This window comes from Cavia porcellus, unplaced genomic scaffold (genome assembly GCF_034190915.1).
Source record: "Cavia porcellus strain 051 isolate PalLab524CR breed Dunkin Hartley unplaced genomic scaffold, mCavPor4.1 scaffold_16, whole genome shotgun sequence".
In the NCBI taxonomy this organism is placed as follows: Eukaryota; Metazoa; Chordata; class Mammalia; order Rodentia; family Caviidae; genus Cavia; species Cavia porcellus.
Genome location: NW_026947499.1, coordinates 237792 through 485998, shown reverse-complemented (window position 1 = coordinate 485998; position 248207 = coordinate 237792). Strand labels below are relative to the sequence as shown.

The window sequence follows — 248207 nt, the reverse complement described above, 5'->3', positions numbered from 1 at the left end:
CCTTAGTTTCTTTCAAGTTGTTACGCCAGATTTCAATAGAGTTTTTAGTTTCCTGGTAATCTCTTTGAACCTGCTTCATGTATTCTACGTTTTCTCTGTTTTCTGCATCAAACAATTCTTCCCTTTTTTTCTGTTCTTCCATTCCACCATCTGTTTTTTCTTGGGAGGTGCTTAGCATTTCTTTAACTATTCTACTTATATCTTGCATTACTTGGTTAAATACTTCACTTTTGAACTCATCTATGAGGTCCCAGAGATATCACTTTATGTCTCTTGGTGTGCCTGATATTGCACATTTTCTGTCCTCATTCTCCTTTGCACTTACCTTTCCTGGATCAGTATTCTCAGGATTGGGGGCTGAGGACCCTTTCTTATTGCTCCCTCTTCCCATACTTTTTGTTCCTTCCATACAAGCGTATATAGAAGGCCCAGTTTCTTTCTTTGTCGGTAACAGTTTGTTTGAATCGTGCCGGCTAGGTGTTCCCACCCACTGCAGTATACTAGGGAGACACAGATCTGGGCAGCCTATGCTGGGCCTGCCCCTCCAGGTCAGTCAACCTGCTGAAGGCTTCACTGCATTAGGGTACACTGCCAGGTGCAGGGACCTGGTTTGGGCTAGCCTACTGGGGCTTAGTGGTGTCACCCAGGTCAAGTGCTCCCCACCAATCCCGCTTGAGAGGAGAATATGTGACTGAAGACACTGCAGGGTCCTGTTTGGGCTAGTCTGCCCAGTCCCAGAATGTCCTCTTTTAGAGTCTCCTAGTCTATGGAAGAGTCCCCATTCCTCTCACTCACTGCAGGTCGATGCAGGGCTCCTCTCCAGTTCTGCTCTCAATTTGGTTCGCCGATTCCTGCTCTCAGATCTTTCGTGTCTCTATCTCTGCTGTGCTGATTCAGATGCAGCAGCGGCAGCAGGAAATTCAAGCCACGGTTTCCAGAGGCACTCTGGGTTTCAGCCTCGGCACTGAGACTTTAGCTGTTCCAGTTGTAGCACTGGGATTGCATTTCCAGTTGGTTTGTCACAGCTTAGTTCGTTCCTTGGTCGGCAGGGTATGTCTCCCCCTGCTTAGGACTCTCCACACCGCACCATTCCTGGAATCTAAGCTGGCTATCTCAGAGAGCATCGTAGCTGCTATTATCTATCTGCTATGTTCTCCCGGAAGTCACTCCAGATACAGTATTAAACAGTAACTAATAAAAAGTGCTGGAGTGTAGCTTTGTTGGTAATGTGACCCTGAGTTTGATCCCCAGTACTGCCAAAAAAAAAAAAAAAAATTAAATAAAAAGGGCTGGGGAGCTACTTCAGAGGGAGAATGCTTTCACAGCATGTTCCAGACCCTGGTTTGAACTCCCAGTACCATCAAAAAGAAAAAAAAAAGAAAAAAAAGAATTGGAGTCTTTGGGATGTAACTAAGTCACTCATGAATGGATTGATACCATGCCACTGATACTTGTTTCCAGGTAAAGACCCAGCACCCTCCAAGTACCATCTTGGGCCCCCACTAGTAGCACATTGGTTTTGGACTTATGGTTAGGGTTAGCCTCCAGAGTGAGAAATAAATCTGATTATCGATAAATTACACAATCATTGGTATTTTTCTGATGGTTAAGGTTCATCTGTGTTGCAGCGTATCAAAATTTTTTTCTTTTTGTGAGGCTGGCACTCAAATCTTCAAATGCCCTTCCTTTTTAAGGCTGAATATTGTGTTACCAATTTTATCTTCCCTCCAGGCTTTTATCCTGCAGGCAACAAATAATGTAATCCAGGGACAGCAGTGGGGAATGAACTGGGTGCATTTTATTTTATGGAAAAAAAGAACAAAGGAAGTGCCTGCTAGCCAGGAGGAACTCCAGGGGAGGATGCCCCACTGGCATCCATGTCCAGGGGTTTTTATGCAGACTTTGGGGGCACTTTTGGTCAGAGCACAAAAGTGAAATAGGTAATGTGGTTGGCACCTTCGCTAGTCCTTGCACTCATTTCCTGGGCTTATCTCAGTTTACCAAGGCCTTGCCTTCAAGTGGCTCACTATCCCTGTATTTCTTGGTCTCAGCTGCATTGCCATAGACACATTTGGTAACACCCATTCCGCCACAGTGGATCTTGTGTTCTTGGCACCCGTGGCCACTGGATGCTGCCGCTGTGAACAAGGGTCTACAAACATCTGCTTTCCTCAGCTGCTCTGCAGGTTCAGTGTACACTGGGGTGGGGTAGTTCTTAATGGAAGCTGAGGCATTTACCACAGTAAGGAATGCTAGTGTAGTTGATAGGCACCATGATGATTCTAGCCGTATCTCTTAACTTGCCCCTTCCCAGTGGGCCCACTCACCTGGCAGTGATGGAGAACTAAGGCTCTAGATTTCATAAGACTGTAGACTGAACTTCAGAGATTAGCTAGGTGCAATAGTGCACACTGGTTAGCCACCTACTGTGGCAGCTGAGACAAAAAAATGACTTGAACCCAAAAGTTTGAGCCCAGCCCAGATAATGTAGCAATGAGACTTCATCTCTAAATCACACTCAAGTTCCCAGTTTTAGAGATCAGCTGTGGTTCTAACACCTGCCTCAGGATTCTTGTGCCAGAATTCTTCAGACAGTGTCACACACTAGCATTACTCAATCTTGCAACATTTGGTAATAAAGGCAAAACCCCCTGGCTAGTTAAGAGGCAGCCTGGATTCAGATGCAGCAGGCTGGGCTTCCAAGATTCGCAGACCTGGGGGATAGACAAGATGGAGAGTTCCCAGGCAGCTTTGTTTTTAAGTAATCTGAGATCTTATTCCTCCACTTCTGGCTTAGCACAGGCCACACACCATTCACTCAGCTCCTTTCACACAATTTCTTGGGTGCCACCAGTCTTCCACTTGGACACTGAAGTGACATAGAAACGAATACCTATAAGTACTTAAGTGAGCTGCATACTGTTTTAGAAGGAAGCAGTTTTTCTTATACTCGAGTCTGGGTGTCTTGACCAATATTTTAATTATACTTTGACAATACGAATCCATAAAAAGGTCTAAAAAGCTAGGCATGGTGGTGCAGGCCTGTCACCCCAGAACGCTAGGAAGCTGAGGCAGAGTACTGCATGTTTGGATGCATACCTGCCAACAGGCAATTTAGCGAGACCTTATCTCAGAATGAAAAAAGGCTGGGGTCTCAGTTCAGCAGGAAGACCTAAGGTTTAACAGTAACGCCTGGGAGGAGGAGGCCTAAAAGCGGCGCCATGATTTATGGTGCCTTCCGGCTGCTGCCTTCCTCACGTCTTTTTTTTTTTTTTTTTTTTGTCTTTTTCCTTTTTATCGGTACTGGGGATGGTACTCACGACTGCCTGCTTGCAAGGCAGGCGCTTATGCCGCTGAGCTAAATCCCCAGCCCCCACGTCTTTTAACTTCCGCGAGGCGGTCCAGCGGATGGAGAAAGAGTTCGGGTCCCGGATAACGTGGCGCCTCCAGTATCAAAGACTGAGCTGGGCATGGCGTCGTGAGGTCCGGCAGTCCCCGAGCCGACGCCGCGCGCCTGGAGAGCTCCGGAGCCCGCCCGTCCCGTTCACGCCCCCGACGGCCGCGTGTATCCGTGCCCGCTTCCCGCGTAATTTTCCTTTCCAGCGACCAATCCGCGGCAGCGCTCCGCAAGCGTCGCTGCTCTCTGGGAGACTACGAGCACTCCCAGGGGCCCTCGCGCGGCGAGGAGCTAGGGGCGGGACTTCCGTGAACCTGGAGTAGGAGAGCGCGGAAGCGTGAGCCTCGCGGCGCTCCGTCTAGCAGGCGCACAGGCGGTATGGCGTTCCGACAGGCGCTGCAGCTCGCGGCCTGTGGGCTGGCTGGCGGCTCGGCGGCCGTGCTCCTCTCTGCGGTGGCGGTGGGCAAGCCCCGCGGCGGTGGGGATGCGGGTACGCGCGCGCCAGAGCCGCCGGCCTGGACCGAGAGCGCGCAGCCCGGGCCCAGCCTCTGGGATTCCAACTGGGATAGGTGTGCGACGCGTCCTGGGGAGGGCGGGAGGGCGCTCCGTCCCCGAGGGCTGCCCTGGAGGGCCCCTGAGAGTCCTTGTGATGGACAGCCTGGTCTGAGGGCCCTTGGGATCCGTGTGCGCAGACACCTGTTCCTCGGGTCTCAGCGTGAGGACACCCGAGCCCGTGGGAAGAGTGGACAGCGCCTCTTCGCAGCCTGGCCGTTGTCCCGCCGCTGTCCACATGTGGATATGAAGCTTGTGAAATAAGACTCCTGTTGTTACAGGAGGAAATCTTTAGTTTTACTTAATGTCAATTTCAATTGAAATACCAAAGCAGTGAAGGCTTTTAATGTTGAAATGACAGTGTTTTTAGTATATTGATAAGCCAGCGTCACTAATATTTAACCAACATTTATTTTCCTAGTTGTATCAGGAATTTCATAGTTTTTTAACCTTTAATTTTAAAGAAACGAACAGCTTGGGATAGCTGTGTAGTCATAGAAAAGCTTTAAGCTGGAGGCTTTGGTGTCCATAACTAATTTCTTCTATTATTAACTTGTTAAACCAAATGTGTGTTTGTCAGATATCAGTTTTCGCCTAGTCCTTAGTCCCAGGGTATCCTTTGAGATCAGCTGGGATGATCTCTTTTTCTTTTTTCTTTTCTTTTTTTTTTTTTTTTTGGTACCAGGGATGGAACTCACAACCTTGCACTTGGGAGGCAGGCGCTTACATCGCTGAGCTAAATCCCCAGTCCTCACTTTCTTTGATGATCAAGAGTGCTGTTTCCTGGGAAGTCCCTCAATTGGGATTTGCCTGATGTTTCTCTTAATGGTTCGACAGATGTCCTCTTCTTTTCTTTATAAATGAGTACAGTACACTGAATTTCTCAGGCCTTTTATTTATCTATTTATTTGAGAGTATCTCACTATGCAGTCCACGCTGGTTTTGAACTCACTTTGTAGCCCAAGTTGGTTTCAAACTGGCTGTGATCCTCTTGTCCCAACTTCCTAGTGCTATGATGATAGGTGTACACCACCATGCCCAGTATCTCAGCCCTTTTAAAGGAAAATACTACTCTGATGTCAAAGAACTTCCTTGAAGTAGAACCTGAAGTCAGTTCCCGGTTTATCTGATTTAAAGTGATGTTCCATATTTGCTTTCCATGGAGAGTGATTTGAATTTTGTTGGGTCAGGGTCGGACCCAGGGTAGAAACATGCTAGAGAGGGTGTACCTCCTCATATTCCACTAATCTGTGCTGGAAAATTCCATGGCTTTACTTGAGCAGGTCTCCAGCCCTTTTAGGGGCTGTGTAGAGTTCAGGGCTTCCTGGTTCTGTTTTCTCTGGTTTAACGTCTGGCTCCTGTGCCTGTTGATAGGTGCTCTGCCTGGAATGTGGCCAGCAGCCAGGATAGCCCTGCCAGTAGTCCTTGTATAACCATGATGCCCCTCCAGCCAGTCCTCATCTACCACAGTCTCCATAGGGGAATCTTGGCAGGTTCAACTTGTGCTGTTCCTGTCTCCCACCTTTAAGTGTAGCTTCAGATCCCTCACCCATCAGCCAGTGTGATGGCCACTACCTCAGGGGCTGCCAAGCATTCAAAAGATGCTTACTGTGGTAACCCCAGCTACATAGTAAGCCGAGGTAAGACGGTCTTGAGTTTGAGGCCAGCCTGGCAACTTCATGAGACCCTCTTCAAAAAATGAAAGCAGTGGGGATGTATCGCACCAAAGAGTGCTTGCCTAGTATGTGTCAGGCCCTGGATTCAATCCCCACTACCAGGAAGAAAAAAACCTCAAACAATATAACAGAGAAAATGGAAGTTCTGAAATTATTTAATTTCAGTAAAAGTGGTCTTTTGATGTTCTGGGGATTAGTCTTAGGATCCTTACAGATAGCAAAATCTGTGAATACTCTTATGTAAGATGGTATAGAGGGCTGGGAATTTAGCTCAGTAGCAGTGCCTGCCTGGCAAGTGTGAGTCCTGAGTTTGATTCTCAGTATCCACCTGCCCCAAAATATAATACATTTGGCCTAAGCACATCTTCCTGTATAATTTGCTTCATGGAGCTGGCTTCTGCCATCTGGTACTAAGTGGTGGCTTTCCCACCATGCTCTTCACTGCTGTCAGAGCTGGTCTAGTCACAGAACTCTATCTTGGAACAGAGGTCACAAGGCCTCATCATCTCATCTCCAACTTTAGGCGAGAACCACTGTCTCTGATCAACCTGCGGAAAAGGAATGTGGAATCTGGAGAAGAAGAGCTGGCATCCAGGCTGGACCACTACAAGGCCAAGGCCACACGGCACATCTTCCTCATCCGGCATTCCCAGTACCACATGGATGGTGCCCTGGAAGAGGATTGCACGCTAACTCCGCTGGGTACGTGCCAGTGTCTTGCTCCTCACCCTCCTCCACCCATTGGCCTCACAGGTGCCTGGCCACTGGGCTCCCTCTGACCTGGGGTCCTTCAGCCCAGATGGGAATATTGTCACTATTCATGATAATCAACTGAACTTGCACAAGAGCTAGGCTCCTTCACATATCCTTAAAAATTCCAGGCCCAGGGCTGAGGATATAGCTCAGTGGTGCAAGTGCCTCCTTGCACTTGCAGAAGGTCCAGAGTTTGATTCCCAGCACAAAAAAAAAAAAAAGAAAAAAGAAAAAAAATTCAGAATTTGATTCCCAGCACAAAAAAAAAAAAAAAAAAAAAAAAAAAAAAATTCCGGCTCAGAGTTGTGGATATTTAAACAGTGCACTTTTCTAACAGGTATGAGGCCCTGAGTTCTGGCCCCAGCACTGGAAAACAAAACAAAACAATCCCATGAAAAACATTGCGGTTGGTGTTCGTTGCATCAGATCAAGTTTAGTGCTTGTTTTAGTAGGGCTTTGTGCACAGAGGGCCTGGACCTGCTTGTGCCTTCTGTATTTTACGGGCTGCACACCTGGCCCTAGACTCCTCTGTTCAGCACTGATGAATCTGCCTGATGAACATCAGCATCTACAGCTTGTCACTGCTCTGGTGTGTGTGCCAGTGGAGGTGGGGCCCTTGTAAAGCCTCATTGTCTTAGAGGCTGTTTTTGTATGAGCCTTATGCCATATTCCTGCAGAAGTTCCTGGAAAAGGGATTGTAGGATGAGCTGAGAGTGTTAAATCTCATGTTTTTAGGAAGGGTCTTGCTGTGTTTCCCAGTCTGGCACTGAATGTCTGGACTTAGGCTGGTCTCTTGCCTCAGCCTCTGGGACTTCAGGTGCTGCCACCACAACTGGCTGAGTTGCTATCTTTAATAGTTGATATGTGTTTCCCCTTCAAGGTCGGGAACAGGCGGAACTCACTGGCCTCCGCCTTGCCAGCCTAGGGTTGAAGTTTAACAAAATCGTCCATTCCTCCATGACCCGTGCTGTGGAGACCACGGACATCATCAGCAAGCACCTGCCAGGTGAGTGCTGTCTGGGACCTGTTCCCTGCCTGAACACTAACCATGTGAAGTGTGCAGTGCAGCACTGTGAGCCCATGTCCCCTTAGATGTCTCCAGAGTCAGCACTGACCTGCTGCGGGAAGGTGCCCCCATCGAGCCCGACCCGCCTGTGTCACACTGGAAGCCCGAGGCTGTGGTAAAAGCCACCCCTGAGCCGCCCGACGGGAGGGTTTGCTGCCTCACCAGCTTGGCTGCAGTTGCTCTGGGCTGATGCTTCTTTGTTCTGCCCTCAGCAGTATTACGAAGATGGAGCAAGGATTGAAGCTGCCTTCCGCAACTACATCCACCGGGCTGATGCTGAGCAGCAGGAGGACAGCTACGAAATCTTCATATGCCATGCCAACGTCATCCGCTACATTGTATGCAGGTGGGCAACTGTGTGGATGGCATGAGGGTCACAGCAGGGGCAAAACCAGCATCCCACGCACAGGTACCCCACTGCCCCTGCAGGAGCCGAGTCATCCAAGGTGTCCTTGGTCTGTCTGAGGCAGGGTCCCAGTTAGTTATGTGTGGACTGTGAGTCAGATAGAGGTCTCTGACAAGTGGGGAATGGCACAGTGCTGGGGGTTGGCTGGGTGTGGGCAGCAGTGCCTGATAGGGAGCTGTGAGCCATGCCTATTTCCCTTTGTGAGTGGTAAACAATGGGACTGTGCACAAGTCCACATTCCTCAAGCTGGTACCAGCTGCTGTTAAAGTCTGGGATGGTGAGCCTGTGGGTCATGTGGGTATCACTGGATATGTGGGTCTCCACCTGGGTGATTTGTTCCCAAGGGGCGAACAAATCCCTGTGAGGAGTTCAAATACTGTAGAACCTTGCCTCTCCTAGAGCCATTAGAAAATGCTGGCTCTGACTGGACACATAGCTAAGTGGTGTGGCACCTGCCTGGCAAGCACAAGGTCCTGAGTTCAATTCCTGTACCCAAAAAGTGCTGGCTGGCCGGCTTCTGTCATCAAGGGCTCTCATGCTCATGCACGACAGGATTCCACCCAGACTGGGGTGAGTCCAGACCAGGTGCAGAGCAGTTGGTGGCATGGGTGCTGCACCCCACATGTGGCTGCTTGACTCGCTAATAGCAGGGGAAGGCACTTCCAGGGTGGCATGGACCTACCTCTGCTGTGGCTCTATGCCTGTGGACAGTGACCCCGGCAATGTGTGCTGTCCCATAACAGTCACCTGGAGGTAACACTGATACTGAAGGGGTACAGGAGTCACCAGGAATGTGGAGTTAGAGCTCCCTTTCATCTGTTAAAGTGCTGAAACAAAGCTAAAGCTTTGATGCAGACAGTGATGCATACCTGTGACCCCTGTTACTCTGGAGGCTAGGCAGCAAGGTCACAGGCCAGCCCAGGCAACTTAGACTTTGCCTCCCAGGAACCCACCCCAAAGGGCTGTGCTTCAGTTGTGCTCAGCTGCCATTCCTCTCTCCCCAGAGCATTACAGTTCCCTCCGGAAGGCTGGCTCCGCTTGTCCCTGAACAACGGCAGCATCACCCACCTGGTGATCCGCCCCAGTGGCCGGGTCGCACTCCGGACCCTGGGGGACACGGGCTTCATGCCACCCAACATGGTCACCCGATCCTGAGGCCACTGCTGCACTGTCCTCCATCTCATCCTGGCCATGCTCCAGCTGCCAGTGGGACTGCACACCGGGGCTGGTGATAAGAAATGTATTATATCCACGCTGGGGATGTGCCTGGAACTCGCCTCTGCCCAGGCTGAGGGAAGCAGTTGTTCACACCACCAGGCATTTCTGCCCTACAGGATACCTGCAGTCTGCAGGGTAACTGTGGGGTGCAGTTGTCACATGGGGTCCTGGCCATGGCACGGAGCTTTGGGAGGACAACTAGGGTTTTGTTTACAGCCTGCCGACCACTCCATATTGTTCTGTCTGAAAACCTGTTACCACCTGAGTATTTGTCAATTAAAGATTATCCTCTTCTGGGTTCTTGCCTTGAACACATTTCTGACATGGGTTAGGGGCCTGACACTGCTACGTCTGTACTCACCAAGGGCCACAATGGGAGGCTGTGCAAGAGAGCAGGGTCTGTGGAAGTGACAGCTGGTATTAGTTTTCCTGAGATATACAACACCCCAGACCGGCAGCTCCAGCTTTGTGGGCATGTGGGATAAAATATTCAGATATGATGTATCTCCCAAAGCATTATGTAACTGAGGAAAAATTTCTGTGAAGTGGTTATGAACATTTTTTGCATTTAATACAATGAACTGTGATATATGGTTCTTTTCCTTGTCATCTTGAAAATGCTACATAATAAAAATTTTTTGGTGTTTTTAAAATATTGTGACTTCCTGTTTCATAAAACAGGAAGCCTGTGCTGAGACAGCAGTGGTGTCATAGCACCTTGTGTCCCCTGGATGGAAGACCGCAGTATGCCAGGGACCCAGGGCTCACACAGGGTCACCCTGGAAACACCACCACATGCCACTGCTAGAGGTGGACAAGTGTATGGGGGCCCACTGGCCTCCCACTGCAACACTGGACCTATGTCCAGTGCCACGAGTACTGTGCATGCCATAGCCTCAGCACTGACCTCAAGGAAGCAGATGGTACCTTAGGGAGAAGCCTTGTACCAATTGCAAGGAATGGGGTCTTCTTCCTTGGGAAGTGTACTGCTTGCTCTGGATGGCAGTGAGCAACCTGCAGCTGGGGTCAGTCACACCTCTGCAGTCCCCAGAGTCCCTCTAGCAGCCCCTGGGAACATAGGTGATGTTAAACTCAAACTGGCCAGGGGTGCTGGAGGCAGCCAGTTGTTTTAAGTCACAAGAAACTACTGCTTCTGTAAGCAGAAGCTCTAAGATCATGCTACTGAAGTCAAGGGTGGAGTTGGGAAAAATGTGATGTGCTCTGTTTTCAAGGCACAAGGCAACTGTAACTTGTAATTTGTTTTTGAAATGTAAAGCTGAATCTTTGCTTATGTAGGTTCCTGGCAAATTTTCCACCATTCATTACGAAATCCTCCGGCTCTGTAGCTCTTCCTCCAGCAGCCTCTCCCCTCAGTGTCTCCAGGCAGTTCAGTGGATGCTCCTTGCTTGGTGTGTGACCGGTAAACTTGGAACACAAACTTGGGGCAGCCTGGTGCTCTGCATGCCCTAACCAGGAAGGCTGGACAGCTCCAGGCAGAGAGGCCCCTGATAAAGGAAAACTGTCCCTGCCTACAGAGCTGGGGACATTGTACTTTTGGTGATGGACAATTTAGCTATAGACCTGGGGGCGTTGGTCACAACCTTGGGAAAACTGCGTAGTGTAAGGGGACCTGGATGAAAATGGTTGGAAAGGGCAGCTGGCTCCCTATGACCACTATGTTGCTATTCCAAAATCTTTCCCTGTGAAACAGCAGGGACGGGAACGTGGTATGGCAGTAAGCCACAGCACAGATGTAACTTGGATTGGGGCAAGTGTCACTTCAACAGAAGAGGCGAACACCGCCCTGACCTGTCACCCCCACCTCTACCACAGCCATCAACAGTTCTAGGTATGATCACTGCTAGTGTGGTGGGCTCATCAAATGGCAGCACCCTGAGTGGCTTTTCCCAAAAACAAAGTGGGGATCTGGGGTGTTTGACACTACCTCTGAAACAGACATGCACCGGTTACCCCTGCAGAAAGGTCTCCCACTGACAAGTGCAGCTGCAAAATGCACTAGTTTGTTAAACCCAAAAACTTTTCCACACCTGTGTAAGGAAACAAAGCTGGGTGTGGTGCAGCACCTGCAGTCCTAGCATTGACACTGAGGTGGGAATTGCTGGGCGCAGATGTGATGCTGTCTCAAAAAACAAACAGCAAATAAACCACTGTCAGGTTAACCTACAACTAGTTCATCAAAATACTACTTTGGGTTTACTAAAAAGGACTTTCTGTCCAGACACAGGTAAGAGTGCTTTGTAAAAACACAGTGTAAAAATAATTTATTCCATGAAGTGGTTTTAAAAGGACATATCCCCCAGGTGACAGTGCTTAGGGGAATATGTATCACCCTTCTCACAACAAAGGAGAAACAGTCCTAAGGAGCTTTACAGATTGGGCATCTACAAAACCAAGGCAAAAACAGTATTTTAATATCTATTTGAGATACAACATATGAGATATATAAGAATTTTTTTTTTTTTTGTGGTTTTTATCGGTACCAGGGATTGAACTCAGGACTGCCTGCTTGCAAGGCAGGCGCTTATGCCGCTGAGCTAAACCCCCAGCCCTGAGATATATAAGAATTTAAAGAGATCATCACTAAGTATAATCTCCACGTTGTGAACAAAGATGTGTTTTAAAATGGAATTGTTCTTAGAATAGCGGAACTATTTTTTTATTTTTATTTTTTTGGTCTTTTTGAGACAGGGTCTCACTATGCAGTTCAGGCTGGCCTTGAGCTCACTTTGTAGCCCAGGCTGGTCTTGAACTTGAAATGAACCTCTTGCCACAGCCTCCCAAGTGCTGGGATTACAGGTGTGAGCCACCACGCCTGGCTAGAATTACTGAACTATTGGTTATATTCAGATCTTGCCTGCTACATAGCAAATGAAAACACTCATGAAACAAATGAGTTTTAAAAATGAAATCTCAATTCCCATGTTTAACCTGTTTATCACAAGAAATAAGCTTTTTTAAAAGCATGTTTCAATTCAGAATTTTTATGAAAGAAAAATCTTTCTTACACCTTAGATCACTGTGGAGTTTCAAACAGTAAATTCAGGAAAGCTCAAACTGCTTTACAGAAGGCACTGAGGCTGGCTGAGGTGGGGCACGGAACTTGTTCTGAACCAGACCTCAGATGTCCCCCAGGCATCTCCCCAGGGGCCAGGGCAGCAGGCACATAGTGACCCCCCCTAATACTCTGTGTCCACAGCCCCTAGGGTCAGTGCTAGGGAGAAGGATGGAAATGACTCAGAACTGGCTCCCAGGGGCATGATGCTGTTTTGTTTTGAACAGGGTAGTGTCATGCAGTCCAGACGGGCATCAAACTCATTGTGATCCTCCTGCCTCAGCCTCCCAAGCACTGGGACCACAGGCGTGCATCACCACATCTAGCATCTTCTGGTCTGTAAAGTTTCCAACCCCAAGGCCAAAACAGTCAAGTTCATCTGCTCTCTGCTGCCACCAGGTGGGAAGCCACAGGGCACTGTCATCATCCCCTAGGAAGCTGGTTTCAGAGAAGGGGGCTAAATGCAGCCCATTCATGTGTAGCTGGAGTGGAGTCCCGGGGCACTGCAGGAAGTTGTCATTGCATCATGAACAGTATACAAGATCAGTATCTCAGGTGGCTGTTAGCTGCTTCTTCCATGACACAGCTGACTTATACTCCTGTGCAGAGCATTTACATTTCTAAAATCCCTGTGCCCTGAAAGTGCAGACTGTACATAACTCAGAATACGCTCCTTTCCGAAATCTTCCCAACAGGCACGTCACCTTCTTCCTTTGAAAGAAAAGGGAATGAGCATCCTCTACAGGGCTGCAAGCTGGGTGCTGGGCACTGCTGTCCGGCGAAGTAGGCGCCTGTGCACAGGGCTGTAGGTCCCAGGGCTGCCCAGGCCGGGGGAGTGAGGGGCATGGCCAGGCCTCCCAGGGCTGCCACCAGCTGAAGCCCTTTGCCCTGGGCTGGTGCTGTGGGGGAAGCCGAGGTCTGGCAGCTGACACTTGAGCTTTCCTTTCAGTGCGGGACTTGGCCAACTGGGGAGACATAAAAAAGATCACTCAGCACAGATGGATCAGAGGAGCCAGCACAGCCAGCAGGAGAGTCTTGAGAACGGGCAGGAACTCAAGACAGAGATAGGCTGGGAGGGGCCCCCACAGTGCAGAGGAGGTGCTACTGAACCTGGGTCCTAGGGATCTGTATTTGAAACCCAACCACACTGCCCTTGAGCTCTGACTGCTGTCCCAGCACCCTGCCTGCCCTGTGTCTGTCCCACTGGAGATCTGTCTTGTGCATGGGAACCCGAGCCCTGCTGGGGACAAAACATGCACCCGCCTGTCTAAGGGTACAGCTAACGTGACAGGGCACTCACAAGTGACCTGGCCTTCCAGACCCACTCTTAACAGCTACTCCCGCTCTGCACCTCTGCCTGTCTGTGGGCAAGTAGCGCAGCACAGTGCTCCTCCAGTGATGCACGGCCGGGTATCGGTCAGGGTCAATGTCCACACCCTGCAGAGCCGCCAGGACATCCTGGTCCAGCTTGCATGGCTCCTCTCTAGAATGCACAGCAAAGGGATAAGAGAAAAGGCAGAAAACACTTTCCCTTAAAAAAACAAAGACTACTGTATTCTTACACACATACATTTTTTTTTGGTCTGTGTGTCTGCAGTTCAGGCTGGCCTTGAGGTCACTTTGTAGCCCAGGTAGGTCTCAAAGTTGCAGCGATTCTCCTGCCTCAGCATCCTGAGTGCTGGGATTATAGGAGTGCACCATTCCAGCTTATCTCACTGCATTTTATGTATTTTTGGGGTTAGGGTCTTGCTAAACAACCCAGGATGACCTCAAATGTGTGATACTCCTGTCTCAGCTTCCTAAGTGCTGAGATTCTAGGACTGTGCCATTATGGCCAGCTTATCTCACTGCATTTTTAACTCAAGCATCCAACAAATGAGCATAATGGTGTGAGAATAACCTGGCCTAAGTGGAGACACCACCAGGCCATCCCAAGGCTCAAGGACCAGCCAGGGGCTGTGGGCCCCCTGTGCTTGGTGAGAGCACAAGAGGGGCAGGGTCACCTCTAGGACAAGGTCATGTCCCCACTACAGCTTTATGTGTCCTGCTGCTTGTGGGTCCCTAAATAATCACCACAGTCTGGAGTGACAGCCAACACCAGGATCAGCCCTGCCTGGCTAGAGACAATGCCTAAGCTACACAAGTGTGACAAGAGACAGGAACCTGCCACCTGTGCCACACTGTGGGAAAACAGGAAGCTCCAGAGAACTGCACATGGGGTTCCACACTTACCCACAAAGGAAGAGCCTGCTGGTGGAGCTGGTCACAGGACCTGGCACAGCCTGGGACTCAGAATCCAAAGACATAGTCACCATCACAGCCGACACATCATTTTCGGCCACTGTTTGGTTATTTCCCAGTTTGTCTGCAGTAGGGACAGGTGCTGACAAGCTGTTTTCTGCTGTGTTCTTTCTTTTATCTTTAGTTTTCTTTTCTGTATTTGGTATCTGAGAAAGGCTACCACCTTGATTTTCCAGATTCAGTTTATTGAACTCAAGCATCAAATTGGAGACTCGTGACAGAAGGGCCAGCTCTGTTCCAGAGGTCTCTGGTCTCCCACACACGGCCTGGTTGGGGCTCAGGGAACAGCAGAGCCCATTTGGGACTGTGTGGCATGGGCCTGAGGTGCCCACGCAGTCTGCCTTAGCATCAGGCTCCAAGATCCTGAAAGCATCAGCCTTGGGTTGGCTGTGGCTTTCAGCTGTGTTCTGCCAGTTTTTCGTTTCTTCCAGGCTCACGTCACCATCCCCATCTAGAAATGCCCTCACAGATACAGAGTTGCAGCATTGCTTCTCGCGGCCTGTGGGCGACAAAGCAGACACACTATGGACCCCACGCAAGTCCTCCTGAGAGAGGGCACATGTTACCATGAACAGAAAAAAACTTCCGGGCCACTTTCCTCTCAAGGCAGGAAAGAGGAGGAGGAGGAGGGCCTGAAGCAGCCCAGGCCACCAATTCTCTGACCTGCTAGGCCCACAATTCTGAGGACATCACTGGGGAGCAGCACTGTCCCCACTTCAGGGTAAGATTATTTCCTTGTCAAGACAGCAGCCATTTGCTTGAACAGTGCCAAGTGCTATTCAGGAAATGCATCCTACTATTATTATTTTATTTTGAGACAGGGTCTCACTGTGTAGCTCAGGCTGGCCTTGAACTCACTATGTAGTCCAAGCTGGCCTCAAACTTACAGTGACCCTCCTGCCTCAGCCTCCCGAGTGCTGGGATTATAGTTATGTGCCACCATGCACAGCTTAAATTAATATACTCTTATGCAAATAATTATGCAAATGCATTTACTTTGAAAGTATAATGAATTATGCAGTTTTCTTGGTATTTTTCTTCATTAATCGTAAGCCTTTTTCACATCATTCATTATGCTTTAAAAGCAGGATTTTAAATTTTGCATAAGAACAGTTCAATTTACTAAACCAGTCTGATGCTGTTGGAGAAGGGAGCTGTGCTGCTTTGGGGTACTCAGGCACCACTAGTCCTCTCCTCCCCAGAAACTCTAGGGCAGGCCCATTGCCATCCACCCAGAGCTGTGCCGTCCTGCACAGCTCCTGGTAGGTCCAGGCAGGCGCAGCGCCCATATGGAGCCCTCTCTCACCATGCTTTACAGCTGCTGCTTGTTGTAACAAGTGAGGTACCTGCTTTTATTTCCTTTGGGGACCTTCTTCTCCTCTGCCCATTCCACTTTTGGGCACTGCTGTCATTTTCCTACTAATATGTAAGGACTCTTTATATCCCCCATACCCTGTGCTGAGGTGAACCATGGCCCTGTGATGCTAAGCACACTCTATCACTGAGTGGCACCTAGACCAGCTTTCTTTCCTAATGTTGTCACTGTGTCATGAGTTACTCCTAAGTTTTATATAGATTAACCTCTTCCAATCATTCCATCATCGTTTTGTGCTTCTAAGGATCTACTAAACACATTCTAAGGGAATGTGCCCCCCTTGTCCTTTTCCTGACAGCACTTAATGTATTAAAATACAAAGAATATCTAGAAAACATACATAGAAACATGAGATCTCAAATATTACAGGTCTTACATGTTTAGAAAAACAGCTCAGAATCTTATTCAACACTGGGGAAGGAAACAAATCCAAAAGTAGTAACACTGCTCTTCACCTTTCACAGACACCTATACACACACCCCCACACACACCCCTCCAACAGCAGCCTGAAGGAAAATCGCCCATTTTTACAATAAAAAACAAGAGGTAGAGAGAGAAGAGAATCACAGATGGATGCTTCCTGTGGGGCCAGGGCCACCTCAGACCATGCTTGCTCACCAGAGGTGAAGGCTTTCTCTCGGGGGCAGGCTTCATTTTTTCCTGGTTCCTGTTGTGCCTTTTTGCCCATTTCCTGCTGAGCAAGATACTCTTCTAGTCTTTGCAGGCCCTCCTGGGAAGACAGGTCCACGAAACAGCCCAGAAATTCCCAGTATTCAGCCCAGGGAATCCTCAGCTCATGAGCAAGCTCCCTGTAAGAGATAAACACACAAGTAACACATAAGAAAACAAGAACGACCATAGAACTGACTGCACAGAAGACAGCCACTCGCTGCTCCAAGTGCCAAAGCAATCTCCACAAGCTTAGGGATACTTTGATCTAAACTTGGAGCTAACTGAACTTTGAGTTTCCTTGCCACTCTGGTTAAGACCCAGCAGAGTCCCTGGAGGAGCTGCTCCAGAATGGAATAAATCACACCCACCAATCAAGGAGCCAGTGCTGGGAGCTCTCACCAGCCTCCCTACCAACACACATGTCTATGGCCAAGAACAGAAATCCAGAGGGCATTTGCAGGTTTAAGCTGTAAGCCTCAAGCTGGGCACTAATTTTTAGAAAATGTCCTAAAGAATCTGATTAAGTTTTGTTTGTATTACAATTTTAGCTGTGAGGTTGTAAGATTTCTTCAGGGACCTTTTGTACTAGTTTCTAGCCACACCCATCTCCTGTGTTAAATATTTTATTCTTTTCTTATTTTCCCAAAGAACCATGGTCCACAGAATACCTGCTATAAAGTAATAAGATCTCTGAGAACTGCCCTAAGGAGCGAGAAGGAGCTGTTTTACCTTACAATTGCACAAAGCAAACTGGAGTGTATACAAGATGTGAGTAATCTGTCCTTAATGCGAAGGCTCTACAATCTCCCAGAAAAGTCATTCTGGGCACCCACCATATTTTGAAGCTACTGTGATTACATTCATCATCATACTCTCAACATACAACCACAATGCACATGACACTGTACCCAACTCAGCTTCCCCGTACCTTCCTACTCTCTCAATGCCCCTTTCCGGGTCGGACTTTCTGACACTGTGGAAGAAGCCTGCTTTCTCTCGAGGTGGAGTTTTCCATAGTTTTCGAAAATCTTCTGCCTATGAAGAAAAAAAAAAAAAAATATGGAGATCTGTTGGGCCAGTGCAGCTCACTCGGGATGCTCAGCCACTAAGGCCATGGCCTCAATGCCTAACTGTGGCCATAGGGTCCGGAAGCCTGAATGTGAGGCTCACCCCAAGGACAGCACACCTTACACAGCTGCCACCCCTATGGCAGCGTATTCCAGAAGTGTCTACCAACACATTACATTCATTAGTGTATGACACAGTACAGAAGGACTGCCAGTTATCAACTGGGCATAAAAATATGCATAGTCTCTGACCCAGCACTTCCACCGTTTAGGATCCACATGAACTTCAAGGATGAGCAGAACCCAAAGGCAAGGCCTGGGGACAAAGCAGAACCTCTAGGGAAGGTAGCTGATGCCAGGACTAGCTGTGAAGAGGTGGCAACTGCAGGCGTGGAGCTGGGTCCTATAGTTTGGACAGAATGGGCACACAGGGCAAGGGCGAGCCAGGTATCAACTGCTCAGACTCCTGCACACCCAGCCCAGCCATGCATGAACAGCATAGCATAGCCCTGAAACCTTAGCACCAACCCTTGGCACCACTGACTATAGGGCCATAGGACTTGGTCTCCAAGAACAAGCATAAAACCCCAGGCAAGCTGTGTGGGAACACCTGGGGTGGCTAAGAAGGTCCCAGAGCTCACCTTGGCCGGACTCAGGGGCCCCGCGAAGGCCCTCAGAGTCAGCACAGGGTCCCGGGGATCAACTCCACAGCAGCCAGGAGGAGAGAACTCAGCCGTCTGATCTGAGGACCACAGCTCCCCAATGACAGGAGAGGAGGTATCATCCGCTCTCAAAAGCGGCACATAGTAGTGACCTGGTAGAGAGAGATGTCAGCACCAGTCTCTGGCTCCTGCTCCCTGGCTGCATCCTGGACTAGTAAGTGATCAATGTCAGAGAAACCAGGTGGTCATGTGCACTCTGGGCTGGGACTACAGCCAAGACAGGTTTGGGCCAGGACTCACTTAATTCAGCAAGCGCCTGCTTCCTCCTCCACTAAATGGAAGTGGAAAAGAGGGCTGGGGATATAGCTCAACAGCATAGTGCTTGCCTGGCAAGTGCAAAGTTGTGAGTTTGATTTCTGTTACCAAAAAAAGAAAAAAGTGGTAAGGGGTCAGGTATGGTGAAGTACACTGTAATCTCGGAACTCTGGAGGTCAATACAGGAAAACCACAAGTTCAAACCCAGTCTGAGTAATTTAGTGAGACCCTGTCTCAAAAATAAAGAGGGTCAGAAATGTGGTCCAGGGGCCGGGGATTTAGCTCAGCGGCATAAGCGCCTGCCTTGTAAGTAGGCAGTCGTGAGTTCGATCCCTGGTACCGATAAAAAGGAAAAAAACAAACAAAAAAAAGAAATGTGGCCCAGTGCAAAGGTCCTGGATTTAATCCCCAATACTTTCAATCCCTAACGGGGTGGAGGGGAAAGGAGTAGGAGATATTGCAGGCAGATGGAAGACTGAAGCAGGAAAGGGACACAGCAGAGCTTAATCAGCACAGTTAAAAGGCTGTGCGCACCCCTCCTCCCAGCTCACACAGCCTATCCCTAACTTGAGGCAGAGGCTTGGGGACACCCCAACTCACCCTGTAAGTATTCTCTGATCCTCTCTTTTAGTTCTATGGGTTTATTTTTGTTTCTTTCACAAATTACCTATAAAGAAAATACAGTACGTGAGAACTTGAAACCTTACTTTATTGCCTTTTATTTTTTTGAGACAGGGTCTTGCTCTGAAGTTCAGGCCAGTCTTGAACTCACTATGTAACCTGGGCTGACTTCAAACTTGCAGTGATCCTCCTGCCTCAGACTTTCAAGTTTTGGGATTACAGGTATGCATCACCACACCTGACAACTAAGAAGTGCCTTATACTGAAAAAATACAAACAAAATATACACACATGGTGGACGTGGTAGTGCATGCCTGCAATCCCAGCTTGGGAGATTGAAGGAGGAAAATTGAAAGATTGAGGCCAGCTTGGACAATTCAGTGACTTAGTGATACCCTGTCTCAAAACAAAAACTAAAAAGCCTGGGGATGTCACTCAGTACAAAGTCCCTCGATTCAATCCCCAGTCCTGGAAAAAGAAAACAAAGTTGAATTATATACATGCAAAATAATGGGTAATGTCTCAGCTAGAAAATACTCTAATTTTCTGTTGTTGCCGTTTTTATTTTGAGAAAGTCTTACTATGTAGTCCAGTCTGGCGAAGCATTGCCTAAGTTCCCCAGGCTAGGCTCAAACTTGAATGTTGGAAAAACAGGCACGATCCCAGTTCTCTTTCATTTCAATGGGCTTTAATGATGTAATAAGGACAACTGCAAAGGTTGCAAACTCTGGGGACTGCAGCGTCTGCGCAGGTTTCAATTCTGAGAGCTACAGGTTCAGGTCAGGTGACAAGTACAGTGTTAGGTCCTCAATCTAGTCTTTAAGTTATTCTGCACACAGTTCTCTCCTCCATACCACAGGCTGCTCAACTGCTATGGAGCATAAACACGCTTTCTTCACAAAGCTCATGGGTCATGTGAGAATCAGGATGAGGGGCTTGTCACAGTGCCTGGTATCTACTGAGTTGAACACAAGACCTGCATTGACAATCCTCACCATCATGATCATCACAGCCACCTCATCACTACCACTATCAATCACTGTCACCTTCACTGCCATCACCATCATTGCCACACCACCACCACCATCAATACCTCAGTTTTCTCTGAACCTGCTTGGCTAGAGAGAAGATGATGAAAGACACAGTTGTTCAGAGCAACCGACCACCAATTTCAGGAAAATGCAATCAGCAACCTGGGTCAGCTCCTTCCCTGGAGCTGGACAGATGCTTTACCTCCTGCCTAGTGATCAGAGTTCTAAAGTGTGCCACAGGCAGCACAACTCAGACAGACCCAATGCTAACTTCTCTGTAGCTAGGAGCACAGGCTACACGTTTGCATATTTTTGTTTCTAACAAGATTACAATCATATTTCAGTAATTACTGTACTTACCTCTTCAGGTGTTTTGTTATATTTATTCTTTGGTTTTTTCTCAATCAAAGGGTGTGAAGAAAGCACGTTGACCACATCCACATTCCCAAACTTACAAGCAAAATGCAGTGGCGTGTCATACCCCTAGAAAAGGCACAACAGAAGCACCACCGTCACTTAGCTTGTTTACACTCAGTCAGGTGCAGGGATGCACATCTCCAGTTCAGGCACTCAAGAGGCTATTTAGCTCATATAAGGCCAGCCTGAACTGCACAGGGAGACCAGTGCCCCCCTCCCAAAACCAAACAAACAAACACACACAAAATATACAAACTCACACTCGCACAGTTGCTAAGGTGGAAATGAGTATTTCTTTAAAAGCCTCAACAATCAAAAAGACTGTGTAAAAAGAACTGCTACTACAGCTGATATGTACCAGAGTGTCAGCACTGCCCACTCTGTACAGGACCTAGCACACTGGCCCCCACGCACTGAAGACCCAACATACTGTCCCCCAACACCAGGAACCTGGCCCAGCCAGAGCTTCTGACTGAAGGTAGTATTCTAGAAACCGCTGCTTTCCTGTATCAGGGCCAGCACCATGTAAGGTGACCAGCAGTGCAGAGTGTGGAGGGCACCATCCAGATTAAAACAAAGCCCAGACTTAGTTCAGCTCCTTGGAGTGTGGCAGTGGACACCACAGCACAAGGGACACTTTGCTCAGACCTCAGGCCACCATACCATGACAGTTCCTGATAAGATTTTCTCACATCCACTCATACTAGGTACTCCAGGGCTCCACAGCACCTCCTGAGATCCCACAGATGTGACTTCCTTCCTTCTCCCTTCTCAGGTCACCTGCAGACCAGTAAAAATGTGGCACAGTGCCCTGAGCTACAGATCTGCAGGCCCAGCACACTCACAACTTACCCCCACTTAACTGTTGTGAACTTGTCCCTGCCGTCCTCTCTGATGACCAGGGATGCCACACTCAAGGTCTTAATCTTTCTGACCCAGGGCACCAGACACTTGGAGTGCTGAAGCTTACACTCACACACCTCCCAGGCCTCACTGGGACCTGCTGGTGTCACGCTCCAGGCACCACACCCATGAAGTCTGATGTCTGCCACCATAGGCCCCACTATTCTGACTGCAGCTGCCTGTTTTTAGGGGTGATAGCTTCATCCATGTTGGGCTAGATTTAAGGGCACCCAGTCCTGCCACGATTCAACTGGAGCCCAGAGCAGAGTGGCCTGAGACCGGACATCAGCAAGTAACACAGTTCTGTGTCAGGGACAGCTGAGGTCTCCCAGTTCACCTTCGACCTTGGATGACTGACATGCCACGGTCTCTCACCTCACCAATACTGCATCCTCACTGAAATCCCTTTGCTGCATTGCAAGGATGCAGTAGACCCACATATACATACAGGCACTTCTACCTGCCCCACAACCAACATCCCAGTCAGTTGGCTTCCTCTTTACCCCGCATCCAGATGGGGACTGTCCCCATCTGAATGGGGGGGTATGCCCCATTCCCTGGTTCTCCACAGGAACTGTCCCTATCTGACCATATCCTTCACCTCTGCCTGCTGGCCTCCCCTTTCCCCCGCCAGGTAGTGTCATCATAGGTCCTCCCCTTGTTCTGCTATACCCCCAGCCCCATTTTACACCTACCCACATTCCCTACAGACACCAGGACTTCTACAGGACTGAGGCATTTTGTTAAACATTTTAATGATTCCTACCTTCAGCATTATGGTAAGAGAATGTGACTCCAAACTTCTAATTTCATGTGTATTTGCATTGCTGGGGACTGAACTCAGAGCCTTACACATACTAGACGATCACTGCCACTGAGCCAAATGGCCAGCACATTTAATTTCAATAACTGAATACTTTTTCTTATTAAATAACAATTTCTTACTGTAACAGTGCAAATAAATGTAATTTTCTGTGAATGATGAATGATGTTAAGAAATAAGCAAGGTATCTCTGTAGGGCTCTAAGATTTTTATCACATTTATAAATAAACGCTTGTTGACTGTCCCAATCAAGCCTCTAACCTGGCTTGCTCTCACCCTTAGAGTAACTACTGTATTTACTTCGATCTTGTTCTTTCTTTCCTGTTTTATGCTCGCTGTTGCTCTTTGTAACCATCTTTCGTACGGACACAGTTGTGCCTTCATGTCCTCAGGGGGTTGGTCCATGAGCCATCACCTTCCCCAATAAAACAAAGTCTCCAGACTTTCATGGAAAATGGCACCAGACTTCTACATAACCATATGTGTATACGTATAATCTTTACGTTATTTGGATATAATCACACACAAGCATACACCATCTCCAAACCTACACACCTCCAGGTTACTATCATACCCAATGCAATACAAACACTGCATAAACAGTTATTATACTGTGCTGTCTGGGGAATAAGAACAAGGAGTAAAAGGCTTTCAATGTTCAGTGCAGACATATTTTTTCCAGAATACCTTCGTTTTGCAGTTGGCTGAATCTGTGGTAATTTAATCTTGGATACAGTGGGCTCACTGCTTATATTTGGCCTTCCTTGATTCTGTTTCCTAACTTATAATTCCTAAAAACCTGCCTAGGGTTGCAGTCTCACATGCTAATGAGATGCCTGCTGTCCCAGTCCTGAGGCAGCAGCAAGATGGGGTGAGCCAGTTGCCAAGAAACCAATCAATCATGCCTGAGGAGCAAATCAAGCCTAAGCACAAATGCTCCATAAGAACCCACCACAGCAAGTGAAGAGCTGCTGGAGTGTGCAGCACCCCACTGGGGTAGAAAATCTCCATGTTCTTCCCCAGTCCTGGCCCTATGCATTCCTTCCTCTGTATCCTTTGTAAGAGGATTTCTGTAAGCAAATTCATCAAAGCAAGGAGGGGAACCCTGATCTGCAACCCACTGATCAGAGCACATGCTGTTGGTGGCATCTGAAGAGGCAGTCAATCTTCAGGGACTTGACTACCCAGTGCTGGAATTTGAATTAGAGGACACCTGGCTGGTGTCTGCTACAGGACTGATTGCTTGCTTGGGAGAGTGGAAACCACTAAATGTCTGATGGGCATCAGAAAGGCATGTAAGAGTAGGGGAAGAAACTACTACTTCTTGTTATCACTGTCTTCATCATTCCTATTATAATCATCATTAGGCCACGGCTTTTTCTTCTTTCTGATTTTACTGGTTAAAATTCTCTACATTTCCCTTCTGTTTCACTTTTCTGTTTCTTGAGACAGGGTCTTACTATATATTCCAGGGTGGCCTTGAATTCCCAGCAATCCTCCTGTCTCAGCCTCCCAGGCGTGGGGATTACAACAGTGTCACCATGCCTGGCCACTTTTTTTCTCTTACATTATCCTTGCTTCTTAATTCTACAAATCAGTATGCTATTTTCAATGTATTATCAAGTAACAAACTTATACACATATCGCCCGTTGCTTTTTGTTATTTTTTTGGTGATGCCAGGGATTGAACCCATGGCCTTTGCACCAAGTTGCAATCCCTAATCATCATTTTATTTTTTCATTTTGAGACAGGGTCTCACTAAATTGCCTCATTACTCAGGCTGGACTAGAAACAGCAAACCTCATGCCTCAGCCTCCTGAGTGCTCAATTGTGCATTGTGCACCAAGGGCCTCTGCTTCTATTACATGCTCCAACCCCTAACTTCCCAAATCTAGGTTTTACTGAGAATGCAAAGTTCTTGGCTCTAACTATTGCTGAATTCTCTCATATAAATAAATTCTTATGTTTCAAGAACCCTCACTTAAGCCTTATGCACACATTATGGTGACTGCCTATAATCCTAGTTACTCAGGAGGCTGAGGCAGGAGGAATTAAAGTTAAGCCCAGCCTGAACATCTTACTGAGACTTGTCTCAAAATAAACTTTACTTCTTGTTGTTTTTGAGACAAAATCTTATTGCTGTATGGCCCAGGCCAGCCTTGTCTTCTGGTGATCACTCCTGCTGCAGCCTCCCAAACGTGTTGGGATCACAGATGTATGCCACTATGTCCAACTCTCAAAATAAAACTTAAAAAAAAAAAATCTGAGGATATGGCCTTATGCTCCCTGGACACAACCCAGAGTGGGTAAAAGGTGTCTATAAAAACAAAAGATGTCCATGAGACTGAGTGCTCATTTCTGGCTCTTTACAATAGCTGATTTGTGCTTCGTCAAATCAGAAACAATAAACAAAGAGGGAGTAAACAGTTATAAAAGCCCTCACTTGTGTAAAAGGACCCAATAGCACAAAGTAAGTAAACAAAAAAAACTCACAAGAAATATCCCTGATGACATTGGTAAAATAATACATAAAGGATATAAGCAGTAGGCTAGAAATGACAACACAACTTTTTCTAGCTTACTGCTCACATCTTCCAGAATTTGCTTGCCTGTGTCTTCCTGATGAGACTGGGTACCTCATGGGGCACCTGAAGCCACCAGTGGTGCTCTGCCAGTCTGCACTCACCATGTCACGCACTTCTGTTCCTGACTGTCCACACAGCTTCCACACAGATGCAACCTGGAAACCAAGAACTCCTCCCTCCCAGGAACACCAGTCTCCCTCATAGCTGCAGGGCACACTCACTGCCTTGTCGGGAGTGTTCAGGTACAGGTCCACGAGGTAGTGGATGCGCTTCTGCAGCATGTCCATGTCATCATCCGGGTACATAAGCTGCATGAACTTGGGGTTTTCCAGAGTCTCCAGCGTCAGCTGGCAGATAGAAGCCTGGTTCTCCTTAGCAGCAACATGCATGACATTGTACCTACATCCTTCCTGAAAGAAAACCCTGTTCTGAGTTCTGTTTTCACGAGCATGCTGCACAGCGGCTTGATGCACGGGAGGCAGGCTCACCTGTACAATGGTGGGAGTATCCCCTGAGCCAATCAGGTACCGGGGGTTGCTCCAGATGAGGTCAGAGAAAGCCTTTTCCTCTCCCTGCTCCACAGCTTTCCGCAGCTTAGCAGTGAGGTCCTGTGTTCGGGGGCTTTTATAACTGTTTCCTCCCTCTTTGGTTACTGTTTCTGACTCAGAGAAGTACAAACCATCTGTTGTCAAGAGACAAAAACCAACACTCAGCTTCCCGGATGTCTTCTCACCTTAGTCACACTGAGGGAGGGGTAAGCTCACCTTGGCCTAGCAGCCCTTGGCAGTGAAGCTTAGAGGGGGAAAGTGTAGGAACTTGGCCACACAGCCTGCCCACACAGCAGGATCCATGCACTGTAAGGTGCCATCAGACCCAGATGGACTTCTGTCAGGAGAGCTTCTAAACAGGTGTCACTTAGGGTTTCAAAAAATAAGTCAGCTTGTACAGTGGCATATACCTATAATCTCAGCACTCTGGGAGGTTGAAGCAGGAGGACTACACATTTGACATCAGCCCAGGCAATTTAGTAACACCCATTCTCAATTTAAAAAGGCGACTGGTGCTGGGGATATAGCTTAGAGAAAAGACCCTGGGTTCAATCCATAGGTTCCCCTCTACTCCCAAAAAAAAAAAAAAACAAAAAGGGGAGGGAAGGAAGTTCAGTCAATTTTGGTGGGCAAGGAATCAGCTGCACTTGCAGCATCTCTGTGTCCAAGTGCTCCAGTTATACACGTGCCACACAGCTCCATGCGACAAGAGCTGGCTCTGAGCTGGGCAGTGCATGCAATGAGATTCCCGGCTCTCATGGGTGCTTAGCTCCAGCAGGTCTGAAAGGAGGTATAACTTCAGACAAAAAGGAGACTGCTCATAGCATCAAAGAGACCTTGACCCCAACAGGCAATAGGAGAGCTAAGGTGCAGGAAGCAATGACTGTCCCACCTTCCTTTGCTCTTCACATCAGAGTCTACTCAGCCACCAGCTCCACCCTCCTGTCCCCAACCCTCCTTAGACCAAGTCCTCTACCCTTCTTGGCTATCTCACCACTGTGACCTGTCACACCAGACTCCTCACCGGGAGAAAACAAGTCACTGTCATCATAACAGAGGATATGAGGTATTTCAGAGTAAGGATGAGTGTAACGTCTAGAGGGAGCTGCAGTTTACCTTTCCACCCACTGCTGTTGAAGGGTGGAGCTGCCTTCACAGGGGATAGAGGGGATGATGCTCTGCTGGGAGAAGGACAATAATCACAAATTCCTCTAGCAAATTTCTCAGCGTCTTCTCGGGTTGGAAAAGCTTTAAACCTGGACCCTTTGATCATTTTGACAGCTTGCAATGCTTCTTTTTTATCTTCATAAACATGGATTCTTTCTGGGTGGGAAATGTAACAAAGGATAATGAGAGATGAATAATTTAACTACATCCAGAATTTAACAGTCAACCAAAACAGTTGTTACTCAGAAACCTGTTGTATTCTTATATCATAATTCAGATTTTTAGTCTTGAAGGAAGAGGATCTGAGCCAAAAGAACCAAGTTAATAAGTTTGACCATGTTGAGGTATGTGTAGAAATGTGACATTGTGCACTTCTACATAATGCCAGTTCCAATACAATATACCATACAAAGAAAGAAATCAATTATGGATTGGAGACCTACTAAAAATAAATCTAAAGCTGGATGTGGTGGCATACACCTATAATCCCAGTACTCAGGAGGCTGAGGCAGGAAGATTGCTGTGAGTTTTAGGCCAGCCTGGACTACACAGTGAGGCTCTGGTCTAAAAAAAAATTAATTTAAAAAGTAAGTTCAGGGCTGGGGAGCATAAGTGCCTGCCTAGCAAGCATGAGGTCCTGAGTTCAATCCCTGGTACCAAGGGAAAAAAAAAAAAAAACCCAGTAAGTTCAAAAACTTTGAAAATAGCTGGATATGGCGGCACATGCCTGTAATCCCAGCACTCAGGAGGGAAGCTGAGGTAGGAGTATTGCTGCAAGTTCGAGACCAGCCTGGGCTACAAAGTGAGCTCAGCCTGAACTGCATAGTAAGATATTGTCTCAAAAAGATAAAAAATAAAAATAAAAATAAAACTTTGAAAACATTGCCAAATAATTTTAAGAATAATTTTGAGTGGCATATGCCTTTCCAAGCATGTCTAGACACATCCATAAAAGGATGTCCACAAATAAAGCCATAAAGGAAAAAGACATTCAGATTATATAAAAATATCAACACTTTATTGGAGAATTCCCACAATCAAGTTTGTATGGCACTATTATTAGTAGTACAATTTGGGCCTGGGATTTAGTTTAGTGGCATAAGCACCTGCCTGGCAAGCACAAGGTCAGGAGTTTGATCCCTGGTACCAAAAATTCCCTGCTTTCACAATAGTACAAATGATGGAGTGGTGACTATGCATTGCTTGATAAAAATGGCCAATGTACATGATAGGCAGTCATCAAATACCAACAGTCTGACCAGAGGAGAAAGGCAAGCAGCCTAAACCACAGACAGGTCCTGCAGACACCACAGGAAGCCCAGCAGCACACAACGTAGCTAACGCCGCCACTTTTCCCTTTCTGGATAGAAAGCAACACATTTTGGAGGGAGAACATTCAAGTTTTACAAATGCACTCCTTTTGAGCCTGTACTTTTATGTACTATTTTTACAAAAATACAGAAGTGTATCTGTATATTTGTATATACATTTAAAAAAATATAGTTTAGTAGATTAAAAAATATAGTTAGACCCAGCTATAGCTTCTCTGGGTATCTCCCCAGAAGCGTTAAAGACATCACATCACAGTGATCCATGCACACCCATGTTTATAGCAGTACAGCTTTCAATAGCTGAAGCTTGGGAGCAGCTTATATATACAGTATAGTATATATGAGAAAGCGCTACTCCACCAAAAGAAAGATGGACAAGTTATTTGTAGGAAAATAGATGCACCCTAAGACCATAATGTTAAGTAAATCAGGCACACAAGCTTAAATATTGCATGGTTTCTCTTAGATAAGAATCCCAGCACTTGGGAGGCTGAGACAAGAGGATTATTGTGAGTTTGAGACCAGAGCTCAAGGCCAGGCTGGACTGCATAGCAAGACTCTGTATAGAAAAGACCCCCCTCAAAAAAAAGGAACAAAAGAAATCCAATATAAACTGAGTGTGACATCACATGCTAGCCAGTAATTCCAGTACTTGGGAGGCTGAGGCAGGAGGATCACAGAGTTCCAGGTCAGGTTGGCCTACATAGCAAGACTACCTCAAAAAGAAAAAAAAGAGAAGAAACCTCATATGAGGTGTAAAATAAAGACAGACAATAGGAAGAAAAACAGGAAAGAAAGCTATTGTAGTTCAGCATAGTCAATGTATCTAAAAGTGTACCTTGATTTCATATCATTGTTTTAGGTGTTTTATGTTTTTTGGCCTGTTAGTCTGGCTGTTAATCTGTGTTTATGATAGTTAATCTGAAGCCGGGTGTGGTGGATCTCACCTGTAATCCCAGCACTCGGGAGGCTGAGGCAAGAGGATCATTGTAAGTTTGAGACCAGCCTGGGCTACAAAGTGAGCTCAAGGCCTGCCCAAACTGCATAGAAAGACCCTGTCTCAAAAAGACAAAAAAAAAAAAAAAAAAGTATATGATAGTTAATCTGACTTATAAAATAAATAAATGAATCTGATGCTTGTAAAAAAGGTATGTATATGGGGAGGCTGAGATATGCTATATACGGTTACCAATTCACCAAAATGAATGTAATTGTTATGTAATACAAATGTAGACTAAAAAACCCCAAAATGTTGGGTTTGGATTTAAAATACATTTTACTACTCCATGACCAGGTCTGATAGTGCATGAACTTAATCCCAGCACTTGGGAAGCTGAGGTAAGAGGACTGACACAAGCTCAAGGCTAGCCTAAACTATATAGCAAGACCCTGTCTCAAAAAAAAAAAAAATTCAGGGCTAGGGATATAGTTCAGTGGCACAGTGCCTCCCTGGCAAGTGCAAGGTCTGTGAAGTCCTGAGTTCAATTTCTGGTACCCACATACCAAAAAATCCTATTGTTGCTCCTGAAAGTCATACATTCATAGGCCACTACATTTATTAAGCCCTGGTGTTCAGTTTATACTGAACCAAAAGTGGGGCTAATCCAAGTCCCAAACAAATGGTAGCCAGCCAGTCACTATTTGTGAGTGCGGTAAACCTCACAGCTGTTTCCCAACAATTTTTTTTTCTTTTTCTTTTTTTTTTATCGGTACCGGGGATTGAACTCACGACTGCCTGCTTACAAGAGGCAGGCGCTTATGCCGCTGAGCTAAATCCTCAGCCCCTTGTTTCCCAACAATTTTAAGTTTTCTCACAGATTTACAGAAAATACAGTAAGGCAGTCAATCCCAAAAATGGTTACTGTGTGTGTGCAAGTGTGTGTGTGTGCACACGTGTTCGCGCATATATACACTGAGCTGCTCCTTCTCAGCCCTTTACGTGTTTTAACTATAAAAGCATCCTACTAAGTCACTAGGTTACCTAGGCTGAGCTCAAACTTCTTTTGGGGGAAGCCTTATAGTCTATGCTTTATAGTTAACTCTTTAGTCTCAGGAACCAAACTGAACAGTTATTAACACTGCCCATCACTTAAATCGACATTAGACCATCACTGTATTTTGGTTCTGCTTTGTTTTCTGAGGCAGTCTCACAATCATCAAAGCTTCACTTGCCTCAGCCTCAGGAGCCCCAGGATCACAGCCTGCCCCTACTGCACCTGGCGGCAGTGTTCTTTCTTATATAGATCAGAACTCATACTGAACCATTACCTTAGGCTCCAAAACACGATTTGTTTTATATACCTGTCCAAGTTAGACAAAAACAGACCTCAAAGTGCCATCGGCTCAAACTTTTGATCCTTTTACCTCAGCCTCTCAGTGCTGGGATCACAGGCCTGTGCCACCACCCCCAGTTCAGAAGCTCATGATAATCAACTGTGCTTTTCTTTTTCTCCATAGTTTTCACTGTTGACCCTATCTGCGGGAGAATACACACATGGCAACACGTTACCGTTTCTCATGGGGCCATCTTCATACACCGGGCACACGCCATAATACAGGGCTGGTTCCTTGGCAACAGTCTCTCTAGTCTTATTGGAGCCAATCCCAGCTGAGGCACTGACAGGCACTGAGCAGGCCTCAGACATCATGGCTTCCTCTTCTGGGGGGTTCAAGCCCATGTTGTAACCGAAGTCTCTGTCCTCAGAGTAACTGGTCTGCACAGCAGGGCCGCCTGCAGCAGAGGTCAGTGTGCTGGGTGTGTGAAGGCCAAGGGAGGGAGGCAGAGCCCCACCCTGCTCCAGCAAAGCCTGAGCCAACTTCTTCTCAAACACAAACCGAGTCGTTGCCGTGATAGGCCCACACTTCAGGCCAGCTTTGACAATCTCTTCTCTAAGGTTGTCTGGACTCAAGAGTTTCAGACGCGCCAACACAGCCTCCATTGTCACAGCACCTGGGGACAAGAGGCCAGAGACAGATGAGCTGGGCAGTGAACACATAGGTGGTACTGTGCTTGGCATGCACTCTTGGGTACCATGGGACCCCTCTTCTCACTACCTTTTCAGGCCTGCTGGTGTGAGGGAGGTTTTGTTCTTGCATCAAAGCCAGCTTAGGGCTATATCACTATAACCCTGAGCATTACTCAAACTCAAAGCCTTGATTTCCTCACTTATAAAATGGACATACAACAGCTATGCTCTTAGGTTATAAGGAGAATTAAATAATGCATATAAAGTCTGTGGCACTGGGTTTGACACTACCCATAAATGTCAGCTGCAACTATTAAGCTGTCAAGGACACATGTTTATTCACCTTCTCCAATGAGTATGGACCATACTAGAAATCAGAGTGAAAACAACAATAGAGGTACATGGTTACACACTGACTATAAGACACACAGAAACTCTAAGACTGCTTACCAGTGTGGGTGAGGTGAGAGGGAGCAAGGTGGAAAAGGACAGAAGGCAGCACTTCTGACTGTACTTTTATAAATGTGACTTTCAGAAATGTATTTGATTCACACACAAGAGAAAAGTTGCCAGCATGGTGGTTCATACTTACAATTCCAGCATCTGGAAGGCTAAGGCAAGAGAATCTCTAATTAAGGCCAACGTGGACTACAAAAAGTACAAGGCTAGCCTGCATTACATAGTGACACCTTGTCTCAAAAACAAATAAATGCCAAGTACACAAAAAGATGATGGAGACACTCAGATGGAACACAAAACTAATGAGCCTGACTCCTGCAAACAGAAGAATGGAGAACTGACCCACCTGATTGGAAAACAGCATGTGGCAATAAACTCAAAGACAAAAGAACTATACACAGATGTATCCTCTAGTAAGTGGAGATTTCCCATAAAAGCAAAGGAAGGCATTCTGAAGTGAAGCTACTGAGACCAGGGATAGAAAAACAGGCAGTTAGGACAGGGCCTAAGAACTCTGGGAAGGTGGAATGCTAGGCAAGCCGGACCCCCTGATGCCAGAGGCCTTGCTAAATAAAAGCAGCAACTGTACTGTTTCCTAGTTTCATTTTCAAGATCTACATATCTGGACTTAGGCCCTCTACAGCATCCTCCCTGGGAGAACCTTGTGGCCATCAAGAGCTTTTCTTTGTTCTAACAAGTTATGCCAGTACACTTGGATTGTGTTCAGTAATCACTGCAAGGAGAAAACTGGTTACACCACTGGTACCTAACAGGGGCACTGCTCTATGGAGAGTTAAAGTGTGGTAGAATGACTGGACCTCACATTTCTTCTCTATTGTTTTTATACTCTAGAAACTGGGTATCTCATCAACCTGTTAAAAGCTACTAAAGCAGTTGGTACTCTCAAAATGGGACAGATTCCCAGCAACCTCCTGGTGGGACTGTCAACCGGCAGGGAGCTGGATTCCTGAGGCTGATCTCTGGATGCAAGGAATAAATCCCCCACTTGAGTACTCATAGGTCCTCCAGTGGAAGCAGAGTCCTAGCAGCCTGATTGGATGTCCGACAGAGACCCCTCCACATGCCTACTGTGTCCAGCCTGCACTCCTCGATGGAGTGACATGTAAACTTGCATCCAGAGATGACATGTAAACTATGTTCTCCAGGTATCCCCTTTCCAAGTGATACGAGACCCCTTAATCAGAGCCCTCTTGTAACCCCCACCTAAGAGGAGGTCTTGGCTTTTCTCTCTCCCCTAGTATGGGTGACCTTCTCTTTGCCAGATGTCTTCAACAATTTAATTTGCCAGGAACATAGGATCCTAGCCCACATCTTGGGCTTTCCCAATCCTGGGTGTCCCTAGTGCCTAGGGACTCCCACATTCAGGGGGCCGACACCTGGCATACAGTGCCCTGAATTCCTAGAGGAAGGTATCATGCAACCCAGAATAAGGCTGTGAGAGAGTCCTGCAAGCCTCAGCTCTGTTACAACACACTGGAGATGAATTTGGCCCTGGTCTGGCACCTTCTCCAGGGCTCACAGGGAGTCTACCTCACACCCTGTCTTGGACCACAGGGCAGGCCTGCCTCCTCAGCTTCAGTCAGGTTACTGAAGAGATCAATAATGGCTCCATTGTGACACAAACCATATTCATGAATTCCTGAGAAAAACTCCTGCCTCATTGGACAGTGACCCTCCTTACTGGTGGTTAGACTGAAGTGTATTCTCACGAGGGCCTTTTGTGCCTCCTGGGATGCCCTCAGAATGCCTGCTACCAGACCCAATTATTCATTATGAGGATCAGGTGCACCCTTAGGAGGGTACAGCCTTCCAAAGTGCTACCTCGACACATACCACAACTAACGCTGACTGCCCCTCAGTGTGGGGTTCCCTCTCCTCCTGTTGTGAGCAGAGAGAAGTGGAGGGAAAGAGCAAGAGAGGATGCCTCTTATTCCTCCTTGCCTCTGTTACAAATGCAAACACTAACCTCAGAGCTCTCCAGTTTTCCTCCAGTTTCCGCCCTAAGACCCTTAAGAAAAAGCACCTCATCTTCTATAACTCATTAAAGGCAAATAAACTATTCACTGGATTAGGCATTAACACATTCACTATGGGCACAGCGCACACGTCCCTCTCCTGGGCAGCTCTGGTTTAAACGTGGTATGTTTCTGCTGGTGAGTCACTGGTAATGTTTCAGAAAACTGTAACTTAAACTGTCAGGTCATGCAAGTCATGCCAAAAAAACCACCCTCTGTCTCATAGAAAGGCCCTCCCCCAACTCCCACATCCAACAAAAGGGACCCACCTACCCTTGGGAAGATAATAGATTTTAATACTTGCCAGAGTCTGTACAGACACACTCACAGGTGGACACAGGCATTCTCTTTCAGAACTAAAAAGTCTCCTATGGGGGTTCAAACCTTGATAAATGAGATTATCTCTTGATATTGCCTGCCTTGAGGGCTACAGAATAACAGTGGTCCATCCTTCCGGGCAGCAGTTACTCAAGGAGTCTCAAGAGCTTTGAGTATGCAGCAGCACCTATACTGTGCCTAGAGACCCCAGTCTTTAAGCACAGTAGAAAGGGCTAATGGGATTTTAAAAACCCATCTTGACAACTAACCCACAAGACCCAGGTTCCCTGAACTGCCCTCTTTCCCCACTGCTCTACTTAAGTAAGACAAGGAACTCTCCTCAACAACTGGACCTCAGCCCTTTCAAGATACTGCATGGGAGGCCCTTTCTGATGACGTCTATTAGATCCAGAAGTAATTATCTCTCAGTCCTTCTTCCAGAAGGCCCTCCAAGAGAAGACAGAAGCACAACCCAGAAAGGACCTAGGGGACCTGGTCTTAGTAACATCTTTGCTTACCCCATCATAGGAGAGATGCCATATGACAATTCTCTCTACCCCAATTCTCTCTACCCTTTCTGGAGAGCTAAGCTCTCCAGACATGATCCCTGGATCCACCACTCTCACCTAAAACTGTGGTCAGTGAGAAAAACTTCTCACTGGACAGGCCAGCAAGAGAGGAACAGCTTTCTAGATACTCCTGTGGACCACTAAAAGACTTAAAACTTCTCTTTTAAGAAAATTTTCCTCTAGGGGCCAGAGGTTTAGCTCAGTGGCACAAATACCTGCCTGGCAAGTACAAGGTCATGAGTTCAATCCCTGGTTCCAAAAAACAAACAAAGCAAAAGAAAATTTCCCTTTAGAGACGGAGATGCCATCTTCTCTAAAAGATAAGTAATGATTAACAGACACCCCGATATTTATCCCCTGTTCTGGTTAAATCTCCTGCTAGAAATCTTGACTCTGATTTTTCTCTGATGTCTTAACCTCTCAGCTCCCCACAGAGAGTGGAGTTACTTTCACTGTCAAATTAGGTGAGCCCCCCGTCTTTGTTACTTTTTACTCGTCGCCGAGACAAAATACCTGAAGCCCAAAGTTGGGAAAGGAAAGGTTTATTTCTTACAGTTTTTGGAGGTTTCAGTTCACACTCAGTTGGCTCCAAGGCAGGCGGGCATGGCTGGGCCACAGTTCATGGTGGCTGCAAACCCCAAACAGGAACCAGCAAAGAGCAAGACACACCTTCTTCCTGCCATTACATCACATCCTGGCCCCACCCCTATGTGGGTGGAGCACTGACACCATCAATCCAAGCACTAGACAATGAACCAATCACAAGTACACAATGCAAACTCATAAGGCCTGAGGGACACAGACATAAGCCCATTGTTTCAATATTTTAGATAATTTACTGTGTATGTAGGAATCTTTTTTTTTTTTTTTTTTTTTGTCTTTTTCCTTTTTATCAGTACCGGGACCGAACTCACAACTGCCTGCTTACAAGGCAGGCGCTTATGCCGCTGAGCTAAATCCCCAGCCCCGACACAGACATAAACCATGACACCCCCTCTAGTTAAAAAATTAGTCCCACCCTGAAAATAGATCCCAAGACTGAAAGGTGGACCTCAGAATTTTATGTCTCTCTTACTCCTTCTTTGCCCAATTTACTTTTGTCCTCCCTTCTGACCTACAGGGGTACCCACGCTCTAGCCCTACCTCCTCAATAGTACAGTAATAGCTCGGTTCACAAACACTTTTTCCTGAAAAACTTAGGCTGCAAATAGAATCATTTAGTAAAATTTTGCTTTCATGTGTGAACTCCACATTAGGTGACAAACACAAACATGGCCCTCTTCCCCAGAATCATGGAATGAATTCAGTTCATAAACCAAGGTACCATTACACCTTCCTATCTCTTGTCACGAACTATGACTCCACAGCACTTCCCAAGAGTTTTCACCATCTAAACCTTGGTTTTCTGCTTCCATCTATACTTGTTAATATAAACTCACCAACCTAGTCCACCACCCATTCCCACTTAGGATAAAGTTCTTGTATCACATCTCAATTTACCCATCACCTTCTCAAACAGTCTAACCCTAAGTTTGCAAAAAGTTGTGGTCATGCCTGTCCCCTACTGTCATGGCCTACTATGTGGCCTCCATACTGGCCTCTACCTGGTCCCAGGTAAAAGCATCCATCACCACACATTCAGTTACAATCCTTTCTTAAAGGCAGAAGCTGGGGTCCAGGACATTGCTACACAGTTCATCCCTCAGCTGAAGATCCTCAAATCTTCTGTTACCTGTTACAGGACCCCTGCTTACAAACCTCAGTGTTGTGACACTCACAGATCTCTGCATAAACAGCTCCTCCCAAAGACCCACACATTTTTCTAAAGCTTAGGGACTCAGCATCTCTGGTATAAATTCACCTTCACCATTTACAGACAGACTGATCACAGAAAACATTAACCCTCCTAAGATCTGTTGGGTCACCAGATCCACATACATAAGAAAATGTAAAACCAGTTCAATATTAACTCCCACTATGGATTCACAGAAAACTACTCAGATTTCAAACCCCAGACACAGGGCAAATGGTTCCCAAACACAAAAACTTGTGCACACCTCACACACATAGAAGAGGACAAGACTTAATTATTCTTTATGTCTAGATGAGAAAAACTGGCTCTCTCCCTTATAAACACACAATCAAAGTAGCAGCAGGTTCCCTTTCAGGTCCTCAAGGATAGCCTGAGCCAATCACTCAAGTGTGGACCGCACTTAGCATGCTGGCCACCACAGGGATTATAGCTCCCTGTGCTGCCTTGAACCTCTCCGCTTTACTGACCTTCCACCACCTGCTTTCAGCTCGTCTTTCGATATGCTCAGAGAATAGACACTTCTGTATACGCTTGCTTGCCTACCTACTAACAGGACAGGCCCACGCACATTAGGGTATCCAACCACTGATAAGTCCTCCTTTAAGGCTCCCAGCCAGTCTCAGTTCCACAAAAGTAAATAAGGGCAATCCAACTTAGCCCCTTATCGTGGACTAGGGATAACAGTGGAGATCAGTACATGATTAGTAAGTCTCTCACCACATCCCTAGCTACTTCAGCAAACTCTCTCTCTCGATCTTGCTAAAAGTCTACAACAGATGGCACGGACCCTGATAAACCTTCAAAATCAAAGAGATTAGACCTCCTAAATACTAAAAAAGGGGGCTATGTCTATTCCTAGAAAAAAAAAAAACTGTTTTTATGCTGACCATTCTAAAATAATAAGAAATTCAACAGAATAACTAACTGACCATGCTTCCAAAACCCACTGAAAATTATCTAGGCCTGATCAGGGATCTGAAATTAGAATCCTGGTTACTTCTCCTAGTGAAACCACTGCTAATGCTATTTATAGCATTATTACTTATATGCTGCTCATTATTTGGATCATGTTTGCTCAGACTCAGTCAAGTTTGTTTCTTCCCAATTGTCAGACTTAAAGCTACTGATGATGCTGCAGACAAAACCACTCCCAGATGTTCCTCCTGGTTTCTAGTCACGGTCCTTAGACCTCGCAGCAGTAGATCCTGATGGCTATACTGTCAATGCCCCTTCTTAGCCAAAAGCAGCAAATACTGAGGGCTCCTCTCCCCTAATGGCAGTTACGGTTACCACTGTCCAGGGACTGAGACCAGGAGACAGGAAAACCACAGGCAGTTAGCACAAGGGTCTAAGTAAACTGACATGAGCTCCAGGAAGTCAAAATGCAAAAGATTCTATGATTCTGCTATCAGAGGCCATGCTACCAATAACAACCACACTGTTTCTAAGGACAAGGGCTTGGGTAAACTGAGGTAAGTCCTGGGCAGTTTGGATGCAGAGAAAGTCTGCCATCCTGAAGTCAGAGGCATACCTAGGAGCTTGACTGCATTTCACTTTCACATATAAACACCTAGACTTAGGCCCTGCACGACATCCTCCCTTCCAGTCCCTCCTTGCCAGCCAGCAAGAGTTTTCCTTTGTTCTTTCTAACAAACTATAGCTGGGTCATTTCCCACTGTTATGATTATGGATCTCATTTTTCATCATGTTTAAAACAGAAACCCAGGGAAAGGAAAAATTAGTAACACGGTTTTGTGTATACTCTAGGACTAAGCAAATAACTGACAGCTTCTTGCTGACAGGGGAGACAGAGGGAAAGAGAACATGGGTCAGTGGATTATTCCCAGGACAGCTAGCTGTGCTCCATGAGGCACAGAGCCTCTCCAGGAGTCAGAACCAGAACAGAGTGCACACAAGCACAAGCGCAGAGCTGTGCTCCAAGAAGACTTCACTAACAAGACAGCTGTGGGCACAGTTTACAGATCCCTGGCTGGAATAAACTCAGGGATGGGAACTGGAAGTATCTGGACAACTGGTCTTAGATGGACACAGTAATGAAAAACTAAATTTAGGTCTACAGACTGAGCAGAGTTCTGTCAACACCAACTTCCTGGTTTTCGTACTTGATGCTAACAGGGAATCTAAGTGAATGGTACAGAGAATTTCTATTATTTTTTATTTTAAGTTTTGTTTTGTTGAGACAGGGTCTCAATCTGTTGTTCAGGCTGGCTTGAACTCACTATGTAGCCTAGGATGATCTCAAACTCACAGGGATCTTCCAGGCCCAGACTGCCGAATGCTGGGATTACAGGCATGTGCCACGCCCAGCTGTTTTGAAATAATTGTAGACTTACATGAGGATGTAGAATTATACAGATATACACTCTGGACCACTCAACTTTCCACAAAGGCTGATATTTACATAACTACATAGGATGTTATCAAAACCTGGAAGCTGGGGCTGGGGATTTAGCTCAGCGGCATAAGTGCCTGCCTTGCAAGCAGGCAGTCATGAGTTCGATCCCTGGTACCTGATAAAAACGAAAAAGACAAAAAAAAAAAAAAAAAAAAAAAACCCTGGAAGCTAGCAGGTCAGTGATATTGCCTGAGGTTGAAGCAGGAGGGTCTTGAACTGAGGCTAGCTTGGGCTACAGCAAATCTCTGGTTAGCCTTGACCTTATACAATATTATGAACAGATCTGTGACCTCAATAGCCCCTGCAGGCACTTTTGTCTCAAATCCTGACATCATACAGACAGACACATGTGAACCACTCCCAAAGATCTCCTTCCTGCTGTCCCTTGCAATGAATCCAATCTCCCCACCATCCCTACCCGCCTTGGCAACTACTAATTAGTTGCCATGCCAAAACAGCTTCATTTTGAGAATATTCTTAAATGGAATCATGCAGTCACACTCAGCTGAGACTGACTTCTCTCACTCAGCACACAGCCCCTCAGATTCACCCAGGCTGAGTGAACCCTGCTAAGGAACACACCAGAGTATGAGATGCCATGTTTATTCAATCAGTCACTCCTTAAAGATTACTTAGGTTGTTTTCAGTATCAGACAACCACAACGAAGAAACTATGAATATTTACAGACAGGCTTCTGTACGAAAATGAGTTTTCATTTCACAAGGACAAAAGCTCAGGAGTGTAGGGCAGGTTTCACTTTTTAGAGAACTGCAAGAGATTCTTAACATCTCTACAGACTTTTGAAAACATAAAGTGGGTTTTTTCAAAAGCCATTCTAGGGCTGGGGATTTAACTCAGCGGCATAAGCACCTGCCTTGCAAGTGTGTGGTCGAGTTCGATCCCTGGTATCGATAAAAAAGAAAAACAGGAAAAAAAAAAAAAGCCATTCTAATAGCTGTGCAGTGAGATCTCTTATTTATTTTTTTGTCTTTCTTGAGACAAAAAAATAAGTGAGGCCTGGACCTCACTTTGTAGCCCAGGCTGGCCTCGAACTCAAAGACATCCTCCTGCCTAGCCTCCCAAGTGCTGGGATTACAGGTGTGTGTCACCATACCTGACATAGTGTTATCTCATTTTAGGGTTAACTTTTATTTCCCTACCGGCTGGCAATGTTAAACATCTTTTCATATGTTTAGATAGTTCGTACTTTTTTTTTTTTGTACCAGGAATCAAATTCAGGACCCTGCACTTGCCAGGCAGTTCTGCTGCCTATGCGGCTGAGCTAGAATTCCAGCCCTTATTTTTCCTTTTTTTTTCACTAGGGATTGAACCCACAGCCTTGGGCAGGCAAGGTAACAGCTCTACCACTAAGCCATATCCCCATATGTAAAAGATTTGCAATCTTTTATACATCTCAAGTGAAAAGCTAAAAATTAAAAAGAAATTTTTAATGAAAAAGACACTGCAGGGCCATGGATTTAGCTCAGCGGTATAAGTGTCTGCCTGGCAAGCATGAGGTCATGAGTTCAATCCCCGGTACCAAAAAAAGAGAAAGAGAAAAAAAAAAAAACCAACCAACCAACCAACAAACAAACAAAAAAAAAAACACTGCAAATTCTAATGCTTTGGCCCTAACCCTACTAGTGTACACTTAATTCTGCTTTGTGTTTGCATCTGGGCAATTTTCAGTATCAGTCCTATTACCAATCACTTAAGACTCATACACTCAGGGGTCTGGTGTGGTGATATATGCCTCTAATTTTAGCAGTTGGGAGGCTAAGGCAGGAGGACTGCCATAAAGTTGAGGTCAGTCTGGGCTACACAGTGAAACCTTGTCTCAAAAATTAAACAAAATAGGGGCTGGGGATTTAGCTCAGCGGCATAAGCTCCTGCCTTGCAAGCAGGCAGTTGTGAGTTCGATCCCCGGTACCGATAAAAAGCAAAAAGACCAAAAAAAAAAAAAAAAAATTAAACAAAATAAAATTGTAACCAACAATTTCTGTAAAACAGAGTTCCAAGTTTTACCCTGCTGAGCACACAGCAAAACCCTCCCCACTTCAGGCCAAAAGAAGTGACAGAATATGCACATACCAGTCCTAGGCCACGAGCCTAGTTTGTTTTCCATAAAAGGAAGATGGGCTGAAGATGGCTGTATGCAATACAGCAGGTGTAAAGAGCTGCACTACCTCTCTGTGTGCCCCTTCTCCTCTGTTCTTTACCATATAAAAGACCCTTGCCCACTTCTAGGCAGTGAGACAATGCTTTGAAGCAAATAACCCCTTCCATTTACTCGGAGCTAGCTTTAAGTAAGTCTTTTTCCTTTTTACCTAAACATATGGCCTCCTTTGATATGGTCAGCGGCAAGCAGATGAACCTGGCTATGTGAGTCCTGCTCTGAGTTTTTTGTTTGCAGGGTTGACAGTGTAAATGGACAAATCAGCATTCTACTTACTAAAGATGCTCCTAACACTTAAGAAGATGGAAAAAAAAAAGTAGACCCAATATAGTGGAGGGTGCTGGACCCAGTATCCACATACTTGCATCCCATCCATTCTCTGCTACAAACCTGTATGACCCCAGCAGCATCATGGCCATCCTGGGACCTTCTTCTGTTGTTAAACCAGCAAATGAGAAATACGTTACCCAAAGAACAACCTTAACCTAACATATTAAGGTAGAGTTATTGATTTTACTTTTTGCTATTTCATTTTCCTATAACAGTACATTCCAGGAAGACTTAAAGCAATAGCAAGGACGCATAGCCTGGCAAGGCGGCAGAGGGATGAGAGGGAACTAAATACAGGTTACAGTGGAAAATGGGGCCCGACCACAGGTTTCTCAAAGTAACTAAAACCCTGCCGACAGGACCCACATGAGCTTCCAGCCTTACAGCTTACACACTGTGCCTGACGGCGCCTAAATTTCATCTCCAAATCTTTTTTGGGAAACAGACTGAGATACACGACTGCCGCCTCAGCAGCTCCCAAGGTCCAGACAGTGCCCGTCCGGACAGTGACAGCACTTAGCACTATACGACCCAACTCTCGAAACCCCTCCCTAATGACTCAGGAGCAACCTGCCCGATGCTGAGGCCGCGGCGGCCGCGATGGAGCCAGGACACGCTTGCAGCAGCACGACCACTCCCGTCTGCGGGACTCAGCTCCTGCAGCTCCTCACTTGGGCAATGAACCCTAACCTGGCTCCGTCCTTGGGCATTAAGTCCGAGTCACTCTGGACTTTTCTTCCTCCGCTCACTTATCAGTAATCCGGCGTGGCTTCACACTACAAACGCCCCCAGAACCCTGCCAGCTCCCCCCACTGCTACCTTAGCTGAAGCTACCGGCCCACCTCGCTTCCACTACGGTGAGAAGCCGCTCCATGCTCCCATCCCCTTCCTGCCCCCCGCCCGGCTGGGCTCCTCGGAGGACAGGGCTTCCTACACTTGGACCCGTCTAGCCCAGACAGCCCACTCTCCTGTGGCCGCGTCAAGGCCGGGCGAGGCGCCTACCTGGGCCAGGGTCCGCGGGAGCGTGAGAAGGTGGGGCAGGAGTCCTGTTCCGGCCCAGGCCCTGCGGCCGCTTCTCCAACCGCCGCACCAGCCAGCGCACGGCGAAGAGAAGCACCGAAGCGCCCAGCAGCTCCCAGGCCAGCGCCGCCCACTCGGCCGCCGCTAGCCGCGGCCACAGCATCGCCGCGCGGACTAGAGCGGGTCTCGGCCTCCGCCAGTAGCGTCGCCCTTCCTGTCAGGACCCCGGCCGCCCGGCCCCCCGCCTTCTGCTCGCGCCACGCCGAGGAGGACGGAGCCCGGCAGGGCTGAACGCGGATGCCACGTCGCCTCTGTCCACGGCCCGGCAAGCGAGCGTGGCCAAGCCCAGACCCAGGCAGCACGGGATGCGGGACTCCTGATCCATGCACGGCGCCGTCAGGCAGCGCCACGGCCAGCCGTGGGGTCCTGACTGGGTCGCGTCGCTCGGGCGGGCGGATTTAAGCGCGCCCCGGCCGGCCGGCGGGAGGCGCCCTTCTCGCACGGCGCCACAAGAGCCTAAGAGTACGTGCTGGGGCTTCCGGTACGGGATGATGTTCCGGAGGAGAGAGGGGGAATCCAGTGGGGAGGACAAGTTATCAAAGGACGCTGGGTCAGGAGCTGGTCAGTTGGGCTTTCCGCTGGAAACCGCGCAGGCTCTGTCTGACACTCACGTCGGGTCTGAGCGAAGAAGCCAGTTGCGATTTAAACGTACGCAACAGCCCCAGAAGCCCTCCTCAGAGGTGCTGGGTGGCGCACACTTTATTACCGACAGTTTGGGAGGCTGAAGTGTAACGTAGTGATTTAGGGAGATTTTGTCTCAAAGTAAAAATTTTAAGACGTCTGGAGATGTAATTCAGTGCAAACGAAGGCCCTGGATTCAATCTCCAATGCCCAAACAGAAATCCTTGCCTTGGAGTTTTGCCCAGCGAGACAAACACAGCTGCTTCTCTAGGGCAAAGTGACTTAAAGCGTTCAGGAATATGTGGGACTTTGAGAACAACTGACCCAAGGGAGGTTGGGGTGGTGGTAGTATGGAGTTTGGAGGAGCTGTACTGCACTGGACATCAGACTAGGGCCTCAGGCATGCTAAGCAAGCTCTCACCGAGCTACATCCCCAGTTCTTTTTTTTTTTTTTTTTTCTGTTTTTCGTACCAGGGATCGAACTCAAAACCTCGCGCTTACCACGCAGGCACTGTGCCACTGAGCTATATCTCTGGCCCCTGTATTTTGTTTTTGAAATAATATTTTACTCTCACTAGAGTATCCTTTGGGGGAAAAAAATAATAATATTTTACTGTGTTTGGGACCAGGCTCTGCGACGAGTCCAGTGCCTCTGATATGGCCTGCTTTAGGAACTGAGAAGTACAGGGAAGGCCTATGCTTCCTGGCTGTGCAGAGAAAGCACTGTAACCACAGCATTTCTGAGACAGATAACATCTGCTGAGGACAATCTAAAAATTGCATGTATATTGATATGGAGAGGGACTTGTTCTCCAGTAAAATTGTTCCCCATTTACTGCAATAGCTGTTCCATGAAGGGTATACTGCCCCTTACCCTCTACTTCTTTGCTAATAAAAGTGAGAGTCAACTGCTCAGATCAATGTGCCTGTCCACTAGAGGCACGTATTGGTCCCCTTGTGTTGGGAGCCGCAGCCCCGAGCCCGGTCGCCTCACTTGGTGGACGTGAGGCCTGTAGTAAAGAGTAAAGCCTGAGGTAGATTACCCCTCCCATCGAGCACGTTAGTTTCCTGCTTACCGGGTAAGCAACCCGCTCAACAATATAGTCTGCCTGGCAACTGATGATGTTAGCCAATCAGCTTGCCTTGCTTACTTTAACATGATTGGACACTGTATCCGTATATATACTGGTGCCACCCCTGGGGGGGAAGAAGAAGCCCGGAAGTAAAAGCCCAGAAGGAGCCGCGGGGAGCGGACCAAAGGAGGCTTCGGCTGGGAGCGATCCCAGGGCAGGCTGTACGGAGAAGGAAAATAAAAGAAAAGGTTGTCCACTGCCAGACTTTGTCGTGTGTCCTTCCTGCCGGCCAGGAGCGACATCGACATTTGGTGGCCCGTACGGGGACTGATCACCCCCGAGACGTGACAGCGGACAACGCTCCAGTACAGAGCTGCGAGACAGGTGAGTTGGGGATAAGCCTGGGCTCTGGGTGGCGCGCACCTACAGGGCTTTTAGACTCCCCTCAGGCTCACGCGTAAGTGGCGGATTCCTTGGGCCTCACGCGGTGAGTAACATATTAAAAAATGGGAAACATGCTAGGTAGCAACACTAAGAGCGAGGGTGGTTGTGGAGAAAGCTCTCAAGAGCTTACAAAAGTACGCAGGGTATTTGAGCAGGCCCAGTCGGGGAGCTCCCGAGAGGGGCCCGTCAAGGGGAACAAAGATGCTAAGGAGAAGGACGGGGCTCTAGCCTCGGAGTCGTCTGACTCCGAGGACGAGGGAAAGTTGAATGGCAAGGAGGCCAAAGAGACCAGCTGTCAGGAGCCTAAGTCGCTCGATAAGGAGTCGCAGGGTTCCTTCCCAGCGTTGCGCCGTGAATTGCGCTCCGCTCAACTTGGTCTGCGGAGGAGTAGGGAGCTCCTGAGCGCTCCCCGGCGCGAGAGGGAGGCGAAGCCTTCCGCCCCACCTTGGGGGGTGTTCCCGGAGGCGATCCCTCGCCGCGAGGCGGCCGCCCGGGAGCTCCCTTCCTCTTCGCCAGAACAGGAAGTGATGCACGGGCCCCCATTTTCCGCCCAATCATGGCCGCCGTCTTATGCTCCGCCGCCGGCGGGTCGGTATTTTTACAGGCGGCTTTGGCAGGGGGGACGTTTGTCTCATGAGGTACATCCACCACCTGGGATAGATAGTGGCCCCTACGGGATATTTCCTGTACAAGTAGCTATGGGCCAGGGACGTAATGCATGGGAGCCTTTTGAGATAAAGCAGATTAGAGAACTTAAAAATGCAGTTACAACCTTTGGGCCGACTGCGCCTTACACCATTGCCATGCTGGAGAACCTGTCTTCTGGGCCCCTCACCCCCGCGGACTGGATTCAGCTGGCAAAGGCGTGTCTGCCCTCGGGTAGTTACCTGGATTGGTGAGCCTGGTACGCAGAGTTCTCTGCAGAGCAGGCTGAGAGAAACGCCAGTCGGGGAAACCGGGGGTGAAACAAGGAAATGCTTATGGGAGAAGGTCGGCACGCTGATGATCAGACTCAGTTCCCCGGCGCTGTCTATGAACAAATCAATGCCATAGGGCTCCGCGCCTGGAAGCAGGTAAGTGGTGCCGGAACAGCCTCCTTGTGTCTTTCAAAAATAATTCAGGGTACCACAGAGCCATTTGTTGACTTTGTGGCCCGAATGCAAGATGCTGCCGATAAGATATTTTCTGATCCGGGAGTGGCTCGACTGCTGGTAAGGCAGCTGATTTTTGAGCAATGTACAAAGGAGTGCAAGGCAGCGATAGCTCCTCATAAGAACAAGGACCTCAACGCCTGGATTAGGATATGTAGAGAGATAGGGGGGCCGCTCTCCAACTCGGGAGTGGCTGCTCTCCTGGCCGCGGCTGTACAGCAGAGGGGACCTCGCGGGTTAGAAGGGAAATGTAAGGCTAAAGGGTGTTTTGCCTGCGGGGAGCCAGGACACATTAAACGTCATTGCCCAAACAATACAGATGCTAGGCCTCGCCCTAGGAATGAAGAACCATATGTTTGTGGGCGATGCAAGAGGGGATCACACAAAGCTGAGGAGTGTAGGTCGGTCTTTGATGCTCAGGGCAACCGTATTTGTGGACGAGATGCTAGAGGGCCAAAAAATGGCCAGAGGGGGCCCCCTTCACAGGCGGGCCCCCGCCCCAGAGACAGGACAGCTCAGGATGGCAGCCTTCAACAAGGGCCACCCCTGGGTCAGCAGGTGTGGACCTCAGTGTCGCCTCCAGACTTATATTAGTGCCTGATATGGGTGTTCAAGTGGTTGAAACCACCTTTAAGGGACCGTTACCCGAAAATTCTGTGGGTCTGGTGATCGGGAGATCCTCCACGGCCCTTCGGGGTCTCATAGTAGTCCCGGGGGTCATAGACTCAGACTACACAGGACACATTAAAATTATGGTTCAATCTCTTGTGGGTACTATGGTAATCAATAAAGGAGACAAGATAGCGCAGCTCTTGCTGCTCCCCAGTCTCCACAAGAGATTCCCCTCAAAGCAGAAAATTAGAGAAAGTCAAGGTTTCGGTTCCTCAGGGGAAGTCTTCGAGGGACTCCATATAATACTTGATAAAAGGCCCATGCTCTCACTTAAGGTCAATGGCAAGAATATAACAGGGCTCCTAGACACAGGAGCTGACCGTTCCATTATCTCTAGAAAGGATTGGCCCTCCAACTGGCCCACCAACACTGCAGATAACACGCTGCAGGGCCTGGGGATGGTGTCAGCTCCTCAGGTTAGTGCTTCAACCCTGTTCTGGTGCGATGAGGAGGGTCATCAGGGCCATTTCCAACCATTTGTGTTGCAGTTGCCAGTGTCTCTATGGGGAAGGGACATCCTCACTCAGATGGATGTCACGCTTACGTCAAACTGCTCCCCCCAGGCTAAGGATATACTCAGGAACCAGGGATATACCCCCGGCAAAGGCTTGGGCAATGCCCTACAGGGTCGGACATCCCCAATACCAGTAGAGAACAAAAAAGGTAGGCAAGGGCTGGGTTTTTCTTAGGGGCCGCTGAAGAAGCTCTCCTACCCACTTCGATCAAAATCACCTGGAGGTCAAATGATCCGGTTTGGGTACCTCAGTGGCCCCTGCCTAAGGAGAAGCTATTAGCCTTGTCAGAAATAGTCAGTACACAACTTAGATTAGGACACATTAAGCCGTCAACCTCCCCATGGAACACCCCCATTTTTATAATTAAGAAAAAGTCTGGCAAATGGAGGCTGCTCCATGATCTAAGGGCGGTCAACGCGCAGATGCAGTCCCTGGGGGCGGTCCAGAGGGGGCTGCCAGCTCTCTCAGCCATCCCTCAGTCCTGGCCAGTTTATGTTATAGATCTTAGAGACTGTTTCTTCTCAATCCCCCTGCATCCAGAGGACACTCATAGGTTCGCCTTTACTTTACCCACCATTAACCAAAAAAGCCCTGATCTCAGATACGAGTGGATAACGCTGCCCCAAGGTATGGCCAACAGTCCCACTATGTGTCAGATTTACCTTGATTCCCTACTGGCCCCCCTACGGAAATCCTTTCCCAAGATAAGATGTGTGCATTACATGGACGACCTTTTGCTCAGCGGCAGGGACCCAGACATGCTAAATAATATGCTCGGCCAGTTGGTCGAGGCCCTGAGACAAGCTAATCTACATGTTGCCCCCGACAAGATTCAGGGAGGAGAAATGGTGACCTACTTAGGCGCAAAAATCTCCCCTATGCTAGTCTCTCCACAAAAGGTCACCATTAGGACGGATGGCGTTAGGACCCTAAATGACATACAAAAGCTATTGAGAGACATTAATTAGATTAGGCCATATTTACATATACCAAATTCAGATCTCAAACCCCTGTTCGACCTTCTAAAGGGAGACCCAGATATAGCCTCCCGCAGGAGGCTCACTCCTGAGGCAAGAGCTGCCTTACAGAGAGTGGAAAAAGCCTTAGGTGGGGCTACCTTACACAGAATTAAACCAGGGCGACCCTTTGATGTCTGTTTGCTACAGACTAGTCTACAGCCCACAGCGGTGATTTGGCAAAAAGGACCATTACTGTGGATACACCCTAAGGTCTCACCTGCAAAAGTCATAGAGCATTACCCGGAGACAGTCGCTTCATTGGCCCTTAAAACACATGATAGAGCTGTCCAACATTTTGGCTCAGGACCACAAGCCATCCAAATACCCTATACCGCCAGCCAGATCAAGACCCTGGCTGCCTGCATAGATACATGGGCCATTCTGAGATGTGTTTTCCATGGGGATATAAACAATCAATACCCTAAAGACCCTATCTTGTCATTTGTCACTCAGCACCCTATAATTTTTCCAAAGGTTACTGCCTCTGAGCCATTAGTCCCAACAACTACAATATACACAGATGGCTCCAAGACGGAGATAGGCGCCTATGTGATCCTAGGCAAGCCCCCAGTTACCATACAATTTAAACCTGATCAGCCTCAGGTGGTAAAACTACAGATCGTTAAAATAATTCTTAAACGGTTCTCAAAAGCCATTAATATTGTCTCCGATTCTAGGTATGTGGTCAATGCTATGCAAGTGCTTGAGACTGCCGGTTTAATTAGATCCACTTCCACAGTGGCTGGGCTGTTCCTGTCTATCCAGACATTGCTTCAAAACAGACACCATAAGGTCTTCACCACCCACATAAGAGCACATACATCCCTGCCGGGGCCCATGGCACAGGGAAATGCAGCTGCTGATACTGCCACTCGCCCGTTATAGATTTTTACCTTACTAACACCAATCGAGCGAGCCCGTGCCTTCCATGATAAGTTTCATGTCAATGCCAAGACACTAACAAACCATTTCCATGTTTCCAGAGCAGATGCACGAGATATCGTGCAACTATGCGACTCCTGTGCCACATACAAACCTGCCATACCGATGGGAGTAAACCCTCGAGGTTTGATCCCTGGTGATGTTTGGCAGATGGACATCACACATATACAGGAGTTTGAGACTCTTAAATATGTTCATGTTTCCACAGACACCTGTTCTCACGTCATATTCACAACAGCAAAAACAGGTAAAAAAGTGTCTAATGTGATCAATCATTGCCTGGCGGCTTGGGCCACATGGGGCAAACCAAAAATATTAAAAACTGATAATAGACCAGCCTATATAGGCAAAGCCTTCAATAAGTTCTGCAAAATGATAGAGGTTCAATTAAAACATGGTATCCCATACAATCCCCAAGGTCAAAAAATCATTAAGAGGGCTCATAAAAGCCTCAAAAAAATTTTACAAAAACAAAAAGGGGGAGTAGGCCAAGGCCTGGCCCCAAAGGCACGATTATCCATGGCACTATTCACACACAATTTTTTAAATTTAAATAATGATAATTGCTCCCCAGCCGTGGAGCACTGCAACCCTTCCCCCAACCATAAAGGGTGGGTGAAGTGGAAAGATGTCCTGACAGGACAATGGATGGGCCCGGATCCAGTGGTCAGCTGGAACCGAGGCGCGGTTTGTGTTTTCCCACAGGAATCGGGACGAGAACCACTGTGGGTACCGGAGAGACTGACACGGGCGACAAAGCCCTCGACTGAAGATCAGACCTGCCCTACCGGAGATCCATCACAGACCAACCAACAAGATGAATAAAAATAGCGGTAGCCCAAAATGGACAAAAAGATCCTCAGGCATATACATGGCTCGCTCGCCTAGCCTACGACCGAGTCTAGGGGTGGTGAGCTTCCCACACTCCTCCTCTAAAAAATTATGACATAGCTGGGTAGGAGAGTCAATGACGGGTAAGAGCGTACTCCCCCGGTGCGACTCAACCTAAGCCAGGCCCTACCCCATCCTGCACGTAAGCCGCTGGACTGTTAGATGCTGCCCAGGTCTAAATTTCTCTCCGAGGGGATTTCTTTACGGAGAGGAAATGAGTGCAAGCTTGTGTACATCCAGGTTCCGTCCAGTTTGTGCCTGGCCCTAAAAAAAAGGACGAGGGCCTCAGGGCCTTGACAGACCATGGGACAGCCGACCAGGGTCTAGGCCAAGGACCTACGGTGGGCCTACGCATAGGGCATAAGCCTCTACACCCAGTCCAGGAAGGGCTACGATGCGCACATTTATAAAAAAAATAAAAAAGGGGGAGATGTTGGGAGCCGCAGCCCCGAGCCCGGTCGCCTCACTTGGCGGACGTGAGGCCTGTAGTAAAGAGTAAAGCCTGAGGTAGATTACCCCTCCCATCGAGCACGTTAGTTTCCTGCTTACCGGGTAAGCAACCCGCTCAACAATATAGTCTGCCTGGCAACTGATGATGTTAGCCAATCAGCTTGCCTTGCTTACTTTAACATGATTGGACACTGTATCCGTATATATACTGGTGCCACCCCTGGGGGGGAAGAAGAAGCCCGGAAGTAAAAGCCCAGAAGGAGCCGCGGGGAGCGGACCAAAGGAGGCTTCGGCTGGGAGCGATCCCAGGGCAGGCTGTACGGAGAAGGAAAATAAAAGAAAAGGTTGTCCACTGCCAGACTTTGTCGTGTGTCCTTCCTGCCGGCCAGGAGCGACATCGACACCCTTGCATCTTAAATATTGTCTTGTTTATATTCCCCACTGTTACCCTCACAGGTATTGAGGGTCTGATTAGGGTCTGGCACCCAGCTTGGATTGGAACTTTTGGTCCTCCTGCATCATCCTCTAAGTGCTAGAATTGTATGTGCACACCACGACAGTCCTGCTAATTTTCAGACAGGGTCTTGCTGTATTTTCAGGCTGGCTTCAAACTATCCTCCTACTTCATCCTCCCCACTAGCTAAGCTTACGGGCATACCACCAACCAAAACGAGAACAGTTCTTCAGGCAATAAAAAAATCTGTCCAATAGCAGTATACACTTGAGAAATACTGCTTGCTGTTTCTTAGTCTGAGTTACTTTTTATTTCTCATCCCCTATCCTTGAGGGCCTGGAAAGTTTTCCTGAGGAATGGGAGTGATTTTTAACCCTTCTATACTGTGGCTTCCATCCACAGACATTCATGTGGAGCTACAGAAACAACCAGGAAGCCTAGGGTGATCAAAGATGGACAGCAGGGTGGTCATGAGTTCGATCCCCGGTACCGATAAAAAGGAAAAAGACAAAAAAAAAAATGTATGGATTAAAGATGGACAGCAAAGTACATGGCGGGGGGGGGGGGGGCTCTAGGGACCAAAGGAGGCCTTTGTATCACAAATTAGTGGTGGTTTTTCAGTTACATATTAATGTTAAAACCCTCAGATACATGCAAGTTTTGTGTTTTAACTTTTTCAATGGGAAATAAACTAAAAATTATAATTAATATCCCTCGTTTAAAAAATTAAACCAACAAAGCTGGGTGTGGTAGCTCATACATGTAATCCTAGCACTCCGTGCTGAGGCAGGAGGATCATTGTGAGTTTGAGACTAGCCTGGGCTACAAAGTGAGCTCAAGGCCAACCTGAACTGCATAGAGAGGCCCTGTCTCAACAAAAAAGCACCAGAGAAGAGTCAAAGATGGATGTGATTTTTCCACTACGTGAGGACATAGTAAGGCACCCTCGCCAGTGTGCAAGCACCTTGGCTTTGGACTTTCTAGTCTCCAGAACTGGGAGGCATTTCTGCAGTCCAAGCTAACTAAGGCAATCTCCCTAATGCTCAGCAGTGTAGCCCTTGGGTTCACCTGAGTAGTGAAAATGGAAGTCAGTAGGTTTGCTCACAAATATCCAAAGGGGAGTTATTCATAGTAACCCCTAACTGGAAGTACCAAACACATGTCACTGTGATAAGCTGTGGAATTGTCATGTGATGCTGCATCACACAGGACATGATGCAGCAACACGGATGAGTCAGAAATGTTAGGAAGTTATGTTACTGGGTTTGGGGATGCTGATGCCTCCTTCTAGAGGTAGTTTCTAGGTTCTTTCTGTCCTGAACAAAGAGTCAAGATAAGCACAAAAGGTAGTGAGGTTTTACCTTTATTAAAGGTATGAAAGAAAAGAAAGGGGCTGGGGATTTAGCTCAACAGCACAAGTGCCTGCCTTGTAAGTGTGTGGTCATGAGTTCGAACCCTGGTACTGATCAAGAAAGAAAAGAAACATTTTCTACAGAGTGACTGTGAGCCAACTAAAGGTAATCCCAGCACCCAGAAGGCTGAGGTAGGAGGGTCATTGCAAATTCAAAACCACCCTGAGCTAACAAGTGAGCTCAAGGCCAGCCTGAACTGCATAGTGAGACCCTATCTCAAAAAAAGACCAAAACCAAAAAAAAAAAAAAAAAAAAAACCAACTTTTTGATTCATTGATTCTGTGTAGTGGTTTTTTTTTTTGTTTGTTTGTTTTTTTGTTTTTTTTTGTCTTTTTCCTTTTTACCGGTACTGGGGATTGAACTCACGACTGCCTGCTTTCAAGGCAGTGTGTAGTGTTTTTTTAAAAATCTCCAATGCATTTAATTTCTGCTCTGATCTTTATAATTCCCTGCCTCTTACAAGGTTTTGGCCTACCCTGCTCTTCTTTTTCTAGAAGTTTGAGATTCGCCATTAAGTCTTTTATTTCCTCTTGCTCTGTTTTGCTGATATATTTACTGCTATAAATTTCCCTCTTAAAACTTTCATTGTGTCCCATAAGTTCTGTTATGTTGTAATGTTATCATTCAACTGTGAAAACTGTCTTAATTTCTGTAATTTCATCTGTGACCCATTGGTTGTTCAGAAGGACGCTATTTAATTTCCATGTGTTTATGAAGTTCTTGTGGTTTCCTTTGCCATGGATTTCCAATTTCATTTCACTGTGGTCTGATAGTATGCATGGGATCATTTCAATTCCTTTGCATCTACTTAAGCATGTTCTATGAGCCAGTATGTGGTCTGTTTTAGAGAATATCCCATATGTGGCTAAAAAGAATGTTTATTTTGATATTGTGGAATGGAACACTATAGATATCTACTAAGTCCATTTGTTCAAAAGTTTGGTCCACTTCTAATATTTCATTGTTACTTTTTTGTCTAGTTGATGTGTGTTTTCAGAACAGTGGGGTATTGAGATCTCCCAATACAATTGTCTTAAGGCTTATTTGATTTTTTGTGCCCATTAGTATTTGTTTCAAAGAGTGGTAGAGTCCTCCCAAGTCATAAGGGATTTTGTCACATGAATCAAAAATCCAAGTATTCTGAGAACTAATTTGAAAAATGAACAGTGTAGTAACTTGCCAGCCAGGATTCACCTCCATTCTCTGGTTGTAGCTGGACACACTGTTGCAGGAAGTCAGCCACTGTGCTGTGTCTTCAACAGATCTCCCATGCCCTTGGCACCTAACCTGGACACAACACAGCAGGTGGGACTTGGCACATCTGTCGCCAGACAGAGGCAGCTTTGTCCTCGGCCTTGTGAAGTTGCCATTACTTGTTTCTACCCTTGGGATGTTACTGGGATGAGAAGCTGCTGAGCCTTTGAGTCTCTGGTCCAGCAGCCTGATCAATACCTTTACTCCTAGATTCCTACAGGTCCAGGCCAAAAAGGCCCTCACCCCCACCACCACCATCATGCCATCTGTGACTAAATAGATGGAGTAATTGGGAGGAAAACAAATAGAACACCCCTGTTAATAGATTACTGTGGACTGAGAAGTGCTAGCGTAAATTTCCAATAATCTTTCATAGCCTCAGGATTTACTCTTTGGGGGAGGGTTACTGGGAATCAAAAGATTTATTTCACTGCAACAGAAATTCAGATACATTTCAATTTAATCTTCATTATAAACTGATACTGGCAGAACACAGTGATATTAATCTTTTAAGAACACAGGCCTGGGCTGGGGATTTAGCTCAGCAGCATAAGTGCTTGCCTGGCAAGTGCAAGGTCATGAGTTCAATCCCCAGCACTACAAAAAAAAAAAAAAATACAGGCACAACAGTAAGCCCCAGATCAGCAGGAAGCAAATAATGTTTTTAATTCATTTATTTTCAGTGTTAATTGAACTTTTTTAATTTTAATTTTTAGAGACAGGTTCTGTCTATGCAGTTTAGGCTGGTCTTGAGCTCACTTTATAGCCCAGGCTGGTCTTGAATTTGCAACAGTCCTCCTGTCTCAGACTCCAGAATGCTAGAATTACAGGCAGAACTTCTTTTTTTTCCAGTTTGTTATTCTTTTTTCCAAATCCACTTTATTTGAAGATGAAAAGAAGAGGATGAAGAAGAGGAGGAGTAAGAGGAAGAAAAACTACAGCAGAATTTCAAAGCACATCAATCAGGGGGAACTTATTTTTTTTTTTTAATTTTATTTTGAAAGTATACAACAGAACAAGTCAGAATAAAGCCAACTAAGATCATACAGTGAAACTGGTACAGAACAGTAGGTTACTGGGATAACAGTAATACGTATCACAGTATATTTTGTTATCTTTATAATAGTTGTTCTTTCAATCACGTATATCAAAATGAGATGAAATATAGAACACTATAGAACTTATCAAAACAGAATATTGAATAGAGCAGTACCATTAATCAGAAAAGAACAAAACAGTAATAAAAATATTTGCCTTCAAAGAAATGGTAGAAGGAAGTCCCCCTTATTTGCTACGGTCAACCTCCCAGGAGATGCGATTTCTGGTTCCCATTTGCTAGTGGGCGGGGGGGAGGGAGGAGGAGGAGGATAGGGGAAGTGGGATATTTGACTCTAGGCCATGTAGCAGTAGGTTCACTATTGCTTAGCAGGGAGGCAGGATGGTCATTTGTTTTCACAGCGTCCTCGGTTCCAACATGGCGTGGATCTCAGGAGCTGCTGCTGGTTCTCCCCCTGGAAGGGCTGCAGTTGGCCAGACCATCACTGCTTACCAGGGAGGGGAGGTCCTTGCTTGGCTTCCCAATGTCCTAAGTTCCAACATGGCATGGATCTCAGGAGACACTGCTGGTTCTCCCCCTGGAAGGGCTGCAGTCTGCTACACTGCCTCCGCTTACCAGGGAGGGGAGGTGCTTGCTTGGCTTCCCAGAGTCCTAAGTACGGGGGAACTTCTTAATTGAAACAATATATGCAAAAGCCCTGGGTTCCATCCTCAGTACCAGACAAGAACAAAAAAGGGAGATATGTGTTGAGATGGTTACCTCAGTAATGTTTTGAGCCTGTGGAAATTCAGTCACATAGTATTTTGTATAGAGAAAACAGAGCTTAGGCCAGGGGACTCGGGGGGGTTAGATTCTCTGGCAGAACATGCTGGCTCTTCACCTCAGCTGGGAAGAGAGAGAGAACCATGGGAGGGGCTGGGCCGCAGTCATAGGAAGCAGAATCAGAGGTGGTCAGTAGAAGGTCTGCCTGACTCAGGACTGATGCTGAAAAGGCACTGAGGTGCTGGGGGAACTCTGAAAGCACATTTGATGTTCAGAAGTGATGTTTACCACACAAGAGCAGCTTCCTGACTTCTGAGAGAACATGGCGGATAGATAACAGCAGCTACAGGGGCTCTCTGAAATAGCCAGCTTAGATTCCAGGAATGGTGCAGTGTGGGGAGTCTTAAGCAGGAGGAGACATACCCTGCCAACCCAGGAATGAACTAAGCTGAGAGAAACCAACTGGAAATGCAATCCTGGTACTACGACCGGAACAGCTAAAGCCTCAGTGCCGAAGCTGGAACCAGCGCCTCTGGAAACTGTGGCATGAACTTTCTGCCACTGCTGGTGCATCTGAATTGGCACAGCAGGGATAGAAACACAAAAGGTCTGAGAGTAGGAATCGGTGAACTGAATTGAGAGCAGAGCTGGAGGGGAGCCTTGCATCGACCTGCAGTGAGAGGAATGGGGACCCTTCCCCAGACTAGTAGGCTCTAACAGAGGACATTCTGGGACTGGGCAGACTAGCCAGAACAGAACAGAACAGTGACTTCCGTCACATATTCCCCTCTCAAGCGGGATTGGTGGGGAGCACTTGACCTGGGTAACGCCGCTGACCAAGACTCAGTAGGCTGGCCCAAACCAGGTTCCTGCACCTGGCAGTGCACCCTAATGCAGTGAAGCCTTCAGCAGGTTGACTGACCTGGAGGGGCGGGCCCAGCATAGGCTGCCCAGGTCTGTGTCTCCCTAGTACACTGCAGTGGGTGGGAACAACTAGCAGGGGTGATTCAAACAAACTGTAACTGAAAAAGAAAGAAACTGGGCCTTCTATATATGCTTGTATGGAAGGAACAGAAAGTATGGGAAGAGGGAGCAATAAGAAGGGGTCCTCAGTCTCCAATCCTAAGAACACCGATCCAGGAAAGGTAAATGCAAAGGAAAATGAGGACAAAAAACACGCAATATCAGGCACGGCACCAATAGACATAAAGCGCTATCTCCAGGACCTCATAGATGAGTTCAAAAGTGAAGTACTTAACAAACTAAGGCAAGATACAAGTAGAATAGTTACAGAAATGCTAAGCATCTCCCAAGAAAAAACAAATGGTGGAATGGAAGAACAGAAAAAAAGGGGAGAATTGTTTGATGGAGAAAATAGAGAAAACATAGAATACATGAAGCAAGTTCAAAGAAATTACCAGGAAACTAAAAACTCTATTGAAATCTGGCATAACAGCTTGAAAGAAACTAAGGATAGATTATCTGAATTGAAGGACAGATTTGTAATGTGGGAGCATGAAAGGAAAAAACTTCTTAAAAATAACAAGGAAACACGCAGTAACAATACAAAGGCTAGAAAATGATAAGAGGATCTATAACTTAACAGAATTAAGAATATAAAGGAAGAAGCACGGATACAAACAAATGAACTGCAAAGACTATTCACAGAAATAATCAAGGAGAACTTCCCTAATATGGGAAAAGGTAAAGATACTCAGGTCTATGAGGCATACAGGACCCCGGCCACCTACAACCCAAGCAGAACTACACCCAATCATATAATAATCAAAATTCCAGGAATCCAGTATAAGAACAGAATATTAAAAGCTGTCAGAGACAAGAAACAGATCACTTACAAGGGAACACCCATCAGAATTACAGCAGACTTCTCGGCACAAACCATCCAATCATGAAGAGCATGGGGGCAAAGTAATTCAAGCTTTGAAAGACAATAACCTCCAGCCAAGATTGATATATCCTGCACAACTGTCCCTAGAAATTAATGGAGAAACAAGGTGCTTCCAGGATAAAGAGGAACAAGGGGAATTTGCAACCACCAATTCAACTCTACAGAGAATACTGCAGGGCATTCTAAAAGAGAAAAATACCAAGATTCCAGAAACAGTGGCAGAGAGGCCACAATGAATGGAGCAGAAAGCACAATGAAGAAGACAAACTGACAACTAATGACAGAAAAAGAGCTCAACAGAAATGAGGCAGAGAAGATTGGATGGTATGAACAGCTATTTTGGAGAAAAGACATCATAATAGCTAGTGCTGTTTTAATATCTTGTTTTGAAGTCCCACCAAGCTTTTGTTCTTCTGTCCCCATCAGTCTTAACATATTGTATCTTATTGGATTTTATTATATGTGATAATATAAACAAAAACTTTTATAGACAAGGAGATAATACAGAAACCATTGTTCATTTTGTTAGTTGGTTCTAAATACCTTGTAATACAGTCATTCTCTTGAATGATTTTACATTGTCTTGATATGTTTCATGCTACAGTATATGAAGTTATACTCAAAGATTTCAAGGCAAGAGACACTATGGTAACTACTTTTATGTCAGGATATTTTGTGGTGAAGCACTATTTTGCTTACATGGTTATGTTTTGACCTGTGCTGTTTTGTTAACATGTCCTCTTTTATCTCAATCTCCTTTTTTATTATTTATTTTTATCTTTTTAAGGGAAAAATAAAAAATAGCAGGATATATTACAACCCTCTTTGGTTTCCTATTAACTTGATTTGAAACCCTGTATTAATCTCACCATCTTGTTTTGACTGATTTTCCTCTATTCTGTTTTGCTTGATAGTACCAAGGCAACAACTGTGAAGACAGTAAGATTCACTATGATGCGCATTCTGGTTTGACTATTATCTTCTTTTGAAATCCTGTAATGTCTCCAATATTTTAATTTTATTGGTTCTGTTCTGCACTGTTTTGTTCAATTTTATTATAACTGATGATATAGGCAATTCTTTTTAAGATAGCAAGAGGCATTATGGTAACCATTGTTGATCACTTTGTATTGTTTTTACATTATATACTATGTCCATCTTTTTGATTTGACTGACTCTGTTTTGTTGTATCACATTTGGTTTTATTCTCTTCAAAAAAAAAAGTAATAACTGTGGGAGTAATAAAACCCAAAATGTGTAATTGTCATTGTAAAAAAGAGAGGAAAAGAAAGGGCTCTAAAGGATATAATTGCATGTATATTTAAGCATATAAGATAGATAACCATATTACTGAGTTTTTGTTGAATCATTTAACAAAAGTGTTTGCAGTGTCACTGTTTGAATGTCCACTTTATGCTTTAATTTTGTAACTTGAACAACTATTTCTAAGATGACAATATGTAATCTATTAACTAGTGATTTCCTGGTTTTTTTGAAATTCTGTATAACTTGTACCCCCTTTTTTTTTCTTCTTAAATTAAAAAAAAAAAGAGCAGGTTCCTGTGAGGTTGTGAGCTGGGACTGCCCCTCAACAGATCCTCACATGACAGTTCTGTGCAAAACACCCACAAACATCCTTGCAGATTCCTGGATGCAAGAGGGCTGAACAGCTGTGTATCCCAGGGCATCTTTAAATGTGCCCATCTCAGAGCTGTTGGGATTTCTGCCTTCAGGTGTTAGCCCCCTTCCCCCTGCCCACAATCAGGTATGGGCAGTGTATAGTGGGGTTAGGCTTGAGCCCACCCATCCTAAGGGATGTAGGGATGGAAATGAAATCCCCCCAACACACACACCCACAAACAGATGGATAAAGAATATTGAAAAGAATGGCAGAGACATTTTGGCAATACAATTTAATAGTGCCCATTGCTTCCAGGAAAAAGACCTTTGTCAATAGTCACTGCTGAGTGAAACCATGCATAATGGCAGGCAGAATTCCAATAAGTGCTTCTACTTTCAGGAGCCACTGATTGTTATGCTAAGAATTCCTTCTCATTGAGGAAAGACTTGAGGACCCTCCTAGCAACTCTCATGTTTACCCAGCAAACTGGATGGCAGAGGTGTAAATAATCTCATTTTAGTTTCCCCCATCACCTGCTTCTTGGGACTGTATGAGGAGGGCTCCCTGACAGTGCTGCCACCACTCTGTGGCAGGAAGTGACTACGACAATATGCCAGTTATTCCCAAAATGGCCTCTGTGCAACCCATATGTGGATGGTGCAAGAAGCATCTACTACACAGTGTATACACAGCCTAAAACTGTATCTGCCAACTAGTCTAGTGCCTGCAGAAGCTTGACAACTTTATAGACAAAAGCAAAAAGTTCACACACATACAAGTCCCTTACTGGTTACTTCAGACAAAAAGTATTGCATCTGCTTTATTTTAGGAGTTTAAGGCCACAAAAAAAGGTGGTTAGAGGATTTTCACTTAGATTGCAGAGGACCCTTACGGCCTAACCCTCCTACCAAAGCCGATACAGTAGAAGTATAGGGAGAAAAAGATGGGGCCAAAGCCAGTTTCTATGATCTATTTTCTGCTTTTCTAGACTTCGTAAAAACGTGGGTTATTAATAGTAGCATTTAGCTGAAAACTACATCTGGCTATTTTTTTTAAAGTCAAAAACAAAGGATAGATGATGAAGACAAGAGGAGCTGGCAGGCACAGCACTGAGATGCGGTGGAGAGTATCCAGGCTCAGTGTACCCTGCCCCTTAGTACCCTTTCTTTTGGTCTCCTGGCCTACAGCAATAGTGAATACAGCTCAGTGAGGGAGAAGCATGTAACCAGCTGCTCTTGCCTGATCTGAAGCAACAAGGAGCCAGATTTCATCCCACCTCAAACTCTGGCAGAGTAGAATGCTCTGTTAGAACATATACTTGGACAAGGTGGGCAACCACATGCGCTAAAAAAGTATACTTCAAAATATGGCAGTATGACTATTAAAAGGAAGACCCCCAATGAAGTATGAAAACCTTTACCAAAAATAGTTTATTGCACAAAATTTAAGGAATTCCCAAGCACATTTATATTCATAAAAAAATCAACATGCTTTTTAAAGGTACAAACTGTTACACATGGTGACACCCTTTCCCAGAACTGCATCAGTCTTATCAACTCTATTTTGTGAGTTTTTTTTTTTTTTTTTTTTTTTTTTTTTTACCAGAAATGGGTAATCAAAACCACTGAATTTTTGAGACATGTGAAGACAGCCCTCAAGCATCCTATCCAAAGCCATAGACTGAAATAGAGTGAGACACACCACAGAGTTATTTACATCAGGGGCCTCTGAAAGGAATGCCCCATGACAGTTCCCTTTCAAATATGCAGTTCCCTTTTACTTCCAGAATCTTTACACACAACACTTAAATTTTTGTTAAAAAAAATTCATGGAAATATGAATAATGTATGTTATTTTGTAGGGTCACAGCATTTGTAGTATCCCTATACCAAGGAAAAGACGTTTAAACTGAGAAAGAGTTTATTATAAGCTTCCTGATGTGGTGTCCTATGCTGTCTTCTTAGGAGCCAACCCTGTTCCTTGGACCCAGACCTGAGTGGTTCATACACTACAAAAACACTGCCTGTTACTTCTTCCGAAAAGTGGAGCAAAGGTGTATAAATCTGTGAGATCCGTGGCATTGACCTAACATATATCATGAAAAAAACTTGATGAAAACCAAACCAAAATAAATTTTTTGAACATAAGAAAAACAAGTAACATCCTAAGTCCCCAAGCCAACACTGCCTGCAACAGGAGATGACACAGTGTGTTCCTGAATCACACACACATCCACTGCAATGGAAAGCTGTCTCACGCAGTAACTACTCCAGGCCTGCCTAGTCTCCCATGAGTGAATCTCAAAACCCCTACTTCTGCCCACAAGCACAATCTTTGGAGTTCCTGAAGAATCTAGCTCTGGGAGGATGAAGCACAGGAGAGTCCTCTGGAGATAGGAAAAACCCCTCAGCAATCAAAAGCGGACCGTTTACAAACCCAATCTCTCTTCAAGACAACTTTGCAAGGAAGCAGACAAGCAGCACCAGCTTGAGCACAGGGCCTTAGGTCCAGCACTATAAGCATGCTCAAAACCAACACAGACAAGGCTAGGGCCAGGACAGCCAGGCCCTTGGAACCAAGAGCGCCAGGCAATGGGGCTGGTACAGGCTGGTGGTGGAGCCAGGTGCAAGGGACAAAGGGCTGCAGAGCCAAGGGGCTGCTCTTCCTAAATGGAGGAGTCAGGATAGCCTACTCTTTCCCCAGAGGAAAGCACGGTGGCTCGGGAGAAGGCAGCTCTTGCCACAGAATGTGCGCAAGGGCTACTTCTGGTGTAGGACTAAAACAAAAGATAATATAACCAAAATAAATAAGGTGAATTACCATTTCTCTTTTCTAATGGTATAAGAACAGTTTAGTCAAAAAAATGTCCAACATAGACAAAAAGTAGGATATATTTATAATGAAGTTTTCAAGTGTTTCTTCAAGATTAACCCTGTACAAATAATATATACATTTAAGAAATTACAATACTTCTAGGGAATTTTTTTTTAACCACCAAACATCTTTGTGGTTAACCACTTTAACTATATCAACTAGCCTTCTAACAGTGTATTACAAAAGAACACAAACAGCTTAAAAATTCCTTGCTGTTTTCTCCACAAAATAGATACAAGCAATCTACTCTACTGACAGCACACTGGGCCTGATCAGCAGTAACTCCAAAGCCTCATTGTCAGAGGGTCCTGGACCTCCCTCCTTCTAACCTGCAACAGTAAGTACTGTATTAGATTTTCTTAGTAAACTGGGGGTGGAGGTTGGGGAATTAAAGACCTCGTCTTTCCCAGCCAGACTCTACCGCGTTAGATCCTTACGCCGGAAACTGTCATGCTTGGTGTGGATCTTAAATAAAGCATCAGACTCTGAGGTCCTACTCTGAGGAAACTGCAGGGACCTTGCCCGTGGCACCTGCGAGTTTCTCCAGACCTCACAGTTGACTCCAGGGGACGCTAGCATCTGTGTCACAGGTCCTGGTGAACACCGTCACAGGAGGCCTACAGTCCACACGAGGGTCAGGCTCTCCTCCTCCTCTGCTTTCTCCCATACTCTTGCCTGCATGACAGGTCACTGTGCGGACCTTTGTGTCCTCATTTCACCTGATCAGCATTTAACCAAAGTGGACCACAGCAGGTCAGCAGCCTGACAGGCCAACGCTATAAACTGATGAAGAGATTGGGCAGGAAGAAAAGACCTCCAGAAAAAAGTGAAAAGAAAATAACAAAGAATATATATACATATGTATGTATGTATGTATGTATATATATATATATATTTTTTTTTTTTTTTTAAAGACAGGGTATCTGTATGTAGTTTAGGCTGGCCTGGACTCACTATGTAGCCTAGGCTGGCCTCAAACTCGAGGTGACGGGGCTGGGGATTTAGCTCAGCGGCATAAGCGCCTGCCTTGCAAGCAGGCAGTCGTGAGTTCGTTCCCTGGTACCGATAAAAACAAAAAACACCAAAAAAAAAAAAACGAGGTGATTTTCCTGCCTTCGCCTCCCACGTGCTGGGCTTACAGGTGTGTGCCACCCACACCCAGCTCAAAGAATCTTTTCTGTGCAAGAATTTTGGCTTTAGAAGGTACAGTAAATAAAATATACTTCTTAAAATATAGTTTTTTGACTGACAACCTTAAATCCTATATATACATTATTTCTGAACAGCAAATTTTCAAATGGCAATCAATGAAAAGATAATCAGGTCTTTCTTAAATAATATATGCTTATGCTTGTATAAGATTATGATTTTCAATTCTTATATACACATCCTACAGTAGGATGGCTATTGAAAAAAAAAAAGAGTGCAATCAAACATTTCAGCAGGAAACTAAAGCTCTTGCTAAGTGGGATGGTTCTCCCATCAGCAGTTCAGCTGCCTGGCAGTTCTTGCCCAGACACCCTGTCCTGAAAAGCCTCCACCAGGAAACAGTTGGGGTACAAGTGTCGCCCATACTTATTGATACCTCCTCTTGCACAAAACCCACCAGACAGACATCCAGAAACTCTCTCTTCAACTCTAAATTTAAGGGGCTTCTAAGATTTGGTCATTTTATGAGAAAAGTTAGCTGTGGTTCCCAATGACTATTTCTTTAATCCTTGGCTCTCTTACTCTGTTATTTTACTCATTAAAGGTAAAAGCAAAACTTAAAATTTTCAACTCTCAGGAAAACGAAGAGCATATAATTAAATAAATATTGGAAATGGCACATTCCTTCACGCAGTTCCATGTTGCCCTTGATGGTGTTAGTGTCACTGCTCCAGGCCTTCTTTGGGTATCCTGCCATGACCCTGCTGCTGGGTATCTCCCCGGGGGTGGGCATGCTCTGCTGCGGGGGTTTCCACCTGGGTCCAGGAGGACAGGGACTCATGCACAGTGATGGTGTGCTCCTCCATCTGCCGCTGCAGGCTGTCCATCTCCTGCCTGGGAAGAAGGAAGAGGCAAGGAAAGAGATCCAGATCATACAAGGGCCAGACATAAGCCATTGTCCACAGCCTCCTCTGACAAACCTGAGGTGATGGCACCTTGATTTCTAGTATAGGTAGCACCTCAGAGGCCATAGAACCCCTAACCAGAGCCAGCAGAACCATCAAGGTTGGAGGTCAGGGCTCTTGATCTTCCCTCCACCCTGTGTTTCAGCTTCAGGCAGATACCTGGAGCCATGCAAATGACAGACCTGATGGCCCGATGCCAACCAAGTCACTGTGATAGTTGCTAACTGAGGCAAGTCTCACACATAATTTCCACTATTTGGTCCCTGTCTCTGTGGCCCCACATGACCATGACACTGGCCTTTTCCTGTCTGATAGCTGATGGATGCAGAAAGTCAGCGCTTTGCTTCATGAGGGTGCACAGAAGCAACTCACTCCCAGAAATCTTCACCTCACGAGATGGAGCAGAGGCCCTACCCATGAGAAGACCCTACTTCCTGACCACTTGCAGCATTGCTGCCTTCCTGCCACAAGCAACTCCTCCAACTCAACTCTGCCACACATCTTTACAGCTAATTCAACAGGGCACAGAACATACTTGAGCTGCTGCAGACAGCTGTTTAGGTTCTTAAGAGGCTCCTTGCTGACAGTGGGTGGAGGTCTCAGCAGCTCCTCTAGCAGTGAGGCAGGGACAGGGCAGTCAGGGATCTTGATGGGTGTTGCTGGGCTGGAAGAGCTGGCTTCATTCTTTGGTTCTTTCCTCTGTTTGAAAAAGCGTATCATTAGCTACCCCAAGTGCCCTGTCAGTCAGATGGGTGCCTGCTTGATGGGGACCTCTGCCAGGTCACTCTCCTGGTCTTTGTATCAGTACAGCCTGACCATACAGGAATTCAAAGAATATTGGGTGAAATGGGTATGGAGGCACAAGCCTGTAATCCTAGCACTCTGTGAAGCTAAAATAAGAGGAACAAAAGTTTGAGTCTAGTCTAGGCAGCTTAGCATCTTAGCAGGGCCCTGTATCAAAATAAAAAATACTTAAAAAATTGCGGGTGTGCTGGGGATGTAGCTTGGTGCAAAGGCCCTAGGTTCAATCTGCAGTATAAAAAAAAAAGGAAGAAAGGAATGTAGGTAACTTTGATCACAGGTGGCAAAGCTTTATTCATAATACACATAACAAAGCACAAATGATCTATGTCTGGACACTCAAAGAGGATGTGGCTAAGCCCTAAAATGAAGCTCAGGCAGGAGCTCCCCAGGCACAGCTCCTACTCTGAGCTTTCCTAAGGGATTAAGTAGTACTCCCAACCTACTAGACTTCCTTCTCTATGACAGATACATTTTTTTCCCCCTCTTCTTCAAGGAGATTGACCCCAGGGACCTACATCTCCAGTACTTTTTATTCTGAGACAGAATCTCAAGACAAATAAGTTGCCTAGGCTGGCCTCAAACTTCTAATCCTCCTGTCTCAGCCTCCTGAGTAGCTAGCACCACAGGCCTACATCACTGCACTCAGCTAGAACATATAGCTTTTGACAGATAGCAAATTATGCTAAATAACCTCTGAGTCAGTGAGAGCTCTTTGCCCTTCCCCACTGTAGTGCTCATGTGGACTGAGTGGAAACCTGCTGCCATGCTGGTACCTGTGTAGGGCTGGCAATGTAGCCTGGGGCTTGACCGAAGCTACACGTTCACTGTGGCAGAAGAGCAGGGCCTCTCCTCCACAACCACTCTTTCAACTGGCTTATAAAGCTTATTACAACAAAATGGTATTTGGATTCATGAAAAGCAGCCTTTTCTATTGGAAAAGGCAGCAAAATACAATGAATTACCCTGGTGTCCAAGTAGAATCTACTGTTACCTTTTTTTTTTTTTTGCTTTTTGAGACAGGATCAGACTATGCAGTTCAGGCTGGCCTTGGGTTCACTCTGTGGCCCAGGCTGATCTGGAATTTGCCAACAATTCTCCTCCCTCAGCCTCCCAAGTGCTGTGATTAGAGGTGTACCACCACGCCCTGTTCATCATTTATTTTTACACGTAACTATCTAGCAGACACAGGTTAGCTCAGACACAGGTTAGCTCAGAGGACACAGGCAGGCCTAAGCCCTACCTTGGCCATGCCTCGGCGGAGATCCTGGTGGAGTTGCTGGTTTTGCTGAAGTAGAGTCTTCATGTTGTTCTTTAGCTCAGATACTTTAGCTTGGAGCATGAATTTATCCTTCTGGGTCGTGGACAGGTCTTCCTGCACCATCTCCAGCTCAGACCTGATATTCTATGGAGAGTGAATTCAGATTTTTAAAAGCAAGATCTAAAATACTGCTGAGACCTTGGTTTGTATGTCATTTCTGGTGGAGTGATTTTTATCTGTTGAAGGTTTTTATGATAGTTCTAACTGGAAATAAGGAGAATAGCTTCTGGATTTTCAGGATGAGTCTTGAATGGGGTGCCCCTGGACTGACTTTTATAGGATGGAATGTGACATGTCTCCCTTTCAGGAGTTTCCTTTCTATCCACCATGACTGTGAAGGGTCCAGGAACAATCACATCTCAAACTCCAGAGCTAAACTCACAAACAAGCATTATCCATCTGGTTGCCTTCCACGACAGCCCCAAGAATATAATTATTCCTGGGAGTTAAATGAGCTATGACTGTGACTGTGGTTATTTCCTTCCATGTGAGGAATCTTAACAAGTCCTTCTGATCAAGGGAGAACTCTGCCCCACGTCTTTGCAGAGAAGCTGACTCAGGGGACAGTCACTTGCCACAAGTATCACCAGATCTCAGAAACAGACACCTGTAGCAGCTGCTGTGTTCCTTCCAGCTCCTTCCTGCCCTGCTGCTCTGATAGGTCCAGCTGCTGCCTCACGGACTGGAGCTCTCGATCCTTCTGATCCAGCTCCCACTTGAGATTTTCCATCTGAAGAGAGAAAAATCATACGAATGAGAGAATTATAAAATGGTGTTCTTATACTGGAACATGGCTATATGCTATTTCTGCTTATCTTTTAATATTTAGCAAAACATAAAAGATTCCATTCTGAGCACACGCGGCCCAACTGTCACCTCTTGGCTCCCCACAGGCTGTTGACTCAGTTGCTCATCCAGCTGTTGCTGCAGGAGCTGGAGCTTGGTATGGGCCTCTGCCAGGTCTGCCTGGAACTGTGCTATCTCCTGAGAGTGTTTTCCCTCGCGAATCCTGGCATTAGAAAAGGTAAGAATGAAATAACAGCACCTTCCCAGCTTGTCCTCTACTCTGAACGTGGCCTTTGTATTACAGCTATCCTGGTGAGCTCCTGACTGCTCAGCTCAGGCTGCAGCCAGTGCTGTGTGCTTACAATATTGTCCCTGGCTCTGCAAAGCCCTCTGGAAGCTCTGTCTACACCATTCAGGGTATGGTGTTGAGCGCCCAATCCCCAGACCACAGTAGGTAGAGAACCCTAAGGCTATGGAGTAGATACATTTATCCCGAGGCCTGGTGACGCCCCAACATGTCTGAGTTTATGCTGTACTAGTGTGGAGCTACAAGGACCTCTCAATGCTCAGGACATCTGAGCAGTCATGCAGATCCCTGTCCCAGGGAGGACGAGTAAGGCAGAAGTGCACTAGGACAAGGAGGCTTCCTAAGACAGAAGTTGGGTGATCTCTCCCTTGGTCCTTAAAACAATGTGGTAAAAGCTGCCAACTGCTTAGTGGGAGACTCCCACTAAGTGGGAGACTTTGGCAGCCTGGCATCTACCAGGTCACCTCGCTGGGCAGGTGGCTTCCTGACCCACTATGTGCTGCACCATGGCCCATCACTTACTGCAGCTCATCAGCCTCGGTCTGCAACGTCTGTACCAGGTGCTCCTTGGCTTGCAGCTCTTTCTTCACCTCGCTCAGTTCCATGGTGGCAGCCTTGAAGTGGCGACGGTTATGGCCAGCTTCCACCCTGGCAGCAGCCACCTATAAAGGAGGAGAAAGCTGGCATTACACACACATGAGGTGCCCTATGGGGCACCTGAGACTGGATGGGCACCAAACACCTGAGTTCCCCAAAAGGCCTGAGAGTGCCTGCTACAACACCCAGCACACAGCAGCAGGATGCAATTGCACATTAGTTCATGACTGTCAAATATCCCCATCTCTCTAGTTAAGTTTATTCATGCATTCTTTTTTTTTTTTTTTTTTTGGTGCCAGGGATTGAACTCATGACCTCACGTTTGCCAAGCAGGCACTTACACTGCTGAGCTAAACCCCCGGCCTATTCATGCATTCTTGAGCAATTTACTTTTCTATCATACTAGCTAACTAATAAACCTATCAAGTCTATTTATCATGTAACTAGTCTCCTTTCTGAAATTTAAAATTTTTCTTTTGGTCTTTTTCGTTTTTATCGGTACCAGGGATCGAACTCACGACTGCCTGCTTGCAAGGCAGGCGCTTATGCCGTTGAGCTAAATCCCCAGCCCCGAAATTTTAGTATTTTTCAGAACCAACACAAATTCTGTCAAAATTTCTAAGAGAAAAGCAAATTCTCAAAAGTATCCAAAACATTTAGATAGGCAAAGTGGCACACTCTTGTAATCCCAGCACTCAGGAGCTAAGGCAGGAGGATCACCTCAGTTTGAGGCCAGCTTGGGTGACAAACTGAGTTCAAGTCCATCCTGAACTGTATGGCAAAATCCTGTCTCAAAAAGGCAAAAATTTAAAAATTGATAAAAAAATAAAGAAATCAAAGTCAAATATACATCATTTATTTCTCCCAGCACTTTTATTTATAAATTTCCCAGTTATGTCTTTTTCTGCATGTGTGTGTTACTGACTCAGGGCAGTGCCACAGCATGCTGCAGTTAACTCCTACACAAAAAGGACTGCAAAAAGCATTTTTCTTATCTTTATATCACCCACATGGGCACTGTGCATGACACAGACACTGCAGGACACAGACACCTGCTCCTAACAGAGATTAATGTGCTTAGCCCATCTCCTTTAGGCCACATGACTGTGTGGCCATCTCATCTGGTGCCAACTTCCCCTGACCAGTGCTAGGTCTTCTGTGGTTTGTCATCACTACATAGTACGGACAACATTGTTCTCTGGAGCAGAGCCCTGGAAAAAGCAGAGTTGAAAAGATACCTCCTAGGCCCCTGTGCGCTATGGGTGGGAAGCTGGACACACACCTGCTCCTTGAGGCTGCTCACTTCCACCTTCTCTCTCTCTAATGAGGCTTGCAAAGCCTGGATGAGCTGCTTCATCTGGCGGTCCTCTTCCTCTTTACGCTGCAAAACTGCCTGCACCTGGACCCACATTGTAGAAGGATGGTAAGGAGGCACTATTGGAAGAAACTTGCAGACCCTATAATAGGCATCATGCAGGAAGCCCTGCAGACTATGCACACACACCACAGAGTATTACAGAGAGGAACACTGAAGCAAGGGGGGCCCTGCTATGACAGCAGGCATCTGAGGTCATGGGTACAGTCACATAGTCCCAGCAATGCACATATGTTGGGTTATAAAAACAAATGCCTTCATGTGTGGCAGTACAGAGTCGGAGTAGTGGGAACCCGGGTAACGGGAATGCTCTCTAGAAAGAGTAAGAAGGCACAATGTGGCCCTCCTTGCCTCTCTGAAGACTCCCAGAAATGCTAGCCATCTATTGGGCCACACAGCAGATGTAGAACCCACGAACTAAGTACAGTCTGGGTAAGACTCAGTTCTGACCCATGTGAGGACACAGGTAAATGTCCACTGATCCTGTGACTGCCTAGAACTGGGAGACAGTCTGCCTTCCCTGCCAGGCTCATCACATGAAAGAATGAATGATTTCTGGTTTCACATGCAGAGGTCCCCATTGCACCCCTGCAACTGAGAGATCCATGCTTGTGAGTTAACCAGATTCTCTGAGCTTTTCTCTCTAAGACAAGGAGCCTGCTTTTCCCTGAGTGCTCATGGAAATGTGATGTGCATGACATAGAGTGCACTTAGCCTACCAGATCTCACTGTCACAGAACCTGGGTCTGAATACCTGGAGATTCAGCTGAACCAGGTCTGCCTCTCTCTTGGCTAGGGCTGTTTCCAAGATGTTATTGTGTTCCCGCAGGGCTGCATTTGACTGTCCGAGGCCTGTGAGTCTCCCTCTCTCATGTTCCAACTCAAGAGCCAACTTCTTATTTGATTCCTCTAGGCGCTTTATCCTCTTTCTGAAGCCTCTGGACTCTTGAAGCTAAAATATCAAAGTGACCAAAATGACCTGCTGTGCTGCATGGAATCATCACATTCCCAGAAACAGGAGGGAGGTTGATAGCACACACTGACATCAATGCATGACTAAGGCTGCAGTGGCCATGGTAGCTGCTCTATAGGGACCTTCCCAGGAAGAGGGTTCAGGGACTGCACAGCCAACAAAGCCACTGCACAGATGAGCATGGAATGGGCTGGTCTCAGCAGCACATTTCAAGATAGGAAAGACAGCTAAACAAAGCAAGCAGCCTGGGAGGGATGACCAGCCCCCTGGTACCACTGGTGGCTCAGAGGCTGGGAAGGAAGTGAGGGGGGCCTAAGGCCTCCATGGCTATAAAGCCCTATGCCACATGAAGCTAGAACTGCTTCTTGTTCTAAGTTCTCTTAATGGTCCTAGTTGGCTTTCCTGTTTGAAACCAAAGCCTTCTAACTGGGAAGAAGTTTCCAGTTTGAATCCCAGAGGCCACTCCAGTAGATACCAATGGCGATCACTGTCACTACCCTTTTTAAAATTGAGATTTTTTTTTTTTTGGTACTAGAAATCAAACTCAAGACCTTGTACCTGCCAGGTAGGTGTTTATGCCACTGAGCTATATCCCCAACTGGATATAGTGCTGGGGATGGTCTACCTTGCCAATGTGCTCTGTGCTAGGCATAGCTCAGGGTTACCTCGTCCTCCAGCTCTAGCACCTTCTCCCGGGACTCCTCTAGCTCCTGGCTCGTCATGGCAATCACCTCCTGCAGCTCCTTCTCCAGCATCAGCTTGCTATGGCCGACGCTCTGCAGCTCCATTTCCAGGGCCCGGATCCTCTCCTATAGCAGATAGGGCAGTGTCTCTGTCACCAATCCAATGAAAGGTCCTCATCCCATGCCTCCCACAAACCTCCAGGTCTGAAGCTGCCTGGTCATGAGCTGATCATGCTCTCACCCCGCCTCCTACTGACCACAGCTCTTACACACTATGATACAAATAGACTATCTACACAGACAATGGATCTTCCCATTAAACAGTAAATGGTGTGGAAAACCAGAAAAAAGTCCAATTCACAGCAAGAGCTCTTTGGTGCATAAGCTGCACTCAGCCATCACGAACACAACAAATAAATGTTCACACATGCGAGCACATGTGTACATACTACGCACACCAGGCACATACTTGCTGCCACCATGCTACAGGTCCTGTCCTAAGCACTCTCCTAGTGCCATTTAACTACCTTCTGAGGAAGGTTCCAATCCTGACCTGCTCTGATTTCCTGACTGAGGAGCAAAGCCATATAGTAACACAACAGACCAAACCTATGACTATCCACAGCTGTAGGTTCTAGAGATTTTACACTCTCTGCCTTACTAGTTGATTCAAAGAATTAAAGAAGAAATATGTATCTTTTTGGTACAAGGACTCGAACTCAGGACTATATGCTTGACAGGCAGGATGAGATATTTTATTTTATTTTTTAACTTTTTTTTTGGTCTTTTTCTTTTTTATCAGTACCGGGGATCGAACTCACGACCACACACTTGCAAGGCAGGCGCTTATGCCGCTGAGCTAACCCCCAACCCCTAGGATGAGATGTTTTAAAGTAATAAGGAAGATTACCATTGAATAGATGCTCCTTAAATTTTTTGATTCCTTAGGGATTGAACCCAGGGCCATGTGCATGCTGGGCAAGTTCTCCATCATTGAGCCACATCTTTTACTTTCTTTTATTCTAAGGTGGGGTTTTCCTAAACCTAGCATGCCCTCAAAGTTGAGATTCTCCTGCCTTAGCCTCCCAAGTAACTGGGATTACAGGTGTGCCCCATCATACCAACACCTTCAATATTTCATAAAGTCACTAGGGCAGGAATATTTACTCATTTAAACAAGAAAGCACCATGTTATGAGATAGTCTCTTCCAACTCATGAACTGTTTAAGAGGACAGGAGACAGGAAAACTTGACATGGGAAATACAATGATGAGCCAGGCGTAGCAACACATGTCTATAATCTCAGCACTCAGGAGTTGAGGCAAGAGAATCACCATGAGCTAAAGGCCATCCCTGGCTATATAGTGAGTTCAAGGCCAGAAAGACCTTGTCTCAAATAAACAGAAGAACAAACTAACAAATAAAAATATAAAAACAAGCAAGAAAAGGAAAAAATACAATGACAAAGAAGTGTAACCAGTATAATGCAAAAAAAATTTACTCAGAATTTAACTCCTTCTAGTAAACAGTGAGATTTAAAGCTGGCAAGGATATGGGACTGTGAGGTGCTGCATGTAAAGACTACAGGGTTATGCATGTGCCACTTCTCACCAGCAAGGCTGGCACAGGGACACTGGATCCCTGTAAGCACCAGCTATCCCTCCATCCCAGGGTAGGACACAGTACTGGCATTCATCCTAACAGATGGAAGCAGGAGGGGCAGCTCTGGCCATAGCTCCTAGCCCAGTCCCCTTCTGAGGGTCCTTCTCCCCATTAATCCTCTTGTGCCTCACTTGGGTTCCAACTCTGTCCGCCCCTCTCCCCCACCACTGCACTGGAGCCTAAACCTGCCATTTTGCTACCCTCTTCTGCTGCCCTTAATGGCCTGCTTCTTGTCCTGCTCTTGCCACCTCTGAGACACTGCCAGAATCAATGCTGCCTCCTGTCTGCCTCTCTTACCTTATTGTCCTAACCCACTGCCTGCCAATGTCTAGGACAGAAGGATGGGAGCATTTCCAGAGGTGGCTGTCTGGGCTTCATTACTGGCAAGGAAGGCCAAGCCTGAGCTCCTCCCACCAAAAATGCCCCCTTTGTCCCTCCATGGCTTCCTCCTCCTCCTGCTAAGCACTGGCCCAGCCTTTCTACATCTCACCCTCAATCAGTCTCTCCGTTGTCCACAGCCTAAGACCCTGGACTACACAGCCAGGGCAGAGTGCAGGGCAGGTCCCACTTGTACCTTGCAGGCAGAGCAGGGTTTTGCCACACCAAGGAGACTCTTTGGTGAAAACAGGTCCCCAGTGCACACTGCCCAGGGCTGATGAGGCCATGGTACCATGCACAAGTCACTAATGATACCTGTAGTATTTCAAAGATATGCAACCCATCCTTTTCAGTTCTACAAAAGTTCCCTTTTAGATGGATTCATAGAGAGAAAATGTTTCAAAAACTTTCTTGCCCTACACTCCAGAATCACAGCAGCTCTAATGGGTGAAGCAGTGTTTACCTACATGTAGGACAGGGTCACTGCCACTGCTGGTGCTCTGGGCTCTCAGCTGGATCAGCTCTGTGTCTGCAGTCTCTTTGGCAGCCAGGGCCTCCTGCAAACGGCGGCTGAGGATGCTCACAGCATTCTCATAGGCCTTGTGCTTTGTCTTCATCTCCTTCTGGGCACTGGTCAGATCCGAGCCCAGCTGTTTCATCTTCTGTTTCTGCTCTGTGATGGCCCTGGGACAAGATGAAAGAGACACAGAGAAGGCAGCTGAGCTCCCATGCCATCACCCAGCTTCCTGGGCCCAGCACTAAGGGTCAGCAAATGACATCCCATTCACCCTCAAGGGCTGTGCAGGGGTCAGACCCAGGCTTACCCACACCCTGACATTTGCCCCAGCCTGGATTGTCAAGGGGAGCATGAAGGCAGGAAGCAGGTACCTGTCCTGGTGGCCCTTGGAGGGGAAGGGTCACCTATTGCAGGTACCTCCACAAAGCCAGAGAGGAAGCAAGAGCTTCATGAGTTTCAGCCTTGTCTGCCAGACCTGCTCTCCTCCTGCAGCATTGTGAATGACTTTTTTAATTGTCTTTCTGAGACAGCGTCTTGCTATGTAGTTCAGGCTGGCCTTGAGTTCATTTTGTAGGATGATCTTGTTGGTGTTTTTTTTCTTTTTTCTTTCTTTCTTTCTTTTTTTTTTTTTTTTTCAGTACTGGGGATTGAACTCATGACCTTGCATGTACCAGGCACACCTGAGCTAAATCCCTGACCCCTGGAATTGAACTTGTAACGATCTTCCTGCCTCAGTCTCCTGAGTGCTGGGATTACAGGTGTACACCACCATACCTGGCTTGAAATGACTTCTTGAGGCAGAGTAACAGCCTGCTCCTACCAAACAGAAGTTCACCCATATTTTTTCTGAAGGTTAGCAAGAAATCCCATGACCATGTTCACAAGGAAAGCGCCCACCAAAAGAGACTAGCAGCACAGAACACAGCATGCAGGTAATAAGCCCCAAAGGCTGTTTGCTCATATGTATGTGCCTATAAAAGCTTGTGTTCAGGGTCATGTGAGAACAAAACGGGTTGCAGGATCAATACCATTGTGTTACCCCTGGTGAGGGAGCAGGAGTGGGAAGATGTGGCCACAAGTATATGGCACGAAAAGTTGAAAAAAATAAATAGCAAGGGGAGTGTCTGGGCTGTGGGCATGGCTCTTGATAGGAAGACATTTAGTAAGCATAGCCCTGGGGTAGATCCCTAGCACCATCAAAAATAATTTAAAAAGGGAGTTCTTGTTAAAGGATGGGTGAGCAAACCAGCTTAGAAACTCCAAGCTGGGAATGGTGATGCATGCCTATAATCCCAGGACTTGGGAGATCAAGGCAGGAAGATTGCCACGAGTGTGAGGCCAGCCTGGGTTACACAGTAAGTTTAAAGCTGGCCTGAACTATATAGCAAGACCCAAAACAAACAAACAACAAATAAACAAAAGAAAACTCTAGGACTATTTTGCAGAAAAAGCAAGTACTCAATGGCAGTGGAACTTTAAACTTGGACCTGAATGCCCTCAGTGACCTTTCCAGAGGCTGAGTTAGTTCTGATCACCCACAACCACAGACACACTGTGTGCAGACTCACTTTTTGGCCTCTTGCTGCAGCACTTCTACTTGCTCCTTTAGTGCCTCGTTGGCCTCTGTAAGAGTGATCATCTGCTCTTTGTCGAACTGCAAAGACTTCAAAGGAAAAAGACACATGAGTAGTGCTAAGCCACTTGCAACAGATGTGTCCCTTTGATAAAAGTTTGCAGAGTTCCCATCAATGTGTCTAGAGCACAAGTGGTGCAGTGGAGCAGGGTAGGTGAGCAGGCAAGTCACCTCCCTTGTACACCCACCTAGGTTTCCTAGGACCCTCCAGCTCACCATTGTACACTGCTGAATGATGGACACCCTGTCCCCTTCCTTTGCTGGACTTTCTGGTCCTTTCTATGTTGTGAGTCTCATGGTGACATACAGGGTTATACATGAGCTCCACCCAGATATGAGCCACAGCCACCAACTGCTCCCTGCACACAGGAAACTCCAGACACACTTCACACAGACCTGCAGGTGCATCTCCATCTCATCCCGCTCCTTCTGTGCTGACTGGAGGTGCTCCTGGAGCTCAGCCATCTGCTGGTGGGTCAGGGACACTTCCTTTTGCAAACGTGAATGCTCTACCTCCACAGTCCTCTTCTCCCCCTGCAGCCTGATTAGCTCCTGCCTCAGCTCCTTCATCTCTGAGTCCAGCCGCTTCTTTGTGGTCTTCAGTTCACTGATGAGCTGGTCTTTGGATGTAGCATCCCGCCGATAGGCTTCCACCATCACCTGCACACAACACTCGCTAGAGTTGGCACCCAGTGGGGCCTCACCAGGAGCATGGTGGCTTAAACAACTCATTTACCACTTAGCTAGAGCATAACTTTTGAGCTAAAGACAATGTATGTCATCCAGTCTAAGACAATACCCACTGAGGCACCCCACTGTTCTGCACCAGGAAAGGCAGCATCCTAACGACCTGGACCTTGCAGGAGGCCCCTTGTCCACCTGAGGGACCCAACAGCCCTTCTCTGGTGGTTGGCTGCATGGCTCCAACAGGTCTTCCCTTCCAGTCGTCAGTGACAAATCAAAACACCACTTAAAGCACAGCTTCCTTCTGCAGGTCTGAGGAGTACTTCAGTGGGCCTTTGTGAAGCATGTGAAACACTCCTCTGCATACAGAATCTGTGTTTCGTGCCTTTTGGGGACATTAATCTGCTGTAATGTTGGATCACAGCAATCACTTTTCAAAGATATTTCACATGCAGACAACAACCTGCATAGTGACAACAATGTTCAACACACATGGCTCTCTAGAGTGACAGCAACAAGGTGTTGTGACAAGCACCAGAGTGACCAGTGCCTCACACGGCCCACAGAGTGACATTCCGACCTCACAGACTGTGATGGGAGATAGAGCAGACCTGGATCCTTTCCATCTCCATCTTTCTGACTGATTTCATTCTACCAAAGCCAGCAGACCACACAGAACCATACCTGACAAGTGTTTCACTTGAGAAAAATTGTGTCCTACCTTCTGCTGAAGGAACTGCTCCTTCACTTTCTGTGTCTGCTTTCTCAGGGAGGTCATCTCCTGCTGCAGATGCTCCACCTACGGGACAGGTTTGCACACAGGCAGCCTCAGGGGTCCAGATGGCCAATGGCCCAAGTACTCAGCAAAACACAGCCCCACACTCTATTTCCTCACCATGTAATAGCACCAAGATGGGGGGGGGGGTGTGGAGTGAATGCTCCAGACCATGTGTCCACAGCCCTCCCTGGAATGGCCAGAGAGGAAACCTCTTCCTTTCCACAGGTCATGCATCTGCAGAGCTTCTCTGGTCTGCTTCTGCAGACCATGCACACCATGTACAGGAACGGTGAGGCTAAGCGCTAAGTTCCAGGGTACCTTGGCATGCAGGGCCTCCAGGCCCTGCAGCATTCTACCTAATGCCTCACCAACCTGTACATAGCCATGTGGAGATGCTTCTGAAGAAGCCAAGTGACACCACAAGGGCCCTCATGACACACAGCAAGGAAGGCATAGGCCCAGGTCAAATAACCATTGTACTATGATGTGACAGCCTCCTGAAGTCATTGCAGTAAAATCTTGTTCACTATACAGCAGCTGGTCTGGGTCAGTTCACCTGCCCAAGTCATTGTCCTGCAGATGTGGAGTCAGCATCCTGAGTAGGTCACTGTCCTAGAGTACAGGTCACTGTGCCCATCTGGGGTCACTATCCTAGGAGTGTGGAAATCACTGTGCTCATCTTGTGAACTGTCCTGGGGATGCAGGGGTCAGCATGTGCATCTGGGTCACTGTCCTGGGGGTACGGGATCAGTGTGCCCATCTGACATGGACACATCTGTCACAGGCAGGGAAGAGTCTCTTTCTGTTTGATTCCTCCTGTAAGAACAGAACATGCTTCACATAAGCCCTTGTGATTAGTTGGGCACAGTGAGGAATGAACCATTTTCCCCTGCAACATGAAGATGGTTCTAAGGTTCTCTGCCAGGAACCATCCAGGGAGGACCAAAGTACCTGTTGGGAACTGTTGAAGCTAGAAACTGACCACACATGCAAGTCTGGGGCATGTCTGTCCCAAGAACAGAGGGTACCTGGGGCAAGCCATGTAAAGAAGCTGCTTCAACACAGAAAACATCTAGCCCCAAGACAATCCTAACAGGGGGCTGCTAGGACAACAAGGGTGTCATGTGACATTAAGTTGCTAAAATGTACAAATAAATGCCCTGGCAATGAACGGCAAGTTCCTTTCCTCCCATCAGGAGGGTAAGGGCTCCACCTGACCCCAGCTTTCGTGTCTTTATTTTCTCATCCTCCTACTATCCTGCCTCCCCATAACATCTGGAGCTGCGTGAGTCATATGAGTACCAGTTGTTCTAAACACATCATTTATCCCTTCCAAGCATCCTTGTTACATGCTCCTGAGCCTATGCAGTTCCAAAGAAAGGGCAGAAGAAATGGACCCAGGCCAAAGGGAGCCTGTGTGAGCCAGGCCAAGCTTGGGCAGTCTCAGTGATGCTCAAGAACAAGCACACATGCCAATTGAGAGCTGTGGGGGACTTATGACCAGGCAGGCTGGGGCACAGCTCTATTTCTTCATTAGGCTGTCTCTGGTTCTCAGGGCAGCAGAAGTTTCACAATTTGAAAGACAGTAATACTACCCTGTTACCTTCCAAGGGCACCTACAAGCAGCTTTGTCAGTAACTACGCAGATAAAATCCTGAAATCATTAGTACTGTCTAGTGCCAGCTGAAGTCCCTTTCCTTAGCTACAAGTCAGTAGAGAATCCTGACGACCTTTCCAAGTGAACTCTCCCATGGGAAACAGATCAGAATCCCTCTTACACTTGACCCTGCAGAGTGAGATGTAAAGAATGAGCCATTCCCTGATGCTAATTCTACTTCCTGAATATCCTTTTTCACTGTCTAGGTTTTTAAAATACACTTGCTGACACCCAACTGTGTTGCACTGTTAGTCTACTGGTTCCTACCGGGTTTGACCTGCCAGGCTCTGGTCTCAGTACTGAGACACAGGGTAGTCAAGGGGCCATGGCTGCCCCTTTCTGTACTGTCTCACAGGAGGAAACCAAGTTTCTTATAGCTCCTCTCTAGGTTCAGGTCCATATTCTCAACAGTCAGAAGCTGGTATTTCTTGGCAGATGACTTTTAAAAGCCCTAAACCACACTCAGGTTCCCAGTTCTGGTTTCTTCTCATTCAGCAGCCTAGCTGGGACTGGGGCAGAACATGAACTACTGGGATCCCTGCCCTACAGAATTCTCCCATGGGTTACCCAAGTTCACAAAGGAATGCATCCACAGGAAGATGATCACAACCCCATGGGGGGTTGGTTACCTGGCTGGACTTGACGGCCAGCTCTTGTCTCAGCTGCTCTAAAAGTCCTGATGTCTCCTGAGTACCTTCTTCCAAGTGCCTTGCTCCCCTGTCAAGCTCCTCCTTGCCACTCCTGGCTGCCTGCAGAGCCACCTCTAAGACAATCTTCTCATTCTGCAGGAAGCGGACTGTGTCCTCCCTGGTGGCAGCCTCCCCCTGTAGTTCCTCCAGCCGTGCCTGCAGCTCATCATAGCGGATGTGCAGATCGTTGAGGGATTGTTCTCGGGCCTGCAGGGCCTCCTGTGCCGAAGTAAGCTGTTTCACCAGGCCCAGGTGCTCCTGCTGCAGTGCCATGAGCTGCTGGTCTCGCTGCTGCAGAGTCAGTTTCACCTGCAAACAGGGGTAGACTTACCCTGCTGCCCTTGGCCCTGTGTTGACAATGCATGTGTTTTTCCCTGCTTAGGATCTAAGTAACTTTGATGGACTCTTGGAAAGGTCTTTTTAAAGCAAAATTCTGAGTCAGGCATGGTGCTACATCCCTGTAATCTCAATACTTAGGAGGCTGAGGCAAAAAGACTGCCATGAGTTTGAGGCCAGCCTGGGCTATACAGCACATTCAAAGTTCAGCCTGGACTACACTGTGAGACCCTGTCTCAAAAAATAAGCAAGCAAGCAAGTAAACAAACAAGCAAAATTTTCATTCAAGGCATCAACAGAGGTAAATCTGGCATCCCTGGCCTGATGGTGACATTTCATACATATTCAGCACTCAACCCAACACAACCCATACTGCTTACATGGCCTGACTAGAGGTTGCTACACAAGCTGGCTGAAAGTAGCCTTGGGTGTGCACACTGGGATGGTCTCATGGCCACAGGGCCTGTGTGCCCAGTTTCAGAGTTATGTCAGCTACTTGCCTGTTCCAATTGCTGCTCCAGGGCCACTGCTGAGTCAGCCACCTTCTGCAGTTTTTCTCGTTCACCCTCAAACTCTTCCAGCCTCCTCTGGAGATCCTCTTCCACCATTGTCTTTGCCTCTCGAATCTGCACAAAGGCTGCTTCCTGATCCAACATGTCAGCCTGGGCCCAGGAAACAGTATTTTTGAAAAAACAGGGAAAACTGGTCATCGATAGCAGCCTAGGATTAGGGAAACTTGCTACACTGCAAGTCCCCTCCTTCACATCTTCATCTTGTATACAAATGCTAAGTGAGGAACACCCCACTTGCTACAGGGTGATTGCTACCATAGGCCTGACTGAAGGGAGGGACATCCAGTGTTAAGAAGGGAGAAATGCCTGGCACAGTGGTGTAGACCTGCAGTCCCAGCAGCTTAGGAGGCTCAGGCAGATCACTTGAGCCCACAAGATTGAAACCAGCTTGGACAATAGCTGGATCCAGGCTCAGGAAAACAGAATTGGGATCAAGGGTTGGATGATGATCCTCCTAGGTGCTTCTCATGGGAGAATGGGGGCAGCCCATTCCACTTTCTGGAGTATAGTACGTGATATTTTTTTCTTTGACAAGACTGCTGTTCCATATCACTTAGTAAAACAAAGTAAGAGACAGGGACCATAGAATGTGGCATTCATTACATTCTGACTGTGAATGAGACCTGGCATCTTAGTACATTACTTAGGGAAAAAGACTAGTCAATAACTCAAAATGTTTTTTGTTCTTTACATTGAGCCCTTGGCCATGTGATTCCCACAGAAAAATAGGCAAGTGCAGAGCAGAGTGAGATGAGAAACAAGACAAGTCTGAAGAAAGTAACTTCCTATGTGACTTTCTATGAAGGGTCAGGAACAAAAGCTGCCCAGCAGCACTCTCAGCACAAGGTGAGTGTTACATGGTTTTTCTGTTTTACATTTTCTAACAAGGACATTAAACAGGTTTTACTAAAAAGTAAAAGAGGCAACTACGCTCAGAATGATTAAGAAATCAAGCAGGTTCTCTCAGGTACAAAAAAGCAATTAGGCTTTGAGTCTGGGCCAAAGCTACTGTATTTCTCATCATGTTGAGATGACCATGCAGACGGCAGCAGTAATAAAGACCGCGTGTGGTGTGGGAAGACTAACTAGCAATGCAAGTGAAGCACCTGGAATAACCAAGACATACCATATCATCCAGCACATAAGATACGAAAGACCACCCCTATATTCTGCTCAACCTAGGGCCTAAGGTGCCACCAACATGTAAATCTGACACAGGGTGGGGTCCCTAAGTCCTAAGCAGCTTTTTAAAGCATACATATAGAGCTGGGGATTTAGCTCAGTGGTGCAGCGCCTGCCTGAAAAGCATGAGGTCCTGAGTTCGATTCCAGGTATCCCCAAAAACTACATGTTTACATATATACATATACACATAAGGCATATTTATGTTTACCTGCATGCTTTATGCTTAAGAGTAAGTATACTATGTTTTCTCACACCTGCCAGTGAGCCCAAAGCCAAATAGAAACCAGCACCTACCACAGTCATAGTCCTTACCTCGATGCTCTGGAGCTGCACAGCTATGCGCTCCTTCTCCTTGATGGATCTGTGCTGTGTCTCTGTCAGCTGCTGGGATAGGGATACGTTCTCAAGCTTCAGGTGCTCCAAAAGACCAGCCTGGGTCATCTGTCCAACCTTCAAAGAAAAACATGAGGGTAGAAAGCTGCTCAACTTCAGGTATCAAGCGCAGAACAGCCGGTCTCAAGTTAACCACAGTAAAATTCTTTGCCTACCAACAGTGACCAGCTCTCCCTCCTGATGGCCTGTGAAGCTAGGGCTGCCACCACCCCAGCACTCACTTACAGGCTGCCCCATCTTCAGTCTGGGACCAGATGGGTCCTGCATTCCTAAGAGGCAAGGTAACCACCCTGTAGTCCGGGCCAGATCCACATACCAGCTCCCATCAACCGTGGACTTCTGAGCCCCAGGTGAGGAGCTTCAAACAGGTAAGTACAGCCACACCTACACAGGGCCCACAGTGCTGGCCTGTCTTATCCTCATGAAAAGAAGCCTGGAGCCCTAAGGGGTGAGGGGCAGTACGGAGAAGCAAAGGCTGACAGGCCTGTGGCTGGACTGTTCCTACCTTAACTGTTTTCCCAGTGGGTGTCTGGACTGACAGCATATAAGGTGTGATGGGGGTGGTTGAGCTGTGGACTGCAAAGACGCTGCTGGAGCAAGGAAGGGAAGGATTATAGTCTGCTCATGTGTTTCACCCTGTAAATGGCTACTGGCAACCAAGGGATAAGTTCAGGGACAAAGTGGCAAAAAAATTCTAATTACAAACAGTGAACCCAACTACCAAAAAAAGCAGAGGTTCTCAAAGTGGCACTTCCTTCAGTTCCTCCTCTACTTCTGTCTCCTAAATTATATTTTTGACTTATTTACATAAAATCTTGCTTACTTCTTTAAATACTGCATCCTGATACAAATGCACTGAAGGTTGTGGTACATTAACTTGTATAATCATTTACGTTCATTTCTCTACATGATCCTTTGGCTTAAAAAGTGTATTACAAATTTAAGAAAACTTCTTTTTTGCATATGGGTAAACTCCAGAAAAAAAGAAAAAGGAACAGTTGGTGGAGACTATATTTTATATGCTCTATTTGAAAAATAAAGTTCCAATAAATCTCAAATCTGTAATATTTTATCTGAGAAGAAATAAAGTCCACAGTTAAATTTTCCAAAGGTTGACCAAAAGTACTCTTCAGCTTTCACTCGAAGCACTCCAGGCACTGAGTTTTAGAGCAAAGTGCATTCCAGCAGGCTCCTGTTCCTCTTTTCTCCAAAGCACACTGTCTGAGGCTGCTAGCCTCACTCTGACAGCTGACATGCACACACATTAGTGTCACTCCGCCCAGTGACACACAGAATGACATATATTCCCATATAAGCAGAATCAAAAGCTGATGTGGCCTGCAATCAGTAAAAAAACAAAGAAAATGTCCTGTGTGGAAACTGGAAACAAGAATTCACGTAAGTATGATTTAGTAACTGTATATTTCTGGGTTCAAGCAGCCACAGCAAGATGAAGCTCTAGCCAGGAAGGGAGCACTTGCCACACTGAGAGCTTGACCGAGAATGTCACAGGGAGGGATGCAGGGCAAAGAGGCCGGGAGGGGGACTCCTGAGATTCAGCAGGCATGGATTTGAGGAGTTATCCTTCAGAGGAAGGCTGGAGCTGACAAGCAGAGCCAAAAGCCTGGGACAACCCAGAGCAAGCATTTCAGAATGAAAGACTCAGGTGGAAGCCAAGAGGCTGTGTCCAAAGGTTACGCAGAGGGAGGACTCTGCACAGGAGGAGTGGGGACCACACTTGTGGATAGTAAACTTTAATGGAAGCACTATTTTAGTTTAGATGGAAGCATGGTTACTGAAGGAAGTCATAGGCCATACCTGGATGTGGGCCACCTCACCCTGCAGTCTGACCCGGGCTTCCTGGGCTAGGGCCAGCTGCTGCTGGTACCACTGCCGGGCATGCTGCAGAGAGGCGATCTCAGCCTGCGAAGCCTGCAGCTTACTGGTCAGCGTTGTGCGTTCCAGCTGCACTTGCTGGAGCTGACTCTGCAGGGCCGCCATCTGCTGTCGGAGGTCGTGTACTGAAAGGGAGCAAGCACAGCCCGCTCAGGCCACCAGCACCCCTAGAGAGTGCGCAGCTCTGTGGAGGCGTATGACAAAAAGTTAGCAGGCAGACAGCAGGGACAGTTGATGTGCCTATCTCAATGGCTGGTTTCTACAAGGTCACTACTACATGTGGATACAGACCACTTCTCCTGGGGAAACACAGAGCTGTATTCTAAAGTCTTCTATCACATGTTCATAAAGCCACATTATATCCTTTATTTACATGACTCTATTTAAAGACATCTTATTTAATGTTTTCTTTACTCAACATCAAGCTTATGATCCGTAACTCTGAGTCAGCCATAGTGGCTGAGCAAAGTTCCCCTAACCTATGTCTTCTCCACAAATAGCTGACAGCCCCCTTATACTGAGTACACCAGTGTTTTGGGCCATTTAAGCAGCAAAAACACACCGATAAGGAACAAATTCACAAGTATGGCCTTGAGGAAACTATAGAAAGGATTTAGCTTATAGCCTGAGCTGTGGGAAAGACTTAAAGCAAAGAAGACCAGAGGCAAACAAGAGGGCAGTGTCGCCTTATGCCCCTGCAGCCAGGTACAGAAGGATTGGTAACACAAATTTTTGTTACTCTGTATATGTCCATGAAAGATCATGGAGTGCTATGAGAACTGGTTTGAATGTTACAGATAAATTTAAGAAAGGAGGCAAATTCAGTTATGGCATCTCATACTGAGAATCAACCGTGTGCCTACAAATGGCCATGGACACCTTGGTGCTGGTCTTTGAACTGCCTAGCCATGTCTATTAGCCACAAACAAACTCAGCAATGGAGTCCTGGGCTGGCTATCCACTAACTCTTGCTGGTCTGCACATATGGTCAACTCTTAAGGGCAGGGTGAGAGGAACACGAGGAGAGAGCCAGGAAGGTACTGAGAGCCCAAATCACAGACAAAGAAAATCAGGTATTTTTATACTTAAATTATAACCCAAATTTTAAAATGCATTTATCATTCTGAAGGTATTTTTCAAAACTTTTATTTTATTGGGTTTTTTTTTTTTGGGAGACAGAATCTTGCTATGTACCCAGGTCTTGAACTCATAGAGATCCTCTTATCGCAGCTTCTTGAGTGATAGGATTATAGTTAATACACCATCCCTAGTTCTAAAACTAACCTTCTCTCTCTCTTTTCTGAGACAAGGTCCTGTTGTGTAATTCAAGCTGGACTATGTAGTCCAGACTGGCCTTGAACAAATGATGATCCTCTGACTTAGGCTCCAGAGTACTGGGATTACAAGTTATATACCACCCTGTCTACCAAAATTTTGACATAAAAGCTGAATAGGAGAGTTTGAAAGGCCTGGGACCCCATATCTGAAGAGATTCAGAGATCAGGGTGGTGAGATCATGGAATGGCAAGAGAAGTGCCTCTGCCCCCAGTCACACATAGCAGAAGGTCAATGACCTGGCACTGGGCCATGGATCATGCCTGAGAAGCATACCCAAGCTTGGGTCAGTTCTGCTGACCAAGAAACACTGGCCCAGTGAGGTTTTGCAATCCCTCGGTCAAAACCATCTTGGTGTTGGGCAAATTTTTGGATTTTAACTTTCTTAAGGGACTGGGTCATAAAATGCTCAAACACCAAAAAATTAACAGCAATCAAGATAGTATCTTGTTGCTCAGTGAACTCTTTCTATTCTCTGCTATTAAAACTCGGAAATAGTAGCTCATCATTCTCTTCTAAGTGACCAGCACTGCAGCCCTGCCCACAGTCCCACACCAAGTCGCTGCACAGTTCTGGACCCAAATGTCCATTCCCTCAGGCTGTTCTTTAGCTTTCCTTTCCTCTTCATTCTCTCTCCCCCCTGCTCAAATGTGCTCTAAGCAAAGACCACAGTCTTCCTGGTCTCAGACACATGAGACTGTTGGATGAGTGCAAAGGCTCTCAGTGTATGACCAGCCAACACAATTCTGTTTTCTCTGGGTTATCAGAAGCCAGCCTGACCAAACCACTGAGCTTATGCTGGCAGGAGGTCACTAATCAACAGCTTAGGTGTTTTATTTGGGGAGGGGGTGCTTTTTTAAGACAGAATCTTGCTATGTAGTTCAGGCCTGCTTGAGCTCACTACGTAGCCCAGGCTGCCCTCCAACTTGTGGTGATTCTCCTGCCTCAGCTGCCCAAATGCTGTGGTTATAGGCATAAGCCACCACAGCAGGCTCTAGGTGTTACTGTTAAATATTTTAAACAGAATATGAAATAAACAAGAATAAGTGTAGAATACACAGGCAGTTCTATTCCTCCCCAAACACTGGATTTCTAAGGCAGAATGAGTGGAAATGATTGCTCCTGATGGTCAAGGGTTCAAAGCCAATTTCTGAGACCTAACTCATTTCCCAAATGTTCATGCAGAAAAGTACAGAATCCCATGAGTTCAACCAAAGTTGCATTCACTACAGCAAGTGGACAGCTCATGTCAGTGATGAGCTAATGCCACCTGCAGGTGAGTGTACACTAGTGGGCCAGGTTCCAGGTATAGCTGTAGCTGCAGCAGCAGCTCCAGCCCAGCCTCACCTGTGTTGTCCTTGCTGAGGATGCTTCTCTGCATGTCCTCAACTTTGGCCATCAACCTCTGGTACTGTTCCTCTGCCACCTGCAGGTCATTGTTCGAGGAAGCCAGGCTGGCATTCTTGGCTTCCAACATGTTCTGCAGGTCTGTCATAGCCCGCTCCAGGTCCCAACAGGACTGCTTGAGAGTGTCCACCTCGGAGCTGAGGGAGTCTTGTTTCTGCTGGCTACTTTGGCTGCGCTCCACCTGGGCCTGCAGCCTGGTGTGCAGGGCAGCCAGTTGGGCTTGCAATTCTGCCTTTTCCTGAAGTGCCTGAAAATACCAAGCCATCATACACTTTCAGCAAAACAAGTCACTTCCAACCAGTATGTTAGCAAGATTGCCAATACAAGCAGACAAATGTGAGTCACAGGAGGCATGGTCAAATGCAGTTCAGACTCTTGCAAAACTATATCCAATGAAGAACCACACGTTCTTTTCAAAAACTGGACATATCAAACACTCCAATATCATTTACCTGACTGGCCTCTAGTGATAAAGCCTCCAGCTGTCCTTCAAGTCTCATCTTTTCTTTAAGAACCTGCAACATTTCGTCCTGTGCTTCAGCAAGGGAGCTCTCCATGGACACACTAAGGACAAAGGCACAAGGTCAGGAGATGGGATCACGCCAAGCATCCTTCTTCTTACACTTACCTCTGTATCCCAAATTCCACAAGCTCTGCTGCTCTCTCTCTCATATTTTAAAAAATAAGAAGACTTTGGGAGTGAGCTGAGATCAGATAGGGTTGCCTCCCATAGCAGGCCCTTCCAGCAGTTGCCACCAGAGCAGACTCTGGAAGCACGAGCCCCATGAACATCAGTGCAGATGCAGAGACAAAGTATAAACACTGGAAGACAGGATGTGCAACATCCCAAGCAGTTGCTTGGGTCATTCTACTTTTAAAGCACAGAGCTGTAAGTGAAATGCTTGTGTGAACACTACAGATGGTGTTAAAAAAGAAACGCTGTGGCTGGCAGTATTCTGAGTGCAGAGCAGGAGGCTGAGCCACTGCCCACCTGCTGCAGATACTGTCTCTGCGGCTCCTCACTTCACCGTTGACCTCCTGTCCCTGGTCTTGGTGCTCAGCTGCCGCAGCCTGGAGGACATCTTTAATAGAAGGGAACTGGCCCAGAGCCTCCGTGGCAATCTCCTGGCCATTGACCAAGTAGGCAGCTCCCTGTGTGACCACATTTTCCAGGACACAGTAGGTCCCACGGGTAGAGAGGCTGCTATGTGAAGAGCTGTCACTCTCATTCCCATCAGCCTCTGACACACTGTCCCCAGTCAGTGAGGCATTCTTAAGACGGCCATCAGTCTCGGGAGATGGGCTGACCTCAGACACTACTGAGGTGCTGCCCCTGCTCTGCTTCAGGGAGCTCACAACAGAGTTGGCAGCAGGAGCAAGGCCACTGGAAACACTTCCATCTTCAGTTCTATAATCAGCCAGAGACCGGATTTTGCTTGATTTGGAACTCTTTTTATCCTTGGCATGTGTCAGCAGCCCTAAGCTGCCCACCTTGGGCCCCCGAGGGACGCTGGTGCGCAGGAAGGAGTACTCTTTTGTCATAGCTACGGTACTGGCCCTTGGCAAGTTTTCTGGGTGCAACATGAGCTCAGGATCAAGAGTGCTAGAGAGTCTCATTTTTGTTGAAGGCTGGCTGGACTGAGAAAGAAGCAAAAATACAAAAATCCGTTAAAATCTGTAAGCAGCATTCTAAAATTGACACTCAAAGAACCTGCACTAACTAACATCCCTTGGAGTAATGAACAGCCTTCCAAAAGCTCAGTAAGCCCGACGCCCAATAAACTCTTGAGCTCCAACAGGACCTTGTGGCCACCCTGACTAAAGTACATCTCTAAAAAGTGGCTTTAATACACTGTAATACAAGTCTCAGAGCAAGTCCCTTCCCACCACACTTTCTCTACAGAACTTCCCTGGCTCTTCTCCTATGTTTCCTCTTTCAGGTATATTTTTTCAATCAAAAAAAAATTACCTATAACTACTTTAAACCTCTAATCACTCAGGTATTAAGGATTATTTACTTACCTAGAGTCTAACTCTTTTTATTAAATCACCATTTTTTCCATATATACTATCACTTTTGTTACTACAAATGTTATCTTTTCCTACTCATGATGATGATGGCAGGGTAATTACTTATTTTTCGTATTTGATGTAATAACCTGGCAATTTCCTAAATTCAGATTAGATCTAATAATTGTTTTGGTTTTACATTAAAATGAAAAAATAATACAAAATTTCAAAACAAAATAATAGGAAATTAACAATGATCAATATATTGCATATTATCTTCAAAGCAGTTGCTCAGATTACAAGCTATAGGCATGAAAAAATGCTCAATGAGAACACAAACTTTTCTTTTTTTTCATACCAGGGATTGAACTCACAACCTCATGTTTTCCAGGCAAGTGTTTCAGCTGCTGAGCTAAATCCCCAGCCCACAAACCATTCTTTTTTTTTTTTGTCTTTTTCATTTTTATTGATACCAGGGATCGAACTCACGACCGCCTGCTTGCAAGGCAGGTGCTTATGCTGCTGAGCTAAATCCCCAGCCCCAAACCATTCTTTTTAATTCTTCAAATATAGAAAATCTATATTAGAATATTTTGTTCGTGATTTTTTTTTGTTTTTTTTTTTTGTACCAGGGATTGAACTCACGACCTTACGCTTGCCAGGCAGGTGCTTACACTGCTAAGCTAAATCCCCGGCACAAACCATTCTTGTTATTGAGCTAACAGAGATTAGTAATACAATTATGTATTATATATGTATACAATCTTTTCCCTTCTTTCTTTTCTCCTTTCCCCAGCTCTAATGATTGTTTTCAGTTGATTTTCCGGGATTTTTCATGACATTATCAGCACCTAGAAGTAACTATAACACCTCACCTGTTTGTCAATATTTCTATATCTTGGGCCGGGGATTTAGCTCAGCGGCATAAGTACCTGCCTGGCAAGCACAAGATACTAGGTTCCATCCCTGGTACAGAAAAAAAAAAAAAAAAAATTCTGTATCTTACTTCTTGTGTCAGTTACAACTTGTAAAATGGCCTCACTTAAGGTCTGCAGTGTAGGAGAGATTCCTTTCCTTTTGTTAAGCCAGCACTAGCTTTTGTTTATAGAGAAACAATCTTTTACTGTACAAAATCAATGTAATTCCTGGGCTGAGGCACACAAGGGAGGTTAAGAAACCTCACAAATGGCCTGGGACATAGCTGGATATGGAGCTGGAAAACAACAGGAAAGGTGGGAACAGTGAAGGAGAGACTGAACCATCCACACATAGACAAAGACTACTGGGCCAGGGAAAAACATTTTCAATACACACCAAGAAGGGATCGTTTCCTGGGTTATATGCACCTACACAGCCAAGAAAAAGACTTCATCCTACATGGGCCAGTGGGGCTGTTGATTGAGGCCACTCTATCCTGAGCGTTGGTGTGATGGGGACAGAGAAGATGGAAGACAATCTGAGAGAGTGACCTCTGAGACACAGGCCATCTCCTGGGCTGCTCAGTGCTGCCTCTGGCCTTTGGAGAGGGCCTCTAGGACAAGGACAGCTGGTAGTGGAAGTGTCTAGCCTCTTTCAACCTTTCTGTACTAGCCCTTTGGTGTGAGTGGCTGTGAAATATGTAATGAGCTAATCACACAGAAAATGTCATCTTATTTAAAACTATTAGATATCATTTTTAGCTTTTACTATTAGATATATGGCTTTTTAAGATTTGGGATTTTACATGCAACTACTGACACATTAGTCAACAAATATAGGTGTATCCAGGTAGATGCAGGAACTGCTATGCAGCTGAATTCTCATTACTGCCGAGTAAAAACTCCTAAACTGAGTTTCAGTTTTCTCTTCCCAAATGTCATTTCTTTCACCTGATGGCTGTAATATCCATATTGCATAAAGTCTGCAGGAAATTTAACATAATGCCTAGTACTCACTGGTTCTTTGCCCTCACTGCCTGTGACTATTGCTGGCAGGCCACGTGGAGAGGTCCCCAAGCTCATCCCTGGCCAGCATGAGGCCCAGTCCACTCAGCCTGGGACCTGCTCCTCCCTAGAGCAGCAATGCTCTCCAACAGCACTTCTTCCTGACTCGGGAGGCAGACTTACTCGCTCCTGCTGGCGCTTCACACGATACTGCCGGAGCTGCTCTTCCAGGCGCTTCCGGGCCTGGAGTCGGACCTGCTCCTCCTTCTCCAGGGGCAGTGAAGATGCTGTGGAGCCTGCAAAGGCAAATGGCATCAAGAAGCTCATCTCATAAAGGAGCAGGGTGAAGAGAACAAACTAGTACTGTACCTACTGCTTGGTTCTCTTCATTTAATTACCAGTATATGTTTACTCCTAAACCATGCACAATCATCTAGTCCCTGGGTGATTTCCAGATAGGGAAAAGACTGTGAGCCTGGGTCACAACCAGAAAGGATATACCATGAAGGAGATACAACATTAAGTGCTAGGTCTCTGTTCATTCAGCAAATACAATGCGTGTGACAGAATTTTAGCTGGTAAAATGAGAGGTAGGTAACTAGCACCTTTCAGCGACACAAAGAACTGAATTTGAAGTAGATATTGGGGCTGATTGCTTAGTGATCACAGGCATTGCAGTGCAAAAGCAGAAGGCCAAGTCCCTCCTGCCTCAGGGACCTGACTCTGCTCTGCCACAGAGGCCACATTCCTTCAGTGGAGCCCAGGATAAACATGGTCAGGCTGGTTGCACTCAGTGATACCCATGGAAAAAGTCACCTCTGGATCAACAGTAACAACACATGCAGGTACATGTGAACATACAATTTGATCCAGAGCTTATCTTTCACTTCCTGTAGTGATGAGCCATGTTATAAGGTTTTGTAAAATTGAGTTCTCAGGGGCTGGAGATTTAGCTCAGTGGCATAAGCGCCTGCCTTGCAAGCAGGCAGTCGCGAGTTCAATCCCCGCTACCGATAAAAAGGAAAAAGACAAAAAAAGAAAAAAATTGAGTTCTCAAACAAATGGCAGTATTCAGACTTTTTTTTGGTACCAGGGATCGAACTCATGACCTCGTGCTTGCTGGGCAGGTGCTTATGCCACTGAGCTAAATCCCCAACCCTAGACATTATTTAGGAAGGAATGAAACCACTGTTCATTCTGTGTTCAGAGCAGACACACATCAGGAATCTACCTGTGGAGATGGGGCTGGCGATGTTATCTTTCTCACAGGTGAGACTCCAACCCAGATGACCTGCTCAAGGATAGCACAAGGAATGACAATATTTTAGCTAAAAATAATATTTAAATATTTGAACTGGGGGTATAGCTCAATGACAGAATACTTGCCTACTCATGTGTGATGCCCTGGGGTTTGACCCCCAGCACCACAAAAAGAAGAAGAACAAAAAAAGAAAGAAAGAAAAGAAAAAAGGAGTAGGAGGAAAGAGGAGGGAAAAAGGAAGAAGGCACTTGCAAGCAAATATTTCAGACCAGACCTGATCTTAAGTATGGAAAGGGTTGAACAATGATCACAATAGAATTGCAGCTGCAGAACCAAATAGAATAAAATTGCAATAGAATTGCAGCTGCAGCCCTGCAATTTCCAGGGCTGGATTTTTGAGCTTATTCCTTGTGAATAGCAGTAGATGGCCTAGATGTTACCAAAGTGCATAAATGCAGTAACTTTGTATATGTGGCACCTTCCTGGACCTGGGTTCTAAGGAAATAAGTGGTAGTGCTTTAAGTATTCACTAAAACCTGGGAAATTACCAAGTTCACTAGGAATCTGTCACTGTTGTTACCAATCTGTACACTTCATCTCTGGAGAGATCTCAGTACCTTTCACATGACTGTGTGCGAATTTCTAGGCCATCACCATCCAAGTGACAAATTTAGGAGCCATAACCATCAAGAAGGTGCCACAAATCAGCAATGTAGGCTGGGCTTGAAGTGACTCACACTGAAGCTTAATGACCAGCTAGCTGCCTGGACAGAGCTCAGGGCCAGGTGGCAATAGGAGCCGAATGTGTAGTGTCCTCATTCCTTGGAAGGAACAGGCCCCAGAATTAGGTGTATGTTCTTAGAGAAGCTATTATGTGGCCACCTGGAGGCAGAGCTCACAGATCTTATGAGCAGGAGCCCAGACTTTCATGACATTTCTTCACGTAAGAGTTGGCAACTCATTTTCAAAAATTTAAGGTGCTGGGGGTTTAGCTCAGTGGCACAAGTGCCTGCCTGGCAAGCGCAAGGTCATGAGTTCAATCCTTGGCACCAAAAAACAACAACAAAACAAGTTTAAAAACACAAGGTAGCACTGAAAAAATAATGCCTATGAAGAAAAAGGCAATCCAAAAAGGAAAATGAGCAAAACAGGGAGACAATTCACAGAAAAAAAAAAAAAAAAAAAAAAAAAAAAAAAAAAAAATATATATATATATATATATATATATACAAGTGCCAACAAATAAAAATACGCTCAGATCCCCTATTTAACTAAAGTAAAAATGAAGCATCATAGCACAATCACCAACAAATTTCGTGGTGCACACTTATAGTCCTAATTACTTGGGAGGCTGAAGCAGAAGGTGGCTTGAACTCACAAGTTTGAGGCCAGCCTGGGTAACACAGTAATGTTTTGTCTCAAAAGCAGGCAAAAACCAAAGAAACAGAGTGTCCATCCTCAAGGATGTCGACAAAGTGTTCTCAAAGGTCCTCACTAGTGGCACATCAATATGATCATACAGACTACACAAAACACACTGAAGCCCCATAGAGAAGGAAGCCCAAGGGCTGAAGAATCCACACACCCAAATGCTGGATATGGATCAAAAACTCAGCAGGCTGCAGCCGCTGGTGAGGGTAGGCACTGCCCTACTGGCCCACAGAAACTAAACTGTAACAGGCAGCAAGAAGCTACCTCTGTACAATTCAATTAAGTGGGAAACACGCAATCACAGGAACAACACACTTCCATTTACCAAAACCCTATATATGTTTACAGAAATCTGCAAAGATCTTATACTAACATGGCTGATAGAAGCACAGGACTGAGGTTACAAAGATAGACAAGGGAGTATAATTGCAGCAGGTAAAACCATACTATTAAAAACCAGGCTCAAAGGGGCCAGGGATATAGCTCAGCAGTGCAGTACCTGTCTAGCAAGCACGAGGCCCTGAGTTTGATTCCCAGTACCAAAACAAAGCAAAACAAAACCCAAAAAACAAGGCTCAGGGCTAACATGGTAGCACACATCTATAATCCTAGCAGTCTAGGAGGCTGAGCCAGGAATGCAAGTTTGAGACCATCCTGGGGAACTAAGCAACTCAGCAAGATTCTACCTCAAAAAATATAAAAAGGCCAGGATTATCACTTGGTATGAGGGCCCTGAGTTCAAATCTCAGTACTGATTTGTCTACCCCCTACACACAGGCATGGGCAGGTAGCTCAGTGATCTCTGGGTTTAATACCCAGGAGGAAACAAACACATTAAATCAATCTACAACCCAAGGCTCAGAAAAATGTCTGAAGGTTTCCGGAGCTCACAGGCTATGACTGTGGGGCTTGTTTATCTCTACAACAACACAAAAATAATGACTGAAGTAAGTATAAAAGAATATCTTTAATTGCAAGCACACACATCTCAACAGTGACCCTGTGTACTTGTTGGCCTCTTAATCAGGGACCGTGGCACAAGACCATCCTAGACCAGTACTAGACCATAGCAGAGGCCCAACTCCCACATGTACCTTCAGTCTTCAAACAAAACTGTTTCATTGAATGTACCCGCCCCCACTCAGTGTAAGATGGGACAAGGGAAGGCCCTGAGGGTCACTCTTGGGGATGGGCAGTGGACAGGGACAGGAGGGTTGGCAAGGGTTGGTGGGAAGGATGCTTACACAGTTGCGTTTCTTGCATGGGAAGACTGAGTCTGAGAGACTGCAAAGCTTCTTTTCTAACACTGCCCTCAGCACTAGTTCCCTGGGACTTCCTTAGGTTGTCATGGAAACCAGCCACACCTGGAGAGGCATCAGCACCCACTGGGCTTGTGGTGGGATCAAGAAATAATGGAGACTCTGGGAACTGCGGTGTGGACCCATTCTGGCAGAGTTGCCCCTGCCCGGGTGTGTCCAGGCGTTCTATTTCCTCAGGAGCTCTGTTTACCTCAACACTGGCACCTGCAGAGAGAAAGTCTACTAGATCATCAATGTTTCAACACAAATCATTTTTAGACATGTAACTATGCAGGCTGTACCCATGTACGGGAGCACATCCCCACCTTTCAAATCTGTTCTGAGTGGCAGGGAGACTTGAGCAAATCCATGTCTCCTGGGTTCCCACATCCTCACCTGTAAAGTGGCTTCATCCTCCAGACGATAGCTAGAGAATGAATGTTTCCCTTCAGTTTAAATGAGAACACGAGAGTCAGTCTTCACCAGCATCTTCCCCATACAGCTACTCAAGCTGAAATCTTTCCTATCTTCTTCCTAATTAAAGTCTTTTCTTTTTTTGTTTTTGCTTTTTTGAGACAGAGTCTCACTTTGTAGTATAAAACTCACTATATAGTCTTGAACTCACTGTGTAGCCCAAACGGGTTTCAAACTCAAAGTGATCTTTCTCCCAAGTGCTGGGATTACAGGCAAGTACTACCACACCCAACTAATTAAAGTTTTTTCTATAAATTCATACTTTAGTTTTAATTCCATTATAACTAAAACAAGGAGCCATAATAGCCAGCAGTTTTTAGCACCCAACACAGGGTTGCTCTGGCCTACAAAAGGATTTTCCAGATTCTGAAATTGATGGAGTACTTGCAATATTGGGCATTGGACAGAGAGGACACTAAGATAAAGGATTCACAGGGACATTAAACTGTGTCCACAGTCTCAGCAATTATCCTCACCCTGTGGTCACCTATATTCCAGGAAAAGCAAAGTCCCATACAGCTTAAACCACCACAACATAATCCTTTCATGGGGACAAAACCAGCTGGCAGCCAGGAGCATTCCTCCCACTGGAACCAAACTGTCCCTCAAGTCACAAGGATTCAACCTGAAACTAGGAGTAAGATACTAATTGACTGGACCCTGACCCATCTCAGCTAATCCTATAAATTAATTCCCTGCCTCTGCAGATGAGCCAGGTTGATCCCTTGCATTGAATATGCCCCCTCCAACTGCTGAAATTTGAGTCTTCTCTCTTACTTTCCAATTAAAGCTTTCTCTGGAAGAAAAAACAAAAAACAAAGAAAGAAACAAGAAAGAAAAGGAAAAAAAACCAGAAAGACAGATGGTAAGAAATCTTATAAAAGTCTCTTTAAAAAATAGGAAGAGTCGGGTGTGATGGTTCACACCTGTAATCACAGCACTTGGAACACTGAGGCGCAAGAATCACTGTGAGTTCAAGGCCAGCCAGGGCTACAAAGTGAGTTCATGGCCAGCCTGAACTGCATAATGAAACCCTATCTCAAAAAACAAAAAACAAAACAAAACAAAAAATAGAAAAATAAGCTGGGTATGATGGAATATGTTATAATCCCAGCACTCAGGAGGCTGAAGCAGGAGGATCTTGACGACTACACAGAAAGATCCTGTCTTAAAAAAAAAAAAGAGAGAGAGACAGAGACAGAGAGACAGAGACAGAGACAGAGAGAGAGAGACAGAGAGAGAGAGAGAGAGAGAGAGAGAGAGAAAAGGAAAAGGAAAAGGAAAAGACAAAAAAGTGAGGGGGGTGGGCTGGGGATTTAGCTTAGCAGCATAAGCACCTTCCTTGGAAGCAGGCAGTTGTGAGTTCAATCCCCGGTACCGATAAAAAGGGAAAAGAAAGACAAAAAAGAAAAAAAAAAAAAAAAAAGTGGTGGTGCATGCCTTAATCCCAGCATTCAGGTCGGTGAGGCAGAAGAATCAAACTTTCTAGGTCACTTTGGGCTATACATTGAGACCCTATCTTAAACAAAACAAAGTAAAAAACAAGACAAAAAATAAAAAAGCTAAAAAACAAAGTTGATAATCTTTCTAATAGGCATTGGTAAAAGCAGGGCTTATCAGAGCCTCAGCTTCCATCTGTACAGGATGGTACCAAAATCAATTTGAAGCATAAGCTTACTTTCCAAAGCAAGCCTAAGTGAAGAGATGGACAACTGGATCAGTGTGACTGCAAAGCTGAATACAGTGCCCAGAATACACACACACTCTAAACAGAAAGCTCTCCAAAGCACCTACCTCTCAAATCTTTGTGCTCGGAGGAAAACACTAGTACAGAATAAACTGGCAACTTACACTGGACTTCATCCGGCTGGTCAGGCAGTGCCAGTGGGCCCTGGGGAGTCAGGAGGGCCTCGGGGCAAGCTGAGGTGTCGCTGCTGGATCTGTCTTCCAAGAGGCCATCACACTTGGCTGATACACCATCCATGGTCAGGACGGCCCAAGCTGAGCAGACAATGAAGGACTACAAGTGACCTCAGGAGGAGTGCAGTTTCTGCCATCAGCAACAGCCCAGAGCTCCCAGAAAGACCTTCACTCTATGTTCCATTTTCAGGGCAAAATTTAAAGTTTCACACATGGCTTGCAGTCCAACCAACCAGTATCATGATATCTGATAGGAAGCAAAGAGAAAAACTACTATAAAACTTCATTTGTTAGATTTCAAGCAACAATCACAAAATTAACATTTACTTCTTAATTTTCATTTAGAAACACAGATTTCTTCATTCCATAAACAATCCCCAAATACTTTCAGGGTTTATGTTCTGAAGATAAAATGCGAACTAGTCACACCTGGGCCTTTCATGAAGTTACTCAACATATGCACTGGTGCTAAGTTAAAGAAAGTTCTGCCAAGTCAGCTATGGTGGCATCCCAGCATTCTGGAAGACTGAGGCAGAAAGATTCTAAATTTGAGCCCACGCTGAGAACACTAGAGATTTAACAAGATCCTGTGTCAATATAAAAATGACCTGAGCATGGTGACGCATATCTGAAATCCTAGTGTCAGGGAGGATAGGCAAGGGGATCCTCATGAGTTCAAAACCAGCATAGGTTACATGTAATTTTAAGGTCAGCCTAAACTAATAGCAAGACCCTGTCTCAATAAACAAACACTCTTTCGACTCATCCTGCTGAGCTAGATTTAAGGAAATAAAATTTCACTCTAAATTTGGCAACTGGTTCAACTCCAAGGTGTACAAATGACGTAACTCACTTTCTTATTAACAGAAAAGATATTCTGTGAACTTCTAGTATTCTGCATAAATGTTGGCATTAATAGTTTTATAAAGTTCATACTACCCTATGTTCTGCTCTGTGTTTGGCATGTTTCATGACAAGTTGTATAACCTTCATCCCATACAGAAATTAGAGACAAGCCTAAGTGGGTGGTCCTCATCAGTGGCTGTGACACAGACTGAGTAGCACCGCTGACAAACAGCATGCTCCTCTGGCCAGCCCACACACTCTAACTCCATTTGTCCTCTAACACTGGTCACCTGAGAAAGAGGGCAACCACAACTGATGTGTACAGCCCAGCCTAGACACAGTCCATATTTGCTACAGAAATGTATCTCTGTACAGACTTATATTTGCTCATAAATTGTAATAATCCAGGTATTCTTTTCTGCTGCTCTGTACCCTACAGACCAGAGACACTGTGAGTTAATAATAGTACTGCTAAGAACATAAAGAGCTTACGTATCAGTGATGGCAGACCTTTCTGAGTTTTCAGTGATAATAAACAGCCCGCTATGGCATGTGTGCCATAGGTTTGCCACCACTGTTATACAGTACTATTAATGTGAAACTAGCAAAAGGGCTTGAAACTAGAAAATATTGGTCATAAGAATGTATGAAAACAGGGGCTGCAAGCAGGTGGTCCTGAGTTGGATCCCCAGTACTGGGGGGGGGGGAGGAAGAATATATGAAAACATTAGAAAATGCAAGTGCACTCTGGCAAATAAAACAAAATACCATAAACAACAGAATTTGGAAGTGAGTTTGACTAATAATGCCTAGCACATGTACGTATTTGTTTTTTTATTTTAAAGAAGGTAAAATTAAACAGAACAAAATAGAACAAAACAGATCATAAGGAAACAATTTTAAGAAACACAGATTTCAAAGCAAGACCACTGGAGATCTTCACTGTCTATCATATTGTCTCTTGTTTTCTTCAAATAGTTGTCCACATCTTCACACATAGTGAATACATACTGAACATTATAGTACTAAACTAATCAGAACAAGATGAAGGCAAGTTAACAATAGCTGCAAAAATGTCTCTCATTCTCTTCGAAATAGCTGCCCATATGTTTATGTGTGTTGAAATTAAACATAAGAGACTAGACTAATATCACTCTGAACAGTGAATAATAGAATTGCTAGATTTTATATCATAATGCCACAGAATTAACAGTGGGTATCTTAGTGTCTCTTCTTCTTCAGAGTATCTGTTCATTACATCGTGCATTATATAATCTGTTCCCGTTAACTGTTTAGAAATTCTACACATGTGTGAATCTCTACATGTATACCTATCCTTTCTGTATTATAGGGAAAAACAGATCAAAACAAGACAACAAAACAAATTCCTAGAAAAACATGAAAGACATATAAAAACAAAATATTAGGTGTTAGGAGTAGTTACTATGCTGTCTCTTGTTATTTTCAACAGAATTGTCTACATCATCAGGTATAATATAATTGAACATAGCATTAAATATCTATTTTAATAAAAACACAACATTGGAGACATTGTAGAACTTCAGAAGCAGTTAATAATCAAAGCGGAACTGGTATGTTATTGCATCTTGTCATCTTCAGAGTAGTTGCACCTACTCTTAGACTTGATATTATCAAGCATACCAAATTCGAATAAAATCAGTCAAGACCAAACAGTGGCCTAACAAATCAGATTCAAATAAGATCAGTCATAGTAACATAGTGTAAGTAGTACAGGGCTTCAGTTTAACAGGAAATTAAGGATAGCCATTTTTGGGATAGCTGTCTGTGCCCTCAAATCTAGTATGAGTAGACAGACTGGAACAGAATAAAATCAAACTAAATAGATAAGACTAATGTGGCTTTTAAATCTTGATACACTATTAACAATGTCCTCTGCCTTCCTTTTTTAGACAATTTCTCCCCTTTCCCTTTCTCAGGGTAGTTTGTATATTTTGGGTCCCACAAACTCCTTTAGTTTTTAGATTAGGGGGGCAACCCATTATCTATCTAAGTGACGCTGAACCTTTTTACCCCTGAGCTTGATCTTGAGCTGTATGCCTTTACTTACTAAAGCCTCAAGGTTTTCCTTCCTTATAGCTGAGTAGTTCTCCACCGCACAAAAGTGTCATGACTTTCCAACCTATCTTCCGCTGCTGGACGAGCTGTCCCTATTTCTCTGATTCCCTGTCACATAAAGCATCATTTTCTCATCTTTGACTTTATTATTTATTAACCCTCTTTCAGGTAGATTGTATTTCCTATTCAGAGCATCTTGATGGATCCTATCTCCTGATGTACTCTGCCTGTGTTTCTTTTTGTTAGTGTATCAAGGCCATCTATATTAGACATTATAGCCAACCTTCTCAGCCTCATCTCTGCTATTATTTATCCACTTTTCTTCTTCATTCCACTGTCTGCCCCATTCATTGAGGCCTCTCTGCCACTGTTGCTGGAATCCTGGTATTTTTTCTATCTCTCTCTAGTTCTTCACTAGTTTTTATAGGGTTGGATTGGTGGTCACGAACTCCCACAGCTCTTCCTTGTCATGGAAACATCTTGTCTCTCTGTTAATTTTGAGAGAGAGTTTTTCAGGGTACATCCATCTGGGTTGGAGGTTATTTTCTTTCAGGGCTTGGACTACTTCACTCCAAGCTCTTCTTGATTTGATAGTTTGTGTTAAGAAGTCTGTGGTTATTTTGATGGATTTTCCTTTGTAGGTAATCTGTTTCTTTTCTCTGACCACTTTTAATATTCTGTTCTTGTGGTGAATTTCTGGGATCTTGATTATTATATGTCTGAGTGTAGATCTGTTTTGATTGTAGTTGGCTGGAGTTCTGTATGCCTCATTTATCTGGATATCATTTCTTTTTCCTATGTTTGGGAAGTTTTCCTTAATTATTTCTGTGAATAGCCTTTGTAATTCATTTGTATTTACTCCTGCTTCTTTGCTCACATTTTTTATTCTTAAGTTATAGATCTTCTTGTTGTCTTCTAGCATTTGTATTGTTACTTCCTGGTTCCTTGTTATTTTTAAGAGGTCTTTTCCTTCACAATCACACATTGCAAATCTAACTTCAAATTTTGAAAGGCTAACTTTAGTTTCTGTCAAGGCATTTTGCCAGCTTTCAATGGAGTTTTTAATTTCCTGGTAATCTCTTTGGATCTGTTTCATGTATTCTAGATTTTGTTTATATTCTTCACCAAAAGTTTCTCTTCTTTTTCTGGGTTCCTTCATTCTTCCATCTGTGTCTTCTTGAGAGGGGCTTAGCATTGCTTTTATTAATCCTTTTATGTCTTGCCTCACTTGGATTAGAATTTCAGTTTTACATTCGTCTATGAGTTCACAAAGGTATTTCTTTATGTCCGCTAATGCTGTGGCCGATATTGCATGATTGCTGCCCTAGATCTCTTCTGTATTTACCTCTTCTGGACTTATTTTCCCAGGGTCAGCGGCTGGAGGCTTTTTATTATTTTTTTCTCTTGTCGTGTTTCTGATTTCTTTCAGACAGGTGTATGGTGGAGGTCTCAGGCCCCATCTGTATTGCTTACGGTTTTTCTGAAGTGTGCTGGCTGGGGGATTGCTGCCTTCTCTAGTTCGCTGTTATCTGAGGTGCACGCAGGGATAATGCAGGCTAGCCTCCCTCTTCTCCGAGCCAGTCAACTGGCGAGTGCCTTCAGCACATTAGTCTGTGCTATGTGGACATCACAGGTTCGGGACAGTTTCGTCCCTGGCTATTGCGTCCCAACCAGGGGTGTGACCCAGCCCAAGTAGATCCCACCAGTCTTCTCTGGGCCAGGGGCAGCTGACTGACGCCACTGCAGTTCTGGGTTCAGGCCTGTCCCGCTCAACTCCAAAATGTCCTCCAGCCTGCCACACCCGCCGCGGGATCCAACTTCCAGCACTCACCACGAATTAATGCAGCTCTCCACCTCCACTGCGTCCTCCCTTCAAGGGCCCTGGACTCACCAACTCCTGTTATCCGTGGCCACGGTTTCAGTTCAACCGTGAATCATCCGATTCCAGGGCGTGCCTAGCACAGCGTGGGACCAGTTCCAATGAGAGCATCTGGTTCCAGCCTTTCATCCATGGTTTTCCTTCCTTTCTTTCTTTTTCTTTTCCCTCAGTTTCTTTCTGGGTTGTGAGAATCCCTCTCCTTTCGTTTGGTCTTCTCCATGTTAAATTCTAGCGTCTGAGTTGGTTTTCACAGAGAGGCTCTCTATCCTGCTACCTATCAAGCCACCATCTTCAGAACTTTTCCACATGCACATATTTGAAGACTACAACAATGCCTGAGTCACAGAAATGAGGGAAGTTACTGAGACTGGACAAAAAATAATCCTGTGTGCAGTAAGTTTTCAATCTCACCTTGTCTCAATAATCATCTTTCATTCCCTGGGAAGATTTTTCCATCTGTGTGGACAGATCAACAGGTCTCTGGAGCCTGATAAGATCTGAGCTACAATTTGTTCTTACTCATGTCACAGACCCCTCTGAAAATCACCATTTCACAGGATCCCACCTCTGAAAAGCCACTGTTGCAATCACCAAGCCTGTTCTCAGTACCAGTTCTAGACACTTTTAAGAAACAGCTGGTGGTGAGCCAGCCATGCCAGAATGTGGGGCTGTGAGGACACCCACAAAGCAAGGTGAGGCACATCAGCAAAATGAGGCCAAAGATGTCCCTTTGCCACAGGTGCACCACTCCAAGGACAGCTGAATTAGAAACATGTGCAGGAATAAATCTGGAGGACCACAGAATCCACTGGTCACTGAATGTTGGTATACCACACATTATGGTCATACTGCAAAATTCCTTAGCCAGAGAAAACCTTTACAATTTGCTTTGAAATGTCTTTGCTTCTGTCTGGGGAGGACAATGATGTCTAAATCATCATGTGTTCTCACAATGACCACATCCCCAGTGTTTGTCAGATAAAAGCTATGGTGACAGAAAGCCAGCCCCATGGCTGACAATTAAAGTCCCCCACCATCTTTCCACATCCACATCAGGCCTCCGAAGTTTCTCTTCGCTCTGAAGGTAAAATCCAAGATCTACTCTTTGCTGTCACTATATTGCTATCTCAGCACACCAATGCAATGTTGTCCATTTATTCCATGACACTGTACAGTACTTGAAACCTGAAACCATCATTTCAAGTCTCCCTCCCAATCACTTCAAAACTCTCCCCACTCACAGTGGCACTCAATACACATTAATACATTAGTCTTAGTCTCTGCCAAGTTCTATCCCTTCACAATTAAGCTAATAGCGCAGTTCCAAAGCAAAATGATGAAGCACCAGAATCCTTGAGATCAATACTGCCTTTTCAGGCATAAAAATTCTTACTTACTCCTACTAAATTATCTGGAGCCTAGACATGACAGTATGCACTTGTGATTTCCCAGTACTCTGAGAGGCTGAAGCAGGAAGATTGCAAATTCAAGCCCAGGTTGGGCAATTTATAAAGATCCTGTTTCAAAAAAAAAAAAAAAAAAAAAAAAAGGCTGGAAGTATAGCTCAGTGAGAAGATCCTGGGTTCAATTCCCAGTAGGGTGGTGGTAGTGGGGAAATTCAGGGCTACAGAGCACAAGAGCCATGGCCTACAAAAGCAATGTCACCTAACAAAGAGGAGCAGGGCACTAAAGCAACCATACTTAAAAAAGACAAATATAGGGGCTGGGGATTTAGCTCAGCAGCATAAACACTTGCCTTGCAAGCAGTCGTGAGTTTGATCCCTGGTACTGATAAAAAAAAAAAAAAAAAAAAGACAAATCTGCAGAAGAGAGAAGCCAGGAGTCCCAGAGAGAATGTGCCTCACAGGCAAAGTGACGATGCCTACATTTAATGCTGCACAGGAAAGAGAACCACTGGCCAAGAAAGTTCAAGTTCTCCTGATGATAAACATGGCAGCAAGTGGGTCCAGCTGTAGGAGCCTGAGGCCATCATATACTCCAATCTCAATTTCCCTTTTTCTGATTTCTTACTGAACAAGACACCTTTTGATTCCTAAACAATCCTACCTTCTTCCAGAGATGGGGTTATGCAGCCCTCCAGAATGCAGAACTCTGAGACTATGATTTAATCTAGTAATTCATGAAGATAACACCTGGTCACATGCAGGTCCTCTGGAAGCTGACTAAACAACTCCGACCATGGCAATGGTCCTCCCAGAAGAGCAATAAACTTGCATTCTCTGCCTATCCTCAGAATCCCCTGAATTAATTTTATTTATTTATTGTCTTTTTGAGACAGGGTCTTTATGCAGTTCAGGCTGGCCTTGAGCTCACTTTGTAGCCTAGGCTGGTCTCAAACTCACAATGATCCTCCTGCCTCAGCCTCCTGAGTGCTGGGATTACCATGCTTGACTCTCCTGAATTTTAGTTAGCATGATGACTCAGTCATTCAGGATCTCATTATCTCTGACTGCTGACAAAGGCAAATCTCCGGGTAACAAGGAGGAAGACCAGACAGTTAGGGGTGTGTAGGAAGAAAGCTGTTATTAGTAACATGTTCTTTTCATTTTATGATTATATTTTTAAAAAGTTTTCATTATATGATCATTTTTGACCACTTGCATTCCTATGTCCCTTAGACAGCAGACACAAGGCAAAGCTATCACTAAGAACTTAGCAAGGTGCCTAACTCTAGGTTCACTTCTGCCTGCTGTCATGGGACTTTATATTGAGAAACCATGGTCTCAGGCACCTACAGGGCTTCAAGTTTGCACCACAGCAGAGCCCTTGCAAGAGATATACATATCCACAGCTGCTTCTTGAGACTGTTCCTATTGGTAGTTAGATACAAAGCACAGTCCAAGAAAAAACATGATTTCCTAAAGATAATTATGCGTGAGGCCATACTAGTAACATATAGTAAACAGGACCATATACATGTGAAAACCAAAGGCCAACCTCAGGTCACTGAGATATAAAGAATAGGTTTAGAAGAAGTGAACAAGTCTGCCTCAAATCCTGATTCCTTTATCACCAGTCTGTGAGATCTTGGGCAAATTTCTGATCTACTATTAGTCTGTTTCTTTATCAATAAAACAATGAAAAAGCAAATACAAATTACTGCCAGTATTGAATGTAATAAAGTATGGGGTCTTAGCTGGGCATGGTAGCACTCTGGAGCGATGAGGCTGACGCAGGCAAGTTTGAGCATAGTCTGGGCAACTCAGTGATTTAGCAAGACTTTGCCTTAAAAAATAAAAAAGGGGGATGTAGCTCAGGGCAAAAGCCCTGCGTTCAATATTCAGTGTAGAAAGGGAAATAAAGGTATAGTGTCTGTCCTATGCTTTCAATAGATAGGTTCAATTATTAGTACTACTGTTTTCCTTTCAATTGCTGCTTATCAAAATTGATAATTGATTATAGTCTCATTTAAGTATATTATTATTTTTTTAAACACTGGGACTAGACCTAGAGATTTGTATGTTATGCAACCACTCATCACTTGGCTACACCTAGTCTTTAAAACTGAAGAATCTCTTGAGACAGGATCCTGTATAGGCTAATCTACTTGACTCAACCTACTGAATAGCCAAGATTACAGGCATGAACCACTACATCTAGTGAGAAAGCACACTATTTCTTTTTGTTGCTTTTTGTGTGAGGCTCAGTCTCACTCTGTTGTTCAGGCTGGCCTCAATCTCATGTTGATTCTCCAGCCTCACCCTCAGCCTCCTGAGTGCTGGGATTGCAGGTGTGCACCACCACACCTCACTCAGTACACAACTTCTTAAAGCAACTGGCAAAAAACCCCAGGTACTTTTGAATCTGAGTAATGTCAGATGGTTTTCATTTCCTTTTGCCATTCATAGTATACCATTACTGAAAGCTATTAAAGGACTATAAAGGCAAAAGTCTTGAGGAACCCATAAATAAACAGCTATGTTTCACTAACAATAAAATACAAACTTCTCGTTATAAACTGAAGCCACATCCCAACTGCTTTCCTTTTCCATTACACGATGGCTACATTTTGTGCCTAAAACTTGTGCCTGAACTTGCTCTCCACAGGGTCTGAAACACAGGCAAGTTCCCACGGCAGTTTCTTGCCATAAAGACCTTGGCTCAAAAGTCACCTTTCCGAAAGGACTTTCCCATCACTTAAGTGGATGACCCCACCCGACATTGAATCACCTCAGTTATGGCCTTATTAGTTGTCTGTGTCCCTCTACTATACGGTGCACTGGGTGAGGGCGAGGACGACACCTCGCCTCTGTATCACAGGACCTGCAGTGGACTGAGCTGTCACCCCACGGGGACTCAGTAGACACCTGTGTAACGAAGGTTAGCCGTTCACCTGGCCCACGTCACAAAAGTGTCAGGCCCCACTCCCTCTACAGCACTGAACTCACAGTAAAGCTCCAATGGGCACCTAGTCGAGATACTAAGTCCGCCACGGACTAAGCAAACAAGAAAGCGCCCGCTACCTGCAGAAGGACTAGACCTCAAACTCACTGGCCCAGCGACCGCAGTGGCCGCCTAAGGGACAGTCTGCACCCCACGGGCGCAGAATTTCCGCCTTTATAAAGCTGGTTCTGAGAATGGTCGAGGCAGGCTGAGGCCAGAAGCTAGAGAAGACCGGGTGAGCGGCCGGCGCCGATCTTACCCCGACCCAGCCTCCCTGGCGTTCCAGGTTCTCGGCCCCAACCGCGGGCCCCTGTTCTACGTCCACGGCCCTCCCCGGGGACGGTCCCTCAGCCCTCGCCCTGCGAACACCCGCTGACAAGGTCCCGACCCTCCCCGGCCCTCGCTCCGCGTTCCTCACCGGGTGGCTGTCCGGGTAGCTCCAGAGAGACGTGGCCGAGCCAGGGGCGGGGCGCGGCGGTGCGACGGCCTCAGGTCTCCGGAAACAACCTGGGCGCGTGGCCTCCGTTCCGGAACAGAAACTGTCTTTGCCTGCTCACTAGAAACTACCCCCGCCCAGGGTCAGTATCAAGCTCACCCCAGACAATCCAACGAAGACTTCAGAAAGTGACAGTAAGATTTTGTGGCCTTTTCCTTGGTACAAACAACTACCACATTAATTGGACCAGCTCTGACAGAAATCCAGACAACTAAACTTCCGGCGGAAGTGGCGTGGCCGGGGCTTCGAGCCGCGGCCACGCCTACCCCTGCCGTCAGGTTGTGGGCGTGACCTAACCCCATCCCCCTCTTGCGGCGGGCGTGACTCGCGTGCGTCACCGCCGCCGCGCCCTAAAACCCGTGCTGCGCAGTTTGTGGTCCTCAAGTGCTCCCTGTTCGGACTCTGAGCACAGGTTAGGTGTCGGGTTATTGTCGGCCTGGATGCAGGTGCTATGCAGTCCCAGTCGTCCAAAACTGACTTAGGAGGATCGCCGCGAGTTGGAAACCAGCCCTTGCTACACAGTGAGTCCTATCTTACATAGCGAAACCCTGTCCAAAAAAGACAAAAAAAAAAAATCCCAAACTGGCAGGAGACTCAAATTCATGTCGCTTTTGAGAGCAGTTTGGCGAGATGCTATCTTAAAATAATAATGATGATAATGATAATGCAGAGTTGGGTGTGTAACTCAGTGATAGACTCTGGATTGTATTTTAGCGCCGATAGGCTTACACGGGAGGATCTGTAGATTGGAATCAGTGTAAGCAAAGTAGCAACTTGAAGGCCAGTCTGGCAGTCCCAACCCCAAATGCCAGTTTATTAGATGATGCAAGAGGTGGGTTACAGAGCATGGAGCAGATGTGCTGTGGGATTAGTGGGGCTACATCCCAAGCCCACGTGCACTGTCTGCATCTCTGAATCCTTCCTGGGACCACACCGGATCTCCGTTGACCCAGTGGGGAGTGGCCGCCCAGCCCCCAAGTATAGGTACATTTTAATTCTTTCTAGGATGTTGCACTTTCCAGGGTAAAGATTCAGTACTTGCGTGGAACAAGTACACATTTAAGCATTTCACTTTATTTGGAGAGTCTGTAAATGGCTTGTGCTTTCCGTTTTATAGTAGCCACATGTTCGATATTCAACCACAGATAGGACTGATCCCTTGGGCTGTCTTGTACCCTAGAGACCCTACTGAGCTCACTTACTCGTTTCCAGTTTGGTTTGTTCATTTTAGTTTTTTCTTTTTTTTAATTCCTTGGCGTTTTCTATGTAGAATATTAGGTAGTAAACACATAAAATTTAACTCGAAATAACTGAAGACTCAACTGTAAAATGTATGACATTATTATAATTTTAAGGAAACAGAAAATTTTGGGGACCTGGAGCGTGGAAAAAGTTCTTAGAGTTGGAGAGTAAAACCCACAAAAGAAAGAATGATAAACTAAACCATCTGCCATCAAAACTAAACACTCTTATCTGGGTATGATGATGTTCCCTCATCCTCCTAACACTTGAGAAGCAAAGGTAAGATGATTGCATGAGATCAAGGCCAGCCTGGACTCTATAGTAAGTTCAGTACCAGCCTGGACTACATAGTGTGACCATGTCTGAAAACAAACAAATAAAACTAAACACTTGTTCTAAGCAAGACCACACATTAAGGAAATGAAAAGACAAGCTATGGAAAATATTTCCAAACCACATATTTAATAAACAAACATTACCTAGAACATAAATAAATTCTAAAAATAGTGGAAAGACAGTTGGAAAATAGGCAGAATGGATGGAGAAAAGAGGTTTTGAAAAGAGGTTCAAGGTCACTAGCAATGACAGAAAATCAAACATGTCTGCTGTGTGTAATGTTTACTTTCATCTTTTAAGGAGTAACATATCTTGATTATTTTTACTTTCCTTCCCCTCCCGAGTGCCTCTTTAGAAGGTGGAGCCAGGAAATGATTACAGAGTACACACTAGGGCAGCCAGAGTAGAATTTGGTTAGGATACCTTGAGATTTGGTATTATGACTACTCCACCCTTATCCAAGACACTATAGTTAGAGCTTAAATATGTGTTATTACTTGGGATATTTTATTTGCAAATGATGGAGACAGTAACAAGCTTGAGTTCAAAGAGAAATTATTACATTCTAGTAGATGATTGGACTAGAATACTACTGGGGAAGAGGAATGTAGCTGGGTCACAGGAATAAATGACTGAAGAAACCCAAAATAAAAAATAAGGAAAATCAAGTTAAAATTACCTGGGAGACTGGGATGTAGCTCAGTGTGAGCACTTGCCTAGCACAGGAGAGGCACTGGGTTTAATCCCCAGCATAAGAGAAGTGGTGGCAGCATTATTTGTAATATGCTGCTCCTAGCAGTATTATTTGTAATAGCCTCAAAGTGGAAATAATCCAGATATACTGCTCTGTTCCAGCTGTAGGGGTGTGGGTTGAAGGACCTTCCCAGAGTGATGATGGCTGGTAAAGGGCAGGGTTTTCATATGCTCCCACTCATCTGTTACAAACTTGCTGCAGCTTACTGCTTGCTATATGCTGCACAATTCCTGCTCTCCAAAATAAAAGTCAAATAAGAGGAAACAGGAATATCTTTGCAAGTGGAAAGAGGACAAAGAGATGGGAAGCGCCATAAAAAGAATTAACATGTGTTAAGTACCTGTACCAACTCCTCCATAATGAATGTAATGTAAACATATACTAAAATTTTTTTAAAAGTCCTCACTCTCAAGGAACTTACTTCCTGGTGGCAAACCAGTCAACAAATACATAACCAGAAGTGATGAGCTGAGATAAAGGTGGCAGAGAGATGCGTGAGGAGGTGAGCTGTGATTTTTTTTTTTTTTCTTTTTTCCTTTTTATCGGTACCGGGGATCAAACTCACAACTGCCTGCTTGCAAGGCAGGCGCTTATGCCGCTGAGCTAAATCCCCAGCCCCTGAGCTGTGATTTTTAAAGATGGGATTTTGAGATTAGTTGAGAGGCCAGCAGAGCCAACTGCTAAGCAAAACTTGAAAACACTCAGTTCCTCTATGGAAGTAGATTGGACCTAAGCCTGTATGGGGGATGGGGACAGGGGAGGGTAACAGGAGTGAAGATTTGGAGCAGAAACGAGAAAGACAAAAAAAAAAAAAAAGAGTGAAGCCAGCAGGTGGAGACAGGAACATCCTGGGGAGGCTGGGCTGCGCACAGGCTCAGCCAGCAAGGGAAGCAACTTCAGACACCATACACAGCCTGCGGGACTCGGGTGGGGTGCCTGTATTCAGTGAGGGGGGGCTGTATTCAGTAAGTAGGGGTTGCTGACATGGGCAAGAGGTGGCTGTGCAGCCATGGTGAAGGCAGAGGGAAGGTGGTCTCAGGGACAGTGTGGGTTACACTTGGTATCTGACCTACTCTGGGCTTTCTAAATTAAGTTCCTGTTTTCTTTCTTGCCCCAGATAATTTAAGTTCCCACTGGCAGGCTCCTGGTAAACTTGTGGCCCGGTGGCAATTTATGGGCCTCTCTACTAAGTCTGGCTACAGGCTACATTAGGATCAGCCTGCTTATCATTTTCCTGGGTAGCCAGACCAGAGTGACCACTAACTAGCAAGGTTCCCTTAACTGGCAGAAGCCCATCAATGATGTCCAGCAGCCAACCCACAGCCAAGAGCAGTCTGCTTCTCTCAGAACAAGGTCTAGTCATTCCAACCTGCTAGCACTTAGGCATCCAAGGTGACTTAAACCATTTCCATCAGCCCTTCCTATGGCCTTAGTAGAGGGCTGACCTGATTCCCTTATTCTTTTAAGCCAATTTTCCTGGGCCTAATGATCTCTCCCTGGGGTTGACCTGACTGCCCTCGATCCTGACCTCCCCAGTGCAGGATGACTGGCATGGACAGGACACCTGGAGGATGAGGTGCTTAGCCACATCAGAGAATACAGGGGGAGTCTGTAGGCAGCCACAGGCCGAGCTGACTCTCCCAGGACTGGACTCCAGGGCTACATGAAACACATGGGGCAGGACTGCTGCCCAGTTTTCCAGAGGACAGTGGGGGCCACAAGACAGCTACCAATGGCAGATTTTGTGGGTGGGGTGAAAGGGTCTTAAAAGTCCATAAAAACCCTTCCAGAATCCCACCCACCTGCACCTTGGGTCACTCCTGGGAACAATAGCCTGAGTCTGAGTGTATCTTGGGTTGGAGCCAGTGAGGCCTAAAGCAAGGTGCAGTTCCTCTCCCAATACAGGCAGAAGAAAGGTACTGTATCCTCTATGGATCTGGCTCTGAAGAGGGCAAGGAGAGGTAGTGAGTGCTGGGGTCATCTCTCAAAGGCACAGACATGTAGCAGCCTTGCCTTTCTGGCTCAAGACATCCACCCACCCTGGACAAACTGGCTGTGGCTTCTCAGAGTGGTGAAGTGAAAGTCCCTGGACCCACTGTAACAGATGATGCAGAGCTGGCACCCCAACATGGTCAGATGGCAAGATGCTTATAGAGGTGGCATGAAGAGGGAACAGTGGTGCATCTTCTGAGGAGAAGCTTATGTCAGCCCCACACAGGAACCCAATACAGAGAGGAGAGAAACAAACACGGCTTGTTTATTAGAACTGAGAGAGGAATTGCTCTCCCACAGATAGAAGAGTGCTGCCTCTCAGTGTGTATCAAGAGCAAGACAACAATTGAAAAGTGTATTCCTGAGAAGAAGCAAAAAAGTTACCAGCTTGCAAACAAACATAACAGGTGAGTTCAACAAAAAATAAAACTTTTTTTAAAAACAAAAAACAAAATTTCAAGTATAATTCCAGATAATGTGGCAAACCTAATGTAGGAGGGGAGGGCTCCAGCGGGGAAGGCCCTTCATCCACCTGCTCTGTAGAGGCCTGGCAGAGGCTGGAGCTAGCCTCATCTTACTCCACCACAGCCCATGGCCAGCCCAGTGCTGGGGAGGGCAGTGACACAACTCACCAGCATCAGCAAGGAGCTGCTTACTTGTCATCTGTGTCCATAGTTGGCAGTCTAGGACATTTGATCTTTTTTTTTAATATTCAGAAACCTTCTTTCAAATATACTATACCCAATTTAGTCAATTTGTAAATTATAAATTATATTATTTGCACTACCGTTTGTGATATTTAAATCTTATTAGAAGATAAGCACCATAACTATTAAAAAATATATAAGAGGCTGTGTTTGTCCCAACAGCAGAATATTCTGTACATCCTGTATGCTGTAAACCTACACGTTCCCTTTCCCTAACAGAGTGCTTCTGACACTTTCCCCTTTCTTTCATGAAATTTTTCCTGAAAAGAGATTTCCATTTTAACTGCAGTTCTGGAAAAGGAACAAAAAGAGAAAACCTGCACAGTGACCACTTGCGGAGGGTGGGTCCAACTGTGGATCTGGCAGGAGGCCTGAGTGTGGGCTCAACTGCCGGTTTTCAGCAGAAGGCTGTTGCTGCCACCTTGCCCTCCAGGCTGACTGGGCATCTCGCTCACGTTAAAGCTCCACAGTGGCTAATCACAGAGTCCAGCCTGCACTACTGGGAATGGTAAAAATACCCTCAGAGGTCTGTATTCAGAATTTTCAAAACACAGTGTCCCTGTCTCCATGGCTCTGTGCTGTTTCCCTGATGTTCAGTTCTTGAACCTTGTCTGCTCACAGATGTGATTAAATTTCCTGCAGGGAGAAAATGGACAAATTACACAAGACAGCACCACAGAAATATTCAATTAAGTGAGACTTAAAACTGCTTCCCAGAAGAGTCACATAAAAATTGTATGAGTGCATGGACTCACAGCAGTTGAGTTAGTACATTTTAAATAACATCAAAGAAATTATATCCCCAAGATAACTTTGGTTTTCCTGTTTTAAATTTTAAAACAGAAGGGAAAACACCTAGGCAATTTTCTCAGAGAAAAAAGTACGAGTTGTACTTCTTTAGAGTTTGTCCCAGGCTCTACATGTCACCTGCATGACACAAGAGGTGACAGTGGCTTCCCCTCACACATTGTGGCCATTGACAGAGGAAGATGGGTTGTGCCTTTGAACCCACTCCTACTTTTATTTAAAAAGGTTAGCTACTAGTGAAATCTCTGCTCTAAAAATAAAATGGTCTCTTTCACATGCCAGTTATGCTCAAAGACAGTACAAAAGCTTTTGTTTTTTGAGACAGGAACTCACTGTGTAGTTCAGGCTTGCCTTGAACTCTTGGCAATACTCCTGCCTCAGCTCCCAAGTGCTAGGGTTACAGGTGTGCACTACTACACACAGTTTTAGGCAAGGTTTTTATCCCACAAAAACACTCCTTGGGAGGTGTCACCTTCACCTGAGTCCTTATGTCTCATACTGAGCGCACTGGCACAATTTCATCAATTTGAACAAAAAATGCCTGTTTGGAGATTATATTTAGGAGTGTTTAAAAATGAGTGTGAAAGATTACTCCTGAGTTCTGGTCTGCCAAGGCAATGCAGGTGTTGCTGTGAACATACTTTAAAGACCACAAGAGGCCACAGGTGGGATGACCGAGTTACAGTGACTGCAAATGCCCATTCACAATAATAGAAGAAGAAAAAAAGAAAAATCCACCCATCTGAGCATTATGCCAGTGCACCTGTGGCTTGAGATGGATTAAAGTGCTAAGTTCAACAGTTGGCTGAGCTCCAGGAACTGTCCGACCAAGGGTAAACTGATTTTAGCCATGAAGTAAGCATGTGGGTACAAATATTTTAGTAAGTAACAAAAGAGGAAGAGTTATTTTACATGCTCTCTGACTTTACAGATGTGTAATGACTAAACATATGTAGCATACATAAGCATGACTATGTATGTAATATATTGTGTGTTTATGTGTGTGTGCATGTGTATGGAACCCAGGGCCTGGTACATGCCAAGCACACACTCTGCCACTGAACTCCATTCCCAGCCACAAATCTGTTTTCAGCAGACTGGTAACCCCTGTGCCGCCTTCCTGAGCACCAGCCTCACTCACATCGCATGGTGGGCCTTCACCTGAGTGCGGCAATTACGGCCCCAGTAGCAATCAGGACGGGATGTCACAGATACTAGAAGAGAAGAGAGTACAGATCTACATTAGAGGTGTCACAAAACCTACCTAGCTAGCTGAATTAGCAAAGAACCATGAATGTAGAATTCCTTGTTCCTCTTTGGGATTAGTTTCCTCGGACTGCCAGGATTTCAGTAAAGGCAAAAGATGTTAACTAAAAACCAAATTTAGGAGATGAAATTATTCCAGTCTATTGATGCTTTTTTCTTGTTTTTGTCTTTTTGAGACAGGGTCTCACTATGCAATTTAGGCTGGCCTTGGGCTCACTTTGTAGCCCAGGCTGGTCTCAAACTTGCAAATGATACTCCGACTGGGATTACAAGAATGCATCACCATGTCCAGCTTGATGCCTCATGTTATCTCTGCTTTAGAATTCCACCTGCCATGACTGGTAACATCAGAGCCAGTCCCTGAGGCCAATGTGGCCCTCCTGAAGCCTTTGTGCCTGTCTTCTCCCTGGCTGGGGCAGACTTCTACTAAGGTGCTGGAGAAAGCACCAATGCCAACATGGGGCACCTGCTGATGGATAGATAGAGGACTGGGGATGTAGCTCAGAGCAGTGTGCTTGCCTAGCAAAGCCATGGATTTTATCCCTGGCGTGGGGGAAAAAATACCCAAAACCAAAAAGGAGGTAGAGAAGCCAAAGCAGATGGAACTGGAGCTTGTGGGGCTCCTCACCTGGCAATTCAGAAGCAGGAATGTTCTGTCGGTACTGATAGGTCAGCTCTCGGAAGCTGCGTAGGCCGCAGCAGTAGCACAGCACTGTGTTGCTGGTGACCCTGTAATCTGCAGAGAACACGCATCATGTAGGCACAGCTAGTGACAATGCAGTGTCACATTTTAGACAGCTGAATAGACACCGCACTCAAACCACTAGGAATTAACATGTGAATCTGCATGAGATAGAAACAATGGGCTTGACATTTGGAAAATAACCAAACTGTCCATCTATCAGTTTACTCCCATACAGCAAAATAATTCCACACATACAGGAAAATTTAATTAAAAAATCCAAAGAGCCAGGCACGGTGGCACACACCTGTAATCCCAGCAACTCAGAAGGCTGAGGCAGGAGGACTGCCTTGAGTTTGAGGCCAGCCTAGGCTACATGGTGAGTTTGAGGCCAATGGATTACACAATGGAGCCTGTTTCAAAGAACAATTCTAAAAGATACTACAGAGAAAACTGAAATGAACGTTATTTTCTCTTCAACTACTGATAAGTACAGGTTGAAAATTCCTGATCTAAAAATCTTGGGATCAGAGGTATCTGAGATTATTTTCTGATTTTGGGAAATCTACATGAGATATCACAGGGATAGAACTCAACTCTAAGCAGGAAATTCACTTAGGTTTCATATACACCTTATAGCTTCCAGTTAGGCAGGTAGGCAGGTGGGTAAAAGGTAGATTAGCTGACCATGTATGCATGTATGTGTATCTATATATATGTATTTAGGTGGACACTGGGGATTGACCAGTGCCTCTGCACTAAGCTGTATCCTCAACCCTATTTTTTATTTTGAAATGGGGTCTGGCTAAATTGTCCAGATTGTCCTCCTGCTCAGCCTCCCAAGTAGCTGGGCTGACAGGGAGGTACCACTGCTCTTGGCCTGAAAGTAGTTTTAGGCAGTATTTTTAGTGCATCTGTGTTTTTAACAGTGACCATTACAGAAGGGTAAGGATGGAATTTTTCTTTGGTGACCTTGTGTCAGCAGCAATCAAAAAGTTTTTAATTTTAGCCAGGTATGGTGGTACACACCTGTGATTCTAACTACCTGTGAGACTGAGCAGAAGAATCCCAAATTTCAGACTAGTGTACATAAACTAGCAAGGTACTATCTTAAAAAAAAAAAAAAGTGTGGGGATACACCTCAGTGGTAGAATGCCACATGTGCAATACCTAGTACCACATACATGCACATGCACACACACACATATGCAAGTTCTGGATTTGATAGCTTTTCAGATTAGGAGTGTTCAACTCATATAAAATGAAAACAGGTAATAAAGGATTCATAAATTTAAACATCAAAATGGAAATATGACAAATGTGAAATACTAATGATACAGTGGAAACATTTGCGATAAAAATGATGTTATTATAAAGTAAATGAAGATACCATGTAAATTCATACCAAGACAAACAGACAAGAAAAGTCCCAGGCCAGGGATATAGCTTAGTGGCACAGCACCCGTCTGACAAATGGAAGGTCCTCAGTTTGATTCCTGGCACCAAAAAAAACCCCAAAGAGCATAATACAGGCTAAGATCACAGTCAAGGAAATGTCACATGAATGAAAAAAAAATTTCAATGTGGTTAATAATCAAACATGGGCAATTAAACAATGATAGATATGGTCAGTCTCTCACATCTTCATAAGCTGTCACAGCAGACAGGCTGGAGATGCTACCCTGCACACCCTGCAGGACCACGAGTCTGTACAACTTGGAGGACAATGTGACCGTCTATGCTGGTGTGTACACTTTCCCACAAACTCCACTTATTTGTTGTAAGGTACCTTTTTTTCCCTCTAGTACTATATATTGAACACAGGCCCTTTACATTGAGCTCCACACCCAGCCTTTTTATTTTGACATGCAGTCTCAGAAAGTTGCCTAAGATAGAATTTTTAATTCTCCTACCTTAGCCTCCCAGAGTACTAGAATTACAAGTGTGTCACCATAGTGGCTTAAGGTGACAGTTTCTCAAGTCTATTGTATCGTATGCTCAAAAATTGTGATGTCATTTAAAATACTAGAAGTAATTCATATATCCTTTTTTTTTTTTTTTGGTACTGGGGATTGAACTCATGATCTTGCGCTTGCCAAGCAGGCACTTACGCCACCAAGCTAAATCCCCAGCCCAATTTATATATTCTTTATTATCAAATTAGGAACAAGCTATGGTATCACAATACTATGTAATAATAAAGAATCGGGGCTGGAGATGTAGCTCAGTGATAACCTGTTTGTTTCCCATGCACAAGGCCCTGGGTTTTAAACCTGGTGTTCAAAATGACAAAGAAAAACCCAAAACCAGACTTCAAGGTGTGTAGACCTTTCTTGGCAGAAATGGGTACATGACACATTGATGAGTGAAAAATAGGTACAAAGAACACACACACAGTAAAGTGGAATATGTGAAGCTATCCACAAACAGGCACATGTATGTGGAAGGACTGGAAAGGTGGTTAACAAAGACACCATTCTGGAGTGTCTCTTTTTGTTTGCTTTTCAGCGCTGGGAATCCAACCCAAGTTCTCAAACATGCCAGGCTAGTGCTCTACCACTAGCTTGCCCCAGCCTACCTGCATGTGTTTTGAGTGGTAGGATTTCCTATGAGTTTCACTTTAACCTTTGTACTACCTACACCATTGGAATTCTTCATGAGTCACTGTGATTATTACAAAAGTAAGAAACCATTAAAAAGTGAAAGTTTAAAGCACCCAGTAGAGATGGTAGCCACAGAGGAGACACTCACTGAAATGAGAGCATAAGATAAAAATAGCTCATGGGGTTTTAAGCAGAAAGTTTTCTTTTTTGTGGGGGGAGGGTTTGAGGCAGGGTCTATGTAGTTCAGGTTGATCTTAAGCTCATTACAGAGCCCAGGATGATCTCTAAATTGTGATCATCCTGCTTCAGCCTCCTAAGTGCTGGAACTACAGACATGATCCACCATGCCCAGTCTAAGCATAGCTCTTTAAGTTTTTTTAAAATCATATTTCTTGTCTTAGAAAAGAACTGCTTGCTAAAATTTCTGCAGCATGGCTGCATGGCAAAGACCATATCCAAGGCACATGTACCACCCTGGGAAAGGGAACAACATTCACTGTGTGATAACTAACCCAGAAACAGATGAAGGAGGGTCTAGGACTAACCAGCCCAGGACCTCAGTGTGGGGGAGAATGGAGTCTCCAAAGCTGCACCTCCATTCTCCCATAGAGGGAAAAGGTGCAAGAATATATCACACAGGTTAAACCCAAGTTTTTTAAAAGACTCCAAAGTATAAGACCTTTCTTTCTCTCTGCTGGGGTGGATAGAGGTTAAAATCATAAATGTAGGAAAACAGATAGATAATACTGCCCAGGTATGGCCTGCCAGGGTTGCAAGAAACAAAGGCTAACCTTAGAAACTTATGTTCACTCCAGAGAAATCGAGGCAAGGGGCTGGGGATTTAGCTCAGAGGCATAAGTGCTTGCCTGGCAGGTGCAAGGTCTTGAGTTCCATCCTTGGTACCAAAAAAAAAAAAAAAAAAAAAAAAAGAAGGCAAGGCAAGGCACTTACCAGATAGTAAAAACACTCCCCGCTGCAGAGCCATGAGACTTTCTGCCAATATGTTTTTCCACGTTAGGCCCCTGGTTGCCAGGTAATTCTGTGATGGGAAAAAAACAGCATTACGAGAGTATAGCAGACAAGAGGGAAAAACACTAAATGATAAGACAGGAAAAACTTCAGAAATATCCTGGAGCGTGGCCAAAGGCAAAGCACAGTGGCCATAGGCAGCATCTACACAGAGCCACAGCCAAGCTTCTGGGTCAGTGCATCCCACCTGGCTACCAAACTTCTCACTTGTCCCAATGAGGTGAGAAGACCTTTGACCCTGTGCCATCTTCTCTCAAAAATCCTGCAAAAGCATTCGTAGCACAGGAGAATGGAAAAGCCACATCTTGTATGGAGCCTCACAGTTCCAAAGAAAGAAAGACTGAAAACCTAGGATCGGCTCTCCTGCCCTTCAGAAACAAGGGGCTATGAGATGGGCTCCTTCTGTGCAGACCTATACAACTGTGCCTAGTAGAATAAAACTGGTGTGATGCCACTGAACAGGGCAGGCCTGTTGCTTTGTCTGAGGCACTCAAAGGCTCCACTGCTGTGCACTACCAGCAGCACTGGACATGAACAGGAGGGAAGCACGGTTCTCAGCTGGAGGCTGAGGTACATGTTGAGCATATTAAGATTCTAAGGGCTGAGCTAGCTTCCTCAAATACAGGAAAGAAAATGGTCAGAAAATGAAAAAGTCAGAGAGATGGTTCAGCTCTTCTAAGAAATCCTTTCAGTGAGCTGCAGGAACTAATTTCTATAGATTTGTGACATGATGGAAATATCTACTTTGGAATAAGGGGGAAAATAAAGATACACTAGTGCACTGGTAGTGAACCTATGTACACATGCCATAGCAGGCTGTTGGTATCACTGAGAGCTCAGGAAAGTTCGCTGTCACTGGACTAGTAGAATGCAGAGGACCAACTACACTATGCATAAAGGGAAGGACAGAGTCCTGTCACAGTGGCATAAGTCCCTCGAGGCCTTCTGGTTTCCAGCTCGCCCAGGTGAATCTGGTGCAGCACCTTCAGGATGTCTGACTCATAGTTGTTGTTGTTCAGCACTCCATCCAGACACTTGTCCCCCAGGTTAAGTTCTGCCAGAGGAAGGAAGCAATGTTATCTGTTTTACAAAGATGGACACTGTATCGTATCAAAAATATTGTTTACCAGAGAGAATAACCAAACTTTTTTCCATTATGGATTGTGGAGAGAATAAAAAGTTCCATGATAAAACACAATTTAAAACAGAGAATAAAGCCAGGCATGGTGGCACACACTTAATTCCAGCACTGGAGAGACTGAAGCAGGAAGATCACTGCAGGTTTGAGGCCAGCCTGGGTTAGTGAGCTCATGGCCAGTCTGAACTATTTAATAAGACCCTATCTCAAAAAAAAAAAAAAAAAAAAAAAAGGGCTGGGGATTTAGCTCAGTGGCATAAGCACCTGCCTTGCAAGCACACGGCTGTGTGTTCAATCCCTGGTACCAAAAATAAACAAACAAACAAAACCAAAAAACACAACACGATGGGGAAAAAACCCCAAAAAGTAAAATAGAGAAAAAGTAAAAATGATTTCTATATCTTACTCTCCTGAAAATAAGACTGCCAGGTGTCATCAGTACTTGGTCTGGTATCAAAAATCTGAATGCCAGAGCAAGACTGTTCCTGTAGCAGTGTTTCTGAGTGTAGAAATAAATCTTCCTATACTATAATCTAGCATTTTCCCTAATTGTTTTGTCTTTGCTTGACTGTGCACTAACATGAACTCTAAGTCCAATAGTGAACCTCTGAAATTCAGTATGAAAAGCCATGTAATTATGGGGTGACTTAAGAATGGCCTCATTTCCCATAGCAGGTCACCATGACACCGTTGTTACCTGCCCTGCCCTTAAGTTAACAAGAGATCATGCAAAGGTCAGAGCAACTCGGAAATGAAAAGTCAGAATTACCACAGAACGGGGCGAGGCAGCCAGAGCAGCCGGTTCGGGTGCAGCCCCAGTACAGGTGGCAGAAGGGCTGCAGACAAGCTGCACCTGTGGACAGAGCTTTGTTTCAATGCTAAGAACTCTAGACTAAAGACATTCTCTTTCCACCACTAGTTCTCATAAGGGACATGCCTTTCACAGTGAGGACTGACGTTGGGATGTGTATGGATTCATATTTGTCCCTCCTGGAGGGTGACCTGCCCACATCCATGGACAATGGTTCCATATGGGGCAGCATTATCATTGATAGAAAAGACCAACAGCTCAACTTGTGTGGGACCAACTGACTATGCAGACCGAAGAAAGCAGTGCATCTTTGCTGCACAGCCCACACAAAGGTGAAAGCCACCTGACACTGACCCCTGCAGGACACTGCATCATCAGACAGCTCACTCACACTGCTGGGGTGGAACACGGGGGTCCTGCTCGCGCTCTGCTCTCCGGTCAGGCATGGGTTGGAAGCAGCAGGTACATATGGCATGACTTCCTTGCACAGGGCACACGTAGTCTTGGGCTGCTGAAGACATGCATGTTTGGGATAGAGCATGTGCAATGCCAGGCAGACAGATACCAGATAGAGATTTACCTCTCGGGAAGCAGCACGTACAGATGAGGAGAGCCAAGCCCCAAGAGAAACCTAAAGAGGATTCAGACTGGTTCCTAAACAGGCAAATTATATTCTGCTATTTAAACTGAGAGTTCACAAGATGGAAAGTAACCAAATACTGGAGGCTGGAGATGTAGCTCAGTGGTACAGTGCTTGCCTAGGATGTGAGGGCTTAGTCTCTAGGACTGCAAAAAACAAAAACCAAAAATTATCCTTCAGTTCAGTGTTTGTAACAAGATTTCAAAGAATAGTCAAATATTTTCTATTCTTTCGTATGAAAGCAGGACAGGCTCATAAAGCACATATTATAAAACAATACAAGTTGTATATTTAATTTCTGCTGAGGAAAAAGAACAACTATATCCTTCCAATAAACAAAACACAGATATGGCGGGGAAGATTGGTCTGACACAGGGAACATCCACATGGCATGTTCCCTGGCCAGACCATCCGGAAGTAACCATGTCGACTCTCACAACACACTGAGCACCAATGGGGACTGGGCTCTCTCTGTACATGATACATATTCCCAGTTTTAGTAATCTGATGGCTCCTCATTATGCAGAGGAAGGAGCTTCTAAGTGGCAAAGTCAAACTCAGGCTGTGGCTGAGCTCCAATGCCTACTACCAGGCACTGCCTTGCTTGTCCTATCTATAGATTCCAGAGACCACCTGGAAAACTGCAGCAGTGTCCTTGACCAATCACAGCCAAAAGGCCAGAGTCTACTGAGCCATCTTTCCATTCTGTAGGGACCAAAGAATGGTCAAAATGACAGGGCCAAGTACTATGATGACGCATGGCCCTTACCAGCTCTCTCTCTCTCTCTCTCTCTCTCTTTTTGGTGCTGGAAATAAACTCAAAGGCTTTACACATGCTCAGCATATGCTCTACAGCTGAGCCATACCCTTGCTTTACACCCAGGCCCTCTCTTGCTTTACTTGGTAGCATCTGGAGACCCACCTGACAGAAAACAGACAACTACATAGAGACTGACAGGTTCTGGGATCTTAGCAGCCACTTCTGGACATGACTGGACTTCTTATACAAGGGACTGACATGTGATCGGCAGTTTGGTTTTGGCAAACTCCACTGGGGTACATGAGCTGCTCCATGACAGTGAACTGGGGTAAGTCTAAATGTTCAAAGCAGGATGGTTAGTTCTCAGGCACAGCCAGCAGAGAAGACCAACAAATAGTTAATTTATTCAATTGCTTACTGTGTTTACACTAATTACAAAATGCAAGAGACTATAAGAGGCAGTGGAGCCGTGGAGGCAGGGAAAGTGTCAGATGGGTTGGGAGGGCAACACACAAAGGAAACCAGAACAATCTCAGCCCCAACAAAGATGCAACACAAAGGACAAGCCTGTGGTGAGCCGCTGCCTCTCACCTGAGGTGAAGCTGGCGGAAGTAGATGGTGTATCCTCCTCAAGGGCCTGGGGGGTCCCCAGTGCGCTGTCTGGTGCTGGGCAGGAAAAGGGTTGTACTGCTTGTCTTCTGTACTCAGGACACTGTCTGCACATGATGTATGGCTGGCTGCAGGAAGAGCACAAGGGGGAGTACAGCCACAGAGAAGCAGGCCAAGTACCAATCTTGGATAGGGGAGTAGCATCAGAGGGCTGTTCTGCAGCTGTTTCCCCTCACTGGGGCTGTTACATCCTACTCAGCCACACCGCCACCTGGAATGTGAAACAGGAAGCAGCTGCTCCTCCAGAACCAGGCTCTGCTGTTGGTGAAGGTACTTCTCAGAACCACGTGCAACAGGAGCCTGAGGTTGAGGACCACAGCCACCACACACTACTTGCTCCATTTTTTCACTCCACAGCAACTTCTGTGGTTTTGCAGTCCCTGCTGACCATGAACAGAGTCCAAGCTCTGAGGCTGAGATGAGACCCACATCAAGGCACTGCTGGTTTACCTAGAACATGCTCTCCTTATCAAACACACAATTCCCAAGGCCAGAAAGGGCCCAGAGCGCTCATCTGCATTATTCCTCACTGACCTAAGTCACTTATCACCACTACACTTCACATCTACTTCAGAAACTACTAGGAAAAACATCTGTAAAAAAAGAAAATCTACAGAAAAAGCACATGTGGTTCTTATCTATCAGAACCTGCCTCTCTAAGCTCAAACCAGTAGCTGGGAACTATGAGAGACAGCGCAAGAGCTGATCAAATAAAATGAGAGCACAGTGAAAGGGATGAACAATTCCATTTGTAACAAAAAAGGTAAATGAAGAACTTAACTCCTTTTTCTCCTACTAAACTGACAAAGGGAACTGCTTGTGTATTCCTATTAGACTGGCATCAGTGTAATTTTTCTGATGGGCAACTGGATAACTCACATACCCAAAGTTCAGCAAGGTGTAATTCCCAGTCACATATATTTTTTGGTTCCAGGGATTGAACTCAAACCTCACACTTGCCAGACAGGTGCTTATTTCACTGAGGTAAATCCCCAGCCCCAGTCACACTCTTTTAACTCAACTATTTTATGTCTATATATTTCTCTTAATCAAAAGCTGGTCATGTGCATAAATTTAAGCATAAGGACATACCCTAGAGCACTGTTTCCAAATGCAAAACACTGGGGAATCTCAGCATCCTGAGTACAACACAATCCATCACTTTAAGAATACTTATTAGTACACTGCATTTTGTTTTGCTAAAAAAAACATGCAAATGAGCCAGGCATGGTAGCAAATGCCTGTAATCCCAGGACTTAGGAAGATGAGGCTGGAGGACCACTGCAAGTTTGAAGCCAGCCTGAGCTACACAGTGAAATCTTATCTCAAAAACAACAAACAAATAAAACAAAATGCATGTACAGATACATACAATGAGTGAGCAATTGATGAATATAATAAAATGTGAACACTAGGGCTGGAGGTTTAGCTCAGTGGCATAAGTGCCTGCCTTGCAAGCAGGCAGTCGTGAGTTCGATCCCCGGTACAGATAAAAAGGAAAAAGACAAAAAAAAAAAAAAAAAGTGAACTCTGAGGCTAGGGGTGTGGCTCAGTGGCAGAGGCTTGCCTAGCATGTGAAAGGCTCCAGGTTTCAGTATCAGCACTGAAATTTTTTAAAAAAATTTAAAAAGGCAAAAGGAAAAGAAAAAAATTGACACAAAAGTGATTTTTTGCTTTCTCCTTTTTCTTGATCATCACCACTAAATTTTACAAAAAGTAATAAAAATAATAAAAGTTGGTTTTTAAAAAATGTCTATTTAGGGATTTAGCTCAGTGGCATAAAGTGCCTGCCTGGAAAGCACGAGATCGTGAGTTCAATCCCCAGTACCAAAAAAAAAAAAAAAAAAAAGTCTATTTAATCATCATGCCCTTGCCCAAAATGCAAATCTTGGACTTCAGAGTTAAAAAACATCAGTATGTCAGCAGATAAAACAAGGTCTTGCAATGCTGTGTCCTCTTAGCCAAGAGACTATGCTTTTTCTTTTCTTTTTTTTTTTTCACTCTTCACATTCCTTGAGAAGAGACTATGCTTTCTCTATGATGCTGCTCTGTAAATGTTATCACTGCCACTTATGGTGGAGTACTCTGTGGTCATTAAATAAACCACAGGGAGTAAGTGTACTTGCATGGGGAAAAATAACACAATCATGATCCTCTGACACAGCAGTTAATCAAGTCACACAATAATAGAGTGTGAATAATTGGTGTTCTGGACCCACTGTTGGACCCCTAAATAAACCACAGGGAGTAAGTGTACTTGCATGGGGAAAAATAACACAATCATGATCCTCTGACACAGCAGTTAATCAAGTCACACAATAATAGAGTGTGAATAATTGGTGTTCTGGACCCACTGTTGGACCCCTGTTGTTTGTTGGACCCCTGTTGTTCTCTGGAGTAGCTAAGAGCATGGTGTGGCCATCTGGGGGCTCACACCATGCTCTTAGCTACTCCAGAGAACAACAAGTCTTTGGCCACGCTCCACTGCCAGAAAATAAGGCCATGCTAAGCCCACAGCTAATTTCTAATCACAGTACAAACTATACTTCTGGCTCCCATATCCCACACTGAGCCAGCACAGAAGTTACCTTATGTCTGAGGATTCGCTGTCAACATCTGACAGCACTAGCAGGTCGTCTGAACTACCTTCTTCGTCAGAAAAAGACCTCCTAACTTTGGGCTGCAGCATATCTTGAGTGATTTTATTCCTAGCATCCAAACTGCGCACATCTTCTTCACTGCGACTTTTGTCTAGATTCAAAAGACACACAGCATTCATTAAGGCCAGCCTGGGCTACACAGTGAAAGCCTGTCTCCAAAAAAAAAGAAAAGAAAAAGACTGGAGTCGAAATGATCAGAGAGATACGACTAAGCTGCTCCAAAATTCACTCATATGCTATCCCTCCAAGAGGGAAAAGGATCAGGTGGCCAACCCACTTGCCTGGGTGCTGGATGAGGTATGCTTCCACGAGGTTGTTGAGGATGTGGTTCTTACAGATCCTCTCCACCGGACAACGGCATGTGGGGCACAGGGATGAGCGTTCCATCCAGCCAGAATAGCAGGCTGCACAGAATGTGTGCATACAAGGCTGCAAACTGGAGGGATGAGAAAGATACTTCTCCAGACACAACCTAGAACTTGCCCAAGATCCTGGCACCAGATCTGCATCAGACCCTCCACTAGAAGGGCAAGCTGGACTCCAGTCATGGCCAACCATGGGTTTCTGTACTACCCAACCTGAAACACTTCGGCTCAGTCTTGGCTAACAAACGGCTAGAGCTCACAAGGCCACAGGCCTTAAAAGTGACTCAGGAGAGCAAAGACTTCCGGAACACAAGCAACAGAGAAAATAAGTGTTTCAGGCTAAAACCTAGGTAGGTTCCATCTCATACAAAAGCAAGGAGAAAGGTTTTCTGAAGCTACATTTGGGACATTTATGCTATGACAAATACTATGTTTCTATAACCAGTGAATATTTAAGATGTAGTACAGTTTGATCTATCTGTAAGGCAGAGGTTAGGTTTGCTGAGTTACCCATGACTTATGTCAGTCAAAATCATGCTGACTACAGCCCTGAGTTTAGACCCCTGGTCTCAAGATTCTACCACAGGAGTGAAATTAAAATGGCAACCTCCACAGTCCCAGGCCAATGAGGACCATAACTGCCTTCACCCACCCCTCCTCCCCACAGCTTAAGGGTCACATAGAGTCAGGCCTCTCCAGGAGGCAGAGTGAGGTGGAGGGTGGTATACCTCACACAGTCGTGCAGCAGGTCCTGGCAGATGATGCATGTGAGTGTCTCCGCCATTTTGTCTGTCTTCACAGTGGCAGCTCTGCTGTCGTCATGGGTGGCCTGGGCATTTCTATATTGGTCTGTGACCACCAATGGCAGGCTCAAATTTAGCTCCTCATCTGCAGGAGAAAGGGATGAATTCTAATTGCCACAGCCAGAAAGGACATCAGCGTGCACCCTTTCTGCTTAATGAACATCTTGGCCTAAGGACTGTCTGTAGTAGAAGTGGCAGACACACAGCCCTTGGCATGGGTCTGCATTTATATGGGCTATTTTTAAGGAAGCCCCAAGTAGGTTTTATGTTATATCTAAGTTCTGTTTTAGAACAGTGACTTACCAAACTGGGCACAGTGGCACACACCTATACTCCCAACTACTTGCATGATTAAGCAGAAGGATTTTTGTTTGTTTGAAGTTGGTGTGTACCCTGTGGTGGTCTCAAACTTTAGATCTCCTGCCTCAGCCTCCCAAGTGCTGAGGTGATAACAGTGCATCAACATGCCTGGGCAGAAGGATCACAAAGTCCACTTGTTAGTGTTTGTGTAAATGTCATTTTAATTTAAACAAACACAAACATCCATGGCCCATGAGCATAAAGAAATTTGATGGAGACCAGAGACTCTAATATAGTACCAGAAGCTTTTTCTCTTGGTTTTTTTAAACAATATTTTACTATGTACCCTAGGCAGGCCTCAAACTTGAGTAATCCTCCTGCCTCAGCCTCCCAAGTACTGGGATTACAGGCATGTGCCACCAGAAACTTGAAATATTCTTTACCTTGTTTTTATGCAATATTGGGGATTGAACCTAGGCCTTTATATAAGCTACAACCCCAGCCCTTTTGAGACAAGGTCTTCCTAAATTGTTAAATTATCTATGCTTGGCTCAACCATGTTCCTCCTGGGCCTCAGTCTCCCAGAGTGCCGAGATTACAGGTGTGTGCCAACATGCCTGGCTTCATGGTGTGTTTTTATTTTCTACATACACAAGTGTATGTCATGAAAGATCAAGTTTATTTATATATATATATTTTTTTGTGGGCAGTCCTGGGAAGTAAACCCAGGGCCTATTTTGCTGCTAAGCTCCAAACCAATCCAATTTTTAATTAAATACTGAGTTGGGTACAGTAGTGCACACATGTAATACCAGCACTCTGAGAACTAAAGCATATCACAAATTTGAGGCCACCCTGGGCAATTAGTGACTACAGAGACCCTGATGCTATAAAGAAAATTTAAAAAGGCTAGGAATATAGCTCAGTGCAACGGTCCGTGGTTCAAAGCTCAGTATTGAAGAGAAAAATACTTGTACACAATTTAAAAAGTCATATATAAAGTATGCTTGAAATATATAGCGCATGTTTACAGAATTTATTACTAAAAGACACACTGCCATTATTTCCCCTGGAAGTACTCCCCTTTCCTTTGAACTCTTTTGTCATTTGCGCCACTTTCTGAAACAGTTCTGCAAGTCCTCTTTCCTGAGTATCTTTATCAGGTATGACAAAAGTATGGTGAATGCTACTGTTGAATGCCATCCTACAGAAAAGCAGCCTCATAAAAACTTAGTAATATGTCCTCATTCTCCTTAGTGTCTGTCCCTTTCCCAAATCAAAATGACCACAAAAGAGTAAATATTCTGAATTGATTCAGGACATCGAGACAGCCACAATATGCAACTAAAGATACTCAGGAAATAGGTCTTGCAGAACTGCTTCAAAAGTGGCAAGAACAATGGTTAAGTGTGTTTGAAGCAAAGGGGAGTATTTTGAGGGTGATAACTGGCAACAAGCCTATTGTAGCAATTTATGAAATGTAAACATTTACTATATCTTTAGATCACACCTCATAGCAAACAGATACAGCCATTCTCTACCCAGTCTTTCCTCACCGAGATTTTCTTCTTCTGAGGAATTTACTTTGGTATGTTTTCACTACTGCTTCTGATATTTGTCTCCATATGTTTGAGTTATACTATTATACTTGATTTAGCAGCTGATTTTATCTTTCTACAATGCTGAGGATCAAATCCAAGGCCTTGCACAAGAAAAGAAAGAGATCTACCGGCTGGGGATTTAGCTCAGAGGCATAAGTACCTTCCTTGCAAGTGTGCAGTCGTCAGTTCAATCCCTGGTACCGATAAAAACGAAAAAAGACAAAAAAAAAAAAGAAAAGAAAGAGATCTACCTCTGAGCTATGACCTCAATGCTGGTTATAATTTTAGACATCACATCTTATCCTCTATTAAGGTAGTAAAGGATTTTGACCTGAGGCCCCCTTCACAATACTGCTTTTTTTTGGGCGGGGGTCTTTTTCATTTTTATTGGTACCAGGGATCGAACTCACGACTGCCTGCTTGCAAGGCAGGAGCTTATGCCGCTGCCCCAGCCCCCACAATACTGTTTAACACAACACTTGGCTGATTATAATGCATGACATCATTAAGCTCACATTACATATTCACTGGTAAGCCAAGCGGTACACTAAAGTTAAGTTTTATGCCTTTTACAAATTTTCATTTTTGCTATAGGTAAAGTTGCTTCATTTTACAGCTGCTTATTTTTTCCTGTATAACCGTTGCAGATTCTCTCCACAACCTCCGCCAGCAGATCCGCTATTTCCCACCAGTGTTCAAAGACTCCAGCTTCTTCAACCCTTCCTCTTGTACTGCTCATGGTCAGTGGTGTCTGGGCCTGCTGCATAATGATCACTGCACCACCACATTCCCAAGTAATTTTAATAAACTTTTAAACTCTGGCTTTTATAGACTTTGTTTTCTCTAAATCACCTTTAATGTGAAGGCTCAAATTATCATTTATTTTTGAAACAGGTTCTTTGTAGTCCAGACTGGCCTCGAACTCAAGGTAATCTCCCTCTTGCAGCCTATTGAGTGCTGGGATTATAGGTGTAAATCACCATATCAGGCTTAAGCACGTTTTTAGAGATTATTGTCATATTGGACCTGGGGATTTAGCTCAGTGGCACAAGCGCTTGCCTGGCAAGCGCAAGGTTGTGAGTTCCATCCCTGGTACCAAAAAAAAAAAAAAGAAGAGATTACTGTCATATCATGACACAGGACTCGGATATCAAGTCTGCAATTCATAGTATAGCCTGGTAGTGAACACAATTTCATCTAGATTATGCAAACCAGAAAGAAAATGCCCAAATTTTCATTCAGAAAACATCAAATGTTTTGATGTCAGTCTGAGACAGAGCACTGAGGTGGAGTCCATGAATTTCTGCAAAGTGTGGCCCATCCAGGGCAACAGCCACCATGGCACAGAGCACTAGCATTCAGTGACCTGAGGGGCTCCTGAGGAGCTCACAAGAGGACAAAGGATGCACAGATCTGGAAGCTCTGACCTTCTTTCATCTTCTTCTTAATGGGCTCCAAATCCTCCTGGTCTTGGGACCCTAACAAAGGAAAAGGTGCTCCTTCTCTGTCTGGGAGAGCTGAAATGAGGCTGGAGAGTTCATCATTTGCCACAAATGGATCACATCCTTCTGGGGAGGTGCCTGCACCTCCAGACCCTATGAAAGATCAAATAAGACAGGTTCTAGTTCATCTGCATCAGGTCAAAACGTGTTGAGAAAGTGTCACTGATTCAACCCAATGTATAGTGTACAATCCAAAATGTCAGTTTTTATTGTTTCATTTTGTTGTAGTACTGGGGATTGAAACCAAGGCCTTCACCCTGAGCTGCAACCCAGCTTTTTTTATTTCGAGATAGGGTTTCACTAAGTCACCTTTGCTGGACTCAAACTTGCTATATGCTTCAGGCTCCAAGAGTACTGGGATTATGGGTACTGGCAACCATACCTGGAAAGATGTCATAACTTAAAAACCATACATGGCTTACCAGAAATACTGTACACACAAGTTTTATGTCTTAAACGTACCAGGGCCTATCGCTGTGCAAGTGGAACCAGGGCAAGTGGCATATTGTAAGAAAAGACACATAGAAGTCTTTGATATGATCAGTCCTGAACACCAGGGCTACCATACACAAACCTGTATGCCAGCAAGCACAATGCACATTACCTGGCAAGCAGCCCCAAAGGAAGTGCAAAGCAGGGCCTCTTCAGATAGGAGTGGGGGGTGGGGGAGTGTAACAAAGGGAATGAGTGGAGCCCACAAAGGTAAGCAGTTGTGACCCACTTCAGCAAGACATCAGAGTCCCAAATGATGGGAATGAGTTTGGCAGAGATGTTGGCAAACTTCCCAGTAACCTTTATTCAAAGACCTAGTTCATCAATTATTTCTAAGATGACAATATGTAATCCATTAACTAGTGATTTCCTACTGTTCATTTTTTTTCTGTAAATCTGTATAACTTGTACCCTTTCCCTGCTTTTTTTTTTCTTTTCTCCTTAAATAAAATTAAAAAAAAAAAAAAAAACAAAGACCTAGTTCATGATGTTATAGTACAATGCACATCTAGTTAGTAATATTCAAATGGTAAATGGTATTATTATCATTGTTACTATAACTTTGAGACAGAGTCTCATTATGTAGTTCAGGCTGGACTTGAACTATATAGTCCAGACTGGCCTCAAACTTAAGAGGATATTCCTACCTCAGTCTCCCCAGTGCTGGGATTACAGGCATATAGCACCACAGCCAGTACAAATGATATTATTTGAAGAAAAAAAAAACTGGCCTATGCTCTCTGGGGAAAATAAATAAAACAGTATCACTATGGGAACAAACTAGCTCACATACTGAAGGAAGAAAAGGAGCGTCAGCTTCCTAGGCTAGTGTTTGGTTCCAGTACTCACTTCACTACGACCTTTCCAAGCCTTGTAATGAGCCAAGTGTGAGGACACATGCCTGCAATCTCAGCACTGTGGTAGGCTGAGGCAGGATGTAAGTTCACCCCAGTCTTAGAAGCCTAGTAACTTAGTAACCCTATCTCAAAATAAAAAATAAAAAGGGGCTAGTATGTAGCTTGGTGTAAAGGAATTCAACCCCTCCACACCAAAAAAAAAACAAAAACAAAAACAAAAAAAGCACCTTCTAAATTTACCTGGGCTTATCTCCAGAACAAAAATTATAGTGATGGCACCTGACAGTCACCATGTGAAGGATTAATCTCTAACTTATAAAAAAACCAATAAAAACCAATTATTCCTAGGTAGAAGTAGCTATCTATAGTTTTGCCAACTCTTGCTGTCTTTGCCAAAGGAGACATCTATGCCAATGATATTTCTGTAACAGCATATTATACTGTTTGCAGATCTCTAAGGAGGGGTGGGACAGACAGGGGCACTTTCCATAGCTAAAGAACTGATACTTGTACAACTGTGGGCCTCATCTATCTTATGTAAAGCTATTATGTTTCTGAATCTTAATGCGTCTATATTTGTGTCCTCCACCACTTCCTTCTCAGTTGACACAGATAAGCCTGCCAGATTGTCATAAAGGATCACACTTCAATAAAAGAATCTAAAGACAAAAAAAAAAGCAATTATCACACTGTCTTACATCTGGTAAGTACTTAATATTAGCTACTATATAGTTATTTTGTTAGCATGCAATTACACATATAAATAGGAAAATTTAGTTTTTTAAAATACAATTTATAAATGTATTATTTTTTATTAAACTACAATGTTATTAAAAAGGTAATAAAAGGGAAGTGAACTGAAATGTACTTCTGCATCTCTGGGGATGTCATCATGTGGGTGAGCACAGATGCTAGATCCAGCTGAGAGCCAGATGTTTCCCTACTGGGCCCCATCTGGGTTTTAAGGAACCTGAATAGTACTGAAGAGCACACCTGCCTAGAGAACTTAAAAGAATGTAACCATCCTGCCTGGCAAGTATAAGGTCAGGACTTCACTCCTCAGCACAAAAAAAACAAAAGAAAAAAAAAACCAAAAGGAAAGAATGCAACCATCCAGCTAGTCACTCCTATCTGGCATGTTTTCACCTTAAAATGACTGCATTTTCTTTTGCTTGTGAATCTGAGGTATTGATGTTGACTTTGAGAGGCTATAGCTAGAGTATACACTGTTGGTGTGGTCTAAAGTTGAGGCACCCACTGTCTCAGCTGTTTGTGCGGCTAAGCATTCTCACTGTCAGTCTAAGAAGCCCTCCCACGTGTGTTCTGAAAGTCACAGCCTCCCCATGTCAGTTATGTCCACCATGTCTAGAATCCACCTAAAGCCCCATGTGATCATTTGGACAGTGACAGGATTGTGGAGGACAGCTGACATGGTGTTAGGAGGTAGGGTCTGGTTGAGAAAGGCTAGTCATTAGAAGGATTCATCGCTCTCCCTAGTTTTCCATTCTCTGATTCCTTGCTACCATGCCTGAGCAGCTCTCCTCAGCTCTCATCCACCATACATGTCTGCCACGCTGTCTTAGCTTGCAGCCAGCTGACTATGCACTGAAACATCAGCCAAAAATAAAACTTTCCTTCTCTAAATTGTGGATGTTAGGTACTGTGTCTCAGTGATGAGGAAAGTGGCTTCAGAAAATGTCACTCTTCAGATGGCTGGGATGCTGCCATACAGGAAAGAGTGAAACGTGCGGCTGAGTGAAACATCTTGCTGCTGTAGAGTCTGCCTTATCCAAGGACCTATGAGTGAGAAGGGAGCTGCTGGAGACCTCAGGGAGGACAACAGGTAGTGTGAGGCTGTCTGTGTGAGGGCTGACAGTATTAGGAAGCAAAACAGTTAAATTAACAAAAATGGAAATTAGGGGCTGGGGATTTAGCTCAGCGGCATAAGCACCTGCCTTGCAAGCAAGCAGTCGTGAGTTCAATCCCCAGGACCAATAAAAAAAAAAAGGAAGTAAGTTCAGATAGCCCAGGAAAAGATTTCCAATTTTAGGATGCCATATTGACTTTCTGCATTTCCTGATTCTGCTTCTACAAATCCCAAGAGAAAGCTTTAGGAATGAAAAAAGGCAGGGAGCTGGGGTATGGCTCAGCAATAGCACAGCAGCTCGTGTGGCCCTGCGTCAATCCCAAGCACCACCAGAAGGAGCACCTGATAGGAGAGCAGCTAGCCACCTGGTGAGACTGAAAGAGCTGTCCTCCAGAAGAGGGTTCTCCTGCTGTTGCTGCCAATCAGGGGAGAGAATCATTAGGAACAGCGATCCTTTTTGCTCAGGCTCCCTGCTTCCTTCATTCCATAATGAATATGATGTGATGCCATCTAAATCTCAAGATACCTTGACACCCATAAGACAAAGGGAGCTTGAGTGGACGGATGTGCAGGCCCTGGAGGCACCATGATCTGTTGGACTGGCTTTGGGCTGTGTTTCTTGACTTTCTGTTATGGGACAGGTTTTCTGTCATACCTAACTGACACATCCTAACTGACATGTAAGGGGAAACCTATAGACTGCTATGCATGTGAGATGAGAAAACCAAGCATTCGAGGAACCAATAAGAATATGCCCAAAATGAGGTACCGAAATTATAAAACTTCACTGAAGATGATCGAGATTAACTAGGAGAACAAAACTAAACAAAAAACAAGGAAAAACACCATTTTCCCCAAATCAACATCTCAAAAGACAAACAAGCAAAAAACCCCTGAAAACATTACGTTGAGTGAAAGAAGCCAGTCAGAAAAACCACACAGCTTAGAATTTTGTGTGAATGGAATGTCCAGAACTGGCAAATCCATAAACACGTATTTCCACTTGGGTGACAGAAATGTTCTGCAATCAGTGGTGATGGTCATACAACCCTGTGAATATACTGAGAACCTCTGATGTATATACACTTTAAATTCATATTTATGGTACATGAATTACATTTCAAAAACTAAAACATACCATGGAACCACACTTAAGCCTCAACAGTTCTGCTTGTGGAACAAACCAATACTTGCCACCAGAACTCTTACTAATGAGAACTTTCTGCAGTGGTTTTTCTGCCTCTGTGACAATACAGCTAAGGATCAGTGAACCAGAAACTGAGACTGTGACCTCCCTCTCACCTGAGCTGGAGGAATGATCTTGCCCTGCACAGGATGGCTCTGTGGAAGAGGCAGAGGCCATGGGAAAGAGGTCTGACGTCGATGTAGATGGCTGTGGTTCCTCCAAGCATGCCTGGGTGGCAGGCAATGGTGGTGGGACCTGGGGGTTGTCATCCCACCCTGGACCTGAGGGACCTTTGGTCACATGGAACATATTTTCTTTATTGGCTTCTGGAAGCACAAAAGAGCAGAAAAAGCACATACTCAGGGCTCAGAACACAGCAGGGGCTGAAGGGTGTTCACGAGGTCAACAGCCTTCAAACACACCTGTGGCTTGGCCAGAGCTCACTTACCAAAGGATTCCTGGGTCATGCCTTGCTTTGCATTTAAAGATTCGTAGAGGTACGCCACATCTAAAAGGAAATAAATTAGAGTGGTGATCATGTGGGAAGTGAGATCATCTCTCTTCTCTTGCCTCTGGTTACATCACAGACTACCCGTCTGTCAAATATCCTTACTTAGCAGTAACATCATCAGTTTGTGAGGTCCCAACACAGGTGAGACACTCTTTGCCAGCTTGCACAGGCAAGCCTCAGAGGAAAACGCCTCAGGAGGGAGGCTAGGGTGAAGAGTCTTGTGCTTGCTTACAACTGCAAGCAACTGAAAGGGACAGATATAAGATCTTGCTGTGTAGCAAAGGGCTGATTTTGTCGAAGAGTATCTATCTCCTTCTTCCTTTTTCCTTACGAAGGAAGAAGACCTTACAGTGACCTCTAAATATTTCAGGGAGACCTCTGAAAGAGCCTCCTAACTGTCCTGTCCTACATCATTCTTGCACAACATAAACACAGACTTCTGAAGCTATTTCCAGGCTTGTCTCTGCTGTCTGTTGTTGTCTCCATAAGCAGAACCTCTAGGCCCCACTACTTAACTACTTACAACTTCAGTTCTTCTACTGTACCTCGAAGTCCATTCCTGTTCCTCCGTTGCTGGCATTTTAAGGGGCACCACTCATAATCACAGTGGTGTTCTTGGAGGAAGGTTCAGATCACAAAGTAACATTCCCACTCTTCAACTGCTTACACCAAGAATCAACATAGACAGTAAAGGGAATGCAAGCCAATATAACTGTTCCAACAGACATTCTGAGAATGTTTCCTGGTCTCAGTTGGGCTCCCCTCACCACCATACCCAGTCATGTGCCTGACCCCAGGTGGATTTCCCCTTACTGTGTTCCGGCTCATTCTTCCTGTACACCAGGTAGATGACATCCCCAGTCTGTAAAGGGCAAGTCTGCTTTTTAACAACCTTCAACTTGTTGATTACTGTTCCATTGGTGCTGAAAAGAAAACATAGGTATAATTTTCCCTACTCAAAATAACTTGGGGTTACATTTTTTTCTGTCACCATCAGGAAATTGGCATATCACCATTTTGAAAATACTCACAAGAATAGTAATGCACACATGCAGGTAAAATTTACAATTCACTTTCTCATAAACTAGGAACTGCATGTTAATGAGTATTTTAACATTTCTGCTGCTCTTATGCCAGGTTCCCTTCCAGGTACCTCCTGGTGGATCCTGAGGCCTTGTCAGCTGCACCATGCTTCATTACTAGGCCCTCCTGAGCTTTGTTTAGCCTGCCCACAGGTCTGTCTCCTTCTGATGACAGCCAGAACCTTGGTTAGCTCATTGCTCAGGATAAGCACTAATTCCTCCTAAGAGACAGAGTTTACACTACCAACTGATGATGATAATAGTCCCTGTGCTCAGAACATGTGGTTTGCCTAGATGGAACATGCTAAGGCACATGTCCCAGAAGCAGGCTGTGAGGGGGGACACTAAGCCAGACACACAGGAAGTGTTTCTCTGGGAGAGATTTCTGAGAGACTTGATGGAAAATCAGGAGTTGGCTACAAGATAGGCTAACTGAACACATGAAACTCAGCACTGGAACCACCATGCATCTTAGCTTCTCTTGGAAGGTCCACTGGTAGAGGGACTCTAGAAGAGCAGACTTCTACCACAGCTCACTAAGGTCAGGGAATGACAGGACTTTCTGTAAAGGACCAGAAAGTAAATGGTAAGTCTCTGTCCAACTACCCCACTCTGCCTATGAAGGAGCTAGGGAGGGAATGTAAACAAAGAGGAATGGCCACATTCTCCCAATCTTCTATCCCTGAAATCATTCTTATTGTGGGGCCTGATCTCTAAAATAATACGAAGACTTACTCATTGGCAAAGACATTCCTCACTGTGCTGCTGAAGGCCCCTGACACTTTCATGGGATTTAAAACATGCACATTCAGTGGTGCAGAATGGAACACACCTGTAATCCCAGCCACTTAGTAGGATGAGGCAGGAGGATGGCAAGCTCAAGGCCAATCTGGACAACTTATCAAAAATAAAATAAAAAGGGCTAGGATGCAGTTCAGTGGTACAGCACTTGCCCATCATGTGCAAGGCTCTGTGTTCAGTCTTCAAATGAAATAAAACAAAAAACTGATACATTTCAATGACACATTCCCTTCAAGAGCATAATCAGACATACCTACAGAGTCTGTAAGACAACCCCTACAATGTAGTTTGTATTAAGAGTCAAAATAATAAATGTCCACCAATGAAGGAAATGACAGACCAAACTATCATGAATAATAATGCAGGAGATGACTGGAATCTAGTTGCACAGACAGCTAAGCCACCAGTAGAAATGCAGAGTAAGGGACACATAACTTCACTCAGGCAATAATAGCCTCAAATATGCATTTTTAATGTGAGCCGAGTTTTGGAAAGCTTTCCATGTTTTAAGATAGAAATAAGGTTATATAAGGAAAAAAATGAGAATAAACCTTTTGTAAATGGAGAGGGAGTAGAGGCTGAAGGGAGGATAGGGGAATGGTGAAAAAAAAGCCAAGTTATATCATGTATAGGCACAAATTCTCTGTGATGAATGTGATCATTATGTATATCTAAAATGTACCAATAGGAGCTGGGGGTTTAGTTCAGCAGCATAAGTGCCTGCTTGGCAAAGGCAAGGTCGTGAGTTCAATCCCTGGCACCAAAAAAATAAATAAAATAAAATGTATCAATAAAATCTGACTGGAGGGGAAAAAAAAGAATTTATTAGCCACGCTGGGCATGGTGGTATGTGCCCATAATCCCAGTCCTTGGGAGACTAAAGCAGGAGGGTTCCTGAGAACATAAGGCCTGCCAGTGTTACACAATAAATTCAAAGACAGTCTGAACTACCTAGCAAGACCCTGTCCCCCGCAAAAAAACAAAACAAAACAAAAAGAATTAGCCAGGCACAATGGCCTGTACCTATCATTTTGGCAATGAGGAAGCCTAAGGAAGGAAGATTTAAAGTTCAAATCTCACCTCAGCTGCTTAGTGAGAGCCTATTTCAAAATTAAAAATTAAAAAGGGGGTGGGGATGTAGCTCAGTGCAAAGGCCCTCAGTTCAAATCCCAGTACCACAAAGACAAGACTAATTTCAAAAAAAAAAAAAAAACAAGGGGCTGGGGATTTAGCTCAGCGGCATAAGTGCCTGCCTTGCAAGCAGGCAGTCGTGAGTTCGATCCCTGGTACCGGTAAAAACGAAAAAGACAAAAAACAAAACAAAACCAAGATATTTTAGTTTGGGAGAAAAGTCAAACTTTAATAGGTTTGTAAAACTAAAAAATTTATGTTTTTGTTTTGTTTTGTGCTATACGAGAATCATCCAGGTCCTCCCACATGCTAGGTAAGCACTATGGCATTGAGCTAAATCCCCACCCCTTTTCAAATCAATTTTTTGAGACATGGTTTTACTAAGTTGCCCAGGCTGGACTTGAACTTGCAATTCTCCTGCCTCAACGTTTTGAGTAGCTGATGTTATACGTATACACCACCATACTTAGCTATCAGTGTCTAAAAATGTCTTATTTCTAGACCAAGTGTGGTGGCACATACCTGTAACTTCAGCACTTGGGAGGCTGAGCCAGGAGGATCATGGTGAATTTGGGCTATATAGTGAGTCCAAGACCAGGGAGAACTACATAGTCAGATCCTGTCTTTAAAATTAAAAAGTTTTATTTCTGAGCCATACCTTGAGTTTTTTTATTTTTGTAGTACTGGAGATTGCATTTTTTAAAAAAAATTTCTGTGATACTGGGCCTCAGACATATTAGGTATGCAATCTACTCCTGAACTAAGATCTCATTTTCAATTTCATTTCATTTTGAGATAGGCACAGTCTCATTAAATTGCCCAAGGTTGGCCTTGAATCTAAAATCTATCTGTTTCAGCCTCCTGAGTACCTGGGATTATAGATGTGTCCTACCAGCTCAGCTTCTGAACCATACGTGATTTAATCTGAATTATTCCATTTTAGAAACCAGAAAATATAATAGGATATGTTGAGAAACTATCAACATATTCAGAGAAAGCAAGCTACTGTTATTTCTCCGAAACACAAAGCTATCATCTTCCTAAACCACCAGAGGAAACAGGAAGAAGTTTGGAAAGTACTCACCTGGTATCTTCCAGTGTCACCTGACCGGACTTTTCATCCACTACAATTTTACAGTGATCTCCAGAGACCAGTTTATTGCTGGGGAACGAAAGGTCACAACCTAAAACAAAGGACAGAAAGACGCTGAAAATTGAGGTTCTGGGAATTCTACTGCCTTTGCTTTACCAAAGCATGTGCCAAAGTGCTCACACAGGAAACATTTAAGTAACTAAGCATTTAATCCAAAGTACAAGACGAGGGCACTGTGTCTTGAGCCTTCTTGAACTCCATTACCCAGTAGATGACCCACCAAGACCACAACAGCTTCTTTAGGACAATTTGGTTGCTTTTTAAGACGAAGTCTCACCATGTAATCCAGGCTGGCCTGAAATGTGAAATCTTCCTGCCTTATTCTCCCAAGTGCTGGGTCTACAGAACAGTTTTTATTTTTCCCCTTTGGGTAGTACTGGGAATTGAGCCCACCATCTTCACATTGAGCTAGGCTATTTTTTAAATTTTTAACTTTGAGACAAAGTCTCGCCAAGTCACTAAATTGCCCAACCTAGGCTCAAACTTCTAATCCTCCAGCTTCAGTCTCCCAGAATGCTGGGGTTACAGGCATGCATCTCTGTGCTTGACTCTCCAGTGCAATTTTACGACATGCATACATGCACAGCTAGTCTGATAAATACTGGAATTTAAAATAAAACTAAGGGGCTTAACTACTTAATCCTTAACATTTTCCTCTGTGTAACCTAAGGTTTCAAAAATCATTATAAAATCGAAGCAATGACACAGTCACAGAAAATCTGAGCAAAATTATCATGTGCACATGTACAAGAAAATACAGAACAGAAAAGCATCTAGAGCAACACATAGCCGAATCTTCACTAAATACAAGGGGAGAATTCTCAAATATATAATTGCTTCTTCTTTAAAGCAAAAGTACAAACACTTTTAGAAAACTATATGTAATTACCAATTACTATTGCTTGTAATACTAATCTACAGTTCTACATAATACTATAAGAATTAAATGCAATTTAAAACTGAAGAATTTGGGGGCTGGGGATTTAGCTCAGCAGCATAAGCGCCTACCTTGCAGGCAGGCAGTCGTGAGTTCGATCCCTGGTACCAATAAAAACAAAAAAGACCCCCCCCCAAAAAAAAAAAAAAAACTGAAGTATTTAGCACTCAGGAGGCTGAGAAACATCACCAAGAATTCAAAGTCAGTCTGGGATATATAGTGAGTTCAAGGCCAGCCTGAATTACATAGCAAGACTCTGTCTCAAAAAAAAAAGGAGGGGGTTATAGCTCAGCAGTTGAGCACCCCTGGGTTCCATCTACACTATGGTCTGCCAGCCAACCAAGTAAAACTGAAGAATTTGTCAAGGAGAAAGTGATCGGTCAAATTTATATTCTACATTGTTCTGTTCTGACCTGTGTTGTTATGCTGCTATGTCCTCTTTTATCTTAATCTCCTTTTTTTAATCTTAAAACGTTCTATGTGGAACCTGGTTTGGCCTGATTTTTTTTTTTTTTTTTTTTTTTGGTGGTGGCAGTACTGTGGATTAAACTCAGAGGCACCACTGAGCTATACCCACAGTACTGGCTTAAGCCTTGCTCCATCACTAAGTGTCTGTGTACAGAAGAATCAGTATTGTTTTGGGTCTCTTCTTGTTGGCTACAGTTTTAGTGGCAGGTCAGGGGAAGAGCCAGGGGCAATGTTCCTCTCTACCCCTGGACCCAGGGGAACCTATTTATTTTTGAGACAGGGTCTCGCTATGCAGTTCAAGCTGGTCTTGAACTCAGTGATCCTCCTACCTCTTCCTCATGAGTCCTGGAATTACAGGGGTATGCCATCATGGTGGCAGAATTCCTTTAAGGGAGTAGAGGAGTCCAGTAGCCTACTGAATCAGAGGACCCTGCAGTGGGTAAGGTGTAGTGAGTATCCTAGCTCACAAGCAGGTTCTGGTAGGTAGCAATTTTATTACTCCAGCCACTACTTGATGTCTGTGAACTGCTAGCCTGATGTCTATAGCAACTGGTTCTGCTGCTTGATGTCAGCACACTCGTCACCAGACTGAGTTTTCCTGCTGCTGATAAGTATCTGGTCATGTACCACATAGGCTCCAAGGTGGTGCTCCATTTCTGCCAACATGCCTTCTGGGACAGTTTTAGCACTGAGCTGTAACTGTGGCATCATTTCAAGACCCTGGAAGGTACAACACAGCTTAGTGATCCCAGACTTACTACTTATCTGGAGCTGTTCAATGTGGCCGGAAATCACTTGGTTCAGCTCCTCAATCTAGCTAGGAAATCAGCTTGGCATCCCTCCCATTCTAGTTATGACCTCATATTGGCTTCATGCAATCTTGGTGAGATTGAAGCCAGGAACAGATTCTACTTCCACACTGACATGGCCACCCAACTAGCGTTCAGGATTTCTATTTGTGGCTCTTCTTCTCTGGCAAAAAGAAAATTCCTCCTTCAGGCCTTTGATTTCCATCTTTGGGTTGATTCTAGCTGGAGTAGCTGGTCAAGCATTTTGGGCAGGCCACTGATGTCACCTTCCATGCTCGGAGACAGGGCTTGCTTCTTTCATCTTGAAGCTGATTCAGAAGTTATCTACAGCTAGATTGGTTTTGTTGTCAATGTACAGGATAATCCTGGAGTTCTCCCATAGTAGCACCAAAAATCTTGTTCCCCAGGTCTTGGACTTTTGCCTGTAGTCTACTACTAGTCTACTTCCGGGCACACACTAAAGCCAGGTGGTTGCTGAGCTTCTGCATGGTGTTATTCTGACAGCCCATCAGTAACTCAGTGGACTCGGCCAAAGCACCTGCATAGCACTCATCCACAGGAAGAAGAGGACACAAAATGTGTGGAGGACATGGACATATCACCACTTCTCATAACTTCCCAAAGATGCTGGATTCACAGAAGGGGCTGCCTGGCCCAGCACACATGAAGCCACCACGTAAGCACCCAAGTATGAAGCAGACAGCATTTGGCAATAGTCAAAAAAAGTCATGGCAAAATTCATTCAAGCAATACTAGTCTCAGGAGAAGCTGCTGATAGCAGAAGTCAGAAGAATTAATCCTGTTAAGTCAGTAATTTTTGTCTTAGACTGCTTCAAGGAGTAAACGCAGTTCCAATCAAAGCCTCAGCAGGCTTAAAGACACCAACAAGCTAACCCTAAACTTCACAAGGAAAATTCTGGAATATTTAAAGAAATTTTGAAAAAGATCAAAGTTAAAGGCTAATTACTCTGTTAACTTATAGTCAAATGACAATGATCAACAATGTTGTATTGATGCAAGAAGGACCAGTCATATAGAGAAAAGCAAAAATTAAAATTATGAAACTTTCAGTGACAAACTAGAGAAAATCTTAATGATGCAGGGTCTGGCAAGGACTTCTTGGATAGAATACAAAAATAACAGAAAAAAAAATCTAACATTCAACAAAACTAAGTATAGAGCTTTTGCCTTGCATGCACAAGGCCCTAACTGCATTGTAAGGTACATTGTAAGGTGTAAAACTAACAATTACAAAAACCTGTTTCTAGCTGGGCATGGTGGCACACACCAACAATACCAGCACTTATGGGTTGAGGCAGGAGGCCTGAGAGTTTGAAACCAGTGTGAGCTACGCAAGTCTGAGGCCTTTCTAGCCTGCCCACGAGATGGTATCTCAAAAAAAAAAAAGTGTTTAATTTCTACCCAACTGTAAATATTCCAATATTCGTTGTTACTGATCCTTAATTTCACTCCACTGCAGTCAGAGAAAAATTTCTGTATTGTAACAAAAATTCCGTTCTGGAGGATGTATGACAACTGGACGTTGTGGAGCACAACTCCATAAAGTTGTAGGGATCTACACCGAGTGCTCAAGAGTCAGCGGCACGTGTCACATGACAGCCCACTTCCTGGAAAAAACTGGAAAGCGCTGTGCACCTCGCACCCCGCCCGGTGGGCTCCGCCCGCTCCCCATAGGTCCCGCCAGCACTTCGGGTGCCCTCCACTCCTCCTCAGTGTCTATTCCCATCCCGCTGGATCTTCGACCCTGCCCTCGGTCTCCTTCTGCGACTCCCGCTCCCATCCTTAGTGTCCAACCCCTGCCCGCTGCCCCGCACCTCTCCGCCGCCCGAGGGTCCATTCGCGCTTCCGCAAAAGGACGTGCGGCTCGCTCTGCTCAGCGCCTAAGCGGAGAAGCCGGCCCCAGGGCTGCGGAAGCAGCGGCTGCTCGTCTTCGCCGGGCGGTTCCATCGAATTCACATCTACGAGACCCGGAAACGCAGCTTAGGAGGAGGCGCCGCCCCGCCCCAAGCAAGGAAAAGCTTAGGCGGCCGCCGCCGCGCTTCGCCCCTACGCCACTTGTCCCTTGTCCCACAGCTTCGGCCCGCCGTCTGCCACCAGCCCAGCCGCTCACCCCACGCTCCGCGTCAACCCCGGAACCGGCAGCACGACCGCTGCTGCTGTCAACAGACCTCGCCGTCCCTCAGCTGATCTGCGGGCGGAGCCATGCAGCGCGCTCTACTATTGGCTGGCAGCGGCGCCCACCGAGAGCTGCGCCTAGAGCGGCAGCGGGCTGTGGGTAAATTCGCCATGTTTGAAGCTGGCCGGGACGACTTCATAGCCACTCGATTACGGAAGTAGTTGCTTTCGACGCCATGTTGCGTAACGGCAAAAGAGACTGGGTAACTTCTAGGATGGACGTCCGAACAAGTTCTTAATACTTTCCACTATAAAGTAAGGTGTCATTTAGATAGAGAAGCAACTGTACACTTTACAAGAAAAATATGAATAGGAGGTACGTACATATTTTACACGTACATTTTTACATGTGGATTTACAAAGATGGGGCAATGTGAGCGCACTGGGCGAGCTCTCCAAGATGAGAGCATCTTCGGTGTCCTCGCCATGTAAACCTGGATCGCTCTTGGAGGCCAGGTTCCCCGCATCTTTCCATTGTACGTGCATGTTACCTTTCAGCCGTCCCCCACCCTACTCCCGGGCAAAAAATTAGCAGGACGAGAAACTAGACAGTAAGGTTCGTCCGTGCCGAGAAATTTTAGGCAGCTCGGAGAACAAGGCAATGTCAACACTGTTGGAGCTCTCAAAAACTGAAGGGCGGCAAATGTGGAGCAAGCATCCAAGTTGATTAAAAAGGATGTATGTATATATAAACACACTTGGAATACTGGTGTCATACGAGCCACTCAGCTGCACGTGCAGTGTGTTTGCGGACCAAACCAAAGGAGACTATTTTGGAGAAAAGGAAAAAGGCCTCATTCAAAGCCAGATCCACGAAGATGGAGAAGGCTCATTTGCCTCAAATCACTATCACATGATGTACAGGTGTGGCGCGGTGTTTTATGGCAAGAAACAGCAGAGGGGGAATAAGATGAAGCAACAGGCCCCGGGTCTACCTCATCCTCCGCTCCCCTCTCTTTTCCTCTCCTTACCCTGTGGAAAGGGAACATCAACCACCTCCTGGGGTCTGCCTCCGCATACTTTCCACTTATCTGGACAGAGGAAAGGGTAATAGTTATGTCCCCAGTATGAGTGAATTAGAAGTAGCTTGTCTCCAGAGGAAAATCTGAAACCTTTTTCCTATCTTCTCAAAGCTTCTTCCTGTAAATCTGTGCTGTGCTTCAGCTTTTAATTCACATTATCACTGCAGCAAGTTCCCACAAGTGCCCTGTATCAAAGGGAGTGACAAGACTATCTTTCACAGCTGGGCATCCATTAAAGACAGGGAGGTGCCTTACCAGCTAATTCACTGTGTGATTATTATAGAGTATAGCTCGATGAACCTGGGCATTAGGGCTTAACTATGGTACATACCTAAGCCATATGCTGTAAACCCATGGTGGTGAACTGATGGCACACATGCCCCGGCGGGCTGTTTGTTACAATTATTGAAAGCTCTAAAAGGTTCACCATCACTGCTATAGAATTATTGCTTCTTGGGTAAAACCTATACAGCATTTGCTGTACTGAATATTGTGGCCAAGTGTAATACAGTGGTTTTCTTTTGTGGGGAGCAGGGCCTTCACACTGAGCTACATCTTCAGACTATTTTTGAGACAAGGTCTTACTAAGCATTAGTTAAATTGCCCACACTGAGCTTGAACTCAACAATCCTCCTGCCTCACTGAGATTATAGGAGTGCATCATCTTGCTCAGCTTATTCTTTGAACTAAATGTTTTGTGTTTGTCCCTCCAGTATTTGTTTTGGTTTCATCTTTCCTCGTTTCTTTTCAATCATTTTATCCTTCGGGCTCATTACTACATCTCTGTGTAACATTTTACATTAAAAATTGAGTAAAGGGGAAAATTGGAGCATAATCCTCTAGTTTCTAGTACAAATTGTATTTCAGAATTACCAAATGATACCAGCTGAGGAAGAGTCTTTATAGAAGAATGCCAAATACTAATTGTAGAAGAAATTATAGAACAAGAAAAATAGCCAGTTTTCTTTTCCATGAAACCATTTATACTGACACATAAATATGTTACGTGAAAGGATTGAGGGGAATTAGATATTTAATAAATGCTACATTATCACTCTACAGGTTACTTCCTGACTTTAAGGACAAAACTCCCCAAGTTTATTATGGTGAGACCTGAATTTTTTTTCTTTTCTTTTTTTTTTTTTTTTTTTTTTTGGTACTAGGGATTGAACTCATGACCTCACGCTTGCCAGGAAGGCACTTAGGCTGCTGAGCTAAATCCCCGGTCCAGAGACCTGAATTTTTAACATGACACCTCTGATCTGTCTTAACCCACCCAAACTTTGTTCTAATAGAAATTATGTGTTCATCCATTCAGTCTGATATGAAGTCCATATCATCCTGTAGGGAGTAAAAGAAAAAAGTTTGTATGCCCTGATATCACTGTGAAGAAACATCAGACAAGCTTGAATGAGGGTCACTGCCAAAAGGCAGGGAGTAATGAAGAGTCTTTAGGAACCTCATCAAAAGGCACACATCTGCGAATGTGTAAGTCTGTGGGACTCAACAGACACCACATCATATAGCTGGGCATAGTGGCATATGCCTGTAATCCTAGCACTCAGGAGGCTGAGGCATCAGGATTGCTGCAAGTTTAAGGCCAGCCTGAATTGCATAGTGAAACCCTGTCTCAAAAAGACAAACTGGTTATTATGAGGTCCTGAGTTTGATTCCCAGTACCCTCCCCCCAAAACACACAAAAGGACACAGCAGTACTCAGGATACAGCTCAGCAGCATAAGCACCTGCTTGGCAAGCGCAAGGTCGTGAGTTCAAATTCTGGAACCAAAAAAAAAAAGGACACAACATCTAAGTGCAGTACTCTACCCTAGATTGAGCACAGCACTGGCGGGGACTTAAGGGAAAGCATTACGAACATTAGGGGACTTGGTAGAATTCTGTCACAATTAAGTTCACTGCTAACTACTGGGTTACACACACGTAATTCTCAAGAACCATCATCCATTATACACACACATTCATGGAGACCACAAACACAGCAAATGAGGGTGAATTTTTACCAATGGATAAATCAGGTAAAGAATATTGAGATGTTTTATGTGCTCATTTTCTTTCTTTTTTTCCCCTGATAGGATTGATCCTGGCCATATTCTTATTTTTTTGTTTTGTTTTGTTTTAAGATAGAGTCTTGCTAAGTCACTAAATTGATAAATACCTCAGCTGGTTCTGTATCTTGATTATTGTGAACTGTATTGTTGCTGTGTGTTGCATTGTTTTGTTTTGTCTTTTTGAGCCAGGGTTTCACTCTGCAGCACAGGCTGGCCTTGAACTCACAGTGATCTTCCTGCCTCAGTCTTCCAAGTGCTGGGATTATAGGCTTGCACCACCATGCCTGGCTGCACTGTTCTTTTTTTTTTTTTTGTACCAGGGATTGAACTCATGACCTTGTGTTTGCCAAGCAGGCACTTACACCACTAAGCTAAGTGCCTGCTTGGCACAGTGCTGGCTCCAGCACTGTTCTTAATATATTTCTCAGTTTTTGTTTCTCAAGAGACAGGGTCTCACTTTGTAATTCAAGATGGCCTTGAACTTGCAGTGAGCTTGCTTTCTCAGCCTCCCAGGTGCTTGGATTACAAGTGTTTGCCACTATCCTTGGCTATATTCCTGGACTGAGTTCACTAAAATTTTGGACTTTTTTTCAGTATATAAAGTGACTTTGGTCTCTGTTTTTTCTGAACAATGAATCTATATGATCTACATTTTCAAATAATGCTTAATTCCACAGCATATATACTAAAATTAGAATCATACAGAGATTAGCATTGTCCCTACATGAGGATGACATGCAAATTTGTAAAGCATTCCTATATTTCTCTTTTTTCTTTCTTTTTTTTTTGAGACAAGGGCTTACTATATAGTTCAAGCCAGTCTTAAACTTGCTGTGATCCTCCTGCTTCAGCCTCCTGAGTGCTGGGACTATAGGCATGTGCCACCATGCCCAGCTTATATTTTTATTTTTGAATAAAACAAGAAATGAAAGAAAAAACTCAGGTGAGGTGGTGCACACCTGGCTTGTCATCCAAGCCTGGGAGGCTGAGGCAGGAGGATTGCCACTGGTTCAAGGCCAGCCTGGAGTGTACTCCTGGAGTGTACACACAGCAAGAACCTATCTCAAAAGAAAGAAAGAAAGAAAGAAAGAAAGAAAGAAAGAAAGAAAGAAAGAAAGAAAATAAAAAACAGTGTTATATAAATGCAAAATACATTTTCAAATGTATCAGCCTATAGGTTTCGTTTGCTCTGTGTGTGTGTGTGTGTGTGTGTGTGTGTGTGTGTGTGTGTGTGTGTTATAGTAGAGATTGAACCAAAGGCCTTCACACTGAACTACATCTTTTTTGTTTGTTTGTTTTCATGGTACTGAGGATTGAACTCATGACCTCGTGCTTGCCAGGCAGGCGCTTATGCCTCTGAACTAAATTCCCTCCCATTTTTGGATTTTTTGATGCAGTGTCTTGCTAAATTGCTAGGCTCAGTCTTACAGCATCCAGAGTGCTGATTATAGGCATTAGTCATCACACCTAGGTTCTATTTTGAGCCAGGGTCTTTTCTAAGTAAGTTGCCCAAGTTGGACTTGAACTTGTGACCCTATTTCCTCAGCCCCTCAGAATGCCAGGACTACAGGCATACACTACCACACCTGGATAATAATGGATAGCTTGCATTATTATCTATTAATTTTTCAAAACTTGCTTGATTAGTTTATTGGTGGTTTTTCTCAATCAATTTTTTTTTTTGGTTCTCAATCAGTTTCTGAGAGGTTCTTCATATAGTATGTTCTTCTGCAACAGCAAGCAGAAACAACAAAATGACACCTAGGATTTGGAGGCAGATTTATGTTGACAGGCACTGATCGGGATCATTGCCAGACTATCAGGTCCTGATCTCTGATGGTCTAGGGCTTATGTGGGATAAGCAGGCAGGAAGTACAGAGTCAGAATGGCTTTTCAATTGGGGATTGGTTCTTACAATATGCACCACAGTGTGCAGCTATGCATCACAGTGATCAGCTGTTTCGTTTTGTTTGTTTATTTATTTGTGACAGGGTTTTGTTATGCAGTTCAGGCTGGCCTTCATCCCACTGTGTAGCCCAGGCTGGTTTTGAAATTGCAATGATCCTCCTGCCTCAGCCTCCCAAGTACTGAGATTGAGTGCCACCACATCTGGCTGAGCAGCCATTCCTAAGAAACATAAGTAACAGCAACTATAAGTGGAACTATTGCCAGGGATTTAGGTTAGCAGATAAATGCCTGCCTGGCAAATGCGAGGTCATGAATTCAATCCCTGGCCAAAAAAAAAAAAAAAAAAAAAAAACAGTTAAAATAAAGAAAAAAGTGGAACTATCACCTAAGCAACTAACAAATTGAAGTATACTGTCTAGAGGAACATCTTCTGCTACACTCTAAATAGTGTTAATAACTTTGATCATCTTTAGTATCCATTTGCTTCCTGTACTAATTTCTTCTCCATTCTGTTCATTTAGCTAATTTAAGAACTGTTCTGAAATGTTCCAAAGCTGGATGGGAAGAACACTATGTTCAATCCCAGTGGTTTCAGCCTCTCCTTTGCCACCACCACCCATGATCATTTCCCAGGAACTGGACCCAGCACTGTATAACTGCACCTATTGGGAAGGTGGGGCCCACCTGTTACCGACAGCCCTCCAGCTTTGGTTCAACTCACACTTTGGCCCTTGCTGCTCCTTTTATACTACGTGTATTACAGATTGGGAAACTGGAGCCTAAAGGGCTTAAATAATTCCTAAAAATATACACAGTAGTAAAATGACTAACAATGTTAATTAAGCATAGTTTCCTCTGATCTTTGCAGGTCCTCGATCTTTCTGGTATAATCTATCAATAATGTAAAGATTTTGAGTTACCTGAAAAAACCACTGTTTTGAGCAGGGGAAGTACAGTGTACTAACTGTAAGGCAAAGAGTGGTTTGTTCTTAGGGAGGTGTATTCAGGCTCAAGCCAACTTCTGCCACCTGGAATTGGGACCTTCATGGGTTCTGAGTTCTGAGAGATGAGCAAAGCATCATCTTGGTGAAATGTTTGCATGAATGCTGAGCTAACCTACCATAACCATCCTTGCACCCAAAGAAAGGTACCACTGCACTGACAAACGTCAGAGATGCTGGCTTGATCCTTCTGCTGCAAAACTCTTCCAAGGCAGCAGCATGCAATTTAACCCTGCGCTCCAGCATCAGCCAAAGCAGGAACATGACTGCATCTGTTCATGTGGTAAAGGCATTGTAATAGGAAAGGAACCCCAGGCAGAGTGCTGGTATCGAGATATGGAGTCCAGTTCTGGCATCATCCCTCACTTCCTTGTGGTCTTCAGCAAGAAGCAGCCTGTTAACATATGGATTTGCATCAGTTGGTATCTGGAATTTCCATCCCTGTGACCTTCCCAAGACCTGCTCCACAGACAGGATAGGTGTGGTGACCCTTCTCTGCACTGCCTCATCTCTTTTGTGGAAGTGATGCTTTTGGTGCCTCTAGCTTACTGTTAACACTATACATTTACGCCTCAAAGGTCTGAGGAGTCCTTAAGGTTAGCCATGCTCATTCTGCAGTCTCCAGCCTAGTGAGCTCTATTCAGGGCACAACACTGATCTTTACCTACAGCTGAAGCACAAAGTGCTCCTTATTTGACTTACATGTACATGGATTACAGCACACTGGATATGGATCAGATTTAGTTTGGGATATCTAGTTGGGATGAATGCCAGAATCTGCAAATTCTTTTCAGTGACCACACTCACATATATCCATTCATGAAACAGTTTATTCAGTGAACACGTCAGGACAGAGACTCTCGACTGCACATCTCCGCAGAATGCTCATGTCCAAACAGCCACCTGCCCACCCTTTTATGTGGAGTAGAGCTGGTCCTAGGTCTCAGGTTTCATACTCTGACATGTCTTCCCTTGTGCAAGCACTATTCAGAACCAGACACTATGTACACTTCATTCACACCCTTGGAGAGCTTCCTCATGCCATCATGGCTTGGACATGAGCCTGCAGTATTGTTTGGGTAGCTGCAGTGGGAACACCAGTTGTTTGTTTAGTTTTGTTTTTGAGCCAAGGTTTTGCAGTGCTACCAAGCTAGTCTTACATTCCTGAGCTTAAGCAATCCTGCCTCAGCCTCCTGATTGTGGAACTATTAAGTGTGTTCCCCGTGCCTGAGTAAGATCATTGTTTAATGCTCCTCTCACCAAATGACTCAAAATTAACACTCAAAAGTTAATGTGGTTAATTTGCTACCCTGAGACCCTTTATTGTAGTCTGACCTTGATTTGTGTTTTAAAAGTATTTTTGGTGCTAGTAATTGAATCCAAGGCCTCACACATGCTAAGTATACACTCTGACTGAGATACACATCCAGCTCTAAGAATATAAAAGTGACAGGAGTGTTTTGAGTGATAACCTCAAGTTATAAATCACCTTCTACTTCCATTTCTGTTTCCATTCATCTCACAGTGAACACAACATCTCTTTGCTGGGGATCTTAAATGATTCAGGTATTGTTAAATAAATTTGGTGTTCCCTAGTTTACTTTTAGCTTTCTGAAATTAACAGTCTCAATGACAGGATATTAAGAATATCTACATAAAATAATGATATGCAAAGATCCCACCAAAAAAATCTACTTATGAAGGCATATAAGATCTGGCAACGGAGTATGGAATCAGGTGTAAACCTGTGGAGGAAAGCATACTTTAGATCAAACTTAGTTGAATTTCTTTCTGTTCAATTTGCCATGAGAAGTTACACTGCCTGCTGTGCTGCAGAGCTATCATGCGAGATAAAATTTACAAGGATAGCATGAAGCAGAAGGGCCTGTATTTTGATTGAAGGGGGGATGGAAGAATTCAGACAGAGGAAACCATCATGTGGTGGCATACACTTGTAATCCCAGCACACAAGAGGCTGAGGGAGGAAAATCACTGAGTTTGAGGCCAGCGTGGGCTACATAGTGAATTCAAAGCTGGCCTGAACTACATAGTGAAACTCTCTCAAAAAACCAAAACCAAAACACCCAGCATATATATAGATCATCTCAGTAATATTACAAAGAAACTATTAAAGGCACCTTAGTAATGCTATATTCCACCAAATCTGAAACTATTTCTCTTTCTCTGCTACCTCCCCACCACCCTTCCTCTTGCCTTTCCTGTTCCCCTTCATCTTCTTCTTTTTCTTTGTCTTCCAACACCTCATATTGAACTCAGTGATTTCACACTGAGCAATATCCCCATTCCTTTTTTTAAAAGTGTTTTATTTTGAGTCAGGGCCTCACTAAGTAGCCTAAGCTAGACTTGAATTCACAATCCTTTTAACCCCCCAGTGTCTAAGATTACAAATGTGTTGCACTACATGTGGCTTAAAATATTTATTTTATTCAATAGTGAATTCCTTAAGTATAGGACCAGTGTGACACACAAATTTATTAACAGAGATTTCACTGAACAGCATCTCCTTCCAGAATTGTCCAAGAAGAAAACCTCACAAACCTAATGGGAAGAAAGCACCTGTGCAGCTGAGTAACAGCAATTTCTCTGTAAATGAAGTTTTTATGCCAACAAGAAGAAACATAAGGCAACAGAAAGGTGAACTCATTTGTGTGTATGGTACTGGAGACACCACCCATGGCCTTTGCACTGAGCTACCTCTTTACCCTTTTGTGTTTTGAGACAGGATTTGTTAAGTTGGTAAAGTACTCAGGCTGGGTTTGAGTTTGTGATTCTCCTGCACCACCTCTCCCAGACTGCTGGAGTAAGGTGAGAGCCACCCAGCAGAAGGAGATACTTATCAGATGATAAGGTATGGTGCCAACCACACTGGGCTCCTTGGGAAGCTTGCTTAACTTCTTTTGCTTCGTGGGATGATGCGTGAAGCAAGACTGATTTAATTTCAGGAAAATCATCTTTGCTTTATCACAGAATTTGTGATAGGATAGGTGGTACAAAGGCCCTACAGTAATTTTTTTTGTCTGTTTATTTTCTGATACTTATAACTGATCCCAGGAATCACTAAGCTCTATCTCTAGCCATTTAAAATAATTTTTTTGAGACAGTGTCTTGTTAAGTCCCCATTCTTGCCTCAAACCTGCTATCCTGCTACCTCAACTTCCTGAGTGGCTGAAACCACAGGGACAGGTGTGTGTCACCACACTGGCATAGAGTAGGTTTTCATTTAGGGCTAATTAGCTCCACTTCTAAAAGAAGATCATTTGTTGTTTCCACTCTGGTTGTTGGGAATCTGAAATATTCCGACCTTCCTGATCCTCAGGTTTCAGCCTCTGGTTTTTCAGTGCTCTCTTTCCTAGTCTCAGAAGTTTCCTTTTACAAATATCTGAATATTGACTAAGCCTAAGTATTAACAGGGTTTCCCTGCAGATTTTTGGACCCCGTCTCCCCAAAGCCTCCTTCTCTACAGCACCTTTCCCTGCGAATTTGAGTTGTTGTGACATCTCTAAATGCCACTGCTGTTTCTTCTGTGCTTATCATGTGTCTAAAAACTATCATGAGTGAAGTTATGGAATCAACCTAAGTGTCCACTGATCCATGAATAGATAAAGGAGATTGTACATGCTGGGATATTATTCAGCCATATAAAGAATAAAATGGTGGGGGGCTGGGGATTTAGCTCAGCGGCATAAGCGCCTGCCTTGTAAGCAAGCAGTCGTGAGTTCGATCCCTGGTACCGATAAAAATGAAAAAGACAAAAAAAAAAGAGAATAAAATGGTGGTAAAATTCTATAATGCTAGTACTCTGGGAAACTGAGGCAGGAAGATTACAAGTTCAAGCTTAGGCTAAGCAATTTAGGAAGTTGGCAAGACTTTGTGTCAAAGATAAAAATTAAAAAAGGACCTTTACCTTTATGGGAAAACCTTCACTTGAATCCTCAGTATCATCAAAAGGAAAAAAAAAGGGTATTTGTAGAAATGCATATGGAACTGGAAAACTTTATAAGAAGTGAGATCAGGCACAAAATGACAAGTACTGCATGTGGAATTTCAATCTGCTCTCAAAACAGTAGAGAACAGTGGTCTCTAGATCCATGGAACTGTGTTCAATAAGATGCAGAGAGGTTGGTTAGCAGGACAGGGATGTGCATGCAAAGGTGGGAAGGGTAAGTTCCAATGTTTCAAAGTACAGCAGGGCTGTTGTGTTTAACATCGATTAGCTGCACATTACAGAGTAAATAACCAAGTAGTTTTTGATTGTTCCTAATGTAAGGAAACAGTTAATGTCTAAAGTGAGTAGAGCACCACTTACCATGAACTATCATCAGCCTTTGTACACACATATCAAAATGCCACACTTTCCCCACAAATATTTATAAGTATAATGGGTTAATTAAAAACATGAATAAAAAATAATTATTTCACATATATTGTACTGTTTCTGGATGTTTAAGGCAAGAGAGTTAATCTGATCTATGTAATTTCACAACAAAAAGCAAAATTCTTCACTTTTAAGTCAACATACATGTGATTTAAAATTAACTACATTTTCTAATAATTCATATACAGTAAATACAATTTCCTCATGGTATTATTTTAACAGGATCATGCTTATCCTTCTCTTCAAATTATCAGGATACTTCTCAGTATGAATTACTTGATATGTAACATTCAGTGTTCCTTTCTGTACACACTGTCTACAGTTCAGTGAGTTGCCATGTCCTGATACCTTTGACTCACTTGGTACAACCATTTTTCTCATGTTTAGGTCTTCTAAATGATGAATACTTGGACTTTAGACTTGAAGTCTCTGAACTACTGTATTGCCAGCAGTGTAATACTGGTAACATTTAGGGGCTGGGGATTTAGCTCAGTGGCATAAGCACCTGCCTTGCAAGCAGGCGGTCGTGAGTTCGATCCTTGGTACTGATAAAAATGAAAAAGACAAAAAAAATACTGGTAACATTTTACCATGGGGTATCATCCAACTGGTGATGCGGTGCATCTCCTGGGAGAAAGGTTTTCCACATTGTCTACTTTTACAACCTCTTTTCTGAATTAGTGACTCTTGATTCTGTATAAATGCTTCTCCAGTAGTTACTTTCTTATCAGGGATGTCTGATATACATCCTCAAAAGTGTCTGTGTGACGTTAGAGAGCAGCTTTCCACAGTCACTGTGCTTATATGGCTTCTGTATCACATGATTCCTCTGATGTAGCATGAATTGTGACTTCCTGTGGTCCCATAATCACTACATCCATAATATTTATTTCCTGTATGAATTCTTTGATGCCTCATAAGGTGTGACGTTCTAGTGAAAGATTTCCCACATTCACTGTACTTGTAAGGCCTCTCTCCTATATGAATTCTCTAATGGATGATAAGCTGTGCCTTCTCAAAGAAAGCTTTAGCACAATCACTACATCTGTAGGTTTTCTCTCCAGTGTAATTTCTTTGATGTTTAATGAACTGCACCTTCTGAACAAAAGCTTTCCCACACTCACTACACTTGAAGGGCTTCTCCCCTGTGTGAATTCTCTGATGCCTCAGGAGCTGTTGCTTCCAGGTAAAAGCTTTCCTGAAGTCACTACATTCAAAGGGCTTTTCCCCAGTATGGGTCCTCTTGGTGAAGAATGAGACTGGATTTCTCACTGAAAGTTTTCCTACACTCATTGCATTCATAGGACTTCTCACCTGTGTGTGTTCTCTGGTGTGAGATCAGGCTTGATTTCTTGGTAAAGGCTTTCCCGCATTCACTGCTTTCATAAGACCTCTCCCCAGTATGAGTTCTCTGATTTTTGAGAAGCTGTGATTTCCCAAAGAAGGTTTTTCCACAGTCCACAAACCCATAAGGTTTTCCTCCTAAGTGAAGTTTTTGATGTATCATTAGTTGTGACCTCTTGAATAAGGCTTCTTCACAATCATTGCATTGGTGATTCCTCTCCCCAGTGGGGGTTACCTGATGTTTGACAAGCTGTGGCTTTCTAATGAAAGCTTCACCACATTCATTGCACTTACAAGGTTTCTCTCCTGTGTGAATCGTCTGATGCCGAATGAGGAGTGAATTCCTGCTGAAGGCTTTTTTACACTCATTACATGTATAAGGTTTCTTTCCTGTATGAGACCTATGATGAGTAATCAACTGTGACTTCCAAAAGAAAGCCTTTTCACAGTCATCACATTTATAGGGTTTCTCTCCTGTATGAATTCTTTGATGTGTGATGAGTTTCAATTTCTGGCAGAAAGCTTTCCCACAGTCTCTGCAGTCATAGGGCTTCTCTACTGTGTGAATGACCTGATGTCTTTACCTGATGTCTGAGATTTTCTGCCGAAGGCTTTCTCACATTCACTGTATGCATAGGGCCTCTCTCCAGTATGAGTTCTCTTATGCAGAATGAGCAGTGACTTCTGGCTGAAAACCTTGGGACATTCCCCACACCCATAGTGTTTTTCTCCTGAGTGAGTCCTGTGGTGAAAAGTGAGCAAGGACTTTGAGAGAGCTCTCCCACATTCACTGCACTGGTAGTGCTTCTCTCCTGTGTGAGTTCTCTGGTGCACAGTAAATGGTGACTTATTAAAAACTTTGCCACATTCCATATATAAATAGACTCCTATATGTGTTACATGTTTTGAAATAAGCCATGAATCTTTGCTGCTGGTTTTTCTAAATTTATTAAAGTAATGGTATTTTATTTCACCAAACATATTGTCAGGTGTTTTATAAAAACAAATTTTTTTACTGAGCTCATCAAATTTTTTCTGCTACAGTTATATTTTAGAATAAGAAAATCAAAAGGGTGTTTCAAACTTTTTTATCCTGAGGCACATTCATGAAGTCTCATTCCTAAATGAACAAAATTCATGCTTGAATTAAATATTTTCCCCAAAACATCATATCCGTGGCCTGTCTGCATACTTTTGTCTTGATTGTCTTGATGCCGTATTTTGGAATTACTGTCTAGTCAGACTTCTAAAATGGAAAAAATGTAATATACTCAATAATTATGAATATGAATTAAGTTTTTTAAATGAAGCTTAAGATCCTGGGATGGGGAGAACTTTCAAATAATATCTACATATGGGACATTGAAAATGTTAACAGAAATAAATTATAAACACATACATTCATCTGTGATTTTCTTTTATATGTCCAGAACTTTATTAGCTTCAGAACATTAATTACACATAAGTACCAATTATCAGACCCTCACAGCTAAGAACCCAAGCATCACAGAGCCTCACAAGTTGAGTACACAATCATCAGAGTCTAACAATCAGTGAAACATGAGAGTAATAAATATACAGAAAAGTAATAGTAGTACCCCTTTTTGAGAGTGACAAAATAACTAGATATAATGCAGAGTAAATGTAAGTTATTACCTTTACACCTCAAAGATAAGAATCAGAAGTATCTTGACCAGTGTTACATTTAAGAAACATTCTCATTCAAGATTGTAACTGATCTGGGCTTGGTGGTACGCGCCTGTAGGCCCATCACTCAGGAGGCCGAGGCAGAAGAATCATTATGGGTTCAAGACCAGCTTGGGCTACAAAGTGAGCTAAAGGCCAGCCTAAATTGTATAGTGAGACCCTGTCTCAAAAAAAAATTGTAACTGAATCACTGACATCATTACTGACATCATTAACTTCTGCATCACTATAGCTGCTTTGTGGAATTATTTAAGAGTTACCCAGGCCTCAGTATTAATACTTTTTTCTAGGGACATTATCCCGTTTTAGTTAGATCTATACTTGATCTTAGCCAAAAGGCTGAGAAGCGATTTTAGTTGGATCTATAGTTTAATCTATATATCTTAAATCTAAATGTAAGGCTTTCAATAGAAATTATTCCACAGAATTCTTTGTATAATATCAAATAGATCTTATATACCATGTGAGTAGAATTATTTACTTCCAGAAGAGGACCACTTACTAGGTAATTTCATAGTAATCTTGAAAGAAGTTTGTTTTTATTTTTTACTTTTTGACAACATTATTTACTAGCCACTGTGAGGCAATATTCCCAGGAGGTTCTCCACAAGGTGAAAGATTTGGCAAGGTCTTAAATACAAAGCAACTGAGAGAGATAACTTGCAGGGTGGGTGTCTACTAGGGATTGAGCTCAGGGCCTTTGCAGTTATTTTTATTTTGAGAAAGGGTCTGGCTAAATCATTAAAAGTTGCCCTAGCTAGGTTTGAATTTGTAGTCCTCCTGTGTCAGCCTTCTAGAGTACCTGGATTCTGCATATGTACCAGTATACCTGGCTTCTAAGAGATAATTTTTTTTTGAGTGAAGGGAATCTAATCCTTAAATATAAGAATTTTGAATGAAGAAAGAACTTGATTTGCTGATACGATGCATGAGTAAAGATGATACAATTCATTGAGATGAAAGATAATGGAGAGAAGTTTGGAACTCAAAACCAAGAATCATAGATAGACATAATAACTGTGAAATCCACTTTAAAAATTTATAGCAAGTTGTTTACAAGTGTGAGTAGAAAAACAACAGTTTCAAGTTAAAATGAAGATCTAAAATTTAAAAATATACTCAGGTGTGGTGGCACACATCCGTAATCCCAGCAGTGTGCAAGGCTGAGGGAGGAGGATCACAAGTTCAAATCCAGCATGGGTAATTTAGGAAAACTGTCTCAAAATAAAAAAATTAAAGGTAGCTCAGGGAGAAGACCTTGGGTTCAATTCTCAGTACTGCCCTCCCTCAAAAAATCCCTAAAACAAACCTAACATACGTATGTGTTGTTTTCAAATTACTGAATTAACTGATACCAAACAATAAAGCAGTTCAGCTATAGATTTAAAGGTTTAGTCAATTGTGTCAGAAAATCTTAGAGGAGGTGAAAAAAAACCTTGGTGTTTTGGTATGGAGGTTGAGCCCAGGTCTCACTGTGTAGTTTAGGCTGACCCTTATACTCACTATGTAGCCCAGCCTGTCCTTAACTAATACCTGTTCTGTTTTCCCCTCCTGAGTGCTGAGATTATACCATGTACTTCCTTCCTGGTCAAAATAACTGTTATTTTGGAAAACAGGTGGACCATTATCAGTGTTATCTATGGGAAAACACATAAATTTCACAATGTTTGTGCCACATGCTGGCCACCAACCCTTATTTCATCCTATTTTCCAAAATTATATTCTTATATCTAGTCTAGCTCCCAACCGTAGTCTCTATACAGTATCCACGAATCTTTACAAAGTAGAATCATGACTTTTTTTTTTGGTATCAGGGATCAAACTCATGACATTGTGCTTGCCAGGCAGGCGCTTATGCTGCTGAGCTAAATCCCCAGCCCAATCAGGACTTTTTATGCCTCTCTTTGAAAACTCTGATAAATTTAAAATTTCATCATGCCATCAAAGCCCTAATACAGCCTGGTTTCTTAAAGCTCTTCAACTTTATCTCCTAAGACAATCTCATAATATTCTAAGTTGAGCACAAAGACATTTTCTGCTTTAGGACATCTGCCCTCACTGTTCTATTCGGCATGTTTTTGGCATGCTTGGCCCTTAAAATCTAAATATTATTTTTTTTAAGACAGGGTCTGGCTCTAGTTCAAACTGGGCTTGACCTCATTGTGTAGCCTAGGTCGGCCTATAACTTGGGGCAGTCCTTCTGACTCAGCCTCAAGAGGTAGGATTACATGCATGTACCACCTTGCCAGGCTAAATCCAAATATCCTGACATACCACACTAACAGATACCCAACTTAATCCCTTCAGTGCTTATCCAATACATATTCATCTCCTGCTGTCTCTCCCAGGATAGTATAAACCTCATGAAGGCAGAGGACAGGCTTGTGTTTTTTTCTTTCTTTTTTTGGTCTTTTGAGACAGGATCTCACTGTTTGGTTCAGGCTGGCTTAGGGCTCACTTTGTAGCCCAGGCTGGTCTTGAATCTGCAACCTCCTGCCTCAGCCTCCCAAGTGCTGGGATTACAGGAGTGTGCCACCACACCCAGCTCAATTTTGTGGTTTCACTGATGCACTCCTCAGTGCATAAATGCTGTTCATATACTAAACTTTTAAGCAGTTCCTTCTGTATCATTAATCTTCATTATTAACTTGCATGTTAAACTATGTGCTTCATGCTCAAATAGTGAGTTATTGAATATTTTATTGAGAAAAAAGTAGAGGCAGAGCCTCCTCACTATGATTAAGGTATTAGATTTGTATTCTAAATTCATGGGGCCTTGTTCTAGTCTCTCTGTGGATTTAAAGTAAATCTGTCAAATAAGAGGAAAAAAAGTAACTTAAGTGCTTTTATTTTTTTTTTTAATTTTGACGACCAGGAGTAAAACTCAGGATATCGGGCTGGGGATTTAGCTTAGCAGGATAACCACCTGACTTGCAAGTGTACAGTCATGAGTTAGATCCCTTGTACAGATTTTTAAAAAATAATACTCAGGACCTCATACTTCCAGGCAGGCACTTCTTAAGTGGTTTTAGATTGAAATAAAACTCATTTGTAATAAGTATCATTTAAAATGAGAAAAAAATCCAAGCATGGTGGTGCACGCCTGTAATCCCAGCTCTCAGGAGGTTGAGGCAGGAGGACTGCTGTGAGTTTGAGGCCAGTCTGGGCTACATAATGTGGTTAAGGCCAGTCTGAACTGTATAGTGAAACCCTGACTTAAAAAGACAAAACTAAATAAATAAATGAGAAAAAATTGTTTTTTTCTCTCACAGGAAGATAGCAGCCTGTTTCTACAGGTTAGACTTGAGGGTGGGAAGAAGGCAGAGAAGGTAGCTAATTAAAAAGAACTACTTTATTTTAAGAGGCAGGGCTCTAGATGACTGGCTGTAGATCTGTGTACTACATAGGTACATACCCGAGAGGGTATAGTGTCTCATGTCTCAGCACTCAGGGAGGCTGAAGGAGAAGAACTATAAGCTGAATCTCAATCCAAGCAACTCAGCAATTTAGTGAGACCCTATTTCAGAATTTAAAAAAGAAAGGGGGGGGGCTAGGAATGCAGCTCAGTATGAAGGCCCTGAATCCAATCCCCAGTACTGCAAAACAGAAAGACAGTTGTGGAAACTAGGTCATAGAGAAGATTAAATAAAAACCACAGTAAATCAAGATAACAGTCTTGAACCTAACTATTTAGGAACTTTAAGTAAAATATATAACCAACATTGTGAAAGTACTTATCACCAAAAACCTGAGATAACTTCCATTGTTTCTAACATAATCGAATATTTGTCACCTGGAAAGTTCTGACTTAGAATTTCATCATCTATTATCCAGGACTCTCCCTGGTCTAGCTTGAAAACTGCATCAGACTTGATGATCTGATAACCTGGTAATTGGAAAACAAATGACTTGGACCCAGTTGCTTGAGCTAAGAGACTAAAGTGTGAGAAATTTTTATTTCAAAGGCTGTAAAATGAAGCAAATGACTAAATCTTCCAAATCGGTTTAGATATCCAGCCTCTTTGATACCTAAAACTTATATCCAAATCAGTAAGCCCCCTGCAAGTAATGGATACACACTGAGTATCTCACCCAGGAAGACAAGGCTGCTGTAGTTCTCCAGAAGTACATCTCTGTACAAGTTCTTTTGAGGAGGGTTCAGAAGCTGCCACTCCTCCCATGTGAAGTCCACAGCAATGTCCTCAAACGATATCTGAAAAGCACAATTCCTGCTGAATCAGAAGCGAGTCTTGTGAGGTCTTATGGAACAGAAGGGCTCTCATTCATTGGTGGCCAGTGCCCTTTGCTTCTTTTGTCGTCCCTCCCAAGCAGGCTGGCCTGACTTAACTCCAGTGAACAGAACAGAACAAAGTGATGGGACAGCACCTCCCACATTAGGTTATAAGAAAATATGATTTCCTTCTTGGGAACTGTTTCTCTGAACAGCCCCACCAGGACAGCTATGTGGAAAGGCCCGCATGGCAAAGAATTGAGACTTAATTTTCCCATTGGACCTCCAGACAGGTGCAGCCTTTCTTGACAACCTGCTTACTGTGTCACAGATGCAGATCCACAGCCAGTGAGGCAGGTGTCTGGCACTCCCCAAACCGTAGAAACTATGAGATAATATTGTTTTTAGCTACTGAGGTTCAGGGTACTTTGTTAGATAGTTATGGATAACTAACCTGATATACTAATTGCACATTATGCTTTGACAGATAAACAAAAGTATTATGAAAATATCTATCATTGGGGCTGGGGATTTAGCTCAGCGGCATAAGCACCTGCCTTGCAAGCAGGTGGTCGTGAGTTGGATCCCCGGTACCGATAAAAATGAAAAAGACAAAAAGAAAAGAAAAGAAAAGAAAAGAAAATATCTATCATTGAGTTATTTATCCAGTCCATAGAATATGAAAGAGGAGGCTGTCTTTAGTTAAGCACAGTGGTTCTCAAAGAGTGCCACTGGTATTTGAGAGCAGTTCTTAGCTAAGCAGGAATGGTCCCATAGTACAAGACCTCTGGGATGCTTGGACTTTATTTGCAAATGACAGTCACACTTCCTGGTCCTTCAAAGAAAAGGCACTTTCCTTCCTCTAGGGGTAGTTCTGCTCTCAAATCAGAACAAATACTTCCCTAGCTCTCTCTCTTTTTTTAAAATTTTATTTAAGGAGAAAAAGAAAAAAAAAACAGAAAAAGGGTAAAAGTTATACAGAATCTCAAAAAAAAATAAACAGTAGGAAATCACTAGTTAATAGATTACATACTGTCATCTTAGAAATAGTTGTTCAAATTACAAAATTAAAGCATATAAAGTGGACTTTCAAACAGTGAGACTGCAAACAGTTCTGTTCAATGATCCAACAAAACTCAGTAATATGGTTATCTATCTTATACATTTAAATATACATGCAGTTATATCCTTTAGAGCACTTTTCTATTCCTCTCTTTTGTACAATGACAATTACACATTTTGGGTTTTATTATTCCCACAGTTCTTATTACTTTTTTTTGAACAGAGTAAAACCAAATGTGACATAACAAAACAGAGTCAGTCAAATCAAAAGGATGGACATAATACATAATGTAAAAACAAAATACAAGGTGATCAACAATGGTTATTATACTGCCTCTTGCTATTTTAAAAAGAATTGCCTATATCATCAGTTATAATAAAATTGAACAAAATAGTAAAGAACAAAACCAATAAAACCAAAACATTGGAGACATTACAGGACTTCATAAGAAGATAATAGTCAACCAGAATGGGCGTCATAATGAATCTTACTGTCTTCACAGTTGTTGCCTATACTTTCGAACTTGGTACTATCAAGCAAAACAGAATAGAGGAAAAACAGTCAAAACAAGATGGTGAGAGCAATACAGGGTTTCAAAATTAAGTTAATAGGAAATCAAAGTAGGTTACTATAATATATCCTGCTATTTTTTATTTATTCACTTAATTAAAAAGATAAAAATAAAAAGTAAATAATAAAAAAAGGAGATTGAGATAAAAGGGCATAAAAACAAAACAGTGTAGGTCAAAACATAACCATTTAAGCAAAATAGTGTTTTACCACAAGATATCCCGACATAAAAGTAGTTACCATAGTGTCTCTTTCCTTGAAATCTTTGAATGTACTTTATGTACTCTGGCATCAAACATATCAAGACAATGTAAAACCATTCAAGATAATTACAATATTACAGTATTACAGAATCAACTAATAGAAAATGAATAATGGCTTCTATATAATCGCCTTGTCTATAAAAGTTTTTGTTTATATTATCACATATAATAAAATCCAATAAGATACAACATGTTAAGACCAATGGAGACAGAAGAACAAAAGCTTGATGGGACTTTAAATCAGTACTAGCTATTATGATGTCTTGTTTTCTGCAAAATAGCTGTTCCTACCATCCAACCTTCTCTGCCTCATTTCTGTTGAGCTCTTTTTCTGTCATTAGCTGTTAGTTTGTCCTCTTCATTTCGCTTTCTGCTCCACTCTTGTGGCCTGTTTCTGGAATCTTGGTATTTTTCTTTTTTAAGAATATCCTGCAGTATTCTCTGTAGAGTTGAATTGGTGGTTGCAAATTCCCCTAGTTCCTCTTTATCCTGGAAGCACCTTGTTTTTCCATCAATTTCTAGGGACAGTTGTGCAGAATATATCAGTCTTCACTGGAGGTTATTATATTTCAAAGCTTGAATTATTTCCCCCCATGCTCTTCGTGATTTGATGGTTTGTGCTGAGAAATCTGCTGTAATTCTGATGGGTGTTCCCTTGTAAGTGATCTGTTTCTTGTCTCTGACAGCTTTTAATATTCTGTTCTTTTATTGGATTTCTGGAATTTTGATTATTATATGCCTGGGTGTAGCTCTGTTTGGGTTGTAGGTGGCTGGGGTCCTGTATGCCTCATACATCTGAGTATCTTTACCTTTTGCTAAATTAGGGAAATTCTCCTGGATTATTTCTGTGAATAGCTTTTGTAGTTCATTTTTTTGTGTCCCTACTTCTTCTTTTACATTCTTAAGTTATAGATCCTCTTATTATCTTCTAGTCTTTGTATTATTGCTGTTTGTTTTCTTGTTATTTTTAAGAAGTTTTTCATTTCATGCTCCCACAATACAAACCTGCCCTCTAGTTCAGATAATCTATCCTTAATTTCTTTCAAGCTGTTATGCCAGCTTTCAATAGAGTTTTTAGTTTCCTGGTAATGTCTTTGAACCTGCTTCACATATTCTATGTTTTCTCTATTTTCTCCATCAAGCAATTCTCCCCTTTTTTTCTGTTCTTCCATTCCACCATCTGTTTTTTCTTGGGTGGTGCTTAGCATTTCTTTAACTATTCTATTTATATCTTGCTTTATTTCGTTAAATACTTCACTTTTGAACTTGTTTATGAGGCTCCGGAGACATCGTTTTATGTCTCTCGGTGCCGTGTCTGATATTGCATGTTTTTGGTCCTCATTCTCCTTTGCATTTACCTTTCCTGGATCAGTGTTCTCAGCATTGGGGACTGATGACCCTTTCTTGTTGATCCCTCTTCCCATACTTTTTGTTCCTTCATACAAGCGTATATAGGAAGCCCAGTTTTTTTTCTTTGTGGGTTACAGTTTGTTTGAATCTGCTGGCTAGGTGTTCCCGCCCACTGCAGTGTACTAGGGAGACACAGACCTGGGCAGCCTATGCTGGGCCTGCCCCTCCAGGTCAACGTAGTGAAGGCTTCACTACTAGGGTGCACCAGCAGGCGCTGGGACCTGGTTTGGGTTAGCCTACTGGGTCTTAGTCAGCGGCGTCATCCAGGCCAAACACTCCGCACCAATCCTGTTTGAGAGCAGAACATGTGACTGAAGTCACTGCAGCGTGCTGTTCCTACTAGCGTGCCCTGTCCCGGAATGTCCTCTTTTGGAGCCTCCTAGGCTATGGAAGTGTCTCCGTTCCTCTCCCTCTACCTAGCTCTCTTAGCTCTCTTCTAAAACAGATATTGATCAATTAAGGTTCTAGAAACTCTAAGAGGGTCTAGAAATATAAAAATGAGTACAAAAAAATCACACTTAAAAGTATTTTTAGACTTTCAGGGCAGGGGTAACACATGGTACAGAGATGTAGGGAGCAGCTGAAGCTGGAGACTGACCACATGTGCAGGCCAGTCAGAGAGCAATGAATGCCTTGGCAAACAAGCTGTTCCAAGCCCCAAGGCAATCCAAGCAATGGGATGCTAGCAAAGGGGTGTCACATGACTTTACTCTTGCTAAATGTATAAATGAACATCCCCTACAGTGGTTGAACAGTTCTTTTTCTCCCATCAGAAGAGAGGGCTCCACCTGACCCCATCTTTCATCTTTTTAAAAAAAATTTTCCTATCCCCTCCTGCTCCCCCAACATCTAAAGCTGCAGCTGGATGCTAGAATTGGTGCATGAACACAGACTGGAGTAAGAACAGTGGGCAAGGGACACTTCTCATTTGGAGTGCAAAAGGGAAAAGTGCACTGGTAGTGGTCAGTTACTCATCACTGTGATGAACTGATATTAATACCAGGTATTGGACCTGGGATAAGACAGAAATGGGCTTAAGAGAAGCCAGAGAGAGAAACAGGCTTAAGAGAAGCCAGAGAGACACAAACAGGCTTACAAGAAACAAAAGGGAAAGAAATGTATTGATTTTATTAGTTGTTAAAGATGGGGCAACAGTCTCAAGAACCAGAGATTTATACAGATGTACATAGATATATAGATATGTTTGTTGCACGCTTGATTCCTGAATTTTACTTTTGTGGATTTGCATCAAAAAGTACTTCAGTCTTTAAAAGGACAACAAAGGCTTTGTCTTGAAGCATGACTTTAAAATCAAGCCCAAGCAAGAAGACCACCAACAGAGCTTAAGCTCTCTGGCTTTGCTTTTAATTAGATAAGAAAGAAGCAGTGAGGGACAAGGAGACCCTGCCCCACTAGAGAAGCATTCAGCCTTAACTGAGCCACAAATGGCAATTTCTGCCTTCTCAGTTCAGAGAAATTTTGCTACATTACAGGCTAAGATTTCTGTCTTTGATAAAAAGTCATTCTTTTTTTTTTTTTGGTCTTTTTTTTATTGGTACCGGGAATCTAACTCACGACTGCCTGCTTGTAAGGCATGCGCTTATGCCGCTGAGCTAAATTCCCAGCCCAAAAAGTTATTCTTTAAGTTAATTGTTCAATAACTGATCTTTAAGAATGCAAATAAATGATGCAGTGCATGGAGAGTTCCCTGGGGTGGCCTGGTCCAGTTTGGCTTAGTGCAGTGGACAGCTCTTAGGGACCTGCACAGCAGAGTTGGTGTTTACATGCTACTGCAGGTGGCTGTAGGTGGCAAGAACTCCACCAAGGCCTGGCAAGCTTTTAAACAGCCAGCCGGCCAGCCTGCCAGCACCAGCACCACAGTACTTTGCCGGGGTCAGGAAAGAGGGATGTGGCTCTGAGGTGCCTCACCTACCCTAGCTGCTGTGCTCATGCTCCATGCACTGGAAGTTACATGGCGAAGGTGATGGCAGTGCCTGTGCTCAGACCCCCAACAGCAGTGGGGCCTCCAGTGGCCAGAGTGGGAGTGTTAACCGTTGGGCCTAGCACCTAGGGTCAGAAGGTGGCCTGGGATTCTTGAACACCTCCTCCTCTCAGCTCCACCCTCCAGGAGCCGAGCTCCGTGGCCTGCCTGCCAGCTATCCATGCCTACCGCCTCGAGGGAGTGGCAAGGTAGGTTGGAGCAGCAAGGCAGTGGGGAGCCACAGCTCGAGGTGGGAGCAGCAAAAGGCAAGCGAAAGGCCTGGATGCCTATATAGGGGCCATTGAAGCTGGAAATTCACCACACATGGGGGAGCCAGCCAGCCCTCCAAGGACAAAGACCACCTGAGGCAAGCTGCAGAAACAGTGACTCCAGGCCCCTCAATCAGGCCCTTGCCATATATGCAGATTGATAGGTTCTATACATCCTCCCAACTTGGTACCAGACCCAGAGAAACAACATATCTCCCCAAGAGTAACTCCTATGTTTTCCTCATTCTAGAGATAAACCTCCTGTTCCCTTTTTGGGCTTGTGCTGAGCCCTTTCCAATCCAGACTCCACAACCACCCAAGCCTCCACCTCCAGCCTCCAGTAAACCTTTCTGTCCCTGCTTTACACAGGCAGATGCTCCTTCAAATCAGTAGTTAATGTGTTATTTTGCCCACCTCCCAAACTCTTCCCCCAGCTAAAACCGGTAAAAGTAGTCCCACTTCTTTGTTCTTGTTTGAGAGCCTCAGTATCCCCTGCCCCATGAAGCTCTTTCATGCCCACTAAAGGCCTCCTCCCTTGTCTCCTTATCTCTCTCATTTTCTCTGCTCTGCTTCAGACTGACTACCAAAAATACTGATCAGATTATTAGGCAACACGGTGTCATATGACATTAAATTTCTAAATGTCTGAATAAACGCCCCTACAGTAAGGAGGCAGTTCCTTTCCTCCCATTAGAAGACAGAAGTCTCCATCTGACCCTGGCTTTTGTCTCTCTTTTTCATTCTCTTGCAGTCCTTCACCTGGGAACCTCAAAAACTGTACAGGTCATGGCATGCTTTTTAAAAAAATATATATATTTTTTTGTTACCAGGGATCGAACTCAAGATGTTGTACTTGCCAGGCAGGCACTTACGCCACTGAGCTAAATCCCCAGCCTCAGTCATGGCATGCTTGAATGCAAAATTCAGGGTTTTTTTTCCTCTGCAATTAAGGCTCTTACCATAGGAATGTCATATAATCCTCAAGGTCTAAAAGTTGTTAAGCATGGTCATTGTACGCTCAAAATTCTATTACAAAAACAGTAGGGGAAATCATACTCTACAAAGTTTGTACCTTGTAATAGACTTCACTTGGCAACATATACTATTAACTTTTTAAATTATAATAAAGATGGAACTAATGCAGCAGGAAAAGCAATCAGGTGAAAGGAAAAAGAAGAGTCCTCTGGAGAGATTTTCATACTGGACAATGAAAGCACTGTCCATTGTTACTTTGGGTTTGAGGGTATGCTTGTGTTTTTCCAGAAAATGCTGAACAGCTTATCTGGGTACCAGAACAAGCTATCTAGACCCAGAAAAAAAGTTAATTTCAGGAGCTGGGGATTTAGCTCAGCAGCATAAGTGCCTGCCTTGCAAGCAGGCAGTTGTGAGTTTGATCCCTGGTAGTGATAAAAAGGAAAAAGACAAAAAAAAAAAGTTAATTTCACCTCAAAGAAGCTGATGCTCAGTCCTATGACATGACTGATGCCTCAGAGACCACACCACAACTGATAAACCAGGATAAAGCCAGGGCCAACCTGGGGCCAATTAAAGAAATTGACCCAGGATGTCCAAGAAATTGTAACCAGAAAGAAAAATCAAAGGTCTAAATAGGTGGTAAGAGTATACAGAAATAACCAAACTGAAAGATACATAAAAGAATGGGACACAAAAGTTCCTAGTAGTCTCAAGATAAAATAAAAAATACATGCTAATTGTATATACTAAAACATTTTATTCTTTTTTTTTTCATTTTCTTTTTTGTCTTTTTTTCGTTTTTATCGGTACCAGGGATCGAACTCATGACTGCCTGCTTGCAAGGCAGGTGCTTATGCCGCTGAGCTAAATCCCCAGCCCCAAAACATTTTATTCTTTCCAAATCTTCTTGCAGAAGATCTCTGCTGAGTTACCTACAATAAAATCTGACTAGTGTATTTATAGTTGTAAAAAATATAAGTTGTAAAAACTTATTATAATTCAATTTGGTCAAACATATTTGAGTATGCTCTGATTTTGTAAAGATGTTTCTGTCTAGTTTGTTAAGCTGTGTACTTGTTTCTTTGTCTGTCTGTCATATCTGTGAACTGTTTTTTATTTGAACTCAACAATTTTTTCTTTTGTCTTTTGGATTTTTGGATCATTTGATCAAAGTTTACTTTGGGTTATAAATTTAAAAAACATGCTTCCACCTGAGTTGCCAGCTATTCAAAATGATGCTAAAGTTGGTTATGTAAATGTAATGTATATTTTTGTTCATTATGACATGAGAGTTTCATTGTTCAAAATAATGTGTTAAATGTTGTGATTGAATTTTCACGAGTTATCAGGAATTACTAAGAAATTAAACAAAAATCCCTTAGGAATGGGGGAGAATATTGGACAGGACTTCAACTGATGAACAAGAAAGCGGCTGTCTAGTAACAACCAGTTTTTTTCATTGATGGGAGGCCCCAGTGATCTCTAGAGCCTTATGGAAGACATACCCAGTAAAGTTATTAAAATAAATAATTGTGATGTGTTCTTACTGGTCATTCTCAAAAGATTACACATTATAGACAATATGATTTTTAATTTAAAGATGCTCTGATACAAAGGTTTTCATATGGTTGTGACAATTAATTGTTATCAAATGTACTCACACCTCCAGATGTACAGGCCTTCCAAAATATACAACAAGGATTGTTTATGGTGATAGACTTTTTTTTTTTCATATTTAGACCTCTGCCTTTAACAAAAACTTATGAGATATATATCTCACTAAAGGTCAACAAGTTGGGTAAAAGCTTCTTATGTATTAGACAGGGATGACTGACTAAGAGGAGTATTTTTTTGCAAGATGGAAATTCAGGTGTGTTATAAAAATGTCATCATAGGAATTGGGGATATGGCTCAGTGCCATAAGTGCCTGCCTGGCAAGTTCAAGGTTGTGAGTTTGATACCTGGTACCAAAAAAAAAAAAAAAAAAAAAAAAAAAGTGTCATCATGATTGTCATGATAGCTTTAATTTCTAATTTTCTGTGCAGAATATGTAACTATTAATATTTTATAAGAATTCAAATGTTAAAACATCCATGGTTAATGGTTCCATTTTACATTCAAAAGTGCCTGATATTCAGATATAATAGTAATATTAAGCTTATTGCTTCCATTACAACTTAATGTCATTAAACTTTTCTTCAGGATGTTCAACAACTGAGGTTTAGAGACAAAAATTAGAGAGATGGATGGGCTAAGAGGATAGCCAATATTTTGGCCCTGGCCCTCCAAAGTCAGTTAGGACCCAGCACATAGAGAACCTCTGCTGCAACATCCTGTAACTCAGCGAATGGGTCCTTGGTCTTCTGATCAAAGAGATTATGAAGAGATTCTGATCAAAGAGACAAAACCGATCATCAGTGTGTCTAATGAGAGTCACCAAAAGAGATAAATCTCACAAACTTTCACAAAAAGCAACTTTGTCAAGCAATGGCCAGGACTCATCCAAATGGCTGACACTGCTAAAAGTACTAAGAGGTGCTATGCATGGTTCCCAGGTAATTCCTGTAAGTGACCTTCATAGGTAACAAGAGACTGACTGTAATTAATACAGGTCTCACTTTAACTTGGTCTTGAACATTCTGCAGAAAAGTACACACCACAAGAGGTATAAAACAATGTCATAGTAAATGTTAGCTATAAAAAAACCTAAATCACTAGCACTTTATGAAAAATTGCCAGCTATACTGGTAATTGACCACCATTATGGATTAATGCACTGTACAAGGTTAAATTGCTAACTGCAGGGATTTAAAATCCTTGAACTGGAAATCTTTAGCTTAAACGAGTAAATTCACTCAAAATGAAAAGGCTTCCAAATAAAAAGATCTATAGAATTCTCCAAACACAGCACCTCTAACTTCAACTGACCACCCATCACGTGTAGCCACAAAACAGAAAATGTGGAGATGTAGGCAGCAGATGAAGCTAGATTGATCGGTTGTGCAGAGCCAGTCAGAGAACATTGAGCTCAATGGCAAACAAGCTGCTCTAGTCCAGGGAACACCAACCCTCAAGGCAATCCAAGCACTGGGTTGCTAGGCAAAGGGGTATCATGCGACTTTATCTTGCTAAATGTATAAACACCCCTACAGTGGTTAGGCAGTTCCTTTGCTCCCATCCAGAGAGAGGGGACCACCTGACCCCAGCTTTTTTATCTTTTATTTTCCCTTCCTCTCATTGTCCATCCCCCAAGATCTAGAGCAGCAACCAGATGCAACACAGAGACTATGAAATAAGTATATACAGGAATAGGACAAAGCAGTGTAGAAGTCTAAGTCTAGATGGTCCATTACAAGCTTATGAAGACTCCTACGGAGGAAAATGGAAGAGGGAATGTTTCAGAATAGCAGTATAAGCAAAAGCATGAAAAAGTGTTTATCAGCTCAGGGTCAGGGCTGGGAGTACAACTCAATGGCAGAGCACTTGCCAAGAGTCGCATGAGGCCCTGGGTTCAATCCATAGCATCAGACACACACAATCAGAAAACAACAAAACATAAGAAAGTATGATGGTGGGACTGATCCTGCTCTCTTTAACATGAAATCTGAAACCTGGATAGATAGGCAGGGACCAGCTTTCACTTAACTCAGTGCTTTTGAGCACGCTAGTCCAACAGCTACAAGAACCCAGACATGAGAAAAGCTTAGAGCAAGTTCCGCAATCAGAGATCTAACCGGAATTATCTTTCCTCATTAAGCTGAAGCACCAAAAGGGTAACTCAGTGTTTGGATCACTGAAAAAAATAGGATTAAATAAGATTAACTTCTTAGACTGGGGATCTAGAAGATGGAAGACCAGTAAGCAGCAGAGGAAATGGTGACTCTCTTGAGAGTCACTGTCTAGATGCTGGAATACAGCATCATGAGGCAGCCAAGAAGGAAGGAAGTGGGTCCCCTGGACCCAGGAAGAATCTGAAGTGTGAGCTAAAGCCCACAGAAAGAATAAAAAGAAAAACTTCAACAAAGAAGGAAGCAGTAGCGCGTGGCGCCTTTGCCTGGAGCTGGTCTCACTATGTGAGAAGAGTTGTTGAAACCTGGGAACACATTGTCACTCTGACAGTGGTGGCTGGTGACTCCAGAAGCCTCTACAGAAAGACACAGTAGTGGAGGAGAGCAGTGGACATGGAGGACTGCATGGGCTGGTGGTGAGTGCAGAGGACTCAGTCCTCTCGTAGTAGAGAGCCATTGGCCAGCAGCCATTTCGGAGTCAGGCCAGTTAAGTTTGGAACTAGAACTGCTACTGGCTTCCTCTAGCAGCGTCCAGCTGGGCTCAGACCTGTGGAAACTGTGTGGACTGCAACAAGAGCAATGGCTCTGGTCTCAGAACAGGCCTGCTAAGGTTGTCTACTACTCCACCATAAAGCAATGGCTCGCTTGCTGGGATACAGTGGCTCAATTCAAGACCCTGTCTCCACAGGCTATCTACTAGTGAACCCAGACAGAATCCTGAAGTGGGCTGTTTTCTGTTTTGTTTTGTTGAGTTTTTTCTTTTCTCATTTGTTTTATTTTATTCAGTTTTTTAAAAATTTCTTTCTTTTTTTTCTTTGTGTATGAGTGTGAGAGTGGTTCCTAACTTTTTTGTGGGTGTAGCTCTGTTCTGTTCTACCTTTTAACTCTTCCATCTATCTTTTCCCTCAGTCTTCTGCATCAGTTTTCTCAAGTTGGCAGGATCCATCTTTGTCCTCCAACTTTACTTGTAATCTCTTTCTTTGTTTCCCCTTCTCTATTTTCTCCTTAATCCACTTTAAATTTTTAACACCTGGGGGCAAAATTGACACATTACAAACTTACATACTGTATTCAATTATCTGGTTTGTTTTACATTTTGTTATATAATCACAAAGCTATTTCATTTGATTAAAAGTTGCAAATTAAGGGTTAGCTCAGTTTGTTCTTTTATAGTTTGTGTTTGATGCTATTGGTACCACTACAGTAAAATTGACATAATTGTTCTAAACAGCTGTTGGCCCTGATAATCTGTGATGGAGACTAAGGGTCACAGAAAATTTGGTGGCACAGTGCCAAAGAACCAGGGACTAGGTCAAACAGCAACACCTTCGCCTCTCCAACAAACTGAAAAGGTAAGATTTTCCAACAGGCTTAAACCCTCAAAACCAGCTATACCTGGAAGATACCTCAGAGAAGTAATCATCACCTATGCATTCTAAATACCACCAATAAAGCAACTCACATAACTACAAACATCACCCCAGCAATTAAACTAAAAAAAAAAAAAAAAAAAGAAATGAGAAGACACTTAAATAAGATGCAACTCCAGACATACAGTTCACCAAAGGCAAATGCAGGAGGCAATGAGGTAGAAAAATACAAATGCCTCCCACCAGGTCTCTCTGAAGTGATAACAACAAAGCAATCAAATGAGACTCTAGAAAAAAATGAAATCAGAAATAATCTCTCTACTACAGAGATTACCAAAATACACACCATACTTAGTGATGTGAGAACAGACAGACAAAAAAATAGAATTTAAGCAAATTATGGAAATGTAGCATAGGAAACAAATGGAATCCATAAAGCAGATTCAAGTAGATATCCAGAATAAAAACTCCATTGAAGGGGCTGGGGATTTAGCTCAGTGGCATAAAGCACCTGCTTTGCAGGTGGTCATGAGTTCAATCCCCGGTACCGATAAAAATGAAAAAGACAAAAAAAAAAAAAAAAAAAAAAAAAAACAACACACCAAAACTCCATTGAAAGTATTCAAAGTAGATTAGGTCAATGTGAGGACAGGATTGGAAATACTGAAGACATGCTTGCAGTTAGTGACCAAGAAAAGAAAGATTTCTCAAAAGCAAGGAACCATGAGAAATCAACCCAACAGCTGCTAGGGGAGACAAAGAAGAATAACTTAAGATTGATTGCAGTCAATAAAAAAGCAGGAGATACCCTAAATGACATTAAAAAATGTTCACAGACATCATGAGAAAACTTTCCTAGTAGAGAAAAACAATTTGACATACAAATAAATGGGGCATGTAGAACTCCAATTAGCAATGATCAAAAAAAATCTGCAGCCCGCCATATCATAGTCAAGATCCCAGAAATTCAACACAAGAATAGAATCTTAAAAGCTGTTAGGGAAAAGAAACAAATCACCTATAAAGGAAAGCCCATCAGAATCACAGCTGACTTCTCAGCACAAACTCACAAGTCAAGGAGAGCTTGGAGTGAAATACTCCAAGTTATAAAGGAAAACAACATTCAACCCAGATTGCTGTATCCCACAAAACTATCTTTCAAAATTGATGGAGAAATAAGATACGTCCATGACAAAGAACACCTGAGGAAATTTATGACCCCCCCCCCAGACCAGCACTTCATAATGTTCTGAAAGATATTCTAGAAAGAGGTAAGAAGAACTACAGCTCTATGAGCCCCAACAGAAGGAATCCACCAAGGAAGGCAAACAATTAGAGGGAAGAAATAAAAGGTGTGAGGTAGAAGAGCCAACAACAGGAAAATAACATGACAAGGATAAGTCAGTACATACCAGTTTTAACCATCAATGTTAATGGTCTTAATTCACCAGTCCAAAGACATAGACTGGCAGAATTGATCAAGAAGCAAGATCCAACAATATGCTGCCTACAAGAAACACATTTAATTCAAAAATAAATTCATATACTGAAAGTCAAAGGATAGAAAACAATACCAATGTGACAGGAGGCTCCCCAAAAAGCAGGGATAGATATTCTATTTGCAGACAAAGTGAATTTCAACCCAAGGCTGATTAACAAAGATAAAGAAAGTCACTACATCCCGGGGATCCTCATAAAAGGAACAATCCAAGAGGAAGAGGTAACAATTATAAATATATATGCAACACAGTGAACCCAACTATATAAAACAATTACTAAAAGGCATGAAAAATCAAATAAGCCTTAATACACTTGTATTGGGAGACCTCAATACCCCACTGCTACAAAAAACCAGATCAACTAGACAAAAAATCAATAATGAAATAGTAGAACTAAATCAAACTTTTGAACAAATGGACTCAGTAGATGTCTATAGAGTGTTCCATTCCACAACATCAGAATACACATTCTTCTCAGCTACACATAATACACAAAATAGACCACATACTGGCTTAAAGAACATGCTTAAGTAAATGTAAAGGAATTTAAATTATTCCATGCATACTATCAGACCACAGTGCAATGAAGGGGCTGGGGATTTAGCTCAGCGGCATAAGCACCTGCCTTGCAAGCAGGCGGTCATGAGTTCGATCCCTGGTACCGATAAAAATGAAAAAGACAAAAAAAAAACCACACACACACACAAAAAAAAAAAACACAGTGCAATGAAATTGGAAATCCATGACAAAGGAAACCACAAGAACTTCATAAACATATGGAAATTAACTAGCACCCTACTGAACAAACAATGGATCACAGATAAAATTAAAGAAGAAATTAGAGTGTTTTTACAGTTGAATGATAATGAGAATACAACATACCAGAACTTGTGGGACATAGGAAAACAGTCTTAAAAGGGAAATTTATAGCAGTAAATACTCATATCAGGAAAACAGAGCAAGTACATATATACAACATAATGTTGAATCTCAAACTTCTAGAAAAAGAAGAGCAGACTAAACCAAAACGTTTGTATGAGGGAGGAAATTATAAAGATCAAGGTAGAAATTAACACATTAGAGACTTGAAAAAAAAAACAAAGAAACTTATATACAGTCATTCTCCACTACAGCCACAGACAAGGTCCTGATCCAACTGCCTACACTCCTAGCCCAGGGATCTTTCCTCCTAGTCTCTCTGTGAAGCATTCCTCAGTGCTAAGGTTGGTTATCTACTTATAGAGTGAGGGAGATGCTGATGACACTTTTCCTCACTCTAATTTAATACCCAGGATTCTTCTCGGTCCCTTCCTCATTATCCCAGGGCCTCTCAAACTGCTGCTGCCTTCCACTCAGAACTCCCTCAGCAACAACAGTAGGATAACCTCCAAGGCTATGCTGATGGACCTGATCCTTAACCGATATGCCATTTGCAGGGACTCTGGCCCATAGCTTATACAAAGTAACTGTGTAAGAAATAGTCCCAGGAAATACAGTATGTTCATTCATTACGGGCTGTCTTTTAGTACTTGTATCTCTGCATGACCTAAATCAAACCATTTCTTTTACATGTATTTATCAGGGTATGTTCACTTACCCTGAATGGTTGGTCTGCTTTTTTCCTTTTGACAAAGTAAACTATGTCACTATTTCTATTTCTCATTCTGCTGCAACTTCTGGAAATACCTGAGAAAAGCTTGCAATTCAACTGTGTGACAATATAGCACCTTCCTCATATTTGCCTGCGCTTTGTATTGAATAAAGTACTTTGTGTTCCCTTTAACATCTTCCCAGAAGTTATATTTTCTCTTATTATGATTTAAATGTATTTAGACCTTTCTTGTTTGTTGTAGAGATTCTAGTAAGCCTCATTATACCACAAAAGTAATATAAAATAAAATTTAAAAATCTTCCAAGAGAATAAACAACCCACCTGTGACTCAATCATTTCTACTGATCTTGGGAAAGCTGCTGGTTTGGAATTTCTGTCTGTCCTGACTGGAGAGAGTCCTCTGGTGAAAGGTTTGGAAAGTAAGAATCCATTCTCATTCTTGAAGCCTTTTTTCACTTGCTGCATATGAACTGTCTTGTTCCTGAGAGCAAGGGCCTGCAGATACAGCAGACATGTTATTTTAGATGATGTCATTCATTGAGGAACCTAAATCTTGTTTTTCTCTTTCTAGTAATTCAGATCATTTAAACACTAGATATGTGATAGATGCAAATAAGTCCTATTAGGTAAAAAACAGGAAGGAAGATGACATGTCTCTTTGAGGCTGGCCACTGCTGGGCCACGTCCTGGCTTCTACTCATGAACACCGCATTGAAGCTACTCACCTCACTGGTTCAAGCAAACACTCCTAGCAAGCACACCACTGCACCAAACTGCTCTACAGAGACATCAAGAAAGTCTGGAAATAATAACAATTCATCCTTTCTATAGCAATGGTCCCTGATGGGGGGATTATTAATTTACATGAAATAATTGGCATAGATGCTGTAAGTAAAAATGTAACTCATTCCTAGGCAGTATGGTAAATATAAAATGGCTATTAAATGGAAATGTTTCATTAGCGTAGTAGGTTGGCTCCCTACCTCCAAATAAGCCCTGGAACAAAAGAAAAACATGAATCAGAAAAACAAATGGAATGAAACAGATAATCTTTCGGGAGACTGCAAGGTTAGTTTATGTTGGGTCTGAGACTGAGTAGAGCCATAGCTTCAGCCTGTAACAGGTGGTGGCAGAGGGTACTGCAAGACCCCCTATTTGTTGTTTGGTTTTTTGTTTTTTGTTACTGGGGATCAAACTCATAACCTCACACTTTCAGGCAGGCGCTTAAATTGCTGAGCTAAATCCCCAGCCCAAGACAAAGGTTTAAGGAAATCTTTATATTGCTTCTTTCTCACCTCACACTAGGACACATGCTACCTGTACTTTTCCCAAGAAATTAACAGTAGTAGCCAGGCATGGCAGGTTACCCCAGCTACTCAGGACACTGAAGCAGGAAGACTACAAGTTCAAGGAAAGCCTGGATGAGTTGGTGAGACCCGTGTTGAAACAAAAATAAAAGGGCTGGGGATGTGAATCAGTGGCAGAATGCTTGCCCTGCATGTTTGAGCCCCTGGGTTCCATCTTCAATACTGAAAAAAGAGAAAATAAAATCAACACTAGAGCCCAGGACCCTGTTTCCAAGGGAAACTTCAGGTAGATCAATCAAAACCCTTTCTAAGTTAAGGAGCCAAGAAACAGCAAAGACTATGTAGCTGCCTTTGCATCTGACCTCATCCCTGCCTCTAGCGTCCCAGGGCTGGCCACTGGCCATCCTATGACATCTTTCCATCACTGGCTTTTCTCCAAGGACCTCCCACTCTGATCAGACAAGCCACTTAGAAGGGTGGTGAACATGGATGGTTTCTATGTTCCCTATGATCTACATTGTGAGCCCTGGGTCCAACTCCTCAGAAGTCCAAAAGATGAAGGACTGGCCTTTACCCTTTGCCCCCTCCCCCAGTATACAATACCAGAACACATGACAGGGCAGCAAACACCCCACAGGCTGTATGAGTTCAGAGGTCTGCAAGTGCAAAACCAAACTAAAAATAAGGAAACCCTAATGTTCCCTCTTCCAAAAAAGAGAGACACTTACCTGACTGCTTTTCAAAAGTCATCTACTTTACAAGCCTATAACTGTAAATTATCTCTCTGCCCCTTTGAGATGTAATTGTTTTTTTTCTGAAGCTAAATAAGTAAGCCTTTTGGTAGTTTAATAACCAGGAGCAATATTCTTCTCAAGAAGAAACCATCTGTAGCTGGGACCATCTCTAGCTCCGTCTCTCAGATTTTGTGGGAAGACAAAGCCCAACTCCAGAGGCACCTTCCTCTGACTTGTAAAATACCTGGTCATAGAGATGAGAAGTTTGTTTTTTCTCTGGTTAAGGACAATTAGCAAACAGTCACTCCAATTAGTGACAATTGGTGAATTTAAGATGAACTGTGTGTGAAGAGTATCGTTCAGTTCTCTTCCATGAAGACTTCTGTTTTTCTTGATAATGTATGTGCAGTGGTGTCTCTGCCTGGCTACAGAGAAAGGCCAGTCTACATTATGCGTATGCTTATTTAACAGAAGTCACCCTGTGAGAGACTTTCCTGAGCCACACCTGACCAAGCCCATCCAGACCTGCCTCTACACCCACAAAACTTGGCCCTCCAGTTCCACATCCCAGGACCTTTCCAGGTCACTAAACTCAACTGGCCTCTTCACAAACCTCCTGATCACATGACCACTGAGCCCCATACACTACTTCACCCACCATATGTGCCCCCATTATCCTCACAGAACCACAGATAATGACTATACAGGCCCCTAGACTCTCCTCAACAGGCCACCCCTCCAGAGCCTTCGGGGACACACACTGTAGGTTCCCCAATGACTATATGGCAGAGACTCAGGTTCTGACTTGCAGTGACTACAATGACCAGCCTCCAGAAACACTCAACCACGGACTCCACAGAGCTGCACAATATTGGCCCCCACACCACTCAGCACAGACGCCCAGAGACCACTGACTTCTAACTCCACAATCACCCAGTGCTCGTGGCAAACAAGTCACTGAACTCTTTAGACTTCCTGCTCACCTGTTCACAAACACCCACAGAACCCTCAATTTCTCACCATACTCACCGTAAACCATCATATGCATGTACAGAAATACCAGTCATTCACCCCATGGAGTCCTCAAACATCAAAGCCCTCCAACCATTTCTCCTCACAGACCCTGGTTACTCACCCAATTACCCTCCAGTGCTCTTGTCACTAATATAAACAAGGTCTTTATTACTCATCAACAACCCCAAAGAACTCAACCACAAGATATGAGTAAATGCAATCCAAAGTTTCTCCAAACCCTCTACCCTAGTCAATGATGTTCCAGGACTCCTCATTCCTGGCATGGCATGGGATGCCTAGCCACACAGTGCCCAGGGCCCATAGGCACTCACTCCTAGTATCAGCCATTCCTATATCACAGCAGCTGTCAGTCACTCAGTCTTCTGGGAGCTACAAGGTCCTCCCTACAGTACTAATTCCTAGAAAACCCCATCCCCAGCTTCCCCTAGGTCCCATTTAATAAATGCCACAAGTGTTGGGCATTTGTGGGGCACACCTGTAACCCCAGCACTCAAGAGTCTGAGCCAGGAGGGGATCTCTGAGTCATCCTGGGCAACATAATGAGTTCAATACCAGAGTGAACTACCTAGCAAAAAAAAAAAAAAAAAAAAATCCCCCAAAACAATTTCCACAGACTATTCTCTGATTAGAGCTGAGTCACTGCAAATCCCAAACAATGAGTCCCAAAAGGTTCTCAAAGAATTCAAATCCCTCTCTCCTACAGGTAACCACACACCTTAACAGCCACCCCCAACAGCTCTCTCACATAGCTCCCCATCGATGACATCTTAAGTCTTGCTATCTCTAATTACCATAGCCCATTTAAATTAGCTTATAAACCCCAAAGGATCCCCAACATCCTATCTCACAGTCAAGAATTCACCTGCATAGAGAGTCCTATTCTCTAATCCACTCCACGATCACTTACCATTCACTGACAGCCCCATAGGCTTTTTTCATACCCTGAAAGCGCTTCCAGCCCTGTGCAAACACTAGTACCTCAAACCTTTCCAGCAGCTCCAATTACTAGCCCCTCTGACCCTTCACATTCCATCAGACCAAACAATCATTAACTTATATTCAGACACAGCACTCCAATCTGTGATGCTTCAATTGCAAGACCCCAAAAACGGGCCTACAGAAGAACCCCAACACCATCAGCACAGGCTACCCAGCCTCTCACCTCCACGGAAACAGCAGCCATTTAACTGCCCAAGTAAATCCAGACTGAGGAAAGATTTAATTCCAAAGGATTATTGGGGGTTAGGAGGGCGAGAGAGGAACTGTTGCAACAGGGAGGAGGACACCAATTAGGGACCACACCAAGGCCCTCAGAAATAGGTGCAAGGGTGCCAGGTGTGGTAGCTCATGCCTGTAATCCCAGCACTCGGGAGGCTGAGGTGGGAGGATCGTTGCGAGTTCGAGACCAGCCTGGGCTACAAAGTGAGCTCAAGGCCAGCCTGAACTGCATAGACTCCGTCTCAAAAAAGACAAAAAGAAAGAAAGAAAGAAAGAAATAGGTGCAAGCACTTCTGCAAGCCAGAAAAGGTTTTTATGTGATGTGTAGAAACAAAGTCAAAAAGAACCAGGCCGTGGGAAGTGGGGTAAGGGGTAGGGTGATCAGAAAATGAATCAAAGGATATCTCTGCCCTTTCTCATGAGAAGCTGTACATGGATCAAGGCTTAAGGAACTACAGGAAGTAAAGTATCTAACCAAGGTTTAGTTAACAAGTTTTTGTTGGGAATGATGAGTGAGCACAGCTGCTCGGCTCATCACCAATGAGGTAAAGACTGAAACTATACAGGACCTGTTTTGGGGTCTGTTACTGAGGCAGGGGTGTATCCTTGAGGCTCACCTATGTTATCTGGAAGAGGTTGTATTGCAGTGAGCATTTTCGTGGAACACGAGGTTGTAGATACAACCCCATCAATGACCACCAAATCCTGATTATCCTATAAATAAATCCCCACCGACACACACCCCTACTCGCTGAAAGGATTTTGCCCCAGATGGGACACTGTAGCGGGGAGCTGCGAGGTGGAACCAAGGGGCTCCATCTTGAGGTCACCTTTCCCGCCCTTAGGCAATTTACTTGTGGCGCCAAATAAATACCAATGGGCTACCTATGCATCAGTAATGCCCCTTAGGCACCACCCCAAACCTAAGCTACACATAATGCCAGACCCCAGAGGGTCATGGATTTTCTCTCCACATTCTTAAAATAAAGGCCTCTTTAATTTCATACTTCTTATCTTTTTAGCCGCGCCAAAAATTCTATCAGATGGTTCCCTTCCGTGCCGAAAATTCTATCACTCGCCCCGCTGCCAGACGAGTACCCTACAAATCTACTCCTTCAGAAGGATCAGGTCTCCAATTCCCTAGCTTGATCTCGGAATCTCTCCCCTCTCCTAAGTCCTGGACTGCTAGTTATCACAAGCTCCACGATCTGACTCTCCAAAGTTCCTACATCGACCCACTCGCAGTCCTCCTTGGCCACGGCCACCCCAAACTCCTCCCCGGCCCACATTCCAGGACTCGGACCCGCCCTCGCCTCGCCCTCACCGCGCCCCGGGCGCGCATGCGCCGCGGTCCCCTGCCTCCCCCACCCCACCCCGTATTCACCCGGATCGCAGGTCTCCGCCACACCCGGGAGAACACCAAGGCCACCCTCTGCTTCCCCTCCAGCTTATTCTCCACGGTAGATTTCTCCGAGCATAGGCGGAGACGGCCCAACAGCGGAAGTGACCACGGGAAACTACATTTCCCAGAGTGCTGCTGGTGCTGGAAACCACGCTTCCCAGAAGGCCCTGCGGCTATGCAGGAGATGTTCACTACTGGAAAGCTTCAAAGTCACTTGGCTGTGGGCTCGCTTTCGTTTATAACGAGCGATGTAATAGTTTAGCTAAATTTTAGTGCAGCCCGCAGTGGTGAACGAAAAGAATGGAAATAAGTGAAATGAGGATTTCGGAGAAAGCAAAACATGGCTATGGAAAGTGAAAAAAAATTACTTGATAGAAAAGCAGAAATTAAATCAAAGGAAAAATCTGAACATGATAAGTCCTATAGTAAAAAACCAAAAGCATACAAAATTTTTTTATCAAAAACTGAGACAGCAAAAGTACACACAGTTGATAAGTAGGATAAAAATAGCCATAAATACAAACTATTTGTGAGGTAATGATTTGCACAATTCCTTGCTAACAAATTTGAAACCAAATAGATAATTTAAAGAAACAGTTCACTAACTTAAGAAAATATCTTATTAAACCTAAAGTTGTTGAAAAATTTAAGAACAGTTTTGTTTTCAGGAACATGTTTTAATTGGTGGATCTGCTACACTTTCAAAATATACAGTGTAAGTCTTTTTAAAAAATCCAAACAGGGAAAAAAAAAATCCAAATCGGGGAACAGAGGATATAGTGCAGTAGCATTTCACCTTTCTGGCAAGCAGGAGGTTGTGAGTTCAATTCCTGGTACCAAAATAAAATAAAGATAATTCCAGTATGGGTATGGAACCCGCACTTGTAATCCTAACATCCTAGCAGGGTGAGACTGTGGAAGGAAACCTGGTACCAAGCCAAAAGGAAGACGCCTTGTGTTAAGGAGTTGGAAGGCAAACTTTATTTTGTCAAAAGGAGCAGTTCAAGATTACCAGCCCCAAATCAGCTTTAGGTTTAGTTTATATAAGATTTGCAAGGAGAAAGTAAAAAAAACTGATAGCAGTTTATTATATAATTGGTTATATGAATCAAGTCATACATTGTCAGGCACATTTGTTTCAGGCAGGTTTACTAAAAGGAATTGTTTATCATAAGGCAGGAAAATTCTGGGAGGGAGTATTCAGCGGAGTAGGGAGAGTTATGTGTGCCCTTGACTGGACTAGATGGAAAGTCTTTGAAACATGTTGGAGAAATAGGATACATTTTAAGATGGGAAAACAAACATTACAGCTGGACCTAGTCCGGTTGACCTGACAGGCTGTGAGAAGCAGCTGGACACAGTTAAGGCTAACCAAGTTTAGCAGTCTATGTGACAGGCAGGATGAGACTCTCCCATTTCAATATAGCAACAGGCTACTAGTTGAATTTTAAATTTCTGTTACAAAATAAGAGGATTGCAAGTTTGAGTCCAGCTTGGGCAATCTAGCCCAAGTTCAGGAAACCACACCAAATGAAAAAGATTGGAAATATAGCACAGTGTTAAAGTCCTGGTTTCAAACTTCACTAATGAAAACAAAACAAAGAACTCCAGAAAAATACAAACAGCATTGCCATGACCCTCATGGCCCTCTGAGTTTCCTTGGGAAGAACTGCCAGTGGATGGCAAAATAAAGAAGAGACAAATCTGGGGTCAGGTGGAGCCCTTACTCTCCAGATGGGAGGAGAAGAACTGCTCCCTCACTGCCGGAGCATTTATTTATAACTTTTTATTATGACACCCACTGTCCTAGCAGCCCATGGTTTGAATTGTCTTGGTGTTCTCTGGGCTGAAGCAGCTTCTTCACATGGCTTGTCCCTTTGTCCTTGGCGTAGCCATGCCCCATCGTTACACATATGGTCAATTTCCTGTGTCAGTAGCTCCCCACAGGACACATTAAAACTGGAAGTGTAGCTTAGTGATAGACCACATGTTTAGCATGCTTTAGTCACTGGATTGAACCCCTTTGCTATGTACTCATAGAGGGATAGAAAGAGGTAGGATTCCCTCTCAACATAAAGCTAGCAAATTATGCCCAAACTAAGATAGTATTACAAAATCAAATCACTTGTGTGAAAATGTTGGGAAATTGAAAACGGGTTCAAAATGCCTTTAAAAATATGCAGCCAAATAGAGGACATAATTCACCACATCAATAAATTGATGGGAGAATGTGAAACTTCAGTGCTGATTCAAACCTCTAATCCTAGGTTTGCACTCTGAGGCAGAAGGATCTCAAGTTTGAGGCCATCCTGGAGTACATAGTGAGAACTCATTTCAAAAAGAAACAGAGACAGAGACACAGAGAGAGACACTCACAGAGGGACAGAGAAAGACACACACACAGAGAAGTATCTTCATCTCAATTGAAATGGATAAAAAAAAACCCTGACTTCTTTTTTCTGGGATACCCATCACACACCTCCTTTTTGCTTTCCCTTACTATCCTCATCAGCTCCCTGAGAATGGACTGGGATTACTTGCCTCAATGTCCTCCTAGTACCCCTGAAGTTATTTTGTGGCTGATCTCCAACTGCAGATAAGAGGTTGGCTGGGATGACGGGGTTAGGGTTAGGGTTAGAAAGTCCCATACAGAGATTTTTCTCTAAGTTGCTTTTAGGAAGAGGCATAATTTAAGCCTGTGTGGTCTCTCACATTATGCTGGCAAGGTAGTGAGGGAGTTAATCTGATCCAGGAGAGTGTCCAGTGTGTCTTGGATGCTCATCAGATCTAGGTCAAGTGTTTGATTGCTCTGTTTTCTTTGGGCAACCCTTCATAGTTTAAGGCAAAAAATACAGTTACCAGAGGCGTGGGGGAGCAAGGACTAGGGTAAGCAGCCTGGAAAGACACAAAAATCAAGAGGAATATGTATGGAACATTTCTGTGAAGGACGTCTTCAGGCTTCAGTCATGCATGGACTACCAGCGTCCAGAGAGACCAGAACAGGGCTTTGAGTGTGTTGTCTCTTCAGGGTGAGCCTTGGAGGAGCTGTCCAGGTAAATTTCCTAGCAGATATAAGCTACATTTCTGAAACTTGTAGAGATAGTTAGTGTCCCGGCCTGTGGGTAAGTCCATGGAGACTCTAGAGGGGGAACAAGAGACGCAAAGAATGGAGACAAGTCAGAAGTCCAATGGAATCAAGTTTCTTTTATTCAAGGAAAAAGTAACATATAGGGTATTGGGGGAGGAGGGAGTTGGGTTCTGAGATGTCAGCAGGTAACTTAGTAACAGTGGCAAGACTGAGGGTTATAGGTTAAATCAAATTTTCAAATTTCCCGCATGCGGGCTCATAAGCATAATCCCTGAATAGGCCAAACAAGCTAGGCAAGATGCTGCTTAACTACCAAACTTAACTCCGACAGGAAGTTAAGGTGCTGCGGCCTGCATATATAAGGTGGCAGCCAATTACAGGGCTTCCCACAAGTTAGTATATGCCTGGGTTATATGTGTGTGCAGAAAAGTCTATAGGTATAATGGTTCTTTAGAAAAGGAAACAAAAAATACATGGAGATAAAAAAAGGGTAGAAATAATACAAAATTACAGAAAAACAAACGGTAAGAAATTGCTGGTTGATAAGTTATATATGGTCATCTTAGAAATAGCTGCTCAGGTTACAGAATTAAAGTATTGAGAATGACATTCAAAAAGTGACACTACAAACAGTTCTGCTCAATGATCGAACAAAAGCTCAGTAATATGGTTATCAGTCCTACACATTTGTTTTACATCTCAAAGAGGGTAAGATTAAACATATCAAAACAGAACAAAACAGTTAAAAAAACAATTTAAAGAAATAAAGATTTCAAAGCAAGTCCACTGGAGATCTTCACTGTCTACCTAACTGTCTCCAGTTTCTTACAAATAGTTGTCCCCATCTTCACCCACTTTAAATACTTATTGCATATTATAGAACTAATCAAATCATTACAGGATGATGAAGGCTTTTTAGGTCTTCAAGATCTAACATTAGGGAAGACAATAATAACCACCATCGCATCTCTCATTCTCTTTGTGATAGCTGTCCCCATCTCTACATATGCTGAAATTGAACTCAAGAAACCAGTCCAATGTCATTCTAATCAGCAAACAATAGTATTGCTAGAATTTATATCATAATGCTACAAAATTAGCCTCGGGTTTCTTAGCATCTCTTCCTCAGAGTATCTGTTCATTACATCTTGCATTATATAATCTGTTCCAGTAAATAATTTTTAAAAAAACTCATGTGTGAATTTCTACATGTATATCTATCCTCTCTGTATTATAGGGAAAACCAAGTCGTAGCAAGACAGCAAAACAATTTCCTAGAAAAACATGCAATGGATAAGACATATAAGACCACAATATAGATGATCTTCCATAGTTACTATGTTTTCTCTTGTTATTTTCAATAGATTTGTCCACAACACCGGCTTATTATAGTTAAACATAGTATTACCTATTTTTATAAAAACTTAACTTTGAAAGCATTGTAGGATTTGAGAGCTGTTAATAGTTAATACCAGTATGGATATCCTTTACATCCTGTCATCTTCAGAGTGGTTGCCTCTACTTTTAGGGTTGATACTAACAAGCATACCAAATTCAAATAAATCAGCCAAGGCCAACCCATAGTCTTATGATTCAGATTCAATTAAAATCAGTCATAGTAAGACAATGTAAGTAATACAGGATTTCAGTTTAAGTTAATAGGAAACTAAAGATAGTTACCATGGTATAACCTGCTATTTTTGGGTCAAGATGTCTGTGCCCTCAAATCTGACATGAGTGGACAGACCAGAACAAATTAAATTCAAACTAAATATGGCGATAAGACTCCTGTGTCTTTTAAATCCTTATACACCATTAACAATGACCTCTGCCTTTTTTTTATAGTGTTTCAGAGCTGTCTATACTAAAGACTATAGCTTACCGTCTCTGCCTCATGTCTGCTACTCCACTTTTCTGTTATAATTTGTCCACCTTATTCCCTCATTCCACTGTCTGCCCCGTTCATTGAGGCCTCTCTGCCACTGTTGCTGGAATCCTGGTTATCCCTTCCTCTCTTTCTCTGTAATGTCCTTCAGCACTCTCTGTAGGGTTGGATTGGTGGCCACGAACTCTCACAGTTTCTCCTTGTCTTGGAAGCATCTTATTTCTCCACTAATTTTGAGAGAGAGTTTTGACCGGTGTATGAGCTTTGGTTGCATATTATTTTCTTTCAGTACTTGGAATATTTCTCCCCACTCCCTTCTTGACTTAAGAGTTTGTGTTGATAAGTCTGCTCTTATTTTGATAATTTTCCCATTGTAGGTAATCTGCATCTTTTCTCTGGCTGCTTTTAATATTCTGTTCTTTTGGTGGATTTCTGGAATCTTGATTATTATATGTCTAGGCATAGATCTGTTTTGGTTGTAGGTAGCTGGTGTTCTGTATGCCTCTTTTATCTGGATATCATTTCTTTTTGCTATACATGGGAAATTTTGCTTTAATATATCTGTGAATATTCTTTGTATTTCATTTTTGGTTGCTCCTGCTTCCTCACTGACATTCTTTATTCTTAAGTTATGTATCTTTTTGTCATCTTCTAGTTTTTGAATTGTTTCTTTCTGGTTCCTTGTTATTTTTAAGAGGCTTTTTCTTTCACGATCATATGCCATAAATCTCTCTTCAAGTTTCAGAAGGCTGTCTTTAGTTTCTGTCAAGGCATTTTGCCAGTGTTCAATGGAGTTTTTAGTTTCCAGGTAATCTCTTTGGATCTGTTTCATGTATTCTAAGTTATGTTTAAATTCTTCTTCAGAAGTTTCTCTTTCTTTTCTGATTTTCTCAGTTCCTCCATCTGTGTTCTCTTGGGCGGGGCTTGTCATTTCTTTAATTAATCTCTTTATATCTTGCCTCACTTGGATCAGGAGTACAGCTTTAAATTCATCTATGAGGTCATGAAGGTATTTTTTAATTTTGGCTGATGCTGTGTCAAGTATTGGATGGTTACTGTGCTTTTTTTCTTCAGTGTTTACTTCTCCTGGGCTTATTTTCTCATGTTGGGCAGCTGGAGATTTTTTAAAATTTTTATCTCTTGTCATGTTTCTGGTTTCTTTCAGACTGGAGTGTCCTGGGGGTCCCTGGCCCTCTCTGTATTGCTTAGGGCCTTTCAGAAGCGTGCTGACTTGAGTTTTTGCCATCCTCCCCAATTTGCTGTTATCTGGGGTAGGCTGGGATGCAGGGGCGGTACAGGCTAGCCTCCAGCCTCTGTGCCAGTCAATCTGTAAATTAGGCTGTACTTTCTGGATGTCACTGAGCTGTGACTATTTTGTATCTGCTTATTGGGCTCCAAGCAGAGGCTTGGTTTAGCCCCAGTAGCTCCTGCCAGTTATCTCTGTACCAGAAGCAGCTGACTAATGTCACTATGGCACAGGTTTCTGCTCAAATCCCAGCTGTTCTCTTCCAGACCTCTCTGTGATAGGAGCACCAGGACAGCGGGTCTGCCCAAATCCAAGATGTCTTCCACTAGTTCTCTGTATGATGCTGAAGCCAGCACAGCATCAGGCTCTGCCCAATTTCAAGATGTCTTCCACCAGACCTCCCTACAGGGGGACTCGGTGATGTCACCAAGCTGTAGGTTCTGCACAACTCTAAGATGTCTGCCGCCAGACTCTCTGTGTTATTGATGTCCCCGTGGTGGTGGGCACTGCCCAGTTCCAAGATGTTCTCTGGCCAACCCCAGCAGCCGTGGGGTCCCCAGTACTCACCAGGGTTCGGTGCAGGTCCTCCTCTTGGGTCTATTGCACAGCACGCCACTCGCCCTCCCTGTGCTCTCAGCACAGCATGGAAAACTGCACAGCGTTCAGCTTTGGAGCTCCAGAGCCTTTCACAATCTCCTCTGGTGTAGCGGGGCAGTCCTGGCTGCTTCTCGGGGTCCCAGGTCTCAGTTTCCAGCAGTCACCAAAAGCCAACACAGCTTTTCCTGTTGGGTCCACGGGTCAGTTTGCTGATTTAAAGGCGTGGGATTTGCAGCCTCTCGTTATCAGCCTTCACAGTCTCAGCACAACTTTAAATCCTCCAGCTGTGCTGTCTTGGTTAATAAGAATCGTTATCCATTTGTCTGGCCCTCTCCATGTTGTCATATTCTAGCTTCTAATATGATTTCTCCGGAGAGACTCTCCGCCCGATCCCCTACCAAGCCGCCATTTTTTCCTCCTCGGTATAATGGTTCTTGTAACTGGTTACAAGCTGTTTCTTTAGGGTTATGTTTTATTTCTGTGCAACACACACACACACACATATATATATCTTAAAATGGAGAGAGTCCAATATATTGCATGAGACCAGGGTCAGCAACACAACATTGAATCCTTAGATGACTGTAGGGTTAATAGGTGCCAGCTCAAATGGTGAGGGAAGATCTGCTCTGATCTTTCAGAGGCACTGGATTATCTGGCTGAAATTGACATTTCAGTCAATCAGTCCCTGGAGAGGGCTTAGGAGTTGGCTTCATTAGTGGCAGGTTTCCAAACAGCAGCAGGAAGCAATAGCAGTAGAATTTTGGCCAAAATACCTTTGTTCAAAATAACCACAGCAAATGTAACCTGTTAGGCTTTATTACTTAAAAATCTAGTTCCATCTGTAAACAGGGTGTACTCAGTATCTCTCAGGGGGTCCATTTTTAGGTCCAGTAAAGGACAGTTAAGTTTCAACCCAAGGTGAGCTTGTCAGTTTTTTGATCAGAAAGACAGCTGTTTTTAGAGTAGGGCAGCAAAAGATGGTGCAACCCTTAGCAACTGGGTCCAAGTATTTGCAGATAGGCCCACTGGGTGCTCCCAGGGGCTGACAGTCTGAGTAAGAATCATTGTTTTTGCAAATTCAAGGATCCAGAGTCTATAGAAGCCACCAGTTCCAAGAAATTTGTGGAGAATTTTTTCCTGTAACCAGTTTCTGTCAGACATTGTAACAGAGTTTTGTATGCCTTTCCAGCAGGCAGCTTTGATGTCATTAACCAGAAATGCTTTGATCAGATGTGAGGGCTTTTCCAAGGAGGATAAATAAGTTTTTGAATTTCTGGGAGACTGAGTCCAGGTAAGTTAACCTTTGAGTCCAGAACTGGGGTCTTTGTGAAAAGGGGCTGGCTGAAAGAAGCCAACTGAAGGTAGAAGAAAGCATTCTTTAGGTCCAGGCAGATGTTACCAGCAGGCTGTGGGTGGCAGACGACTGAGCAATGTATACAGAAGACTATTACAGCATTGGCAGCTCAGAGATCTTGAACTGTCTTACAGGAAGGAGGACTGCATTTCAGCACTTTGACAGTCTATAAACATTTTGCAGTTTTAAAGCCTCATTTTTTATTTTTCAGAGAATCATGGCAGAGCTGGAAGGTCAGAAAACCTAGAGCCAACTCTGTTGTGATGTCTTCCCTGAAAATAGTGGGAGAGTTCCCAAATCCTTGTGGCAAGTAAGAATCCAAAAAAGCCCTATGGGCTGGGAAACACAGAATGAAAGGTGATCACTGTGTTGTAGGTAGCAGGGAGACCTTGCCCAAGGTGTTTTATAGTCTATCAGGCTGACATATGATTGGGTACCTCTTTATGCTTCCTGTGACATCTGACAGCAATGGGATCATAGTGAGGCAGCATGGTTGATGGTGAGGCCCAGAGACAAGTTTTAGTTCATACCTGTGGGAGGAGAGTTTTCACAACTTCAGGGTTTTCGTTATCTATCTCAGGCTGATGCAAATGTCATCTTCCTCTCGGAAAACAGCCAAAGTTAAAAGCACAAAGTTAAAAGAGAGGGGGGCTGACTAACTTGGTGCAAAAGAGACAGTCACTTTTTGTTGGGAGCCGCAGCCCCGAGCCCGGTCGCCTTACTTGGCGGACGTGCGGCCTGTAGTAAAGAGCAAAGCCTGAGGTAGATTACCCCTCCCATCGAGTACGCCAGTTTCCTGCTTACCGCGTAAGCAACCCGCTCAACAATATAGTCTGCCTGGCAACTGATGATGTTAGCCAATCAGCTTGCCTTGCTTACTTTAACATGATTGGACACTGTACCCGTATATATACTGGTGCCACCCCTGGGAGGAAGTAGAAGCCAGGTAGAAGCCCGGAAGTAGAAGCCCAGAAGGAGCCGCGGAGAGCGGACCGATAGAGGCTTCGGGGCAGACTGAAGCACAAGAGGAGCCGCGGAGAGCGGACCAAAGGAGGCTTCAGCTGGGAGAACCCAGGGCAGGCTGTACGGAGAAGAAGAATAAAAAGAAAAGGTTGTCCACTCCCAGACTTTGTCGTGTGTCCTTCCGCCGGCCAGAAGCGACCGCGACATTTGGTGGCCCGCCCGGGGACTGATCACCCCCGAGACGTAGTGGATAACGCTCCAGTACAGAGCTGCGAGACAGGTGAGTTGGGGATAAGCCTGGGCTCTGGGTGGCGCGCACCTACAGGGCTTTTAGACTCCCCTCAGGCTCACGCGTAAGTGGCAGATTCCTTGGGCCTCACGCGGTGAGTAACATATTAAAAAATGGGAAACATGCTAGGTAGCGGCACTAAGAGCGAGGGTGGTTGTGGAGAAAGCTCTCAAGAGCTTACAAAAGTACGCAGGGTATCTGAGCAGGCCCAGTCAGGGAGCTCCCGAGAGGTGTCCGTCAAGGGGAACAAGGATGCTAAGGAGAAGGACGGGGCTCTAGCCTCGGAGTTGTCTGACTCCGAGGACGAGGGAAAGTTGAATGGCAGGGAGGCCAAAGAGACTAGCTGTCAGGAGCCTAAGTCGCTCCATAAGGAGTCGGGTCTGCGGAAGAGTAGAGAGCTCCTGAGTGCGCTCCGGCGCGAGAGGGAGGCAAAGCCTTCCGCCCCACCTCGGGGGCCGTTCCCGGAGGCGATTCCTCGCCACGAGGCGGCCGCCTGGGAGCCCCCCCCCCCTTTCGCCAGAACAGGAAGTGATGCACGGGCCCCCATTCTCCGCCCAATCACGGCCGCCGTTTTATGCTCCGCCGCCGGCGGATCGGTATTTTCACAGGCGGCTTTGGCAGGGGGGACGCTTGTCTCATGAGGTACATCCACCTGGGATAGATAGTGACCCCTACGAGATATTTCCTGTACAAGTAGCTATGGGTCAGGGACGCAATGTATGGGAGCCTTTTGAGATAAAGCAGATTAGAGAACTTAAAAATGCAGTTACAACTTTTGGGCCGACTGCGCCTTACACCATTGCCATGCTGGAGAATCTGTCTTCTGGGCCCCTCACCCCCGCGGACTGGATTCAGCTAGCAAAGGCGTGTCTGCCCTCGGGTAGTTACCTGGATTGGCGAGCCTGGTATGCAGAGTTCTCTGCAGAGCAGGCTGAGAAAAACGCCAATCGAGGAAACCGGGGGTGGAACAAAGAAATGCTTATGGGAGAAGGTCGGCACGCTGACGATCAGACGCAGTTCCCCGGCGCTGTCTATGAACAAATCAATGCCATAGGGCTCCGCGCCTGGAAGCAAGTAAGTGGTGCCGGAACAGCCTCCTTGTGTCTTTCAAAAATAATTCAGGGTACCACAGAGCCATTTGTTGACTTTGTGGCCCGAATGCAAGATGCTGCCGATAAAATATTTTCTGATCCGGGAGTGGCTCGACCGCTGGTAAGGCAGCTGATTTTCGAACAGTGTACAAAGGAGTGCAAGGCAGCGATAGCTCCTCATAAGAACAAGGACCTCAATGCCTGGATTAGGATATGCAGAGAGATAGGGGGGCCGCTCTCTAACTCGGGAGTGGCTGCTCTCCTGGCCGCGGCTGTACAGCAGAGGGGACCTCGCGGGTCAGGAGGGGAATGTAAGGCTAAAGGGTGTTTTGCCTGCGGGGAGCCAGGACACATTAAACGTCACTGCCCAAACAATGCAGATGCTAGGCCTCGTCCTAGGAATGAAGAGCCATATGTTTGTGGGCGATGCAAGAAGGGATCACACAGAGCTGAGGAGTGTAGGTCAGTTTTTGATGCTCAGGGCAACCGTATTTGTGGACAAGATGCTAGAGAGCCAAAAAACGGCCAGAGGGGGCCCCCTTCACAGGCGGGCCCCCGCCCCAGAGACAGGACAGCTCAGGGTGGCAGCCTTCAACAAGGGCCACCCCTGGGTCAGCAGGTGTGGACCTCAGTGTCGCCTCAGGACTTATATTAGTGCCTGATATGGGTGTTCAAGTGGTTGAAACCACTTTTAAGGGACCGTTACCCGAAAATTTCGTGGGTCTGGTGATCGGGAGATCCTCCACGGCCCTTCGGGGTCTCACAGTAGTCCCGGGGGTCATAGACTCAGACTACACAGGACATATTAAAATTATGGTTCAATCTCTTGTGGGTACTATGGTAATCAATAAAGGAGACAAGATAGCGCAGCTCTTGCTGCTCCCCAGTCTCCACAAGAGATTTCCCTCAAAGCAGAAAATTAGAGAAAGTCAAGGTTTCGGTTCCTCAGGGGAAGTCTTTGAGGGACTCCATATGACACTTGGTAAAAGGCCTATGCTCTCACTTAAGGTCAATGGCAAAAATATAACAGGGCTCCTAGACACAGGAGCTGACCGTTCCATTATCTCCAGAAAGGATTGGCCTTCCAACTGGCCCACCAACACTGCAGATAACACGCTGCAGGGCCTGGGGATGGTGTCAGCTCCTCAGGTTAGTGCTTCAACCCTGCTCTGGTGCGATGAGGAGGGTCATCAGGGCCATTTCCAACCGTTTGTGTTGCAGTTGCCAGTGTCTCTATGGGGAAGGGACATCCTCACTCAGATGGATGTCACGCTTACGTCAAACTGCTCCCCCCAGGCTAAGGATATACTCAGGAATCAGGGATATACCCCCGGCAAAGGCTTGGGCAATGCCCTGCAGGGTCGGACATCCCCAATACCAGTAGAGAACAAAAAAGGTAGGCAAGGATTGGGTTTTTCTTAGGGGCCGCTGAAGAAGCTCTCCTACCCACTTCTATCAAAATCACCTGGAGATCAAATGATCCGGTTTGGGTACCTCAGTGGCCCCTGCCTAAGGAGAAGCTATTAGCCTTGTCAGAAATAGTCAGTACACAACTTAGATTAGGACATATTAAGCCGTCAACCTCCCCATGGAACACCCCCATTTTTATAATTAAGAAAAAGTCTGGCAAGTGGAGGCTGCTCCATGATCTAAGGGCGGTCAACGCGCAGATGCAGCCCCTGGGGGCGGTCCAGAGGGGGCTGCCAGCTCTCTCAGCCATCCCTCAGTCCTGGCCAGTTTATGTTATAGACCTTAGAGACTGTTTCTTCTCAATTCCCCTGCACCCAGAGGACACTCATAGGTTCGCCTTTACTTTACCCACCATTAACCAAGAAAGCCCTGATCTCAGATACGAGTGGGTAACGTTGCCCCAAGGCATGGCCAACAGTCCCACTATGTGTCAGATTTACCTTGATTCCCTACTGGCCCCCCTACGAAAATCCTTTCCCAAGATAAGATGTATGCATTACATGGACGACCTTTTGCTCAGCGGCAGGGACCCAGACATGCTAAATAATATGCTCGGCCAGTTGGTCAAGGCCCTGAGACAAGCTAATCTGCATGTTGCCCCCGACAAGATTCAGGGAGGAAAAATGGTGACCTACTTAGGCGCGAGAATCTCCCCTATGCTAGTCTCTCCGCAGAAGGTCACCATTAGGACGGATGGCGTTAGGACCCTAAATGACATGCAAAAGCTATTGGGAGACATTAATTGGATTAGGCCATATTTACATATACCAAATTCAGATCTCAAACCCCTGTTCGACCTTCTGAAGGGAGACCCAGATATAGCCTCCCACAGGAGGCTCACTCCTGAGGCAAGAGCTGCCTTACAGAGAGTGGAGGAAGCCTTAAGTGGGGCTACCTTACACAGAATTGAACCAGGGCGACCCTTTGATGTCTGTTTGCTACAGACTAGTCTACAGCCTACAGCGGTGATTTGGCAGAAAGGACCACTACTGTGGGTACACCCTAAGGTCTCACCTGCAAAAGTTATAGAGCATTACCCGGAGGCAGTCGCTTCATTGGCCCTTGAAGCGCATGATAGAGCTGTCCAACATTTTGGCTCAGGACCACAAGCCATCCGAGTACCCTATACCGCTAGCCAGATCAAGACCCTGGCTGCCTGCATAGATACTTGGGCCATTCTGAGATGTGTTTTCCATGGGGATATAAACAATCAATACCCTAAAGACCCTATCTTGTCATTTGTCACTCAGCACCCTATAATTTTTCCAAAGGTTACTGCCTCTGAGCCATTAGTCCCAGCAACTACAATATATACAGATGGCTCCAAAACGGGGATAGGCGCCTATGTGATCCTAGGCAAGCCCCCGGTTACCATACAATTTGAACCAGATCAGCCTCAGGTGGTGGAACTGCAGATCATTAAAATGATTCTTGAACGGTTCTCAGAGGCCATTAACATTGTCTCCGATTCTAGGTATGTGGTCAATGCTATGCAAATGCTTGAGACTGCCGGTTTAATTAGATCCACTTCCACAGTGGCTGGGCTGTTCCTGTCTATCCAGACATTGCTTCAGAACAGGCACCATAAGGTCTTCACCACCCACATAAGAGCACATACATCCCTGCCAGGGCCTATGGCACAGGGGAATGCGGCTGCTGACACTGCCACTCGCCCGTTATGGATTTTTACCTTACTAACACCAATCGAGCGAGCCCGTGCCTTCCATGATAAGTTTCATGTCAATGCCAGGACACTAGCAAACCATTTCCATGTTTCCAGAGCAGATGCACGAGATATCGTGCGACTATGTGACTCCTGTGCCACATATAAACCTGCCATACCGATGGGAGTAAACCCTCGAGGTTTGATCCCTGGTGATGTTTGGCAGATGGACATCACACATATACAGGAGTTTGGGACTCTTAAATATGTTCATGTTTCCACAGACACCTGTTCTCACGTCATATTTGCAACAGCAGAAACAGGTGAAAAAGTGTCTAATGTGATCAATCATTGCCTGGCAGCTTGGGCCGCATGGGGCAAACCAAAAATATTAAAAACTGATAATGGACCAGCCTATATAGGCAAAGCTTTCAATGAGTTCTGCAAAATGATGGAGGTTCAATTAAAACATGGTATCCCATACAATCCCCAAGGTCAAGGAATCATTGAGAGGGCTCATAGAAGCCTCAAAGAAATTTTACAAAAACAAAAAGGGGGAGTAGGCCAAGGCCTGGCCCCAAAGGCACGATTATCCATGGCACTATTCACACACAATTTTTTAAATTTAAATAATGATAATCGCTCCCCAGCTGTGGAGCACTGCAACCCTTCCCCCAACCATAAAGGGTGGGTGAAGTGGAAAGATGTCCTGACAGGACAGTGGATGGGCCCGGATCCAGTGGTCAGCTGGAACCGAGGCGCGATTTGTGTTTTCCCACAGGAACCGGGACGAGAACCACTGTGGATACCGGAGAGACTGACACGGGCAACAAAGCCCTCGACTGAAGATCAGACCTGCCCTACCGGAGATCCATCACAGACCAACCAACAAGATGAATAGAAATAGCGGTAGCCCGAAATGGACAAAAAGATCCTCAGGCATATGCATGGCTTGCTCGATTGGCCCACGACCGAGTCTAGATATGGCGGGCATCCCTCATTCTCCTCCATAAGGTGACAATACACAGCAGGGTAGATGAGTCAATGACGGGTAAGAGCGTGCCTCCCCAGCACGACTCGACCTAAGCCAGGCCCTACCCCATATCGCACGTAAGCCGCTGGACTGTTAGATGCTGCCCAGGTCTAAATTTCTCTCCAAGGGGATTTCTTTACGGAGAGGAAATGAGTGCAAGCTTGTGTGCATCCAGGTTCCGTCCAGTTTGTGCCTGGCCCTAGAAAAAGGACGAGGGCCTCAGGGCCTTGGCAGACCATGGGACGGCCGACCAGGGTCTAAGCCAAGGACCTACGGTGGGCCTACGCATAGGGCATAAGCCTCTGCACCCAGTCCAGGAAGGGCTACGATGCGCACATTCATAAAAAATAAAATAGGGGGAGATGTTGGGAGCCGCAGCCCCGAGCCCGGTCGCCTTACTTGGCGGACGTGCGGCCTGTAGTAAAGAGCAAAGCCTGAGGTAGATTACCCCTCCCATCGAGTACGCCAGTTTCCTGCTTACCGCGTAAGCAACCCGCTCAACAATATAGTCTGCCTGGCAACTGATGATGTTAGCCAATCAGCTTGCCTTGCTTACTTTAACATGATTGGACACTGTACCCGTATATATACTGGTGCCACCCCTGGGAGGAAGTAGAAGCCAGGTAGAAGCCCGGAAGTAGAAGCCCAGAAGGAGCCGCGGAGAGCGGACCGATAGAGGCTTCGGGGCAGACTGAAGCACAAGAGGAGCCGCGGAGAGCGGACCAAAGGAGGCTTCAGCTGGGAGAACCCAGGGCAGGCTGTACGGAGAAGAAGAATAAAAAGAAAAGGTTGTCCACTCCCAGACTTTGTCGTGTGTCCTTCCGCCGGCCAGAAGCGACCGCGACAACTTTTAACTTGAAGAAGCCATGTAGAGACGGCTTATATAGGAATTCATGTTTTGTGAGATGTCCTGTCAGGCTGCAAGTTTGTACCTAGCAGAAGGGGCAAGAGGCAAGAGTCTCAGCTGCCTCAGTGGTAGTACTAGAGGCTCCTGGCCCAGCTGAAGAAGGGAGCCCCATCTGGCCTAATCTGAGTTTACAGACCAACGAAAGGGTTATCATTTGATCCTGGTTGAAGCTTTGGAATTTTCTTATGTTTTTACTTATTTATTTTTAGTGCCCATAGTCCTTATAACCAGAGGACATAGTCATATATCAGACTCAATTTTCTTATGAAAATCAGGTACTTTTCTTTTATCAGGTTTCTGGGTAGTAGTTTGTAGTGACTGGTTGCAGCTCTAGATGTTCCTGGCAGGGAGGATGAGAGGTGTGAGGATGAGAAAGTAAAGAAAAGAGATGAAATCTGAGGTCAAGTGGAGACCTGTCTCTTGATGGAAGAGAAGAGACTACTTAACCACTGTAGTGCATTTATTCATATATTCAGAAAGGTGATGTCAATTTCAACCCCACTTACTAGAAACTTGTTTGCCTGGCTGGTCCAGGCTCCTTGCCTTCCTAGATCTGGAACAGCTTGTTTACGTGGCTTGTTTTGGGCTCTCTCTGTTTATAGAGCTGTCCTTGCTTTAACCCAACACATGCATCAGTCTCCAACCAATCCTTACAGTGGTTAATAGGCTTTTGCCCTACTTTATGATGTTTTTGAGAAATGCTCAACTGATTTTAGATTTCTATGCAGGGTACTCTTTGCAAAAGCCCATAGAAACTCATTTGTTAGGGCTGAGAGTCCAATTTTCCTTCAGTCAAAATGTGGAACTCAGAAGGAATTGTAACAATCATCTTGGGGGGGATTTGATGATGCCATTTGACTAGGATAGGTGTATCTGTGAAACAGAATGTTGAGGGGAGGCTCTATGGATGAATGCAGGCAACAGCTAGTTGGAACCAGTTCAATGGGATGGAAGTAGATGAGTTGGAAGCAGGAAGGTGAAACTGTTGGCAGTAACTGCAGCAACTGTTGAGGGTGTCAAGGTGGAATTCTCAGGAACAGTAGGTCTCTTTTTTCTTTTTTCTTTCTTTGAGACATAGGGAGTGGTTTGGTTTCATTTTTGACTCTGTAATCTTAGAAAAGTCCCTTTACCTGTAGCCATATACTGTGAGTTTTGACTAATTACTTCCTATACCTGACTTTCCAGTTTGTATTGTGTACCCTTGAATGATGGTGCAAGAGACAAAGGGTGGGTACCTCTCAGAGAGAGACCATTCATAGATACCTGGCTGGCTACACCCCTTGTGGGGATTTAGGTGCAATTTTAGCTAAGGAGGATGCAAGGCTTCTGTGGAACTGATTGCCAGGGAACTGCAGGTAAGAGCCCAGTCAGCCACTGTGACCAGTACTTCTCAGTTTTGGTGCACAAGCAGATCTGCATATTGCTTACACTGGCCATTTTACTCACCCACACATTCATTCAGCACTCAAAGGTTAAACATTCCAACCCCCTTCCCTTGAGGGTAGTACTAACAAGAGGTGATCAGTTTCTTTTTTTGTTTGAGCTGAGCAGGGCTGACAGACTAACTGGGATGCCCCATGTATCCTTACTAGAAGTAGGCAGGCAGACAGACAGATAAGCAGATTGCATCCTCTTCCCTTTGGGGTGAACTTGCAATGTGAACTTCTTGAGCAGGGAGACAGGAATCCTCCTCCAGACCTCCAAGGAACTGGAGAAATCTCAAGGATGTACCTTTCCCTCAGGACACGGAAAAGTCCTTCCTCTATCTGCAAGGGTCATGACCAGTGACTAAAGAGGTCAGCATGGTCAGTCTTCTCAACAGATGCACCAGATGCAAGGGCAAGCAGAAACACTGAAACAGTACTCGGGATTTGGAGGTAGATTTATTTACACTGACACTGAAGTGACACTGAAATGACATCTGAATCATTTCCCAAATATCAGCCCCCAATCTCTGGTGGGCTAGGGCTTAAATGGGATAAGCAAGTGGAAGTAGAGAGGCAGAATGGCTTGTCAGTTGAGGATTGGTTTATACAACGTGCATCATAGTGACCAGCTATTTTTTTAAGATACAGAACCAACTGGAACTGGAATAGGGACTATTACCTGGGAAAATAAGAAACTGAGGTACACTGGTTGGGGGGCTTTTTTCTGTTATACTTGTGTTATATAAGCAGCATTCGTCCAATACTTCTCTGGTTTAGGAGGTCTCCTTCTTGTTTGCTAATACCATTCCTCCATGTTGTAGCATAGGCTCAAAGAAACAAAGACTTATTTGGTGACTTTGTAAGTTTATTCCTGAGTTCTTGGGTTTTGTGGGCTTGGAAGATTCTGAAAATCTCTCTCAAGTAATGTGGACAGAGTAGCTCACTGCCTAGATTTCAGTACCCAACACCTAGCAGAAATCAAAGACTATAGACACTCAGAGATGCTAGTACCAAGGAATTTCAGAGCCCAGAAGCAAATATCCACTGAGATTGGCAATAGCAACCAGAGACATAATCTATAGGAGAAATACAGCTTTTGACCCATTAGATATCAAATAGGGTTAGGGTTAGGGTTAGTTGAAGTTGTGAACCAAAGGAAGAAGTTAGGAGAGTTTATGAAGAGAAAAATAGCTCCTGGATTTCCAGAAGTCCTGAGTGGGGTGGCCTCTAAGATCCTTTGTTAGTGGTAATTTATTCTGCAAAGTCACACTGTGAGTACAATATGGGTCAAAACAATCAACCTATAAGATTACAAGTATAGCTACTTAGATAATATTGACTCAATGGAGAAATGAGTCATGTAGCATGGATACATGGACATAACAAAGACATTTTTAGGAAGGGATGGGTCCAGATGCTGTTGTCACCCAACTGGGTGACTGGTACCTAGCTTGACTTATTAGGCCAGGCTTAGGTGCTAATTACAGTATAATTACAGTTATTGTTTATCTTTTAGGAAGGCATGTAGGCCTTTGCATATTTATCTTGAGGCCTGGCCTTGTTCAGATGTACCTCCAGCCACAATTCTGATATCTTTGTCACTGATTTCCGTAAGAGCCCAGTTCCTTTCTGACTGTATATTAATTTCTGTCTTAGCTCCCTATAACAGTGAGGGGTGAGGTCTGTAGGTTCTCAGAGTCCCAGGGTGGTGAGGGCAATTAGCATACAAAGCCTAGAGCCACTATTAGAGTTATATTTTGCTGATTTGTGATCTCTGTACAAATCAAACCAAAAAACCCTTGACTCGCATCACAGTAAAGGCTGAAAATAATTTAATCAGACTTGGAATAAACAGAATACATAAAAAAAGAGGATTTCTGGGCTTGATATAACATATTTGTAATACTAGTTACTCAGGAGACTGAATCAGGAGTATCACAAGTTTCAGACTGTTCCAGAAGTCTGAAGACTGTATTTTAAAATAAAAAAGGATGGCGTTATACCTAGTGTTCCATGAGATAAATGTCCAATACTACTGAAAAGAAGTGGGGCTGGTTAATTCAGTTTTGGAGTTTCAAAGGCATGTTCCCCACTTTGACTCAATTGTGGTGAGGGCTTCATGGTGGATGGAGTATGGAAATAGCAGGAGTACATGTTGGGGTATCACATCTCAGAGATAAGTTGGGCAAACATCAGGCTTTTATAACAATACTTTGCCAAGAACTCAAGACGTTTATTGAGAAGTATTTCAGGAGAGCACACCATGCACTTAGGGGTCTTCCACTAGGTCTTGCCTTTCTTTTTTTTTTCCATACTGTTGACTGAACTCAAGGCTTTTCCACTGATCTACTTCCTAACACTTATTAATTTTTTTATTTTTTATTTTTTGGCCTTTTTCCTGAACTCAAGGCTTTTCCACTGATCTACTTCCTAACACTTATTAATTTTTTTATTTTTTATTTTTTGGCCTTTTTCCTGAACTCAAGGCTTTTCCACTGATCTACTTCCTAACACTTATTAATTTTTTTATTTTTTATTTTTTGGCCTTTTTCCTTTTTATCGGTACCGGGGATCAAACTCACGACTGCCTGCTTCCAAGGCAGGTGCTTATGCTGCTGAGCTAAATCTCCAGCCCCAATTTTTTTCTTTTTTATTGTGAGACAGGGTCTTGTTAAATTGCCAGGGCTGTGTCTCCAGTTTTAGTGTCCCCAGTGGTGGGATTACAAATTTGTTCAATCTCGATTGGTTCTCCCAGCCATGTATTTTATGTATTGTCTAGTGTTGTATTTCCCCATTTCGTTACTTGTATAATAGCAAGCTGTAAAGTTCTTTCTTTAGGATAAGCTTTTTGTGTTTTGCTATTTATAGTTTTACTGTATGGTTATCAGACAGGATTGTTACCCATTCTGGACCAAGATTCATATGTCTCCTGCTATTTGCCTCTATTTATTGCTCTTCACACATACTAGTTTCTTCCTTCTGAAGTACTGATTTCTTGCATTGATATGCAAAATTGTTGCTTAATGCTGCAGTTTACTAGAGAAGGAGGTAGAGATGATGTAGGACCACACTTGGGTGGGTAATAGTTGTATATTTACCACAAGCTTGTGGTATGCTATGGTATGTGTTGAGGAAGCTAGCCCTTCTGAAATTATAATATGCACTTGCTATAAACTCCTAGGCCCCTAATTTTTTCCTTAATCCAGAAACAAAGGCCAAGACCCTGATTGGCCTAGATTATATCAATCAGAGAAAGTTAATTTAGAAACCAGATTAGTCCTATTGATATAGGGGAGTGAAACTCCAGACCTACTATGTTTGCGAGTTTGTATTCTCTAAAATCAAAGAATGAATTTTAGGAACAATGGAGGTTAAGAGTAGAAATATTTATTGAGAGAAAGAAAGCTTTTGTCTGAAGAGAGACAGAAGAGGTCCTGGGTGGGTTGTCCAAGACTCTATCTTTTCTAGGACTTTTATAGAGTAAAACCATGGATTTAACGTGGGGGCGGGGGGAGGCGACTGGGAACTCACAAGGCAGATGGGAATAAGGTGGGATATAACTGCAGTTAGCCAATAAGATTAATAGTTCAGATAAAATTAATTACATTAGGGACAAATGGGAAAGCAAGTTAAGTAGGAAGTGGGCATTCTTAGAGTTTGTGACCTTTCCCTTAGGGAGATGGTAGTGATTCCAGGGTTAGGGAACTAATTAGAATATTAGTCTTTAGGATATGGATGCATTTGCTTGAGCCTTTGTCTTGAGGCCTGGCCCACAGCAGGAGATGTCTGTCTGCCCCACAGTTGTACGGTATCTGCACTAGCTCCTTTGAGGATCTAGTCCTGTCTTACTGCCTATAATATTTTAACTAACTCGGCTGCCAGCAACACTATGCTTACAGCGGTCTCGATCTCAGGAAACCTCCTCCCGCCTTGCAGCACACTGTTGCAAGGCAGCTAATTCTTCTACTTTCGCACAAGTAAATAAAACTTTTGCTTTGCACTACTTTCACTTTTGACTTCCTCTTTCTCTGCTGGAGGGGCCTTGGGCTCTAAGCCAGTCTCACCCCCTTCTTTGTTCATTTCGGGAGTGACGATGAGCGACCTAGAGAGAAGGGGCGGGGCTAGGGGTAGTGTGGAGACCGGAGGTCGTCGAAGACCCCCTCAACACCACCTGCCTGACAATGTTACAAAGCGTTCTTTTTGGCAATGTGTTTTGGTCTGAGTACTGTCTTGTTCACAGTGACGCTTGAGCAGCCTGCGCCCTCTGCCTAGGCAGCGGTCCTTCAGGGTCTGCGTTGATTCTTGTGGTAGCTGGGTGTTCTGGCTCCGCAGATCGAGCCACCTGGAGAAAGAAGCTTGCAAACACGAGCTCGGAATAGGACTCTGGAAGAAGAGCGTCGCTCTGTGGTTTCCGGTGGCTCTGTGTATGACGCATCGAGATGACGCACTTCCTGCTGCGCGGCTTTCTGGCTCTCTGCTGTCCCCAAAGCTGTTCTGTTTCCAACTCCGAGACCGCCCCTGGTGGGAGGCTCTGTGGCTAGGCAGGTATCCCAGCCTGGAAAGCCTAGAGCTTGTAAGGCCCAGCTAATGGTTGCTTTGGTTACGACGAACCTGGCTGCGTCTCGGTGCCGCGCCGCGAGGTTGGAAGACTGGAGGCGGCGTCCCTGTGAGCGACTCAGGCCGCACCCTCTCGGTGCTGGTGGCCTGCAGCGATGGCTGTCAGCTTCCACACCGCTGCGTGCTGGGTAAGTAGGGTTTTCTCTCGCTTTTCGAAAGTTTACTGGAAACCGTGGGTGGCCATGTTTATCCCTTCACGGTCACATCCTGGACCTGATGCCTCTAGTCTCTGTCCAGATCTGACCCCCAGAGGCCAGCAATGTTCGTTTTGATATTTTGTGTCCTATAGCTTTATACTTAGTTAACCGCCGTGTGTCTAGAATTCTGAGGTTCCTTAATGCCTTTCTGTGTGTGCGGGTCTTTAGGCTGATGCTAACAATGGAAAGACAAATGATGTGTTCTTTGTTTTAGAAAAGCTTTGGTCTGAGAGGAAGCGTAATTGAGTAAAACTGCGCACAAGAACAGGTGAATGGACAGGGAAAGGAGAGAAGAGAGGAGCTGAAGGGTGCAAATGATAAAGGAGCGACCTGGGTGAGGGTAATGAATCACTGGCGCTTTTTGAATGATTGATGACTGGAGAGAGGGAAGATTTCACAGTGATGCGATTGCTGAACCCATTGCACTCCAGAGGATGGTGGTGATGTGTCCTCAGGCCAGGAATACTGTTATATTTGAGTCCGTAGTTGCAGTGAGTAGTGTAAATTGGATACAGTACAGTATATACATGTTGAAGGAACTTATATATTCACAGAAGCCCAGAAGGAGTGTGGCCAGCTAAAACCCGGAAGAGGAACAAGTTGAAGACTCAGGATAATGACAAGACTTGTGGTGAAGGGCTGGTGTGAAAAGAAGTGAAAGGGAAAGTGGGATTTCTTCCACATTTAAGAACTTCATAAGAGCTATGATATGAAGCACTACAAAAAGGTGTCCTTTGAGGCAAAGCGGTGTCAGATGAATTTGTTAATGTTTAAATTTAGAAAAATTTTCCCCATCAGAGAGATTTTCAGGTGGTGCAGTTTTTTTTTTGAAGATAAAGAATGGTTGCAAAGTGAGTTATGCTAGGCTGTAAGTAACAAAATGAGGACACTGACTGGGAACAGTACAATAGCAATGTTTTATTTTATTTATTTTTTCTGAAATCTCAGTGTTGAATTAGCAATGTTTTAAAAAAGTGATCCCAGCTACTTGGAAGTCTGAGGCAGGTAACTTATCAGGGCCTTGACTCAAAAAATTGAAGGGTTGGGGAATGTAACTGTGTGTGAGGTCCTGGGTTCAATCCCCAAATCCCCCTTACCCCCAAAGTGAACAGAGAATACTTAAGTAAAAACAACTTTGAAATTAATGAATATTAGTTGCTACCATTGTTGACCTGGTGCTCTTTTAAGCAGTTCATGTGTGAAATCATTCAAACCTCATGAGTCTGTTCTACAGGTAAGGAAACTGGAAATGTACCTGTGGTCTCAAATGTGTTAAGAAATACCAGGAAATAGGGGCTGGGGATTTAGCTCAGTGACATAAGCGCCTGCCTTGCAAGTGCATGGTTGTGAGTTCGATCCCCGGTACTGGGAAAAAAAAAAAAAGAAAGAAAGAAATACCAGGAAATTAAGTTGAGAAAGCTAGGATTCAATCCCAGGCAGGTTGTCTGCTGATTTTGTGCTCTTATCACCTGTCAGCACCTAAAAGATATATTTTACCAAATGTAAACAATTTTTCCTTGTTTTGGAGTACATGTATTACTAGAATCCTATGCCAAAGTTCCAATTCTGGGGCTTCCAACAAATCAGGTCTGGCCATTCACTCCAAAATCAAAAGAAAATAATAATAATAAAAAGCAGGAAAGGAACTTTAATCAGTGTAAGTATACTGGGAAGACAAGGGAACCAGCATTTTCAGCCTTGTCTTTTAAGATCTCTAAAGTTATATGGGTAAAGGGAGCAAGAAGTAAGTATAATTAAGCAGTCTTGGTCAAAGTGTGATCTGGTGGATCTTTCTGTCATGGTGGACTGCCAGAGAGATGACCAGAGAAATGACAAGCCCAAATGAAGGCAGAGATACCAGGCTTTTTATCCTGTGTCTAGTCATGCATCGTAGTCCCAAATGGAGATGTGGTACTTTAAATACAAACAACGAAGTTATACATATAAACATTATACATGTTATACATATAAACATTTTTTAATAATTGCAATACCTTGTGTCATAAATGTGTCCTAGGGGCCCACATGTTAAGGGCTTGATTCCCAGAGTGGTACTATTGAGAGGGGATTTGGGAAGGTTTTTTTTTTTTGTCACCGGGAGGATGGCCTAGAAGGGGATAGTGGCAGTTCTGCCCCTTCTTCTAATCTTTTGCTTCCCAGCCCAGAGGTGAGCAATATTGTTCCCCAACATGCTCCTGCCACGATATATTGCTAGATGTCCAAAGCAATAGGGCCAGACAATTAGGATCTAAAATCTCTAAAACTTTAACCAAAATAACAATCCCCCCCCCCCAAATTTGTTTGTTATGGTCATGAAAAGCTTACTAACACAACTGTTAAGCCAGGATATTTTCTAGAGCATGCAAGGGTGATGAAGACTGACAGAGTCTGTGACCACAGAGGATAACAGGCAACTCTCAGAGGAGGATCAACATAAAAAGTTGTGAGTATTATGTGCATAAAAGGGAGGCTAGGTGATAGAATCAGGAAACCCCCTGGAAGATCATTCAGATAGTCTGAAGGACAGGCAATGATCATGTGAAGATGGACTGGGGAAGGAAACTGCATTCCAAGCCTTGGAGGAAGCTAAGCCTTCAGTCTTTAGGCAGGAAACAGAATGTTCATTTGCCAGCTAAAAGGAAAGCCTGAGTGCTGGAGTGTGTAACCCTAACTTTAAACAAGGCCAGATTATATCAGTACCTCATACGAGGTAAGGAGTCGTGCTGGAAAGCCTTGGTTATTTTATTATTATTATTATTATTTTTTGGTACCGGGAATCGAACTCATGATCTCATTCCCACCATGCAGGCACTTACACCGATGAGCTAAATCCCCCCTTTATTTTGTTTTGAAGTAATTTCAGTATCACAGAGAGGTTGCAAACATAGTATTAAAACACTCAGTTATTGAGTAAAAACGTTTCTGTATGTCCCTTGTCCACTTTTGCCATTTTAGCATATATGTAAACATACACACACACTTACCTTTTCTTCCTCTCCACCCTTCATCGTTTTAGTCTTACATTCCTCCACTTTGCAAACTGGTTTTACCTTCACACCTCGCACCTTCTGCTTTCTTCCTTATTTTGTTTTTTCTGTCCTTCCCTTCCCTTTGTTTCTCTCTTTCCTGTTATTTTTATTGTCACAAATACTGCAGGAATATATTCATAGTATAAAAGATTCCTTTACTGCTCCCACTTTACTTCCCAGAAAAAACTGCCATTTGCATTTTTTGTGGATATTCTTGTGTTATTTTTCAATGTTTTGTCTATAGGATCATGTACATGGGTTTCTACTTTATATTTTCATATGAGAGTAGCTTGCTTTTCTGTCTCTCTTTTGTAGTACTAGGGATTGAACCAAGGACTTTCATGCTGAGCTACAGTACTAGGTCTTTTTAAAATTTTTTATTTTGATACAGAGTTTTGATAGATTGCTGAGTTGCTCCGGCTGGACTTGAATTTGCGCTCTTTCTGCCTCAACCTCCCAAGAGTGCTGTGATTACAGGTGTGTGTGTACTGCCCTGCCTGGTTGCCTTTCTTTTCTTTTTTTTTTTTTTTTAATATAATTTTAATTGTATTCTCCTGTTTTTGTTTTTTTTTTTTGTTATGTTGTGTTGTGTTTTCCAGTACAGTGGTACCTCATTTTATGAACTTGATTATTCCATGATTGTGATCACATACTGAGTTGGACAAGGACCAAATCAAATTCAGTGGTTAGATTCAGCGCTAACCTTGTGGGGAAATTTGATTTGGTTCTCATCCAGTTTGGTTTGTGGAGAGAATTGAGTTTGTGATCCACAGTAATACCATACTAGGAATTGAATGCAATATGTGTTGCTATACCTTTTAATTGCATTCACTTTTTAGAAGTGCTGTGACACAGCCTGAGCACTGTTGGCTCAGCAGCTTGGATAGTTTCTGTCTTGACCATTTCCACAGGAAACATAAGGTGTTAGGTTTACTATTTTCCTGTAAATTTAGTTTGGTGCAATATTTATGTTTGGGCACATTGTTTTAACACTCAGTTTTTTATTCTACAATATAAATGGGCCACATTTTATTGAGCTGTTTCTTCAATGGGTGTTTAAGTCCTGTGAGCCAACTTCCCTGTGTCCTGGCTGTGAGACCCCTCCATTCCACCTGGTAACCCCTGCCACCAAGGACCTGTATCTTTCTTGCTTTTAGATGTGATTCTCAGTTTTGACCTGCTCTAAGCTCCTATTCTTTTGGCATATAAATAGCTTAAATTCTCTAAAAATAATTGAATAAATTATTTTTGAGTATAATATGCAGTCAGGTAAAATGTCAAGTTTGCTTAATTCAACATTTAAAAAATTTTAGAGTTCTGAAGAGTGACTCAGTGGTCAAGTGCTAGCTGAGCATGAGTGAAGCTCTGGGTGCAGTCTCTGTCACCACATATGTGTGCTTGCACGTGCACACACACACACACAATTTAGGTCAATTGCTGTGGCCATGCCTGTAGTCCTAGTTACTTGAGAGGCTGAGGCAGAAAGAACACTTGAGGCTGCCCTGAACATGGCTCTAACTTAAAACTGCAAGGCAAGAATAAATGAAATAATTTTTAAAAAGATTTCTTTTTGTATAGATATCATATATATTGTATAGAATTGTTCTTTAGTTTGTAAGTATCTCTGTAGCATGAATGTATCATATTTGTATGTTATTTTTCTAGTGGAAATTTGTGTTCATTGTGTTGTTACTACAGACATTGAAACAATGAACAGTTCTACACCTATATGAGTATCTCCTATTTCATTAGTTTTTTGAAAGATTCTTTTTAAAAGAGCAGTTTTGTATTCACAGAAAAATTGGATACCATGTACATCTCCTGTCCCCATATATGCATGGCCTCCCCCATTATGAATGTGTCCCACTGGAGGAGTACATTTATTATATTTGATCACCCCAAGTCCATAGTTTACATTTAGATCTACTCTCAGTGTTGTATGTACAATGGATCTAGACAAATGTATAAATGTATAATGATGTGTATCTATCATTGTAGTATCATAGAAAAGAGTGTGTGTGTGTGTGTGTGTGTGTGTGTGTGTGTGTAAATTGAATCTAGGCCCTTACTTATGCTGGACAAGCTACGTCTCTGCCCCCACCCTCTTTTTGAGGCAGTGTCACTAAATTGCTCAGGTTGGCTTTAAATCCGCACTCTTCTTGCCTCAACTGTCTGATTAGCTGGAATTACAGGTGTATAGCACCATGCTCAGCTTTATACAGTGTAGTTTTATTGTCCTAAAAATACTTTGTACCTCTTCATTTCTTTTTACGCCTAGCAACTCCTAGCATTTTTACTGTATCCAAAGTTTTGACTTTCCCAAAATATCATACTTCTATATTTGCAAAATGACTTACTTAGCCAGGTGTGGTGGTGCATGTCTGTCATTCCAGCATTAGAGGAGGCTGAGGCAGGAAAATTGCCATGAGTTTCAGGCCAGCTTGGGTACATAGTCCAAGGCCAGATTGAACTACGTATCTCTTTGTGGCTTGATAGCTCATTTAGTACTGAATAATGCTCTATTGTCTATATATGTGCCAATGTATTGTATATATCCATTTGCTATTGAGGATGTCTTGGCCACCTCGAAGTTTTGGCAATTATGAATAAAGTTGCTTCAAACATCCATGTGCAGATTTGTTTTTTTGTAGACTTAAGTTTTCTTTCCTTCTGGGTAAATTCTAGGGATTTTAACTATAGGATCTTATGGTAAGAGTGTGTTTAGTGTTATTAAAAAAAAAACCTGCCAAACTCTCTTATAGCATGGCTGTACAATTTTATATTTCCTAGAAATGAAAGAAAATTGCTATTGCTATTACATGTGACCATCCTTTGCCCTGCAGGTTTAACATACCTGTGTTATAACAAAGATATTTTAAAATGAAGGAAATTGTATGAATTATGTACATAAATTATATATTTTAAATGTGGTGCATGAAAATTCCTCTTCATTCAGTTTAACTTAGGAAACCCTGGTGTGTTCATCCATGGGCCTTGGGTTCTGTCCTCACTAACGTTTGGCAGTGCCCCTATTTTAAATTTCGGTCATTTTTAATTTTAATGAAGTCCAGCTTATTAGTTATTATGTGTTGTGGATTATACATACAGTGCCATACTAAAAAGTTACTATCAAGCCCAGCATCATCTAGATTTTGTGCTGTTTTTGTTTAGAAAATTTATACGTTTGTGTTATACATTTATATGTGATGTAGTTTGATTTTTTATGATTTTGATTTATGGGAATAAGATCTGTGTCTAGGTTTATTTCTTTTTGCTTGTGGATGTCCACCTGAAAAGACTTTGCTCCATTTTTTTTGGTCATTACACAAAGGTCATTACACAAGGTCTTAGCTGGTCTTAAAGTCACTGTGTAGCTGATGCTTGCCTCAAACTCATAGTGATCCTCCTGCCTCAGCTACTCAGTTGCTGGGATTGCAGCCACCATTCCAGCTTCTCCATTGTTTTGTAGTTTTAAATTGTTTTCAAGCTCTGGAGATTGAACTCAGGGACTCATGCATCCTAGGCAAGTGCTCTACTTCTGAGCTACATCCTCAGCTCTTTTTTTTTTTTTTTATTTTTAAATTTTGAGACAGGGTCTCACTGAGTTGCCCATACTGGGTTTAAACATCTTTATCCTTCAGCCTCTTAAATCATTTGGATGACAAGCATATGCCATCATGCCCAGCAGTTTTGAGACAGGGGTTTGCTAAGTTGCCTGGGCTGGGCTCAAACTTGTGATTCTCTTGCCCTAGGCTCCCAGAGTCATGGGAATATATGGTGTACAACCGTGAACACTTTTGTGCTTGTATTTAGGTAGACATGGCAGCTTATTTCTGTTAGCATGTGCCAGGATTCTCAGCCTTACCACTTTCAATATTTGGGGCAAGTGCTTCTTCTGTGTAGAGGGCTGTCCTATATACTGTCAGGCCTCTATCCTTGGAGACACCAGTAGCACTGTACCAGTGCAACAATTCCTTAAGTGGCTCCAAACATTATCATTGAACATATGTGTACTTAGGAAAGAGATTTGCCATTTAGTTTGGTTAGTATAAGATTTTAGAATCAATAATGTTTTTGAGCACTTTACTTTTAGGAAATGTTCTGTTCTTAACATTTAGTTTATCTGTGGAAGTTTTTTTTTTTTTTTTTTTTGTCTTTTTCGTTTTTATTGGTACCAGGGGTCGAACTCACGACTGTCTCCTTGCAAGGCAGGCGCTTATGCCACTGAGCTAAATCCCCAGCCCTGGAAGTTTTTTATAATTACTTAATTCTGGGCCTTTTTTGGAGGGGTTTACTGATCTTGCTTTTAAATGGTAGAGTTTTCACATAGGAGCTCCCATATGTCTTCCTGGAGTTTCAGCCTGCTTTTCTTCAAACATTGCTTGATTACCTTTCTTATTTACATCATGTACCCTGGTTATTTCCTCTGGGAAGACAGATGTGTTCTGCAGTCTGACTGTCACCTATTACTCACAGGGAGCCCTTTGTTGGGTCTGTGGTGTTACTGGGGCTTAACTAGCCTTGCCTATGTTCTACGTGATGCATCTCCCGTGTACTTGTTCTTACCAGTGGACACAAAAGAAACCAGCTAATTCTCTTGCTGTTCATTTCCAACCCATTCTGTGGCTGTTTAGATTTGAATGTAGTACCAGGCTTATCTTAGACTTGGGTTACCCTGCAAGTGGAGCCCTGCTAGCCCAGGTTCTTTTGGACTCTAGCAAGTAGGAGGATGAACTCCTCTGTTTATACACTGTTGTTTGCTCCCGTTACTCACAGGTGAACTCCATGATAACAACACCCTGATTTTCCCTTTCCACCTCATCATCTTGGAGAATCATTATCAACCTCCAACTGCCCCAGTATTTCAGTAGAGCCAAGTCTAGACCTTCCTAAGAATTTTTCTTCCAATTCTGTGGAATGTAACCCAGGTCTGTTTTATATACACTTCAATGTATATGTGCTTGTTTCTTTTTACAAAATTGTGTGTTAATAACAAAATTGGATTTTACACATCTTGAAATCTTTAGGACCCAGGATACAAAGAGTATCTGCCATATAGAGGCTCAATGATTGATTGATTGATTGACTGGTTGATTGTATTCTCCTACAAAGTAAATGCTGAGCCCAGGAGATGCTATGGAGGGATGTTTCTCTTTCCCATGTCACTTCATGTAATTGCATCCAGCTGAATGGGGTATATGTTTTTGCAGGGATTATTGTCATTCAAGGACGTGTCCCTGGAGTTCTCCTGGGAAGAGTGGCAGCTACTGGATTCAGCACAGAGGCACTTGTACAGGGAGGTGACCCTGGAAAACTACAACAATTTGTTATCAGTGGGTAAGTGCAGCTTCCTTGCCTGTCTCAGGTCAAGTCATGAGTTGCTATCTGCCTTTCTTTCCTTGATCTATCGTGGGTCCTCAAAAGTATTTTATGACTGTGAACAGGAACTTTAGATGTCATATGTTCTTGGTCCTCATTCGGCCCTTACCCCCTAGTTATAATCTTTCTCTAAGTACTAATGATCCGTTTTATTTTGTAGCTTGTGAGTCTGTAGTCTGATCCTTACCTTGACCTGCATCCATTGTGATTTTTCCATTAACAGGGTATCATGGTAATAAACCTGATTTAATCTTCAAGATGGAGCAAGGAGAAGAGCCATGGATAATAAATGCCAAAATGTCCACTCAGAGGTGTGCAGGTGGGTGAGTGAGAACCAGGAGGCTGTGGAATAAACTGGCTGCTCCTTGGGCCTCGGCACCATATCATCTGAGCACAAAAGCTCTGGAAAGCCCTTGAATGGATGTGGCTGATGGGTTAATCCAGTAGCTGCCACCTGAATTCCTCAGATGTTGGGCTCCCCTTCCTATCCTGGCTCCTAGAGATGGGCATGGTCCTCTTCCCTAAATGTTGCTCAGAACCCACCTTCTGGATTAGTTTCCTTCCTTCCCAAGATGAACAAGATCTTCCAAGGGTTTCTCCTTCCTCTCACTTGGTGAGACTCATCCCCCTCTGTTTCCTTTACTTTGATTTGCCCTTTTGCTTCCACTGTTAAACTGCTTAGATTTAACCCATGATCCTACAACTGGTATATGTATGTCACTGAGAATTTTTGTGACCTTCACTTACCTTTTGTTGGACCAAAGGAGTTTGCTTTCTACACTCAGCCTGTGGAAACATCTTCTGTGTTATAACTATTGAGTGCCTCCTTCATTCTGAAGATTGAAATCTCCCCACTGTTTTAACAGCAAATATGATCTTTTCTTCTGTTTCTGCTGTACTTGGTCTTTGCATCTGCAAGAGAGCTCCCCTGTAATTTCCAAAACTTCACTCTGGCATCAGAAATGGGAAGGAACTTTCTTGCAAAGACAGCATTTTTCCCTACCTTCCTCATGGTGTGTGTATATGTGTGTGTGTGTGTTAGTTGTTGTTGGGGACTGGAACCCAGGGCTTTCCCCCATCTTAATGTTGCTGCTGTTGCATGTGGGCCTGTATCCTCTGTGGCTCAGTTTGGGACCCTGTCATTCCTTAATCTTTCTACTGCTTCTGTTTCTGTTAGTACTTTGTCTTTTGAAACCTGACATCATATGTCTACTCATTTGTTACCTACACCACTTGATTAGTGTTTTGTCTTACCTGGAGAGTATGGATTCTTTTTTTTTTTTTTTTTTTAAGATAAGGTCTTGCTGTGTAGCTCAGGCTAGCTTTAAACTCAGTACATAGCCTAAGCAGGCCTTGAACTCACAGTAGTCCTGCCTTAGCCTTTAAATGCTGAGATTATAGGAGGGTACTACCACATCAACTGTAGATTCTTAAACATATTTGAGAACTCTCATCTTTTCCTTAGCTGTTCTTGTGGGATTTGCTTACAGAAAGCACAGATCCTCACATTTCTGACCTAACTATAGCAAAATGATAAGGAACTCACAGCCTCAAATGATAGTTATATGCCTTGAGCAGTTCTGCAGTACCTTCTTTCCAGTTGTCCAGCTTCAGAGATACCTGTGTTGCTATGAGGTATGATCACCCTTTCTCAGAAAGGAACAGTACATGTTGTCATTCTGGGCCAGAATCCAATTTCAAGGCCTGAGGTATATGTGGTACTGTCTAACAGAGGTAGATGAAGCCCTCATGATCCGAGTCAAATAGTTAAAAGGCACCTGTTTCAAGCAAGGGAAATCTTTCCAGAAGGGATGAGAACATTTATTGTTGGTGCATTTCATACAGTTCCTTCAGGAAAAGATCAGGGAAGAGCCTCATCCTGGATCCTCATCATCAAATTGGCTGGCCAAATTGACAACATCTGGCACTTGACTTGAAAAGAGTTCTTTTCTGTCATCCTCTGTGGATCTTAAACTGAGACGAACTTTGAGAGAGCACCTATGCCATGGGGTTCTTCGATTTAAACAGCAGGTTATTCCTGTGGGAGTAGGGTTTTTGGTTCTTTTTGGGTGGGGGGAATTGTCTTCATTTGTTTTTTAGACAGGGTCTTGCTGTGCAGTTTAGGCTGGGTTAAACAGGGGCAAAAGAACTCTCTATGCAGCCCAGACTGACCTTGAATTTGTGGTAATCCTTTTGTCTCAACTTCCTGATTCCTAAGATTATAGGCATTCATCACTGTGCCTGGCTTGTATTTTAGAGTATTTAGGGTTGAAGATAGGACAGTGGATATAGCTCTATGATAGAGCACCTGCTCAACATGCTTGAGCCGCTGGATTTGATTTCCATTACCACCATCACAAAAAAAAGTCAAAAAGTTACAGATTCATACCAGACTTGCAATTTCCTTCCAAGCTGAATAGGCTTATAGTCTTTGTTTTGTTTTCTGGTTTTATTTATTTATTTATTTGTGAGGGGGTAGTTTTTTTTTTTTTTTTTTTTTTTTTGTCTTTTTCGGTACCAGGGATCGAACTCACGACTGCCTGCTTGCAAGGCAGGCGCTTATGCCGCTGAGCTAAATCTCCAGCCCCAGAGGGGGTAGTCTTTTGAAATAGGGTTTCATTATGTAGTTCAGGCTGGCTTTGAACTCAATCTGTGGCCCAGGCTGGTCTCAAACTTCCAGCCGTGCTCCTGCCTCAGGCCCCTGAGAACTGGGATTATAAGTGTGTGCCACCATACCCAGCCTGTTTGTTTTGAGGCAGGGTCTCAGTCTGTAATTTAGTCTGTCCTTGAATTTGAGAAAATCTCCTACCTCAACCTCCTAAGTGTGGGAATCACAGGCTAGCGTCACCACCCTAGTGCAGTCTTTATATAGTGAGATTTGTTTTGTTTTTGTTTCTGATCAATTCTGTTAGGCCAATAGTGCAACCAAGAGTTATCTAGATATGATTTTAAGCCCAAGCATCCTTTCTTCTGACTGCTAATCATTAATCATAATAGTCTCATCTCTCACGCATGAGTTTAATGGCTTCACTTTCAGGGGGCATAACCTGTACCTTATCACCACTGTTGGGATGAGGCTGTTTAGGATGCATAAAGGAAGTAGGGAACCTGCTAGAGGCTGACCACATGCCTATTTTTTTATTTAGTACTGGGGATAAAACCAAGGGCCTTTGCACTGAGCTACATCCCTTAACCTTCTTATTTTGGGGGTCAGCATCTAAGTCCAACTGGGCTCCAACTCATGATCCTCTTACCTCACTGATTCCATGCTTTTTGTTTTAATACCCCATGTTCTGCTGTAGATGTAGCTCAGTGGCTCAAGCACTTGCCTGGTAAGCACAAGGTAATGAATTCAATTCCTAATACTAAAAAAAACAAAAAAACAAAAAAACACCTCTTGTTCTTAACTGTACAGACCAGGGTGCTCAGCAGGCTTCCATTTGTTGATGTCTTCCCTTTTGCCCCTGTTTACCATAAGTCAGCAGGGAGTGCTGTTTGGTCCCAAGATGGTATCACCTAACGCGCAGTGCTTTTCCCTGGACAGTCTCATGCCTCTTGTCCTTTGATTTTTACAGTTTACCCTGCCTTTCATTGAGAGCTGATTTCAGGTCTGACATGCCACTGGCATTTGAGTGTTCATCACCACACCCAAGAGCATCCTTGGTGTTTCTCTGGCATGCTCCCCTGCTGTTTTGCAGATCAACCCACTTTGTTGTTGCCACTGTTAACCCCTCCCTCCTCTCAGCTCCAAGAGTGTAGCCTAAGCCGTTAATGTTCCATACTGGGCTGCTATAAGGAGACTTTCTAGTGTTTCTGTCTTCCTTTTTTGCTGTTTATTTTTTACATAACAATGAAACAGTTCTCTTTTTATGTCTTTTTGAGACAAGGTCTCGCTATGCAGTTCAGGCTGGCCATGAGCTCACTTTGTAACCCAGGCTGGTCTCGAATTTGCAACGATCCTCCTGCCTGAGCCTCCCAAGTCCTAGGATTACAGGTGTGCTGGAATTACAGACATGAGCCACCATGCCCAGCCTAAAACAGGTCTTTTAAAGAGAAGTATTGATTGTGATCTCCTTTAAGATAAAGTGATAATGTTTAGATACAGTGACAATGTTTTCCTGTGCCCTTGCACAATTTGCTGCTTGTTTTCCTCTGTTCACTGTGGGTTGTGGCCATCCTAGACCTTTTCTGTTTCTTAAACCATTCCAAGCAGCCTCCCTCCTCAGTAACTTTGCGCTTGGTGTTTTTTTCTGTTTGAAGTATTAACTTTTTAGCTCATCTACACCCTGATGTCTCATTGTCTCCAGACCTAAAGGCCTTGCCCTACTTATTATATGTCTTGTAGTTCAGATATAAAATGGGAATTGGCCTTTAAATGCAGGGAGAAATTTTTAAACACCTCTTTTTATGAAGCTGAATGTTGACCCAGGGCCTTTGTACTGAGCCCCTTTTGTATTTTTTTAAATTTAGAGAAAGGGTCTCTCTAAGTTGTTAAATTGCCCAGGTTGGGATAGAATTCACAATCCTATTGCTTTAGCCTCCCAGAGTCCTGGGATATAGGTATGAGAACTCTAATCCTAACCCTTTTTTGAAAAACCTGTCAAAAATATTTTTCTACTACCATTAATTCACTACCATCTCACAAACAAGAAGAGATCTAGTCTGGTTAGATTCAGTACCCTTGCCCCTTTTGTTGACCAGTACTTCATCTGAACCCATGTCCTAGGCCTGTTACCTAAAAAAGGAAGAAAACTCACTACTGCTTTTTTTTTTGTCTGTGTATTGAAGTAAAAAGCCTTATGCATACTATACAACTTTAGGTATTTTGAAACGTATTTCAATTCTATATCAGAATTTTAAAACTCTGAATGGTTTTGTATTGTTTTTTTCTTGAAAGGTTGGGAAGAATGGTACCAGAAAAATCAAGATGAACTTGAAAGTGTTAAGAGAAGCTATGCATGCAATGTGCTTGGAAAACTTCATCTAAGCAAAACCCCTGTTTCTTCTGGACAGAGGCTCTATAGGTATCATGCACATGTGAGAAGCTTGATGAAAAACTCAGGTTTTAGCAGAAGTTATATAAGAAAGAATCCTGATAAATTTCATGGTTATGAGGAATCATATTTCCTTAAACATCAAAGAGCTCACCACATAGAAAAAAACTGTGTGTGTAATGAATGTGGGAAAGCTTTTCGTTGTAAGTCACAGCTCATCGTCCATCTCCGTATCCATACAGGGGAGAGGCCTTACGCATGTACTAAATGTGACAGAGCTTTCAGTGCTAAGTCAAACCTTAATGCCCACCAGAGAGTTCACACAGGGGAGAAGCCCTATACATGCAGTGAATGCGGGAAAGTCTTCTCTTTCAGGTCACAGCTCATTGTCCACCAGGAAGTCCACAATGGAGGGAAACCCTACGGATGCAGTGAGTGCGGCAAGGCCTACAGTTGGAAGTCTCAGCTTGTTTTACACCAGAGAAGTCACACAGGCATGAAGCCTTATGAATGTGGTGAATGTGGGAAAGCCTTTAGCTTGAAGTCCCCATTTGTTGTACACCAGAGAACTCACACTGGAGTGAAACCACATAAGTGCAATGAGTGTGGGAAGTCCTTTAGAAGCAAGTCCTACCTCCTGGTTCATGTCCGAATGCACACAGGAGAGAAGCCCTACCAGTGCGGGGACTGTGGGAAAGCCTTCAACATGAAGACACAGCTTGTGGTGCATCAGGGTGTCCATACGGGAAACAATCCTTATCAGTGCAGTGAGTGTGGGAAAGCTTTTGGGAGGAAGGAGCAGCTCTCTGCTCACCTTCGAGCCCATGCAGGAGAGAAGCCCTATGGGTGCAGTGAGTGTGGGAAGGCCTTCAGCAGCAAGTCCTACCTCGTTATTCACAGGCGGACGCACACGGGGGAGAGGCCCTATGAGTGCAGCTTGTGTGAACGAGCCTTCTGTGGGAAGTCACAGCTGATCATCCACCAGAGAACCCACTCAACAGAGAAGCCCTATGAGTGCAGTGAATGTGAGAAGGCCTATCCAAGGAAGGCATCCCTTCAGATTCATCAGAAAACCCATTCAGGAGAGAAACCTTTCAAGTGCAGTGAGTGTGGGAAAGCTTTTACTCAGAAATCCTCCCTCAGTGAACACCAGAGAGTGCATACAGGAGAGAAGCCATGGAAGTGCTTTGAGTGTGGAAAGTCTTTCTGCTGGAACTCAGGGCTTCGCATCCACAGAAAAACTCACAATGGTGAGATGCGAGTGATGAAGTGAGCGTTGGAAGCCTTCTCACAGGAGTGGGCATCCCAGAGGCCTCAGAGGCTGCACAGGCACAGGCAGGATGTGCTAAAAATAGACAAAAAACCAAGGGGAGAGAGCAGTCCTTTGGGATGAGTGTGTGAACAGTGCCAGAGGCCAGGCACGCAAACTTTCGCAGAGAGGAGAATGACAAATGAGAAGTGAATGCACCGAGCGGAGGTGTCCTTGTGAAGACTGGGTGCTCATGCTGAGGTTTCCCAAATCCGGAAGCATTTCCTGTGGAAAGAATGTTTCGTGGAAAGCCACATTCCAGATTTGAAACTTTTTATTTATAAAATGGTGTAAAAATCTCAGATATGATGAACAATTGACTTTTCTATGATGTATGAGTTTTTTGTTTAAATATGTAAATAAAACCACAAGGAACTCATTCTGAAAATTAAGAAATTATTGTACGACTTTCCCTAATTGATACTGAATAATATTTTTAAAATTTTGGGATTGTTATTTTATATTGGTACAATTTAGATATAATAATGATGACATTCATCTTAGGGAATCTGTGCTCTTCACGTTTTCCTCCCCCTTCCTTCAGCCTCTCTTCCCCTCCTGGTTTACAAAGCTTTGTTTCCATTTATCCTCCTTTTCTCACTATTCTTTTCCCTTCTTTTTCTAGTTCCCTTTTCTCTTGGAGTAATTTTTTCCTATTTCATCTCACAATTTCTTTTTTTTTTTTTTTTTTTTTTTTGGTCTTTTTTGAGACGGGGTTTTGCTACGCAGTTCAGGCTGGCCTTTAGCTCACTTTGTAGCCCAGGCTGGTCCCAAACTCAGGCCGGTCAACGATCCTCCCACCTCAGCCTCCCGAGTGCTGGGATTATAGGCGTGAGCCACCACGCCCAGCATCATCTCACAATTTCTTTTTTCTTTTTATTGGTATCGGGGATCGAACTCACGACTGCCTGCTTGCAATGCAGGTGCCTATGCTGCTGAGCTAAATCCCCAGCCCCCATCTCACAATTTCTATCATACATTTTTTTAAAATTTTATTTAAGGTGAAAAAAAAAGCAGAGAAAGGGTACAAGTTATACAGATTTACAGAAAAAAAAAACAGTAGGAAATCACTAGTTAATGGATTACATATTGTCATCTTAGAAATAATTGTTCAAGTCACAAAATTAAAGCTTATAAAGTGGACATTCCAACAATGATACTGCAAACAGTTCTGTTCAATGATCTAATAAAACTCAGTGATATTTTCTATCTTATACACTTAAATATACATGCAGTTATATAGTTTAGAGCACTTTCTTTTCCTCTTTTGTACAATGACTATTACACATTTTGGGTTTCATTGCTCCCACGGTTCTTATTACTTTTTTGGAAGAGAGTAAAACCAAATGTGACATAACAGAACAGAGTCAGTCAAATCAAAAGGGTGGACATAATAGATAATGTAAAAACATAATACAAGGTGATCAACAATGGTTACCATAATGTCTCCCGCTATCTCTAATAGAATTGCCTATATCGTTAGTTATAATACAATTGAACAAAACAGTAAAGAACAAAACCGACAAAACCAAAACATTGGAGACATTGTAGGTCTTCAAAAGTAGATAAAAGTCAACGAGAATGGGCGTCTTAATGAATCTCATTATCTTCACAGCTGTTGCCTAAACTTTCCAACCTGATACTATCCAGCAAAACAGAATAGGGGAACATCAGTCAAAAACAAGATGGTGAGAGTAATACAGGGCTTTAAATCGAGATAATGGAAAGTCAAAGTGGGTTACTATAATATATCCTGCTATTTTTATTTATTTTTCCCTTAATTAAAAGGATAAAAATAAAAAAGTAAATAATGGAGTGGAGATTGAGATAAAAGAGGGCATAACAGCAAAACAGCGCAGATCAAAACATAACCATTTAAGCAGAATAGTGTTTCACCACCAGATAATCCTGACATAATAGTAGTTACCATATTGTCTCTTTCCTTCAATTCCTTGAGTACAACTTCATATACTGTAGCATTAAATATATCAAAACAATGTAAAACCATTTAAGAGAATGACAGCATTACAGGGTATTTAGAATCGACTAACAAAATGAACAATGGTTTCTGTATAATCTCCTTGTCTTTAAAAGGTTTTTGCTTATACTATCGTACATAATAAAATCCAATAAGATACAACCTATTTAGACCAATGAAGACAGAAGAACAAAAGCTTGATGAGACTTCAAAACAAGATGATACTAGATCAGTATTACCTATTAAGGTGTCATTTTCTCCAAAATAGCTGTTCCTATCATCCAATCTTCTCTGCCTCATTTCTGTTGAGCTCTTTTTCTGTCAGTAGCAGTCAGTTTGTCTTCATTTTGTTCTCTGCTCCATTCATTGTGGCTTCCCCGCCACTATTTCTGGATTCTTTGTATTTTTCTTTTTTTAGAATATCCTGCAATACTCTGTAGAGTTGAATTGGTGGTTGCAAATTCCCCCAGTTCCTCTTTATCCTGGAAGCACCTTGTTTTTCCATCAATTTCCAGGGACAGTTGTGCAGGATATCTCAATCTTGGCTGGAGATTATTATCTTTCAAAGCTTGAATTATTCCCCCCCACGCTCTTCATGATTTGATGGTTTGTGCAGAGAAATCTGCTGTAATTGTGATGGGTGTTCCCTTGTAAGTGGTCTGTTTCTTGTCTCTGACAGCTTTTAATATTCTGTTCTTGTATTGAATTTCTGGAATTTTTATTATTATATGCCTGGGTGTTGCTCTGTTTGGGTTGTAGGTAGCTGGGGTCCTGTATGCCTCATACATCTGAGTATCTTTACCTTTTGCTAAATTAGGAAAATTCTCCTGGATTATTTCTGTGAGTAGCTTTTGTAGTTCATTTGTTTGTGTCCCTACTTCTTCTTTTATGTTCTTAATCCTTAAGTTATGGATCCTCTTATCATCTTCTTGTCTTTGTATTATTGCTGTTTATTTCTTTGTTATTTTTAAGAAGTTTTTCATTTCATTCTCCCATATTACAAATCTGCCCTCCAGTTCAGATAGTCTGTCCTTAGTTTCTTTCAAGCTTTTGTGCCAGTTTTCGATAGAGTTCTTAGTTTCTTGATAGTCCCTTTGAACCTGCTTCACGTATTCTATGCTTTCTCTGTTTTCTCCATCGAACAATTCTCCCCTCTTTTTCTGTTCTTCCATTCCACCATCTGTTTTTTCTTGTGGGGTGCTTAGCATTTCTCTAACTATTCTGCATACTTCTAGCTTCAGGTCATTGATAACTTCATTCCTGAACTGATCTATGAGGCTCTCTATATGGCGCTTTATGTCTATTGGTGCGGTGTCCGCTATTACCTGTTTCTCAGAATTGGGGGCCGAGGAGCCTTTCTTGTTGCTGCCTCTTCCCATATTCTCTGTTTCTTATATATGCAAGCTTACATAGGACGCTCAGCTTCCCTCCCTGTGAGCCACAGCCTGATCGAATTGTGCCGGTTAGGTGTTCCCACCCACTGCAGCACACCAGAAAGTTCCAGACCAGGCAGCCTATGCGGGCCCACCCCTCCCGGCCACTGTCAGGCTCTGGGATCTGGGTTGGGTAGCCTACTGGGTCCGCCAGCAGCGTCACGCAGGCTAGGCACCCCTCACTAATCCCGCCTGAGAGGGGGATGTGTGGCTGAAGTCGCCACTGTGCCCTGCTCGCGCAGGATTGCCCCGGCCCAGAATGACCTCCGCTGGAGTCAAACTGTGTTAGAGTGTCAGTTTCTCTCACTCACCTCACCAGTGCACGCCTCCCTGCCGTCCTGTTTTCGACTCCGTTCGCAGACCCCCCCATTCTCAGAGCTTCCACATGTCTCCTTGCCGAGCTGACGTAGAGGCAGCCGCCATGTGGCGGGAAACCCAAATCGTGGCTTCCAATGGCGCAGGCTCCACCCTCCACACTGAGGCTTTTCTGTTCCTGTTTTAGCACCAGGACTGCATTCCAAGTTGGTTTCTCTCAGCCCGGTTCCTTCCTGAGTCAGCAGAGCATATCTCCACTGGCTTATGTCTCCTTACTCCGCACCCTTCCTGACTTCTGAGCCGAGTCTTTCAGAGAACCTCCGTAGCTGCTGTTATCTGTCCGCCATGTTCTCCCGGAAGCTCTCTATCATACATTTTTGTTCTTTTTTACATTCAGTTTCTCACTCCAGAGAGACAGTGCAATTCTTAGCCATATGTCTGACTTATTTCACTTAAGAATATTTTCTCAAGGTGCATCCATTTTCCTAGACATGTCCGAGTATATACTCCTTTATGGTTGAGTAGTGTTCCATAGTATTAAAAAAGTATCTTTTTTATTCATTCATCAGTCGATAGGCGTTTGAGTTATTTCCATGATTTAGCTATTAGAAACTGTGCCACTATAAACATAGGTGTGCATATATCGCTGTGGTATGATGTTTTTAATTCTTCTGGGAAGATATCCCCAGAAAGGGAATGATTGGATCACACCAGACTGCTAATTTTAGTTTTTTGAGGACTCTCCACACTGATTTCCACAGAGTTTGTGCCAGTCTATACTCCTCCTGAAAAATGTTTCTTTTTCCCTACAGCCCACCAGCATTAATTGATTTGTTGATAGTAGCCATTCTTTCTGAAGTGAGATAGAACCTCAGCATTGTTTTAGTTTGTATCCTTTGAAAGACCAGTACTGTTGAACATTTTGTAATATTTTTGTTTGCTGTTTATACTTCATTTAACAAGTGTGTATTCATCTCAGATCCTTGTTTTTAGATTGGATCTTCAGGTTTGGGGAGCTCTGATTTTTTTTCAGTTCTTTGTATTTTCTAGCTATTTTTCCTTTGTCCAAGGAACAATTGACTAAAACTTTTTCCCATTCTGTGGGTTGTCTGCATTCTTTTGATGATTTCTTTTGCTGTGAAAAAACTTTAATAGGAGGTCCCAGTTGATTGTTCTTTGCAATATTTCATGCAATTTAAGTTTTATTCATAAAGTCTTTGCCTATAGTTATGCCTTGAAGAGTTCTACCTTTTCTCTCTTTTGCACAGACCTAGTGCTTCTGTTTCCTGAGGCAGGGTCAGGCTGCTTTTGAACTTTGTCTGTGTAGCCCAGTCTGGCTCTGACCTCATGGCCATCTTCCTGCCTCAGCCTCCTGAGTGCTGGGATTACAGGCTTGCCTCACCATGCTCAACTAGTGTTTCTGTTCATTATTTAGCTCTCAGGTCCATTTCAATTTTAGTTTAGTGTGTGGTGACAGACGTGGGTCTAGTTTTAGTCTTTGGCATGTGGAAAACCTGTTTTTCCAGCATTATTTATTTGCTTTTTATTTTTAATCAGTACCAGGGATCGAACTCACAACTGCACGCCTGCAAGGTAGGCGCTTATGCCACTGAGCTAAATCCTCAGCCTCCAGTATTATTTATTAAAGAAGCTTTCTTCCAGTGTACATGTTTGGACCCTTTGTAAAAGATGTGACTGGGCTCAGTGGCATGTGCCTGCCTGGCAAGTACAAGGTCCTGAGTCAAGTACCAAAAAATACAAAAACAAAACACCAAAAACCCCAACAAAGATGATGTGACTGTGTTTGAAGTTGTTTGTGTATCTTCTCATCTGTTACATTGCTCCTGAGGTCTTTTTGGTGGTTGTTTTGCAGTACTATCCTGTTTTTATTACATCAAGCCAGGGATTGTGATGCCTCTTGCCTTGCCTTTGTTGCCCAGGATTGCTTTTGCTATTCTAGGTCTCTACTGGTTCCACATGAATTTTAGAATTGCTTTCTCTGTTTCTGTGAGCTATGGTGTTGAAATTTTGATCAAGATTGCATTAAGTCTGTGTACCAGTTTTGGAAGTATGACCATTTTCACTATTTTGGTTCTCCTACCCAAGCGTTAGGGTTATCTTTCTATTTTCTGATATCCTCTTTAATCTTGTTTTTCAGAGTACTGTGGTTTTCAATGTAGAGAGGTCTTTTATTTTCTTCATTAGATTGATTCCTAGGTATTTCACTTTTTGCATGCTATTATGAAAGGTGTTGTTTGCCTGATTTCTCTCCCAGTGAGTTTATCATTCATCTATAGAAAGGCTATTGCTTTTTGAATGTTGACTTTGCATCCAGCTATGCTATTGAATTTGCTTATTACGTCTAGAAGTCTTTCAGTGGAGTTTTTGGGGTTTTCTTTGCAGAGTATCATATCATCTGTGAATAATAATTTAACTTCTTCCTTTCCTATCCGTATTCCTTTTATTTGTCTTGTCTAATTGCGCTCGCTAAGGTTTCTGGAATTCTACCAAATAAGAGTGAAGACAGTGGGGAAATCCTTTTCTGGTTTCTGGTTCTAGAGTGAAAGCTTTCAGGTTTTGTCCATTTTCTATGATGTGGTCATTTCAGGTTTCTGTAGGCTTTTATCATGAATGACTGTTAGAATCTGTCCAGCAGTTTTTTGAGACTATTGAGGTGATCATATGGTTCTTGTCCTTAGTTCTGTTAATATAGTGTATTACATTTATTGATTTGTGTATGTTGAACCATTTCTGCACCCCTGGGATGAATCCTACTTGGTCATGTTGTACGATCTTGATTATTTGCTACATTTTGTTTGCTAGTATCTTATTGAGAATTTTTGCATCTATGTTTATTTGGACATTGGCTTATAATTCTCTTTTTTGGTTGGATCCTTTTCTGGTTTTGATATCAAGGTAATGCTTGCTTCCAGGAATGAGTTAGAGAGTATTGCTTCACTTTCAGTTCCATTAAAGAGTTTGAGAAGTAATGGCATTAGGTCTTCTCTAAATTTCTTGTACAATTCAGCAGTGAGTCCTTTAGGATCTGGACCTTTCTTTGTTGTTAGGCTTTTAATTGCAATTTCAATTTCATTAATATTAGTTTATTTAGAATTTTTATATTTTCTTGACTCAGCTTTAGTAATTCATATGTATTTAGGAATATGTCCATTCTGTCTTTTCTATATTAGTATACAGGTTCTCAATGTAGGTATAGATGATCTTTTGGATTTGTGCAGTATCTGTTGTGATTTTTACCCTTTTCATTTCTAATTGCATGGATCTGAATCTGTTTTAAATTGACTGTTTTTTTTGGATAAGGTTGGCTAAGGGTTTGTTGATTTTATTTAATCTTTCAAAGAACCAACTGATTGATTCTTTGTATTTTCTTAGGCTCATTGCATTAATTTCTGCTCTCATCTTTATTTCTTCCCTTGTATGAGCTTTGGGCTTGCTCTCTTTTCTAGAAGCTTGAGGTTCAATATTAAGTTACTTGAGCTTGTTCTGTTTTCCTGATATGGATATTGACTGCTATATTTATGCTATAAATTTCCCTCATAGGACTGCTTTCTTTTTGTCTCATAAGTTCCAGTTTTTTATTTTTATTTATTTATTTTTTTTGGTACTGAGGATTGAACACACAACCTCATGCTTGCCAGGCAGGCACTTACGCTGCTGATCTAAACCCTGCCCAGTTCCAGGATATTGTATTGGCATTATTGTTTAATTATAGAAACTGTTTAATTTCTTCTTTAATTTCGTGCATGAACCATTGGTTGTTCAGGAGGGTATTATTAATTTCCATGTATTTATGAAGTTTTTGTGATTTCTTTTGCTATTGATTTCCATTTTCATTGCACTATGGTCTGATAATATGCATGGGATAATTTCAGTTTCTTTGCATTTACTTAAGCATGTTCTATGAGCCAGTATGTGGTCTGTTTTGCAGAAAATCCAATATGTAGCCAAGAAGTATGTGTATTCTGATGTTGGGTAGAACATTCTGTAGACATCTAAGTTCATTTGTTCAAAAGTTTGGTTCAGCGCTAATATTTTATTGTTTATTTTTTGTCTAGTTGATCTACTTGTGACAATGAGATATTGAAGTTCCCCATTACAATTGTATTAGTGCTTGTTTGATTTTCATGTCCATTAATATTTGTTTTGTATAGTAGAGTGTACTGGAATATATATATATATATATATATATATATATATATATATATATAAAATCTCTTCCTCTTGGATTTACAGGGATATAGTCTTCTTTGTCTCTCTTAATCAGTCTTGGCTTGAAATCTGCTTTGTCTGAAAATAGAATAGCCCCTGCTTTTGGGGTGCTCCTGTTGCATGGAATATTGTTTTCTACTCTGGTGACTGATGAATTTCTTTTTGAATTAAATGTCTTTTGTGCAGCATATTGTTTTTTCTTTCTTTCTTTTCTTTCTTTCTGTCTGTCTGTCTGTCTTTCTTTCTTCTTTATTTTTTGCTTTGTTTTCTGTACTGGGGATCGAACTGTCAACCCTGCACTTGCCTAGCAGATGCTGTGCCATTGAGCTATATCCCTGAGCCTGTGGCATGTTGTTTGATCTGGATTTTTAATCCATTCTGCCAGTCTCTTTTGATTGGTGAATTGAGACCACTACCATTAATGGTTATAACTGATGTGTATTGATTTATCCTGTCATGTTATTTTCCTGTTTTTGCCCCCCCCCCATTTGTTTGTGTTGCCTGGTAGATTCCTTTTGTTGTAGTTCATGGAGGTGTAGTCTTTGTTATCTCTTTCTAAAATGTCTTTTAAAACATTTTGGAGTGCTGGTTTGTTTGTCATAAATTTCCTCAGATTTTTTTGTCATAGAAGTATCTTATTTCTCCATCAGTTTTGAAAGATAGTTTTGGGTGGGAACATCAATCTGTGTTGAAGGTTGTTTTCCTTTACAGCTTGAAATACTTCACTCCAAGCTGTCCTTCACTTGAGGATCCTTTTGGACAAATCACAACAACTACATCTACCTAAATATTACCTATAACATGGCCCAGGATTTACAGCTCTCTTTATTCTACACTTCAAAATTCGGATCACAATCATACCCATTACTCCCAAAAAGCCACACATGGGGATTCCAAACTTATGGCAGCTATGACATAAAGATATTTATAACTCTTAATTAAAAGAGACTACTCCCCAACATGCCCACTCTGTCTTTTGATCTCTTACCCCTGTCTTCACTTTCCTGTGATACTCCCATTCCCCTGTCTATATCCCAGCTCCTCAATGACGGCTATCAATTTCTAAAGACCACGCTTCAAATACACAACATTACAGATCTGACTACTGGCTCTGCCTACCCCTACAACAAGATCTCTCTGTGGCCTATCCAGTCACTCTAATCATCTCTACACTCTTGACATATGGCCCAAAACATTTCCTACATCTGTTACCCTGCTGCTTCTGATGCTCTCTCCTAGGTAAGAACTCTAGATTCTTTTTTTTTTTTATTGGAAGAGGAAAAAGAGAAAAACACAAAACAAAACAAAGCGGTGTAAGGGTACACGTAATACAGAACTACAAAAAAAAAAAAACATAACAGTAAGAAATCACCTGTTAGTAGATTACATATTATCATCTTGAAAATAGTTGCTCAAATCACAGTTATCAAAGAATACAAGGTGGACATTCAAACAGGGAGACTGCAAACAGCTGTGTTCAATGATCCAAAAACATTGATATAGTCAGCTATTCAACACCCCTAAACACACTTGCTGTTATATCTGTTAGAGCTCTTTTTCTTTTTTTTCCCTCTCTTTTTTACAACAAAATTTACACATTTTGGATTTTATTACTCCTTAGTGCTTATTACTTTTTTGGGGGGGGGGAGAGAATACAGTCAAATATGGCAAAACAAAGCTGTCAGTCAAAACCAAGGATAGACATAGCACATGGTGTAGAACAGAGCACAAGGTTATCAACAATGGTTATCAACGTTGTCTCTTGTTTCCTTAAAAAGAATTGTCTATCTCATTAGATATTATAAAGTTGGACAAAACAGTAGAGAACAAGACCAGTAAAACTTAGGCATTGTAAACATTACAGGACTTCCAAAGAAGACAATAGTCAAACCAGAATGGGTATCTTAGTGAATCTTATTGCCTTCAAAGTAGTTGCCTATGTCTTCAAACTTGATACTATCATATAGAATGGAACAGAGTCTAATCAGTCAAAACAAGATCGTGGGAGTATTACAGGACTTCAAAACAAGTTAATAGGAAATCAAAAAGAGTTACTATTTATATATCCTAATTTTTTAAATTTTTTCTTTAATTAAGACAAACATAAGAAATGACTAAATTTTTTTTAAAAGAATAAGGGGGAGATTGAGATAAAACAGGACATAACAATATAACAATAGAGGTCAAAGCATGACTGTTTCAGCAACCTAGTACTTCACCACCATATAACCCGACTTAATAGTAGTTACCATAGTGTCTGTCTTTTTCCTTGAAATATTTGGATAAAACTTCATATACTATAGCTTCAAATATTTCCATATCAAGAAGCCCAGAATAAAGCCTTTCTAATTAATGAGTGAAAACTTTATAAGGCTTCAAGGCCACCTAATGGGGAATCATGATTACCACATATTTTTATATATTTGAATCATTACTTACATTAGGGAAACTATTCGGTATTCACACATGCGAGATTGATTTATTTCACTTATGAGTATGGTCTCAAGCTGCACCCATTTATTGATAAATATCTCAATGTGATCCTTCTTTATAGCTGAATAATACTCCATTGTATAGAAATACCACAACTTTTTTTATCCATTCCTCAGTTGATGGACACTTGGATTGTTTCCAAGATCTGGCAATTACAAATTGTGCTGCTATAAACATAGGTGCACATATATCGCTGTGGTATGATGCTTTCAGTTCTTCTGGGAATATGCCTAGAAGTGGAATAGCTGGAATAAATGGGATTTCCAATCCCAACTTTTTGAGAAATCTCCAGACAGATCTCCACAAAGGCTGTACCAGTCTACACTCCCACCAGCAGTGCAGAAGAGTTCCTTTTTCCCCACAGCCTCTCCAGCATTTGTTGTTGGTTTTCTTGATCCTGGCCATTCTTTCAGGAGTGAGATGGTATCTCAGTGTGGTTTTAATTTGCATTTCTCTAATGACCAATGATGACGAGCATTTTCTCATGTATTTATTTGCCATTTGCATTTCTTCATCTGAGAATTGCGTATTCATCTCAGATGCCCATTTTTGGATTGGATCTTTGAATTTTGGAGGTCTGAGTTTCTTTAATTCTTTATATGTTTTAGACAAGAGGCCCTTGTCTGAGAGAGAGTTCACTAAAATCTTTTCCCAGTTTGTGGGTTTTCTTTTCACTATGCTAGAGATTTCTTTTGACATGCAGAAACTTTTTAATAAGAAGTGGTCCCAGTTATTGATTCTGGGAAGTATTTCCCGTGCGGTTTGAGTCCTGTTCATGAATTCTTAACCTACTCCTATGTCTCCAAGGTTTCTACCTAATTTGTCTTCCAATAGATTTAGCGTTTCTGTTTTAATATTCAGATCTTTGACCCATTTAGATTTTAATTTAGTACATGGTGATAGACATGGGTCTAGCTTTAGTTTTCGGCAAATGGAGAACCAGTTTATCCAGCACCATTTATTAAAGAGACTGTCGTTCTTCCAGTGAACCTGCCTGGCTCCTTTATCAAAGATAAGGTGGTTGAGTGTGTTTGTAGTTGTGGTTGTATCTTCTAATCTATTCCACTGATCTTTGGCTCTGTTTTGATTCCAATACCATGTTGATTTTACTACTGTTGCTTTGTAGTATAACTTCAAGTCAGGTATTGTGATGCCTCCTGCTTTGTCTTTGCTGCTTAGAATTGCCTTTGCTATTCTAGGTCTCTTCTGGTTCCAGATGAAATTTAGGACTGATTTCTCTAGATCTTTAAGGTATGTTGATGGTATTTCTATTGGGATTGCATTGAATCTGTACAACAGTTTTGGGACAATGGCCATCTTCACAATGTTTGTTCTTCCTATCCATGAGCAAGGGATGTCTTTCCATTTTCTGAGATCATCCTCAATTTCCTTTTTCACTATAGTATAATTTTCACTGTATAAGTCTTTCACTTCTTTCATAAGAGTAATTCCTAAATATTTCATTTTTTTGTTTGCTAATGTGAAGAGTGCAGTTTCTCTTATTTCCCTCTCTGTGATTTTGTTGTTCGTGTATAGGAATGCTATTGATTTCTGAGTATTGATTTTGTATCCAGCCACATTACTGAATTTATTTATTGTATCTAAGAGTCTTTCAATGGAGTTTAGGGGGTCTTCTATGTAGAGTATCATGTCATCTGCAAACAATGATAATTTAACTTCTTCTTTTCCTATCTTTACCCCTTTTATTTCTCTTTCTTGCCTAATTGCTCTGGCTAGTACTTCCAGTACTATATTAAATAGGAGTGGTGATAAAGGACATCCTTGTCTTGTGCCTGATTTGAAAGTAAAGGCTTTCAATTTTTGGCCATTTAGTATGATGCTGGCTGTTGGTTTGTCATAAATGGCCTTTATTATATTGAGGTAAAGACCATTTATTCCAATTTTCTGTAAATTTCTTATCATGAATAAGTGTTGGAACTTATCAAAGGCTTTTTCTGCATCTATAGAAATGATCATGTGATTCTTATTTTTGGCTTTATTGATATGGTGGATTACATTTATTGATTTGCATATGTTGAACCACCCTTGCATTCCTGGGATGAATCCCACTTGGTCATGGTGTATAATCTTCTTGATGATTTGCTGGATCCTATTTGTCAATATTTTATTGAGGATTTTTGCATCTGTGTTCATTAGGGAGATCGGTCTATAGTTCTCTTTTATAGTTGGTCTTACTCAGGTTTTGGTACTAGAGTAATATTTGCTTCCAGGAATGACTTAGGAAGGATTGCTTCCCTTTCAATTTCATTGAATAGTTTGAGGAGTGTCGGCATTAGGTCTTCTTTGTATTTCTTGTAGAATTCTGCAGTGAATCCATCTGGGCCTAGGCTCTTCTTGGTGGGTAAGGACTTAATTACATTTTCAATTTCATTAGCAGAGATTGGGTTATTCAACAGTTTTACATCCTCTTGATCTAGCTTTGGTACTTCATATGCTTCTAAGAATCTGTGTATTTCTTCTGTGTTATCAAACTTTTGAGAGTAGAGGTTTTCGAAATAGGTGTTGATGATCCTCTGTATTTCTATTGGGTCTGTAGTGATTTCTCCTTTTTCATTTCTTATTGCATGAATTTGAGCTTTTTCTTCCCTTTTTTTAATAAGGTTGGCTAGGGGCTTATCGATTTTATTTATTCTTTCAAAGAACCAACTCTTTGATTCATTGATTCCTTGGGTTGTTTTCTTAGTCTCTATTGCATTGATTTCTGCTCTGATTTTTATAATTTCCTCTCTTCTTTTGGCTTTGGGCTTAACTTGCTCTTCTTTTTCTAGCTGTTTGAGGTGTAGCATCAAGTTATTTATTTGTATTCGTTCTGTTTTCCTGATGTGGGAACTCAGTGCAATAAACTTTCCTCTCAGGACGGCTTTCATTGCATTCCACAGATTCCGGTAAGTTGTATCTGCATTTTCATTTTCTTTTAGGTATTGTTTAATTTCTTCTTTAATTTCTTCCGTGACCCACTGATTACTCAAGAGTGTGTTATTCAGTTTCCATGTGTTTGCGGAATTTTTGCAGTATCTTTTATCATTAATTTCTAATTTCAGAGCGCTATGATCCGATAATATGCAATGGATGATTTCAACTCTTTTGCATTTGCTTAAATATGTTCTGTGAGCTAATATATGGTCTATTTTAGAAAATGATCCATGTACTGCTGAGAAGAATGTGTATTCTGATGTTGTTGGGTGGAACATTCTGTATATGTCTATCAAACCCATTTGTTCACAGGTGTGATTCAGTTCTGTTATTTCTTTGCTCATTTTCTGTCTGGTTGATCTGTCCCTTGGTGTCAGTGGTGTATTAAGGTCTCCTGTTACAATTGTGTTCCTGATAATTTGAATTTTCATTTCTGTTAATAATTGTTTTATATAACTCTGTGCTCTGGAGTTTGGTGCGTATATATTTAAGATAGTTATGTCTTCCTCTTGGAGTTTTCCCCTTACGAGTATGTAGTGACCTTCTTTGTCCTTTATGGTCATTGTTGGTTTAAAGTTCACGTTGTCTGCAAACAGAATGGCTACTCCTGCCTTTTTTTGGATTCCTGCTGCATGAAGAATTGTTTTCCATCCTTTGACTTTCAGCCTATGAGTATCCTTCTGGGTTAGATGGGTTTCCTGTAAACAGCATATGGTTGGATTTTGTTTCTTGATCCATTCAGCTAGTCTGTTTCTTTTGATTGGTGCATTGAGACCATTTACATTAATGGTTATTACTGTTAAATGCTGGTTAATTGTAGGTATGTTATCTCTCTGCTGTTGCATCTTTATCTTTCTGTTCTGTTTAATTATTTGCTTTGCTTAGTTGTTTTTTCCTTTGTGTATCTAAACTGTCTTTCAATATTTTTTGCAGGGTTGGTTTGGTGTTCATGAAGTTCTTCAGCTGTTCATTGTCATGGAAGTATCGTATTGCACCATCTATTTTGAATGATAGTTTTGCAGGATATATCAGTCTAGGTTGGAAATCATTTTGCTTTAGGATCTGGAATACTTCACTGCATGCTCTTCTTGACTTTATCGTTTGTGCTGAGAAGTCTGCTGTGATTCTGATAGGTTTTCCTTTATAAGTGATCTGTCTTTTCTCTCTGACAGCTTTTAATAATCTATTTTTGTGTTGGATTTCTGGGATGGTGATTATTATATGTCTGGGTGTAGTTTTATTTTGGTTATGACTGTTTGGAGTTCTATATGCTTCACTGATCCTGATGTCAGTTTCTGATCTCATTTTTGGGAAATTTTCAGCTATTACTTCTCTAAATATCCTCCTGACATCCTTCATGTTGTCTCCCTGTCTTTCATTAATCCCTGTCATTCTTATGTTATTCTTCTTTGCATCGTCTTGCAGTTGTTGAATTGTTGTTTCCTGATTCCTTGTTATTTTCAAAAGATCTTTCCTTTCCTGTTCACTAGCTACAATCCTGTCTTCAAGGTCTGAAATTCTATCTTCACTTTCATTAAAGTGGTTTTTACAACTTTCAGTGGAGTTTTTTATTTCCTGTATATCTCTGTGCATCTGCATTATGTATTCTGTTTGTTTCTTATATTGCTCGTCTAGGGATTCTATCTTTTTGTTTAGTTCCTCCAATTTTTTATCTGTGTTTTCTTTAGATATATTCAGAATCTCTTTCATTTCTTTTATCATTTCTTCTTTTATCTGGGAGATTATTTCGAGTTTGAATTTCTTTAAAGCTTCCTGGAGTTGCTTGTCAATTTCAGTAGCTATTGTGTCCGATATATGAGGTGGATGGGATATATTTTCTTCTATATACATCACTCCTAGGGTTTCTTGAGATGGGCTGGAGTTTTGAGGTTGTAATTTGGTCTTTCGTTTTGTCATTTTCCTATATTTCTGTGTTTCAAGTGTTATTTGAAAGCTTCCTCAGGATCTGTTGAAAATCCCCTTCTATGTTTGGAGCTACTGAGACTCTGGCACCACGCTACCCCAAGCCATTGGGCCTACAGAACCAGTGGCCCTCCTCTGCCTGCTCAGAACTCTGCAGTTCTAGACAAGCTGGGCCTCAGGGACACTGTGCGCCCACCTGCCCCTTGGAAGCTCCACAGTTCTTCAATCACAGCCGGGTTAGGGTACTCACCACAGGCCGCGGTGCCTCAGGAGCCTGCGGACCCTCCCTGCTTGCAGAGATATCCACAGTCCTCCAGACACACGGAGAGGCCGATGCAGGCACCCCAGATCCTCCCAGCTCCTCCTCTGTACACTGATGGCTAGGCGTGGCCGCAAAACAGGCTGGGCTAGGCTGATAGTGTGGGCCGGCCCACCCATCGGGAGCTCAGCAGTTCTCCAAGTGTAACCGGAATGGGGAGGCTGATGTGGAAGCCTCAAACCCACCTCTCCCCTTCACTGCACCTGGAAGCCTGGGGGGACTCCAGCAGTCTGGGCGGAGATATCCAGAGTCCTCCAGACACGCAGAGAGGCCGGTGAGGGCACCCCAGATCTGCCCAGCTCCTCCTCTGCACACTGATGGCCAGGCACGGCAGCTAAACAGGCTGGGCTAGGCTGATAGTGTGGGCCCGCCCACCCGTCGGGAGCTCAGCAGTTCTCCAAGTGTAACCGGAATCAGAACTCTAGATTCTTGCACTTACTATCCATGACAGACACACACACCGACTCCGATATGCCCACCCTGTGGATAATTTTGTGTCTGTGGATGTGGAGCATATACCTGCCTTTCACCTATATGTCAGGGCTTCTGTACATCAGCAGTAGTGGCACCGTAAGTTACATTCCATACTAGAACCCAAATCGTAAGAGGGCTACCACTCTCACCCTCACCTACACACTATCACATATTCTGTAGGGCCACACCAGGTGTTCTGATTCTAACAGGGATAGGCCTCTTCTCAGCTGCTGGCATGGGGGCCAGAGGCATTGGAATGGGTGGTCACTTTTACACCCAGTTATTTTCTGAGCTATAAACACCCATCTGTGATGTTTCAAAAATGGTAGACTGCCTTAGGACCAGATCAATTCACTAGTTGTAGTTCTCCCGAATCACTGAACTCTTGACATCCTGACAGCTGAAATGCATGGCATCTGTGTCATGCTGGGAGAAGAATGTTGCTACTTCATAAGCAGTCAGGCACTGTCAAAAGTCTAGTTAAAAAGCTCTGAGAGCTCGCAGCCAACATAGAAAAAAGGTTCACAGGTCCCAATCCCAGTCCATGGTCTTCTAGGTAGCCTATTGCAGATTGTTGGGCACCCATCATCCTTCCCATTTTAGAGCCCTTCATGACAATTCTTTTTTTTTCTTGTAGCACCTTGCATCTTTAAACTTCTCTTGAGATTTATCCAATACAGGATACAAGCCTTCACCACTAAAGAAATCCTTGTTTTAGCTGGAATTCTTGTCACCAGTTTCTACATGGGCACCACCCATCTCCCAATACCCGTCTCAACCCTTATAGTGTGACACCCTCGTTCAGCTGGAAGCACCCCTTAACCACCAAAAGATGGGAATGATGGGTTTCTGCACCATATCTTTCTTCCCTCAGCCTCCTGTAAATATTCTTATTGACTGTTTGCGCATGCAGATGCTCCTTCAATCAGCTGTTAATGTCATTTGTCCTGCTTCTGAAACTCCTCCCCCAGCTAGACCTAATGAAAACACTTCCACTTCTTTCTTCTCCCCAGAGGGAATCTTGTATTCTTCTGCAACCCGTCTGTGCCCACAATAAAGACCTCTTTATCTCTATGTGTGTTTCTCTCTCAACTGTGCCAAAAAACCTAAACAGTTTCAATGGAATTTTTAATCTGTTTGAACCTGTTTCATGGATTGCAGTTTTCCCTGTTGATCATTCATGGTTTTCATCATTTTCCTACTCTTTTTTTTTAATCTGTATATGCTGTAGGATCACTAAGCATGTCTTTCATTATGCTTGTATCTCTGGTTTTCTGATTTTTAACTAGAGCTTCATTCATTTACTTTGTTAAACTTCAGAGTCCCGGGTGGCCTTCAGATTGTTCCACCTAATTGCCCCCTAGTTTTGCCTTTAGTGACCTCAGCTTAATGTCTCAAGTTTTATCTTATATGTCTTCTCATTTTCTAGCCTTTTAAAAGTTTAATTCCTTGTTGATACTTTAAATTGCCTATGGTGAGTAGTTTTATTGCTAATATTTAGAGCCCTTAGTAAATGACTATGTCTCAGAGGTGATTTCTAGGTATAGCTGGCTTTTGATTTTTAAGTGTATTGCAAGATCCTACCTCTTTAACTTATTCAGGATAAGAAGTTGCTGCCTACTTGGCTTAGCCCCTGGTTCTTTGGCACTGACCTATACTATTTTTTATGACCCTTAGTATCAGTCTTGGTATACCTTTGTCTTCTTGGCTAATGTAGTATAATCAGCAATAACCGCATCAAACAAATATAGAAAGTGATGTATTGAGGTAACTTAATTTACCACCTTTAGCTATATTAACTAAATTTGTGGTTATATAACTAAATCTAAAATGAATCAGAAATGTGTATGCAGTAAATAAACCCTCAATATGAGAATTTTACCTTCAGGGGACAAAATCTAAAAGGGGCTGGGGAAAACAGGTAAGTAGAAGAAGACGTAGAAGAGTAGACGCAAAGCTAAAAGACAAAGATCACACTAACCTTGGGTTACTGATGAAGAAAGAAAGAAAAAGAACAGAACAGAACAAAAACAGCAATAAACTAGAAACTGTTTAAACTCATCAAAATAAAAAAAACCCAAAAACAAAATGAGAGAGAGAAAGAAAATAAGAGCAAAAAATGTCTGCACTGATAGACAACATGGGCAGACAGAATCCAGCTCCAAGGTGGTTAATCCTAGCAAGCCAGCCGTAGCTTTACAGTGGAGTAGTGGATAATCCCAGCGAGCTGCACCTTTAATTCCACTGAAGTTCAAGCTGGTTTATGGATGTGAGGCTGGCACCAGATTTGCTCAGGCTGCAGCAGTACATTTGCCTCCTCTTAGTTTAAACTCAGCTTAAACTAATGCCTGCAGTCTCGAACTCAGTTCCCTGACCCTATTACTGGGAACCACTGGATGGAGCTGGACCACAGCTGTTGGTGAGTTTTGAGCTCAGTTGTCCTCTCTTCAAGATTACTACTGGCCATTTCCCTTCTCTTGCAGGATGTGTGAACCTGAATAACTCAACAGCTCCTATAGTCCACTGTGTGCCCTTCTGTGTTCCACTGGTGCATTTCTTGGCATAGGCCTTTGAGGTTACCAATAATCTCCCTGTGTCTGCAGGTCGGAGCAGCCCTTCACATAGTGAGTCGAGGCTTGTGAAGAAATCCTCAGAAATTGCCTCTTGCTTCCTCCTTTGTTGAAGTCTCTTTTCGCTATCCCATGGGCTTCAATTCTTGCTTCAGATTCTTTCTGGGTTCAGAGGACCCACTTCCCTCCTGAGTCAAATCAAATGAGTTCCCACATTTTTCTCTGCCTCTCTTCTTCACCTTGGTTTATTCCAGTGTCCATCCACCAAACCTTGGAAAGGTCTTTCTTTGCTTCTCACCACTCTGCAATCTTGGAGGTCTTGGTATTTTACATATATATTTGTGCATAACATCTCTGAGTATTCTTTATATTAAATACTAAATGTCAGCATTATCTCTTTTATTTTCCAGCAGTGTAACTGAAACAATGTAGCTGTGTGGAAGGATACATATATACACTTATTCTATCGTTTGGGTAAACAGGTCTTGCAGGTAAGACAGGGTTGCTTCTTAACAGAATGCATTGCAATGAATGCTGGTCAAGTAGGAGTCTGTTCTTTGATAACCAGGAGCTCCCTTGTGTTCTTTTGAGAAATCACTCCTCTGGTTTATATTTGCTTAGGGTAGTGTTTTTCAGATTTCCTTTCTGCCAGCTACAGGGAAGCATTATACTCATAGCTGGGTAATCATACCCTCTTTTCCAGGATTTTGAATCTGTAATTCAGCCTCACATAAAGCAGAGCAAAATGTGGAAACTCATTTGATTTTGTCCTGGAATGCTTTTGAGACTATCAATTAATTCTGTTACACTGATTCCATCTTGGAACTTGGTTCTTGGGCGTTCTTTATGCTTCCTTGTATCTACATTTTCAGTAACAATGTAGGGATTTCTTTCATAAGAGGAATGGGTTTTCATTTTTTTTTATAACTTAAGGGCTTTAACTGATAAATCTTGCCCTGGGATAGTAGCACATTTCTAGAGAAAATTAACATACAAATTTTGTTTTTCTGACAAAAGAAGAAAATTAGATTCCTGATTATAACAGAAATTAGCACCTTTTTAGCCCATCATGAGAAAGTGTTACTGTTCATTCCCTCCTAGAACCATATGGCTACTGGTGGCCAGATTCTGAAACACAAAAGCAGAATTTTAAACATACCAGGCAATGGCTGGGCATAGTGGCACACTCCTGTATCTTGGCCCTTGGGAGGCTGAGGCAAGAGGATTGTTGCAAGTTCAAGACCAGCCTGGGCCACAAAGTGAGCTCAATACCAGCCTAAACTGTATAGTAAGACCCTGTCTCAAAGACACACACACACACACAAATGTACCAGGCAATGTGGGACAGGAGATGAGATGGTTGCTTTTCATCATTCTAGATCTTAGACTGCGAGAATAACAGGCATGAAGTCCTTACAGCCGCCCTCAATTCAGCAATTCCTGTGGCTCTGCTGAAATACTTTCATCTATAGGGTAGGCATCAAATAGTATGTCTGGCTTGCCGAATTGAAAAGTTAATCCAGAAAATAAATTCAGTCCATCTCAATGCTCACTCAAACCTAAGTTTTCCCTTGATAATTTGAAGAGGAATCTGGAAGAAACTTAAGGACTCAGATATACTTTGAGCTGTTTGTTCTTCACTTGGTATACACTAGATGCTGGCATTTGAAACTCAGTTTGTGTCTGTAAATCAGACTTGTTAGGACACAGCCAAATATGTGTTGAATTCGAGGAATTTAAAGGAAGAAATTCATGTGAAAGGTCCCCAGAGAAAACACATAGAAGCAAATATCAGCAACACAGTAGGCAGCAAATAGAGTAAGCAGAGCAAGAGCTACCCGTGTCCTTACTGGTTAACTCTCACACAGGTTGTTATCACGTACTTACATTCTTTATAGTGCCATACTCAGCCCCTTAGATTTTGATCCGTGCTAAGTGATGGTTATATAACTGCATCCTGCCGTTTACTAGACAGCAGAGCCATGTTCTCCCAGCAGTATGGAAGCATCCTTACATGCCCCAAGCTTTGGGCACTTTGGAGCAGTACTGCAAAGTATGTCTGCATTATCTGCCTTGCATTTCAGTAGCAGAGTCTAGTAGTTTTGACAGTTACCATGCTGCCTGGAAAACCTGCCAACTCCTGATGAACAATCCCTAGCTTTTCTGAGAAAAGATGACTTCATCTCCTTCCTTGTAGGAAATCTGCATCTACCTGGACCATATACCTCACTCATGTATCATTTATATCACAGCCCACACTAAAAATGCCCAGGGATGGGGTTGTTGATTTATACTAAAATACAGAAATCACAGCACATTGCAGGAATTAAAAAAATACACCAAAACTGGTAAGTCCATATAAAAAGAATTTTTTTGAGTATTCATTCAAGGGCATGAATACTTACGAGTCACTGTCTATGTAGTACCCAGGAAAAGTTATGAGTTTAAAGTCTAGCAGCAAGCCGGGCGTGGTGGCTCATGCCTGTAATCCCGGCACTCGGGAGGCTGAGGCAGGAGGATCGTTTCGAGTTCAAGACCAGCCTGGGCTACAAAGTGAGCTCAAGGCCAGTCTGAACTGCATAGCGAGACCCTGTCTCAAAAAGACAAAAAAAAAAAAAAAGTCTAGCAGCAGTGCCTACTCCAGACCAGATGCACTCTGACCTATGACATGGGAAGAAAAAAAATACAAAACTACAATGTAGGGTTGGCTTTGGTATCACATTAGATTGGCTCCATTACACATTCCCAAGCCTTGAAAATCTTTCCTTTACCAGAAACTAGAGCAGTGTGTTACTGTGTAAGTAGCTGCCCTTTGTAGGGTGTGGATGTGGCTGTGTCTGTAATCCAAATCTGTCATCTATGGGAGGAGATTGGGGTGTTAGAAAACTGGCAGTGGCTCTTAAAAATGAGTCCAATACTGGGCATGGTGGTGCACATCTGTAATCCTAGCCTCGGGGAGGCTGAGGAGGAGGATTGTTGTGAGCTCAAGACCAGCCTGGGCTACAGAGTGAGCTTGAGACCAGCCTGAACTGCATAAGAAGACTTGAATCAAACAAACTAACTAACAAACAAAAACAAATACAAAAAACTAGGGTCCAGCACCAGCAGTGTGGTTTGTGTAGTATAGGCAAAATTGGTCAGATGAATGGGTTTTCAATTATAGTAGTTAATTATGTAATCTTTAAGAATAGAATTCATCTTTCTGCCATCTTTTCATGCTGTTATAATAGTCCACAAGAATGTCCTAGCTGATGCTCTTTTTTTCTAAAATTTTATTTAAAGAAAGACCAAACAAAACAGAAAACGGGTAGAAATAATACATACTGTCAAAGAAAAAAATAAACAGTAAGAAATCACTAGTTGATGATTATAGATTGTCCTATTACAAATAGTTATTCAAGATACTAAAGTGGAGCATATGAAATGGGAATTCAAACAGTGAGTTTGCAACCAGTTCTGTTCAACTATCCAACAAAAACTTAGAAATATGGTTATCAATCTTATACACTTAAACATACATGCAGTAATCCATATCTTCAATTATTTTGAGATTGAACAAACCGAAGCAGGCTAATATCACTCTGAACAAAGAATAATACTATGGCTGGGTTTCACATTATGACACTCCAAGATCAGCACTGGGTACTTTAGTGTCTCTTTTTCTTCAAAGTATCTGTTCATTTCATCATGTGTCAAGATCAGTTCTCATAAACTGTTTATAGATTCTACACATGCATGAGTCCTAATGTATTTCTATCATTTCTATATTAGAGGGAGAAACAAAACAAAGCAAGACAAAACAAAACATATTCCTATAAACACATGAAATGAAAAAGACATATAAGACCATTGTACAAGGAGTTCTACATAGTTCCTGTGTTGTCTCTTGTTATCTTCAATAGAGTTGGCTATATCACTAGCTGATGCTTTTAAAAGCATCAACACTGCCAAAGAGGGACAAGTGCCAGGTCCTTATTAGGCTGTGTTCCAAAGTCATCATTTGGTTTCCAACTGTGATGATAAAGCATGGCTTCATGGATGACCTTGAAATCTTTGGTGATCAGAGGGCAGGAAAAACTGTTGTGAACCTCACAGGCAGGTTAAACAAGTGTGGAGTGGTCAGCTCCTGGTTTAAAAGACCTGGAAACTGGCATATAATCTGCTCCCATCCTGTCCACTTGGTTTCACTGTATTGACAACTTCAACCTGCAACACGGATCAAGAAAAAGCGAGATGAAAATACACAGCAGTTAAAATCCTGGAATTCTTCTTTGTATGTGAAGACATGGACAACTATTTGGAAGAAAACAAGAGACAATACGATAGACAGTGAAGATTTCAGGTCGTCTAGCTTTGAAATTTATATCTCTTACATTGGTTTCTTATGTCCTGTTGTGTTGTGTTTAATTTTACCCCCTTTAAAAAATAAAAAAATTTAAAAATCTTGGCTAAAGATGTAAAACATATATACAAATAAAATGCCTCAATGGACCCCCAAAATGGAATTTAGATGCACAGCGTAGCACACATTTGTAATCCCAGTGTAAAGGGAAGCTGAGAGTGGAGAATCTCAAATTGTAGGCCCAGATTCTGTAGTAAGACTGACTGTGGAGGTCAGAGGATGAAGCCACTCAGAGATGAAATTTTAGTTTGTTCACTGAGAAGCCCAGAGTGACAGAGCATGTTCATCAGAGCCTTGGGAAGACAACAGTAGCCTGAGTGGTTATTTATTTCTCAAGGACATGAGAAGAAAGTAGAAAGACATTTCTGTAAGAGTTTTGACCAAGGGACAAGGAGGGAGCAGGAAGGGTTGTTACATGGCATCCCCATCTATTCTAGGCAAGTTTATCAGAGGTGATGGGAACACACTGGTGAAAGCAAACATTTCTGAAAGTAACATATTTTAAATTCTGCTGACTGTTGTACATAAACCTGCTCTAAACCCATGCATCTAGGAGTCCCTTCCTCTTTCACATTCACTTCAAATGTTCCTTTGGCCAGGATCTCCCCACAAGACCCTGTACAAACAAACAAACACTGCCTAAAGTTTGATTTGTAATGTGAAACCAAAACATTTGATTCAACATACACCTTGGGAGAAAGACCCCTAGCCCAGTTTGCATACTTGAACTAGCCACTGCCATATGCTACTGAAGAAAGAATGTAATGTAATGTATTTCTTCTCACCTTTATGGTGCTATCTGAGAACATTGTGTTCAAAGGCTACGGACACTGGCTTTGACTTCATGGGTCATGCTGCTGTGATTTGATGGACTAAGTGGTATTAGGAACAAGCAGCTCAGGTACTGGGCTTGAACCAGGGTCTCTTTACCACTAAGTGGCATTCCTGCCCCTATATATATTAATACAGGCACTTGGCAGACTAAGACAGGAGGATCATAGGTTTTAGGCCAGTCTGGGAAACTTAATGAGATCATGTCTAGAAATAAGTGCTGAAGGTACAGCTTAAGGATAGAGTACCCCTGGGTTGAATCCTCAGTATCACAGAAAAACAAAACAAAACTTAACACAACTAGCTACTCTACATAAGAGTACCACCATGGAATCAAAATGGCCAGAAGAAAAATTAGAATTGGAACACAGTGAGTTCTTTCAACTACTTAAAACATCACATAAAACATTTCATTGAATAGATGAATGTAGATACTGTGGAAAAATCTGGTTAAGTACAATGATAACATGTAGAAATGATTTTTTGGAAAAAAAGAAATGACTTTGGTTAGGATACCTTGTCCTGTCACCCCTTACCATTTCTGCTTGCATTATACTATGTCTGTCTCTTCCTTTTTCTCTTCCTCTTCCTCTTCCTCTTCCTCCTCTCCCCTCCCCTCCCCTCCCCTCCCTTCCCTTCCCTTCCCTTCCCTTCCCTTCCCTTCCCTTCCCTTCCCTTCCCTTGCCTTCCCTTGCCTTCCCTTCCCTTCCCTTCCCTTCCCTTCCCTTCCCTTCCCTTCCCTTCCCTTCCCTTCCTTCCCTTCCCTTCCCTTCCCTTCCCTTCCCTTCCCTTCCCTTCCCTTCCCTTCCGTTCCCTTCTCTTCTCTTCTCTTCTCTTCTCGGTCCTGAATTTGATTCTTAGTACCCAAGATGAAATTCTTAGACAAGGCCTGTGTTTGTATGTAAGAGCTTCTATATTGTTTAAATTTCAGCGATTGAAGGCTATGCCCTTAGAGATGAGTGTTATAGATTAGGAAAGTTTGTAGTATGACAGCCATTTTTCAATTGATTTGTGTTAGATTTGATTTTTTTTTGGTGATTACTTGGTAAAATCTAAAATATACAATTTTAGCAGACATCTGTCCTCTAATAACCTTAAGGTTGGGAATGAGAATCTTGCAGAGTTCCCATGCTTTATTGAAAACAACATCTGAATCTTGTTGAAGTTTCCTTACCTCTTTAGTCTATTGGGAAATTCATCTACTTTCTTTCTAATAAGCGTGTGCAATCTCTTCCTGAAAGAACCATGCCCTTTAGGAGACTGTATCTTTGTGATACAGGTCACCTTGGTAATATGTTGGGTAATATGTTTGTTCCTGAACAAGGTTACTGTTGTTGTTTTGGAAAAAAACTATCCTAATTTTGGAGTTCTTTTACTGTAAGAGTGATACAGGTAAATAAGAGTGTTCTAGGCACAGTGGTCAGGATACTATCTGGCTTTTCATTGCACATAATGAAATGAGAAAAGAAAAGAGAAGAAATGAAAAATAAATCATTCCATGGAAGAAATGTTAATGACCTTTTAACAGCTTTCACCTAGTAAAGGGTTCGCACCATATAGAAGAGTCTGAAGGAAAAGAAGAAATCAAGGGCAGGCTATAATAGCTTTAATAGAGATTTCAGAGAATCTAAAAAGGATCCTACTAAACCCTAATTGGTTCCATGAATACAGAGAACTAAAGATTTGTAAGAATGCCTCTTAGAGAAGTAATCATCATGTAAGGGTCTTAAATATTAACAATAAAGCAACCCACTACAGGCAATTTACAGTCAATTTATCACCCCAGGAATTAAACTAAAAAAAAAAAAGAGAGAGAGAAAAGAAAATGAGAAAGAACTTAAGCAAAATGCAACCTCAGACATCCAGTTCATCCAAGGCAAACCCAGGGGGCAATGAGGTAGGACAATGTTGTTGGTAACAACAAAGCAACTGAATGAGGCTCAGGAAGAACTGAAATCAGAAATAACCTCTCAGATAACTACGGAGATTACCAAAATACACACCATGCCTAGCGATGTTAGAGCAGACAAAGACAAAGAAATAGACAAAATTAAAATTAAGGAAGCTCAGCGTAGGAAAGAAGTGGAATCCATAAAGATGATTCAGGCAGATATTTAGGAGAATAAAAACTCTACTGGAATTATTCCAAGCAGATTAGGACAACGTGAGGACAGGGTCTCAGACAATGAAGACAGTCTTGCAGGTAGAGACAGGAAAAGAAAGATTTCTCAAAAAATAGCAAGGGACCATGAGAAATCAATTCAATAGCTGCTGGATGAGACAAAGAAGAATAAACTTAAAATTGACTGAAGTCAATGAAAAAGCAGGCGATATCACAAAAACATATTTAAAATATGTTAACAGACATGACAACAAACTCTTCTGGTAGAGAAAAAGAAGTTGACAATACAAATAAATAAGGCATGTGCAACCCCAACTAGCAATGTTCAAAAAAATCTACAACCAGGCATATCATGGTCAGAATTCTAGAAATTCAATACATGAATAGAATCCTAAAAGCTGTTAGAGGAAAGAAACAAATCATCTATAAAAGAAAGCCCATGAGAATTACTGCTGACTTCTCACCTCAGACTCTCAAATCAGGAAGAACTTGGGAGTGAAATACTCCAAGTTCTAAAGGAAAACAAAGTCTAAATTCAAAGGATAGAAAACAATACCAATGTGACAACAGCCCCTCCCAAAAAAGCAGGGATAGATTTTATATTTGCAGACATAGTGAATTTCAACCCAAGACTGATTAACAGAGATAAAGGAAGTCACTACATCCTCATAAAGGGAACAATCCAAGAGGAAAAGATAACAATCATAAATATATATGCAACACAGCGAACCTAACTATATAAAACAATTACTATCAGGCATGAAAAATCGAATAAGCCCTAATACACTGGTATTGGGAGACCTCAATACCCCACTGTCACAAAAAACCAGATCAACTAGACAAAAAATCAATAATGAAATAGTAGAACTAAATCAAACTTTTGAACAAATGGACTCAGTAGATGTCTATAGAGTGTTTCATTCCACAACATCAGAATACACATTCTTCTCAGCTACACATGGGACATTCTCCAAAATAGACCACATACTGGCTTAAAGCACATGCTTAAGTAAATGTAAAGGAATTTAAATTATCCCATGCATACTATCAGACCACAGTGCAATGAAATTGGAAATCCATGACAAAGGAAACCACAAGAACTTCATAAACACATGGAAATTAACTAGCACCCTATTGAACAATCAATGGGTCACAGATGAAATTAAAGAAGAAATTAGACAGTTTTTTCAGTTGAATGATAATAACAATACAACATACTGTAACTTGTGGGACACATGAAAGCAATCTTTTTTTTTTTGTCTTTTTCCTTTTTTTTATTGGTACCAGGCATTGAACTCACAACTGCCTGCTTGCAAGGCAGGCGCTTATGCCACTGAGCTAAATCTCCAGCCCCCATGAAAGCAATCTTAAGAAGGAAATTTTTAGCATTAAATACCGATATCTGGAATGTAAAGCAACTGCATACAAACAACATAATGTTGAACCTCAAACTTCTAGAAAAAGAACAGGCTAAGACAAAAGCTCATATGGGGCAGAAAATTATAAAGATCAGGGTGGAACACTGGACACTAAAAAGCTATACAAAGAATCAATGAATCAGTGTTGGTTCTTTGACAGATTAAATAAAATTGACAGACCCTTAATCAACCTTATAAAAAAAGGAAAGAAAAGACTCAAATCCATGCAATTAGGAATGAAAAGGGTAAAATCACAAAAGACCCTGCAGAAATCCAGAAAACCATTTATATTTCCTTTGAAAACTTGCATTATGAGGCGGGCGGTGGAGCATCGCGGGTTCTAGAGGCCCTGCAGCCTGTGGTGAGTGCTCAGCACACTCTGCCCAAATCTCAGACTGTTCCGGACCCTCCAGGCTTCCGGGTGCAGTGAAGTGGAGAAGTGGGTCTGAGGCCTCTACATCCACCTCCCCATTCCCGCTGCACTTGGAGAGCTGCCGAGCTTCCGATGGGTGGGTGGGCCCACACTATCCCCGGAGCCCAGCCTGTTTCGAACTGCCAGGCCTAGCCATCGGTGTGCAGAGGAGGGGCTGGGCGGATCTGGGGCGCCTGCATCGGCCTCCCTGTGTGTCTGGAGGACTGTGGATGTCTCGGCGGGCGGTGGAGCATCACGGGTTCCGGAGGCCCTGCAGCCTGTGGTGAGTGCTCAGCACACTCTGCCCAGAGCCCAGACTGTTTGGGTCCTCCAGGCTTCCAGGTGCAGTGAAGTGGAGAGGTGGGTTTGAGGCGTCTACATCTGCCTCCACATCCCGGCTGTGGTTGGAGAGCTGTGGAGCTTCCAAGGGGCAGGTGGGCACACAGTGTCCCTGAGGCCCAGCTTCTCTGGAACTGCAGAGTTCTGAGCAGGCAGAGGAGGGCCATTGGCTCTTCAGGCCCAGTGGCTTGGGGTAGCGTGGTGCCAGGGTCTCAGCAGCTGCAAACATAGAAGGGGATTTTCAACAGATCCTGAGGAAGCTTTCAAATAACACTTGAAACACAGAAATATAGGAAAATGACAAAACGAAAGACCAAATTACAACCGCAAACCTCCAGCCCATCTCAAGAAACCCTAGGAGCAATGTATATAGAAGAAAATATATGCCATTCACTTCAAATATCGGGCACAATAGCTACTGAAATTGACAAGCAACTCCAGGAAGCTTTAAAGAAATTCAAACTCGAAATAATCTCCCAGATAAAAGAAGAAATGATAAAAGAAATGAAAGAGATTCTGAATATATCTAAAGAAAACACAGATAAAAAATTGGAGGAACTAAACAAAAAGATAGAATCCCTAGACGAGCAATATAAGAAACAAACAGAATACATAATGCAGATGCACAGAGATATACAGGAAATAAAAAACTCCACTGAAAGTTGTAAAAACCACCTTAATGAAAGTGAAGATAGAATTTCAGACCTTGAAGACAGGATTGCAGCTAGTGAACAGGAAAGGAAAGATCTTTTAAAAATAACAAGGAATCAGGAAACAACAATTCAACAACTGCAAGACGATGCAAAGAAGAATAACATAAGAATGACAGGGATTAATGAAAAAGAAGGAGACAACATAAAGGATGTCAAGAGGATATTTAGAGAAGTAATAGCTGAAAATTTCCCAAGCATGAGATCAGAAACTGACATCAGGGTCATGAAGCATATAGAACTCCAAATAGTCATAACCAAAATAAAACTACACCCAGACATATAATAATCACCATCCCAGAAATCCAACACAAGAATAGAAATTAAAAATTAAAAGCTGTCAGAGAGAAAAGACAGATCACTTATAAAGGAAAACCTATCAGAATCACAGCAGACTTCTCAGCACAAACGATAAAGTCAAGAAGAGCATGGAGTGAAGTATTCCAGATCCTAAAGCAAAATGATTTCCAACCTAGACTGATATATCCTGCAAAACTATCATTCAAAATTGATGGTGAAATACGATACTTCCATGACAAAGAACAGCTGAAGAACTTCATGAACACCAAACCAACCCTGCAAAAAATATTGAAAGACAGTTTAGATACACAAAGGAAAAAACCACTAAGCAAAGCAAATAATTAAACAGAACAGGAAGATAAAGATGCAACAGAAGAGATATAACATTCCAACAATAAACCAGCATTTAACAGTAATAACCATTAATGTAAATGGTCTCAATGCACCAATCAAAAGAAACAGACTAGCTGAATGGATCAAGAAACAAAATCCAACCATATGCTGTTTACAGGAAACCCATCTAACCCAGAAGGATACTCACAAACTGAAAGTCAAAGGATGGAAAACAATACTTCATGCAGCAGGAATCCAAAAAAAGGCAGGAGTAGCCATTCTGTTTGCAGACAACGTGAACTTTAAACCAACAATGACCATAAAGGACAAAGAAGGTCACTACATACTCGTAAGGGGAAAACTCCAAGAGGACGACATAACTATCTTAAATATATACGCACCAAACTCCAGAGCACAGAGTTATATAAAACAACTATTAACAGAAATGAAAACTCAAATTATCAGTAACACAATTGTAACAGGAGACCTTAATACACTATTGACACCAAGGGACAGATCAACCAGACAGAAAATGAGCAAAGAAATAACAGAACTGAATCACACCTGTGCACAAATGGGTTTGACAGACATATACAGAATGTTTCACCCAACAACATCAGAATACACATTCTTCTCAGCAGTACATGGATCATTCTCTAAAATAGACCATATATTAGCTCACAGAACATATTTAAACAAATGCAAAAGAGTTGAAATCATCCCTTGCATGTTATTGGATCACAGTGCTCTGAAATTAGAAATTAATGATAAAAGATACTGCAAAAATCCCGCAAACACATGGAAACTGAATAACACACTCTTGAGTAATCAGTGGGTCACGGAAGAAATTAAAGAAGAAATTAAACAATACCTAAAAGAAAATGAAAATGCAGATACAACTTACCGGAATCTGTGGAATGCAATGAAAGCTGTCCTGAGAGGAAAATTTATTGCACTGAGTTCCCACATCAGGAAAACAGAATGAATACAAATAAATAACTTGATGCTACACCTCAAACAGCTAGAAAAAGAAGAGCAAGTCAAGCCCAAAGCCAAAAGAAGAGAGGAAATTATAAAAATCAGAGCAGAAATCAATACAATAGAGACTAAGAAAACAGTCCAAAGAATCAATGAATCAGAGTTGGTTCTTTGAAAGAATAAATAAAATCGATAATCCCCTAGCCAACCTTATTAAAAAAAAGGGAAGAAAAAGCTCAAATTCATGCAATAAGAAATGAAAAAGGTGAAATCACTACAGACCCCATAGAAATACAGAAGATCATCAACACCTATTTCAAAAACCTCTACTCTCAAAAGTTTGATAACACAGAAGAAATAGACAGATTCTTAGAAACATATGAAGTACCAAAGCTAGATCAAGAGGATGTAAAACTGTTGAATAACCCAATCTCTGTTAATGAAATTGAAAATGTAATTAAGTCCTTACCCACCAAGAAGAGCCTAGGCCCAGATGGATTCACTGCAGAATTCTACAAGAAATACAAAGAAGACCTAATGCCAATACTCCTCAAACTATTCAATGAAATTGAAAGGGAAGCAATCCTTCCTAAGTCATTCCTGGATGCAAATATTACTCTAGTACCAAAACCTCAGAAAGACCCAACTAAAAAAGAGAACTATAGACCGATCTCCCTAATGAACACAGATGCAAAAATCCTCAATAAAATATTGACAAATAGGATCCAGCAAATCATCCAGAAGATTATACACCATGACCAAGTGGGATTCATCCCAGGAATGCAAGGATGGTTCAACATACGCAAATCAATAAATGTAATCCACCATATCAATAAAGCCAAAAATAAGAATCACATGATCATTTCTATAAATGCAGAAAAAGCCTTCGATAAGGTCCAACATTTATTCATGATAAGAACTTTACAGAAAATTGGATTAGATGGTCTTTACCTCAATATAATAAAGGCCATTTATGACAAACCAACAGCCAGCATCATACTAAATGGCCAAAAATTGAAAGCCTTTACTTTCAAATCAGGCACAAGACAAGGATGTCCTTTATCACCACTCCTATTTAATATAGTACTGGAAATACTAGCCAGAGCAATTAGGCAAGAGAGAGAAATAAAAGGGGTAAAGATAGGATAAGAAGAAGTTAAATTATCTTTGTTTGCAGATTACATGATACTCTACATAGAAGACTCCCTCAACTCCATTGAAAGACTCTTAGATACAATAAATAAATTCAGTAATGTGGCTGGATACAAAATCAATACTCAGAAATCAATAGCATTCCTATACACGAACAACAAAATCACAGAGAGGGAAATAAGAGAAACTGCACTCTTCACATTAGCAAGCAAAAAGTGAAATATTTAGGAATTACTCTTATGAAAGAAGTGAAAGACTTATACAGTGAAAATTATAATATAGTGAAAAAGGAAATTGAGGATGATCT

General features: G+C 43.4%; 5 protein-coding genes, 1 long non-coding RNA gene and 1 other non-coding gene across 36 annotated transcripts; 4 read left to right on the top strand and 3 right to left on the bottom strand.

The window, feature by feature from the left end:
• The first annotated feature begins 3709 nt into the window (after positions 1-3709).
• Positions 3710-9721, top strand: Pgam5 (PGAM family member 5, mitochondrial serine/threonine protein phosphatase). Of its 2 annotated transcripts, none has more exons than XM_003461124.5 (6): positions 3710-3966; positions 6149-6327; positions 7259-7384; positions 7471-7559; positions 7657-7790; positions 8855-9721. In XM_003461124.5, exons 1-6 carry the CDS (start codon positions 3776-3778, stop codon positions 9003-9005), a joined length of 870 nt encoding a protein of 289 aa, XP_003461172.1. In that variant the 5' UTR covers positions 3710-3775; the 3' UTR covers positions 9006-9721. The 2 variants fall into 2 exon arrangements, with proteins under 2 accessions (XP_003461172.1, XP_004999429.1); XM_004999372.4 differs by having other exon boundaries at positions 3711-3966; positions 7660-7790.
• Positions 9722-11333: 1612 nt separating this feature from the next.
• Ankle2 (ankyrin repeat and LEM domain containing 2) lies at positions 11334-42419 on the bottom strand. 2 transcript variants are annotated; one of them, XM_063225397.1, is made up of 13 exons: positions 42048-42419; positions 30471-30911; positions 26580-26786; positions 25404-25597; positions 25137-25325; positions 20547-20669; positions 19135-19201; positions 18199-18371; positions 17419-17525; positions 16437-16627; positions 14374-14941; positions 13442-13624; positions 11334-13106 (listed from the first exon to the last, which is right to left on the bottom strand). In XM_063225397.1, exons 1-13 carry the CDS (start codon positions 42226-42228, stop codon positions 12881-12883), a joined length of 2850 nt encoding a protein of 949 aa, XP_063081467.1. In that variant the 5' UTR covers positions 42229-42419; the 3' UTR covers positions 11334-12880. The 2 variants fall into 2 exon arrangements, with proteins under 2 accessions (XP_063081467.1, XP_003461179.2); XM_003461131.5 differs by having other exon boundaries at positions 13493-13624.
• Positions 42420-59783: 17364 nt separating this feature from the next.
• On the bottom strand, positions 59784-105580 carry Golga3 (golgin A3). Of its 6 annotated transcripts, none has more exons than XM_063225396.1 (25): positions 105463-105580; positions 95573-95888; positions 93194-93472; positions 90489-90548; positions 89441-89553; positions 86317-86963; positions 85778-85889; positions 85266-85572; positions 82506-82708; positions 80607-80744; positions 79038-79199; positions 78142-78510; positions 75799-75876; positions 74790-75053; positions 74329-74423; positions 72711-72927; positions 70186-70329; positions 69302-69499; positions 68455-68571; positions 67098-67237; positions 66359-66491; positions 66090-66212; positions 65405-65566; positions 63896-64059; positions 59784-63289 (listed from the first exon to the last, which is right to left on the bottom strand). In XM_063225396.1, the coding sequence occupies exons 2-25, from the start codon at positions 95703-95705 to the stop codon at positions 63118-63120; spliced, it is 4530 nt and encodes a 1509-aa protein (XP_063081466.1). In that variant the 5' UTR covers positions 95706-95888; positions 105463-105580; the 3' UTR covers positions 59784-63117. The 6 variants fall into 6 exon arrangements, with proteins under 6 accessions (XP_063081466.1, XP_063081465.1, XP_013004060.1 ...); XM_063225395.1 differs by having other exon boundaries at positions 105286-105572; XM_013148606.3 differs by having other exon boundaries at positions 93314-93472; positions 105286-105572.
• Positions 105581-105664: 84 nt separating this feature from the next.
• LOC106026834 (uncharacterized) lies at positions 105665-110141 on the top strand. Of its 2 annotated transcripts, XR_010039532.1 has the most exons (4): positions 105676-105884; positions 106719-106884; positions 108095-108197; positions 109904-110141. It is a non-coding gene; the product is annotated as an uncharacterized LOC106026834 (long non-coding RNA). The 2 variants fall into 2 exon arrangements; XR_010039533.1 differs by lacking the exon at positions 106719-106884 and having other exon boundaries at positions 105665-105884.
• Positions 109930-179806, bottom strand: Chfr (checkpoint with forkhead and ring finger domains). 16 transcript variants are annotated; one of them, XM_063225398.1, is made up of 19 exons: positions 179676-179806; positions 174319-174492; positions 159059-159179; positions 137042-137141; positions 133757-133866; positions 132881-132940; positions 132549-132758; positions 127956-128123; positions 124553-124712; positions 123741-123895; positions 123388-123550; positions 120722-120867; positions 119122-119241; positions 118689-118772; positions 117702-117835; positions 116704-116791; positions 113096-113203; positions 112343-112415; positions 109930-111030 (listed from the first exon to the last, which is right to left on the bottom strand). In XM_063225398.1, the coding sequence occupies exons 2-19, from the start codon at positions 174460-174462 to the stop codon at positions 110988-110990; spliced, it is 2187 nt and encodes a 728-aa protein (XP_063081468.1). In that variant the 5' UTR covers positions 174463-174492; positions 179676-179806; the 3' UTR covers positions 109930-110987. The 16 variants fall into 16 exon arrangements, with proteins under 16 accessions (XP_063081468.1, XP_063081472.1, XP_063081471.1 ...); XM_063225402.1 differs by lacking the exon at positions 179676-179806 and having other exon boundaries at positions 117765-117835; XM_063225401.1 differs by lacking the exon at positions 179676-179806 and having other exon boundaries at positions 119122-119238.
• On the top strand, positions 145272-145375 carry LOC111755695 (U6 spliceosomal RNA). The gene has a single exon (XR_002790246.1). It is a non-coding gene; the product is annotated as a U6 spliceosomal RNA (small nuclear RNA).
• A 21351-nt stretch (positions 179807-201157) lies between the features above and the next one.
• Positions 201158-216613, top strand: Znf26 (zinc finger protein 26). Of its 7 annotated transcripts, none has more exons than XM_063225392.1 (6): positions 201159-201454; positions 204944-205029; positions 209329-209480; positions 209763-209889; positions 210155-210250; positions 214829-216613. In XM_063225392.1, exons 5-6 carry the CDS (start codon positions 210190-210192, stop codon positions 216196-216198), a joined length of 1431 nt encoding a protein of 476 aa, XP_063081462.1. In that variant the 5' UTR covers positions 201159-201454; positions 204944-205029; positions 209329-209480; positions 209763-209889; positions 210155-210189; the 3' UTR covers positions 216199-216613. The 7 variants fall into 7 exon arrangements, with proteins under 7 accessions (XP_063081463.1, XP_023419180.2, XP_063081462.1 ...); XM_063225391.1 differs by lacking the exon at positions 204944-205029 and adding an exon at positions 203869-203966; XM_063225389.1 differs by lacking the exon at positions 201159-201454 and adding an exon at positions 203869-203966.
• Positions 216614-248207: the final 31594 nt, after the last annotated feature.

Excerpts from the sequence above, each read along its gene's own strand:
- Pgam5 (XM_003461124.5), top strand. The coding sequence starts at position 3,776 with ATGGCGTTCCGACAGGCGCTGCAGCTCGCGGCCTGTGGGCTGGCTGGC. Across the intron at positions 6,328-7,258 it reads TTGCACGCTAACTCCGCTGG|GTCGGGAACAGGCGGAACTC; the intron begins GTACGTGCCAGT and ends TTCCCCTTCAAG. Across the intron at positions 7,385-7,470 it reads CATCAGCAAGCACCTGCCAG|ATGTCTCCAGAGTCAGCACT; the intron begins GTGAGTGCTGTC and ends ATGTCCCCTTAG.
- Ankle2 (XM_063225397.1), bottom strand. The coding sequence starts at position 42,228 with ATGCTGTGGCCGCGGCTAGCGGCGGCCGAGTGGGCGGCGCTGGCCTGG. Across the intron at positions 18,372-19,134 it reads GATCAGAGAATACTTACAGG|GTCACTACTATGTGCCGCTT; the intron begins GTGAGTTGGGGT and ends TCTCTCTACCAG. Across the intron at positions 14,942-16,436 it reads AGAGAAAGCCTTCACCTCTG|GCCGCGAGAAGCAATGCTGC; the intron begins GTGAGCAAGCAT and ends TGTCGCCCACAG.
- Golga3 (XM_063225396.1), bottom strand. The coding sequence starts at position 95,705 with ATGGATGGTGTATCAGCCAAGTGTGATGGCCTCTTGGAAGACAGATCC. Across the intron at positions 82,709-85,265 it reads CCTCAGCAAGGACAACACAG|TACACGACCTCCGACAGCAG; the intron begins GTGAGGCTGGGC and ends GCTCCCTTTCAG. Across the intron at positions 78,511-79,037 it reads TGGAGCAGCAATTGGAACAG|GTGAAACTGACTCTGCAGCA; the intron begins GCAAGTAGCTGA and ends CCCTGTTTGCAG.
- Chfr (XM_063225398.1), bottom strand. The coding sequence starts at position 174,462 with ATGCAGCAAGTGAAAAAAGGCTTCAAGAATGAGAATGGATTCTTACTT. Across the intron at positions 159,180-174,318 it reads TAGAAATGATTGAGTCACAG|ATATCGTTTGAGGACATTGC; the intron begins GTGGGTTGTTTA and ends TGTGCTTTTCAG. Across the intron at positions 120,868-123,387 it reads AGCGAATCCTCAGACATAAG|CCAGCCATACATCATGTGCA; the intron begins GTAACTTCTGTG and ends CTCTTCCTGCAG.
- Znf26 (XM_023563412.2), top strand. The coding sequence starts at position 201,422 with ATGGCTGTCAGCTTCCACACCGCTGCGTGCTGG. Across the intron at positions 209,890-210,154 it reads CAACAATTTGTTATCAGTGG|GGTATCATGGTAATAAACCT; the intron begins GTAAGTGCAGCT and ends TTCCATTAACAG. Across the intron at positions 210,251-214,828 it reads GTCCACTCAGAGGTGTGCAG|GTTGGGAAGAATGGTACCAG; the intron begins GTGGGTGAGTGA and ends TTTTCTTGAAAG.